The sequence below is a fragment of the Chlamydotis macqueenii genome, chromosome 14 (assembly GCF_036417535.1).
Source record: "Chlamydotis macqueenii isolate bChlMac1 chromosome 14, bChlMac1.mat, whole genome shotgun sequence".
In the NCBI taxonomy this organism is placed as follows: Eukaryota; Metazoa; Chordata; class Aves; order Otidiformes; family Otididae; genus Chlamydotis; species Chlamydotis macqueenii.
In genome coordinates this window covers 2997136-3224504 of record NC_141569.1, presented here as the reverse complement: position 1 = coordinate 3224504, position 227369 = coordinate 2997136, and the positions used below count along the sequence as shown (strand labels likewise).

Here is a 227369-nt window from a genome sequence, read left to right as displayed (position 1 = left end):
TTCTAATACCTCTAGAACAAATCCTGTAATGCTTTGCTGCTGTTTTAATTCCTTAATCTTAGACTGCTGACAGCTTCATTGCCTCGGGTCTTTCCGCTTCAATTCAGATTATAATCCCCGCTGAAGACGCTATTGAAATGATACATAGCCAGTCGGATCCGGCTGTCCTTGGAGGTTTGACCCTTTTAACTTGGCAATCCTTTGGCTTCGGCGAGCGCGCTCTGAGCGCACACACGAGCTGGAAAGGCGACTTTCATTCCAGCCACGTACCTAGCGCTCTTCAGACTGCAGCACGTGGCGCCAGCTGAATGGGAGAGGGGAGAACGCCTGTGCCTCTGTGCCCTCCGGGGTGCGAAAGGGATGCTGCTGCGGTTTCAGACGCATTAAAAGTTCAGGACGTTTCCGAGAAGGTTTAGCCGCAGCCATTTTCTCCCAGCCAGGCCCTCGCTCCTGCCTGCGTTTGGCTTGGGCTGGGGAAGGGGCAGAGGCTGCCCCGCGCCCTCCCTTCTTTCCCAGGTTGTGACCTTGGAGCTGGCTGTGTTTCCCCTGGAGCATCCCGCGCGCACCAGGGACGAGGTGTGACATGGGCAGCCCCCAAAAACCCTTCCCAGGGGAGACGGCCAGGGGTTGTGCAGCCTCCTGCTGCTGGCCTGAACTGGCTTTTCCGAGCGCCTCTGCCTGCTGCTCTCCGTCCTGGGAGACAGGGAGGAAATCCCTCCGGGGTACAGTGGGGCAGGAGAGGACTTTCCTAACGAGATTCCTCTTGGGTGAGAAAGCCTGTGGTCCCCAGACTGCAGCCCGAGGCCATCTGCGTCTTCTGGGCTGAAGCCCCAGCATCTCTGCACTGGGGCTGCTCTCGCCGGGGGAGCGCGGCTCTTTGTCTCGGCGGCTTGCTGGGAGCAGCGGTGTGTGCGGCGGCAGATCTGAGCTTGTGCTGGATTCCCAGCAGCAGGAGCTGCCTCTAGCCAAGGATGCAAAGCTGGTTTCATGGGAGGAAATAATATTTAGAGAGGAGACAGAGAACGTTCCCTGTGCCCACCGCTGCTTGGTGCTGCTGTGGGGTGTTAACCCTTTGCTCGCTGCCCCGAGGCCAGAGCAGCGCTTCTGCCGCTCTTCGCCAGCGCTCTCCATCTCCGCGCTGAAGTGTAGGGCTGCTGGTGCTGGGTGTGCCCGGAGGGGTCAGGGCTTGGTGTTTTAACTGGAGAGCGGCAGGCCCCAGCTCTGCAGCTATCCGTCCTGCGTCCTCCCACCAGCAAACCGGGACGCGTGCTCTGTGCCTGCTGATTCCCGCTTCGCTCTCCCGAGAGCTGGGGGCCCTTTTTGTGCAGCTCCTTCGTGGGTTGAAACTGGGAGCTGGTGGAGTGAGGAGGGACGTTTCTCATGGTTCCACTCCCAGGCTGGGGTGTCCCGCCTGGTCTCACCGTGGAAGTGTTCTGAGGTGCCTGGAGCCCGCCTGACGCTTGTTCTCAGTGCCTGCGCAGAGGGTGCAAGGCTCTGCCCTGGCTCAGAGCAGCTCTTCGTGGCATGCGGCTCGGGGGATCTCCCAGTCCGGCAGACGTACCTGCACCCGCTCCGTCGCAGCCAGGCTGGGGCCCGTGGTCAGCCTGAGCCGGACGGCCGTGCCCCGGCCCTGTTAAATATGGATGGCACTGCTGGAGAGGCGCTGAGGCGTCAGCAGACCCCGGAGAAAACACAAATCCAGCTTGCCCCCGCCACTTCCCTCGTGCCGTCCTAATCCGGGCCCTCGTCCTGGGAGGGAGGAGCGAAGCCCCGCGGAGGGGCTGAGCGCCAGCACCCGCAGCGTGGAGCTGCTTTTCCCCTTCCCTCTCTCCAGAGGGAACTGGGAGGCCGCTGGGCACCCCTCAGCCCTGCCCCCTCCTGCTGGCCCACCTTCCCCTCGCTCTCTTCGGGTCCCGCTCCAGAGCGGAGCAGCAGCCACCGAATCCAGCCCAGCATTCCCACCATCCCAGTAAAATGACTGGGATCACCTGAAGTGATTCTGGAGAAGCAGCCTGGCCCTGTGCGCTACTCTGCCTGGGCCAGCTGAATCATTACCGCCTTTGGTGACCTTATCAGCAAAAAGACCCCGCTCTTTAGCGATTCACACTGGTTTTACATCCCCCCCTCCCGAAGGAGAGGTTTAGGAGCTTGGCAGGAGCTCCAGTCCTCCCACTGCTCAGGCCGTGAGCTGCCGCTGCCCCAGTTAGGCTGCCGTTCCTGCCGCTTGCCGTCCTTGGCCGCACCGGTTGGAGCTGGCATTTCCGCAGAAGGGAGCGGGAGAGGATGGGAGGCTGGGGCAGAGGAAGGTGGAGACTTCTGTGAAGATCCCTGGGCTGGGAGGTGTCTGCTTCCCACCTGGAGCTTGGCTGGGAAGCTTGGACACCCATTTTTCCGAAAAAAAAAAGGGCCACGCAGGGAGCAGAGGGCACCTGCAGCGAAGCGGTGCTCGGCCTGGACGCCTCGGCAAGTCGGACCGCTCTCCACACACCGGATACCCAGGGCTGAGCCAGGTCAAGCCGCAAGTGGGGCCAAACTGGGAGGAAGGGCACAGCCCCAGTGGGTCCCCCACCCGTGTCGGATCCCCTGCCGCGGTCGGGTTGGGCTGGAGGGCTGCTGGAAGGGCGGCTGGTTTCTGCTGGGCACGGTGGTGGGGCTGCCGGGCGGAAGGGAGGTATTTCTTTGTTGTGAAAAACGTAAAAACACCATCATCCGCCAGAGAACAAACAGCTCCGGGCTGGAGAAAGGATTGGGAGCGGGAGAGCCAGAGCGGAGGGGGGGAGCGTGGGGACAGGGCGTTCGCAGGAGGTTTTTCGAGGACTTGTGATCTCAGAGCAAATTTCTGCTGTTGGCTGCGCACCAGTGGCACCATTTCACCAACCCGCGCGCGCCTCCCCTCCGCGGCGCCCGGCGCCTGGGGGGGGTCAGGGCCCCTCTGCGCGGGGCTGCGGGAATACGGTCCCGCTCCTGTGATCTGCCAGGCAGCCGGGGAGCCCCGGGGGCACTGCCGTGCCTTTGTTCCTCCTTCTCTTTCTTTTCCACCTTCAGATTTTTTTTTTTCCCTTCAGAATTTTTTTTTCCCTCTGCTTCCAGCCTACTGCGTATGCAGCGCTCCCTCCCATTTCCACCCACGGTTCCTGTCTTGATTTTCCTTCCCCTCTACAGACGTGTTCCTCAGGCTCCTTCTCCTCCCTGCCCTGCTCCCCCCATCAGCGTTGCCTCCCCAAACTTCTTTTTTCCCCTCCGTTGCCCCCTCTCCCTCTTTTCCCACAGGTCTTTCTCGTCCCTTCCCCTGCCCGCTCCTCTCCCCTTCCCTCCCGCTCCCTCGCTCTCCGTCTCCCTTTCTCTGACAGTTTTGGGGGAAATCTGTCTGTGTCAAGGCACAAATTCCATTATTTATCGGTTGAGCGGAGCGAGGTCCTACACTCGTCTGTAATTGTCTGCAGATCAAAGCGCCCGCTGATGGCAGCTTCGCCTTCTCGCAGCCGAACGCCACCCCCAGCTTCACGCTCCCCGTTCTCCCGGGGGAGTCGGGTGCGCGCGCGTCGACACCCTCGGTGACTGATCTCCCAGACAGAGAGGAAAGAAGTAGGGCTGGTGGGGGAGAAAAGGGAGACCTGGAGGATCTGCAAAAGCTCCCGGGTGCCGATGTTGGGGGCGTCTCAGGGGGCCATGCAGCCCCTGGCAGAGGCGAGGGAGGGGTGGGAAGGTAGAGGTGGTCCCAAACCTGGGAACAGGGGCAGAGAAATGAAGTGAAAGGGGGGACAGGGAAGCAGGAAGCGTGCCCATATCTGTCCAGGATGGGAAGGATTGGAATTCCTTCTCCAGAGACGCATCCCCAGAGATCCAGGATGGCTCCGTAGAAGCAGATGGCTAAAAAAACAGAAATGGGGACAAGGGAGAACATGCCTTTTTTTGCCGTTCCCTTCTGAAACCACCAACCTAGCCCAGGGACGTGAGACTTCCCAGCGACACGCAGGCACTCAATTGTTTGGGCGTTGGGAGGAGATGTGTGTGGGCAGAGGAGAAGGAAACACCTACCCTGACTCCTGCCCAGAGGTGAGGAGAGGATTCAGGGTCAAGATCAGGGAGTCGTGCCGAGGGAAGCTGTTGGGGTTGTGTTTGGGCCGTGTGAGGGTTACAGCCCCTTCCCCAGAGCCCTTTGGGAGCTGGCAAGGTGCTCCCTGTGGCTGCAGGACCGTCTTTTCATAGGGAAGAGCAGGGCAAATTTCTTGTAGGATCACCCACACGGAGCGGAGAGCTGCAGTGGTTTCTCTGCCGGAGGAGGTGAGGTCGATCAGAACCCCTCTCCCAGGGCCAGTCTTCCCCTTTCATCAAGATACACTGGAGAACCCGGGCTTGATGAACCCACATCTGTTCCACGTGGATCTGCAGGCACCAAGGGACACAGACGCCATTGGCAGATCCGACAGCTCGATCCTCTGGCTGTCCAGTGCGTGAAGCTGTCTGGCTCAAGGCATGGGGCTGCGTGCCTTTCACTGTCACGTTGTCCCCAGCTTTTCCTCCTTGTGCCACCTCCTTGGTCCCAGCATCAAACCTCCTCCGGCTGCTTTTTGCACAGCATTCAGGCAGTTTCACTTATGCTTCTTCCCACAAGATATTTTTCCCAAGCCTTAAATGAGTTGTTTAATCTTCTTTCAAAGCTTCAGTCTCAGGCGCTGTGCTCGGTATTCCAAGATCAGTCGCGCGGGTGCCTGGCAGAGGAGCGGTGTTACCTCCTCTCTCCCAAACCCTCCGCTCTTGCTCCACGCCACATCACACCGTTGCCCACCCTGACTGTCCTGCTCACTGAGCCCCCTTCCTTCCCAGTCCTTCCCAGCGGAGAGGAGACATTCCCACATTTCAGGGGGAGCCTCTAAGAAGTTGCCCAGAGCAGCACGAGTCCCACCTCTCAGGATAATGGGGACCCGGCCCTTCTTCTGCTTTGGGTCCAAGGTCTCTTACTTCAAGAGGAACAAGGCACCAGCCATGAAAGCAGCTCCCCTTGCAGGGTTGGGCTCGCCAGAAGAATCCCCCCTCTGAAGCAGGAGCAGAGATGTTGGCTTCCTGAGCTGCTGGTGAAGCCGGTGTCATACAGGGAGCCAAGCCTCAGAAGCTGAGTGGGGCTGGTCCCTCAAGTCCCGAAAATGCTCAGAAGTGGTGGCTGCAGAGGGTCTGCTCGGAGCTGAGCCTGTGTCCCTGCCTCCAGCTCTCCCAGGCAGAGGGGCTGGGGGGTTTGTTCCTGTGTGTTGCTGGCCAAGAGACTCCAGTGTACTCTGCCAGTCGCGGCCCTTGAGCTGGCCACCTCAGCTACACCTTCTTCTCTGCAAACCCCACAGAGGTTCAGGAAAACTTCACTGACGCACCACTTTACTGAGCCCCAGCATCCTCCAGTGCCCCGTACCTCAGCTCTGGGCACGGCGTCTGCAAAAAGAAACGGCTCCTTGGCAAACGCGGGACCTGCGCTCCCTCGAAACCAAGGCTCCCCGGGTGCCCTTGCCTTGGTGAACGCTCCACCTCCGCCCAGGGTGGGTTGCTGCGGATTGGGGCTCTCCGAATCACACGACAGTTTCGAGCAGTCGAGACCTTTGGAGGTCCCTGGTCCATCCTTGCTCAGAGCAGGGCAGGTTGCTCACGAGGATCAAGGACAATTCCTGCCCCAGTCTGGTCCCCGTGCCAGTGTTTTACCACCCTCATGGTGAAGATTTTTTTTTCCCTAATTTGCCTAATAAGAATTTCCCTTCTCCAGCTCATGCCCGTAGCTTCTCATCCCATCCCTGTGCACTTCTGAAAGGAGATGGGACACCTTTCATATTTCACATCCCAGCACCCCATGGCAGGCAGAGCACCCCACCAGCCCTGATAAACACGCTGAAACGGCTGCTGTCCCCCTCGGGGCACTGGTTTTCCCTCCTGAGGGAAGGCAGGGAGCCAGCGCTTCCGAGGGGAAGGAACACTGCTCAGGGCATCCTGCTGCACAGAGCGTTGCGGCGTTGAAGACTGAGCCCCCAGCGCCCGACCCCGCACAAGCAACTGGGGAGTGATTCACCAGCCGCGGGGCCAGGGCTGCTCCCGTCTTCAGTCAGGAGATTCCTCAGTCCCCCCTCCCACTGTGGTTCCGCTCTCGGGCACCGCAAACTATAACTGCTCTCGCTCGGAGCAAGGAGGGAGCAGCGCACCCGCATGCACGGCTGGGCAGACGGGCGCCTTGGGGAGCTGGGGGAAGGGCCGCGCGGTTTGGCAGGGACGGCTTCTCTCGCAGACCTTTCTGCTGCCCCGGAACGTGGCGGGCAGGCTAACAGCGGTGGCTGGGCAAGGTTCGGTGCCTGCCCCCCAGGCCTTCACTCCCCGCACGGCTTTTCCAAGGCGGCTCAACCTGCGGCATCTCCCGCTGCATCCCACCCTGATGGCTCTGGCTGGCCTTGCCAAGGCGCATCAGTGCCGGCCTGCGGCCGCCAGCCACCCGCCTGCCTGTGCCAGGACATCTCAGAGCGAGCCACCTCCCCGCTTCCTGTGGCTTCCAGCACCTTCCAGCTCCTGGCTGTGTCCAGATTCCTCACCCAGGGAGAGTGGGGCTGGCAGCTGAATTCTCCCCTGGGTCTCAAGAGGGGACTTAAAATCTACAGGACGTGACGTGGGGTGTTTGCTGGGGGGCTGGACTGTCCCCATGCCATCTCCCCCATCCTGCTGTCCACCCCCCTCTGTTACACCCCTCCCAAAAAGCCCTGGTTTTGGATCCTTCATCCCTCTGCAGCACCTCCAGCCTGTGCCCTTTCCTTTGGGAAAGGGATCCTGGGAACAAGCCAGTGCCCCCACTTTTGGCCTTGGTTCCCTGGAATCATGTGGTCCGGGGGGCGGTGGGAAGGGACCCCAAGGTTTGGGGAGGTGAGGAAAAGCCCCCCCACTCGGGTGGAGGTTCACGGATCCTACCGGGAGCAGGTTGCACCCGGGGTGGGGGGGAGAAGGAATATTTTAATCTGAATTAAACAAAAGGGCGAGAGCTGCTCCGAGGATTTCCCGGAACGCACTTGGTCGGAGACAGGGAAGGACTGGAGGGGGGGAAACGAGACCCTCGAAAATCCCTGTGCTCAGTGCCGCCCCCCCCGGGGTCCCGGGGCGAGGGACGGGGGACACGACCGTGGGATGAGAAAGAAACAGCTCGGGGGTGACAACGCCGACGCCCGGAGTGGCCCTGGCGTGGGAGGTGACGCGGGGGACCGGCCGCTTCCGATGAAGCCCGGGCTTCACTCACCGCGAGCCATCCCCCCCGATTCCACCCGTGAACGGCCGGAGCCCACGCGTGACCAAGCCGTGCCGCTCCTTCCACCTGCTCGCCCCGCCGTCCCCGTCCTCCCCCGCCCTTGCCCGCCCCTCTCCCTCCCTCCCCGGCGGCCCCACGGGCGCGGCACGTCCCGCGTGGGTCGCGCTGCCCTCCTAGAGACCAAACCCCCTTTCCCCCCGCCCGAGAAACCCCTCCAGCCCCGCCGCCTCCCGCTTCCTCCGGTCTCCCAGTCGCCCCTGGATCCTGCCTCCCACGCGAGTCCCCGTTGGGGAGTGGGGCGGGGGGTGAGGGGGGGAGCTTTTGGGGCCGGTGTTTCCCTTCCCAGCGGGGAGCGGGAGGCAGAGACAAAGGCGGTGAAATATCACGGCACGGCCAAAGCCCCGCCGAGCCCTTAACGGGATCGTTACCGGATTATCCGCGCCCTAAGCAGCCGCCGGGTCGGGAGAGAAAGTGGGGGGCGGTCCCGTCCCGTCCGGTTACCAAGCGCCCCCGGGGACGGCGGCGGTGGGAAGCTGCGGGCGGAGCTGCCCGGGCTCGGCGGAGGCTGGAGACCGGTTTGCGGGGAGAACGGCTCGGCCAGCGGAGGGACCGTGACCGGTACCGGGGAGGGGAGCGGGGAGGGGACCGCAGGGGGCTCCGTCTGTCGCCCTCCGAGGGCCGGTGGGGACCGGAGGCTCGGTCCGCGCCCGCCTCCCCCTCGCCTTCCGCAGGGGGTGGAAAGTTTGTGCCCGCGGGGGAGTCACGGAGGCGGGGGGGGGCTTGGGGGTGAGCAGGTCCACGGGTGTCGGGCGGGATCGTGCCTGGATACCCCGAGGGGGCTGGCACTGGGGTCTCCAGTGCGGGACTGGGATTGGGGGCGCGGGGTGGTGGGGGTGGGAGCGGGGAAGGGAAGGAGGGAGCGAGGTGGGGAGGGGGTGGAGGGGGGTCCTCTCCGCGCGGATGGGCTCAGCTTTATCCAGGGCTGTAATCCCCCCTGCTCCGGTAATTAAAAACTCCGCATTACAAGGCAAACGGTGTGCAGGGAAATGTAATCAAGTCTGGAGGGGCTTAACCATCTGCTGAAGGTTAGGACCGGCGCGGCGGGGGCCGCAGCCGCGGGGATTTGGCAGCCGCCGCGATCCGGGCTCCTCTTAATCTACCGCGGGGACCAGCGCAGCATCCGCGGGGAGATACCGGTGCCTCGGGCAACGGGTGGGATCCCGCGTCCCCCGGGGAAGGTTGCGGGGCCATGGGGGCCGGGGCGAGCTGCAGGAGGGGGCTGCTCTTCCTCCGCTCCCTCCTCTTCCTCCTGCTGAGCGGACCCCCGGCACCGCGGCCGGCGGGCGGGCAGCTGCGCTACGCCGTGCCCGAGGAGCTGGAGCACGGAGCCTTCGTGGCCAATTTGGGCGAGGACCTGGGGCTGGACGTGTCCACCCTGTCAGCACGGCGGTTCCGCATCGTGTCCCGGGCCGGGGCCAGGCAGCACCTGGAGGTGAACCTGGAGAATGGGATCCTCTTCGTGAACGAGCGCATTGACCGGGAAGAGGTGTGTGAGGCCGGGGGGACCTGCCTGCTCCACCTGCAGCTCCTCGTCGAGAGCCCACTGGAGCTGTACCGCGTCGAGGTGGAGGTGCTGGACATCAATGACCACGCACCCACCTTCCCCTGGGAAGAGTATGTGCTGGAGGTGGCTGAGTCCGCCGTGCTCGGTGCCCGCTTCCCTCTCGAAAGTGCCCAGGATCCTGACATGGGCACCAACTCGGTGCACACCTACCGGCTCAGCCCCAACAGTTTCTTTTCGCTCGAGGTGCAGACACGCAGTGACGCCAGCAAGTTTGCAGAGCTGGTGCTGGAGCGCGCCCTCGACCGTGAGCAGCAACGCACCCACCGGGTGCTGCTCACTGCTCTCGACGGTGGCGTCCCCGAGCGCTCAGGCACAGCCCGCATCCTCGTCACGGTGCTGGACGCGAACGACAATGTGCCTATCTTTGACCAGCCCTCATACAGCGTCAGCCTTCCTGAGAATACGCCCCCTGGCACCCTGGTCATCCAGCTCAACGCCACTGACCTGGATGAGGGCCCCAACGGGGAGATCGAGTACTCCTTCAGTGGGCACGCGCCGCCGCGTGTCCGGGAGCTCTTCCATGTGGAGCCCCGCAGTGGGCAGGTGCTGCTGAAGGGCCCTCTGGACTATGAGCGGGCAAGCCTCCACGAGCTCTATGTGCAAGCCAAGGACTGTGGACCCTCGGCTGTGGCCGTGCACTGCCGGGTGCTTGTGCACCTCCTGGATGTGAATGACAATGCGCCAGAGGTGACTCTCACCTCTGTGTCCACGCCCGTGCTGGAGGATGCCCCACCAGGCACTGTCATTGCTGTCATCAGTGTTCTAGACCGGGACTCCGGGGACAACGGGCGTGTGAGCTGCGAGGTCAGCCCCGATGTGCCCTTCGAGCTCCGCTCCTCCTTCCGCAACTATTACACCCTGGTCACCACGCAGGCCCTGGACCGCGAGGCTGTGCCCGAGTACAATGTAAGCATCACAGCACGGGACATGGGCTCCCCTGCTCTGCTGACTCGCAGCACCCTCACTGTCCCGGTGTCCGACGTGAATGACAACGCCCCGCGCTTCCTCCAGCCCTCCTACAGCGTCTACGTGACGGAGAACAATGCGCCAGGTGCCTCCATCTGCTCTGTCAGCGCGTTGGACCCTGACTGCCAACAGAACGCCTACCTGTCCTACTCCATCGCCGACGGGCACATCCATGGCATGCCTGTGGGCACCTACGTGTCTATCAACTCGGACAGCGGGCACATGTACGCCCTGCGCTCCCTCGATTACGAGCAGATCCGCAGCTTCCAGATCCAGGTGCAAGCGCAGGATGCGGGTTTCCCTCCACTCAGCGCCAACGTCACCGTCCACATCTTTGTGCTGGATCAGAATGACAACGCTCCGGTCATCGTTTCCCCTGTGCCGCGCAACGGTTCCGTGGCCACCGAGCTGGTGCCGCGATCAGCTGGGCCTGGCTACCTCGTGGGCACGGTGTCGGCGGTGGATGCGGACGCGGGGCTGAACTCCCGCCTTTCCTACCAGCTCCTCCAGGCCACTGACTTCACCCTCTTCAGTGTGGCACCAGACACGGGTGAGCTGCGCACCCTCCGCTCCTTTCTGGAGCAGGATGCTACCCGGCAGCGGCTGGTGGTGCAGGTGCGGGACAGTGGGCAGCCAGCCCTCTCGGCCACCGTGTCCCTCCTGCTTTCAGTGGTGGAGACCATGCCTCAGACTCTTTCTGACTTCAGTGAGTTCAGCCTCCCTCCAGAGGCCTCCTCATCCTCCCCGCTCACCCTCTACCTCCTTGTCTCCCTGGGCTCCATCTCCTTCACCTTCCTCCTCGCCATCCTCATTCTCACAGCCATTCGGTGCCGCAGAAAGCGGTGCTCCCGCCGAGGTGATGGCTGCTCACCACCCCGCTGCCACTGCTGCCCGGGGTCCAGACCCTCCTCTGACGGCCTGAAGACCTCCAACCTGACGGCGCAGCAGCCCCCCGTGGGGACCACGGCTGCCACTTGCCTCGACGTGCCCGGGGGCGGCCCCCCGGGCTACTGCTACAAGGTCTGCCTCGGTCCTGAGTCTGCCCAGAGCGACTTCATGTTCCTCAAACCCTGCAGCCCCCCCCGGAACAATGAGAAGGACCCCAGGAAGCGGTCCCAGCTGGGCCAGCATCTCCAGCTCTCCAAGCAGGTAAGGCCATGCCTGGCGGTGCTTGCTGGCACTCCATGGATCCCCCCAGCCCCCTCCCTCAGCCCTTGCCATGAGAGAAACCAGGCGCAGCTTTTCCAGGAGAATAACCGGTGCCTTTGATCAGTGCAGGAATTAGGAGCCATCAGGTGGCAGGAAACTCTCCACCGAGCTTCCCAACGGGTCTAATAACCGGGGAACAGCAGGCTCGGCTGAGGCAAGAGGAAATCCCTTCCTGACATGTTTTGCACCTGTTAGAGGACACAGAAACGCTCCGGTGTCCCAGGGGAGATGGGATGGTGGGGGTGGTGTCTCCTTTGCGTGGGTGAGCAGTTCACCCTGGAACAGCCTAAGCATAGCTGCCGCTCCGCTTCCCCTGTGCCAGTGAGGGTCCGCAGCATCCCGCTGCTGCACCCGGGGCTGGTCCCGGCCCTGCTGGCACTGCTGTGTCCTCAGTTTTGGCATCCAGGCCTGGCCGCTGTGCCACACCAGGCTGCTCCAGAGGGGAGGGCGTGGGATGTACGGTGTGGGATTTTGATGTCAACATTAGTTAGGTATTGAAATGAGGAACATCTAATTTTCCCAATGAAAGACTCTTTCCAAAACACGATTACAAGGATGGAGTGTGATGAGGCGTCTAATCCACTTACGGTTGACTTTTAATAAAAGAGCCCTTCCAAGGAGAGCCCAAGACTCGCTGCCAGGAGGCTTTCCCTGCACATCTCCTTGCTCCGCTGGACTCACTTCTTTAATGCGTTAATGGGATTTCCCCCTAGATGTTTGCAGCCCCCCTGGGACATTGGGTACGCAGCCAGTTTCCACACCTCTCACGCTTCGGTGTCTGAGACCTGGGCTAAGTTACCATTGCACCTGCAAAATAGGCTTTTTAAAATGAATAGAAATAGGAAAAAACCCTTTCTCTCCCTGGAAGGACAATTGCTTGGCAATTAAACTCCCAGAGATGGAGAGCAAGCCCCAGACAACCTCAGTGCCCCACGAGGGTGGGGAAGGTCCAGACGGGAACGGGCTAGCTCAACGCTGCCTCAGTTTCCCTAAAATGGGAACGTGTTTCTTGCTTCTCCGCAAAGGAGGAGATGGAGTCCTGCACCCCTGGCTGCTGAAGCCTGGTGCTGGCAGAGCTGGGCTGTTGCACAGAGGGTCCATCCCAATAACCACCCTTGCCCTTCCCTGTGTTTTCCAGATCAAGCAGCCCAACACAGACTGGCTGCCTCCAAGCACACAGCGACCCGCCCTGAAGAGGTACCAAATCCGGCACCGCGGGAACAGAGGGAGCGGGCGGAAGGGGGAAATGGGGACAAGGAGGTTATCTCCAACACAGCTTTGAACCAATCTCTTCTCTTTAGCTCCCAGAGCCTGGAGGACGTGGGGGAAATCCACAGAGCTCTCCAGAAGGAGCATGAGAGGCTGTGCACGCTGGTGACCCCTGTCTCTGGTTAGTATTGGGGCACACGGGTTGGGAAGATCAGACCTTCTTGTTGCTTGGTGGGGGTGTCCCATCCCTGCAGTGGTGGAGTTTGGTGGGGTGGAAGGGGTGTCCAGGCTCCAGAAGAGAGATTGGTGACACGTGGCCATGGGCTTGCACCCTGGGACATGGATGTGACTGTCCCACTGAGCTATGGATGTGACCTCCCCTGAGCCAGTCTCCCACTCGTCTTTCCTCCAGAGTTTCAGAAGGCTTCGGCAGGCACCAACAGCATCTGGACACCCCAGTACAGCCCCTTGTACTCAGGGCACGTCCCAGCCCTGGATTATCAGCACAATGTCTACATCCCCGGCACCCCCACTCTGCTTTCCAGCAAAGACGGACCCCGCTTCCTGGGCCGGGAGAACAAAAACAGCTTTTCCACCTTTGGCAAGAGGAAGAAGATAACAACTTACTGTGACATGCATGACAGTGTGGTTATCAACAACGACCTGAAATAGTGACCAGCGCTGGGCCTGGGTAGCTCTGCCCAAGGCCCTGGGAATCACTCACATGATTTCAGCTGCTGGGTCCATGTATGGACCACTCAGGACTTTGCGGGGCTGCTGAGATAGTGGCTCACCAGGGCACGGGGAAAGGATTTAAGGAGGAAGAGATTGAGAAGTGTTAGGGATGGGGGGAGAAGGGGGCATTTCTCCCATCTCATCCTGCAGAGCTGTGTTGGCAGCAGGTGCTGTTGAGGGTCCGCATGACCGGATTTAAGCAAATCTGCCTTGAGTGTACCCGTTCCCATGTCCCCTTAGGGGTCATCCCTCTCTGTAAACACCGTCACTTCCTTGTCTTGTCTGACTGTGTGAATGTACTGAGCTGCATGCCTGTATTTCTGTCCCAGTAGGCATGGAAAATGTACGCAGACCAAGCCTGGTTCAGTCAAGCCTGACCCTACATACTGGGGCAGTCACCGTTGCACTGTCCCTGAGATCCAGTGGGATGTGTTGCATGTCCAGAGCAGCTGTTGGCGTCTGGCTTCTCCGGGAAGTGAGTGCAAAATTCAGACATTTTGAGTGCTTCCCTTCAAACCTTGACCCAACGCTAGCAGAACTGGAGGCCCAAAGTCCAGGACAGAGCCAGGGTCCAGGATAGAGCCAGTCTTTGCTCCGGGAGCAGCATGGGCTGGAGCACACACAGACTGGATGGCCAGAAGAGCTGTGAGCTTGAGCAGCTGAGAGATGCACAAGGTGAGGCCGTGCTGGGTAACTCTCCAGCACAGGGCAACACCATCTGAAAGACAGTTTCCAGCCATTGAAGGGACCCCAACACGGGTGACAGTCCTCTTCCCGCCTCCCCCTGCACTCATCCGGATCTCTGTTTTCCCCAAGTCCCAAATGCCTGGGGGAACCCCTCCGCCGGAGGCCCCACCTGCATTGGACAGACATCTCCCGCTGTGCCCTGCTTCTCTTTGAGGATTGTTAGCTGGCTGTCAGGAGCCCTCACGGGCAGGACTCCAGTCCCAGAACAGTCTCTCCCCGGTCCACTTGCCCTACACCTGTCCACCCAGTCTGTCTTCCACCATTGCCAATCGCTCCTGTCACGGGACAGCTCATTTCCAATCCCTCTGTGCGGAACATGACAGCTCTTTCTAAAGTGAGTTCATTTCATGATGTCTGATTTGTACCAATAAATTGTATTTTAATAGCTCACCCCGGCTCCTGGCTGTCCCTGAGCTGCGCACGACAGCAGGAATCAATGCTCAGCTCGTGACAGAGACCTCTCCGCTCCGGCAGGCGTGCATGTCCCTGTGGCCTCCTGAATGGCTGGAACACTCCAGAAGAGTCGTTTTATTCACTTCACTGGGATGCTGGGGGCTTATGGTCCCCTTCCCTCCCTCCCTGAGCTCAGGAGCATTTTGGGGTCACGGCCGGGACGAGACACATACTGGAGATGTCACACAGCTCCCTGCTCCAGCTCAGGCAGAGATTCTTTGAGGGCTTGCACCAAGGTGTGGGCATAAAGGGCTTTGAATTGCTGGGGAGAGGGGCTGGGTGCGGTGGTGACGGCTTATTGTTGTTACTGTGCATTGCTTTGTATGGTTTGTGTAAGCTTTCCCCGGATGCTCACCACCCACCAGCTTGCCCCAGGAGTCACAGAGATAACCTGGGTGTTGCCAGGGGTAGGGACCTGGGAACAGGCAAGCCAGTACCTGCTGGGGGGGGCTGACTCTGGATGTGGGAAGCAGTTCACCTTTGGATGAAGCCCTGAGGTGGCCACGGCATGGTTGTCCTTCTCTTACTCCCTCCTTGCTCAGTGACTGGCTCGAGGAGGCTGCAATGCGGCTTTTGGGATTAACCCAGGAAAGTCCTTTTCTGCACGTGGTGGAAGCAGTGGGCAGGGAACACTCAAAGGGGTCCCTTGGGCATCAGAGCCCCAGGAGGACAGTGCTTTGGACATGAATGGGACCCAGCTGCTTCTGGTGACTTCAGTCCCAGCTCACATTTGCCTGGCTGTCAGTAAATGAAATATTCCCTATCGCAATTAGACGGTAGGATGAAGGATTTCGTGCTACCGAGTGCACTCTTCAATGGTCTCTGCAGAGCGTTAAGGGTAAAAAAAGAACCCCAAACAGCCACTGCCTGAGAGCCCTGTTCAGCATTAGCCATTTCACTGCTTCAAAACAACAAGCGAATTATGTAAAGTGATACAATAAAATTAATAACAGCCTCAATAAGTAACGAAAGCATCACATGGACCTGACTCCCTGCGGGGGCAGTGAGAATCTCCCACCAGTGAGAATCTTGCCACCTCCTCACCAGCGTGTCACTCTCCAGTACATTTTGTTGGCATTTTTTAGCCCCTGCTCACACGCACCAGTCTGCGCCTCTTGCTGATCCCTAGGTTTGCACCCTAATACAGGCCAGGCCTCTTCCAAAATGGATTTAAGGGTCAACACAGCGCCCAGCCCAGGCCTCAGCACCTCGCGTTCCCTGGGGATCTCCTTTTGCTTAGCTGAAGGAAGTCCTGCACTAAGAGCTAAATTTCAACATCTCTTCTCAATCAACGCATCAATAAAAAGGACAATAAAAAAAGGATTTGCTTTAGGAGAGAGAGCACTGGCTTAAACCTCACTCAGCCACCCTGCTATCCCTTCTTCAAAGGGCACGCCTGGTCAGAACTGTCCATCTAATAAATGAGATCTCCTTTGAAGATCTCCCGCAGGGACAGGGTGTCATTAAAAATGCAAGGTCTTTGCCCTACAACCAGTTATTTTTACAACTCTTCCCGTGCTTACACTCCCGCACAGTTCATGAGCATTAGCTGGTTTCTCTAGCCTGGTAATGCACCGGGCGTGAGAGCTGCTTTGGAGATGTACTCCTCAGCGCGCTCTCCGTACGCCCCTCTCACATGTCCCAGCTCTCTCAGAGATCCAGAGGCAAATCTGGCTTTCAGGGACTTGTCAGCCAGCTTGAGATTTGCTTCTACAACAGCGGGAAAGCTGCCATGTGGCGCAGTCGGCGGCAAAGCGCTGCAGGCCACGCTGGGCAGGCACACAGCGCTTCTGGGCACCAGCACAAAGAGCGTTTTTTTTGTGCTCTTGCTATTGCTGAACAGACTCTTTGGATGGGAACATTGCTTATATCTCTGTAATGACTTGAAAGTGTATACTGGAGAGACAAAAGGAATCCAGAGGTAGAGAGAAAAGAGGCCAGAAAGGACCTAGCGGGGCTGGTGCTCCGGTCTGCCGCACACGGAGCCAAGCAGCAGCCAGTGGAGTCCCCAGGAGACCTTAGCGGGGCCGCAGCACTGTGCATGCGGTCGGGTGAGGCTGGGTAGAGCCATGGACACAGGCGGTCCCAGATCCCCAGAGGGGTTGGTATCAGCAGGACGGAGCTAAAATCCGCGGGAACCAGCAAGGTCTGCACATTGACCTTGGAGGGTTCTGGATCCAGCCCAAAGTCTGTGGCACTCAGTGGGTAACTGCAGCCTCCAAAGAAGCTAGGGTTTCATTTTCTTATCTTATCTTCTCACTTGAGGATGCTGCTGGAATGAGCACACCTTAATTTAGCCAGGACTGGGTCAAGGTCCATCCTGATGTCTTTTCAAATTGCCTCAGGTGTCTTAAATACCTCCCCGGACTCACCCTACAGAACAGCCTGCTCTTCTTGACTGGATCCTCTCCTCCTGCTTCCTTTTTGATGGCAGTAGATGTTTTGTAGAAATAAATCTCCTTTACGTTTTTTTTATAACAATTTAACCTCCGCCACACTGGAAAACGGTCTGCATGATTGTCACGTGCTAATTTTCTCCGCTCCTTTGCACCTTTTCTTTTTTTTTTTTTTTACTGCTCTGAAAACATCAGTTGCTAACTCCTCCACAGAGATCAGATGAAGGAACAGGCTCAGGCTAAGTGAAGCTTTTGCCTCCCCAGTTTGCCTATAATGTGTTTTCAATCTAAGTGGTGGAAATGTCACTGACTCTGTTTTCAGTGTTCACTGAAGTGGAATTAATGCTTCTTGTTAGTGATAATATGACTTAATCAGCTTAATTATTGTGAGACATAAGTAGACACCTTTGTGTATTGAATAACTTACGACATACCAGACCAAAAAGCACAAATGAAGGCTTTGAAAATAAATTAAATATGACCTCTAGTGCAGTCTGCACTTTGACTAATGATTCATCTCCCATGATATTCAATGATTTACAAATCTTACATTTGAATAAATGATACATTTTTGCATGTTTTAAATAATAGCAGCAATTTTTATTTCAGCATTTGGAATTCAAAGTGTTTCTCCAATGCTAGGAAGCAGGGCAAACAAGTTCATGTTAAACGGGTTGAAAAATAAAACATTTGTGCAGTCAACCATCAGAAATACATCCAGAGGATCTGCAGGCATTTGTGATGAGATATTTATTTTACTTCATTGCTAGGAATATCTGCAACAACAGGTGAAAAAAATGCATCTCAAGAAATGAAGAGAGAGTGAAGATTCCCAGAAGGGTCACTATAGTCTTCAGATCAAATCCATTCATTTAAATAATGTCTACAACAGAGAATATCATTAAATAGCTCAAGAAATATCTTATCATACATTTTGCCTGCACAGAAAAGAAATCATATTTTTAAGAAGGAAAGAGAAGCAGGAAAAGCAACCATCAATCAAGAAAATTATTATGAGCATTAGTAGGATTTCTGATAGGCCGAGATGCAGAGACTCTGATAGCAGGCTGCATGTGAAATAGAAGAATTGGGGTTAAATTGCTATGTGAACCCAGAGAAAATATGAGCTGTCTGAATTTTTTTTCGTTCTATTTCAATGAGTCACTGAATTTCTGTATCCAAATCTTCCCCAAAAAAGCACGAGAGTTCACCATGGTGCAAACAATAATGCACATCTCTACACAGGGATTTTTTCAGCCCAAGCCTATCTGAAATTCAGATGTTTGTTTAAAGTCTAGCATCACAGGGAAGCCTGGCTGGTTTGATGAGTTCTTAAGTTATGTCTGTATTTCTTGGTTGTTTAACTAACAGACAGGTTTTTTTTCATGCTGCCAAGGCTGAGGGCTGAGGGCCCTGGGCTTAATTTTTCTGTCAAAGACCTGCTGCTCTTTTGCACCCAATTTATCACAGCTCTTGCTCTGCAGTTGCTCAGTTTGTATTGACTAAATCTCCAAAGCTCCCTTGAGTGCAGACAGAACATACCCACCCAAGTATCTAAATGGAAGGAGTTTGACCTGTGGCTGAATCCTGTTGTATCCCTCTTGTCTCCTCCTTGATCTTTCTTTAATATCATTTACCAGAAGTGGAGATAAAGCCCTATGTGCCCAGCACCTGTCTGTCAGTGGCGTTTTATCAGAGGAACAGATATATTATTTGCTTTGAGTCTCCCCTAGAAGACCAAACTTCAGCAATCTAATCCTGAAATCAGTTCCAAAAATGAAAACTCATTTTTTTTCTGGTGCCAGGAAATGCAATATTATATTCAGTTAGCTTACCTAAGCCATCATTTCTTCTTCATTTCTCCTTGTAAAATAGCCTAGTAGTTACCCCAGTATGTAAGGACATCTAAAGCTGGGCTTGATTCCTTTTCCCATGTTCCCCAAGAGTCCTCTTGGCTGGCTGTGCCACAAGATATGAGCCATTTGACTCCCTCAGTGCCTGTCAGATGGCGCTCACCGTGATGGCCATGTTCCTTTCATATCTGAACGGACTTCAGCACGCTCCTCCTGTCGCTGCAGAAGCCACCATCATGCCCTCTTTTCTGTCTCTCTTTTGGCTCAAGTTTTACATCTGCTTGTAGTTTCCTAGGGAGGTTGGATCAAATCTGACTCAGCTTTGAGCGGAAGGCTGACCCAGTCACTTCCAGGTGTCCCTTTCAGTCTCAGTCACCATGTGAATCCATGAACATCTCATACTGCAAACTGCCAAATGTCAAGTGAAATTGTGCCCCCTCCACGTTACCCACATGCTGCACAATACCATCAGCACCCAACTGGGACAAAACCATCATATTTGCTGTGCTTGTGTCTACTAAGCCATTTTGTGTCCAGCATTGTGGTGTCTGAAAACCAGGGTGGATGTACATGAGGTATTGTGGCTGACCAGCAAGACACTTCCGATCTTGCAAGGGAGGAGTTAGAAGATAATTTGTGCTCCTCCTGTCTTGGAGAACAGCAGGGGCAAGTTATAGACTTCATTTTAATGTTGTATCTTCTTTAAAAAGACAAAAAATTATATTAAAAACTTGGATCCGAGCTGCAGGGACAAATCACAGCACAGAGCTTGGGTACACAACAGGGACCCTTCTGTCTTCCCCCAAGCCCTTCTGTCTATTAAAGGACTGTCTGCCTGCTGAAGGAATCAGGAAGGAAAACCACTCTGGGATCCACTTGTGAAAAGCTTGATTCTGTTGGCATGCAGAATTTTCTTCGCAAAGGACCTTTATAGGCAAATGGGAAATGGAGATGGAGTGGAAAATGAGCCCAGTAAAAAATAATGGAATTTTTTAGCTGCCTACAAGGAGAATTCAGGTGAAAAAGAGGAGGGAAAAAAGAAGAAAGAAAGATGAAACAGCCTTCTCTCTGCATAGATTGCATTGCTGGAGAAGCTTTTAATCTTGCGAGGCATAACTGTTGTCTGCTCAGAGGTTCCTTCCCCAGGGACTTTGCCTGGGATAGTTTCATCCATTTATCCCTGACTCCTGGCATCTGCATAACATGCTCACAGAGAGAGTTATTAGTTTAATTTTCTTGTGAATTACAATAGGGGCAGAGAGAATTAGAAAAGACTTTTTTTTTTTATTATCATTACTTTTTGTTTTCCAGTTGAGAGATTGTAAATGAGGCTATTCATCCTGCTAACATCAGTAGGGACCCAAACCCAAGCCTTTCTGGGGTAATTGGTTTCTGATGAGCAATCACTTGTAAAACCAATAGCAAAGGCAAGAAGTGAAATATAAATTCTCCCTTTACATGCCGAGCTTTTCATTAGGATAGTGTGTGGTTTCTTTCTGGGACTCAGTGGAAAAGCCAAGAAGTGGTAAACAAGACGGTGGATTAAGCCTGACAAGGAGTTTGTATTAGCAAAAAAATCAGGAGAATAGAGTTGCCCGATGTCCTCGGGAGGAGATAAAGCAGCCGCAGAATCCCTCAAGCTACAGCTTTCTAGTGAGCCTTTTGGCCAAACTAAGGCCTTGGGCAGGAACCAGAGAGACCAGATCTTCTCCTAGGCATGTGTTTTCATGTGCGGCGGGCCTGGGTGTGCCCCTGCCCAAAAAGAGACCAAAAGGTTGAGGAAAGCAAAAAAAAAAAACCAAAATAAAGACCAGTGACAAATGTCCGTGCTGCAAAGCTAACAAGGGTGGCTGATGGAAATTTGCAGTCCTGGTATCCTGCAATGTGCAAAATAAAAATATATAGTGGACCTTGTTATCTGGATTTGTTATGACGGCTGAGACTGTGAGCCAGGCTTCAGTTATTTTTTTTTTTTCCCCCAGTTTCAAGTGAGGGGGCTGCTAATCTGCACCAGCTTTTGTTTCCCTGATGAACGTCACGGTGCTTAAGGCTTGATTTATTTATTTATTTTGCTGGTAAATTAGGTATCAATCTAGATGCAGCTTTCAGTGTTTTCTAGGTTGGGGTTGTGGGGCTGTCATTCATTGGCTTAACTGGATTGCTTGCTGCTTTATGTTTTTTTTTTCTCAGTAAAATCTTTTGGCATGCGTACAGCTGATTGTTGCCTTGAAGATGAGTAGAGAACAGCAGGCTTGACAAAGACAGAGAAGATTTTTAAGCTTGTGTACACAGAAAGACCTCCAAAACAAGAATGATGCAGACATATCTCTAACAAAACAAACCAAGCAAAATTCTTCAAACAAATCCACTTTTTCAGCTTTCAAATGCGGAAAGCTGATCCCAAGGAAACCAACATGCAGAGTAAAATCACTGATTGGATTGAGTCCTGGGCAATCTGCTTTGAGCAGAGGGGAGTGCAATAGACGTTGTCCAGAGATCTCTCCCAAACACAACTATTCTGTGATTCTGTGATCACAGCTGTTTCCTTTCCTTAAGCCGAAAGAGATGGACATCTGCCTGTGGCTACAGCAAGAGAGGAGATAATTTGGATATTTCCGTATTTGCATCACATTTGCTTACAACATATAGTCCAAGGCAATATTCTACCTAGCTGTCAGGCAAACCATTTTCTGTTCCTCTCGTATGGAGCCAGGATTTCCAGGAGCCTCGCAAAGCCTGGATGTACCCTGTACTAATCATGCCTTGCTACCAGTTGCACATCAGCCAGGCTCTGCTGACTGCCCTGACTTTTTGGCCTCCCACCTCAAACATCAGTCAAACTTCAGTACTGCTTGAGCAGAAGCACATGTCTTTCCATGACAATGCCCAGGATCATTCACCAAAGCTTAAACTTGGAAGTTTGGGACTAAAAGGCATTGAGAAGAGAAGAGGTTTTAGCTAGGAATGTGGTGTGACCTAGGAGAGGTGGAAGAGGACAGTTCCTCTGTTCCCAGCAGTTTTCCAAACTGCCCAGGCCTCTGGAATTGCTGATTCAACCCTTTCTGCCTGCAGTGTGGGCAGAGGTTTGTACCAGATTTGTACCTTAGAGAAAACTTGTGCGACGGGAGTGAGGCTTGTGCCTTTCTGTCAAGCTGTTAGGGCCCGACCCTGCACCCTCATCACTACTGGAACCTGTTTAGAAAACTGTACAGGCAGAAGCAGAGTCTGCAGGCAATGAAGCATTTTTTTCCTACTTCAAATACACTCCCCATGAGTCTTGGCTCCCCATCTCCTTCTCTCTTCCCCAACTGATTTCCCACATCCTTGCTCTGGGGAAAGCTGAAGTTCCCTGATGAGTTCTTTTGCATTTATATGCTGGCTGATCGTCAGATCACGCTTCCGTTTTGTCTTTATTGGGATGTCTGTCCTGCAGGTGATGAAGAATATGGCTGATTCTTTCAAGGCGATTGTGATGAAAAAAAAAAAAAGGAAAAATGGAAAAATGCAGGAAGTTAACCCTTCTGACTTCTGTTTGTTTAATTGTTTTGATACAAGGCTTTACTTTGCAAATTTTGTTATTTTGGATATGCCTTATATTTCCCCTTTTTTGAATTCAGCAATGAGGAGGTTGGGACTGAAAAATTAACAAAACATCAACAGATCACGTAATTATATATTCCTTTAAAATATGTATGTTGCTTAGAAGGATTTACTCATTGTGGTGAAAATTTGTCAAACACACAAAGTGATTAAAGAACATTTGTCAACCCAGAAAATATTTCTGTTACTGGTTTTGCTCATTCTCTGCTTTATTCTGTGATCTGGCCTAGGAAACTCATTGAGGACATCTGTATTTGGGAGGTCTGTGAAAGAAAAAAAGTAGATGGCATTCAAGAGCTGCACAGCTGGTGTGCAGCAAAGGAAAGTGAAAGAAAAAAATTACGGTGGGAGATTTGTCTAATTTAACAGCCCTTGAGAATTTCTGCCATGGGATAATGTTTGTAGCTGTTATTACAGAAAGAAGGAAGGAAGGAACATGGGCAGAACCTTGAAAACTGGATAAAATAGCCACTATCTGACCAGGAACCCTGTACCAGCATTGGAATTTCCCTCTGTTCCTTTTCTGGTGGATATTTTAGGGAATCTGTGGTATTAGGGGAACCTATGGATAGGAAAAGAAATTGCTGCGTAAATAAGGTGTAAGACATTATATGGTTTCCAGCTGAAACTGCAAAAAACTCAGTCTCTGATAGCCCACAATCCCCCTTCGTGTCACACTCACTGGCCATCTTAACACAATATCCCCAGCTCTGACATCCTGATTCCCCTTTCTATGGCAAGCCGGGCTGGCATCATTCCATACAGTTCTTCCCTACTGCTGTAGAGCAAGAAGGAAGGAATTATTTTTCCTACAACTGTGTCATTCTCTCACTTTATTTACAGAGGCTGAAATGAAGAAAACTCACCCCTGCACCAAATCTGTTGGGTACGGGGAGCATGGAGAAGGCAAGGAAGTGGAATTTTATTGCAAATGTCAGGAGCTATGAAAAATGTAACAGACTTTAATATTCTTCTGCTGCTATTGCTGAGAGTGTCTCTCACCTGCAGTCAGAGAAAGTGAAGTGCCTTTTACGGAGCCCAGCTGCCACAGAGCAGAAAAGATTGCCGTGCTTCCTGTTTTTATTTTAAAACTGCACTACGGCATGCATCCTGATAATAAATGCACTTTCCCTCCAAACTCTCACTTTAACAATTAACCTTCAGCTTCAGGACTTAATTTAAGCCTTCAGCCTTTAGGGTTAAATCCTACATCATGCTCCACTAAACTTCGAGCCCAAATGTCTTGCTACTTATACCTCATAAGTGACTTCTACGTTCTGAAAGATTGCTGCAGCCCCTACCTTCCGTGATACCTAATGCTAACTGGTGCTGAGCCAGCTACTCGGATGCTGCCCTGAAGATGTAAAACATTAACCACGCATCTCTCCATCGCTCGCTTTCCCGTGGGGTTGTGTTTCAAGGTAAGTGGTTTGCATAAGATCCCTCGGAGACCTGCCTTTAGTTTATTCAGTAGTATAAACAACCTGCTGCTTTTGTGCTTCTCCCTACAGAGCAAAGAAAAGCCCATTTTATACATTAAAATTGAACGCAGCGTTGCTGAAAGGTCTGTGATGGCTTTTTCTGCAGCTCAGGGCACCTTATCTAGCTCCGGGAGGGGTCTTGCAGGACATAAGCAGTTTCTTGCCGTACATCCTCCTCCTCCCTTAAGACCCCATGGCCGAGAGGAAGATACGGTCACTGGCCCTCAGCACCGCCCGTGCTGCCCAAGCCTGGGGGAGTTCGCATCGAGGCTAGTAGCCTTTCTCATTATGTTGTTTTAATTTCACCCCGATACAGAGATTCGCACTGTTCGGAAAGCAGCCCCGGGAGGGGAGGAAGCCTGGCTCCCCGCAACCCGATTAACATAACACTGGGAAATAAGGGGCGGAGGTCCCGACTCCTGCTGTTTTACCAGGAGTCACGACATGCCTCTCCCTGTCAGGCACCGGTGGGGGTGAGGGGGTGAGGGGGGGCTGCTAACGGCGCCTCGGCTCCCAGCCCTGACGCGGAGAGCTGCACAGGAGAGCCCCGACGGCTCCTCCGCGCTGTGCGGGGCGGCCTCGCCAGCGGGCAGCAGCAGTTCCCCCCGGGACACGGAGGCTGGGGGGGGGGGGCAAACCACAGCTGGGATTAGACCCCGTTCATTTCCCAGATGCTTATACGCAGGATCGGGGTATGGGGGGACACACACATACACGAATTTCCCCCTTTCCATCCTCGTCTGGTCTGTGCTGGTAAGGCACAAAGAGGAGCGGTGGAAGATAAATGAACAGCTCCCCCAAGCCGGGATTTGAGCAATCAGGAAATATAATCTGAGCTGGAAAGTGCCCGAGCATCTGTTGGGTTATTAATAAATTGTATGCAATCTGTCCGGGATGAACCTCGGGACGGAGGAGAGCCATCTGCTCCCGAGCGGCGGCTCTACTGGGTCTGGGGAATGAACTTCGCAAACGAAAGGCAGTGGGATCGGCCAGCCGGGCTGGCACAGCTTTTCCAGGGTGGGATAACAGGGTGGGGGGTCCCCTCAGCCCCGGGACAGGATGCACAGAGAGCTGGGATTCAGGCTGAGCGTGGGCATCACCAGTCCTGGCAGGCTCGGCCAGCTCCCGGGCAACTCGCCCTTTCTTTCGAGATCCTTGCCAAAAATCCAAGAGTCCTGGGCCAGCGAGACCCCTGCTCCCAGGGGCCGCCTTGTGTCCCCACTCCCGGACTGGGAAACCTGTCTCGCCTGTCCTTCCTCTCGGTCGGTGCTAATTGCCGCCCCTAAATGTCATTCTCCACGTTTTATCCTCCACCTCTAACGGTGCCCGACGGGTTTTCTCGCGGCAGCTGGCGAGGATTTCCAGCTCAGCCTTTCCCAACGCAGCCGGAGGGGCGGGCAGGGCAGCGACCCCTCAGCCCACCGCCATGTCTCCGTGCCTGCTGTCCCCCACGAAAACGGGGACATGTGGGGTGCTGTGCACTCCCAGATGTCCGTTATATTAACTCGGGATGGCTGGGGACGGGGACATATCACACGAGCTCTCCTCACCTGATGAGTAACCAAAAGGTTTATTGCCCAGGACTGGGCCCCTAAACCACTTCATACGTGAGAAATCTCGGGCTCCTGTTGTCCCAAATCTGGGTTGTTTACCCAGTGTGCAATACACCAATCTCACACACAAAACAGGGGTATGTATGTATTTCAATAATTAATCAATTAATTTCTCGCAGAGATGGATGCTCTAGCAGACCTGATTACAGTCGCTTCGCATATTTATACCACTCAGAATAACAGGTCCGGCTTTCGGTCACACCTACTTCACGACAATTGGTTAGCTCTTTTCTCACGTTAGTTTCAAGATACAATACTTCTTAAATTCATTACCCGTGCTCGGCGAGCAGGGGGGTCTTTATCTGTGGAGGAGGCAATTTTAGCAGTAAAGGTGTGGTTTTCATTTTATAATCGGAGAGTTTGCTTTGAAGACACTAATTAGTGGGATTTCGCTGATAGTTCACAACTTTTATCAACGTTATGCACCTGCAAGGATATACATCCCCTTAGTTTAATAAATGTTTTCATGCTCCAGGTCGCTCCTTATCTGTTTGGGCTTCTAGAGCAGGTCTGCACTCCTTGAGCCTATCTTGGTGTTTCTTTGTTCTGGCAGATTTATGACATCATCCTGCTCTTTGCTTGTCTTGATTCTCCCTTTCCCATGCACATCCTGGCTTATTTCATGCTATTTTGACAACCATCCATCCAGCTTTCGGCACCTTCTGCGGCAAGATATTTCCTTTTTTTTTTTTTTATTAGTCTCTCAGTTTCTTTTCAAGGGTATAGTCGTTAGCAGGGCCTGCATTACTTATACAAAGTAATTTGGCTTGCTCAAGCCAAGTTCTGTTTCACAGGATAATCATTCTCCTAATTCATGTGTATCACTCCCATAAACCCCACTCGGAGGAACTCCAGCCAAAATAAAAGCCAGCTGAGGATAAAACCTACAGCGATAGTGATAACTCAGAATTAAGAGTGAATTAATAGTAAATGGATGTGTGGTATAAACGCGCGTGCTTTGCTGATTTCCCTTGAAGAGTGTCGCGGTTTAGCCCTCGTTACCACAGTTTCTTGCCCACTTTCCCCCTCCCCAGCGGAAAAAAAATTGGGAAGAAAAGAAAACTCGTGGGTTGAGATGAAGACAGTTTACTAGAATAGCAAAGGAAAATTACAATAATAACAGAATATGAGGATATTAATACACACAAAATGAACAACGCACGATTTCTCACCACCCGATGTCCCAATGACCGACACAGCCCGCCCCGAGCAGCGATCACGGAAACGAAACCGAGCAGCAAGCAAAGGAGTGAAAGGGAGCCAGCAAGGGAGAGGGAACGATGCCAGCGAGTGACAGAGGGGGATGCCAGAGAGATGCCCCCCGCCACTGGCAACCCCCGCTTATGCACTGAGCATTACGTTTCTGGCATGGAACACTCTCTTTGGCCAGTTTGGGTCAATTATTCTGTCTGTCTTTCTCCCAGCTTCCTGCATCTACACGTTAGCGAGACTTAGGAATCCAGACAGTGTCCTTGCTCTCATTAACAACTCATACCATCAGCGTGCTTATCAACATTCTTCACATACGAAATCCAAAATGCAGCGGCTACTGAGAGGAAAATTAACTCCATCCCTGCCGAAACCAGGACGAAGAGGAACTTTAAAAACGAGAGAAACATCTTTCCCCCGTAAGGTCACAAGATTCATGGACTGCCAACACGGCGTGAAGTCAGCAGGACGCAACAGTAGCTGGGGTAAAGGTAAAGGCCGGCGGGGGGAGATGGCGACCACAGACTCAATTCAGGACCAAAACTTCTTGCGCCCCCCCGCCCCGTAAGAAGCACGCCTGCTAAGGTATAGAGCGAGCGAGGCTAATTTAAATATAACTAACCAATTAATTGGGCGGATTTTTGCCAACCATTTAACAAAACAAGCAGGTTGTAACTCTCGTGCCCGACGGCAGGTCTGGACTTTGTGGAACGCTACCTAGCTCCCTTCTCTGCGCGGAATGAATAAACACCCCCGCCGGTGTGCGCACCGGCCTTGCATACTGGGTAAAATAAACCCAGCTTCGGGACAACAGCAGCGGAGAGGCGGCAGGGCAACGGCCGCAGCCGCCGCCCCGGCGGGGTCGCTGCCTCAGCTCCCTCGGCGGCGGAGAGCGGGAAAAGGCGCCGCTTCCACCTCGGGGGTCGAGGGGGAACGACACACAGGCAAAACCCCAGCCCCGCTCCAGCCCACAACTACCCGTGATGGTCCCGGCGCGGCCGCCGAGACGGGGGTGGTGGTGGCGGACACTTCCGGCGGAAGTGGGAAAAGCAGGGGGCGGGCTGTGCCTGCGCTGCCGGGCAGCGGAGAGGTCTGAGTTGGTTCCGCGCAGTATTATTATTATTATTATTATTATTATTATTATTATTATTATTATTATTATTATTATTATTATTATTATTATTATTATTATTATTATCCGCTTTCCAACCGGCCCCGCTGTTCCCTTCCCGCGCCTGGCGGCGGTGGGAGCCGGGCAGGGACCTAGGCCGCTCCCCGTGCTCGCAGGCAGGCACTGAATCCATCGAGGGGGAAGCTGGGCTCCTGCGGGAAGGCTTTTGCGTGAGCCGGCGGTGGGTCCTGTCACCATGCGGGTGACCGGCTGAGCCTTTCTGTAGCGGCGGGGCGGCCGCCCGGGAAACGCGGGGGGAGCGGGGCCCCGGCTGTGCCGGCGTCCTGAGAGCAGGGGTTGGGCTGGGGGTCCGGTCCCTTCTCTCTCAGCGTGCCCGCATTACGTTGCGGGGGGATGTGCAGACGCAAAAACGAAACCCCGCGGCGGTGGGAGCTGCGGTGCTCCAGGCCCGGCCCTGCGGAAGGACCGGTGGGACCCCGTGCAAGCGGTCCCTCTCTCAGTGGTTAGGGCACTCTTGGGTGGCGGGAGAGGCTGTTCAGTTTCGGGAAGGCTTTGAAACCAGATCTCGGGGTTTTTTTTGTTTTGTTTTTTTTGGGGTTTTTTTTTGTGGTTTTTTTTTTTTTTTCGTGCCGTGCTCTAACCGCTAAACTGAGCTAAAGAGGTGTGAAGGACCCGCTTCGCTGGAAGGCAAATGCAACGATGTGAGCTTGGGGCTCGCCTGCCCTTCAGGAGGGGACGGGCTCTTCTTTCCGGATCCCTGTCGACGGGGACAGTCTCCCAGAGCCGGCTGATCTGGAGCTGCTGTGAGGCACTTTCCATCGCAGGGATGGTAAAGCTGGAAGTGTCCTGTGTCACGGCAGCGATTCTGCCGCAGCTGCTGCTTTTCTCCCTCTTGCTGAGCCTCCATATCTTGTCTCAAAGTCCAACTGAAGTCAGGCTTTGAGTCCAGCGGGGGTCGAACTAGAGCTTTCAAAATATCCCTGGAAGAGTATGTCTGTCTGTCTCTCCGCTGTCTAAAGAACGACAGGACGTGAACCTTTTGGCTGGCCGGAGCTATTATAACTGTTTACTTTTTCTAAGAATCCAGGGATCACTCCGTAAGCTCTGATGGGTTTTCACTCCTTCCTGTGAAGTGAAGGAGACTCAGAGTAACACAGCACTTGGTGCATTGTCGGGGTGTAAAGGTGAGTAGCTTTTACTGATTTGTCTGTACAGATTCTTTCTTGATGTGGATAACCTCTCAAGACTGACTGAAAGTGGGAGTGGCTAAACTGAACAACACCTCAAGTGCTTTTTGCAGGATCATCTCAGCTTTTCCATATGACTTTCGTGGTTTCTTGTTATAGATACAGTTGGTATAAAGACAACTTAGCTGGACATCTGTGATAGCAGTGCAACGCTACAATGCTTAAGGATTTGCCAGTGTTACCTGCTACCCTACTGCTACTCAAGTTGTAGCTGAATTTCATCAGAATGTGAGAATTTCACATGAATTGGATTTGAGTAAGCAAGAAACAACTCTTCCAACATGTTGGTTAACCTGGATTCTTTAGCTGTTTCTTTACGTACAGAAACAACTTTATCCTGAGCTAAGCTCAGATTTCTGGCGTTGTGGAACCATTTTTTTCCAACTGCTGCTTGGTGGATATAGAAATGATGCAGAGAAGTGTTCAGACCACAGGGAAAGGGACACCATGTCCTCTGTCCTTGACATCCATGCTTGTCATCTCATTAATGGCTGTTTACTGATTTAAAACATCCTACTACATTTTACAGTAAACTTAACTTAGACCCTAGCGTGGCTCTAAGATACTCAAATATGAAATGGTGCTCTTTTTGCTGACATAGACGTTTTATTTTCATCCCTGTGAATATGGCATGACATATTCCTCCAGAGAAGATCTGCTTATTCCAGGTAAGTGAATTAACTTAGCAAGCAGATAAGTAGGGAAGAAAACCTCACAACAACCCTGTCCTGCTTAAACACCTCTTGTCCTGGACTCACACAGAGTGAGCATGATGAAGTTGTTAAAAGAAGATCCATCCTGGCATCTCTTCCTATCCATGAGTCAAGACAGTGATCTCTACCCAAACCTTTATTTCCTTTTGCTATGTGAATTAAAACAAACCGCCAGAAAACTCCAGGAAACTCAGAAGTCAGGAACATGTCTCCAGGTTAACTTGGCAAAAAATCATGCCTTGTAGAATCTTACTCATCAGTCCTCTGTTATCAAAAAGATCTGTTCTGTCACCTACACCTTGAAAAAGTTAAGAAATGCTGTTGTACTTGGTAGAATAGATAGTCTCTCTCTTTACCTGTGGTCTATAGTAATGGCAGTGTGAGACTGCAGAAAATCCGTGTGTAGACCTAAACAATGGAAGAGAATTACAAAACCTGCGTGGGCATTATGAATGCAATAGGGATGGGCTAATGAGCTTAGTAAATCTGAGTCCTCAGCAGCAGCACTGTCTACCAGAAGTTCCTTTTGCCCTTTCCCCTGGGCTGCTCCTCTCAAGAGCAGCACCGGAGGGGGAAAACTACTTTTCATCTCCAAAGGCTGAACTTCCATGAGGATCTGGGATATGAAACGTGGTCTGTCTGAATGCCTTCCTTGGGAAGAAACCCTTGTCACTGGCTGGGATAAGGAAATACAGGTAAGTTACAAAGACACAGTAGGAAAATGAGTTTGTCTTCACATTCTGATAGCATAGACCATACAAAAGTGGCATCAGGGTCAGATCTGAAATCAAGACATCATTGCTGTCTACAGAAAGCCTGACAACCTTCAGCGGCAGATTTCTTTATGAACCAGTGGCACTGTGGAGATCAGTGCAGCAGGAATACAAAAAGGTCAGTAGGCACAATTGTGTTCAGTAATCTTTTGAACTGTGGTCTGTGTACATGAGCTGTAGACATAATGCCGGAAGTGGCTCTCATTCTTGGTCCGACTGCGGGAAGTGCGGGTGTGCAGGGTTGGTGATGGTGAATGTGAACGGGGATGGATGAAAGCTCTATGGGAAGGTGGTGGATTTTGCCTTGAAGCTTCAAATGGTGGTCAGAAATCCTCACAGGGCGACACATCTGGCTTTGGTGGGGACAGGGGGAGTGGGAGATGGTAATACTTATTCCAGTATCCTGCAATACCGACAAGCTTCTGGCACAAGGTAAGCATGAATGGAGAGCACAGATATTGGAAAAACTCAGCCCTGCCTTTATGTAAAGGAAGGATCTTGCTCATGGCCCAGCTCTCTTCTGCTTCCTTCCAAGGAACTGGAGTCATCATGCCTGTTGACTGCATGTCCTCCCTTGTCCTCCCTGGCTCAGAGTACAGGGGAATGTGGAGCAACGCGCATTTCTGAGAGTCTACTCTCCTTCTGCATTCCCTTTCCACTCAGCATTTCATAGCAGTGTGATCACTTGTGCTGTCAGGAGAGCTGATGGGTAACATGGACTGTGAGAAGGGGATCTGTTTCCCAGTTTTCCTCTTTCCTTCTACCCTCAATCCTTATAAGACTTCCTGAGGGCACCAGTGTGTGAACCCCCTCACCCTGATGTCTTGGTTACAAAACATTTCTAGACTTACGTTGTTGCAAGAAATGTGTAGACCTGCATGGCTTCACTAAGGGCAAATCGTGCCTGTCGAATTTGGTGGCCTTTTACGACGGTGTTACAGTGTGGGTGGATAAGGGAAGAGCAGCTGTCATCATCTACCTGGGCTTGTGCAAAGCATTTGACACTGTTCCACATGACATCCTTGTCTCTAAACTGGAGGACATGGATTTGATGGAGAGGTGGGCCCATGCAAACCTCATGAAGTTCGACAAGGTCAAGGGCAAGGTCCTGCTCATGGGTCGTGGCAATCCCAGGCACAAATACAGGCTGGGCGGAGAATGGATCGAGACCAGCCCTGAGGAGAAGGACTTGGGAGTGCTGGTGGATGAGAAGCTCAACAGGAGCAGGCAATGTGCCCTTGCAGCTCAGAAGACCTACCGCATCCTGGGCTGCATCAAGAGGAACGTGGCCAACAGGTCAAGGGAGGTGATTCTCCCCTTCTGCTCTGCTCTGGTGAAACCCCACCTGGAGTACTGCATCCAGTTCTGGAGCCCCCAGCATAAGAAGAACATGGACCAGTTGGAGCAAGTTCAGAGGAGACCACGAAGATGATCAGAAGGCTGGAGCACCTCTCCTATGAGGCCAGGCTGAGAGAGTTGGGGCTGTTCAGCCTGGAGAAGAGGAGGCTCCAGGGAGACCTTATAGTGGCCTTCCTATACCTAAAGGGTTCTGGAAGATGGGGACAAACTGTTTAGCACGGCCTGTTGGCATGGGACAAGGGGTAATGGTTTTAAACTAGGAGGAGGTAGATTTAGATTACACATAAGGAACACATTTTTTCCTCTGAGGATGGTGAAACACTGGAACAGGTTGCCCAGAGAGGTGGTAGATGTTCCATCCTTGCAATCATTCCAGACCAGGCTGGACAGGGCTCTGAGCAACCTCTGATTGAAGATGTCCCTCCTTCTTGCAGGTGGTTGGACTAGATGACCTTTAAAGGCCCATTCTAACCCAAACTATTCTATGATTCTCTGTGGAACATACATTTTTGGAAAAACTTCACTTAACCCTCAGGGTTTCTCGTAGAGGAACCCTGACCACAGTCATCCTGGACTTGTCCCATTAATTGACAAATATATTCAATGCAATTCATGGCAAGACCATTTCACTAAGAACACAACTGTGAAAGATTAGTTTTGGACTGCTTGAGCTAATGGCAGGAGCTACAAGTCAAGATAAGTATAAGTTATAATAAACATCACTCCAACAGAGAATAAAGCATCTCCTTAAATGTTCAATGGGACTTTTCTGCCTGTTTTAACTGAAGAACAAAATTCAGGCCTCGAAGTAATTAGTGAAAACCACTATGTATTAGACAAAATGGCAGAAGAGTGCTTCCTGAAGAAGCTGGGGAGAATCATATGAACTTCTCCTAAACCAATACAATGAATATACTGGTGATAACTATTCAGCAACAAAGTGAGAAAGAACTGAAGTGCATGGAATGGAATATGATAAAGCTAAGGCTAACTAGTGTGATTTGCAGAGAATCATAAGAGACAATTTGTGCAGAGTGCCACGTGATGCCACTCTGACCTAATAAACATATGATAAAAGTGGGAGAAGGGTGGGGAAGGACCTTTCATTACACCTAAAAAAAAAAAAAAAATCACAGATGAGAAGAACAACAGAGAAGAGGATGTGCAGCCCCTGAGAAAGGATTACTGTATGGTACACAGCTAAAACCATTTTTGATACAAAGGTCTGTAACAACAGAGTGAGGAGAAAACAGAATTTATGACAGCGATGGGCATTTGTGGACCACTGTGGCAGTGTTGGGCACCCATGCTGGGTCCTCTCTTGGATCACAACAACCTCATGCAATGCTACAGACTTGGGGAAGAGTGGCTGCAAAGCTGCCTTGGGGAAAAGGACCTGGGAGTGTTGATCGACTGCCAGCTGAATATGAGCCAGCAGTGTGCCCAGGTGGCAAAGGTGGCCAATAGTATCCTGGCTTTTATCAGAAACAGTGTGGCCAGCAGGACTAGGGAAGTGATCGTCCCTTTATACTTGACACTGGTGAGGCTGCACCTTGAATACTGTGTTCAGTTTTGCACCCCTCACTACAAGAAAGGTGTTAAAGTGCTGGAGTGCATCCAAAGAAGAGCAACAAAGCTGGTGAAGGGTCTAGAGAACAAGACTTATGAGGAGCAGCTAAGGGAACTTGGGTTGTTTAGTCTAAAGAAAAGGAGGCTGGGGGGAGACCTCTACAACTACCTGAAAGGAGGTTGTAGCAAGGTGAGTGGTGTTCTCTTTTCCCAAGTAACAAATGATAGGACAAGAGGAAATGGCCTCAGGTTGCACCAGGGGAGATTTAGTTTGGATATTAAAAATAATTTCTTCACCAAAAGGGTTGTCAAGCATTGGAACAGGCTGCCTAGGAAGTAGTGGAGTCACCATGTCTGGAGGTATTTAAAAGTTGTGTGGATGTGGTGCTTAGGGACATGGTTTAGTGATGGACTTAGCAGTGTTAGGTTAATGGTTGGGCTTGATGGTCTCAATGGTCTTTTCCAACATAAATGATTCTATGATCATCTTTGGAAATAGTATTGCTCTCAGGTGTGTAAGATTTCCATCTGAGATTGCTGAAGCATTGTAAAACATGAAGGGTAAGCTATGGAGAGTCTGCTGGACACTATACATGTGATAGCATCTGTATGTTTTTCCATGATGCTCTCATTGATGGAAGGGTCTGTGAAAGCTGGACTGAAAGGAAACTGTAGCATGTTAATGGAGGTGAATGCAGCAGTAGCACTGAGTAGGGCCTGGGCATCTCCTCATGTGAAGGGTGATCTTGAGCAGTGGGAAGACTTGTCATAAGAGAAACAGAAATCCTTGGGAAGACCACAGGCCATGTCATAAGATAAGAATGGGAGATGATGTGCTTGTCTTGAGAACACATGTTGCAGAGTGGGGAATGGAGAATGCCTTGAGGAAAGCATGAAGCAAGATGGGCATGGAGTGTTACTGCCCAGCATCCTTTCCCAGGCTCTAAGGGTCTGGAATTGGAGGCATTATGGATCTTGAGATAGTTATTGAAGTGCTCACAATGTCCCTTGAAGTTTTGAAGATCTGCCACCAGAGGCAGACATTTGTGCTGCTGCCTGGTTGATGTATGCAATGTGTTGGTAAGAGGAGATGAGATGCAGACTGCTGAATGTTGTCTGAACCATTCCTCGCTTGTTTTGAATCATAGAAGAGACCTCCAAGATCATTAAGTCCAACTGTCAACCTGACACCACCATGTCCACTAAACCATGTCCTGGAGTGCTACATGTACATGTTCTTTGAACAGTTTCAGAGATGATGACCCCACCAATTCCTTGGGCAGCCTGTTCCGGTGGCTGATCACTCTTTCAGTAAAGAAACATTTCATAATATCCAACCTAAACCTCCCCTGCCACAACTTGAGGCCATTTCCTTTTGTCCTATCACAAGTTATTTGGGAGAAGAGACCAACACCTTCCTCCCTACAACCTCCTTTCAGGTAGTTGTAGAGACCAATGAGGTCTCCTTGAGGAAGGTGATGTGAGAGGGTAGTACTTCAGGCTGCTATCCTTATGTGGTGATGGGCTTCCCTAATACCTTCATCTGCTGTTGAAGTTGCCACAATGGTTCCTTGCTCCTCCTCAGGTGGGATTTGTAAGTGGATGTGATGAAGAGGTGATGTAAACTGTGTGCGCTTGATTTCCCCTACTTGTGCACTTGCACAGTCAGCCTCAGTAGAGATGGTGTGTCCCCTTGTCATGCTTGACTCTGATATGTGCGCATACATGCCAGATTCTGCACAGCAGCTCTGCTCTGGTTTTCTATAGTACAAATTCTTCCATCCCGTGGATATCATGAGACCACTTGTGCTTCAGCATTTAGTGTGTTTCTCAAAGAATAAAATCCACGTGAACCGATGTCTGAGCTGTCACAGCTTTAATCACAGGATCTTTAAGAACTCTAACGTGCAGCTCTGTGGTTCTCTTCCATCTGAGACTGCTGAAAAGGCACAAAACATTCATGATTAAGTTCAGGCAGCTGGGAAGAGCTTCCCAGATGCTGTATGGCTTTGCACTCCTCTATACTTTGTGCTAATTATGAAGGAAGATGAGGATGTATGAAGACCTGGGTCATGCTCAGATTGGGTTTTATTGCTGGGACATGTTATTGTGGTGGAGCAATGTCTGGATATTCCAGTAGCAATCCTCCAAGTGGCACGAAGCAGGGCCTCTGTAATGTGGAGGGTGACTTTGAGTGGAGAAGAGTCTTCCCTGAGGAAACAAGAATGCTATGTAGAACATGGACTCTGTCATTGGTGAAGAAATGGAGAATGTCTGCTTAGCTGGAGATCTGATTTCCCAGGGCTTGGTATAGAGGATTCCAATAGAAAACCATGGGAAGACTCCCGGTGCATAAGGTTGCTTGCCCAGGTTCCTCTCAGGACCTCTAAAAGTTCTGCGTATCCTTGCACCTTGGTGTTCTCCACACTATTCCTGTCAGATGTGAAGACATCTGCTGTATACACCATTGATCACTTGGTTTTAATGGAGAATGGTACTGGTCAAACGGAACCTTTTCCAAATTTTGATCAAATTCGGACAACCTTCTCTGAATGTTTCCTTGGTTACATCTCTGCTCTTAGTCTTGCTAGGGAGGTGAAGAAGTGCTCTCCATATACAAGAAGTTGGAAACCTTGCATTTTAGTACAGCAGAATGGGATCCTTTGGCAAAACAAACAAACAAACTTTTTTTTTCCTTTCTCCACCCCCCCCGCCTTCTCTCACACTGCCAATGTGTTGGTAACACCACTCTCCTACTTCCTCTGTGATAAGGAGGAGACATGTAGGAAATATTCTGGTAAAGGTGAAAAAGAAAAGAAGAGACGAGGATGGAAGGAGAAGAGAAGAGGAGGCAAGGATAGGGCAGAGCAGGGTAAAAAAAATAAGTAGGAAGAGAAGAAGGAGGAAGAAAGCAAAAAAAAACCCAATTAAGAGTGGAATAGATGAAGAATGAAAAAGAAGAAAAGAAAGAACATAAAATAAAGGTATAAAAGAGAAAGGAAGAAGGACAGGAAGGAGTCTATGCAAGATAAAAACAAGCCAGGTAGAAATGAAGACGAGAAAAGAAGGAAGGAGGGATGATAGGGGAATTTACAGGATGCACTGCTGTTATCGCTGCATGCTGAATGGAGTTGAGTATCTTGGCATCCCCAGTACTCAGTGCAAGGTACACTGTGCAAGGCTTGATGAAAAATGAAGAGCAGGAAAGATCTGGTGCCTGAGGGTCTGTCCGCTCCATGACGAGAGTAGTGAATTCATATAGCAAAAAAAGTTTGTAAAGGAGACAAAGCAGAGGCAAAGAGGGAAGAAGAAAGAGAACCAGACAGAAGAAGAAAGCAGAGAAAGAAGAGAAGGAAGGAACAATGCAGAGAAAGGAAAGCAAACAGGAGGCAAGGGAATAATAGAGAGAAAGAAGGTAAATAAAGAAAGAAAAGGCAAATGAGTTTACTGCATGCATAAGCGCTGTCACTGTACCCAGAAAGGTGGTGAGGGAGAGGAATGAAGAAAGACAGAAGGAGAGAAAAAGAAAAAAAGACGGAGAGAAGGAAAAAAAAAAGAAAGAAACAAGGAAGGAACTATGGAAGAAAGATGACAAATAAGAGAAAGAATGAAAAAAAAAACGAACATAAAGGACATTACCAGGGTGCACCAAATTTACCTCTAGACACTGAACGGAATTGGTCCCTAACAGCCTCCCCGTTGGTTAGAGTACCGCGCTCCGGCGCTGATGGCCTGTACTTAGCGCTGATGGCTCCGTCTTTGATGGTCTCTGGCGCGGCGCCGGAGGCGACTGTGGAGCTGCCAGCGAGGGTAAAGAAGAGAAAAGAACGGAAAGAGAAGAGAAGGGGGAGTAAAGAAAAGGGTAGAGGAGGGCAAGAACGAAAATGAGAAGGAAGAGAAGAAAGAAGACAGCGAAGGAGGATAGAGAAGAGCAGAGAGAAAATAAGGAAGATAAGAAAGTAGAAAAACAGAAAAGAAGGAAAGAGAAGGGAAGACAGGAATGACCCTTGAGGTGGGAAAGGAAACTGTATCCATTAATAGAGGTGAATGTGCCCCTGGAACTGAGTAGTATCTGGCCATTACCTGATGTGCAAGGTGACCTAGAGGAGTAGGAAGACTTGTCTGAGGGAACTGGAAATTATTTGGAAGAGTGTGGGCCATGTCATAGGACAAGAATTGGAGATGATGTGTTTGCCTTGAGAATGCCTGTTCCAGAGTGGGGAGTGGAGGAAAGCATGAGGCAGGAGTGTTCCTGCCTAGGATTGTTTCCAGGCTCCCAGGGTCTGGAGTCAGAGGCCTTCTGGATGTTGAGATGATGTGTGGTATTGAAATGCCCACAATGTCTTTTGAGTTTATGACTATCTCCAGCCAGAGACAGTCCCTTGTGTTGCTACTGTCTGACTGACCTAGGAAATGTGTTGGGTAGGAGTGGGTGAGATGCAGAGTGCTGAATACTGTCTGATGAACGTTTTGAGTCCTGTTTTGGGAAAGAGGCTATGGGAGGGTAGTGCTTCAACCTGCTGTCCTTGTGTAGTGGTGGGTATTTATAACAGTTTTGGCAGCAATTGCAAATTCCATCCAGGTCCATCTAGGATGGGTGACAGCAAGCATAGGTACAGAAAGGACCCTGATGGTTTTCTTGGAGTGGATGTGTTGGACATCCAAGGAGTCATAGAATAGTTTGGGTTGGAAGGGACAAGAGGCAGGCACACCTTTGACTAGATCAGGTTGCTCAGTATGCCCTCAATGCTGATAGCTCTCCTTTTTCCATCAGCAGTAACTAAATGTTTCACTGCCACAGCTGCTTTTTAGCTAAGCTGCTGCTTGCTGCTTGTACTTCAATTTCTCTTCATTTTAGATTTCAGTGGCCCCTTTTCCCATTATACTGAGTAATACATGAGTCTGAATGATGTGTGTAATGGGAAACTGATGTTATGTGTGTACTTTATTGACACAACTGACAAGAAAAGCCTTAGCCTACATCTCTAAGTAGTGTAATTTATTGTTCACTATCCCCTACTCACCCACATATAAAAGTAAATGAGAGAAAAAGAAAGAAGAATTGTAATATTAGTCTTTCCTCAAACACTTAGAAACAAACAAACAAACAAACAAAAAATCATTAAAACTGAAATAAGTGTTTCCTGCCTCTTACACTACATGACTAGAGAGTGATGTCTAAAATTCTGTCCCCACACAGGGTAGTAGGTAAAGACTGTCCAACCTGACATTCAATGTTTGGAGGGATGGGGCATCTACCACTTCTCTGGGCAACCTGTGGCAGTGTTTCACCACCCTCAGCATAAAACATTTCTTCGTTATATCTAGTCCAAATCAACCCTCTTTTAGTTTAAAACGATTACCCCTTGTCCTATCACTGCAAGACCTATTAAATTGTCTGTCTGGATGTTCTCAGTGAAAGTGCTGTGTTGTTACTCTCATGGCTTTTGTATGTCTGTGTGACGGGTGGCTCATGCTGATGAGTGAGAGGTATTCCGAGGGGACTGATGCCCTGTGCTGTTTGGGCAGTGCATGCCTGCCTCAAAGGGAGAGCAAGAGTTTTCCATTTGTCGTGCAGGCGGAAGATGAGGCCAGGAAAACAGCTCTTCATTGATATAGGTGACAAGTACTTGGGAGCTGTGGTTGACACCTTATTTTTCAGCCTTCCTGGAGGATTGTCGTGTGAGTCTGTGGTGGTTTTGATTTCCCTAAGAAACAGCCCCTTGTGCGTTTGGACTGTTTTAAGCCTGCTTGCAGAGATGTCAAAATACGTGGGTTGTAGGCTTGTATTTCTGAGGGTGGTGGATTCTGTTCTGATGTAGCAGAGCTGTTCTTTGCCATATGGTGCCCTTACACTGTTATTTTCTGGGTCATTAAGAGGACTGGAGGCTGAAGAGTGTGGTCTTCTTCCAGAAGGAGAAGGATGGGAGGTGCGGGGGCAGTTTGTCTGTGTTGCATAGAGTGAAGGAAAGCCAGAAGTTTGTTCCCCCTCTGTAGACATGGAAGATGGAAGAGAAGGGGAACGAGAGCTCTTGCCAAAGGGCATGTCTATGCTTCATGTCGAGCGTGGTGTGCACATGTAGAAAATCTTTCAGTAGTGGGGGAAAAGAAGAGATGATGATGGAAGCAGAAGAGAAGAGGTGGAAAGGACAGGGCAGGGGGAGGCCAAAAAGAGAAGGAAGCAAAGGAAAAGAAGTATGGAAGAGAAAAAAAGATAAGGGGAAGTTAAAGGAACAGAAGGAAGGAAGGAAGGAAGGAAGGAAAAGAAGAAGGAATGAAAGAGAAAGGAAGATGGCAAAAAAAAAAAAAAGGACTGTATGCAAGGAAAAAGCAAAAAAGGGAAAAAGAAAAAAGAGGAGGACAGGGAAGAGAGGAGAAGGAGAAAGAGGAGTAAGCAGAGAAGGAAAAACAGAAGCAACAGCAGAGAGAAATAGAAGCAAAGAACGAAGCAAGAAAAAAGAGGAAAAGAAGATAAAGAAAATAAAAAACATTAGATGAGTTTGCTAGCATTGACAGACACTACCACTCCACACAGAAAGGAGGGGAAGGAGAGAAATAAAGAAGGATAGAAAGGAGGAGGAAAAAAAAAGGAAAAAAAAGTAAGAAGACAGAAATACCAGGGTGCAGTGACTTTATCTCAACACGTTGAACGGAGTTGGTCTCTAACAGCTCCTCTTCGGTTAGAGTACTGCGCTCTGGCGCTGACGGCCCATAATTGGCGCGGACTAATCCGTTTTTGATAGTCGCCGTCGCGGCGGCGGAAGCGCCTGTGGAGCTGCCAGCGCAGGTAAAGAAGGGAAGGGAAATGGGACTAAGGAATAGAATAGAGCAGCACAAGATGGAAAGAAGAAGGAAGAGAAGAAGGAGACAGAACAGAGGAAAGTGAAGGATGGAAGAAAAAGGTAGTAGAAATAGAAAGGAAGAGAAAGAGCGGGAAAAAAAAAAAGAAAAAAGAGAACTGATGGAAGAAAGTACCATTAAAGAGGAAAGTGAGACGAAGACAGAGGAAGAAGGCAAGAAAGGGATGTATGGAAGCGAAGAGCAAGCACAAAGGCAGAGAAAGCGAGCGGAAGGGGCGAGCGGGAGGAGGCGGCGTGAGCGGAGCTGAGCAGCGCGGGTCCGGGGCGCGGGCGATGTCGGGGAGCGTGTGAGGCGGCGGAGCAGCGCACGGTGTCGCTGCAGGCTGAGAAAGGGCGGCGGAGCGGCGAGGCGGCTCCGCCCCGGTGCGGCGGAGAAGCCTCCTGTGAGCGCGGGGGGGCGGCGCGGGGCGGTGAGGAGAGGCGGTGCGTCCGGGCGGCGGCGGGGAGCCGTGCGGGGCCCGGGCGGGAGTCGGCGTCGGCAGCGGGTATGGGGGTGTGTTGGGGTCCCGCGGTGCGGGTGCTGGTGCTGCAGGCGGCCTGGGCGCTGAGCGGCGGGCAGGTGCGGTACTCGGTGCCGGAGGAAGCCAAGGGCGGGACGGTGGTGGGGCGCCTGGCGCAGGACCTGGGCCTGGAGGCGGGCGAGGCGGAGGCGCGGCGGCTGCGGCTGGTGGCGCAGGGGCGGCGGGCGAGCGTGGAGGTGAGCGGGGCGAGCGGGGCGCTGGTGGTGAGCTCGCGGCTGGACCGGGAGGAGCTGTGCGGGAAGAGCGCGCCGTGCGCCCTGCGGCTGGAGGTGCTGGTGGAGCGGCCGCTGCGCGTCTTCCACGTGGAGCTGGAGGTGACCGACATCAACGACAACGCCCCGCTCTTCCCCGCCGCCCGGAAAAACCTCAGCATCGCGGAACTGTCGCTGCCGGGGTCTCGGTTCCCGCTGGAGGGCGCGTCGGATGCAGACATCGGAGCCAACGCGCAGCTCTCCTACACCCTCAGCCCCAGCGAGCATTTCGCTTTGGAAGTGAAATCCAAACAGGAAAACAAAATGTCACTGGTCCTCGTGTTAAAGAAACCGCTGGACCGTGAGACTGAGTCTGTGCACCGTTTGGTGTTGACGGCGAGTGACGGGGGCCGTCCGTCTCTGTCGGGCACGATGGAGCTGGTGATCTCGGTGCTGGACGCCAACGACAACGCGCCCCAGTTCAACCAGTCGGTGTACAAAGTGCAGCTGCCGGAGAACGCTGCAGCGGGAACTGTGCTTATCCAGCTGACAGCGACAGACAAAGACGAGGGAATTAATCAGGAGATATATTTTTTGTTTGGCGACACGGTTTCTGCCAAAGCTCGGGAGTTGTTCATAATTGACAGTAAATCCGGGGAATTACGAACTGCCGGTGAGCTGGATTTCGAGGACGTCCCGTCGTATGACCTGGAGATTGAAGCGAGAGACAAAGGGTCCCCGCCGCTGTCGGGTCACTGCAGCGTGGAGCTGGAGGTGGTGGACGTGAACGACAACGCGCCGGAGGTGTGGGTGACGTCGCTGTCGGTGCCGGTGCCGGAGGACGCGGCGGTGGGGACGGTGGTGGCGCTGCTGAGCGTGTCGGACCGGGACTCGGGGGCGAACGGGCGTGTGCGGTGCGCGGTGTGGCCGGCGGCGCCGTTCGGTCTGGTGTCGACGTTGCCGGGGTCGTACTCGCTGGTGCTGCGGGAGGCGCTGGACCGGGAGCGGGTGTCGGAGTACGAGGTGGAGGTGCGGGCGGAGGACGGCGGGTCGCCGTCGCTGGGCGCCAGGCGCGGGCTGCGGGTGCCGGTGTCGGACGTGAACGACAACGCGCCGGCGTTCGCGCAGGCCGTGTACACGGTGCTGGCGCGGGAGAACAACGCGGCGGGCGCGGAGCTGGCGCGGCTGTGGGCGCGGGACCCGGACGAGGCGGGCAACGGGCGCGTGAGCTACTCGGTGGCGGAGGGCGTCGTCGGGGCGGCGTGGGCGGGCGGGGGCTGGCGGGCGGCGTCGAGCTACGTGTCGGTGGACGCGGAGAGCGGGCGTCTGTGGGCGCTGCAGCCGTTGGACTACGAGGAGGTGCAGGTGCTGCAGTTCGAGGTGCGGGCGGTGGACGCGGGGTCTCCGCCGCTGTGCGGCAACGCGACGGTGCAGGTGTTCGTGGTGGACGAGAACGACAACGCGCCGGCGCTGCTGCCGGCTGGCGGGGGCGGGCCGGGTCCCGGGGCGGTGGGGTCGTCGGCGCCGGAGCCGGGCTCGGGGGCGTTGTGGGCGTGGGCGGCGTGGGGGGCGCCGGCGGGGCAGGTGGTGGCGAAGATCCGCGCGGTGGACGCGGACTCGGGCTACAACGCGTGGCTGCGCTACGAGCTGTGGGAGCCGCGGGGGAAGGGCCCGTTCCGCGTGGGGCTGTACAGCGGCGAGGTGAGCACGGCGCGGGCGCTGGAGGAGGCGGACGGCCCGCGGCAGCGGCTGGTGATCGTGGTGCGGGACCACGGGGAGCCGGCGCGCTCGGCCACGGCCACGCTGAGCGTGTCGCTGGTGGAGGGCGGCGAGGCGGCGCTGGCGGCCGCGGGCTCGTCGTCGTCGTCGTCGGGGGCGGGGCTGCGTCCGTCGGCGGGCGCGGAGGGCGGCTCGGCATCGGCGTCGTCGTCGTCGACGAACGTGTGGCTGGTGGTGGCCATCTGCGCGGTGTCGAGCCTGTTCCTGCTGTCGGTGGTGCTGTACGGGGCGGCGCGGTGGGCGCCGCGTGCGGCCGTGCTGTCGGGTCCCGGGCCGGCGACGCTGGTGTGCGCCAGCGAAGTGGGCAGCTGGTCGTACTCGCAGCGGCAGAGCCGGAGCCTGTGCGTGGCGGAGGGTGCGGGCAAGAGCGACCTGATGGTTTTCAGCCCCAACTTCCCTCCGCCGCCGCCCGGCCCCGCCCCGAAGGAGCCACAGCCGGAGCCTCCTGCTCTGCTGGACACGGTGAGTGGCCCTCCTTTGCTTGCCTCTTGCCCCTTCTCCTCTCGCCCCATGGCCCTTCTCCTCACCCTTCTATTCACCCGATCCCCGGGCAGGCGCTGCTGGGACCCTGGCTCATCCTGCAGGGCCTGCTGGCAGTGGGTGTTTGGCGGGTGCCTGAGGATGTCAATGGGATCTTTGTTTCTGTCCTCACATCCTTGCCTGAGCCCCTCGTCTCTGGCTTGCATAGGAAATGTGACTCTGTGTGTGTATGAAATCAATGTGTCTGTGAGTTGTTCTCCTGTAGCATAAAATCACTGCCAATTGTGATGAAAGGTACCACGAGATCAACTTTTGAGAGGCTCTTTGATGGCTGGTGTGTGGCATTTCCAACTGAGCTTAATGATTGAATTCAAGAAAGGCAGGCTGTGGTTGGTGACGCTCCCCCAAGCCCTATTCACTGCCTTATTAGTGTTGCTGCCTGTTGACCATGCTAGTATCTTGTGGTTTCTTGTGGAAAAGTCTGTCCTCCTTTCCTTTGCGAGACCATTGGACTTCATGTTTTTCTCTCCCCATGGTGTAATTTCTTATTTTTTTTTCTTGGCCCACCAGAGTCATTAAGAAAGTAGAAGGCCATAGAGACTTTTCCTATATTATTTTTTCACGTTTGTTTTTCCTCTCCAGAGTAGTAGAAAGTGTTCAGGGAGAGGAGTGTGATGCAAGGTGTGCATCAGAAACATGAATTTTTTTTCCTGTTAACAACCCCCCAAGTCATGCTTTAGACTTACGTTCCTGGCTGGAAAAGTGACATAGTATGATGGACGCTGTCCGGGTTTGATGGTATTTCTATATTTGCACAGAACTGCAAATGCCTTATGGAAAACTTGGAAACCTTCTTCAAATGTCCCCAAAGCTGTCTTCTGCTTCATGACAGTTCTGTGTTTGTCAGCATTAGAGTTTTCCTGTGACAGAAGGAAATCAATGCTCGTTGCCGTTAGAGCTGTCCCGACACCATCTCTGCAAATAGATGTGTAACACTTCAGATGTGTAACAGAGCTCCCAGGCGTGTAACATTTCTATCTGAGATAGCTGAAACTTTGCAAAACATGAAGGATCAACGACAGAGTCTACTGCACAAAGTGTATGTGATATCTATGTGGGGTTTTTGATGCTGTCATTGATGGGAAGGGTAAGCAGAAGTCAGATTAAGCCTTGATGTGGGAAAGGAAATTGTGTCCTGTTCGAGAGGTGAGTGTGTCACTGGATAGAGCCTGGCCATTACCTGATGTGAAATGTGGCCTAGAGGAGAGGGAAGACTTGTCTGAGGAAACTCGAAATTAATGGGAAGACCATGGGCCATGTCATAGGACAAGAATGAGAGATGATGTGTTTGTCTTGAAAGCATCTGTCCCAGAGAGGCGAATGGAGGATGCTAAGAGGAAAGCAAGGGGCAGGATGGGCACAGAGTGTTCCTGCCCAGGATTGTTTCCAGGCTTCAAGGATCTGGAGTTGGAAGCATTCTGGATGTTGAGATTGTGTGTGGTATTGAAATTCTCACAATGTCTTTTGAGTTTATGACTGTCTCCCACCAGAGAGAGTCCCTTGTGCTGCTGCTGCATGACTAACCTAGGAAATGTGTTGGGTAAGAGTGGGTGAGATGCAGAGTGCTGAATACTGTCTGATGAACATTTTGAGTTCTATTTCGGAAAGGGGCTGTGGGAGGGTGGTGCTTCAACCTGCTGTCCTTGTGTAATGGTAGGCATCTATGGGAGTTTCTATAGAAACATCATCTAGAGACATTGATGTTGCCATAATAATAGAAAGATAGAGTAGCTTGTGTTGGAAGGGTCCTTTAAAAGTCATCTAGTCCAACCCCATGATGGCTTGTTTGCATTGAGGGCATGGGTGTAACCTTTGTGCACTCGACTTCCCCAGTGATGGCTCCAAGTGGCAGAGATATTGGCCTGGGCATACATCACAGGGACTGTGGCCTTGAGTAGGAAAGAGTCTTGCCTGAAGGAAGTGGAGAAGCTGGTTAGAATGGCATCTCTGTCATTGGGGAAGAACTGGAGAATATCTGCCTAGCCGATCTCATTTCCCATGTCAGAAAATAGAGAATGCCAGCAGAAAACCTCAAGAAGGTTTAGACTTTCCAGAATTTCCACATGTCCTCGCAATCTTGTCTCTGTGGTGTTGCTACCAGATATGGTGACATTTGCCATAATCACTTTTTTTTTTTTTTTTTTCCCCCCTGGAATAATTATTGGTCAAACAGAAGGTTTTCCAACTTTGGATCATGCTGCCAGCCTTCTCTAAAGCTCTCCTCGGTCATCTCCCTCCTCATTTCCCTTGCTAGGGATTTGAAGAAGTGCTCTCCATATTTCAGATGTTGGCAAACCTTGGGTTTCAGTTGAGTTGAATTAGATCCTTTGGCTTTCTTCTCTCCTCTTACCGAAAACTCCCACTCTTGTGTTGGTAACAGAGGCTGTTACGATGTGTTACAATGCGTTGTCAATGTTACAGTGTGTTGGTAACAGTGGATGAGATGCAGAGGGCAGAATTTTGGCAGCTCTGAGGTTGCAGAGGATTGGGTGGCTGGCCATCAGTGTGGGGGATGTTTTTCCACTATACCAAGCTGAGGCTGACATTACTAGAATATCATTAACTCTCAGGTGTCACATCTGCTTCCCCTGTGATAGAAGGGGCATGGTGCACTGAACAGTAGTTGCAAAGTTTTTGGAGAAGCTGTGTAATTTTTTTGTGTCCAGCTTCGCCAGAAAGCACTAATAACATCAAGGGAAAATGTCGTTTAGAAGCAACTCACCTGTCCTCAAAATGCTTCTTTTCTGAAGAAACAGCCAGTAATGCTACAAGTAACCCTGTGTTTGGGAGACCTGAAGAGGCTGTGCTTGAGAGGCAGATGTACTTTAGTTCCTGTTTAGTCAAGGTATCTTTATGTTGGATCAACTAAATGTTGACTGTATTGGATGATGAAAGCCCCACTGCCTCCTCTCATTCCTTTCCTGCTGCTTCCAGGCCCATTTAGGACAGGTGATAGCAAGTGTGGGTGTAGAAAGGACCGTAATGGTTTTCTTGGAGTGGGTGTGTTGGGTGTCCAGAGAATCATAGAATAGCTTGGGTTGGAGAGGACCTTTTAAGGTCATCTCCTGCAATCCACCTGCAATGAGCAGGGACTTCTTAAACCAGATCAGGTTGCAGAGAGCCCCGTCCAACCTGGCCTTGAATGTGTCCAGGGATGGGGCATCTACCACCTCTCTGGGCAACCTAATGCCAGTGTTTCAACACCCTCAGCATAAAACATTTCTTCCTTATGTTTAGTCCAAATCAACCCTCTTTCGGTTTAAAACTTTTTCACTGAGGCATAGCATGCCAAGGAGGAATACACCTGCAGAGAGGATTTTCCTAGAGCAAACAGGTGTTCAGATGGTGGAAGAATGTACACTGAGATTAGCTCCTGATGAAGACCATAAAAGTGGAGAACAGAAAATACCTTTTAGTAACAGAATTTGTGGAGTTTTTCTAAATATCTAGAGGTAGGCTTAAAGTTCCCTCGAAGTTGCTCTTTACTAACTTGGAATAACTTAATTAACATCAATAATTATTTTATTAATTATTACTTAATAATTAATTAATAAGAAATATTAATTATTTGTTAATAGTATAATTAATTACTTAATTAACTACAAGGAAATACGCTCTTGTCTTTTTTCTACAGGCCCCACTAAACAGTCTGTTCCCATCTTTCTTTTAAGCTGTCTCTAAGTATCAAAAGTTGACAGGAAGGCCTCTGTAGAACCTTCTCTTCTCCAGGCTGAACAGCCCCAACTCTCTCAGTCTTTCCTCATAGGAGAGGTGCTCCAGCCCTCTGATCATTTCTGTGGCCCTCCTCTGGACTTGCTCCAACAGGTCCACATCCTTCTTATGTTGGGGCTCCAGAGCTGGACACAGTGCTGTGGGTGGGGTCTCACGTGAGCGGAGCAGAGGGGCAGAATCACCTCCCTTGATCTGCTGGCCATGCTTCTTCTGGTGCAGCCTGAGATGCAGTTTGCTTTCTGAGCTGCAAGCACACATTGTCAGCTCATGTTGAGCTTCTCATCAACCAACACCCGTAAGTCCTTCTGAGGTCTGCAGTCAATCCCTTAATCGCCAAGCCTGTATTGATACCTAGGTCCTGACTCAAGTGCAGGACGTTGTACTTGGCCTTGTTGAACTTTGTTCATTAATGTTAACCCGCTTCTCAAGGTTGTCCAGGTCCCTCTGAATGGCATGTTGTCCCTCAGGCATGTCAAGGGAGATGTTGCGTTGAATGTTACTTGATCCTCCTTGGGCAGGATTTGTGAGGGGAGGTAAGGAGCAAGGTGTGAGCTTTGAGTGCTCGATGTTTGAGCGCTTTCCCTTCTTATGCACTTGAACAGGTGGCAGTGGTAGAGATGTGTCCCCTTGTCAATAATAAGTCATTCTGACATGTGTGCATGTGTCCCAAACCCTGCAGAGCTGTGCAGCTGTTTTGTTCAATATTGTTCTATGTGGAAGCCCACAGCTGTTGATGTTGCCATGATAGTTGCTTGCTCCTCAGGCAGGATTTGTAATGGCGCATGTGGAGGTGGGTGTAATCTTAGTGGTTTTGACTTCCCCTACTTGTGGACTTGCACAGTTGGTGTGGGTAGAGGTGGTGTGTCTTCTTACACATGGCTCATTCTGATATGTGCCCATACACACCAAACCTTATGCAGCCGCTCTGCTCTGGTTTTCTATGGTATGAATTTTTCCACCCAATTGACATTGTATTTAAGCTTGTGCTTCAACCTTTTGTGTGGTTCTCTTGAAGGATAAGATCTGTGCAGAGTGGGATCAGAGCTGTCACAGCTCTAATCACAGAATCTTTAAGAACTCTAATGTGCAGCTCTTGTGGTGTTTCTTTCTCTGATTGCTGAAATGCACAAAGTATTTAGAATGAATTTGAGGTGTCTGGGAAGAGTGTACCAGACAGTGAGTGTCTTTGATCCATCCATATGTTCTTTGTGTCAATGATGAGCAAAGGTGAGGATGTGCAAAGGTCTGTGTCATGATCAGAGTGGGGTTTGAATCTGGGGCATGTTCTTGTGGTGGAGCAGTATTTGGCTATTGTGGCAGTGATGGTCCTAGCGTCTCTGAGTACGGCTTGGACATCGTCATGGGGACAGTGACTTAGTGAGGAAGAATCTTGTGTGATGGAAATGGAGATGATGGGTAAAACACAGACTGTGACACTGGGGAAGAACTGGAGAATGTCTGCTTAGCTGTGGAGATGCCATTTGCCATGGCATGGGATAGACGATGGCAGCAGAAAACCTTGAGAAGAGGCCTGGGACACAGGGCTGCTTGCCTGGGTCCCTCTCAGGACCTCCAGAAGTTCTGCATGTCCTCATGCACTGTTGATCTGTGGTAGTACTGCTTGGGAAGTTAATTGCCATAGACGCCTTTAATCCCTTGCTTTTGATGTGGCATGTAGTAGGTCCAAGAGAAGGTTTTCCATATTTGGATCATGCTGTCATCCTTCTCTGAATATCTCCTCAGTCTTGCAACAGAGTGGAAAAAGATGCTATTTTCAAGATGTTGGCCAACCTGATGTTTCAATATAGTGGAATGTCTTTGATTGGTTTTCTTATTTGTCTTAGTGAAACCTCCCACCCTTTTGTTTTTTTTTTCTTCTTTGACTTTCACGGTGTGTTGGTAACAGTGGCTGAGATGCAGACGGCAGGAGTTTGTTGGCTGTCTGGTTGCAGAGCTTTGAGCTGGTGCCATCAGTGTGTGGGAAGGTTTTTCCACTCTCCTGAGCTGAGGTTGACATTGAGAGAATGTCCTTAGCTTTCAGATCTCCCTTCTGCTTCCCCTGTGACAGAAGTACCTAAAGGGCCCTACATGCTGTCCAGTGATTTCAAGGTTTTGCAGAACATGAGTAAATTTTTTTTTTATTCAGGTTCTCCAGAAGGGAAAATGTTCCTTAAAACCAAACCTTTGTTCCTGAAAATATTTATTACTCTGACGAAGCATCCAGTGATGCTACAGGTAAGGTGCTCAATAAAGAAGCCAAGTTTGAGAGACAGATGTACTGCTGTTTCTGTTCAGTGGTGGTTTCTTTATGTTGGATTGACCAAATGTTCATAGACCAATATCGAACAGCTCTCCATCGAGGTACATAATGACTGCTCGGGAGCTGTGGTTGTCACTTACTTTTTCAGCCTTTGTGGTGGATTGGCAGTCTCGGCTGTGACAGGCTGCTGAAGGACTCACTTGTGTTGTTCCAAGTCATCGAATCGTGTTTGCAGAGACATCCAAGAATACGGGGCAGAGTGATGTAGCAGAGCTGTTCTTTGCTGTATAATGGTCTTGTTCTGTTATTTGGTGGGTCCTCGAGAGGACTGGAGGCTGAAGAGTGTGGTGAAGGGAAGGGGAGGTGCAGGAGCAGTCTGTCTGTGTTGCACAGAATGGAGGAAAGAAGGAAGTTTGTTCCCTGTCTGAAGGCATGGAAGGTGGAAGGGAAGGAAAACAAGAGCTGTTGCCAAAGAACTTTTCCATGCTTCATGGCAAATGTGGCATAGTCATGTGGAAATTATTTTGAGAAAGGGAAAAAGAAGAGACATGGATGGAAGTAGTGGAGAACACGAGTCAAGGATGGGACAGCACAGACAAATAATGAAACAGGAAAAGAAAGAAAAGAATAAAGAAAGAGTAAAGAGGAATGGAAGAGAGGACAGAAGAGGAAGTGAAGAGAGAAGAGAGAGGAAGAGAGAACAAAAAAAAAAGAAGAGGAAGAGAAGAGCAAAGGGAAATAAAGAATGAAAGAAATAGGAAGGGAGCAGGAACTGAGGTACTTTAGGTAAGGGAAAAGGAAGCAAGGGTGAAAGGGAAGGAGGAAGAGTAAGAAAGGAATGACTAAATGAAGGAATGGTAGAGGAGATTACTAGCATGCAGTGACGTTGTCTGTGCAGGCATGATTGGAGTTGAGGACCTCGGCATCCTTGATACTTCGGGACCCTGTGCAAGACTCGGTGAAAAGTGGTGAGGAAGAGGAAGAGGAAGGAACTGTTTCCCTCGGGCATGTCCGTCCTCCGTGGCGGGTGTGATGTAGTGATCTAGAAAACATAGTGGTAAAGGGCAGAAGAAGAGAAGAGGAGGTCAGGAGAGGGAGAGAGAACAGAACAGAGAGAAAGAAAAGCAAGGAAGAATGAAGCAAACAAAAGAGCAATAGAGAGAAAGAAGAGAGAAAGGATAAAAATGATCAAATAGTTTACCAAAACAGACGGGAAGGAAGTGAGGAAGGGCGGGAGGGAGCGAGGAACGGAGGGAGGAAGGGAGGGACAGAGGGAGGGAGGAAGACAAAAGCGAGCTAGGAAGGAATCATCAAGGTAGAAGGAAGATGACAAAGAAAAGAAAGGAAGGAAGAAGCCATAAAGGAGATTTAGCAGGCTGCCCCGACATTGTGTCTCTTATTGTCTGTTGAATAATGGAATTGGACTCTTTCCAACTTCCTTCTCGCTTAGGGTACCGCGCTTCGGCGTTGATAACTCCGTAATTAGCGCTGATGACTCGTAATTAGCGCTGATGACTCCGTAAATAGCGCTGATGTCTCTGTCCTTGATGTTCTCCGCCGGGGGGCGGAGGGGACTTTGGAACTACCAGCGGGGGAAAGAAAAAAGAAGGATGGGAAGAGAAGGGCAAGGGGAGTAAAGAATAGGGCAGGGCAGAGCAAGAACGAAATTAAAAAGGAAGAGAAGAATGAAGAAAGCAAAGGAGGAAAGAGAAGGAAGCAGAGAGAAGAAGGAAGAGAAGAAAGTAGACAAATGAGCTAAACTGGAGAAAAGTGAAGGGAAGACAGAATAAGGAAGGAGGAAAAGGAGAAGGAGAGAAAGGAATGCATGCAGGCAGAGAGCAAGCAAGGAAAGAAAAGGAAATAAAGAAGGGAAAGAGGAAAAGCAGAAGCGATCGAAAGGGGCGAGCGGGAGGAGGCGGCGTGAGCGGAGCTGAGCAGCGCGGGTCCGGGGCGCGGGCGATGTCGGGGAGCGTGTGAGGCGGCGGAGCAGCGCACGGTGTCGCTGCAGGCTGAGAAAGGGCGGCGGAGCGGCGAGGCGGCTCCGCCCCGGTGCGGCGGAGAGGCCGCCTGTGAGCGCGGGGGGGCGGCGCGGGGCGGTGAGGAGAGGCGGTGCGTCCGGGCGGCGGCGGGGAGCCGTGCGGGGCCCGGGCGGGAGTCGGCGTCGGCAGCGGGTATGGGGATGTGTTGGGGTCCCGCGGTGCGGGTGCTGGTGCTGCAGGCGGCCTGGGCGCTGAGCGGCGGGCAGGTGCGGTACTCGGTGCCGGAGGAAGCCAAGGGCGGGACGGTGGTGGGGCGCCTGGCGCAGGACCTGGGCCTGGAGGCGGGCGAGGCGGAGGCGCGGCGGCTGCGGCTGGTGGCGCAGGGGCGGCGGGCGAGCGTGGAGGTGAGCGGGGCGAGCGGGGCGCTGGTGGTGAGCTCGCGGCTGGACCGGGAGGAGCTGTGCGGGAAGAGCGCGCCGTGCGCCCTGCGGCTGGAGGTGCTGGTGGAGCGGCCGCTGCGCGTCTTCCACGTGGAGCTGGAGGTGACCGACATCAACGACAACGCCCCGCTCTTCCCCGCCGCCCGGAAAAACCTCAGCATCGCGGAACTGTCGCTGCCGGGGTCTCGGTTCCCGCTGGAGGGCGCGTCGGATGCAGACATTGGAGCCAACGCGCAGCTCTCCTACACCCTCAGCCCCAGCGAGCATTTCGCTTTGGATTTACAGCGCAGTGAAGAATTCCGAGAATCCCTTTTCCTGGTACTGACGAAACCGCTGGACCGTGAGACTGAGTCTGTGCACCGTTTGGTGTTGACGGCGAGTGACGGGGGCCGTCCGTCTCTGTCGGGCACGATGGAGCTGGTGATCTCGGTGCTGGACGCCAACGACAACGCGCCCCAGTTCAACCAGTCGGTGTACAAAGTGCAGCTGCTGGAGAGTGCTGCAGAGGGGACGCTGGTGACGCGGGTGAACGCCACCGATGCGGATGAGGGTCTCAGTAAGGAGTTTTCTTACAGCATCGTGAGTTCAGTCCCTGTTGGCAGCAGAGATCTTTTCACCCTTGATCCAAAGACGGGGGAGATTCGACTGACGAGCGCCGTGGACTTTGAAGACGTCCGTTTGCACGAATTGCAAATTGAAGCGGGAGACATGGGTTGGCCCCCGCTGTCGGGTCACTGCAAGGTGGTGGTGGAGGTGGTGGACGTGAACGACAACGCGCCGGAGGTGTGGGTGACGTCGCTGTCGGTGCCGGTGCCGGAGGACGCGGCGGTGGGGACGGTGGTGGCGCTGCTGAGCGTGTCGGACCGGGACTCGGGGGCGAACGGGCGTGTGCGGTGCGCGGTGTGGCCGGCGGCGCCGTTCGGTCTGGTGTCGACGTTGCCGGGGTCGTACTCGCTGGTGCTGCGGGAGGCGCTGGACCGGGAGCGGGTGTCGGAGTACGAGGTGGAGGTGCGGGCGGAGGACGGCGGGTCGCCGTCGCTGGGCGCCAGGCGCGGGCTGCGGGTGCCGGTGTCGGACGTGAACGACAACGCGCCGGCGTTCGCGCAGGCCGTGTACACGGTGCTGGCGCGGGAGAACAACGCGGCGGGCGCGGAGCTGGCGCGGCTGTGGGCGCGGGACCCGGACGAGGCGGGCAACGGGCGCGTGAGCTACTCGGTGGCGGAGGGCGTCGTCGGGGCGGCGTGGGCGGGCGGGGGCTGGCGGGCGGCGTCGAGCTACGTGTCGGTGGACGCGGAGAGCGGGCGTCTGTGGGCGCTGCAGCCGTTGGACTACGAGGAGGTGCAGGTGCTGCAGTTCGAGGTGCGGGCGGTGGACGCGGGGTCTCCGCCGCTGTGCGGCAACGCGACGGTGCAGGTGTTCGTGGTGGACGAGAACGACAACGCGCCGTCGCTGCTGCCGGCTGGCGGGGGCGGGCCGGGTCCCGGGGCGGCGGGGTCGTCGGCGGCGGAGCCGGGCTCGGGGGCGTTGTGGGCGTGGGCGGCGTGGGGGGCGCCGGCGGGGCAGGTGGTGGCGAAGATCCGCGCGGTGGACGCGGACTCGGGCTACAACGCGTGGCTGCGCTACGAGCTGTGGGAGCCGCGGGGGAAGGGCCCGTTCCGCGTGGGGCTGTACAGCGGCGAGGTGAGCACGGCGCGGGCGCTGGAGGAGGCGGACGGCCCGCGGCAGCGGCTGGTGATCGTGGTGCGGGACCACGGGGAGCCGGCGCGCTCGGCCACGGCCACGCTGAGCGTGTCGCTGGTGGAGGGCGGCGAGGCGGCGCTGGCGGCCGCGGGCTCGTCGTCGTCGTCGTCGGGGGCGGGGCTGCGTCCGTCGGCGGGCGCGGAGGGCGGCTCGGCATCGGCGTCGTCGTCGTCGACGAACGTGTGGCTGGTGGTGGCCATCTGCGCGGTGTCGAGCCTGTTCCTGCTGTCGGTGGTGCTGTACGGGGCGGCGCGGTGGGCGCCGCGTGCGGCCGTGCTGTCGGGTCCCGGGCCGGCGACGCTGGTGTGCGCCAGCGAAGTGGGCAGCTGGTCGTACTCGCAGCGGCAGAGCCGGAGCCTGTGCGTGGCGGAGGGTGCGGGCAAGAGCGACCTGATGGTTTTCAGCCCCAACTTCCCTCCGCCGCCGCCCGGCCCCGCCCCGAAGGAGCAGCAGCCGGAGCCTCCCGCTCTGCTGGACACGGTCAGTGCACCCCCCTTGCTGGCCTTTCGCCCCTTTCCCCGACGCCCCATGGCCCTTCTGCTCTCCCTTGTCCTTGTCCCACCCCCGAGCAGGCGCTACTTGGAGCCGGGCTCAGCCCGTGTTGCCTGCTGGCGGTGGGTGCTTGTCAGGTGCCCGAGGATATCATTGGGTCCTTTACATCTGTCCTCGGGTCCTTTCCTGAGACCCCCAGCTCTGGCTTTTGGGTGGAAAGAAATCTGACTCTGTGTGTGTATGAAATAAATGTGCCCGTGAGATTTTGTCCCCTGGAATGAAATCACTGCCCATTGCAACGAGAGGTTCCATGACATTGATTTTTGAGGGGCTCTTGCTTCCTTATGTGTGGCATTTTGAGTCGAGCTTGCTGACAGAGTGCAAGACACGCCGGCTCTGGCTGGTGACAGACCCTGACTCACTCCTCGCTGCTTTATTAGTGTTGGTTTTTTTTTGACCATGCTGGTATCTTGTGGTTTTTGCTGGAAAACTCTGTCTTCCTTTCTTTGGAGAGACTGTGATTCACTGTGACCGTTGGAGTTCAGGTTTTTCTCTCTCCGTAGTCCAATTTCTTCCTTTTTTTGTTGTCCCACCAGAGTGATTAAGAAAGCAGAGGAGATCATACAGACTATATTATTTTTCCATGTATGTTGTTACTCGACAAAGTAGTAGAACGTGTTCAGGGAGAGGAGTGTGACCCAAGGTAGGCAACAGAAACGGGAATTTCTTGTTACCAAACCTCTCAAGTCATGCTTTAGACCTACATTGCTGGCTGGAAAAGTAACATAGTGTGATGGACGCCGTCCCGGTTTGATGGTATTTCTATATTTGCATAGAACTGCGACTGCCTTGCAGAAAACTTGGAAGCCTTCTCCAAATATCCCCAAAACTGTCATCTGCTTTAGATATCATTCATGACAGTTCTCTGCTTGTCAGCATTAGGGTTGTCCTCTGACAGAGGGAAATCAATGCTCATTGCCATTAGAGCTGTCCCGACACCATCTCTGCAAATAGATGTGTAACATTTCAGATGTGTAACAGAGCTCCCAGGCGTGTAACATTTCCATCCGAGATAGCTGAAGCATTGCAAAACATGAAGGATCAACGACAGAGTCTGCTGCACACAGTGTCTGTGATATCATCTGTGTGTTTTTTTCTGGTGCTCTCATTGATGGGAAGGGTAAGCAGAAGTTGGATTAAGCCTTGATGTGGGAAAGGAAACTGTCCAGTTCAAGAGGTGAGTGTGTCACTGGATAGCGCCTGGCCATTACCTGATGTGCAAGGTGACATGGAGGAGTGGGAAGACTTGTCTCAGGGAACTGGAAATTAATGGGAAGATCATGGGCCATGTCATAAGACAAGAATGGGAGATGACATGTTTTTCTTGAGAATGCCAGAGTGGTGAATGGAAGATGCCTAGAGGAAAGCAAGAGGCAGGATGGGCACAGAGTGTTCCTGCCCAGGATTGTTTCCAGGCTCCAAGAATCTGGAGTTGGAAGCATTCTGGATGTTGAGATGATGTGTGGCGTTGAAATGCCCACAATGTCTTTTGAGGTTATGACTGTCTCCCACCAGAGAGAGTCCCTTGTGCTGCTGCTGCGTGCCTGACCTAGGAAATGTGTTGGGTAGGAGTGGGTGAGATGCAGAGTGCTGAAGACTGTCTGATGAATGTTTTGAGTTTCATTTTGGAAAAGGGGCTGTGGGAGGGCAGCACTTCAACGTGCTGTCCTTGTGTAGTGATGGGCATCGATAGTAGTTTCCACAGTCGTTGATATTGCCATGGTCGTAGAATGACAGAATAGTTTGTGTTGGAAGGATCCTTTAAAGGTCATCTAGTCCAACTCATGATAGTTTGTTCGCATTGAGGAGGTGGGTGTAATCTTCGTGCACTTGACTGCCCCAGTGATGGCTCCAAGTGGCAGAGACTTTGGCCTGGGCATGCATCTTGGGGAGTGTGACTGACATGCAGATGAAACTCTACGATTCGGAGAGAGTTATAAAGCAGGCATGTTTATTCGGTGCCGGGTGCGTGGGGGATCGCTCCTCCAAAAGCACACACACCAACAGCACATTTTACAGACATACATATGCATAAGTGAGGTGGGGTTATTAAAAAAACCACTTGTGCTAGCATTTCAGATCTGTGTCTGGTGGTTGTTTACTTCTTCAGGGGTCTTACCTTCCTCTAGATGAACTTTAGTCATTCACCCATGCTCTCCTTTCGGTTGGTGATTTCAGGAGTTTCTTAAAGACTTCTGACCGGATTTGTGGTGGAACACTAACATTGCAGCTCCTGTTATCATGTCCTTTGCTTGACATATTAGTCCTTGACGAATACCAGTTTCTTGACAAATACCACTCCCTGATAAGCTTAAGTGAGTTTCAAGGCAAACAGGATTGTTAGGCATTGTCTAGCAGACAGTTAGTCTCCTAAATCAAGCAATATTTAGCAGACAGTTAGTTCCCTGTATCATGACCTTGAGCAGGAAAGAATCTTGCCTGATTGAAATGGAGATGCTGGGTAGAATGGAGTGTCTATCATTGGGAAAAACTGGAGAATATCTGCCTAGCTGATTTCATTTCCCATGGCACAAAATACAGGATGCCAGCAGAAAACCTCAAGAAGTGTCCTCGTGCACATGAATCCTGGGATTCTCTCAGGATCTCCCGAATTTCCATATGTCCTCGCACCCTTGTCTCTGTGGTGTTCCTAGCAGATCTGGTGACATTTGCCATGATAACTTTTTTTTTTTTTTTTTTTTTTAAATCTGGAGTAATTATTGGTCAAACAGACAGTTGTCCAAATTTGGATCATGCTGCCAGCCTTCTCTAAAGCTCTCCTCTATCATCTCCCTCCTCATTTCCCTTGCTAGGGAAAAAGTGCTCTCTATATTTGAGATGTTGGCAAACCTTGGGTTTCAATATAGAGGAATGGAATGCTTTGGCTTTCTTCTCTCCTCTTACTGAAAACTCCCACTCTTCTGTTGGTAACAGTGGATGTTCCAATGTGCTCGTAATGTTACAGTGTGTTGGTAACAGTGGGTAAGATGCAGATGGCAGAATTTTGGCAGCTCTGTGGTTGCAGAGGATTAGGTAGTTGGGCATCAGTGTGGGAGATGGTTTTTTTCCACCGTACCAAGCTGAGATTGACATTATAAGAATATCATTAACTATCAGGTGTAGCACTTGCTTCCCCTGTGATAGAAGGAGCATGGTGCACTGAAGACTAGTTGTAATGTTTTTGGAGAGGTGAGTAAATTTTTTTTTCTGTCCATCTTTCCCAGAAAGCACTGACAACATTAAGGGAAAATGTCCCTTAGAAGCAGCTCTCCTGTCCTCAAAATGTTTCTTTCCTCAAGAAACAGACAGTAATGCCACAGATGGGTTGATTATAGCTGAAGAGGCTGTGTTTGAGAGAAAGTTGTAATTTAGTTCCTATTTAGTTGAGGTATCTTTATGTTGGATGGACCGAATGTCAACTGTACTGGACCAGCAAAGCCCCACTGCCTGCTCTTGTTCCTTTCCTGATGCTTCCAGGCCAAATAGGACAGGTGGCAGCAAGCATGGGTGGAGAAATTACCCTAATGGTTTTCTTGGAGTGGGTATGTTTGGCATCCAGGGAGTCATAGAATAGCTTTGGTTGGAAGGGAACTTTTAAGGTAATCTTCTGCAATGCACCTACAATGAGCAGGGACGTCTTAAAGCAGATCACCTTTCTTCCTTATGACTAGTCTGAATCGACCCTCTTTTGGTTTAAAACTTTTTCACTGAGGCATAGCATGCCAAGGTGGAATACACCTGCAGAGAGGATTTTCCTAGAGCAAACAGGTGTTTAGATGGTGGAAGAATGTACACTGAGATTAGCTCCTGCTGAAGACCATGAAGGGCAGAGAACAGAAAACACCTTTTAGTAGCAGGATTTGTGGATTTTTCCTAAATATTTAGAGGTAGGCTTAAAGTTCCCTCGAAGTTGCTCTTTACTAACCTGGAATAAATTAATTAACATGAACAATTAATTATGATTATTACTTATTTAAAAATAACAAATAAGAAATAATAATTATAGAATGTTTTGGGTTGGAAGGGACCTTCAAAGGTCATCTAGTCCAACCCCCCTGCAAGGAGCAGGGACCTCCCTGACTAGATCAGGTTGCTCATAGCCTCATCCAGCCTGGCCTTGAACATTTCCAGGGATGGGGCTTCCACCACCTCTCTGGGCAGCCTGTTCCAGTGTTCTACAACTCTCATTGTAAATTTTTTTTTTCCCTAATATCTAATCTAAATCTACCTCACTCTATTTTAAAACTATAACCCCTCGTACTATCACAACAAGCCCTACTGAACAGCCTCTCCCCATCTTTCTTGTAGGCCCCCTTGAGGTACTGGAAGGCTGCTCTAATGTCTCTCCAAAGCCTCCTCTTCTCCAGGCTGAACAGCCCCAACTCTCTCAGCCTTTCCTCTAGGGGAGAAGTGCTCCAGCCGTCTGATCATTTCTGTGGCCCTGCTCTGGACTTGCTCCAACAGGTCTGTGTCTTTCCTGTGCTCAGGACACCAGAGCTGGATGCGGTGCTCCAAGAGGGGTCTCATGCAAGCAGAGCAGAGAGGCAGAATCACCTCCCTTGACCGGCTGGCCATGCTGCTTCTGATGTAGCCCGGGATGTGGTTGGTTTTCTAGGCTGCAAGCGGACATTGTCGGCTCATGTTGAGCTTCTCATCAACCAGCACCCTGAAGTCTTTCTCCTGAGGGCTGCTCTCAATCCCTTCATCCCCCAGCCTGTATTGATACCTAGGTCCTGACTCAAGTGCGGGACCTTGCACTTGGCCTTGTTGAACTTTATTCATTTAATGTTAACCCACTTCTCAGGCTTGTCCAGGTCCCGCTGGATGGCATCTCATCCCTCAGGCATGTCAAGGGAGATGTTGCCTTGAATGTTACTTGATCCTCCTTGGGCAGGATTTGTAAGGGGAGGTAAGGAGGAAGGTGTGAGCTTTGAGCGCTTTCCCTACTTACGCACTTGCACAGGCGGCAGTGTTAAAGATGGTGTGTCCCCTTGTCAATAGTATCTCATTCTGACATGTGTGCATTTGTGTCAAACCTTGCACAGCAGCGCAGCTGTGTTGGTCTATGTAGAAATGCTATGGAAATCCTTGGAAAAGACCCTGGCACGATAGGACTGGGAGATGATGTGCCTGTCTTGAGAATGCATGTCCCAGAGTGGGGAATGGAGAATGCCTAGAAGGAGACATGAGGCAGGATGGACATGTGTAACTGGTTCATGGGATTTCTATGCACAAAGTTCACCCAACATATGATATTTAAAAGCCCAACAGTATTTATTGCTCTATTATAGGGTTGCAGAAGCAGTTACCAACATAAGCAGTTACAGTTCCTGGCATAAGCAGTTAGCAGCATATTGTTTTCCCTTTATGAGAATCTTATCAACCTGACTAAGCTGGAGACACCGCTGAGCAGGAGGATGATGATCAGCGGGGTCAGAGGAGAGAAGGGAGGGAGGCGCAGCACCTTCAGGGTGTTCCCTGTTGTTTGTAGAGTGTGCTCTGTGTCCTTTCTCTCTGCTCTGAGCCACCTCTGTTTATACCCTCAGCAGATTCAGTGGAAGAGTACTGGCCAGGTGTTGATGCATGCGTAGCCAGCGCATGCAACAAGGCCTGCCACGTATGTGGTCTGCTGGCTAACAGCGATTCCCAGATTGCAACAACATACTGCTCAATAACAGCCCTCCTAGTTCCCTTCTCTGAGATAACAACTCTCCTAGCTCACCTCTCCAAGGCTGCATTCTCACAGCTGTGCGCAGCTTGTAATTTCCCACAGTGGCCCTACACGGACCATAACTGAAATCCCTCACAGAACATGGAGTTTCTTTTACAGGATCCTTTCCCAGGCTGCAAGGGCCTGGAGTTGGAAGCCTTCCCAATGTTCTGACAGAATGTGGTATTGAAATTCCCACAACAACTATAAATACCTCCCAGGAGATGGAGTCCCTTGTGCTGCTGTCTGCCTGATGTAGGCAATGTGTTGGTAGCAGGGGCTGACATGCTGACTGCTGAATACTGTCTGATGGACCTTTTCCCTCTTGTTTTGGGAAAGGTATTGTGGAAGGATAGTTCTTCTCTCTGTTCTCCTTGTGTAGTGATGGGCATCTACAGTAGCTTCCACAGCTGTTGATGTTGCCATGATGGTTCCTTGCTCCTCCTCAGTCAGGATTTGTAAGGGCGCATGTGGAGGTGGGTGTAATCTTTGTGGTTTTGATTCCCCCTGCTTGTGGACTTGCACAGTTGGTGTGGGTAGAGTTGGTGTGTCTTCTTCCACATGGCTCATTCTGATATGTGCCCATACACACCAAACCTTACGCAGCCATTCAGCTCTGGTTTTCTATGGTATGAATTTCCCCACCCAATTGACGTTGTATGTATGCTTGTGTTTCAACCTTTTGTGTGGTTCTCTTGAAAAATAAAATCTGTGCAGAGTGGGATCAGAGCTGTCACAGCTCTAATCATAGAATCTTTAAGAACTCTGAGGTGCAGCTCTTGTGGTGTTTCCATCTGTGATTGCTGAAAAGCACAAAGTATTTAGGGTGTATTTCAGGTGTCTGGGAAGGGTCTGCCAGGCAGTGAGTGTATTTGATGCATCCATATGTTGTTTGTGCTGATGACGAGGGAAAGTGAGGATTTGCGAAGGCCTGTGTCATGGTCAGAGTCGGGTTTAGAGCTGCGGCATGTTCTTGTGACAGAGCAATGTCTGTGTATTTTGGCAGTGATTCTCCTAGTGTCACCGAGTAGGGCTTGGGTATTGTCACGGAGACAGAGACTTTGAGTGGGGAAGAATTGTGTGTGATGGAAATGGAGATGATGGGTAGAACACAGTCTGTGTCACTGGGGAAGAACTGGAGAATGTCTGCTTAGCTGTGGAGATGTCATTTCTCATGGCATGGAAAAGAAGATGCCAGTAGAAAACATGGAGAAGAGGCTTGGCACTCAGGGCTGCTTGCCTGGGTTCCTCTCAGGACCTCTAGAAGTTCTGCAGAGCCTCGTGCACTGTTGTTGTCTGTGGCAGTACTGCTTGGGAAGTTAATTGCCGTAGACGCCTTTATTCATTTGCTTTTGATGTGCAATGTAGTAGGTCCTAGAGAAGGTTTTCCATATTTGTATCATGCTGTTATCCTTCTCTGAATATCTCCTCAGTCACCTGTCTGGTGTTAGTCTTGCAACAGAGTGGAAAAAAAATGCTCTGCTTTTTCAAGATGTTGGCAAGCCTGAAGTTTCAATACAGTGGAATGGCTTCGATTGGTTTTCTTATTTGTCTTAGCGAAACCTCCCACCCTTTTGTTTTTGGTTTTTTTCTTCATTGACTTTCACAATGTGTTCTTAACAGTGGCTGAGATGCAGACGGCAGGATTTTGTCAGGTGTCTGGTTGCAGAGCTTTGAGCTGGTGCCATCAGTGTGTGGGAATTCTTTTCCACTCTCCGGAGCTGAGGTTTACATTGAGAGAATGTCCTTAGCTTTCAGGTCTCCCTTCTGCTTCCCCTGTGACAGAAGTGCCTAAGGGAGCCCTGCACGCTGTCCAGTGATTTCAAGGTTTTGCAGAACATGAGTACTTTTTTTTTTTTGCTATTCATGTTCCCCAGAAGTGAAAACGTTCCTTAAAACCAACACTCTTTTCCTGAAAAGAAGAGACGTGGATGGAAATAAAGGAAAACAGGAGTCAAGGACAGGGAAGGATAGACAAGTAATGAAAAAGGAAAAGAAAGAAAAGAAGAATGAAAGAGTAAAGAGGAATGGAAGAAAGGACAGAAAAGAGTAAGTGAAGAGAGAAGAGAGAGGAAGAGAGACCGGAAAAAAAAAAAGAGGAAGAGAGGACCAAAGAGAAATAAAGAAGGAAAGAGAAAGGAAGCAGGAAAGGAGGTAATCTATGTAAGGAAAAAGAAAGCAAGGATGAAAGGGAAGGAGGAAGAGTAAGAAAGAAATGAACAAATGAAGAAATGGTAGAGGAGATTACCAGCATGCAGTGACGTTGTCTGTGCAGGCATGATTTGAGCTGAGGACGTCGGCATCCTTGATACTTCGGGACCCTGTGCAAGGCTTGCTGAAAAGTGGTGAGGAAGAGGAAGATGAAATAGCTGTTTCCCTCGTGCATGTTCGTCCTCCGTGGCTGGTGTGATGTGGTCATCTAGAAAACATAGTGAAAAAAAAAGGGCAGAAGAATAGAAGAGGAGGTCAGGAGAGGGGGAGAGAATAGAATAGAGAGAAAGAAAAGCAAGGAAGAACGAAGCAAGTAATAGAGCAATAGAGAGAAAGAAGAGAGAAATTAGGAAATTATAAAGTGGTTTAATATCATGTGCCTGAAACAGAAAGGTGGTGAGGGAGAGGAAGGAAGAAAGGAAGGAAGGAAGGAAGAAAGGAAGGAAGGAAGAAAGGAAGAAGCAAGCTAGGAAGGAATGGTCAAGAATGTAATTGAGGAAGGAAGATGACAAAGAAAAGAAAGAAAGGAAGAAGCCATAAAGGAGATTAGCAGGCTGCCCTGTCTCTTATTGACTGTTATTCAATAGACACCTTGAATGGAGTTGATCACTTTCCAGCCCCCTTCTCACTTACGGTACCGGCGCTATGACGCTAATGCCTCGGTAATTACCGGTGATGGCCCGTCATTAGCGCTGATGGCTCCGCTTTGAAGGTCTCCGCCGCGGGGGCGGAGGGGACTTTGGAGCTGCCAGAGGGGGAAAAGAAAAGAGAAGGATGGGAAGAGAAGAGCAAGTGGAGTAAAGAATAGGTTTGTGCAGAGAATGAAGAAAAAGAAGCTAAACAGGAGAAAAGTGACGGGAAGACAGAATAAGGAAGGAGGAAAGGGAGAAGGAGAGAAAGGAACGTATACAAGCAGAGAGCAAGCAAGAAAGGAAAAAGAAATTAAAAAAAAAAAAGAGGAAAAGAAGAAGCGATCGAAAGGGGCGAGCGGGAGGAGGCGGCGTGAGCGGAGCTGAGCAGCGGGGGTCCGGGGCGCGGGCGATGTCGGGGAGCGTGTGAGGCGGCGGAGCAGCGCACGGTGTCGCTGCAGGCTGAGAAAGGGCGGCGGAGCGGCGAGGCGGCTCCGCCCCGGTGCGGCGGAGAGGCCGCCTGTGAGCGCGGGGGGGCGGCGCGGGGCGGTGAGGAGAGGCGGTGCGTCCGGGCGGCGGCGGGGAGCCGTGCGGGGCCCGGGCGGGAGTCGGCGTCGGCAGCGGGTATGGGGGTGTGTTGGGGTCCCGCGGTGCGGGTGCTGGTGCTGCAGGCGGCCTGGGCGCTGAGCGGCGGGCAGGTGCGGTACTCGGTGCCGGAGGAAGCCAAGGGCGGGACGGTGGTGGGGCGCCTGGCGCAGGACCTGGGCCTGGAGGCGGGCGAGGCGGAGGCGCGGCGGCTGCGGCTGGTGGCGCAGGGGCGGCGGGCGAGCGTGGAGGTGAGCGGGGCGAGCGGGGCGCTGGTGGTGAGCTCGCGGCTGGACCGGGAGGAGCTGTGCGGGAAGAGCGCGCCGTGCGCCCTGCGGCTGGAGGTGCTGGTGGAGCGGCCGCTGCGCGTCTTCCACGTGGAGCTGGAGGTGACCGACATCAACGACAACGCCCCGCTCTTCCCCGCCGCCCGGAAAAACCTCAGCATCGCGGAACTGTCGCTGCCGGGGTCTCGGTTCCCGCTGGAGGGCGCGTCGGATGCAGACATTGGAGCCAACGCGCAGCTCTCCTACACCCTCAGCCACAGCGAGCATTTCGCTTTGGATTTACAAAAAAACGAGGAAGACGGCGAGTTCTTATTCCTGGTGCTCAGGAAACAGCTGGACCGCGAGACGGAGTCTGTGCACCGTTTGGTGTTGACGGCGAGTGACGGGGGCCGTCCGTCTCTGTCGGGCACGATGGAGCTGGTGATCTCGGTGCTGGACGCCAACGACAACGCGCCCCAGTTCAACCAGTCGGTGTACAAAGTGCAGCTGCCAGAAAATACGGATCATGGCACTTTACTGATCAGAGTGAACGCCACGGATTTGGATGAGGGGACGAACAGGAATGTATTGTATTCTCTCCAGAAACTGTTCCCTGCGGATGGAAGAGACGTTTTCGGGATCGACAGGAACAGCGGAGAGATTCGTCTTAGGGGTGACTTAGACTTTGAGGATGTTGGTCTGTATCGGCTGCAAGTGGATGCGGCAGATCAGGGAAACCCCCCGCTGTCGGGCCACTGCAAGGTGGTGGTGGAGGTGGTGGACGTGAACGACAACGCGCCGGAGGTGTGGGTGACGTCGCTGTCGGTGCCGGTGCCGGAGGACGCGGCGGTGGGGACGGTGGTGGCGCTGCTGAGCGTGTCGGACCGGGACTCGGGGGCGAACGGGCGTGTGCGGTGCGCGGTGTGGCCGGCGGCGCCGTTCGGTCTGGTGTCGACGTTGCCGGGGTCGTACTCGCTGGTGCTGCGGGAGGCGCTGGACCGGGAGCGGGTGTCGGAGTACGAGGTGGAGGTGCGGGCGGAGGACGGCGGGTCGCCGTCGCTGGGCGCCAGGCGCGGGCTGCGGGTGCCGGTGTCGGACGTGAACGACAACGCGCCGGCGTTCGCGCAGGCCGTGTACACGGTGCTGGCGCGGGAGAACAACGCGGCGGGCGCGGAGCTGGCGCGGCTGTGGGCGCGGGACCCGGACGAGGCGGGCAACGGGCGCGTGAGCTACTCGGTGGCGGAGGGCGTCGTCGGGGCGGCGTGGGCGGGCGGGGGCTGGCGGGCGGCGTCGAGCTACGTGTCGGTGGACGCGGAGAGCGGGCGTCTGTGGGCGCTGCAGCCGTTGGACTACGAGGAGGTGCAGGTGCTGCAGTTCGAGGTGCGGGCGGTGGACGCGGGGTCTCCGCCGCTGTGCGGCAACGCGACGGTGCAGGTGTTCGTGGTGGACGAGAACGACAACGCGCCGGCGCTGCTGCCGGCTGGCGGGGGCGGGCCGGGTCCCGGGGCGGCGGGGTCGTCGGCGCCGGAGCCGGGCTCGGGGGCGTTGTGGGCGTGGGCGGCGTGGGGGGCGCCGGCGGGGCAGGTGGTGGCGAAGGTCCGCGCGGTGGACGCGGACTCGGGCTACAACGCGTGGCTGCGCTACGAGCTGTGGGAGCCGCGGGGGAAGGGCCCGTTCCGCGTGGGGCTGTACAGCGGCGAGGTGAGCACGGCGCGGGCGCTGGAGGAGGCGGACGGCCCGCGGCAGCGGCTGGTGATCGTGGTGCGGGACCACGGGGAGCCGGCGCGCTCAGCCACGGCCACGCTGAGCGTGTCGCTGGTGGAGGGCGGCGAGGCGGCGCTGGCGGCCGCGGGCTCGTCGTCGTTAGGGGCGGGGCTGCGTCCGTCGGCGGGCGCGGAGGGCGGCTCGGCATCGGCGTCGTCGTCGTCGACGAACGTGTGGCTGGTGGTGGCCATCTGCGCGGTGTCGAGCCTGTTCCTGCTGTCGGTGGTGCTGTACGGGGCGGCGCGGTGGGCGCCGCGTGCGGCCGTGCTGTCGGGTCCCGGGCCGGCGACGCTGGTGTGCGCCAGCGAAGTGGGCAGCTGGTCGTACTCGCAGCGGCAGAGCCGGAGCCTGTGCGTGGCGGAGGGTGCGGGCAAGAGCGACCTGATGGTTTTCAGCCCCAACTTCCCTCCGCCGCCGCCCGGCCCCGCCCCGAAGGAGCAGCAGCCGGAGCCTCCCGCTCTGCTGGACACGGTCAGTGTGCCCCCCTTGTTGGCCTTTCGCCCCTTTCCCCGACGCCCCATGGCCCTTCTGCTCTCCCTTCTCCTTGCCCCACCCCCGAGCAGGCGCTGCTTGGAGCCGGGCTCAGCCCGTGTTGCCTGCTGGCGGTGGGTGCTTGTCAGGTGCCCGAGGATATCATTGGGACCTTTACATCTGTCCTCGGGTCCTTTCCTGAGACCCCCAGCTCTGGCTTTTGGGTGGAAAGAAATCTGACTCTGTGTGTGTATGTAATAAATGTGCCCGTGAGGTTTTGTCTCCTGGAATGAAATCACTGCCCATTGCAACGAGAGGTTCCATGACATTGATTTTTGAGGGGCTCTTGCTTCCTTATGTGTGGCATTTTGAGTCGAGCTTGCTGACAGAGTGCAAGACACGCCGGCTCTGGCTGGTGACAGACCCTGACTCACTCCTCGCTGCTTTATTAGTGTTGGTTTTTTTTTGACCATGCTGGTATCTTGTGGTTTTTGCTGGAAAACTCTGTCTTCCTTTCTTTGGAGAGACTGTGATTCACTGTGACCGTTGGAGTTCAGGTTTTTCTCTCTCCGTAGTGCAATTTCTTCCTTTTTTTTTGTTGTCCCACCAGAGTGATTAAGAAAGTAGAGAAGATCATACAGACTATATTATTTTTCCATGTATGTTGTTACTCGACAAAGTAGTAGAACGTGTTCAGGGAGAGGAGTGTGACCCAAGGTAGGCATCAGAAATGGGAGGTTTTTTCCTTGTTACCAAACCTCTCAAGTCATGCTTTAGACCTACATTGCTGGCTGGAAAAATAACATAGTGTGATGGACGCCGTCCCGGTTTGATGGTATTTCTATATTTGCATAGAACTGCGACTGCCTTGCAGAAAACTTGGAAGCCTTCTCCAAATATCCCCAAAGCTGTCATCTGCTTTAGATATCATTCATGACAGTTCTCTGCTTGTCAGCATTAGGGTTGTCCTCTGACAGAGGGAAATCAATGCTCATTGCCATTAGAGCTGTCCCGACACCATCTCTGCAAATAGATGTGTAACATTTCAGATGTGTAACAGAGCTCCCAGGTGTGTAACATTTCCATCCGAGATAGCTGAAGCATTGCAAAACATGAAGTGTCAACGACAGAGTCTGCTGCACACAGTGTCTGTGATATCATCTGTGTGGTTTTTTGTGGTGCTCTCATTGATGGGAAGGGTAAGCAGAAGTTGGATTAAGCCTTGATGTGGGAAAGGAAACTGTCCAGTTCGAGAGGTGAGTGTGTCACTGGATAGCGCCTGGCCATTACCTGATGTGCAAGGTGACATGGAGGAGTGGGAAGACTTGTCTCAGGGAACTGGAAATTAATGGGAAGATCATGGGCCATGTCATAAGACAAGAATGAGAGATGACGTGTTTTTCTTGAGAATGCCAGAGTGGTGAATAGAAGATGCCTAGAGGAAAGCAAGAGGCAGGATGGGCACAGAGTGTTCCTGCCCAGGATTGTTACCAGGCACCAAGAATCTGGAGTTGGAAGCATTCTGGATGTTGAGATGATGTGTGGCATTGAAATGCCCACAATGTCTTTTGAGGTTATGACTGTCTCCCACCAGAGAGAGTCCCTTGTGCTGCTGCTGCGTGCCTGACCTAGGAAATGTGTTGGGTAAGAGTGGGTGAGATGCAGAGTGCTGAAGACTGTCTGATGAATGTTTTGAGTTTCATTTTGGAAAAGGGGCTGTGGGAGGGCAGCACTTCAACGTGCTGTCCTTGTGTAGTGATGGGCATCGATAGTAGTTTCCACAGTCGTTGATATTGCCATGGTCATAGAATGACAGAATAGTTTGTGTTGGAAGGATCCTTTAAAGGTCATCTAGTCCAACTCATGATAGTTTGTTCGCATTGAGGAGGTGGGTGTAATCTTCGTGCACTTGACTGCCCCAGTGATGGTTCCAAGTGGCAGAGATTTTGGCCTGGGCATGCATCTTGGGGAGTGTGACTGACATGCAGATGAAACTCTACGATTCGGAGAGAGTTATAAAGCAGGCATGTTTATTCGGTGCCGGGTGCGTGGGGGATCGCTCCTCCAAAAGCACACACACCAACAGCACATTTTACAGACATACATATGCATAAGTGAGGTGGGGTTATTAAAAAAACCACTTGTGTTAGCATTTCAGATCTGTGCCTGATGGTCGTTTACTTCTTCAGGGGTCTTACCTTCCTCTAGATGAACTTTAGTCATTCACCCATGCTCTCCTTTCGGTTGGTGATTTCAGGAGTTTCTTAAAGACTTCTGACCGGATTTGTGGTGGAACACTAACATTGCAGCTCCTGTTATCATGTCCTTTGCTTGACATATTAGTCCTTGACGAATACCAGTTTCTTGACAAATACCACTCCCTGATAAGCTTAAGTGAGTTTCAAGGCAAACAGGATTGTTAGGCATTGTCTAGCAGACAGTTAGTCTCCTAAATCAAGCAATATTTAGCAGACAGTTAGTTCCCTGTATCATGACCTTGAGCAGGAAAGAATCTTGCCTGATTGAAATGGAGATGCTGGGTAGAATGGAGTGTCTGTCATTGGGAAAAACTGGAGAATATCTGCCTAGCTGATTTCATTTCCCATGGCACAAAATACAGGATGCCAGCAGAAAACCTCAAGAAGTGTCCTTGTGCACATGAATCCTGGGATTCTCTCAGGATCTCCCGAATTTCCATATGTCCTCGCACCCTTGTCTCTGTGGTGTTCCTAGCAGATCTGGTGACATTTGCCATGATAACTTTTTTTTTTTTTTTTTTTTAAATCTGGAGTAATTATTGGTCAAACAGACAAACAATTGTCCAAATTTGGATCATGCTGCCAGCCTTCTCTAAAGCTCTCCTCTATCATCTCCCTCCGCATTTCCCTTGCTAGGGAAAAAGTGCTCTCTATATTTGAGATGTTGGCAAACCTTGGGTTTCAATATAGAGGAATGGAATGCTTTGGCTTTCTTCTCTCCTCTTACTGAAAACTCCCACTCTGCTGTTGGTAACAGTGGATGTTCCAATGTGCTCGTAATGTTACAGTGTGTTGGTAACAGTGAGTAAGATGCGGATGGCAGAATTTTGGCAGCTCTGTGGTTGCAGAGGATTAGGTAGTTGGGCATCAGTGTGGGAGATGGATTTTTTCCACCGTACCAAGCTGAGATTGACATTATAAGAATATCATTAACTATCAGGTGTGGCACCTGCTTCCCCTGTGATAGAAGGAGCATGGTGCACTGAAGAGTAGTTGCAATGTTTTTGGAGAAGGTGAGTAAATTTTTTTTTCTGTCCATCTTCCCCAGAAAGCACTGATAACATTAAGGGAAAATGTCCCTTAGAAGCAACTCTCCTGTCCTCAAAATGTTTCTTTCCTCAAGAAACAGACAATAATGCCACAGATGGGTTGATTATAGCTGAAGAGGCTGTGTTTGAGAGACAGATGTACTTTAGTTCCTGTTTAGTTGAGCTATCTTTACGTTGGATGGACCGAATGTCAGCTGTACTGGACCAGCAAAGCCCCACTGCCTGCTCTTGTTCCTTTCCAGGTCTGTGTCTTTCCTGTGCTCAGGACACCAGAGCTGGATGCGGTGCTCCAAGAGGGGTCTCATGCAAGCAGAGCAGAGAGGCAGAATCACCTCCCTTGACCGGCTGGCCATGCTGCTTCTGATGTAGCCCGGGATGTGGTTGGTTTTCTAGGCTGCAAACGGACATTGTCGGCTCATGTTGAGCTTCTCATCAACCAGCACCCTGAAGTCTTTCTCCTGAGGGCTGCTCTCAATCCCTTCATCCCCTAGCCTGTATTGATACCTAGGTCCTGACTCAAGTGCGGGACCTTGCACTTGGCCTTGTTGAACTTTATTCATTTAATGTTAACCCACTTCTCAGGCTTGTCCAGGTCCCGCTGGATGGCATCTCATCCCTCAGGCATGTCAAGGGAGATGTTGCCTTGAATGTTACTTGATCCTCCTTGGGCAGGATTTGTAAGGGGAGGTAAGGAGGAAGGTGTGAGCTTTGAGCGCTTTCCCTACTTATGTGCTTGCACAGGTGGCAGTGGTAGGAATGATGTGTCCCCTTGTCAATAGTATCTCATTCTGACATGTGTGCATTTGTGTCAAAATTTGCACAGGAGTGCAGCTGTTGTTCTATGTAGAAATGCTATGGAAATCCTTGGAAAAGAGCCTGGCACGATAGGACTGGGAGATGATGTGCCTGTCTTGAGAATGCATGTCCCAGAGTGGGGAATGGAGAATGCCTAGAGGGAGACATGAGGCAGGATGGACATGTGTAACTGGTTCATGGGATTTCTATGCACAAAGTTCACCCAACATATGATATTTAAAAGCACAACAGTATTTATTGCTCTATTATAGCCTTGCAGAAGCAGTTACCAACATAAGCAGTTACAGTTCCTAGCATAAGCAGTTAGCAGCATATTGTTTTCCCTTTATGAGAATCTTATCAACCTGACTAAGCTGGAGACACCGCTGAGCAGGAGGATGATGATCAGCGGGTCAGAGGAGAGAAGGGAGGGAGGCGCAGCACCTTCAGGGTGTTCCCTGTTGTTTGTAGAGTGTGCTCTGTGTCCTTTCTCTCTGCTCTGAGCCACCTCTGTTTATACCCTCAGCAGATTCAGTGGAAGAGTACTGGCCAGGTGTTGATGCATGCATAGCCAGCGCATGCAACAAGGCCTGCCACGTATGTGGTCTGCTGGCTAACAGCGATTCCCAGATTGCAACAACATACTGCTCAATAACAGCCCTCCTAGTTCCCTTCTCTGAGATAACAACTCTCCTAGCTCACCTCTCCAAGGTTGCATTCTCACAGCTGTGCACAGCTTGTAATTTCCCACAGTGGCCCTACACGGACCATAACTGAAATCCCTCACAGAACATGGAGTTTCTTTTACAGGATCCTTTCCCAGGCTGCAAGGGCCTGGAGTTGGAAGCCTTCCCAATGTTCTGACAGAGTGTGGTATTGAAATTCCCACAACAACTATAAATACCTCCCAGGAGACGGAGTCCCTTGTGCTGCTGTCTGCCTGATGTAGGCAATGTGTTGGTAGCAGGGGTTGACATGCTGACTGCTGAATACTGTCTGATGGACCTTTTCCCTCTTGTTTTGGGAAAGGTATTGTGGGAGGATAGTTCTTCTCTCTGTTCTCCTTGTGTAGTGATGGGCATCTGCGGTAGCTTCCACAGCTGTTGATGTTGCCATGATGGTTTCTTGCTCCTCCTCAGTCAGGATTTGTAAGGGCGCATGTGGAGGTGGGTGTAATCTTTGTGGTTTTGATTCCCCCTGCTTGTGGACTTGCACAGTTGGTGCAGAGTAGAGTAGAGTAGAGTGGGTAGAGTTGGTGTGTCTTCTTACACATGGCTCATTCTGATATGTGCCCATACACACCAAACCTTACGCAGCCATTCAGGTCTGGTTTTCTATGGTGTGCATTTTCCCCACCCAATTGACGTTGTATGTATGCTTCTGCTTCAACATTTCATGTGGTTCTCTTGAAGAATGAAATCTGTGCAGAGTGGGATCAGAGCTGTCACAGCTCTAATCATAGAATCTTTAAGAACTCTGAGGTACAGCTCTTGTGGTGTTTCCATCTGTGATTGCTGAAAAGCACAGGAATTTAGCAATTTAGTAAATTTAGCAATTTACACAAGTATTTAGGGTGTATTTCAGGTGTCTGGGAAGGGTCTGCCAGGCAGTGAGTGTATTTGATGCATCCATATGTTGCTTGTGCTGATGATGAGGGAAAGTGAGGATTTGCGAAGGCCTGTGTCATGGTCAGAGTCGGGTTTAGAGCTGCGGCATGTTCTTGTGACAGAGCAATGTCTGTGTATTTTGGCAGTGATTCTCCTAGTGTCACCGAGTAGGGCTTGGGTATTGTCATGGAGACAGAGACTTTGAGTGGGGAAGAATTGTGTGTGATGGAAATGGAGATGATGGGTAGAACACAGTCTGTGTCACTGGGGAAGAACTGGAGAATGTCTGCTTAGCTGTGGAGATGTCATTTCTCATGGCATGGAAAAGAAGATGCCAGTAGAAAACATGGAGAAGAGGCTTGGCACTCAGGGCTGCTTGCCCGGGTTCCTCTCAGGACCTCTAGAAGTTCTGCAGAGCCTCGTGCACTGTTGTTGTCTGTGGCAGTACTGCTTGGGAAGTTAATTGCTGTAGACGCCTTTATTCATTTGCTTTTCATGTGCAATGTAGTAGGTCCAAGAGAAGGTTTTCCATATTTAGATCATGCTGTTATCCTTCTCTGAATATCTCCTCAGTCACCTGTCTGGTGTTAGTCTTGCAACAGAGTGGCTTTTTCAAGATGTTGGCAAGCCTGAAGTTTCAATACAGTGGAATGGCTTCGATTGGTTTTCCTATTTGTCTTAGCGAAACCTCCCACCCTTTTGTTTTTGTTTTTTTTTCTTCATTGGCTTTCACAATGTGTTCTTAACAGTGGCTGAGATGCAGACGGCAGGATTTTGTCAGGTGTCTGGTTGCAGAGCTTTGAGCTGGTGCCATCAGTGTGTGGGAATTCTTTTCCACTCTCCGGAGCTGAGGTTTACATTGAGAGAATGTCCTTAGCTTTCAGGTCTCCCTTCTGCTTCCCCTGTGACAGAAGTGCCTAAGGGAGCCCTGCACGCTGTCCAGTGATTTCAAGGTTTTGCAGAACATGAGTACTTTTTTTTTTTTGCTATTCATGTTCCCCAGAAGTGAAAACGTTCCTTAAAACCAACACTCTTTTCCTGAAAAGAAGAGACGTGGATGGAAATAAAGGAAAACAGGAGTCAAGGACAGGGAAGGATAGACAAGTAATGAAAAAGGAAAAGAAAGAAAAGAAGAATGAAAGAGTAAAGAGGAATGGAAGAAAGGACAGAAGAGAGGAAGTGAAGAGAGAAGAGAGAGGAAGAGAGACCGGAAAAAAAAAAAGAGGAAGAGAGGACCAAAGAGAAATAAAGAAGGAAAGAGAAAGGAAGCAGGAAAGGAGGTAATCTATGTAAGGAAAAAGAAAGCAAGGATGAAAGGGAAGGAGGAAGAGTAAGAAAGAAATGAACAAATGAAGGAATGGTAGAGGAGATTACCAGCATGCAGTGACGTTGTCTGTGCAGGCATGATTTGAGCTGAGGACGTCGGCATCCTTGATACTTCGGGACCCTGTGCAAGGCTTGCTGAAAAGTGGTGAGGAAGAGGAAGATGAAATAGCTGTTTCCCTCGTGCATGTTCGTCCTCCGTGGCTGGTGTGATGTGGTGATCTAGAAAACATAGTGGTAAAGGGCAGAAGAAGAGAAGAGGAGGTCAGGAGAGGGAGAGAGAACAGAACAGAGAGAAAGAAAAGCAAGGAAGAACGAAGCAAGTAATAGAGCAATAGAGAGAAAGAAGAGAGAAATTAGGAAATTATAAAGTGGTTTAATATAATGTGCCTGAAACAGAAAGGTGGTGAGGGAGAGGAAGGAAGAAAGGAAGGAAGGAAGAAGGGAAGAAGCAAGCTAGGAAGGAATGGTCAAGAATGTAATTGAGGAAGGAAGATGACAAAGAAAAGAAAGAAAGGAAGAAGCCATAAAGGAGATTAGCAGGCTGCCCTGTCTCTTATTGACTGTTATTCAATAGACACCTTGAATGGAGTTGATCACTTTCCAGCCCCCTTCTCACTTACGGTACCGGCGCTATGACGCTAATGCCTCGGTAATTACCGGTGATGGCCCGTCATTAGCGCTGATGGCTCCGCTTTGAAGGTCTCCGCCGCGGGGGCGGAGGGGACTTTGGAGCTGCCAGAGGGGGAAAAGAAAAGAGAAGGATGGGAAGAGAAGAGCAAGTGGAGTAAAGAATAGGTTTGTGCAGAGAATGAAGAAAAAGAAGCAAAACAGGAGAAAAGTGACGGGAAGACAGAATAAGGAAGGAGGAAAGGGAGAAGGAGAGAAAGGAACGTATGCAAGCAGAGAGCAAGCAAGAAAGGAAAAGAAAACAAAAAAAAAAAAAGAAAGAGGAAAAGAAGAAGCGATCGAAAGGGGCGAGCGGGAGGAGGCGGCGTGAGCGGAGCTGAGCAGCGCGGGTCCGGGGCGCGGGCGATGTCGGGGAGCGTGTGAGGCGGCGGAGCAGCGCACGGTGTCGCTGCAGGCTGAGAAAGGGCGGCGGAGCGGCGAGGCGGCTCCGCCCCGGTGCGGCGGAGAGGCCGCCTGTGAGCGCGGGGGGGCGGCGCGGGGCGGTGAGGAGAGGCGGTGCGTCCGGGCGGCGGCGGGGAGCCGTGCGGGGCCCGGGCGGGAGTCGGCGTCGGCAGCGGGTATGGGGGTGTGTTGGGGTCCCGCGGTGCGGGTGCTGGTGCTGCAGGCGGCCTGGGCGCTGAGCGGCGGGCAGGTGCGGTACTCGGTGCCGGAGGAAGCCAAGGGCGGGACGGTGGTGGGGCGCCTGGCGCAGGACCTGGGCCTGGAGGCGGGCGAGGCGGAGGCGCGGCGGCTGCGGCTGGTGGCGCAGGGGCGGCGGGCGAGCGTGGAGGTGAGCGGGGCGAGCGGGGCGCTGGTGGTGAGCTCGCGGCTGGACCGGGAGGAGCTGTGCGGGAAGAGCGCGCCGTGCGCCCTGCGGCTGGAGGTGCTGGTGGAGCGGCCGCTGCGCGTCTTCCACGTGGAGCTGGAGGTGACCGACATCAACGACAACGCCCCGCTCTTCCCCGCCGCCCGGAAAAACCTCAGCATCGCGGAACTGTCGCTGCCGGGGTCTCGGTTCCCGCTGGAGGGCGCGTCGGATGCAGACATCGGAGCCAACGCGCAGCTCTCCTACACCCTCAGCCCCAGCGAGCATTTCGCTTTGGATTTACAGCGCAGTGAAGAATTCCGCGAATCCCTTTTCCTGGTGCTCAGGAAACCGCTGGACCGTGAGACGGAGCCTGTGCACCGTTTGGTGTTGACGGCGAGTGACGGGGGCCGTCCGTCTCTGTCGGGCACGATGGAGCTGGTGATCTCGGTGCTGGACGCCAACGACAACGCACCCCAGTTCAACCAGTCGGTGTATAAAGTGCAGCTGCCAGAGAGTGCTGCAGAGGGGACGCTGGTGACACGGGTGAACGCCACAGATGCGGACTTGGGAAGCAATAGCGAAATGACGTTTGCTGCGAGTACTACTTTTCCACAAGAGGGATTAAAGCTTTTCATTCTAAATCCGAAGACAGGGGAGATCCATCTGACAGGCGCTCTGGACTTTGAAGACGTCCATTCCTACGAGATAGAAATCGAAGCGAGAGACAAAGGGTCCCCGCCGCTGTCGGGTCACTGCAGGGTGGTGCTGGAGGTGGTGGACGTGAACGACAACGCGCCGGAGGTGTGGGTGACGTCGCTGTCGGTGCCGGTGCCGGAGGACGCGGCGGTGGGGACGGTGGTGGCGCTGCTGAGCGTGTCGGACCGGGACTCGGGGGCGAACGGGCGTGTGCGGTGCGCGGTGTGGCCGGCGGCGCCGTTCGGTCTGGTGTCGACGTTGCCGGGGTCGTACTCGCTGGTGCTGCGGGAGGCGCTGGACCGGGAGCGGGTGTCGGAGTACGAGGTGGAGGTGCGGGCGGAGGACGGCGGGTCGCCGTCGCTGGGCGCCAGGCGCGGGCTGCGGGTGCCGGTGTCGGACGTGAACGACAACGCGCCGGCGTTCGCGCAGGCCGTGTACACGGTGCTGGCGCGGGAGAACAACGCGGCGGGCGCGGAGCTGGCGCGGCTGTGGGCGCGGGACCCGGACGAGGCGGGCAACGGGCGCGTGAGCTACTCGGTGGCGGAGGGCGTCGTCGGGGCGGCGTGGGCGGGCGGGGGCTGGCGGGCGGCGTCGAGCTACGTGTCGGTGGACGCGGAGAGCGGGCGTCTGTGGGCGCTGCAGCCGTTGGACTACGAGGAGGTGCAGGTGCTGCAGTTCGAGGTGCGGGCGGTGGACGCGGGGTCTCCGCCGCTGTGCGGCAACGCGACGGTGCAGGTGTTCGTGGTGGACGAGAACGACAACGCGCCGTCGCTGCTGCCGGCTGGCGGGGGCGGGCCGGGTCCCGGGGCGGCGGGGTCGTCGGCGCCGGAGCCGGGCTCGGGGGCGTTGTGGGCGTGGGCGGCGTGGGGGGCGCCGGCGGGGCAGGTGGTGGCGAAGATCCGCGCGGTGGACGCGGACTCGGGCTACAACGCGTGGCTGCGCTACGAGCTGTGGGAGCCGCGGGGGAAGGGCGCGTTCCGCGTGGGGCTGTACAGCGGCGAGGTGAGCACGGCGCGGGCGCTGGAGGAGGCGGACGGCCCGCGGCAGCGGCTGGTGATCGTGGTGCGGGACCACGGGGAGCCGGCGCGCTCGGCCACGGCCACGCTGAGCGTGTCGCTGGTGGAGGGCGGCGAGGCGGCGCTGGCGGCCTCGGGCTCGTCGTCGTCGTCGTTAGGGGCGGGGCTGCGTCCGTCGGCGGGCGCGGAGGGCGGCTCGGCATCGGCGTCGGCGTCGTCGACGAACGTGTGGCTGGTGGTGGCCATCTGCGCGGTGTCGAGCCTGTTCCTGCTGTCGGTGGTGCTGTACGGGGCAGCGCGGTGGGCGCCGCGTGCGGCCGTGCTGTCGGGTCCTGGGCCGGCGACGCTGGTGTGCGCCAGCGAAGTGGGCAGCTGGTCGTACTCGCAGCGGCAGAGCCGGAGCCTGTGCGTGGCGGAGGGTGCGGGCAAGAGCGACCTGATGGTTTTCAGCCCCAACTTCCCGCCACCGCCCGGTCCCACGCTGAAGGAGCCTCAGCCAGAGCATCCCGCTCTGCTGGACACGGTCAGTGGACTTCTCCTGCTAACCACTCTCTGCTTCCTCCAACGTTTCCATTCTTATCCAGGGGCTGGGTGAGGGTCTCAGTCTGCACGGCCTGTGGGTGGTGGGGCTTGGCATGTTCCTGAGGATGTCAGGTGGACCTTTGTGTCTACCCTCACGTCCTTGCTGGAGCCCCTAGCTTTGTCTTGTCCCCTGGAATTAAGTCAGTATGGATTGGTGTGAGATGTGCTGTGACATCAGATTTTGAGAGGCTCATGCTTGCTCGTGTGTGGCATTTCCACCCAAGCTTGGTGATGAAGTGCGAGACACACAGGCTGTGTTTGGTGATGGTCCCCCAGGCCCTTTTTGCTGCCTTATTACCTGTGCTGACTGCTGACCATGTTGTTGTCACGTGTACTTTCTTCCCTATGCTCTTCTTTCATTCTTCTCTGCAAGAGACCCTTGGGACCAGTGCAACTTCTCACAGATTTTCTCTCCCATGCTGTAATTTCACCATTTTGTTTTGCCCATCATAGTAGTTATGAAAGTAGTTATGAAAGTGGACTTTTCATTTTTCCGGGAGAGAAGAGTGACTGAATGCAATTGTTAGAAACAAGAATTTCCTTTCTCTTCCTGCACTCCCCTGCCTGGGTTGGGAACTTGCGTTTGTGGCTGGATGTACACTGACCTGTTTGGATATTCTTTTAATAATTACATTAGCAGTGACAACCTTACAAGTTCCCTTGATATCCTCTTTTCCAGAAAAAAAAAAACCAACAAATCCCATCTCAACCAAATTCTGCTACACGGTAGATATCATCGGCTCTATTGATGTGTTCATCACCATGTGTGTTAGTCTCTCGGAGTATGAAATCAATGCCCATTGCCATTAAAGTTGTCCTGACATAACTTCTACAGACAGTATTGCTCTCAGGTCTCTAACACTGTTCCGTGAAATTGCTGAAGCATTGCCAGACATGAAGGGTAAGCTACAGAGAGTTGTTACACACCGTATATATGATACCATCAGTGTGGTTTTTATGGTGTTCTCATTGATGGGAAGGGTAAGAAAAATTCAGAATGAGCGTTGACGTGGGAAGGGAAACTGTGTCCAGTTTCAGAAGTGATGGTGGCACTGGAACCTGGTAGTGCCTGGCCATTACCTGGTTTGCAAGGTTACCTAGAGGAGTGGGAAGAATTTTCTGAGGGCACTGGAAATTATTGGGAAGGCCATGGGCCACGTCATAAGATGGAAATGGGAGATGTTTTTGTCTTGAGAGTGCATGTTCCAGAGTGAGAAATGGAAGATGGCTAGAGGAAAACAAGAGGCACGATGGGCACACAGTGTTCCTGCCCCGGAAGTTTTTCAGGATCCAACGGTCTGGAGTTGGAGGCATTCTGGATGTTGAGGCCATATGTCATATTGAAATGCCTACAATGTGTTTTGACTTTATGAATATCTCCCACCAGAGAGAGTCCCTTGTGCTGCCGTTGCCTGACTGACCTAGGAAATGTGTTGGGTAAAAGTGGGTAAGATGCAGAGTGCTGAATACTGTCTGATGAGCATTTTGAGTCCTGTTTAGGGAAAGAGCCTGTGGGAGGGCAGCGCTTCAACCTGCTGTCCTCGTGTAGTGGTGGGCATCAGTAACAGTTTCCACAGCCGTTGATGTTGCCATGATCATAGAATCATAGAATAGTTTGTGTTGGAAGGATCCTTTAAAGGTCATCCAGTCCAACTCCCATGATAGTCTGTTGCATGAGGAGGTGGGTGTAATCTTTGTGCACTTGACTTCCCCTACTTGCGCGTTTGCAGAGTCAGCCTTGGTAGAAATGGTGTGTCCTGTTATCACAAGTGGCTCATTGTGATGTCTGGATGTACGCGCCAAACCTCCAGAGCAGCCTAGCTCTGTTTTTCTATGGTACAGATTCTCCCACTCTGTAGACATTGTGAGTCCTTTTGCACCTCAGCAATTGGTGTGGTCTTGAAGAATAAGATCTGTGTGGACTGGGATCAGAGCTGTCACAACTGTAATCACAGAACCTTTCAGAACTCAATTTCTATTTGAAATCGCTGAAAAAGTGCAAAACATCTAGGTACCTGGCAAGGATCTTAAGAATCACAGAGTGGTTTTGCAGCACTCCATGTATTCTTTGTGACAATTGTGGGGGGTGGTGGGGATGTGCAGAGGCCTGTGTCTTGTTCAGGGAGGGGTTTACAGCTGAGGCATGTTCTTATGCTGGAGCAATATCTGAGTATTTTGTGAGTGATGACTCCAAGTGGCAGAGATTTCGACCTGGGCATGTATCATGTGGAGTGTGACCTCGAGCGGGAAAGAGTCTTACCTAATGGAAATGGAGACACTGGGTAGAACGTGGTCTGTGTCATTGGGGAAGGACTGGAGAACATCTGCTTATGACCTTTACTGACTGCTGAGCATGTTGGTATGAGCTGTGGTGTATTCTAGAAAGATCTATCCTCGTCCTGTTCGATTGTCCTCTGGAAGAGATGTGATTCAAGTGAGAATTGGGACTTGAGGCTTTTCTGTCCCTGTGGTATAATTTCACCATTTTTCTTAGCCTAAGAAAGACATTGATTAGTGAAGGCATGGTGGACATTTCCTATGTTGTTTTTCCAAGTATGTTGTAACTGTAGTTAGTAGTAGAAAGTGTTCGGAGAGAGGAGTGTGACACAATGTAAATATTAGAAATGGGAATATTATTTTTCTGCTCCTTTTTTTCCCCTGAATTTGTGGATTTGCAATCCTCATCAGTGAAGTGTCGTAACGTATGATGGCCTCTTTTCAGGTTGTTCAATGTTTGTATCAACAGCTGTTTTGTTTCAAAAGCCCTGGAAATCTTCTTTTCTGAAAAGAAAGTAACACACACACAAAAAAACCAAAACAAACCCAAAACAAAGAACTACCCTTCTCCAACAAAGCCCAAATTAAATTATCCTACACAATCAATGTAATCTATTATGGTGATGTGCCCATCAACTTCTGGGGTTTGCTCTCATAATATGAAATCAATGCCAGTGGCATTTAGAGCTGTCTCGACATCACCTTTAGAAATAGTATTGCTCCCAGCTCTGACACGTTTCCAACCGATATAGCTGAAGCATTGCCAGACATGAAGGGTGAACAGCAGAGAGTCTGCCAATGCTGTGCGTATGACAGTATCTGCATGGTTTTTATGGTGCACTCATTGATGGGAAGGGTGAGCAAAAGCCAGAGTGAGCCTTGAGTTAGGAAAGGAAACTGTGTGATGTTCATGGAGGTGAATGTGGCAGTGGCCATTTCCTGATGTGAAGGGTCATCTTGAGCACTGGGAGGACTTGTCTGAGGGAAGTGTAAAACCTTGAGAAGACCATGGGCCATGTCATAAGACGACATAAGAATGTGCTTGTCCTGAGAATGCATGTTCTAGAGTGGGGAATGGAAGATGTCTAGAAGGCAGCATGAAGCAGGATGGGCATGGAGTGTTCTTTTGAAGATTGTTTCCCAGGCTCCAGGGATCTGGAGTTGGAAGCCTTCCTCATGTTCACATAGAACTTGGTATTGAAATTCCCACAGTGATTATGAGGTTATAAAATCCTCCCACGAGACAGAGCCCTTTGTGCTGCTTCCTGCATGATGCAGGCAATATGTTGATAGAAGTGGGTGGCATGCTGACCACTGAATACTGTCTGATGGACCTTTTCCCTCTTGTTTTGGGAAAGGTATTGTGGGAGGACAGTGCTTCAATCTGCTGTCCTTGTGTAGTGATGGTCATCTACAGTAGCTTCCACAGCTGTTGATGTTGCCATGATAGTTCCTTGCTCCTCCTCAGGCAGGATTTGTAAGGGCACATGAGGAGATGGGTGTAATCTTAGTGGTTTTGTCTTCCCCTACTTGTGAACTTGCACAGTTGGTGTCAGTAGAGATGGTGTGTCTTCTTACGCATGTCTCATTCTGACGTGTGCATACATACACCAGACCTTACACGGCAGCCCAGCTCTGGTTTTCTATGGCACAAATCTTCCCACCCAATTGACATTGTGTATGCACTTGTGCTTTGACATGTGGTGTGGTTCTCTTGAAGAATAAAATCTGTGCAGAGTGGGATCAGAGCTGTCACAGCTCTAATCACAGAATCTTTAAGAACTCTGAGGTACAGCTCTTGTGGTGTTTCCATCTGTGATTGCTGAAAGGCACAAAGTATTTAGGGTGTATTTCAGGTGTCTGGGAAGAGTCTGCCAGACAGTGAGTGTCTTTGATCCGTCCATATGTTCTTTGTGTTGATGATGAGGAAAGGTGAGGATGTGCAAAGGCCTGTGTTATGCCCAGAATGGGATTTAGAACTGGGGTATTTTCTTGTGATGGATCAATGTCTGTGTATTGTGGCAGTAATGCTTCTAATGGCACTGACTAAGGCCTGAGCATCTGTCATGGGGAGAGTGACTTTGAGCAGGGAAGAATCTTGCCTGATGGAAATGGAGATGGTTGGTAGGACACAGACTTTGATATTGGGGAAGAATGGAGAACGTCTGCTTAGCTGGACATATGATTTCTCATGCTGTGTTATAGAGGATACCAGTAAAAAAACATGGAGAAGAGGTTTGGCATTCAGGGCTGCTTGCCTGGGTTCCTCTCAGGACCTCCAGAAGTTCTGCATATCCTCACGCCCTGGTTTTTCTTTTTTTTTGTATTACTGCCTGTGAAGATAACTGCCATGTGTGCCTTTAATCACATGGTTTGATGTGGAATGTTGTTGGTGAAAGAGAAGCTTTTCCAAATTTGCATCATACTGCCAGCCTTCTCTGAATCTGTGCTTAGTAACTCTCTGCCCAGTCTTGCTAGCGAGGGGAAGTAGTGGTCTCTGTAGTCAAGATGTTGGCAAGCCATGCATTTCAGTACACTGGAATGGGTTCCTTTGGGTTTCTTCTCTCAGCAAAAATTACCACCCTTTTCGTTTTTCTTCTTTGACGTTCACAATATATTTATAACTGTGGCTGAGATGCAGATGGCTGAATTTTGTCAGCTGTCTGGTTGCAGAGCTTTGGGCTGTTTGTCGTGAGTGTAGGGGATGGCTTTTCCACTCTCCTGAGCTGAGGTTGACATTGAGAGAATGTCCTTAGCTTTCAGATCTCCCTTCTGGTTCCCCGTTGATGGAAGTGCCTAAGGGAGCCCTACACATTCCAAGGTTTTGCAGAACGTGAGTAAATGTTTTTCTGTTCAGCTTTCCTAGAAATCTCTGATAAAGTTAAGGGAAAATGTCCCTTGAAACCAATATTCTGGTGCTGAAAATATTTCTTACTCTGAAAAGAAACCAGTGATGCTACAGGTAAGTCACTCACATCTGAAGTGGATGTATTTGAGTGATAAATGTACTTTTGTTTCTCTTCAGTTGTGATATTTTTATGTTGGATCAAGCAGATGTCGCCTGGATTGTAACGCCTGTATGTTTGGAGCAGCAAAGGACCGCTGCCTTCTCTCGTTCTTTTCCTCCATCTTGCGCAGTGTGAGCAGGTGGAAACATGGACAGATGGACAAACATTTCATGGAGTGGATGTGTCAGGAGTCAAGGGAGTGTTTTGAGTGAGAATGTCGTGGTGTTTCCTTTGAGGCTTTTTTTTGTGTGTGCGACAGGTGGCTTATGTTGATGGAGAGGTATTCCATGGGGACTACTGATCCTGGGTAGTGAGGTGCTGGCAGTGCATGCCAGCCTGAAAGGAAAAAGGAAAAAAATGAGCTTGACATTCATTGTGCAAGTGGAAAAAAAAAGGCCAGAAGAACAGCTCTTAATTGAAGTAGGTGGCAAGTACTCAGGAGCTGTGGCTGTCCCGTGCTTTTTCAGCCTTTGTGGTCGATTGGCAGTCTTGGCTGTGATAGGTTGATGAAAGAATCCCATGTGTTGTTTGGAGTCATTGGAGCCTGTTTGCTGAGATGTCCAAGTACGTGGGGCTTGGGCTTGTGTTTCCGAGCGTGGTGGATCCTGTTCTAATGTAGCAGAACTGTTCTTTGCCTTGCTCTGTTATTTTCTGGGTCCCCGAGAGGACTGGAGGATGAAGAGTATGGTGGTCTTCCAGAAGAGAAGGGAAGGGAAGGAGACATGCAGGGGCAGTCTGCCTGTGTTGCATAGAGTGGAGGAAAGACGGAAATTTGTTCCCCATCCGGAGGCATAGAAAGGGGAAGGGAAGGGGAAAGAAACCTCTTGCCAAAGGACTTTTCCATGCTTAATGGCTACTATGGTGCAGTCATGTGAAAATTACTTTGGTGAAGGGGAAAAAGAAGAGACATGGATGGAAGCAGAGGGGAGCAGGAGGAAAGATTAGAGTAGGACAGACTAGGAAAGGAAAAGGAAGAGAAAGCAAACAAGGAGGAGAGAGAAAAGAGAAAAGGACGAGAAAGGAAGAGAAGACAAAAGAGAAGGGAAGAGAGGAAGGGAGGGAGGAAAGAAGGAAGGACATTATCAGCATGCACCAACCTTATCCCTGCATACGTAGGTGGAGTTGAGGATCTCAGCATCATTGATAACTCAGGTATGCTGTGTAAGGATTGATGAAAAGTGGTGAGGAAGAGCAAGGAGCTGTTGCCTGAGGGCCTGTCCGTGCTTCATGGCAGGTGTGAGGTAGTGATCTAGAAAACTCAGTGATAAAGGGAAGAAGAAGACAAGAGGAGGGCAGGACAGGGACAGGAAGAGAAGGAGTAAGGGGATTCAGAAGTGGAGGAGGGAATGATAGAAAGAATGACAAGCAAACGAGAACGATGCAAGCAATAGAGAAAAAGAAGATAAAGAAAGGAAGAAACAATAAACAAGTATACTAGCAAGCATGGCGCTATCACTGTACACAGAAAGGCAGGGAGGGAGAGAAACAGAGGATAGGAGGAGGAAAAGGAAAGAAAAAGGCAAGGAATGAGGAAAAGAAGCAAGAAAGTCATAATGGAAGAAATATGACAAAGAAGAGAGAGAGAGCAAAGAGCCATAACGGAAATAACGAGGGTGCCCCGCTATGTCTAGACCTTGAATGGAGTTGGTCCCTAACAGCCTCTTCCTTGGTTAGAGTACCGCGCTCCGGAGCATATGGCTTCGCAATTAGCGCTGATGACCCATCATTAACGCTGATGGCTTCTCGTTTGATGGTCTGCGGCGCGGCGGCGGAGGCGACTGTGGAGCTGCCAGCATGGGTAAAGAAGAGAGAAGGATGGAAAGAGAAGGGAAAGAGAGTAAAAATTAGAACACAGCAGCGCAAGAATCAAAAGAAGAAGGAAGAGAAGAAGGAGACGGAATATAAGAAAGAGAAGGAGGAAAGAGAAGGTAGTAGAAACAGGAAGAGAAAGAACGAGGAAAAAAAAGATAAAAAAAAAGAGAACTGATGGAATAAAGTATCATAAAACAGGCAAGTGAAACGAAGACAAAGGAAGAAGGCAAGAAAAAGATGTATGGAAGCGAAAAGCAGGCACAAGAGCAAAAGAAAGCGAGCGAAAGGGGCGAGCGGGAGGAGGCGGCGAGAGCGGAGCTGAGCAGCGCGGGTCCGGGGCGCGGGCGATGTCGGGGAGCGTGTGAGGCGGCGGAGCAGCGCACGGTGTCGCTGCAGGCTGAGAAAGGGCGGCGGAGCGGCGAGGCGGCTCCGCCCCGGTGCGGCGGAGAGGCCGCCTGTGAGCGCGGGGGGGCGGCGCGGGGCGGTGAGGAGAGGCGGTGCGTCCGGGCGGCGGCGGGGAGCCGTGCGGGGCCCGGGCGGGAGTCGGCGTCGGCAGCGGGTATGGGGATGTGTTGGGGTCCCGCGGTGCGGGTGCTGGTGCTGCAGGCGGCCTGGGCGCTGAGCGGCGGGCAGGTGCGGTACTCGGTGCCGGAGGAAGCCAAGGGCGGGACGGTGGTGGGGCGCCTGGCGCAGGACCTGGGCCTGGAGGCGGGCGAGGCGGAGGCGCGGCGGCTGCGGCTGGTGGCGCAGGGGCGGCGGGCGAGCGTGGAGGTGAGCGGGGCGAGCGGGGCGCTGGTGGTGAGCTCGCGGCTGGACCGGGAGGAGCTGTGCGGGAAGAGCGCGCCGTGCGCCCTGCGGCTGGAGGTGCTGGTGGAGCGGCCGCTGCGCGTCTTCCACGTGGAGCTGGAGGTGACCGACATCAACGACAACGCCCCGCTCTTCCCCGCCGCCCGGAAAAACCTCAGCATCGCGGAACTGTCGCTGCCGGGGTCTCGGTTCCCGCTGGAGGGCGCGTCGGATGCAGACATCGGAGCCAACGCGCAGCTCTCCTACACCCTCAGCCACAGCGAACATTTTAGGATAGAAGAGGAAAACAGTAGCTCGCGGAGTAAATCTCTGTTCCTGGTACTGACGAAACCGCTGGACCGCGAGACGGAGTCTGTGCACCGTTTGGTGTTGACGGCGAGTGACGGGGGCCGTCCGTCTCTGTCGGGCACGATGGAGCTGGTGATCTCGGTGCTGGACGCCAACGACAACGCGCCCCAGTTCAACCAGTCGGTGTACAACGTTCTTTTGCCTGAAGATGCTTTAGAGGGGACGCTGGTGACACGCGTGAACGCCCCGGATCAGGACTTGGGAAGCAATCAAGAAGTGATTTATGAAATTGATACTTTTTTTCCTCCTTCGGCGTCAGATGTGTTCAACATCGATCCGAAGAGCGGGGAGATCCGTCTGACGGGAGCCCTGGACTTTGAGACAGTTAGCTTTTACGACATCCACGTTAGAGCTAAAGATAAGGGCACGCCCCCGCTGTCGGGTCACTGCAAGGTGGTGGTGGAGCTGGTGGACGTGAACGACAACGCGCCGGAGGTGTGGGTGACGTCGCTGTCGGTGCCGGTGCCGGAGGACGCGGCGGTGGGGACGGTGGTGGCGCTGCTGAGCGTGTCGGACCGGGACTCGGGGGCGAACGGGCGTGTGCGGTGCGCGGTGTGGCCGGCGGCGCCGTTCGGTCTGGTGTCGACGTTGCCGGGGTCGTACTCGCTGGTGCTGCGGGAGGCGCTGGACCGGGAGCGGGTGTCGGAGTACGAGGTGGAGGTGCGGGCGGAGGACGGCGGGTCGCCGTCGCTGGGCGCCAGGCGCGGGCTGCGGGTGCCGGTGTCGGACGTGAACGACAACGCGCCGGCGTTCGCGCAGGCCGTGTACACGGTGCTGGCGCGGGAGAACAACGCGGCGGGCGCGGAGCTGGCGCGGCTGTGGGCGCGGGACCCGGACGAGGCGGGCAACGGGCGCGTGAGCTACTCGGTGGCGGAGGGCGTCGTCGGGGCGGCGTGGGCGGGCGGGGGCTGGCGGGCGGCGTCGAGCTACGTGTCGGTGGACGCGGAGAGCGGGCGTCTGTGGGCGCTGCAGCCGTTGGACTACGAGGAGGTGCAGGTGCTGCAGTTCGAGGTGCGGGCGGTGGACGCGGGGTCTCCGCCGCTGTGCGGCAACGCGACGGTGCAGGTGTTCGTGGTGGACGAGAACGACAACGCGCCGTCGCTGCTGCCGGCTGGCGGGGGCGGGCCGGGTCCCGGGGCGGCGGGGTCGTCGGCGCCGGAGCCGGGCTCGGGGGCGTTGTGGGCGTGGGCGGCGTGGGGGGCGCCGGCGGGGCAGGTGGTGGCGAAGATCCGCGCGGTGGACGCGGACTCGGGCTACAACGCGTGGCTGCGCTACGAGCTGTGGGAGCCGCGGGGGAAGGGCGCGTTCCGCGTGGGGCTGTACAGCGGCGAGGTGAGCACGGCGCGGGCGCTGGAGGAGGCGGACGGCCCGCGGCAGCGGCTGGTGATCGTGGTGCGGGACCACGGGGAGCCGGCGCGCTCGGCCACGGCCACGCTGAGCGTGTCGCTGGTGGAGGGCGGCGAGGCGGCGCTGGCGGCCGCGGGCTCGTCGTCGTCGTCGTTAGGGGCGGGGCTGCGTCCGTCGGCGGGCGCGGAGGGCGGCTCGGCATCGGCGTCGTCGTCGTCGACGAACGTGTGGCTGGTGGTGGCCATCTGCGCGGTGTCGAGCCTGTTCCTGCTGTCGGTGGTGCTGTACGGGGCGGCGCGGTGGGCGCCGCGTGCGGCCGTGCTGTCGGGTCCCGGGCCGGCGACGCTGGTGTGCGCCAGCGAAGTGGGCAGCTGGTCGTACTCGCAGCGGCAGAGCCGGAGCCTGTGCGTGGCGGAGGGTGCGGGCAAGAGCGACCTGATGGTTTTCAGCCCCAACTTCCCGCCACCACCCGGCCCCACGACAAAGGAGATGCAGCTGGAGCCTCCTGCTCTCCTGGACACGGTCAGTGGCCCTCTCTTGCTCGCTTTTTTGCACTTTCCCTCGACGCCCCATGGCCCTTCTCCTCTCTCTTCCCCTCACGCTGCCCCCAGGCAGGCACTGCTGGGAGCTAAGCTCAGCTCGCAGGGCCTGCTGTCGGTGGGTGCTTAGTGGGTGCTTGAGGATGTCAACTGGACCTTTGTGTACGTGGTAAATAAACATGGTCACGTGTTTTTGTTCCCTTGAATTTAATGACTGCCGATTGTGATGAAAGGTGCCACAACATCGGCTTTTGAGAGGCTTTTGCTGTCGGGTGTGTAGTCTTTCCACTCAGACTTCCTGACAGAGAACAAGACATGCAGGCTGTGGATGGTTACAGTCCCCCAGGCTCTATTCACTGCCTTATCACCTGTGCCAGCTGCTGACCGTGTTTGTCTCTATTTGGATTTGCCCCCTGAAGTAATTATAAAAGTAGAGAAGGTGGTGTGGTTTTCTCCTGTGTTCCTTTTTCGAGTATCTTGTAACCATAGTTAGTAGTATAAAATATTCAGGGAGAGGAAAATGACCCTAATTGTTAGAAATGGGAATTTCTTCTCCTATTCCTCTGTCCGGGTGAGAACTTGCATTTGTGTGGCTGGACAGGTGGCTTCATGTACACCAATCTGTTTGGATATTCTTTCATTATTTGCATTAGTAGCGACATCCTTACAAATTCCCTGGAGATCCTCTTTTCCAGAATGAAAACAGACCCCATCTCAACCAAATTCTGCTACACAGTAGATATCATTCACTCTATTGGTGTGCTTGTCAGCATGTGGATTGGTCTCTCAGAGCATGAAATTATTGCCCATTGCCATTAGAGTTGTCCTGACATGACTTCTACAAAAAGGATTGCTTTCAGGTCTGTAACATTTCCCTCTAAAATTGCTGAAGTGTTGCCAGACGTGAAAGTTGAGGTGCAGAGAGATACTAGAAGCCGTGCATGTTATACCATTGTTGTAGTTTTTGTGGTGCTCTCACTGACAGGAAGGGTAAGCAAAAGTCAGAATGAGCTTTGAGATGGGCAAGCTAAACTGTGACCTGTTCAAGAGGTGAATGTGCAACTGGAACAGAGTAGCACCTGGCCATTACCTGATGTGAAATGTGACCTAGAGGAGTGGGAAGACTTTTCTGAGGGAACTGGAAATTATTGGGAAGACCATAGGCTGTGTCACAAGACAAGAATGTGAAATTAACTGCTTGTCAGAGTGGAAAATGGAAGATGGCTAGAGGAAAGCATGAGGCAGGATGGGTACACTGTGTCCCTTCCCAGGATCGTTTCAGCCTTCAAGAGTCTGGAGTTGGAGGCATTGTGGATGTTGAGACCGTGTTTGGTACTGAAATGCCTACAATGTGTTTTGACTTTATGAATATCTCCTACCAGAGACAGTCCCTTGTGCTGCTGTTGCCTGACTGACCTAGGAAATGTGTTCAGTGAGATTTGGTGAGATGTAGAATGCTGAATACTGTCTGATGAATATTTTGAGTCCTATTTTGGGAAAGAGCCTGTGGGAGGGCAGCGCTTCAACCTGCTGTCCTCGTGTAGTGGTAGGCGTCTACAGTAGTTTCCACAGTTGTTGATGTTGCCATGATCATAGAATCATAGAATAGTTTGTGTTGGAAGGGTCCTTTAAAGGTCATCTAGTCCAACTCTTATGATGGTTCATTGCATTGAGGAGGTGGGTGTAATCTTTGTGCACTTGACTTCCCCTACTTGTGTATTTGCAGAGTCAGCCTTGGTAGAAATGGTGTGTCCTGTTATCACAAGTGGCTCATTGTGATGTCTGGATGTACGCGCCAAACCTCCAGAGCAGCCTAGCTCTGTTTTCCTATGGTACAGATTCTCCCACTCTGTAGACATTGTGAGTCCTTTTGCACCCCAGCAATTGGTGTGGTCTTGAAGAATAAGATCTGTGTGGACTGGGATCAGAGCTGTCACAACTGTAATCACAGAACCTTTAAGAACTCAGTTTCTATTTGAAATCGCTGAAAAAGTGCAAAGCATCCAGGCTTCCAGCTGGGAAGAGTCTAGGAGTCACAGAGTGTCTTTGCAGCACTCCATGTATTGTTTGTGATGATTATGCTGGAGGGTGAGGCTATGCAAAGGCCTGGATCACACTCATGGAGGGGTTTACAGCTGGGGCATGTTCTTATGGTAGAGCAGTGTCTGCTAATGTCTACCAATGACTGCCAATGTCATCATTTGGCAGTGATGGCTCCAGGTGGCAGAGATTTCAACCTAGGCATGCATCATGTGGAATGTGATCTTGAGGAGAAAAGAGTCTTACCTAATGGAAATGGAGATGCTGGGTGGAATGAGGTCTGTGTCATTAGGGAAGGACTGGAGAATATCTGCTTATGACCTTTACTGACTGCTGAGCATATTAGTATGAGCTGTGGTGTATTCATGAAACATCTATTCTGCTCTTCGATTGTCCTCTGGAAGAGATGTGATTCAACGTGAGAACTGGAACTTGAGAGTTTTCTCTCCCCAAGGTGTAATTTTTCTTAGCCTAAGAGAGACATTAATTAGCTAAGGTGTGGTGGACATTTCCTATGTTCTTTTTCCAAGTATGTTGTAACTGTAGTTAGTAGTAGAAAGTGTTCAGAGAGAGGAGTGTGACACAAGGTAAGTGTTAGAAATGGGAATATTCTTTTTCTGCTCCTTTTTTTTTTTTTTTTCCCTGATGTTGTGGATTTGCAGTTCTCATCAGTGAAGTGTCATAACTTATGATGGCCTCTTTTCAGGTTGTTTAACGTTCGTATCAACAGCTGTTTTGTTTCAAAAGCCCTGGAAATTTTCTTTTCTGAAAAGAAAGTAACATACAAAAAAAAAAAAAAAAAAACCCAAAACAAAGAACTACCCTTCTCCAACAAAACCCAAATTAAATTCTCCTACAAAACAATATCATCCATTTTGGGGATGTGCCCATCAACACTTGGGGTTTGCTTTCATAATATGAAAGCCATGAGATGGCTAAATGGCCAGTGCCATTTAGAGCTGTTTCAACATCACCTTTAGAAAGAGTATTGCTCCCACGTCTGACATGTTTCCAACCGATATAGCTGAAGCATTGCCGGACATGAAGGGTGAATAGCAGAGAGTATGACAATGCTGTTTGTATGACAGTTGGCGTGAGCAGAGATGGTGTGTCTTCATACACATGGCTCATTCTGGTATGTGCCCATACACACCAAACCTTACACAGCAGCCCAGCTGGTTTTCTCAGGTACAAATTCTCCCACCCAATTGACGTTGTGTGTGTGCTTCTGCTTGAACATTTAGTGCAGTTCTCTTGAAGAATAAAATCCATGCAGAGTGGAATCAGAGCTGTCACAGCTCTAATTACAGAATCTTTAAGAACTCTAATGTGCAGTTCTGTGCTGTTTCCGTCCCGGGTTGTTGAAAAGGAACAAAGCATTTAGGGTGAATTTCAGGTGTCTGAGAAGAGTCTGCCAGACAGTGAGTGTCTTTGAGGGAAGGTGAGGATGTGCAAAGGCCTGTGTCATGCTCAGAATGAGGTTTAGAACTGGGGTATTTTCTTGTGATGGAGCAATATCTGTGTATTGTGGCAGTGATGCTCCTAATGGCACTGAGTAAGGCCTGAGCATCCATCACGGGGAGAGTGAGCCGGGAAGAATCTTGCCTGATGGAAATGGAGATGGTTGGTAGGACATGGACTGTGACATTGGGGAAGAACTGGAGAATGTCTGCTCGGTTGGAGATACAATTTCTTGTGGTGTGTCATAGAGGATGCGAGTAGAAAACAGAGAAGAGACCTGGTGCACAGGGCTGCTTGCCCAGGATACCCTCAGAACCTCCAGAAGTTCTGTGTATCCTCACGCCCTGTTGTTCTCTGTTGTATTACTGCCTGTGAAGATAACTGCCATACGTGCCTTTAATCACCTGGTTGTGATGTGGAATGTTGTTGGTGAAAGAGAAGCTTTTCCAAATTTGCATCATGCTTCCAGCCTTCTCTGAACCTTTCCTTGGTTACCTCTCTGCTCTTAGTCTTGCTAGCGAGGTGAAGAGGTGCTCTCCATAGCCAAGCTGATTGGAAATCTTGCCATTCAATAGAGTGCAACAGGTTCATTTGGTTTTCTTTTCTGTTATCAAAACCACCCACTGTTTTGGTTTTTCTTCTTTGACTTTCACAATGTGTTGGTAACAGTGGCTGAAATGCAGATGGCTGAATTTTGTCGGCTGTCTCGTTGCAGATCTGTGGGCTGTTTGCCATGAGTGTGGGGGGATGGCTTTTTCACTCTCCTGAGCTGAGGTTGACATTGAGAGAATGTCTTTACTTTTCAGGTCTCCCTTCTGCTTCCCCAGTGATAGAATTGAGTAAAGGAGTGTATTGTCCAGTGATTTCAAGGTTTTGCAGAACATGAGTAAACTTTTCTGTTCAGGTTCCCCAGAAATCTTTAATAACTTTAAAGGAAAATGTCCCTTAAAACCAATACTCTGGTCCTGAAAATATTTCTTATTCTGAAGAAGTAACCAGTGATGCTACATGTAAGTCACTCACATCTGAGTTGATATATTTAAGAGACACATATACTGATGTTTCGGTTCAGTGGAGGGATCTTTATGTTGTTTTGACAAAATGTTGATTGACCAATGTGAAACAGCTCCTCATCGAAGAACATGACAAGTGCTCGGGAGCTGTGCTTTTTCAGCATTTGTGGAGGATTGGCAGTCTTGGCTGTGAAGGGCTGAGGAAGGACTCGCTTGCATTTTTCTGAGTCCTTGGACCCTGTTTGCAGAGATGTCCAAGTGCGTGGGGCTTGAGCTTGTGTTTCTGATGGAGGCGGATTCTTTTCCGATGTAGCAGAGCTGTTCTTTGCTGTATGGTGGCCTTGCTCTGTTATTCGCTCGGTCCTCGAGAGGACTGGAGGCTGAAGAGTGTGGTGATCTTCCAGAAGGGAAGGGAAGGCAAGGGGAGGTGCAGGGGCAGTCTGTTTGTGTTACACAGACTGCAGGAAACCTGGAAGTTTGTTTCCATTCTGGAGGCATGGAAGGCAGAAGAGAAGGAGCACGAGAACTCTTGTGAAAGGCCATTTCCATGCTTCATAGGAAGTGTGGTGTAGTCATGTGGTAAATACTTTGGTAAAAAGGGAAAAAGAGAAGAAGAGAGTAGGACAGACCAGGAAAGGAAAAGGAAGAGAAAGCAAAGAAGGAGGAGAGAGAAAAGAGAAAAGGAAGAGAAAGGAAGAGAAGACAAAGGAGAAAGGAAGCGAGGAGGAAAGATAAAGGGAGAGAGAGAAGGGGGGGGAAAGAATGAGAAAGGAAGAAGGAAAGGAAGTAATCTATGTAAGGAAAAAGGAAGAGAGGAAGGGAGGGAGGAAAGAAGGAAGGACATTATCAGCATGCACCAACGTTATCTCTGCATGCATGAGTACAGTTGAGGATCTCAGCATCCTTGACAACTCAGGTATGCTGTGTAAGGATTGATGAAAAGTGGTGAGGAAGAGCAAGGAGCTGTTGCCTGAGGGCCTGTCCGTGCTCCATGGCAGGTGTGAGGTAGTCATCTAGAAAACATAGTGGTAAAGGGAAGAAAACAAGAGGAGGGCAGGACAGGGACAGGAAGAGAAGGAGTAAGGGGATTCAGAAGTGGAGGAGGGAACGATAGAAAGAATGACAAGCAAACGAGAACGATGCAAGCAATAGAGAAAAAGAAGATAAAGAAAGGAAGAAACAATAAACAAGTATACTAGCAAGCATGGCGCTATCACTGTACACAGAAAGGCAGGGAGGGAGAGAAACAAAGGATAGAGAGGAGGAGGAAAAGGAAAAAAAAAGCAAGGAATGAGGAAAAGAAGCAAGAAAGTCATAATGGAAGAAATATGACAAAGAGAGAGAGAGCAAAGAGCCATAACGGAAATAACGAGGGTGCCCTGCTATGTCTAGACCTTGAATGGAGTTGGTCCCTAACAGCCTCTTCCTTGGTTAGAGTACCGCGCTCCGGAGCATATGGCTTCGTAATTAGCACTGATGGCCCATCATTAACGCTGATGGCTTCTCGTTTGATGGTCTGCGGCGCGGCGGCGGAGGCGACTGTGGAGCTGCCAGCATGGGTAAAGAAGAGAGAAGGATGGAAAGAGAAGTGAAAGAGGAGTAAATAATAGGGTAGGGTAGAGGAGGAGGAAGAGAAGGAGACGGAACAGAAGAAAGTAGCAGAAAAAATATAAAGACAACAAAAAAGAGGAAAGAAGAAAGAGAAGGAGGGAAGATAAAAGAGTACAAAGAGAAGGAAAAACGTAGAAAAGAGAAAGGAATAAAGAGATTATGAGAGAACAGAGAGAATAAAGAAATAAAAAAGAAGAAAGCGAAGGTAAGGAACAAGTTAAGAAGAAGGCAAGAAAGGGGTGTATACAACCGAACACCAACCACTAAGGCAAAGAAAGCGAGCGGAAGGAGGCGGCGTGAGCGGAACTGAGCTGCGCGGGTCCGGGGCGCGGGCGATGTCGGGGAGCGTGTGAGGCGGCGGAGCAGCGCACGGTGTCGCTGCAGGCTGAGAAAGGGCGGCGGAGCGGCGAGGCGGCTCCGCCCCGGTGCGGCGGAGAGGCCGCCTGTGAGCGCGGGGGGGCGGCGCGGGGCGGTGAGGAGAGGCGGTGCGTCCGGGCGGCGGCGGGGAGCCGTGCGGGGCCCGGGCGGGAGTCGGCGGCGGCAGCGGGTATGGGGGTGTGTTGGGGTCCCGCGGTGCGGGTGCTGGTGCTGCAGGCGGCCTGGGCGCTGAGCGGCGGGCAGGTGCGGTACTCGGTGCCGGAGGAAGCCAAGGGCGGGACGGTGGTGGGGCGCCTGGCGCAGGACCTGGGCCTGGAGGCGGGCGAGGCGGAGGCGCGGCGGCTGCGGCTGGTGGCGCAGGGGCGGCGGGCGAGCGTGGAGGTGAGCGGGGCGAGCGGGGCGCTGGTGGTGAGCTCGCGGCTGGACCGGGAGGAGCTGTGCGGGAAGAGCGCGCCGTGCGCCCTGCGGCTGGAGGTGCTGGTGGAGCGGCCGCTGCGCGTCTTCCACGTGGAGCTGGAGGTGACCGACATCAACGACAACGCCCCGCTCTTCCCCGTGAAGGAAGAAGCATTCAGCATCGCGGAATCGTCGCTGCCGGGGTCTCGGTTCCCGCTGGAGGGCGCGTCGGATGCAGACATCGGAGCCAACGCGCAGCTCTCCTACACCCTCAGCCCCAGCGAGCATTTCAGACTCGATTATCAGGGGAATAATGACCAGAGCGCGTCTTTGGCTCTTGTTTTAACAAAATCTCTGGACCGCGAGACGGAGTCTGTGCACCGTTTGGTGTTGACGGCGAGTGACGGGGGCCGTCCGTCTCTGTCGGGCACGATGGAGCTGGTGATCTCGGTGCTGGACGCCAACGACAACGCGCCCCAGTTCAACCAGTCGGTGTATAAAGTGAAAATATTAGAGGGTTCAGAGCTCAGGACGCTCTTAATCACGGTCAGTGCAACCGATTTAGACGAAGGGATTAATAGTGATATTACATATTTATTTAGCAGGCGTGTCACAGCTCAAGTAAAAGAAATGTTCATTATCGAAGAAAACAAAGGAGAAATCACACTTCAAGGGAAATTAGACTACGAAGAAACGGACAGTTACGAGATTACGGTAGAAGCGAGAGACAAAGGGTCCCCGCCGCTGTCGGGTCACTGCAAGGTGGTGGTGGAGGTGGTGGACGTGAACGACAACGCGCCGGAGGTGTGGGTGACGTCGCTGTCGGTGCCGGTGCCGGAGGACGCGGCGGTGGGGACGGTGGTGGCGCTGCTGAGCGTGTCGGACCGGGACTCGGGGGCGAACGGGCGTGTGCGGTGCGCGGTGTGGCCGGCGGCGCCGTTCGGTCTGGTGTCGACGTTGCCGGGGTCGTACTCGCTGGTGCTGCGGGAGGCGCTGGACCGGGAGCGGGTGTCGGAGTACGAGGTGGAGGTGCGGGCGGAGGACGGCGGGTCGCCGTCGCTGGGCGCCAGGCGCGGGCTGCGGGTGCCGGTGTCGGACGTGAACGACAACGCGCCGGCGTTCGCGCAGGCCGTGTACACGGTGCTGGCGCGGGAGAACAACGCGGCGGGCGCGGAGCTGGCGCGGCTGTGGGCGCGGGACCCGGACGAGGCGGGCAACGGGCGCGTGAGCTACTCGGTGGCGGAGGGCGTCGTCGGGGCGGCGTGGGCGGGCGGGGGCTGGCGGGCGGCGTCGAGCTACGTGTCGGTGGACGCGGAGAGCGGGCGTCTGTGGGCGCTGCAGCCGTTGGACTACGAGGAGGTGCAGGTGCTGCAGTTCGAGGTGCGGGCGGTGGACGCGGGGTCTCCGCCGCTGTGCGGCAACGCGACGGTGCAGGTGTTCGTGGTGGACGAGAACGACAACGCGCCGTCGCTGCTGCCGGCTGGCGGGGGCGGGCCGGGTGCCGGGGCGGCGGGGTCGTCGGCGGCGGAGCCGGGCTCGGGGGCGTTGTGGGCGTGGGCGGCGTGGGGGGCGCCGGCGGGGCAGGTGGTGGCGAAGATCCGCGCGGTGGACGCGGACTCGGGCTACAACGCGTGGCTGCGCTACGAGCTGTGGGAGCCGCGGGGGAAGGGCGCGTTCCGCGTGGGGCTGTACAGCGGCGAGGTGAGCACGGCGCGGGCGCTGGAGGAGGCGGACGGCCCGCGGCAGCGGCTGGTGATCGTGGTGCGGGACCACGGGGAGCCGGCGCGCTCGGCCACGGCCACGCTGAGCGTGTCGCTGGTGGAGGGCGGCGAGGCGGCGCTGGCAGCCGCGGGCTCGTCGTCGTCGTCGTTAGGGGCGGGGCTGCGTCCGTCGGCGGGCGCGGAGGGCGGCTCGGCATCGGCGTCGTCGTCGTCGACGAACGTGTGGCTGGTGGTGGCCATCTGCGCGGTGTCGAGCCTGTTCCTGCTGTCGGTGGTGCTGTACGGGGCGGCGCGGTGGGCGCCGCGTGCGGCCGTGCTGTCGGGTCCCGGGCCGGCGACGCTGGTGTGCGCCAGCGAAGTGGGCAGCTGGTCGTACTCGCAGCGGCAGAGCCGGAGCCTGTGCGTGGCGGAGGGTGCGGGCAAGAGCGACCTGATGGTTTTCAGCCCCAACTTCCCTCCGCCGCCCGGCTCCGCGGCAGAAAACGGTTCTGCTGGGAATGGGCCGTCTCTCTCCCCATTTGCTTCAGGCGTGGTAAGTGTATTTGGCATGATTTTTTTTTTTCTGTTGAGTAGTTCTGTTTACCTGTCACATTTAGTGCGTTATCTATTTATTAGAAAAACCGTGTTTCTTATAATAGTTTTACAATGCATGTTTTACCCGCGTATTGCGGTTGGATGTAGCCATAGTCATCCTCGTTAAACATGCGTGTTCGCCTTTTGATACTGCATTGTCTGACTGCCACAATGCCTCTCCAAATTTCCATGTCTCCTTTTCTTTTTTTCCCTGCATAGGACATTATGGCTAAACGTACACTTATTGTTTTAAGATTCCCCTCTGCACTACTTAGTATCTAACGGCAGGTGTAGGAGTTAGCCGATCTTTTATTTCCGTTTTTTTTTGTGTCTTTCAACGTTGAAAACGCCCAGGAGGTTGGTGGGTTCCTCCAGATGACTGTAATTGGGGGATTAGTTATATTTGAAACCAAGTGTGTTGTCCTTGGTTTGATGAATATTGTGTTCAAGGGCGCCAAGGATCTCCCGGGTTCTCATCGGTTCACAAGCTCGCTAGTTGGTGGGTTTCGCCTGTCTTAAGCAGATGAAGTAATCGAAATGACTATTAGGAGGTGGAATGAGAGGAAGAAACGTTGGTGGAGGTCGTGAGTATTGTTTTTTCTCTGGAAATCCGGTGACAATGTAGGGGAAAGAGAAGTGAGATACAGCATGCTTCATGGAAAAGTGGAGAACTCTTTGAGGCTGGGTGCTTCCCGGCGGAGTGCTTCCCAACCTCCTTGCGCCTCTCCCCACGACCCGATCTCGCTTTCTTCGTAGTGCCGTGGCTTCTGTTCTACTTCATCCAACCTAAAAATGTGCTGTGGAAAGTCGACAGAGGGAGGAAGAGCGGTTAAGGGGAAAGTAGAAAGGAGAGCTTCTATATGCGATATTGAATAATTTAGAGATGGTAAGTTGATAATTTAGTTGTCCCAGTAGTAGAACAGAAGAAGCAGGGAAACAGACATTCAGAGACAGAAGCAGGGAAACAGAGATAGAAATAAGTTTTCGATACTGGTTTCCACATTTATTTCCCTGTGTGGAGAGCGATTCCTCACTTGTTTTAACGCCGTTGTCGAAGCAGCTGATCCTGACCATGCACCGATGTCACTGAATCAGCTCAGTTCTCATCGAAACCAGCTCCAAAGCACTCTTTGAGATGAGATATTTGGGGCATGTTTACTGTCCCGTGTTCGACGTCAGAAACTGGATTCAGCTTCTAAAAGGAAAAGCGAAGATGTCTTCTATCTGATTTTTATAGCGTCTATAGGGCTGCCGGGGTAATAGAGAACAAGCGGTACTTCTATATCATTCTTTTTCGTGTTACATGTTCAATTTTCCGAAGACACGCGTTTGGATGTTTACCATAGTTATGTGGCAAAGTGATAAAGCGGTATGTTTCTTTTCAGAACGTACTGGTTTTTTTTTGTTGTTGTTGGTTTTTGTAGTAATAGAAGTGTTTTACACGAAAGATGTGGACTAAAAAAAAAAAGTAATAATAATCGCAGATTTTTTTTCCTCCAAATTGACAAGAATTGTGCTTATAGGGATACGGAAATCCAGTACAGAAAGTTGAAAACTTCATGTTGATCTCGAAAAAAAATCGTGGGAGTAGGTTATCTCCCTCTGATCCATAGAAAAATGTGAGCCTGTCCCACGACTTTCTCCTTCCTTCATCTATCTTAGATCACTTACCAAGAGTTTTACATTTCAATTCTTTGTGTATTTGCTGGGGATTGTGTTTCCAGAGTCCTTTGATCATGTCCGATAGCTGATGTGCTTAAGGAGTGCGTCATCACCTCTTAAGTATGCGTGAACTACCTTCACTTGTGCTTATCGCAGCGCTGTAGAGCTGTCGCTTTCTTTCCTTAATTCACATGGACGTGACAAAAGACAGGAACAGCAAACCACGATCTCCTACAGGAGAATCGTCTGGTTAAGTTTATAAGAAGGCTCAACTAATTCTGTAGAAGAGATGGCAAACCGGAGCACTTGGGCACAGGGGTGGGAAGTAGCTCGTTTCCTTGGGCTATGCTTAAGCGCGATGTGGAGTCTCTTGATGCCGATCGTTTGTGGCAGGGGAGGCTTTGGCTTCCGTATGGTTTCTCTGCAGTAACGAATTGAAGACCTGAACGGGATTTGTACACTGGCAGGAAATATTTCAGTATTTCTTCTAGAAAGATAAAACAGTCTCAACGTCAGTCACAAAGCTCGTGGATGCTCTTACCTCACAGCATAGTCTGCGCAGGAGTCGTTAACAGAAGGCGCTAAAAGATCTAGTCAGTGTCATGAATAAAATAACAATTTCGCGCAGGGCTGTCACTCGCTGCAAGCCCAGGCTCTCCTTCCCGCCTCGTATTGTTTTGAAGAATGATGCGGATTAACAGCGACGTTAGCCGCCCAGGCAGAGCGCTGAGTCAGCGGCGCTTCCTTCCGCGGGCGGCGGAAGGGGTGGGAACCGGAAAGGGGAGAACCGCAGCTGCAGCGCCAGCAGCGCTGTGGCGGCCGGAGGCTGTTTTGCAGCCTCAAAACGGGATTTTATAAGCAGGGAAATGCCTGGCACGGCTGACGGAGGAGTTACGAGAGGTGCTGGGTACTCGGCTCAGAGCTGCTCTGCCACACGAGTGGGACCGGTCCCCGCTGTTGCTGGTGTCCCCCCTGTGGCTGGTGTCCCCCCTGGCATATTTCGCCAAGCCTGGTGGCCTCAGACTGGGGGTAAATAGACCAATCTATGCGCTCGAGTTCGAGAGGCGAGTTCTTCCCGGCGCTATGCTGAACAGCACGTTGTGACTGCGTATTTCTGCGGCTCGGTGTGGGTAATGAGGATTTTTCTTGGGGTTCGCCGAAATCTAGAAATCCTCCGCTTACGAGGCTGTTCTCCTGGGCTCCTTATTGTCTCCGCTCCCGCTGTCCCCACGTAGCAACCGCCAGCTCCCGTGGCTTTCTTCTAGGGCATCTGGATATCCCTCCCCGCTCTGCCAGCAGGCACAGCCTGTCTGAGCGGGGGATGCGGGAGGGGGGAAGGGGCGGGGAGGGGAGGGTCGGAGCTGCGGAAACAGCCCGGCGCTGTGGCCAACAGCACAGCCGGGGGAGGCGCGGGGCTGAGAGTGAGCCCACGTAGGGGGTATCACGGGGGACAGCTCCCACGCGGGATAGCGCGGATCCCGAGCGTGAGGAGCCCGCTGTCTCGGGTCGCTGAGGGTCTCGCCGTCCGTGTTCTCGTCTCTGCGCGGAGGAGCCCGCATGAGAAAAGGCGATCGCGGAGGTCTCTGCGGCTCCGCGCAGGCTATCTGGGCTCGGTCTGAGGAGGATCCCCTGCTTCTGGCTCCGGTCTTCCTCATGTTCGCGGACAAATGCTAGTGACTGTCGGGCTCCCGACAGCGTACAAGCTTCTCACGGGCTCCTTCCAGGCGGGGATGAGGGCTGGGGCTATTGGTCGGAGCGGGGCGGCTGCCGGCGCGGAGAGCTCGTCGTTTCTCCTTAGAGGAGAAACCGCAGGGAGGTCGCTCCGTCTGCTTCTCCCGAAGGGATTCAGCCTCTTCTGCTGTCTCCCGCGGAAGCGCCGTCTGCTAATTTAGCACCGTCGAAGCTCCTCGGTGTTTTCCCAAGCCTGAGGACGGAGCGGGATATGTTTGTTCCGCGCAAACCTCCGCCGAATGCACCGCTCCACGTCCGCGCGGCCTCCGATGCGCTGCTCGCGGAAACGGCGCCTTAAAATCAGTCCTGACGTAGGTGGTGACGTTTAAATATGGGTGGCCCTTCTTGCGCGGCAGACATATGCTCCACAGCCCCGACGTAATCAGGTTTTTCTTCACTTTTTTTTTTCAATCTTTGCTCGCTTAATAATTTTCTCTTACCGCTACCATTGTTCTGAGCGCAACGTGCGCGGCTGGATTAATGACGTTTTATTGCCGGAAAAGGGGGATGATTGGTTGAAAATAAAAGAGAGAAAGCCCCGAGGATCCTCTCTGTGTTCTGAAGCGGTGTAAATGCAGCACTGCGACCGGGAGGACGGACGTGGAGGAAGCACTCTGTGAGCACATCGGGGAAAGGGAGATGGTGAGAGGGGTTGTGTACCGGTAGGTGAGACCACAGAGCCATCGGACCATGCCCTCAGGATCGCAAAATGTTGAATTCTTCAGCATTCGAGTCAAACTGGCTTTAGGAATGGGCCAAGCCGAGGGAAGGGAATAGGGAACGGTTCAGAGATGGAAATTGGAAAGCAAATGTGAAATGGAAGACGCAGGCTTTTAAACAGTGGTTACATTATCCGCTGTGATACCAAGGGAAGCGTCTACATTAACGGCGTTGATGTGCAAATTAGGTTGATGTGCAGTTAGGGTAAGCGACTTGAGATGGAGGGGAGACCTTTGAGAGTGGAGACCCTGAAAAGAGGAGTTAGGTGGAATAGTGACTAAACAAGAGTGAGAGTCGAGAAACTGAGTGCAAAGGCACCCTTGAGAGCCCCAGGGTAGCTGGATGTTGGAGGCTGAAATGGCCTGGGATTCAGCTGAGCAGAGCAGTGGCTTCACACACAGGGCAAGGCTGGATTCTGCCCCCAAGGCATGACGGTGTTACTCCCTTCATGGCAGGAGTGGCTGTGGTGTAACTAGCCGTGCATTTTTTAATATTGATAAGCATTGGATTTTTGGCCGTGACCCAGAGCTGTCTGCCTCAGTGGTGTGTGGATCAGGCGCTCATCCAGGCTGGACCCGGGACGGTGGTGTGGTAGGAGCTGGGGGTTGAGATGGGGCCAGCAACAGGCGTGAATGAAGATGCCTGGCTTGCTGGAGAGGTCACTGTCCACAGCAGAGAGTGGAAAAGGACAATAGGGCAAGGGACACCAAAATACTAAAGCAGGACTATAAAGTTTAAAAAACTTTAAAAAGAAAGAGAATTCACGGCAAGTTCCCTTAGAGCCCTGTACAAAGGGAAGCATTAGACAATGTTAGAAAATTAGAGATGTAGCAGAAAGCTGAAGAAGTTATTTTGGATGATAAATGTGTAGTATACGAGTGAGTTGAAGATAAACTCAGCATAGGCTGCCAGATTATTTTCAAAAGGTAAGTACATCTTGGAAAGAGGCAAATGTACAATTACTTTGACTGATTTCGTCCATTGTTCATTTATCAGTTTCTTCCAGCACTATTCATATTTTAGGCACCAGTATGCATAATCATAGCTTGTTGTTTCAATATTAAGATTTAAAGAAAATCTGCCTTTGAGTCTGCTCAGTGGGAGGAGGCCCTAAATTCTTGGGTTTCTTTGCAAATCCAGTCACAGACAGGTGAGTACAGTGTGTGTGTTTTACCTGTGTGTGCACCTGGGACACCAACACCTCTCTACTGTAGCCTTCCCAGATGGATTTATCTTTGCCAGAGGCCAATGTTAATGGAAGTTTATCAGTCTTTCCTGTGACTTTAATGGGTCTTATTGCATTGGTTTAGGGTGTTTATAATGACTGTACGTCACTACAGAGCAGTAGACCCATAACCTTTATAATATATTATAGATAACATCATATCTTGGCAGAAGAGGGATCTAGGGCAAATTTGGAGCAGAGAGAGTCTGGATGATAACTTTATGGTGACTAGGTGGAAATTCTACAGTTAGCAATAAAGGAAAAAAAAAAGCCTAGGTAAACAGTGTACTGTAAATGTTCACATTGTATATTGTGTGCAGTGGTCCATGGAACAAACTTACATAGTGTGTGAATTAAAGTGGATGCACCCCAGCTCTGCAGCTCCTGCACTCAGGCCCTCCCCAGCTCCGCAGCTCTAATAGATGCTGTAGTGTTAACACAGTAGAAGTGAAATGCAACATTCAGGTACTGATAGAGTTGCCTGGAATTGAAATATTGTAATATCTGCAGATACTTGTGCTGGGACTGACCAAGGCTTCCTCTGGTATGGGCAGGATAGGAACCTCATTGAGAGGTTTTGCTGAGTTGTGAGGATACAAACAGATATATAGATTTTCTTTTATTTAATGTACAACTTTTGGCTGTGCTTCCTATTTTCTCCTACTTTGAAAGGCTTTGATACTACGTATACTTGAAATGTTCTTTTTCACTTGCCCAGAAATTCTCAGCTGCATAAGGAAGCACAGTGAACACAAGAAGGGTTAAGATCTGTCCTTGTCACATATTTATAGCCTCTTGCTTTTGATCAGTCAGGATCTCATGATAGTAAGCTCTCACAGAAAGAAACTGGAAACAGAGGAGGCTGGAGGGATTGTCAGGGCTTGAGGCCCATCTGTGTAAATTGCTGCTGAAGGTCATTCCAGGAAGATTTTCCAGGACCATATTTTGAAATGCTTTCTGCCCTCTCCCACTTGCTTAGGGGGTGGTTGCTAACTATGGCCTCATTGCAGAAAGTTGAGGGAGCGGACCTTTGATTTTTTTTTTTCCTTTCTTTTTTTTCCCCCCTTCTTTCCGCTTGTGATCTCTATGTGGTAGCAACTCGTCTCTCCCCACAGTTCCTGGGCATGTCCTAAATGCAAGGACGCTGAGTCCTTGGCGCCAAGTTTTACTTCTCTACAAGTGAGACTGCTGCAGCCTCCCGCTTTCCCCTGCACACCTGAGCCATCCCCATCCTGCTTTGGCAGGCTGGATGGGGGCTCGTCTGTGTCTGCGGGGGATCCGACTGGGACTGTCAGAGGAGAGATCCTTCTTCTCTCCAAGAGTCCTTGTTAATTTACCTTGTCTAGCAGGCGAAGCAGGAAAGAGGCTTTTTCTTTTTTTTCTCCTTCCTCCCGCTTCCTTTTTTTCCCTTGTCTTTTTTATTTTTTTTCCCTTCGTTTCTTTTTTCTTCTTCTTCTTTTCTTTTCTTTCTTCTTCTTTTTCTTTTTTCTTTCTTTCTTTTTTTTTTTTCCCTTTAAATTTAACAGGGGTAGAGTCGACTGCCTCCTTTAATTGTGCTCTTAAAACCCCTCTGGGAAATGTTGTGCTCAGCCGGAGCCTGCCTGGACTGTGCTGACCCATGTTTAGCCGATGCCTGTCACTTCTCATACGCGTTTCTCTTCCACCGCGGTACTCTGACAGCGTGCGGCGGCGCATCCTCTCCTGCAAGGAGATGAGAGAGAAGGAGGGGGCTGTGCTCTGCACCTTTCCTTCAGCAGAACACATCTACGCCGCGGACTCGGGGACCTGGAGCACCCCCCTCGCCCGGATCTCTGTCGGGGCGTTAAGAAAAAAAAAAAGGGGTGGGAGAGAAGCAGCCCGTGGGGCGGCAGCGGCGGGGGGAGCGCAGCCCCCTCCCCCAGTGGCGCAAGTGTCGCCGCGGCCTCTGGGTGGCGTCGCCGCCGCCGCGCGTCTAAGAGACGCGCGGGATCCCGCCGAACCGGTCGCAGCGGCGGCAGGAGCAGCGCAGCGGAGCGGAGCCACCACCTCTCCCCGCACGGCAGCCGGCGGCGCGGGGAGGGGGGAGCCGCCGCGGAGCCAGGGCCCCTCCCGCCCCCGCAGTGAACTTCTCGCCTTGCCGCCGCTGCGCCCCGTTCTCTTCGCGCTAGGAACTTCAGGGAGATTTGCTGAAATTCTGGATTATGTTCCTGCTGAGCCGGTCTACGGGGAGCTGAGCCAGGGGAGGAAGAATGCGGGTCTATTTAATGGTCTTCTGCCTTATTTGCTGCACCGCGAACGGGCAAGTAGTGTATTCCATCGCTGAGGAAACAGAGCGTGGAGCGTCTGTTGGGAACATAGCGAAGGATTTAGGAATAGATGCAGCTACACTTTCAGCTCGGAAATTTCGCATGATCGCCGGTTCAAGTAAGCAATATTTTAATATAAATGCAAGCACGGGGGCTTTGTCTGTTATTGAGCCCATAGACAGAGAGCAGCTTTGTGAATTGAAGTCTGCCTGTCTTCTGAATTATGAACTTGTATTAGAAAACCCTCTAGAGCTTTACAGGATAGAATTTAAAGTCTTGGACATAAATGACAATTCCCCCAGCTTTCCCTTAAGTGAATATCATATAAACGTGCCTGAGTTTCTGTCACCTGGGGCACGGTTTACCCTCCCCAACGCCCAAGATCTTGATGAAGGTACCAACAGTGTCCAAAATTATACTCTGAGCCCTGATGAACGTTTCCATTTGGAAATGCAGACGCGAGGGGATGGGAGTAAATATCCTGAATTGGTGCTGAAGAAAGCCTTAGACAGGGAACAACAAGCCACTCACAGACTTATCCTTACAGCCAAAGATGGTGGGGATCCTCCAAAGTCTGGTGATGTCCCAGTCATTGTGACTGTGCTGGATACCAATGACAATGCACCAGAATTTGAGCACTCGGTCTACAGGGCAAGTATTTTGGAAAACTCCCCCAGTGGCACTTTGGTAGTGCAAGTGCATGCTACGGACTTGGATGAAGGTCCAAATGGAGAGGTCAGGTATTCATTTAGCAATACTACTTCTGCTGATCTACAGCAAATGTTCTTAATTCACCCCCACAGTGGGGAGGTGACAGTCAATGGTGTTTTAGCAGTTCAGAGACCTCTCCTTGAGATGCTTATTGAGGCAAAGGATAACGGGGCATTTGGCATGTCCAGCACAGCTAAGCTGCTGGTGGAGATCACTGATGTGAACAATCATGGCCCAGAGATAACAATTACATCCCTTTCCAGTCCCATTCCTGAGGATGCTGTTCCTGGCACAGTGATAGCTTTGCTGAGTATTATGGATAAGGACCCTGGGGAGAACGGGAAAGTAACCTGCCAGATTCCTGACAACCTTCCCTTCCAGTTAAAGCCTTCCCTTGAAAACTACTACAGCCTGATCACCAGTGGGCTTCTCGACCGAGAGCTGATCAGTGGGTACAACGTCACCATTACTGCCACAGACTTGGGCTCTCCACCAATCACCACTCAGAAGACCCTTTGGGTGCTGATTTCTGACGTGAATGATAATCCCCCTGTCTTCAGTGCTGACACATTTGATGTGTTTGTGGAGGAGAACAATCCACTTGGTGCTTTTCTCTACCAGGTTTCAGCATCTGACCCCGATATGGGGGAGAATGGACGGGTCTCTTACATGCTCAGGAATTCCACAGTTGCAGGCAGTGCCCTGGCCAGCCTTTTGTCAGTGAGCTTGGCCAATGGGAGCATCTATGCAAAATGTGCCTTTGACTTCGAGCAGCTTAAGAGCTTCTTTTTCCAAGTGGAAGCCAAGGACAATGGGTCACCACCTTTGAGTGCTGCCATAACTGTGAATGTTTACATCTCAGACCAGAATGACAATGCCCCAGCCATCCTGTACCCCACCAGCCAGAATGGGTCAGTAGCTGTGGAAGTTGTGCCCCGCCTGGCTGATGAAGACTACCTGGTGACCAAAGTAGTGGCAGATGATGAGGACAGTGCACAGAATGCCTGGCTGTCCTATCACCTTGCCCATTCCTCGGACTCCACCCTGTTCCGCTTGTCATCACACTCTGGTGAACTGCGCACCACACGTTCCATGCGTTCCACTGACTTCCTCAAGCACAAGGTGGTTGTGGTGGTGCGGGACCATGGGGATCCACCGCTCTCCTCTACTGTGACAGTGGGCATCCTGCTGGCTGACACCCTCCCTCAGGCACTGCCAGACTTTGATGACAGTGGTGACCCACCACCACTGCTCAACACTACAAACATCTACTTGATCGTTTCCCTTGCCTGTGTCTCCTGCATCTTTGCGGCATTCCTCCTCTTTCTTGCCATTGTACGGCTGTGCCACTGCCGGACTTGCTGCTGCGGTGGCTGCTGCTGCCCGGCTGATGAGTATGAAAAGTACTGCTATAGTGTGCACATGCTTCCCAGTTCCCATCTCCCACCGGACATGCTGGAGGTCACTGGTGTGGGTAAACTGACTCATACCTACTTGTACAGGGCATCTGTAGGTCTTGAGCCTAATAACAGCAGCATCCCAAATGGTGATGCTGGGAGCGTTCCCAGTGGCTCGAGGTTACAAGTGTCAGGACCCTGCATCCAAGTGCAGCAGGTCCAAAGTGATCGGTTAAGTGCTGTCCTTGTGGTAAGTACTTCTGCCTTTCACTTTTTTCCTCCTAGGTGTGTGGCCTTGTGTCTACACTGGGTTGCTGTAGTGCAGAAGGATGTACTGAGAATGTTTGCAGGAGAGCAGGGACAATTTCATGGCACCTGGAGGAAACTTCAGTTCCTTTTATATTTTTCCTAAAGCCAAGATCTCTTTGGGTGAAACATAATCATAGGATGACAAAAGAGTTTTGTTTTGTTTTGTTTTGTTTTTCCCACAAACATTTAAGCCCTTCAGATATAATTGAAGGTAAAGAAGATGTAAGTGAAAACTAAATAACTTGCAAGCTGAGCCATTGTCTTCAGATAGCTAAGTAGGGGCATGAGAAGAGTCCATGTAAGTTTCTAATCTACACTGTATGGATCCTGTGGTTTTTTTTTTTTTAATTGTTTTTTATCCTCTCCCCACAATTCCTGATTTTTTTTCGTTGCGAGGTGAGCTGAGCCAAAATGCTAGTTTACAATGCCCAAGGTAAGCCTATGGTGGAGTAGCAGGAATTCAACGTCCAGCACCTCTTTAGGAAATGTAATTTGTAGTGCATGTCTCTCTTTCCAAGCAATCCATAGGTTTTGTGAATCTAAAATAATTATTTTCTGAGCCTCTCACCAAGCTAGTTTCTTCTCAGTAGCGTGATGGGTGACTTTGCAGGAGAAGGTATCTTCCTGTGATCGTGGTGTAGGGTTACAAGGTGGAATACATCTGCAAATCTGATCTGCTGGGTGTTGCTGCATAACTTGTCCAAGATTCAGTTTTCTGATATGCGAAGTAACACTGGTTGTATTTTTAATAGATGTTGTGAGTTGTCCTTATGTTTTTGCAAAGGTTTGAGATATTTTTCCTGCAGATAGTCAACTTTCCTCAGTATGCATAATGGTAATTAACCAGTGTTGGCTCTGTCCGGGTCAGTACTCTGGGGTAAGAGCTGTTTCAGATATTTCTAAGGCAAAAGCAAGAACCCTTGTTAGACAGACATGATATAATCTGGTTCCTGCAGTAGTTTTTGTTCTAATCTATGACTATTAGAGGTTGTCCTAAGTCTTGTAACCATGATAGTTATTTTCATTTCTGAAATCTGTATCTTTAAACACGTGTAAATGACAAGCCCCATTTTGAACCTTCATGTATAGGTAGCTCTAGCAACTTCTTTGGATCATCAGATACAAATTCTGAAATTCAGTACAATACAGTATCTGAAAAAGCACTTCCTTTTATAAATATTGAATTTCCAAGTAGTGATTTCTAGTAAGTTTGCCCTTGTTCTAGAAAAGATTCCCAATTTGCTCTTAACTATGCAATTAGTTTATAATGCCTTCTCATATTTAGCTGTTGGCAAGGTGAAATAGGTTTGTGAGTTGATTCGATATATTGGTGGGTTTTTTTTTTCTCTCTTCATCATTTCCGCATAAATCCTACTGTCAAGGAAAGCTCTTTTCTCAAATATTTGTTATTTGATTTACTCATGATGGTCTACCTCGTGTTTAATAGAAATTGTAAGTTCTGTTCTCTGTAGTGGCTAAGGATTGCACTTGTCATGGGTCACTCACGATGCAAAGGAGGGGTAGAATAAATCTTGCAAAAGCATAAGTGTCAGTGTCTTTCAATAATAAATTGTAGAGTCCAGAAAAACAGCAGTGTCAGTAGGTAAAGAAGAATTTGTACCTAATGCATTAGTGTACTTTGGGAATATCATTGATTATTTTGAGGGTCTGAAAAAAAAAAGACTGAGTTAGAACCTTTGTAATGGGGAGTTAAAAACCTTTTTGGCAATCTCTTAATTCAGAGGGTGTCTGCAAGAACACTAATAGTGTCTTGGGGGTATATCCTTGGCTGTAGAGTAGTTCGTAATTGCAAAACTTCTGTAACAAAGGTGATATACAAAACCCCTCGTGCAACTAATTTCCATGATCCTATTGAGCAAGATCTTGAAACTCAGGTTATCAACACATTAATGGACTGAATAATAGTAAAAATGCAAAAATGTCCTTCACCTCCCTAATGAGAACAACCAAAATGTGTCTCATTATGTCTCACTGTTTTCAGTCATTCAGATGAATTTTAAAATATGAAATATGAGACACCTATTTAGGAGCTTTAGATAGCAGGCAAAATGAATCCGAGATGTCACCTTTGGCCATTTTATTTTGTTAGCTCATAATACACAGAAATGGGTAACTACAGATGTGACCTATGTGGGCAGTCCAAAGGCTATGCATTAATTGGGCTAAGTAGGGGAGCAAAGGCAGAGACAGTGAAAACTTATCTACCCTTAGAAACAAAAGGATGTCAGTTGTTATTAATTTGGTGCTGATGATGCCAGTGGCTAGTATACTGGAGAATTAGCTACATACATATACAGGCATATACGTGTGTATATACAATTCACATATTTTGTGCAAAATTTGCAAGTTCTTAAAATGGCGTTCATATTCAAATAATTGAGAGTGGGCAGAAGCTGCAGTTTCTCTACTTTCATTTCTGTACATGCTTTAGATTCACCAAAATTTAAAATAAAGTACAATTATGTTGAAGAGATGCTTGGAAAATAGTTTCCGGTCATCTGAGGTGGGAAAGAGAACAGTCAGTCATCCTTGAAAACTGCTCCTTAGTCCAAATCCCTGTGGACTTAAATACAATCCCTATGCAGAAGTATCACAGCCACTTTATTAGTAAGGAATATTTTTACTCATTTTATATTAAAAGGAGAGGATTATATTTTTTTTTCAGTGTTTACCAATAGAAATTTTAGTAAAAAATAGAAGTTAAGTTTGGCTGTTGACTATTTTTTGTCTTTAAGTGCTTTCAGACTGATTCATTTGGAGTTAAGAATATGAACATACGTGACCCTTTGAACTTCTGAGGAGACATCATTGTATTGCTCCTGAAGAATATGAAAGTAACAAAGAGGAGGTATCACATATTTAAAAGACACTATGAGCAACTCCATACTTATAATTAAACATACTGGAAATTACTCCAAAATTGTAATTTTAGCAGAACTTAAATATCCTTGATTATTTTACTTTTTTAATTGAGGAGGAGATTACAACTTTTAGTATGTGTAGGATAGCAAAATTGTCTACATATACAAAAAGTTAATTGAAATTCCAGCAGTTAAACATATTTTCAAAATTTAGGTTAGCTTCTTTATTCTTGGACTTGATGTGCTTGATAGGCTTGAATGATTTTTACATACGCAGACACACGAGACCCTTTTAGGCTTTTGCATCTTCTATTTAGGTTAGAGCTAAAAATAGAGCCATAATAGCAGTATAGTAAACTGTAATTGTATCTCTCAGTATTTTGCTGTGTCTTTCCACAATGTAGCATAAGTGACAGTGAAGTGAAAAGCATGTTACACTGCTACGCCACTGTGGGATTACTAAAGTCAGCAGTAGTTCACTGAGTATTTCTGGGACCATAATGTGACCATGGATTGTTACAGTTCTTTTGTTTGCTTGTGTTGTCCATTGTGCTACATAAAAGGCCTGTAAGATATTTCTATATTCCAAGTATAGTGACCTCTCTGTGATTTGACATTCAATATTTAGGTTACATCCAAAAATAGACACTAACCTAGCAATGGAGACTATTTCTTGCTATACTGTAATAGAAGTGGAATAATTTTGTGCAATGTGGCGTGCATTTCCAGTGAAAAAAATGGATGCACTTACACTGGGACAGTGTCACGCAATCTAGGCTGAACTGCTGCAGGCTAAGCATCAGTGGCTTACTCACACAAGTAAAGACCAACTATGTGAGTAAGCCCTCCCTGCATCTCGTTCTGATAGGTGCACGCCTGATGACAAAGCCAAATGTAACTGTGAAGCACTTTCCCATTTTTTTTTTTCTGTCTGTGCTGGTAACAACCTGCCCAGAAACAGCAGTCTTTTGCCCACATTGTAAGAATTCAGTTATGTAGGCAGATTTCTTGGTTACAGAAGTTAACTATTGGGTTTAGGCCAAGAAAATCCTAGAAAGAGTGATTATCAAAGAAAATTCATCAAGGGAAACTGCTGTACATTTCCCTCTTTCTGATCACTCCAGTTACCTTTTGCGAAGAAGGATGCAGCTCCAGTGTTCAAGAAAAGAACACTGTGTCCAGGAAAGGTTACAAATGTCTGGGCTGAAACTTTGCTTGTCTGATGTCTAGCTTGGAGTCTTATTTTCAGAGAGAGTGGAAAAGAGAGTGACAGGAGGAGTAGCTTGAGACAAAGGGCTTGAGGGGATGTGGACTGTATTCAGAGATGCTTAAGGCAAAGGCAATGATGGGCAGGAAAAGATGAGATTGGATGGTGACCTGGGCTGAGAGTAGTAATTGTTGTATGAAAGCATAGAACAAGAAAGCACAATTTGGATCAAGTCCAGCCCTTTCCTGTGTCAGCTACCATCTAATCCTAAATCTTCAAACTCAAATTTTTAAATTTTAGTAGTAAAAATACTCATTTTAGTCGCAAAATTCAGTAGATTGTGCCCATTATTCCTATAGGAAAGTTATTCCTTTAAGGCTTTGAAACCTCTTCTAACATCCTGTCAACAGTTATTTGCTATGAATTTGTAGACATTTGTTCTTGTGCCAGCAATGTCCTTATGGATGACAGTTACTTTCTCCATAGTTGTAATATGTTGATTGATCTGTCATGTAATATTATTGCACAGCTTCTTTGAGGTACAGCTGGATAGGGGAAGGTTGCTTCCCAAGATGATGGTTCTTCTGCCTAACTTCATCCATCTAAATGCTTGATGTCTGAATCTTAGGTGTTAGAAACTCATAGCTGCCTGCTGAGAGCAACTCATCCTGTTCATCTTAGCCATAAGGGTATAGACATAGTCTACAATGCTGAGACTAGGTGCACAACTCTTAAATGAATGAAACCAGTTGATGTAAGTAGTACCTTATGGGAGTCTGTGCTTTGGGTTATTATATGTCATCCATTTCTCTGGCAGGTGTTGAGTTGTTCCTGCAGTGAATGATGTCGTATGATTGTCTTCTGCGATTGTTAGCATAGTCCAACTTTTTGTGCTGTTGTTAGACTTTTCAGTGTAGTGCTATATTGAATGTTTTATTGAAATCAGAATAGATTATATGAATTTCAGTTTGTGTTTACATTGAAGAGAATTGGAGACCAGTCTGGTAAACACATATCTTTGAAAAACCTCTGAGAATTTTCCTTCCTTCTCAATGTTTCTTCATTTCCCTTTTATTCCTTCCTCCAAATTTTTATCCAAACAGGCAAACTAGTGAGCTTATGGTCACATAGGCTGGATTTTACCACTCTAAATTACTGGCACTGCAGTTGCTTTTCTCCAATCTGATTATTCTACTCCAGAGTTGACAGGTTTATCTTTAAAATAAAAAAAAAAAACCCTACAAAACCTCCCCCCAAAAAACCTCAAACCAAAACAAACCATCCTCAATCATACCCTTTTATTTGTCAGTTCTTTTAGAAATCTGTGATGGAAATCAAGCAGTGGCAATTTGAGGATGCTTTTTAATTCTGCCTTAGTGATAGCAATTTCCATTCTCTCAGGGTAATTTGTCACATAGTCAACATCACACTCAAGATATTGAAAACAGAGGAAAATGTAGATTTATTGTTATAAGATGGGATGGTGTCTTAGGAGGATGATTGGTCCACATATGCTGTGGTTTTATATATTGGCCTGCGCATCCTCCATATCATGTTGGAAAGAGCCTGTTGTGCTTTTAGTGCAGCCCAATGTGACAGTACTCACGCTATGTATTTTTGGGATTATTGTTAGCTTGTTTCAATGTAACAAAAGACATTCTGCTGAGTGTGACTTGTTGAGGACTGTTTGAAGTCACAATTAATCAAAAGAATAGCAAAAACATCCAACACCAGAACTGAAAAGGGAGTCAAGCAGACACAAAGGAATTAAAATATTCATTTGAAACTTGTAAGGCAAAGAAAAGGGCAGGGCAACAGATCAAAGATTTGATGCTATCAGAGGCATTTGGAGAATAACAGCAAATTTGACAAATGGAAATTAAATATCAGGGAAAAAAGGTACATTAAGAAATAAAGAAAAGGTTTGTACTCTCTAGTCTTTGAGTGGTCTCTCTAAGGAAAACAAACACATATTTATTCCTTTGATTCATCTGTCTCCAAATGAATTATTTTTTTTTTTATTTTGATCTGTTATTTCTTCCATCTCCCTCTGGGCTTGTCCCAGCCTGATAGGTCTTTCCTCCTTAATACCTCATTTAGTGCCATTTAATTTCTTTCTTGTTCTGCAAAAGCTGCCTTCTCAAAGTCAAACATCTTTGTATGATCAGTCTGCAAAATCAAAAGTTATGATGTTCTTTCATGAAACATGAGGCTGTTGGTTCAAAAAAATTCTGTGCTGTTCCTCATCCAATTCTTTTGTAGGGTGCAGAAGCCGAGCATTTACAGCTGAATGGGCTCTTCATCTTTTGAACTACGTAGATGTTTCCTCTGTCTCTTGGAAATATATTTTAAATAGCTATTATGCTCTGCTTTCTAGACAATAGTTATATGGAGATTGGTGCAATATCCCTTACAGTTAAAGCAGTTTTCATTGCATGGTATTAAATTTGCAGGGTTGTGGTCAGACCAAAGTATTAAGACTTAAAGACATTTCAATATAAGCCTGATTTCAGTCTTCTGACTTTGTGAGGCTCCACAACTCCCAGTACAAGAGTGATATGGAGCTACTGGAGTAGCTGGAGGAGTCCAGTGAAGGGCCTCTAAGATAACTGAGGGACTGGAGCATCTCTCGTATGAGGAAAGGCTGAGAGAGCTGTGAACAGAGAAGAGAAGGCTTGAGGTGGGGGAATCTCATTGATACATGTAAATATGTAAAGGGAAGGTGTAAAGAAGACAGAGCCAGGGTCTTTTCAGTGGTGCCCAGTGAGAGGAAAAGAGGCAATGGTCACAAACTGAAACAGAACCAGCCTGTGATTTTGTGTTGTCCTTAATGGAGGAGTGTGCTGGGTATGCCCAACCTTACAGAGCTGTGTGATGATGATGGAGAAAAGATGTGACTTCCAGGATGTGGAGTATATCCTCTGGGAGGTTTCCTGGTGGATAAAATACTCTTGGGCAGTTCCTGGGGGAGAGGGTGGTACTGGGCTACAGACATGAGATAGATGTTGCTAAAGTGTGGGTAAATGATTGACAGTTGCAGAGAGAGATTGCAGAGATTTATTTATTTATTTATAGACTTAACAAGTTTAAATCTTTGGTTTGTCATAATTCAGATAATAAGAGCTAAATTAGACAGGCTATTTTAAAGTTATGGGATTTAGCAAAACTGTTGAGTTTCATGTTTGTGCATATAATATGGACCGAGTGTGCTGGTCTATAAAGGGCCATGTTCCTCGAAATTTATTTCTCAGTCAAAATTAGTGCAGTGGAGACTGGGGGAAGGGAGGAGAATAGGTTATGTAACAAAAGTTTTTACCAACAGGATACTTTCTAAGAGGATGATCTATCCATAGGATCAATGATGCCAAGGAATTTCTATCTGAACATCACATTCCATAGACTTTGAGAGTCAATTTTTGTTTGTATGTAGTTTAGGGAATCTTTTTTGGACAGAAAAGGGGAAAAAAAAAACCAGAACCACCCAAACCCTCAGTTACATGTTTGCTCAGGGAGACCTTTTCTGTGTTTTTCAATTTTGCTTGTCTTAAGATACCAAAGTTACCAAGAACTCAAAATGTCTGGCATTTGGTTAGGCCTAAAAGAACCACAGAATTTCAATCTTGTTTAGTAGAAAGTGGGAAATTTATCAATGCTGATAAATGCCAGTAAAAGTGCTACTCGGAGTAATCGATGAGTTGAATGTTCAGTGACCAAATCTTGTGAAAGGCCATGGATCTTTCAAAGAGCACAAGAATGCTAAAGGTGCCAAAATAGGACTGGCTTAATATTTTATATTGTAAACCAAATGACTCCTGCAACAATGCAAGCTGAGGTGGGTTGTTTCTTTTTTTTCTTTCTTTTTTTTTTTTTTTCTCTTTAAAGGTTCAGCTTTGTAACCAGAATCCCATTTGCTTGCATTACCAATTCTTCCCGTACCATTCACGCCCCCAGCCCCCAAAAAAGGAAAGTCTAGGCAAATTTATTCAAATAGTCTTAATTCTGCTCTATATGTCAGTCTGCTATTTCGAATAGGTTTACATAATGAGAAAATTTGTAATATTTCAGGAATTATTAAAATATGATGTTGTAAACATGATTCCTTCTGTTGACTGAGTTTTCTTCTCCGTAGAACCCCAGTCTCATGGAGCATGGCCTGTATGAATTCTATTGTCTATATATATTTCTTCAAGTTAATTCTTCACTTGTTTGGCTTTTTTTTTTGGTGTTGCGGTTGTTCTGGCTTTTTGTTTTGGCAATCATGAATACCCTAAAGGTAATCAAACTCTAAAACTATTTGTTTTCATTACAATATTGGTAGGAAGGAAATCTGGTGGAAAAAAAAAGTTATTTCTTCCTTCCAGTCAGAGGAAATATAACTGCTACCTTGTCTCACTTTTTTTTTGGGCTGGTGAAGTAAAATCAGCCTAGTAAATGACTTGTCTAATCTGAATTGCCAGCTGGAATACCTTCAAAGGGTTTTAGGTTGTTGGTTTAGGACTGCCATTTGCACTTTCATCTTTGTTTTAATTTTACTATATATTTGTCTAGGGATTAGAATTAGCAAGTTCCTGTCTTCTCTTTTACAACATCACGCTTCTCTACAAGGCATTAAATCTCTTTAGTGTATCTCACCTTATTTGAAAAACTACAAGAAAAATTAACCTGAGCTAATGCAGAGCATGGAAAGATGCCAGTTTGATCACGGGCAGAACATAGCTGTAGGATATGAATCCGCACTGAAGAATATTATCCTTTTGGAGCTCTTAATCTGGTGAGGCCGTTTACTATTGCAATGTTATGTCCCATGAAAATGTTTTTCTTCACTCAAGCTGCTCAAAGAGGTCCGAGATATTTTTGGATAAAATCTGAATTGAACTACTGAGCTCTGGAGCTGTAAGTCCCCGTTGTATGAATTAATAGTTCGTAATCAAGTGGTTCTCTTTTGTATTGTTTGTTTTATAATTTAGGATATGGGGCCAGTGTTCTTTAATGGAGGTAATTTCACTTTTTGGAAAACTGTCAGTATTGGAGGTAAACCCAATTAAAAAACAAGACAAAACGAAAAACCCAAAACACCTCCCCAACACACACACACACACACAAACCACAACAAAAAAACCCCACCAAAAACACAAGATGGGAATTAACAGTAGTTTTGCACTACCTATCAGGCATTGCAGTGATGGAAAGAGAGGAAATGGTTACAGATTGCAGGAAGGGATATTCTTGATGGTCACGAGGAAAAAATTCTTCCTTGTGAGAGTGTTGTGACCCAGAGAGGCATTGGAGTCTCCATCCTTGGAAATACTCAAAGCTTGACCAGACAAAGATCCATAGCAAACAAATCTACCTGTTAGGTTAGCCCTCTTCTCTTTGATCAGGATGTTGAAATAGAGACCTCCTGAGGTCCTTCCCCACCTATTTTTTTCTGTGATTCTTTGAAATGTAGCAAAATGTAAACATTGGAAAGTTCTTATAGCCTTTCCAGAAATTATGCTTTATTCCATTTTCAAAAGCTGTGCTGAGCTGTTTACTGGGGTTCTGAAACTACTGTGTATTTCCCAATAGATGCTCAAATCCCACTGTGAAAGATAGGAAAATCATGACAAAACATCTGAATTCCTTCTGTGCCAGATGCACAGCTGGTGGCATTCCCTGTCATGGATCCTAATGCTGGGTTGTAGCTGTCTCCAGCTGCAACTACAGTGATGATTGTATTCAAGTAACACTCAAGGAAGCTCCACTTTGCCACACAAGCAAGAGATCAAAACCGCACAGACCAAGCTTTGGGGAAAGTTTTGGTATCAAAAGCAGCCAAAATTACTTTTGACTGCAATCTTGAGTTATCTTCTGAAATAATATTTTTCTGTAATACTATAGCTATTTTCCTTTTCTAGAAAGCATTTATGCTAATAATTCAGCTCCCACAGGAAGCCTAGATCTTACCTTTATCCTTAGCTGTGTGTAACTGTGTATAATTGAGAAGATTTTCATTTTCTTCTCCCTCTACCCTTATAAAATAAGAGTTCCTTAGATGAAATGGCACTATATAAATGATAAGCATGATGACAGACTTGAAACAGCTGTTGGTCGTCTGCACACAAGGGTCTAGGATAACTGTAAACAGGGACAAGGAGAGATGCTCCATGGTGTAGTGTCCTGATTCAATGGTAAGCTGTGGAAATGGCTTTCCTGCAGCTATTAGTTTGTGGTGGCCTATATAAGAATCTGTAGCTCATCTGTTTCCTTTTGCAAGGAAATCCTACTCTACCTTTCAGATACTCTCTCGGTTCTGTTACTCTGTCTAGAACCTGTTGACAACTCTAGCACCCAGGCAGAGTTGATGGAGAGGAATCACATGCAATCATTGTACTCCATTGTTTGACAAAAGCAATGATGAACGTCATCAGGAAGCTGATTAAAAGTGATGTCAGTTTACATACATGATACATTCTGAATAATTTAATCTTCTACATATGGCCTGATTTGAAAGGATATGTTGTGTTAGTGTTAGTGTTTTTTGCTTCTCCTGGATGATGTTTTCTGCACTGCTGAGAGCAGTGCTGAAGAGGCAGACAAATTAATGGAGTAGAGCTACCTGCCAGATTAGAAATATCAGTAATATAAAAGAATGGAAGCGTTGTGATTTTTTGGTTTTGGTTTTGTTTTTTTTTTTCTCTAGGGCACTTAGATTAAATATCATTCTGATTTGATGTAAAATTCAGTTTACTGGACATCTTTGTTAATACTTCAAAATGAACCTATACCTACCTAGATCTATTCCTGCACTATGTCATTGATACCAGCTGAGAGCTAACTATCTGTACTGGTGGCAACTAGACTGGCCGATCCAAACTGAAGTCCTCTAAGGAGTTTTTAATTCCTTTTCCCTTTTGCTGGATAACAGGTAAGTTTTTGGAATAATTAATACATCTCTTCCTTAAAAGATGAAATTATAATGCTGTCCATAAATTTCCTTTGTAATGCCCTTTTGAATGCTTACTTATCTACTTGCAATCAAGACTCTAACTAATTTTATCAGAAGTTATTCATTCATTGTGTTTTTAACCATCTTGTGATCAATAGTAGGAAGTATACGTAGAGGAAAGAAAGAAACATTTGACCACCTGCATGCATATTTCATTTCACAGCCTTATTATCCCCCCTTCAGAGGGGACTCTTATCTGAGATGACAGTACTGTAAGAGTCATGGAGAAATTTAACTTTAACACTGGATCTAGTATTCAAGATTAGACAGCTTGCAGATTTTCAGGACTAGCACTGATACTATTTTCCCATTAGAGAAGGGAGATGGTAATTTGTTTAAAGAGACAGCACTTGTTCCTGGGCTTGGAGGACTTTGGGGAGTCTTGGATTCCGTCTCATGAAAGTCCAAAACACTGAAAAAGCCAAAGATAGCTTTAAATGTCCCTGTTTCCTCCTAAGTGATTCTTTAGAACAGAAGTCATGGTAGAACAGAAGTAGCAGAAGAATAGAGGTAAAATAGCTGTGAATTTGTTGTGTTTTTCTTTCCCTGAAAACATTGCTGTATTTTTTTTTGCATTTGTAAAAAAAGAAAGTTCTAAATAAATCATAGTCTTAGCATTAGCATTTTTCATGTGCACTCTGGAAAATCTCCATAACTTGTAGCCATTTAAAACACATTAAAAATCCCAAACAAGTGTATATTACATTATCTTATAATATATTTCATCTCTCTATACCAAGGGCTTCCAGCCACCTCCACAGATGTGGCAGAATGATCCTTTTTATCTGCCATGATGCTGTCCTGTTAGACTGTTCCAAGTATATGTTGGGCTGCTGCTAATGCTCAAGCCTGATTTGCTTCCAAGAAAGGTGGGAATATTTTATATATAAAAGTGTTCTGCCTGAAAGACACTTCTTAGTTACTATTATAAGTAGTATTGAGTCACTTGATATGGTGCATTTTTAATGCAATATTAATTCTTCCAAAAGGAATGTTTTTCAATATACTTTCACAGAGAGAAACTGGACAGCAGTAATTAGTGTGTATAGTAGTATCTGGTGTTCAAAGTGAATTTGCTTCTAGTAGCAAAATTATATTTTTTATATGGGGGGATATTTTGCTTAAACCAAAGGATTGGTTAAAGTTCAGCAGTGTGAGCAACTTTCTTTTTTTTTTTTTTTTTTTTTTTTTAAATTTAATGAAAGCAATTGCAGTTAATTATCTTGGAGCTATGGACTTTTGTATTTCCAGCTCTGTCCATTATTGAATGAAGGAAAACCTTTCAGTATTTCAAGCTGTGTTCATATCACTGCTTACTATAAAACTGATCTGATGCTATTCATTATCAAAACCCTCTTGTCTCTCAGGCTGGTGGTATGTGTGAACCAGGGATTGCCGATTAGACAAGTTTGAAAGGTTGGTCATTGCTCGGGCTGAGGGTAGTGAAAAAGATTATTTTTGCCTATAACAAAAATGTGTCTGATCTTTCCTTTAAACGTCTTGCTGAAGTATATTTTGGAAAAAGGACTTGATATTTGTTATGAAGTGGTCTTTGTGTCATGTTTGATAGCCATTAAGGTCTGCTAAGGTTGGCTGAGTTACAAGCTTTTGAGAAATTCCTGTTCGGTGTACTTGATAGATACTTGCAAGAGCTGGAAAGCTCAGCTCCCTCTGAGTTCTGCCAGCATAGAGTTCTGCTTCAGCCACGAGCTGACAGGACCTTCCAATGGTTGTGGCCCAGACCAAATTGTATGACTGTGGCCCAGACCAAAGTTGGGGCTGGGACTGGGTCCTGCTTGTGGCTCCCCATGAAGGCGGAGTGAGTGACTGTACAGTATTTTAGCCGCTGACTAGGGCTAAACCATGATAGGCTGGAGTTGAGGACAGGAAGACTGGGTGCAAAAAAACCCCCAAGGTCCAGTCCAGAACCAGTCTGTATGGAAGGGGAGGGTCTATAATTTCGGTGCAGAAGGTGTAGAAATGCATTGCACAGGAGGAGACCAAATGATCCCACGAGCAGAGCACTGACCTGGATTGTTGGGAGACAGGATCTGTTCTTGGTTCTCCTGCATGGTCTTGATGTGTCCTTCTACCATTGTGAGTAGTTTTCTTATTGTAAATTTACGTCTGTCGTGCTGACTGCTCCTTTTTGAAGTACTTTGAGATGTTCCAAAGTGAAGTACCAAATATAGGCTAGATGTTGGTGAATATTATGCCTTTCAGGGAAGTTGGATGAGAACTGGCAGGAGGAAGAGAGAAAGCTGTGAGGTGGCTTGGAGATGCTAACAAAGAAACTGTTGAAGGGAGGACATAAATATGCAGAACAGGTGTCAAAAAAAACAAACAAACCAACAAACCACAACCCGCCCCCCCCAACACCCCATGAGAATGCAAATCTAATAGGAAAATATGTTGAGTTTCATCAAATCAAGAGTAGTATGTGTGTTTGGAGAGCTGTTATATATATCATCTTCTTACTGAGTGGAAGGAAGGAGGCTTTATGAAGATTTCATTGTCTGACTTCAGCAGTGCTAATAGTATGTAGAACTTTAGAAGAGGAGCCATTTATTTGGACATCAGTGAAGAATATTATCAAGTGCCATCTGGGAAACTATTAGAGAAACTAGAGGTGATGATGACGAACAGAGAAATAAAAAACTTACTTTAAATTCCAGAGACTTGTCCTAGATGGGATCCCAGAGGGATTCTTATGAAAGGTCACAACAGAAAAAGTAAAAGTATGGTTTGTTCAATACAGAAATACAAAAGGTGCTGTTGCTATAGAGGAAGGCTGACATGTCATACAGGAAGGAGTACACAGTCTGGAGAATTCAAGTGAAATGTGGAAGGGTAAGCGGAAGGAGCATGTCTGATCCTTTAAAGGTATTGACTATCTGGTTGAAGGAACCATAAACAAGAACATACAAAAACAAACCTCATGGACAAATTACAAGGGTGATAGTGATAAGAACAAATCTGGTCAGCCTCTCTAATTGGTAAGGATATGTGGAGTGTGAGAACGTTTGGTTTTTCCAGTAAGATTATGTGCCAAAGGACCTTGCCAGATTGAGATGATAAGGGAAGGGGGGGAGGCAAACACATGGAGCTGTAAAACCTGACCAATAAGGATAACAAAGACAATAACAGAAATTAATTTAGGCAGTCCTATTAACTGATGGGCTATCAAGAAACTGCAGGCAAACTGGGACTTAGCAGCTGATAAGGATGTAAATCTGAGGTCCTAGCATTGGTGGTTCGAGGGATCATAGATCTTTGGATCTTGGTGAGTCCTACAGACTTTATACCTGGAGTGCTGGCTACTGGGAGGACCAGCATGAGTGGGCTGGGTGCCAGATACTAGAGTCAGAGTGGGGTTGTAGGTGCCCCTGGCCTGTGGTGTCAGCAACTGGAGTGAGTGGGGGTCTCAGTGCAAGCGAGTGGGCTGGGAACAGTGTGTGTCCCAGAAACCAGCTTACTGGGGGACTGGCATCAGGAGAGGTCCTGATATCTCTTAACAAAATGCAGTAAAATTTTTGGTTAGAATTAAAATGGTTTATTTTAATACAGGTGAGGTTTCATGAATGTGCAGTGCCTGAGGAGTCAAACATATGGATTACAGCATGACTCATAAGCTACCCAAAAAGATATCTTCACCAGTAAGAAAAGGTATTGGAGGATGCATTAATTAAGGTACTTGAAGTAGTTCTGGGAGAGTATTCACAACATGGTACAAGGAATGGCAAGTTCTGATTTTTGCCACTTATGTTCAAAAAGGACAGACAGAAATTGTAAGAGGTGTTGCAAAGAATTGTGTGTGACTGAGGAAAGAAGATTCTGTCAAATGAGAATGCATTAGTAGGGCTGGGATGTTTAGCAAGTACTGTTTTATTCTCTAGGAGAAACTCGTTTAGCTACTTATTGCTGAAAGGCAGTGCTCCTCAACTACAAATGAGCATAAAATAACCATGATACATGTAGGCTGGTAAATGAAGAAAGATCATAATGATTAGAAAGAGCCTTCCACTGGAGTTCTGCCCCTACCAGCTTTTAAGACTGAGTTCAGTAGGAAAAGTGTCGTGCAAAGTGATACCTGGTATCTCAGGAGATAGTGTTGAAAGGCCCAATGTCTCCTTCCAGTCTTATGTTCCTATTGCATGTAGAAGAGAGTTGAGCTCAACAGTCCTTGATCCTAGGATTGTTCTGTTCTCCACTTTTGCGGAGCTTGACATTGTGACTTTCAAAGATTTGTTTGCTGTATGTTTTTCTAATGGGTTACTGTTATAAGGTGTAGAAGTGTATTAGAAATCCATATTTGAGTCCTGTGGTGCTTGAATTTTAGATCAACTGCTAACCCAAAATCCAATCCTTAGGAATATAAAAATGGAGGACAGTGATGTAATGAATACTTAATTAGATTAACTGAGTATTTACTACACCATTGTCCTCTATGTGTCTTCCAATTATTTTGTATATGTATTTTGTCTGGACAAGGCCAAGTTTGTTTTTTTTAAAATCTATCTTAGAAGGAAATTTGGCTCAAAACTTTAGAGGCTTGTGAGTCTGAAGGGTCACTTGCCATGTAGTGGAGATTCATCAGTAGAAAATGTGACATTACTTCTCGAACAAATAGACTGCATGAAGCTGCATGTGGGAAACTAGTTTCACAGTATCACTAAAAACACATTAAAGGAGTGTAAGAAACTAAGAATAGAGAAGTGAATGAATCAGAATTATCAAAGATGAGAATAAACAAAGAGCTTAACTAAGTCATTGCATGATGCAAGAGTATAGTAATTAAACAGAAGTAGCACAATGGAAAATAATAGATAAAGTGTTTGATAGCTCAGAAATGTAATAGGTTCTTTCTTTTAATACTTTTACCTGGAGTGAAGATGCTTTGTTTGAGAGAGATTCTAGCAAGACTGAAAAGTGTAAAGGCTTTTGTATTGCAGCAGTATAAAACCCAGAAAATAAGTCAGCAATATTAACGTTTGGCAGAGTTCCCATTGTGAGTAGTTTTATGTGCCAGAATTCTTGAACGAAGGACTAAAAAAAGAACTGAAAGTCTTTGGTGAAAATACAATGTCAAGACTGCTCGCAGTGTATGTACAGCAGGAAGATAACTACAGTGTTCACAGTTGCAGGACTGAGTACCCAAAGGTACTGATTGGGTTGTGCCTCCTTGTCTTTCCAAACCTCTTTTTGCCTCGTTCTGCTTTCATTTTGTCCTTCCCAGCACTTGTCCCTCTTTCTTCACCTTCTCTTGGCATGTAGTTCCTACTCTCAGAAATGTTTTCAGATTGTACTCTGATTTAAAATGTATAAACCCCTGAGAGATGGACCAGACCCAGTCCTTGTTCCTATTGTGTCCTTTCCAGGACATAGAAGCAGACTGGCGTTTTTGGTTGCATGAACCTTGACTTTGTTGGCTGAAGACTGGCTCTGTTTCCACAGAAATGCCTCCCCTGACCATTATGGTTATGGTTTGGGGGGATATGGCTGCCTTCTCAGTGAACTGGACTTGAAAGCCTCTAAAATTTGTGCCTTCAACCACTGTTCAGTGTGATAAAGAAACCCAGGAGGAACACTGGTACTACTGCTGGATATTATTTTATTTTTTTTTCTCAACCATGTGCCCAGTAATATTTTGTATTTCAAATGCTCAGTTCTGAAATCTGTCTTCAAACCAGGACATTTTAAAGAGAATATTAAATTTGGAGAATCCCGCTGAGATGTTGCAGGTCTATCTGGTTGTGGAGGATAATGTTTTGATTAGTATAAGGATGGGGGATGGATTTCAGTGCGTGCATTTGATATCATCATCACTATTTATCACTCAGTCTCACAGGTCCTGCTGTGGTTTATTTGTTCAAAGATGGAAGAAGTACACTGAGCTCAGCTGAGCTGTTAAAAGCTGAAAGTCCAGTGTCATTTCAAGTATGCCAGGGCTTACAGATGTAGCCCTGTAAGGTTGGAAGATATGACCTGTGGGAGATCTGTGCCCTTCTGGAATAGCAGCTGAGAACCAGCCAGGATATTCTGCTCTCTGCATCACAGAACCGTTGCCTCCTGTTGCAGGAACAGGTACATACGATGTAACTTTCCCTCAGTACCAACTGAGTTTGCCACCTGTATGATCCATGCAAAATGCAAATCTGCATTAACACTGTAGTACTAACTAGTGCTAGACACTGAATATAGTCTAGCTGTTAAAAGAACATTGTATTATGTTGGTCACTCTGACCTGCTCAGTAGGAACTGTTGTGGTCAAGGAAAGAAATATTGAATGCTTAGTGAATTCAAAACATAGATACTTTGTGTCACTAAGGTTTTAAGAATTCTGAAGAGAAGTTTGAAAAAGGATTTTCTTAATGTACACTTGAAAAAAGCCAAACAGTTATCTCCCTTCAGCATCCATTACAAATAATAAATTATACATATGTATATGTACCTTCTTCCTGGGAGGATATCCAAGTATCCTTTACAGTAGTGCTTTAAACTTTGTAGTGGCCTTTTAAGCCCAGATATTGCTCCCATCTTAGGAACCAATTAAGATACTTGCCAAAAATCATGAAGTTCTTGATGTAACAGTGAACAGAACCCAGTTTGCCTCACTTCCTGCTTTTATGGTATGAACAACTGCTTCCGTCACCATCTCACTTTTGTCTTGTCCTGTTTTCAAAACCCCCAACTTAACTCCAGGGAACTTTTTTCCCCTTCTTGTTATTGCATGGGAGCCATTGCTTCTCAGTCCTTCCACTGGGCTTCTGCCCCACCACATCCATTGCATCTCCCCTTTGCTTCCCCTTCCAAGTACTCTCAAATGCTCTTATGTGCTGTAAATCAGAGGTGAACTTGTTGCACTGCTGAATCTGAACAGAGCTATCTCCCCAGTGCTGAGGCTGGACATACAGGCCCTGAAATGGGCAACTGTGGTCAGTAGCTTTCTGTCGTTGTCTTAATAACTTGACCACTGTTTCACCCAGAGGTGTGCCTGTCAGCCTGTGCCACACAGGATTTTTTTCATGCCATGTTGCTAAATTCTTATTTAACACTGTGTGATGTTACAGTTCTTGTATTTTCTAAGGTCTGTTTGCCACTGCTTCATTCTCTGCTGCTGTTTCCATCCAGGTAGTGAGTTGAGAGATGCTGCTTACTGCTCCCATCTCATCTCCTCCCTGCTCTGCTCCTTGCAACCCCTCCAGCTACCTGGAGCTAGTCCTCTTCTCCAGCACCAATAGCAGCAGTGAGTGCTAGAGGCTGTGGGAAACTGAAGAAGGATGCTGGAGCTGGTGCTGATATCTGTGTGTAGGTGGGGAAGTGGACCTGGAGCGAAGAGTTAATACAGCTGTGCTTTCGCCTCTTTCTTAAAGTCTCTCTGGGTTGCAAAAATTATTGTTGCTTGTTCTTCTCTGGGCCCTTCCACATAGTGTTGTCTGGTTTTTTTTTTCTTTGTTCCTCACAGCATCTTCGGACTATTGCTCTGTCTTATCCTTTGTTACTGAACCCTTACCCTCTCAGGATCTGACCTTGTGTACAAATACTGTCTTGCACAGAAGAATCTGGAATTGTTATGTAGGAAATCAGTATAACAGAACTGAATGCAGGATCTTGTGGAAGGGAAAAGTTATTTTCTTCTGCAAAGTCTCTAAAGTTTCTCAGTCTCACTCATTCTCCTATAGATTTTGCACACTCACACCCACATACAAGCATCAGCTCATGTTCCTGGTGGTCATGGGTGGCCTGGATCACCTGCGTGCAGAGCAGAAGACAAGGGACGCTGGCTGTCATGGCTCATAGGTTCTCATTCATTAGTGAGAATAGACTGATCTGGGACTTGCCATTGATTCCCTTTAGGAATGGGTGCTGGTTGGGACCTTTTGCATAATTATTTTGTCTTACTCCTTTAAGTCTTGAGTAAAATTCTTTTCATTTCTCAGTTCTCTTGCATTCCTCAGCTGTACATTTTAAGGCTCCAGCTCCCTTCTCCATCTTCTTGACACCTTATTTTAGGTCATTTTTTCCCTCTTCATTCATTGGGATTAAATCTCCATAGAGAGTGCTCTGTAGAAACTAATGTATACTTTTTCTATTAGTCCTTATTCTGTATTTTCTTTGTGTCCTTTCACATGTGCACACACTTATATTCATAATTCCTTCATGCTAATCTTGTATATGTATTTACGAATCTGTACCTATAAAAGGAAAGATAATAGATGGGTGAGGTAAAACAGCATGGATTACAGAAAGGAAAAACTGAGGTAATCAACTCAAACTATTGATAAAGTATTCACAAGAAGTGAGAAAGCAAAGCTGTTCCTGTTTGGTTTGTTTTTTTTTTTTTTTTTTCATAGAATTATTGGAAGATAATCTTTTGGCACATTATCAGGTACTACTTGTAAGTGCCCAGTTAGAATCCAATTCTTTGTGCAGTTCTGATAACCTTGTTAAAGGGGAAATAGGACTGAGATTGTAGAAGTGCAGTAAAGGGCATAAAATGGCTGGAACATAGATTAGCAGTAAAGAGAGAAAAAGGAGCAAGCTTTTGCATATCTATTTAGGAGAGAGTTGAGGGGGCAAGGAGGATGTGGCATCCCACTGTGTGCCAGGACCCTGAAGAGAAAAGCAGATATGAAACAATCATTGGCAGAGAGTGTAAGTCAGGGTCAAATGCTGTTCCTGGTTCTGCTGAGTAAGAAAATCAATGGGACTTGTCCTGAGGTCAGATAATATCAGCAGAATCTGCAGTATCAACATTTTGCCCATCATATATGTGGTTATAGGTTAAAAATAGTCTAAGCCCAGCACAGTTTGGGCAGATGGATTTTTTTTTTTAATAGGATTTGATGTAAAAATCTTCTAAGCTCAGAAATGCCTGCTGAGAATTAGCAGACAAAACAAAATATTTGCCTGCCCTACTTTCCCTGCTCAGCCATTCCTGTGCAGATACATGAAATACAGAAAGCTGTGGAGCAGCATACTGATCTCATAAACAATCCTCACAAACTCAGTGTGTTTTATGGGGCCTGTGCTCTAATCCACTCCTGCCTCTTTTATGGCTCTCGGCTGTTCTTTAAAATAGTTGAAAGGTTTTCATTTGCTGTCTGTGTACTTGAGATTGTGGTACGTGTATCAGAACTGTAGGCAAAGACTTGCAGCTGAAAGCGCAGCCGCAAGGGTGGTGAGAGTAGAGGGCTGTTAGGTATTTGGCCATGTTGCTGAGCAGAGTCTTTCCCATTGGTGTTAAAAACTGGATAGATTCTATGACGGAGATTTTCCGCAATCATTTTGTTCTTGGGGTGAAGTTTCTTCTTTCCCACCATACAGAGAATTGCAAGTCTAAACAATGCCTAATCCTGAGAATGCCGTGAAAGGCTTGAACCAAACGTACAGAGGTTCACTCTGCACTGTATCTGGATCTTCTGTCATGGCACGTATGCTGAATACAACCTGTACCCATCCTGTGTTTGCTGCAGTGAACCGTGGAAACCCAGAGCAACACCTTTGTTATTCTTTTGGTTGCTCATCCATTCTGCAGCAAGGAACTTCCATGATGTCCAGACAGTTCTGCCTCCTCTGTCTCAGAGACAGTACCGTAGCAGTGGCTGAGCCTCTGGCTGCAGAAAGTGTGGGAATTGAGTCCAAATACAACAGCCAGAGGTAGAGGCGATGATTTGCCTCACTGCTATGTTTTAAAAAGCATAGCTCTAATGATTTAATTTCCTGGCAAATTTGACATTGACTTTTTCCAGCATCAAGAAAACAGCAATTAAGCAGTTAATCTTAAAATATACCCTTGAAAAGGAAAGTAATCTCTATACTTTTAGCTCTGATTAAGTATAATTTATTGTATTAATTTGAGAAGTTGATGAAATTTAGGGAGCTCTGTACAAGTCAGTACAATAGCATTTTGTCTCTGATTTTAAGTTAAGAAAATCTATCCTGCATTGTTTTTGTGCTGCTAGCTTCAGGAGCAAGTTGTAGTTTGCTGCTGTGTAAGAATAGCATGGTGGTTTGGAGCAGGTGTGTGTAGCTCAGTGCTAACCTTCTGTATAGCTTTGGGGTGGAGATGTGTGGGGAAGAAAGGACCAAACTGTGACTCTTAGCTGCTGGAAGAAATTTAGAGCAACCTGAAGACTGCTTAGGTGTAACCATTGGATGATCCATCCCTCTCCACATTGTGCATCTTACACTTCTACTTGTGTCTTAGGGTGCCTGGAGTGGCTGTGGGCAGTATGTTGGAAGTATATTGGAATGCAGTCCTGTACAGGGAATAAACACAAGATGCTTAAATCACATTTAAGATGTCACATGGGACTGAAGTTGTGTGTCAGTCTGCTTTGCTGAGAAAATGCAGTGTGACAGGTTAATGCATACTTCACCTGATGGTGTGTATTTTTTGAAAATACCAGAAAACAAAGTGGCAATAGGTGTGCCTCTTAATTTTTTTTTTTTTTAATTTAGTCAGCAGAAAGTCTGTAACATTTTAGGTAACTTGAAGATGTTTCAGGATGAATTAGGCAGGCTTGTGAAGAAAGTTGCAGAGAAAGAATCTTTCAATAACAAAAGCGTGGGTTAACTATTCAGTACAAGTGGCAATCCTGTTAGTACATTAGCAGGGCAACTCTGTTGAGGAAAGATGTTCACAATGCCTTTTTGTGCAATTTTGTGGCTCTGAATTGAATATGATTGCCCAGATATAGGGCTCAATAAATTAAGTGTTGAAAATAAAGCTTAATACTTGCTGTTATGCCTTGAATTTATCACTTTCTAACTTGATGAACTTTCACAGATTAAGAGAATTCATGGAGATGCTATTGGGAAAAGCAGCAGCCCTGGAAAAGTCACTGGGTGAGCAGTCGAGCAAGAAAGAAAAGTGCAAATGAAGGAGAAGAAAGCACTAACCTTCCAAAAAGCAAAATCTGATCTAGCGCAAGATGTACAGATTATAGTTAGGACACTGACAGTCAATACAGTGTGTTAGAACACACTCAAAGGTGAACTTAGGTCATCACTAGAACAGTGTGATAACAAACCTACGTGACTGCCAGCTCCTTTTCAGATCCAAACTAGGCATTTCAGGTTTAGGTGGCTGACTTCTAAGAGACACTTAGGAGTAAGCAGGGAGCAGAAATGAAGTTAACAGATGTAACTTAGTATTATGTTTTCAAAAGAGTGACTACATGGTACTTGGGTACTTGTGTAGTCCTTTATAATGCAAACCTGACCTCTTTTGCATATTAAAGAGAGGCACTGACAGGCTCTAAAGAAAATGCTGTCGGTCTTTCTCAGCAGTGAAGGTGACTGTTCCTCATATTACTCCTTGCCTGTACTTTTGATTCTCTCTATCTATTTTTATACCTAGGTCTCTGCTTCCATTGGTTCTGTGCCACTGTTTGGTGCTTAGCTTCCTACTTTGTCTGAGTTGTGTAGACAAAAATGAAGAGAAAAGGAGACATCAGCATCCCTTATCAGCATCAGTTTGGAACACAGTAAATTTCTTGTGTATCCAGAAGGACAAATGCAAATGTACTAGGATACTGAGGGGAAAGAAATATGGAAAATTAACATAAACAGAGAAAGTGAGTGGATTACTCAGGCAAAAAGTGAAAGAGGTAGCAGGACTGACTGAAGATGCAGTAGTAAATAACTGAATGGACTCGAGGTAGACGATGGAAAGGAAAGAGGAGAATATTGAGTGGAAAGAGACAAGATGGAGAAAACTATAGAAACCAAAATGAAAGAGGGAGAATAGTATAAATAAATTATTGAATGTTGAAGTTAAGCTTTGGTTAGTAGTAGGAAAAAAAAAACAAAACACATATGGAACAAATATTTAAGAAGGAGAATAAACAGGGAAAAAAGAAAAGGATGGCTTTAAGAATCAGACTCTGAAGAAGAAGACAACACTGGGAGGTTTAGAGCTGCCAGTCCAACTTGTATGTCTATTTAGGAGAGCTCAGGAGCCATTATAGAAACTTGAACTGATAAGACCATCCAAGTTGAGTAGAAGATCTTGTTTAATAGGATAAAGAAAGCAATCTTTGAAGTAACTTTCTGCCAGAATGTACCTATTTCTCATAAATACGACTTACTGGCAGATATGTGCATGACATTGGACAAGTTAGAAAATCTTCTAGGAGAGCTGGTTTCAAGAGAAAGAGATGGAAATTAGACCCTTCAGATTTAAGACCTTATCACAGAAATGTAAAGTTTACAAAATACTGATATACTTAACATGAGAATAATATGTATGAAATGCTTCATGTACAGGTATGAGTGGGGCTCTCCAAAAAACAGGCCAAGGACTATCTGACTAATAATTAAATGTGTGGTTAGCATAGGAAAAAGGTGACTTAAGAAAAATTAAATTACAATCATAGAGCTCAACATTTATGTGTTAGAAGAAGATTAAAAACATAGCAAAGAATAAAAGGTGCTATTGCAGATATAATGATACTGGTTATATGTTGTCTATGACAGTGTCAGGATCTGGTACTATGAGCATGAAGTGGGAGGACTCATGCTGTGAAAACAGTTTATTGTTACTAACAAACACAGATATGTGTGTATAAGAAGTGACATGAAAATTGTAGAACACTTGAACTAGTTCTAGCATGGATTATATCCCAAGGTGGTTTAGTGTAAAATTAACAAAACTTCTTGGAGCAAAACCAAGTTTTTACCATTTTCTCCTCCTTTCCAAGAGAGTACCTTGGGTACTAGGATGCAGGATGATACTTCTTATGTTGTCATTTTCTTTGGCCTAGTATGGCATAAGTTTTTGCCTTGTTTCAATAATGAGGTAGAGGACATCCTCTGGCTTTTGATGAAGGCACTTTCTAGATAGATGAGGAAAGAAGTCTGAACTCCTTAAAGCAGAAAACGAAGTTGAGTCTTCACTTTCTGGGTGACTGCTCTGACACATTTGTGCACAGTTTCAAGAGGGGAACAACTACCTGGTAACTTTGTTCCAGTTCTCAAACTCTAAAGAGGGGTGTGCAACACATGTGAAGAGAAGCCTGAAGTGAGGCAGTAGCCAGAGCTAGCGAATCAAATGCAGTTATCATCTGGAAGAGATTTGGTTGACTAGAGTGTGTCTCAGCCAGTTCACTGAGCTGAAATTTAGTGGTGATGGTTTGAGCTGAAGAGTCACAGCCTGCATAGAGAAGTGACGAAGACTGTGGCCCTGAAGAGAGACGATGGTGACAGAGGAAAACACACCAACCGAAACCTTCAAGAAAACATTTGGCAGTAGAAGTAGCACTTACAGGCTTTGTGGTGACTTTAGAAAGGTAAAAGTTATTTTGTCAATGTCCAAGTTGTTAATGTCCTTCCATTTAGAGTGGCGCAGTATGTGACGTTATGGTCAATAAATTACTGAAAGGATTTTGAAGTCATCAGAAAAATATAGCACAAGACAAACAGAATGAGTCAGAGATAGCCAATGTTAAATTTTTAGACTAAACGTGAGAAATAGTTGAATGTACACTGGTAACTAGGAGAAGAAATGTTCTTTTCTGTGTATCTTTGTTGTGTCTGATTTGTCTGAATTCAGATTTACAACACAGATCCCTGTCCGTACTCCAACCCACCACCTCTTTTTCTTTACATGCTGTTTTCTAGAATAACAGCAAGTGCAAAGAAATTGTGACCTAAATACAAACAGGATTTTTATGGCTGTTTAGCAGCCTTGATTGCCGTAACAGCAATGTTTTAAAATAGTCTGGCCTCAGATGTTTTTGATACAAAAAAAAAATAAATTCTCACCAGTTAGATTCATACCAATGTGGAAAAAAATGGATTTAGAGAAGAATACGAAGAACAGAGCAAATTCAACCAAGCAATTTGGCACCAGGCCTATCTATTTCAAACATGGCAGAGGCAAGTTGCATGTGAAAAGATGACTTGCAAAAAAGAACAAACAATTCAAGTGTGGAGGATTACTTGAGCATAGGAGCAAAGAAGCTGGGTGTAGAAACAAGAAGTTTACATTACCTCAGGGAGGCATTTTGCAGTATTTTTAAGAAGAGGGAGAATCCCATATCCTCATAAAATCCCATATAAAGGATGCAGACAGTGTACTGAAAGAGATCTAGTTCAATTTCGGGGCTCTGTTTAAGGGGTTGCTCAGTGGCTCTGTTCTGCTTGCAGAACCTACTCTCTCATAATTTGGGACCCCTCAGCTCAGATTGCTAAATTATGACTGATGGAGGCTTGTCAGGCAAGGAGCCATTGTAGAGTATGAATCCCTTTCACTCCGCCCTTTACATTGCCTTATCCTTAGGTAGTATCTTCCTGATCAGCTGGTACTTGAGACATGGGAAGTCGCTAGAAACAACCCTATACATATTCTTCTTCAGAGAAGAGTGGAGAGGGGGGCATGACTGAAGGAAGTAGGGTGCAGAAGAATGCAGGAATCCTGAGAGAGTGAAGTGAAAGATGGGGTTGAATGGAAGAGGTACTGTGAGCATCCCCTGAAATTATCAAGATTATTTTTTTCATAGATCTCACGAGTACCCTTGGGCTGGAAGATGGTGCTACAGTACACCATTTCACTGGAAAAAACCCTGAATATAAGAAATGCCACAAAACTGAGTAATTCCCCTACAGTTCATGGGTTTTGTTTTCCCCTGTGGTTGATGTAATCTGGCTTGTGAATGATGGATGTTCCTTTCCTCTGGACTTGATTTAATCCTAAGTAATGCAGACAAATTGTAGGTACCACATGCAAGCAGGGACATAGAGAAAATACAGGTTTTTCTAGAGAATGACACTGCTTATCTGCTTGTTAATGGCTAAAATATATGGATTCTTTAGACTGGTCTCCATATTTTTTTTGCACTATCAGTAGGCAGAAATTGTGTTTACATTTATATGGTATGCAAGCAATCTCATTGCTAATAAACCTATATTCTGACAAGACTACATGCAAAAATCTTCAGCCTGATCCTTGGAGCTAGTGACTTCCCACCAGTTCAGAAAGGAGCTGCATCACAACACTGAGTTGTTGGATATCATGTTTAAGGGCTGTGAGTTACTGAAGGTGAAATTACTTAGTAAGAAGTAAAATAGCTTTCCAGATGTCAAAATACCTTGGAGTTCTTCAGTTAATATGTTGTGTTTTTACATCTTTCTGTCTTCTAATATATTTTTCTCCTTTTGCTGTGTGAGACTCAGAAACAGCCAGGGATGGACTCTGCATAGTGTTCTGCAATGAAGCAAATTGAACACAAATTTATTCTTGCTCAAGCCAATTTAGGTGATTCTAGTTACAATGTTGTATAAAAACATGCCTTGTAGAGGTGTGGTGTGAAATGGATGAACTTTTCAAGGCTGTAAATACCTACAGAACTGTATCTGTATCACTCTTAAGGGACATATCTGCACAGAAATGTTTCTGTGGCACTGCATTACACTACTACTAGTTCAGGCATATCTATGTGTAGAACTGTTTCGAGGAAGGCTTGCATAGGAATGTGAGGATTTTTAGTGTTAAAATAGTTATCTCACTACAACCTCTTGCATAGGTATAGGTCAATGTGTTACTATCCTCATATATACTTAATTTTCTTCTGCAGGACTTGATAAAAATCAATGTATTCTTTGCTACACTCATATGTTTGTACTCACATTAAAGGACTCGTACCATTTAATTTAACCAAGCTAATTAAAGTGGTGCAATTTTTCTATGTCAGCAAAGCCTAACAGGCTTATGTATATAGATACTGCATACAGGCAGTATCCAATCACTTCAGGGGTCATCAGGTTTATCAGCAAGTGGATATTTGAGCCTGGTACATTTTATCAGCTGGTTTTGCTGCAAGGATGGATTCTGATGCTCTTGTGCATGTGGATCGATCTGAACCCACTGGGTACATTTTTATTTAGTGACCTTTGAAGGTGTTTCAAGATTTGATGCTTAGATTAAATTTCAAGAAATTACTGGAAAGCAAAAATCTGGGAAAAAGAAAACTAAAAGGCCTCTGAGCCTCAATTCAATTGAAACTGAAATTATGTTTTTCTGTGTTTCAATTTTTGCCTTTCAGTAGAAAAATCAATGTTACTACAGATCAGATCCTGAAGTATTTTCTCAATGGAAGTTTTTCCTGAATTAAAAACTGAGACCTGCAGGACTGACTCAGCATTACTACTGAAGCTGATGGAAATAACTAAAATTGTTGCCATTGGTGAATTTTATATAGATTTAAAGGGACTTGTGGAACATTTAATCAGAAAAGAACAAGTTTCAGTATGTCACTTATGAACTGTGTAGTTTGCATAAACTGTGTAAAGCTAACATTTTGAGAAAGACTGTTACATTTGTACAGCGCTACTTGATATAAGCAAAGCTACAGTATTGATTTGTGAAATGAAAATCAGACTACCTATTTTATTGGTGCTATAAAACTTACAAAAAGGCAAGAAGCCAGACAATCCTAGGACTTACTATTCTGAAATTAGGAGAAAAAAAAATTCTAAAAACCTGAGGTTTGGGAACATGTTTAATGGGAATGGAAATATTATGGAATATGTTCTAGAATGGCTCCATTAAGTGTGTGTTATCTCTGTTCAGTTTTACTTTCTGTGGTGTTTTGCAAAACTTTGGATGTGCACAGTCTTAGCTATCCGCAGAGACAAGACGTGAGGAAAGATGAACCTAGGTAGCACGTAAGTAGTGAGGTGGGGCAGGATTTGAGTGTTTGTCAGCCCTTCCTTGCTGGGGCACCCAGCTGGAATACACTGGAGCAGAGCCTGAATGTCTATCAGAAGTAACTCATTGAGGTCTAGGAGCAGTGTGAAAGATTCGTTGTTGGTATTAAAAACCTCTGAAGGTGTGATTTGTGTGTTTTGTTCACACACCATAAGGAAAATAAATTTGTGCCTAGACAGATATTGCCTCCAGAGATTAATTTTATTTTCCTGCCTCCTCTTAGCATGGGCATTGTCTGTTTCCAGGAGTCTCTACCAGCATGTTCCTGAAGGCAGGGCCTGAGATGTTGCCAGTGTTGCTGTGGCTTTTGGCCTTTTATTGGTGAGCTGTATGTTTGTTAGAAGACTTTGTGGCTGTACACATGGGAGGTGTGGGGCAGAGGTAATCCATGGACTGTCTGGATGAAACCGCTGTTGGATTGTCTGGAAAACTGTGAGGGTGTGTCCCTTCAGGCTTCTGTTTTACATGGTGACTGAATGTTGTTTTGACACACAGATGCATAGTCCATGTATATTAGTGCTGCTTTTTAAATAGCTTTTAGCAAGGTCTTGGTTTTGGGGGGTTAGGTTGGTTTGGTTGTGGGGTTTGTTTTTTTTTTTTTTTTGTGAGGCTATTTGGGCATTTTGTCCTGAATCTGTGAGTATTGTGATCTTGAAGGTGGGTGTCTTGCCAAAAATTTTAAGCAGATTTTTTTTTTTAAAGTGTTTGGCTCCTGTTTATACAACAGGATGAAATGGGCAATTTTCCAGATATTCGAGGCACTTGGCATATCTATCTGCCCTTCTTGGTCTGCGCAGACCTACATTCATCCTACTTTAAAAGATAAACAGGGTTCGGTGGTTCCACAGCAGACACAGGGGTACTGGGCACACTAAAATAAATATGAGGGCAAATATTTGGGCCATAAAAAAGAACTGAGAAGTAAATGAACCCATCAGCCAAAACATAAATGGCGTAATCCTGCTCCTAATATTGTCTCTTCTGATAATGGTGGCCACTAATAAAAGCTGATAGGCTGGCAATTGTTCTTAGCAGTGCTAAGTCAGAATTAGGGCAGTTGTTCTCTGGGGTTTGTGTAGGTTTTGTTTTTTTTTTTTTTGCATCAGATATATTATAATAAAAACTTTTTGGGATTTGTAGTGTAAAAGTCAAAAGTCATGGTGAAGGGTACTCAAAAGTCATGGTGAAGGGTACTTAGGCCCACAAAGGGCAATGAAAGAGTTTTCAGCTGAATATTGGGGTCACTCCCTCCCCTTGGTAGACCAGCCAAGCCAGAGAGGATTCATTGGTTGTTCCAAAATTTTTTTGTGGGGTAAGCAAGGAAAAGAACAACAGAAAGAGAAATCCTAACACAGAAGCACTTTCTGCACTGGGTAGTAGGTACAACATTGTTGCACCCTGGAGCACTATGTCCTGTGGTTTGTCTCATTAAACACGTCAGCTTAGTGACTTAAATGTTGTATGAATGAATGCTTAAGTTTAGTGTCTTTTCTGAGATTTGTGGCATTGGGGTAAAACTTATCGCAGCTGCAGCACCCTCACCCCCGCTGCTGAGTTTTTTCAGTTTCAACGGCCCTGGTTTTTTTTTTTTGTCAGTCCTGCATCACAGGGGTAGAGGAGGGAAAAATAACTGGAAAACAGATTGTGTTGCACTTACCTATCTTCTTTCCAGCTGCACTTGGTCACCATCATCCTGTCTGTTGCATTGGTTGAGAAACTGAAGCCCACCTTAAGTGATCGTAACTTGTGTGACTTGCAAAATTCTACCAGCTGAGCTGCTATTGGGGCACGGTGGCCACAGCAAGGGTGAGAGGGAGCTGAGCAGGAGGAAGGTGGAAGTGGGGCAGGGGGTCCCGCAGAGGTTGGATGTTGCACCAAGGATGGATCTCTGAGGGAGCAGAGGGGCAGGTCTCCAAGAAAGAGGTCGTCAAAAACATACTGCAGCGACACACAGACGGCACCAGACCTGGCCGGAGGCCCAGTTTTGTGGGTTTTTTTCCGAAGCCCTGCGCTGATTTAACCCTCCCAAGCGGATGTACTTTAGCACTGCAGCAGCAGGTCCAGAAGTGCAGGCGGTTTGCGGCCCCTCCCCGCGCCTCCTCCCCGCGCCCTCGGAGCTTTGGCAGCGAAGCCGGGGCGGAGACGAGGGGAGGCGGCGGCGCGGGAGCCGCACCCCTCACCGGCTCGGCGCTGGGAACCCGCGGCCACCGGGAGCGAGGGGCCCGGCTCCCCCGGGGGCCGCCACACACGTGCGTGGGTGAGGACGGGGCGGGCGGCGCGGGGTCCCGCGGGGGCGCGGCCCCTGTCGCTGTCCGCTGCGCGGGTGCTGAACCACGGCCAGCCGCGGCTTAGCGGCCTCCCCCGCCTCCTCCCGCGCAGCAGCTGGAGCAGGAGCAAGCGGATCCGGCGAGTCCCGGTCCCTCCTCCTTCCTCTTCCTCCTCCTCGGTGCCACCGTCTCGGGCAGCCGGTGAGCATGGACCGGACCGCGGCGGGGCCGGAGGCCAGCAGCTCCCCGCCGCTTGCATGAGGCGACCGGGCGGCGGGGAGTGAGGCCGGGCGAGGCGGCTCCGGCAGCTGCCCCCCCCTCCCCACCCCACCCCTCCGGTCATGGCGGCGGCCGCTCGGCGGAGCGGCGGCGGAGCGGTGGTGCCGGGCCTGCTGCTGCTGCTGGGACTGTGCGGCGGGCGGGCGGCGGGCGGGCCGCTCCGCTACTCGGTGCGGGAGGAGCTCCCGCACGGCGCCTTCGTGGGCGGCGTGGCGAACGACCTGGGCGTGGACCCGCGGCGGCTGGCGGCGAGGGGAGCGCGGCTGACCTCGGGGAGCGGCCGGCAGTACCTGGAGCTGGAGCTGGGCCGCGGGGCACTGCTGGTGCGGGAGCGCATGGACCGCGAGGCGCTCTGCGAGCTGAGCCCCGCCTGCTTCCTCAGCCTGGAGTTGGTCATCGAGCAGCCCATCGAGGTGCACAACGTGGAGGTGGAGGTGCTGGATATCAACGACAACGCGCCGCGCTTCCCACGCCAGGATTACCACTTGGAGATCAGTGAGTCTGCCGTACCTGGGGCCCGCTTCCACATTGAAAGTGCCCAGGACCCTGATGTGGGCACCAACTCTGTGCAGAGCTACCAGCTCAGCCCCAACCGCCACTTTGCCCTGGACCTTAAAGGCTTCCAGAGCGGCAGCAAGCTCCTGGAGCTGGTGCTGCAGCAGCCACTGGACCGGGAGCAGAGTGCCCTGCAGCAGCTGGTGCTCACTGCTGTGGATGGTGGGGACCCACCTAAGTCTGGTACAGCCCAGATCTCGGTGCGAGTTGTGGATACCAATGACAACCCACCTGCCTTTGACCGCTCCACCTACACCGTGAGCCTCCTGGAGAACGCCCCGCCTGGAACGCTAGTGGTCAAACTCAATGCTTCGGACCCCGATGAGGGCTCCAATGGGGATGTGATCTACTCCTTTGGCAGCTACACTCCACAGAAGGTGAGACAGCTCTTTAGTGTGGACCCACACTCAGGGGAGGTGCGGGTTAATGGTACCTTGGACTATGAAGAGGCATCCTCGTATGAGATCTATGTGCAAGCCACTGATCAGGGCCCTGTCTCTATGGCTGGGCACTGCAAGGTGCTGGTCAACATCGTGGATGCCAATGATAATGTTCCTGAGGTGGTCCTGACCTCCCTGTACAGCCCAGTGCCAGAGGATGCAAAGGCAGGAACTGTGGTGGCCCTGATGAGTGTCACTGACCAGGACTCAGGGCTGAACAAGCAGGTGAGTCTGCGTATTCCTCCCGACCTCCCCTTCACGCTCAACTCTTTCAAGAACTCCTACACCTTGATCACCCAGGGCAAACTGGACCGTGAGAAAGCAGCAGCCTACAACATTACCATTACAGCTACGGACTCTGGGACCCCCCCTCTCTCTTCCCAGAAGGTGATCCATGTGGAGATCTCTGACATCAATGACAATCCCCCACGCTTTGAGGAACCTGAGTACTCAGTTTATGTCCCTGAGAACAACCCCCATGGAGTTTTGCTGTGTACTATCAAAGCTACTGACCCAGATGCTGCTGAAAATGCCTATGTGTCCTATTCTCTACTAGATGGGGAGATTGAAGGGCTACCTGTCGCCTCCTATGTCTCCATTAAATCTGATAGTGGCAACATGTATGCTGTCAGGTCCTTTGACTATGAGACGTTAAGGGAGTTCCAGGTGGTTGTCCAGGCTCAGGATGCCGGGATCCCACCACTGAGCAGCACTGTCACCGTACATATCTACGTGGTGGATGAGAATGACCATGCTCCACAGATTCTGTATCCTACCTCAACCAACACTTCAGCAGCCCTGGAGATGATCCCACGTTCAGCATATGCTGGATATTTAGTAACCAAAATTATAGCCATTGATGGGGACTCGGGACAAAATGCCTGGTTGTTCTTCCACCTGGTGCAAAGCTCAGATCCAAGTTTGTTCAGGGTAGAGCTCCATACTGGGGAGATTAGGACTACTCGCAAACTTGGGGAGGACAGCACACCTACTTTCAACCTGACGGTGGAGGTGAGAGACAATGGAGAGCCACCGATGTCCTCATCAGTAGCCATCACTGTTGCTGTGGTGGACAGAGTTTCCAAAATCATCCCTGATACAAGAAGGCACTTTAGAAGTCCAAGCAATTACTCAGAAATTACTCTTTATCTCATTATCGCTCTGAGCGCTATCTCCTTCGTTTTCCTTTTCACAATCATTGGGTTTACTATTATCAAGTGCTACAGATACAGTCTGTATGGGGATTCCTGCTGTGCAGGCTTCTGTGGGGTCAGAGAACGGTGCCCTGCTGAATTGTACAAGCAGGCCAACAACAACATCGATGCCAGGTTGCCCCATGGTTTAAAAGTACAGCCCCATTTCATTGAAGTGCGGGGGAATGGGTCTCTCACTAAGACCTACTGCTATAAGGCATGCCTAACTGCAGGATCAGGAAGTGACACTTTTATGTTTTACAATACCTCTGGCCCAACAGGAACTGGTCCCTCTGCAGTGGTGACTGAGAGGCATCTGACAGGACAGAGTGGGCAGAGTGCACAAAACCTGATCATACTTAAAAATGACTCCATGACTCCTAATGAGGTGAGGCTACGTTGATAAATGGTCAGCACAGTGCTCCGAGAAAATCTATACTTAAGAAGAGATTCAAACTGGAAAACTCAGATTAAGCGTGTTGCCTTTTGGGCTCACTGACACTCAGCTATGAAACATGGTTCTAATGAATCTAATCTGTGCAATGCATTTTGTTTCTAGGTAAATACTGGGACTTTCAGGGTCCATTTGGTAAGTTCAGTATATGCATCTGTTGTTTGAGATTTTTCATTTTTGCAGCGTATGCTGTATAGAGTCTTGCCTCTTTCCTTTTTCTGTTACAGATCTATTGCCTGCTGCTCCCTAGCACTCGCTAGGGAGTGACACGTGTGGTCTTAAAGTTTTAATGATAAACTAATATTACAAGAAAAAAATTAGAGTGATTAGCCTGGAGATCAATAGGTTACTTCATGGCAGTTACAGACATTTGCTGCTTCATTGATTTCATACCTATGAAACTGTTGAATTTATATCACTGCAGTCATGTGCTTTGCTTACTAATATGGGCATATTTTAGTTGTCTGAAAACTGGAATCCGTCTTTCGATAATGTTTGTTCTACCTGATGCTGCATTTTGTGCTTTCTGGACAGTGACAAACCAGTGACATCTTTGTAGAGAATTACGAGTTACTGTTGTTATGTTACAGTGTGACAACTTCTACCCTGCTGGGTTGGTATTGAAAATTGTTTAATAGCTGTTGTTTGACCAGCAGTATATTAACCTTTTCAATATTTTCCCACAGTGAAGAATTAACGGTTGCTTTATGCTCACATACAGGCAGTCTGCAATAAGTGTGTGGTTTGCATGCTCTGCACAGTTTCCTTCCTATGCATAGTGGAGCAAAGCTGAGAAGCGTTCACAGGAGAGGCTAATTCTGGTTGACAAAAGGAAAATTTTGCAATTAGTGTGTGTTTGTACCCTACAATTGTGGCAACCATAAGGACAGTTCATGCATTAATGTGTGCTATGCCTCCAGACATTGGAAAATGAGGGGAGTAGCTGTGGTGGGATAGAAAGGAGCCTGACTTGGGTATTTCTTTACTTATTTATACTTACTCAGGTATGGAGATGTTAGCATCTTTTGCAACTGTTGTTTAGATACACAAATCTTAAGGGCTAGCAAGTCTTCCATAAAAATGCTTTTAGAGAGTAATGATCATACATTCAAAACTAATCCATTTAAAATTAATGCACTGATTTTCTATAAATCACAATGGCAGGGTATGGGGGAAGTATTTTTTTTACATTTTTCTACATGGTTTTTGTACCTTCAAATCTTTCTGAGTACAAGAAAATGCTTGAAATCTGCTTCATATAGGAGGGAACATGAGACATACTCTGTAAGTATGTATGCTGCAGAATCAGAATGTGAAATATACACCTTACGTCTGACTGGAGGGTTGGGGGGGATGGAGCAATAATTGAAAAATGGCTTCACTTTGGATTCAAGACCAGTGGGAAATTAGTTTCACAGACAGGTTCCTGTCACATTTTAGGGGATCACTCCCTTGCATGCAATGAATTAGCAAGTTTTGAACACCAGCGCAGATCAGGCAGTGGCAGCAAAGCCAGCTCAAACTTGGAGTACAAAAGTAGAGAGATGTATAGGACAAACTGATGAATGCCTGCCTGTGTGGAGTTATGATCCAGAAGAGGAATCAGTTATTCAAATAGTTCTGTATGATTTAAACAGAGGTAAAATTTTGACAAGTTCTAATTGTCATGAGTTTTTTAGGTCTCTGCTTCTTAAACTGCCCTGTGGTAGTACATAGTATGAAGATGTGTCAGTGCCAGGTGTACATGAGAAAACGGGTGAATGTAATGGCATTCACTAATTACTAGTTCCTAGCTAATTACATACTCTAAAATCCTATCTTTCCCTTGTTTCAAGCTCAGCCTGTGCACTGAAAATGCCATCCATTGCTTAGCAACACTGAATTGTACTTTATAAGATAATGATCTTTGCATTACTGCATCTTCAGAGAACTGTGTTTCTCTTTTTAGTTGAAGGGAACTTTTAATCAGTTGTTAAAAGTCCATATTTTCACCTGCAATGCATAGCAACAGGCATCATTGTTCTGGCATAATTTACAAAGTTAACCTCTGACATGTATGTTACTTTTGGATAATGTGAACAGGTCCCTTTTTTTTTTTCAGTTTTTGGAAATTGATCTTTTTATTGTTCAGTGACGAGGGTGGGACCATGTGGATGGGCTTTCTGTGCATGCATACTGTACACAGGATTTCACAGAGGCTATACAATGAGAGGAAAATTATTTCAAAGTTATTTGGGATTAATCTCAGTAACAGTCAATGCAATAAGATCTTGGTCTTTTTTCATATTTACTGGTAAGGTCAGAGATGTTAATAGCTCCTTTACACTGAGTCGTGACTGAGTCCAGTAGAAGGATGCAGTGGAAGGGAAAACCCAGTGTATTAACGTTAGGCAGGGAGTTCTCTGTTGAAGCGCTGATCCCTGTGTGACTGCTCTGGCTTGCACTACGAATGTTGTGATGTTGGAATCGGAGCTTGTTTCTGCCAGACAGCCTGTGCTGCTGCATTCACCCTTCTTGCCTGCGTGGTCCTTTCTGGGTTTATAAGAATGTCTCAAACCAAGGTGTTTTGTAAAAGAAGAAATGCACTAACACAGCTGTACTGGAAACATTAGAAAGAGTTATTGCTGGCAGGAGTCTGACAAGGCTCAGAACGCGAGGTGAATGGGTATTGCTCTCTCATCAGCTAAATGGCTACTGCAGGGTGACCAGGCAAGCAGTGTGGGCAAAACACAGAGGTAGCAAAATACTGTGGCTTCATTGCTGGCTCCGTGCAAGGTTGTGGGCAGCCTGGATTCCGGCCTTTCAAAAGTGGGGTGCACATAGCTATGAAGGGGGCGCATACAGATATGATTTTGTTACTGGGCACTGCTGCAGTGATGATCTATCATTTTCAGGACAGGTTGCAGCGCTTTAGTCTGGAGTCCCTTTCCTCATGTGCCTGTGAAGATACAAAGTGACATCTGAGTAGTGTCTGATCCCTGGTTTGTCTTTTCATCTCTCTCGTTTTGGTCTTACGTTCTGTGTGGTTAAGCTCGTTCGTTATGCCTTGCGTCTTATGACAACCTTTTCTGTTCAATGCAGGGAATAACAATCAAACCAACGTATGTTTTAACTGGAGTTTTCTGCCCTAGGAGGCAGCCTGGCCCATTCCTAATGACGAGTGGGCAGTCTGGATGCTTGATAGAATGAGATACCAGCTCTTCTGATTATACATTTCCTTGTACCTTTTTGTGTGGTGACACATGTGACTGACAAAATATGATGTTTCATGTGATGTTGGTAAATAAATTTGCGTGATGCTCTGTGCACACTTTTCGGAAGGAACAAAAGCTACAAATTAGTCATGGTAAGACCCAGGGGTTCATTGGAGTTTTACAGCTGTTTGCTGTGATTCTGGCTCTTCTTCTCTATTTTTGCACTTCAAAATCAGCTTGCTAAACACATGGGGGAAAAACCAAGCAACACTTGAACACATCTTGATACTGCTTTAAAACGCAAGCGTGTTTTGAAGTGTCTAAATCTAGTAAACCCCCAGCATTGTCTGGAGCAGCCTTTCAAAGAGATTTCTCACAGAGGCTTTAAAGGTATTAATGGTGGAATATCTTACAATCTCAGTTCAAGAACTTAAGCCTTTAAGCAATTCTCCAGCCCACTGACATTGTAAAGGTTAACTATAAATGTTTGTTCGTTTGATTGGTGGCAGCATCTGAACCTATTCTGCTAGGCAGGGGCAGTGCTCTGTGCTTCAGGGCAGTCAGACTCTTGGTTTCATGCTTACTGCTGTGCTAGCAGAAGTTTGCATTGAATATTAGGCAGAGGAGTTTTCATTCTCTTGGAATTCATTAAATATACTTTACAGAAACACTTGCCTTTTCCCTTCACCTTCATTGTCTCAGTTAGGAATGCAAATTAACACTGCCAGGAAGAAAATCTTTGAGTTTCTGAATTACACCCTTTTCCAGTTTTGATTCTGATTTCTTGTATGATAAATGCATGTTCAGTCTATATATAGTTTGTTTTTCACATCGAATTAATTATAAACATTTACAGAAGGAAATCAGGGATAGAAGCCTCTGTTTCCTCACATCTGTCAGCGTTGTCTCACTGGAAAATAAGCAGAGCTGTATGCGGTCAGGGGTTCTAAAAGGCCTTTTATTATTGCTTCAAAGCGGATATATTTGATAAATATACCTTATGTCATTCTATCACGCATTTGTGTGGAAGTAGGAATGTAGCGGGATATTTTTAGCTGTCTCATCATCTGGTAACTGTTTGTAAATGTTTGATTCACACTTCTCTACCTCAGGCAGGCCCTGTTGTAACACCCACTGAAGTGAATGGGAGGCTTTGCATTAGTTTTCATGAATATGGGATCAGGAAAACATTTAAAAATTTTAGAAATTCCCTCTATCCCAGGGTCAAATCCTTACTGTGTTAAAGTATTTGCTAATAAAGAGAACTGAGCAAAATGTAACGATGTATTTTCAACTAAATTTATTCTCCATGAATCAATGAAAGGAGCCTTAAATTAACCCATGCTGTGCAATTTGCAAGCAATTGTGTTAAATTTTCCCTGAGCTTTTGTGCTACTAAGATGGCTCCGTTCTATATTATACATTCACTTCATTTGTCAGACTTTCAAATAGGGTTTGTTGTTTACGACTAGTCACGTTAATACTTGCGGTTTTGTGGTTGGCAGAATGTAATCCTGGTGCCTGGAGGAACTGGCGGGAGCAAACTGTTGGCACAAGGTGTTCATCTAGTGCAGTAACAGCCACTTCTGTAGGCACCTGGACAGATATTGATTCATCTCAGAACTATGATGATGCAGGTTGAGGGAGGTGATTCTCCCCCTCTATTCTGCTCTAGTGAGACCCCACCTGGGGTGTTGTGTCCAGCTCTGGAGCCATGAACATAAGGTCATGGACCTGTTGGAGTGAGCCCAGAGGAGGCCACGAAGATGATCAGAGGACTGGAGCACGTCTGCTGTGATGACAGGCTGAGAGAGTTGGGGCTGTTCAGCCTGGAGAAGAGTAGGCTCCAGGGAGATCTTATAACAGCCTTCCAGTACCTCAAGGGGGCCTACAGGAAAGACAGGGACAAACTTTTTAGCAGGGCTGCTGTGATAGGAGAAGGGGTAATGGTTTTAAAATAGAGAGAGGTGGATTCAGATTAGGTATCAGGAAGACATTTTTTACACTGAGGGTGGTGGAACACTGGTGCACGTTGCTCAGAGAGGTGGTGAATGCCCCATCCCTGGAAACTTTCCAGGCCAGGTTGGACAGGGCTCTGAGCAACCTGATGTGGTTGGAGATATTCCTGCTCACTGCAGGGGGATTGGACTAGATGGCCTTTAAAGTTCCCTTCCAACCCAAACTATTGTATGATTCTATAAATCAGAAAAATCAGGTGATGGGAGAAACAGGGAATGGTTGATTACTCCTGTGCTGGATTCTGTGATTTCCCTCCCCTCCACGGATGAGTGGTAAGGACAGGACCGCTGGACTTGATACATGGCCTCCAAAAATCTGAGGCAGAAGGCAGGCTAAGATTACCTTAAAGTTAATAGAATGGGCTGGCATGTGACAAACAGGATCTTGTAATGAGTTGGGAGCTAAGGAGGTAAAAGGAACAGTAATATCTTTGTCAGCATTGTGTGACATAGGGAGAGTACAGTGATATACAACTGGGAAGCATCTGCACCACTTCAGAGTCTATATTCCTCTTTGTGCTTCCTCTCTGTACTCATGCTTCCTGGCCAGCTGTACCTTGTCCTGGTGATGCTAATTTGTGACAGAGCTACACTTCTCACAGCAAAGCCTGGGGCGAGGATTTGCAGGGGAGCCCATTGATAGCTGCTGTGCAGACTCCTGTCCCCTGGGACTGTGCTTAAGACACTGCTCTACTCTGAGACAGGCCATATCGTGTCGTGACACAGCAACTGCATGCTGTGTGACAGCACGTGTCAATATGGCAGGTTTCAGTGGGTGGTCTGGTAAAGGTGGGCTGTTCATAGGCGGAGATATAAGCCAACCCAGGCATGCAGACTATGAATGCCTGATGGATCCATAAGAAGCAGCACTGCTGCATCTGATCTGGAGGAAGATATTGCTGAACAGGTTTGCTGCTTCTACTATGCTGTCACTTTTATTACCAATCATGCTTTTTTGCTTTTGTTGCTCCTAATTGCCCAATCTCACTTGAAGGTGTAGTGAAACAACTTTTCTCTTATAAACAGAGAATCTTAAAGAATTTTTCTGTAGCAGAACAAAAGGAGAAGCCAGTTACACTGACAAAATTGGAATATTACCAGTTTTGCCAGTTGCAGGACATTGGCCTGTGATAACAGAAGCATGGGAGAAACTTGCATTCTTGCTGAGGTCTGAAAGTTCCCAGTCAAGCAGTGCACACATGGTAAAACAGGATGAGAATGCTGCCTGCTCCACCTGTTCTTCATGTGAAGACTTCAAAAAGTAGAGAACTCTGACATTGATTTTTGCACAGTTAAAAACCAAATATCCGGCCCTTGAAAGTGTCTGAAAGTCAACTGTGGCAATAGATCTTTCCATCTCCAGGGTATGTTTTTATGGTCTTGTTCCCCTCCTTCCTCCTTCTTCTCCTCTGGGAGCAGCAACACAGCTCTGCCTAAAGAGAAATAGCAAATAGAGAACTGTTTGGGATTAGCCACAAGATGCCACAGCCTCCAGCTAGTAACCTTTGAGAATACCACAATCTCCTAATTGCCACTGTTTCTGTTATTTTGAAGTGGTGAATGTTGGTCCATGGATGTGGAGTGAATGAATGATGAATTTCTAACTGATTACTTTCTCCTGCCCTCATCGTCCATTTATGATTTGCTGTCTGAAAGTTCCCACTGCAACAAAACATAGGTTTTTGTCTTCTAGCCAAGAGCTGGAAAGCTCTCAGCTGAAAACCAAAAATCTATATACTGTGAGTGGCCATTTTCCTCTTTTCTTATTCCTACCCAACTCATGTCAGACTTTTCCAGCTCTTTGATGTAATCTCACTTCATCTGTGTTTTGCCTGGGTCTGTGGCAAGATTCCTCCTCCTCACACTGCCTATAAACCTGTACAAATTTTGCACCTTTCCTACTGCAAAAAAAAAAAAAAAAAAAAAAAAAAAAAGAGCAAAGGGATTTTCCTCCCCAACCCCTGTCCAGCAGTTCCCCAGCTGTAAGAAAATCACCAGCAGAGGAAAAGGCAAATCTTCCAGTGTCAGCACCCTTCATATATCAAGAAAGGCAAACTCAAAAGAGGATCTGATCTGGGTGTGTTACTTTCTATCCTTTCATACATGGTTGACTTTAGAATTGCTTCGACATCCTTGGGACTGTAGCCAAAATGGAATGAATCAGAAAATACTGGAACCATGCATAATGGGCTCCCTGTCAAGCCCCTTTCTGCTAAACTCAGCAGAACCTGAGCATGCCAGAGAACAAGGGGCTAAATGGGAAGGAAATTGCTAGCACAGATGTTTAATGTGTCGTTGCCAATAGCAGCCTCCTCCCTTTTGTGTAACTCAGACCATAAAGAATACTGGGATGTGCATAATCCAAGAGCATCTTACTCTTGAGTGGTGCTGCACCCGGGAAGGAAGGTGATAGAGTGATAGTGTAAGTTGTAATTGCTCCATTTTTATTTGAATAAAACCTATTGATCCAGGGAAAAGCATACCCCAAACCTCAAGAGGAAAGACAGAGTTGGCCTTAAATAATTCAGAGCATTCAACACTTTCTTTTTCTCTTTCAAGTAATGGGACAAAACTCATTTCTGATCTGCCTCCAATAGCTTCAAGAGAATTAAACCATTACTGTCATATATTATTTGTGTGTTTGGCACTGTAGAGACACACCAGGAGTGAGTGTAGTCCATTATGTTTCTGGACATAGGCTCTCTCTTGAATTCAAGTGCCTAAAGTTAAGCACTGGCTATGATACCACCTACAGAATAATGTCTTGAGATTCCTGAGAAATAACCTTGTTATATGCTTAGGGCTTAACTTTAAAGGATCTGAGCTTGCATTCATTGGCTGTGGTTGAAAATTATTGTGATGGTCCCCTGACAATGCAAAAGACATTTTCTGGAGCAATTTTTGGTCAACAGAGGATTTCTTAATGATGTCCTCATTTAGCAAGCCATTCTGCTGCAGATCTGCATATGCTGAAGCTATTGCTGCCTATTTTCACCTTCCATCTCTTATCCCCTCTCATGAATATGGAGAATGTAGTAGTTCTTTACGTTATGAAAGAACACGTCTGCCTTTTATCAAAGAGTTGCTGCAGTCTGCAAATCTGATACAATCTAGTGCAGTCCTCTGCAGTACACTAAACACCAGCAGAAGCCTCGCAGCAAACAGACTACCTCGCGTGTCCCCCTCACAGGGGACTGTATTTTACATGTCATCAGGCAGATGCTATTCAGTGTAGGAACTCGAGTTTCCTCCACCTACCAGGTAAACAATGTGTATGATGGATTTATGACATGTTTTTTATTCCTATGCCCATAATGTTGATGAATGTATGGAATACCTGTCCACCAGTTTCCAGCATTAAGTGCTGTTCCATAGAGATTATGCCTAGCCAAAGGCCTTGGCATGCAAACGAGTTTCTCTATTACAGAGACACTCTCTGTGTGTCCATTTCAAAGTTTCTTTAAATTTGTAGAAGGATTTGGCCATTCTGAATGTTCACCTAAATTGAGTAGCTCCATACAGACTCTTCTGACAAAATTAGCCAGATGCATATGCTTTTCAGCAGGTTTAACATATATTAACCATGTTATCCTGGGCTTTTGTTTCTACAGCCAAAACACCCCAATCCTGACTGGCGCTACTCTGCATCCCTAAGGGCAGGAATGCAAAGGTAGGTTATGGTGTTTCCTCAACTGAAGTGGAATTCTGTCTTTGTCGTCTGTGAAAAGAAAAAAAAAGCTATCTGGCTCCTCTGCCCTAGACTGGGGATATCTGTATGCTGAGATGGAAAGCACCTGAGTTCTGCTGCTGTCACTTCCAATCTCCAAGTGTTACAGATTCAGTCTGACTGCACCTTACACTATACTACCATAGATCTGTGCTTTTTTTTGTGTGCTTATCTCCTGCCTTTTTATACATTGACTGTCAAGGCTTAATTGCTCCAATAATTGAATTATTTTACTGTGATTATACACTTTGTGTTTACTTTAAAGCTCCCTGTAATCATCTGTGCTGATGTGTTTCAATAGACAGTCTGCAGCATTGATGTGTTTTCCATCTTCTTGTCTCTTGTTACCATAAAAGTACGCTGCTCCTGCAGTCAGTTTATTAACATGGTGCAATCAAGATGATTAACACAGTTTAAAGGACATTTTGAAGATATGAGATGGATTTTTCAAAGAAGGAAACCAGAGGCTTTTCCCGAAATTGTTGGTGCAGTGGGGCTGTAGTCATCACCTTTAATCCATTATCCACAAGGCTGAAGAGTCTTTATAAGGTTGAAGTCCAAAATTCAGATTCAGACTGCCCATCCTGGAAACTGTGAAGGCGTAGTGTGCCTCTCCAGCTGACTTTGGGCTGCACATGCTGTGTGAAAAGGACCATAAACCTCAAGGACCAGAAGGAAAGGAGGGAAGAGCAAGCTTGATTCTGTGGCCTGTTGGGAAAACTGCTTTATTTCTTTTATGTCTTTTATTTATTTTCCTTCCATGTAAGGTGCTGACTAATACTCAAATTGGTGCTTTCAAGGCCAAGCACTCACGATGTGGCACCATAAAATTTGCTGTGTTAGTTTCTGCGTTTGAGAAAGCATATTTCTCTTTCTGAATTGCTCACAAGAAGCATGCAGTAACCCAGGAAGGTGGGATCTGCTGAAGTAGCATAATGACAGAAGCTCAGAACTAACTCCACCTTTATCATTTGCTTTAATGTTAGTACATCCTAACAGCAAAGGTGTGTAACTTGTTAGTGACTTCCAGTCAATGAAAGCAAAGTATCCTGCAGGTACGTTTGTTTTATAAAATATGCCACAAATGTGTGTTAGTGATCAAAGTGTGTTAGATAATCGAAGTGTGTTAGATAATCAAACTGTGTTAGATAATCAAAGATAAATTTTGCAAGTGAAAATAGTTAGTTCTTCAATGCTCCAGCAGAATTTCTTAGCATCATGCAATATTATAGCAGTAGTTACACAGCGACAAAGTTAAGACTTTGAAGAATAGTAAGACAGGGAATGTTATAAAGCCCAGGGCAGAGGGGAATGGTATAATCTAACTGTGATATAATGTTTATTCAGTGCTGTGCATATGGAAGAGGCAGGAGTCCTTCGTGCAGGACCAGGAGGTCCTGATCAGCAGTGGCCAACCGTCTCCAGTGCTACTCCAGGTAAGGATGTGAAAATCCAGTGTGTATGAGGAACTAATGTAACTGAAGTAGACTTACATCTACTTACGTCTTAGTTTTTCTTAGTTACGTGCTTACGTCTTAGTTTTTCTTCTGTTTTGTGTCTCTGAGTGAAGTCCTTGTAAATTAATCTGTGGAATCTAAATAGAGTGGAATAATAAAGCATAAAATACATTTTTTTTCTTTACTCAGTTTCAGGTGAGCGCTGGAGGTAAGAGTACTTGATCCCAGCTTTCCCCCTGCCTCCAGAGGTTATTAGTTTGTGTAATGAAAGGCCTTCAGTTCTGATGTGTGTATTGCAATTGGACCTAGACTCAGGCCATGCTTGGGTCTAGAGCTGGCTTGCCCTCCATTTCAGAAGAACAGTAAAACGAGTAGGAGCTTATCAGTTCTCCCTTTGTTATTTTTACAAACTCACTAAGTCTCTTTGTCTCTCTCATTTTCTGTGGTGAAATCAGACTTTCTTTTTTTTTTGCTAGCTATTTTCATTCACTGGTACATGATGATGATGACTAAATTGTTATTTGCTTGTAAAAATAAATGGCCAAAGCTGCATTTTAGAATGTAGCTTCATTTACTCGGTCACTGTCTTCACAGCAGTCAATGAGAATTGGCGAAAGGTCCTCATTGAGTTAAGAAAAAAAAAATCACCTGGATCTTTTGCAGTGCAGGTAATTAAATATTTTCACTTTTTATGCTGGAGCAGGAATAATATAGAGATGTAGTGGAGCAGCCAGTCACTGATGTGATCAGCATTTTCAGTCATGTCCAAACTAAGCTGTCAACTTAGTGGATGCCCTGTGTAGGGTTGTGAGCCCTGTATGACAGCTCTGCGGGTATTGTGAAGTCCTCCAGAAATTCAAATGAGGAGTGAAGCTCATATCACAGAGGCAGGTCAAAGGCTAAGAAGTAGGGTCTCCCGCAGAAAATATGAGAGCGCTGCTTTATTTGATACATTTTGGTGCAAAACTTTCCCTTGGCTTGAATGGGGATTTTACCTGGATAAAGGGCTGAGAAGCAACTTCAGGATTTGCAATCACAGTTACAACATATCCGTGAATTCATGGTGCCAAGTAAAATCCACTCTGGTGTTGCAGAAGGGTTGTCTGCAGAAACAGATTTGGAAATTAATATAATATACAATGGGCCCCTAGGCTATAATTACCTGGGTTTTGTGTGCTCTTCCTTCTGTTGCAGGGTTTGCAGGAAGACACAGCTCATGCATGTTCTGAAGTAACTGTTGAGCTTGCATTTGAAAATGTCACCACAAGTACACTCTAACCTTTACAAGGGAGACTCCCTCGGGCTTTTCAGCTGCACTGATCATCCTTGACTGAGCACTTAGTGCATTACCTTGTATCAAGTTCAGTATGGATGAAAATATTCACCCAGATGTTTGCCTGCTGGTAGTGCAGATTTTTAAGTACCTGAATTTAAATGCAAAGGTAGGATGGTTCTATCTCCCGAGGAGGTCCATTGGCATTTGGTTGAGAGCCCTGTTCCACTATTTGGGATTCTCCCTGCTATTCTTTTTTTTGGGGGTCTTATAATTTGAGACTCACTTTGGGAATGTGAATAAGTCTTTGAGGAGCAGTAGTAACCCTTGACTCTTATTACTCTTTCGCTCCATGACCATGCCACGCATTCCACTATGTATGTTGGTGGCTATGTAGGGTGGAGAAAACTGTAAGACATAGAAAGAGGAGAAGCTGGCAGGAGGCTCTATGGAGCTCGGCAGCTGGAGAGGTGACAGTCCAAGTGCCAAGGCTGTTTACTCTGGCCCTCAGACTGAGCATTGTACATCATTGTTTCTCTGTGGTTTTTATTTCTAGGTGATGTATTCAAACAGGTTTCAAGGAATACCTTCAGCAATGGGAAGTTCTTCTGCCATACAGGAAAATGTGACTAATTAAAATGATGTTATGGAATATTCATGCTAGTTACAGCTGCTTTTAAATTCAATTTTTGTGAATCAGATTTCTTGTAAATGAGTATTTTTTACCCCACACAATGAAGATACATTTGTTTTGTCTTTGTCCACTCCCAAGGGATTAGTGACCCTGACATAACATTAATTAGCCCTTTTTTAGTGGGTTTCAGGTATTATACTTCTTGTTGTAAGCAAAAGCTACAGATACTCCTAGTCCTTAATAGCAAACAGATTACTCATAGGAAAATTTTAGGATTAATGATTGTGTTAATTCTCATAGCTTGAGTACATCATCATGCATCACACTTTCAGCAATTTATTTCCACTGTTCTAGACTCCTATCTGCAGCTTCCCACAAATATCTCTTTCAATGCTTCTTTCTTTTTCTGGCTTAGGTTCAAGACCTGTGATATTCTTCATCAGGTTAACATACACAACTGATGCTTTTCAGAAGAGATTCAACTCATTGTGGTCAATTGCAGCCGATTGAGTTTCCCTTCCCTTCCCAAATTGCCTTTGCTCTTGACATATCATTTGCATATGAATGGAGTGCACCTGGGGCCAGATAAACTCCTAGATAAGCTGTTTGTTATCTCTGTTATCATCAGCATACTGTGGCAGCCGCAGGTCTCCATTTCTGATTACTATAAACCACTTCCAGGCCTGTTCTGTGCACACATTCTCCATGCCGTTTTAGCCAATTGATTAATCCCAATCAGTTTGTCACTAAACCATTCATTTAATTTAACAATCCACAAAAGCCACGGATAAGAGACAGATTCAGAGAGTTAATCAATGAGAGCATTCAAAGATGATGTCATAGGAACACTTTAAGAAGGATGAACAAGTCAAGTGTTAAATCAGTAAATCCTTAATTCCTGATGCATAGCTGTACTCGAACATCACATGATGTTTCAGCAGATATGTGTTGCCCAAGCAAAACCTGGTCCTCGTTTGGCTGATAAAACTCCTATTGACTTTTTATTTCATATTTATTACATATTTCACCCATGCAGGGGACCGTGAATCTCGATCTGGCATTTTTTAGTTGTCTTTGCATTTTCTTATGCACCAGTCCACTAGTTTGTAGGTTTGTAGTTAGGATGCTTCCAAGTGAGGTGGGACAAGACTGCTCAAACTCCCTCTGGGTAGCATTGGGTTTAGCTCTCTGGGGCATCTCATTTATCCTCCACATGCTGTATAGTGAGTGAGTCCAGGAAATGCAGGCAGATTTCTGGTTTCTGCTCTATATCCTTTTGACAGTTTGGGGAATTATGTCAGACTTTCTATACATGACCACTAATCTGAGTGAATTTTATTTTTTGGATGCCTAATGTGGAATAAATGGAGCTTGATTTGCAGAAATGATGGGAGCTCCTAATATAAACTAAGATGAACAGGAACTTTGCTCTAAACATACAACACAAGATTCTGAATAAAGCAGATCCATGCATAATTCAGAGCTTAGAATTAGTGGGCGTTAGACAAATCTGTGTGTACTTCTCTGTGCTCCAGGTTCCAGTCTACAAAACAGAACTGGTAATGCAAGTGCTTCACAAAACAATCTAAAGATGCATTCATAGCACGTATAAGACTTAGGAGAATGATAAAGTTTTGTGATGAAAAACAGCCAAGAGGAATTTAAAATCCACTATTCAATGTAGGTTTTATATGTGTGCACTAGGCCACACACCGCATATATAGGGAGGAAAAAAATACTTCTGTTCAGAGAACACTGTAAACAACAGAGGAAAGGACCTCATGAAAAAAAAAACAAAACAAAACAGCATCTGAAATTTGGAAGCATGTAGGTGAAGACCATAGGTGAAATACTGGCATCTCTGAAGTCCATGGCAAATAGCCCACTGGCTTCAAGGAAGCTAGAATTTTAGTGTCTAGCCTTATGAATATGCACAAGGGACTGAATTAAGGTTGCATAGGCAAATGCAATCCTAAAATATGCTAATTTTATGCTTCTGATTTTGCAGTGGTAACATTCTTCTAAGTAGATCTGTGGTTTTTGTTTCCTTTTCCCAGGTAACTGGGGAAGAGAAGTGGTAGCCTTGTTTTTTAAAGCATTCTTATGAAAAAAAAAAAGTAGTTCTGTTGCGTGAGAATCTACTGATCTCAACATGGGCAATCCTCCATGCTTGACATTCATGGTGCATATGTTTAGCCCTTGAACCGGCCAAGTAAACAGCAGTAGTAATATTGGCTGCTGTTCCTTAAAGGAAATAAACAGCAGAGACGGGTTAGCTGTGGGTTTCATAGCTACTTGGAAAGGCAGGGGAATATTATAACCAAGAAACCCAGAGATCAGCTCTAGGACTGTGTATGCTAGATATGTATGTATATGTATTTATATATAGCTCCTTGTGTCCCATCACCCCAAGCCTGACTTTTTCAATGTTTGTCCTCTGAAGTTTGTGTCTATCACAGCTTTTCTCTCTTGATTCAGTTTTTTCCTACTGTTCCTTACCTCTTGCCTAATGGTGATGTTTTTACACATGTCATGCTAGCTAGGGGTATTCCATGCCCATATACTTTCAGACCATCCTGAAAGACTATAGAGATTCTTAAGTTTTATACTGGGAGCTATAATTGCTCCGGAGTAGATTTGTGTTGCTCTTGGAAGATTGTTCCTGCTCCAGTCAGCTGGAATGCAGAAGAGGTCCAGGTCCATCAATGGCTGTAGAATAAGTGATGAACAGTGAAAATTAAAAGCAACTATAAATATCACAAATAAACAAAATTACCAGAAAAGTCAAGTCAGTCTTCCTAGGAAGTTTTGTAGTGCTGGTTTGGGGTAGAGTGTTGTGAATGGAATGACTGTGGGACAGCTGTGAAGAAAGGAAAAGGGGATGCTTGCATGGATTTTAATAAAAATATCAAGGAATGCCTTGGTAGAAGAAGAAATTATTATAAATATTTACTGTAAGTTGTAGTATACACAATTTTATGTTTCACAGACTAATTTGTATGTCAGGCAAGTAAAACCTACTTGAATAAGAACATTCTGTCAAAAAGAGAGACTTTCTTCCAATGGAACAGTATGAGAACGGTCCAGATGAAAGACTGGGCATTAGGGTAAGCAGGAGAGATTTGAGCAGAGAAATCTAAGGACATGAGAGGGGACACCAGTAAATCTCTTGGAATAGGAAAATGAGCATAGAGGATCTGGTAGAGGGAAACAATTGGAAAAGGATGCTAGAAGGCCTACAGGATGCAGATAGCACTGAGAACAGCCCAGTGTAGACTCTTAAGTGACTACTGAGCATAGGTCGCTGGAAAGCAGATTGGCACGCTGAGATTAGGTAACAGATTGTCATGAGGGGAACAGAAAGCCACACTGAAGTTAGTTCTTTTCAAGGAATAATAATTTGATCTCTCTGCATCTTTGAGTCCATTTAACATGAGCACAGAAGGAATGAATGATTTTTTTTTTTTTCCACAGGTTAACTCTTTCACTGTTGTAACAGGCACTGTTCTTGAAATTCAAAAGGCTTAACACTCCAGTCAAAGCTCACAGGAGGCTACAGTGCTGTCACAAGGCTCTTGGCCTCTGAAGTATTTTTCTAAAAAATCAGATTAAAGAGAAAGAGCGTAAGAAAATAACTCTGAGATTTGAGACCTGGGATGTAATGTATTTCATATGATATAGCTTTATACCGTGGTTGTAAATGAAGAACAATTTCTTCCTAAATGTCAGTGAATTTCTATTCACCTTCTTCGAATGACCTTCCTTACCTACAGAAAAAAGGTCTGATGAAGACTCATCAGTCACTGCAAAGAATGTGCAGGGGCTGAAAGTACTGCTGCTTTGAGACTGTTAAAGGTTAATTTACAAATAACAGCAGAGAACACTGATCTAGTTTAGCTCTAGCAGGCAATTGATTAAAGCTATAAAAGATAATAACTAATTAGCAATCCAGAATACAAAACTAGGATTTTGGTTTGTTGCAGAATGCTGCAGCTGCTTAAAATGGAAGGAGCTAGAAAGTGCAGCTGTGCACATCTATATCCTCTATATTTATTTTAATTAATAACCAATTTTCTATGGAATTTGATAATTCCAGCTTTCAAAACCAGAAATACCTACGTATCAAAATACAAGCCCTAAAGAACCACACTGTAAGTGGTCTAAGAAACATTGTGATAATATGTGCAATATTTTTAAAGGAGAAAATAGGGAAAATACAGAACAGTTAAGTTGTTCATGTTTCTCATGAAAATTAGTCTTCAAATCAGTGATTTAATAAATCCCCCAAATGAAGGTCATAAGCAGTTTAATTAGTTCCTAGGCCTACATAGTGAAGTATCATAGAGATTTGGTTCACAGCCTCTTGTAATCACGGAAAAAATCATCCCCATAAAGCACACTAAAATCATTATTTAAAGCTGCAGTATCTCTGCCAGCTCAGTTGAGTCTGGAGAAGGCAGTAATTCCAGCTTTCTCATGTAGATGCAGAGCAATGACATTATACAGAAATAGAAATAATCTGCAAGTACCATATAAGGCTAAATCCCTTTCTTTTATCTCATGTTTTGACCTTCATCATTGAATTTGCAAGTTAATTCCGCCTAGTTGCTGAGATCTTCGGTGTGATGCACAGTCCTCAATTTTGCCCCTACTCCCAGTACACTTTATTCCCAGGATACTCCCTATGTAATTCCTGGTCTTCAGCTTTACACTTCTGTTTTCTCCATTTTCACCTCTTTCCTGTTACCTATCTGGTTTGCCAAGTAGGCATCTTGCCTATTTCTCTTCAAAACTTGTTTATCTTCTCATCTAATGACTCTAGCCTCTTCCTGTTCGTCTGTCCACCGTGTCTCCCCTCTGTCTTGTTATTCCAGGAATGCTGACATGTAGATCACTGGCTTGGCCGCGCATCACCTTTTCAATATTTCATACTGAACTAAGAATTTTCTGTGATAAATGTTTCTCATTTCTGACAGCCTGATGGAAGCTGGACAGAACTGAGAATTTCAGGTGCTGCTTGGGCTGAAAAAAAAAAAAGTATTTTGAAATCAGAAAGATTTTTTTAAAGAACATGTCAGAAAAAATAATGTTTTTGACAGATGCAGCTTGACATACTGATGATTATTTTTTTAAAACCTGATGGCTATTCTGACCAGGAACTTGTCTGCTACCACAGGCAAACTATAGCTCAACCAGCGGTTTCAGCTTTCAGTATTTGCAGCCAGGACTAGGTAAATCAATAGATTAGTTTAGATTTCTATTCAGCTGAGTGGGCAAAGAAAGGAGGGAAAGATAAATTATATTATACAGAAAGTGCGGTCATTATTTGGCTACTGTTATATTTGCTTTGTGTTATTTTGTTATTTGCCTCTTAGCTGCAAAAAAACTCATGACTGACCTGAAATGGCATTTGTGATTTTTATCATGGGGTCCATTATTTTTCAGTGGAGTGTACCAAGTAAATTAGATTGCATGGATGAGAGATTTAATAGTGTGCGATACCTTAGTCCTTGAAGACTCAGTCTAAGGAAAAAAAAAATAGGACTCAGCCAAATTTGAAAAAGGCTAATGCTGGAAAGTTGTGTGGTGTTATCTTTATATATTTGACTAAGACTTTGTTTTCATTTTGACTGTGAAAGAGAACAGTTTTCAAACAGTTTGTCTTTATATTCTGTGGAGAATTCTTGATTCCACCAGCTGCAAAGATTTGTGAGAGGAATTAACCTCATTAGCCCCAGGTGATGGAGAATGGATTTGTGCATCTTGTCATTTAGTCAGGTCCCTGTGCATGTGCAGTCCTTCCATTTAGATTAGGGCCACATTTGTCCCTGACTGGAGCTGGTTGTTGAATTTACCAAAGTGGAGATGACCATGTCCAACTTACGATCCCCACATGGGGTGATTGTTCCAATGCGTATTTCTTGAAGGTTCATGTAAGACCGATAGCTCCAGCTAAGATACTAATAACACAGGCAACCTGTAAAATTTCTAAAACCTGGAATAAAATAAGAGTAACGCGAGCAGAAGGCTAGTGGTTTTTTGTGATTGAGTAATATGAAGCAGGTCTTCCCAAACCATGGACAAAGGCTGCTGCAGCTAAGACTGTAATTTTTAAGGAGTGATAAAATAAGACTTTACACAAGCAGTTTAGATGGCTATAATTTCTATATTTAGGTGCTAGGAGAAAGTTTAATGTCAATAACTCCTTGTTTACTTAATTCATACTTTCCTATAATAATCTCTTTGCTTCCTCAAAATAGAAGTTACGGTTGCGCCTAAAAATGTTTCTCATTTGACAGCTGTTACTAACTCTACTCTTTGTTTTAAGAACAAAGTAACATCTCTTGAAAAGCACCAGATTTTGTTTAGGGTTAATTTTGTTATGCTTGTAACAGCCAATAGTTTAACTTTTTTGAATCAAACACCAAAACCTCTAGCTAGTTTATCAGGTTTCCCACACTGGTTAACCTACCATCTAGAAGTTAGACATACCCTAAATGGTGCTGTAACTGAGCAAAAAGGAGGGGACACAACACTTCTTACCAAAAAAAAAAAAAATATATATATATATTTGCCAGATGGTGTGGTTGGTTCCTAGACATCCTGTAGGAATTTTTTTTTTGTAATCAGATTAAGTCCGATTTTCAAATCTAAGCAACTTTTTCACTTGTCCGTTGCTCTAGGCATGTGCTTCTTTGTGATCTTGATAACAATACCAGGGAGCTTGTTTTGCGTGCCTACTCGTAATATTCTGTAACTACGCAGAGGATAGGAATTTTGATTCCTATCTCTGTTCTTTTTCTCAGAGGTTTCAATAAAAAAAAATAGAAAAATCACTCACTTGCAGCTGTACTACCTTGGGTTGTGATCTTGTCAGAACTTATAAGCTAAACAAGCGTTTATCTGGTCAGTACTTCAGGGAATTGATGGTAATCAAATTGTTTCCACATGAGCTTACAGCTGCTTTATTTTCTCCCTGTTGTGCCTCCCTTTTGTGTGTCTGGGGTTTTTTTTGTGTGGTTTTTTTTTTTTTCTTTACTGCTGTGTGCTTAATTTTATCCTTTTTAGATTTTCTTAAAAGAAAATGTATTCAAGTAAATGTTAAAACAATCTATCATGTTCATGATCCCAGTGGAATTTCAACACTGTTAGTTCTTACAATATACAATTCACTATCTGATACAAAATAGATGGATAAAATAAGGAAGGTTCTAAGCAAGTCTAAGAAATTTTGCTCTGGAGTGTATTTATATTGCAAGTGATGGAGGGAGAAAAGAGGTTGAGGGAGTACAGACCACTCTAACATTACATCTTCCCCTAATGGATGTCTGCCCGTGTGCAGCACTTTGCTGCACACAAGGGTCATGAATGTATTTTTCATGTGTTTATTTTTGTAACCGGGCATTGCTTCAGCGTCTGTTATTAATGTCAAAGTGTGGCAGTGCCTCTCAGGTCAGATGGCACTACACAAAGCCCATACAAGTTGCAAAAGGCAAGCCTTGCCTTAAGGAACTTACCACTTACATGAGCAGGGCAGACAAGTCTGGGGACACAAGGGAGAGGGAATGATCGTTATCCTGTTTCAAAAAGGAAAAAAAAACCAAAGTGCAGAAAAATTAAAATTATTCTTATCACAGAGTTCTCTGTGATGATGCTGAGGGCTGGATCAACACCCACCTGGCCCTGAGTGCTCTCACTGCAGCAGAGGTGGGCAGAGAATAACAGAACTGTGAGCCTGTTTTGGGGGGTCCTGCCCTGCTCCTCTACCACCTGCTAAGCTGTAGAAAGCCCATTAGGTCAGGGCTTCCTGAACACTGTGATTGTTATTTCAGCCTTCATATTTCACTGCAGTGCTTACGGGGCCTTTGCTTGCGATGTCAGACCTTTAGCAGCTCCCAAGCCCTGCTTTTAAAGAGGCAGGCAGAGGTTGCTTCACATTCTTCTTGGCCATCATGTTTCTCTTTTGTGCCTCCCTGATTTCTTTGCTGTATCCTTGCTTTGATGGGACTGCCAGAGTAGAATTGGGCTGCACAAAGCACTGCTGCTTTGGTGAAGCCCTGGCCCAGGTTGCCCAGAGAGGTGGTGGATGCTCCATCCCTGGAAACGTTCCAGGCCAGGTTGGCCGGGGCTCTGAGCATCCTGATCTAGTTGGAGATGTCCCTGCTCCTTGCAGGGGGGTTGGACTGGGTGGGCTTTAAAGGTCCCTTCCAACCCAAACAGTTCTATGAACGCACAGAAAGAAATACTGCAATAGTGTGCATATTTTTCCAGCGCACATTCTGACTACTTATGTAACATTGACCTAGAGATGCTGAATTTACTTTGAGAGTTAAACTCTGAACTCATTCGGTCATTACTTGTGTGCACTCAGAGAATGTAATGAGAGATGTGAAACAGCACTAGCAGCATGCAAAGGCATCCCCTTCATTACGGGGATTTAATTTGCAGAAAATCAAGGCTCTGGCTGTGGAGGGAATGAATCTGAGTGCAGCTTCTCTGCTCTTGTCTTGTGTAATTACAGTCACCCATCCCTAAAAGCATCCCCTCTTAGCACGCACGCACAGCTAGCAAAATAAATGCATTGATTAAGAAGGGAAAAAAAAAACCCAAACCTTTTGTGGTCTTGTGGAAATTGTTTCTATGTGTTTATGCTGCAAAGAATAGTGAGCTGCTTCTACTTGCACAGGTAGATAGGACAGGTTCAGAGAAGGCAGGGGAGACCTTGTGCGGTGCCAGCGCGCACCAGCTCAGCACGCGGCACCAGGATCAGATACCAAGAGGTGACCAGAGTAAAATTGTTAACAGCAGCAGCTCATCCCACAACAAATGCTATAAAGGAGGCTGGAGCTAGAACAGAATTTGTTTGTAGTGTTTTGAAAATGAGGGAATTAAATTGCTTATGTTTTGATTGAGTTTGTTGTTAGGAACAGAGCAAGTGCTTCGTTTGCTGCTGTTAGTGGCCCAGTTCTGTCTTGTGCCTGCCTCCCAGGATTTGTTTTTTGATTGTTAAGAAAAGGAGCTGTTGAAAAAGCAAGGCAGATTTGTTGACTGACAAGCAAGTCCTGTGCTGATAGCTCTGCAGGCTCTCTCGGGGGTGTGCGCTATCCTGTTGGTGAAGAGTGGGGTGGGATTTGAGGGGCTGCAAAGGGAGTTCAATCTCCATGGAAAGGTCAGATCTCAGGCATATAATACTGAAGCACAAGACAGGCTGCTGCCTGGGCTGGGAGTGGCATTGATTAAATACCTAATTGTGCAGCTAATCTCCTTAGGCTCACTTAGACAATTAATGTCAAGAGAGGTCCTCTGCCCTTCCCTCTTTGCATTTGTCCCTGTGGTTGCTAGAGCTGGCCCAGGGGTTTTGCCTCAGGTTATATCTTCTTATCCTGTAATCACATCTCCTTGGCCTAGTGCCTGGTTGCATGGATTACTTATTCTAGCTAGGTTATTCAGACCTTGGAGAAGAAATACTTAGTTATTTCCAAGAGGCAAGCTCTGGTCTTCAAGTAATTGCAGCAAGTTTTTTTCACATTCAGATTTTTAATATATTGGGAGGCACTTGGAAATCAGGAAACCATGGACTGAGCTAAAAAACAATCAGGAAAGTCTTGAACCTTTTTTAGTTTCCTTGATTCAATTTTCTGATATTTTTGTTGCACATAATCACTTGAAATATGGTAGCTGAGCTTAAAGGAAGAACAGAATGTTTTAAGAGAATAAAACCAGTGGGGTTCTAATGAAGGCAATGAGTGAAAAATGGAAAACCTGTATTAAAAATGTTATCATAATACTAAAAAAATGCAGAATGAATGATTCCTCCCCCAGGCTTCCTTCAAACACTGCCTGCAGACTTTAAAACATTGCTTTTGAGACACAAAATCCAAGCTGTGTTTTTCCTTACCAAGGAATATTACACATTAAACACATCTGAGGATCTGCAGTTGCAAATTATATTCTCCTCCCTCCTTCTCTCAGTTTTTCACTGTTTTGTGCTGTATTACTTATCCATGATCCTGTATGCTCCCAGAAGCAAGAAGCTGTGATTTTAGTGGCAAATCAACTTGCGTGCCTATGGTGGTGTTTAAGTCATAATTAATAAGCACAGTAACCGAATACCTTGTCTTCAGTGTTCACTTTACTGTTTCAAACTGCTCCCGTTGTCGTCGCAGACAGTATAAGCAGAAAGACTGTAACGGTAAGCAGTGTCCTTTCCAAATGCCTGGAGTCAAATGGATTCAGTGACACGTAGAGGATAAGCTGGCCCAAAGAAGTAACCTGGGACTGTGCCGTGCGTAGACTGTCAGCGGGAGGAGTGTACTAGCATCACACTGCTCATTAGGCTTCCAAGGGATATGTTCGCTCTAGTTGTCGTGCATAATGTTGTCTCTTCATGGCAAAAATTACCTCTTCTTGGTAGATTATTATCTAGCTGCAAATTTATACTAAGGAGGTAGAAGCTCCACATGTGTAGCTGGAAACAGAAGGACTAAAATAAAGGAAATCAATGTCAGGTTATCTGCCTCAGTTAGTCCCAGACTTCACTGCAGTTGGGAGAAATAATGTACCGTGATCAACATCCCCTTTTGCTTTTAATTGAGCTTATTTCCTGTGGGGCAAGAAAGATTATGGAGTTTCAGGAGGACCACACACACTGTAGTCCATTCTGGATCCCTCCCCTCTGCAGAGTGCAGGTGCAGTTACGTAGTAAAACTATTTTCAGCAGTGAAGTCTGGAGACAGAACAAAGCATGTTTCTGTTGTTCCACACTGTAAATCAGCGTATCCATCTCAGTGTACAGATTTTCAAACTGCAGCTAAACCTATCTAGAAGACCTGTTCATGGGAAAGAGAACTACTTACTTCTGGGCCAACAGGTAGAATAATTTGGTGATCCTAATCCAGCTCCCCACTGGCAATTTGCCACATTGGAGAAAACACTGTCACAATTGAAACTAATTGGCAGCCCTAGCAGGAAGGCCAGTGGGTCATGCAGACTAAATCCCTGCAGGTCAGCTTCGGATCTTTTCTGAGGCGTGTTGGCTAGACAGCAAGACGGGAAGCTTGGAGCCTTTCTGCCAGCTTTGTAGCTGTTCTCAGTGGAAAATCTATTCCCAGCTGTGAATAGTGATGTTGATTGTTTATTTCTTGATACGTTTTTATGAATCTTCAAATTATATGTCAAATATAATTTTAAAAGCTTAATCCTCATCAAGGTTTACAATTAAACTCCTTATTCTTGCTGGTATTTCTCTTTTTACTATTCTCAGATGGCAAGTGTTTGTTACAGAGACTGTAGAAACTGCGTCTGAGTCCTTCATAGCTATAATGTGAGGTCAGCCTTGGCTGGAGATCTTTGATGATAACTTCACTCTAATTTGCAGTTCCTTTTTTCCTTTTTTTTCATTTCCCCTGATTAATTTGAATTAAATAGTAGTTCAAGAACTCTTCACACTTCCCTCATGCAGAGTAAAAAATTGTCAGAGGATGGAATATAGGTAAAATGTAGGTGTTTCTTCTTGCTTCATACTAATCTTTCAGGCTGCCTTAGAGCGCACTACACTTGTGCATTACAGGAAAGAAAGAGGCAGTTAAAGAGTCTACAGTATCTCTTTGAGAAGAGCTGCAGCAACCCTGTATTAGCTAGTGCTCAGTACAAAATCGCTGCCCAGTTGGCCAGCGGAGTTGCTAGGAAACCAAAATAAAAATCCCTATTTTGTAAAGCACAGCCATATCATCAGCATGACAGATTTTTGCTGCTATTTGCTGCTATTGCTATTTTGCTGCACAAAGCAGAGGTTGGAGGAAGCATTAGGAAGCTGATATCTGTTCCAGTTATCTGTAGTCCTGTCTGTGTTGCAGGCTTACTGCAAGTAACTTCAGTTTAAAAAAACAGTTAGTTTTCAACGTTAGGACAGTGGGATACTTCCCTGGTCTTACCCAGCTTATATTCTGAGAAATATGGAGGCAGCTGACAGGGAAGCTAGTGAGGTATGTAATAGGGAAGAGCTTGCCTGCATTTCAGGGAGGGTGTGTGGGCTAAACGGATGGACTTCGTGTAGTTCCTTGTCAGCTTGTACCAGTCTAAGTCTGGGGTTTTTTGGTTCTGTGGGGTTTTTTTTTTGTTTTTGTTTGTTTGTTTGTTTGTTTGTTTGTTTGTTTTTAGTTTTTGACATATGTTCCAGGCCTCTCTCAAATCAACGTTGTTTCTCCTCTGACTATAGAGTTAGCTGGTTCAGGGAGCTAATCTGCCTGGAAAGGCTTGTGTAGCTTTAATTTTCAACTCAATTAGTTGCTGCTGAGAATGAATACTGGCACCAAAAGGAGTAGGGCTACCACAGACTAAAAGTGTGGAACAAAGAGTTTTGTGCTTGTAGAGAATCAACCTTGTGAAAACATGGTAGCAGAAAGAGTGAACAAGAACTGATCTTGTTGCAGAGTTGATTGTAACAGATAAAGAAGAGAAAAGGAAGATAAGGACTTTCGTTATCTGAGTAAGAAGAACACAAACAATGAAGGAGATAGTATGTCTAAGAATAATGAAGCATTTGATAAAGGGATGAGAAGTATAGTAAACCCTTGACAGAATTAATTCTTCTAAAATATGTTATTCTTGAAGTATATTTATTTAGTAGAATATTGAATAGATATCTGCATGAAAAGCATAGAATTCCAGCACTGGAAACACTGATTTCTAGAATTAGAGATGAGACAACTTAGGTTCCACTCAGCATGCATGGCTTCTCCATATTGTGGTGAACTTGCAAAAATACTGAACATTTCTCCTATTTGTGCTCCCTGGTTTGCTTATGCAGAGCCTCAGGTGTGGATAAGCATTGCAACAGTCAGTGAATCTGGCTTTGGGACCACTAAAAAAAACAAAAAAAACAAACAAACAAACAAAAAAAAAAACCAAAAACCTAGGTATGACATCAGAGAAATGTTCAGATCTTTAGGAGATGGATCAACATTTGACTGCCATGAACACAAGACAAGTGTACCAAGTCAACATGTTGGAAATGAAGAATCAAGAAAAAAACATAGGGTGGGTTTTTGGTTTAACTTTAGTCACCTGTGGTGTAAATGATAGCATCCCAGTTGGTTACACAGACTTATGAGCTCAATCAAATTCTGGTGAAGGTAAGTTACGTGTTACATCTAGTTTGTCCCTTCCTGGGACAGGTAGCTAAAATAGATCAGCTGAATTATATTCACGGAGTTCCTTTTTCACTGTTATTCAAGTAGCCTATCATGACCACCGTAAATACTGACATCTATGTTGTGGACAGAGGCCAAAATACAGAGACCCATGACTCCTGTGTTCTTAGTTAAGACTATAACACTGTGCTGGGAAAGACAGTAAGTGACAGTGGGTGTGGAAACAGATTTACTCTAAGTCTCTGTTGTAGCCATCCAGCCTAAGAAAACATAGGTACAAGAATCCACCTGGAAATGTAGATTCTTATTCCTATCACCTGTTGTGATATGATGAGGGGTCATATCACAGGTTTTACAATAGGAGGAAGTAGATTCAGACCAGACATAAGGAAAAATTTTTTTACAATGAGAGTGATGGAACACTGGCACAGGTTGCCCAGAGAGGCGGTGGATGTCCCATCCCTGGAAAAATTCAAGGCCAAGGTGGATGGAGCTCTGAACAACGTGATGTCATTGGAGATGTCCCTGCTCCTTGCAGGGAGGTTGGACTAGATGATCTTTAAAGGTCCCTTCCAACCCAAACCATTTTATGATTCCCTGTAGAAATGTACAATGAAGATGAGACCTATGGCATGATTTTAACGGACACAGACATTCTTAGTAGAAACGCTAGTCAGAAAGAGCTGCCAGGCATTCAGCTGCCGTATGTGCAGCCGGTCTATTTGATTAATGACCAATTCCATTTCAGATAGATTGTGTTGCCAGCTGCAATATAATCAGCAATACTGATAAGCAGCAATATTGAATTGGAGCACGTGACCAAATGCTTGTGTTGTATTAACAGAACTATTTAATGGCTAGTGGGCAATTTCAGGCTGTTGAGAAGAAACCTGCTAGAGACACTGTTGCTTGGAATTCGTCATAGCAGGCAGAATAAGCCTTGCACGTGTACGGTTGCAGTGTTGCATGAGCATATTCACAAGAAGAGAGGAAGAACAACTCGTCATGGATTCTTCCTGCCCTTCTCATGCTCTGTAAGGATATGTTTCTAAGAGGAAGCTAAAGTCAAAACAGAATTCACTGTGAAGTCCACAAAACTACTGAAACATAGATGGCCATCAGATGTAGTAATACCACTGTAGAAAGAACAGAGTCCATGAAGAAAGGAAATGGTTATTTCCACTAAAATTAGAAAAATGGATCCACAGCCAAGTAATTATTTAAAAACTTCCAGGTAAGCTAAGAATCAGCATTGACCACTCATTGAAGAAAATAGCAGCTGTTTCCACTGTCTGAGGACAAAGTGATGTGCTCAAGGCAGTCTTTCCTAACTGGTCTAAGGGCTACATTCTGTCAGACAGAATAAGAGGAATCATCAGCCTAGCCATCTTTATCTTGGCTTTTGTCCGGGAGTAAATGCTTTAGGGCATTAGGACTTGAAAGAATTTTTACTCTTGATATATGCAGACAATAGAGGAACTCCAGGACATCTGAATGGCATCCATTTAGAGAGATGGGTCTAAATTACCATTTTAGTGAAAAAGAAAGAAAGCCTGGAGAAAAATCCCTAAATCATACCCTAGAAATGCCTCTTTCTACTGAGTGTAGGAAGGATGTAGCCAACTCTTTCCCTTTCATTGAAGATTCAGCTTTACAGTGTATCTAAGTGAGATGAAATCTGCCCTAAGACAGGAAAAATTGGCCAGGCAGACAAGCTGAAGATTAATAAGGCAGAAGAAATCTGAATAATGTGAACTTCTGAAAACTCCGGTTGTCTTCAGGAGACTGAGAGCCTGAATGGACAATCCCAGGTCAAAGAACAGGAAGGGAATAAGCAGTTTGTAGTGTCACCAATTGTCTTTCCAAATTCTATACTTTCCTGTCAGCATCCAGGAAGCCCTTCAGATTCTTGACTTGCAATTATGCAACAAGACCAGATTCTTGAAAGAATAAAAAACCTCATCATTCAGAGTTCCTGCCTATATCCACTCTCCTTCCTATACTATTAACCCTTTCAGCTGCAGGTTTTCTGATTATTTCCCAGTATAAAGGAGATCATTGTCTATTTATCCTTCACTTCTGGTGAGTTCTCCATCTACATGGCCATGTTTTGTTTGTTTTATTTTTTCCTGTAATTCATATATGTGTAATACTTTGCTCTTATTTTATCTCTCTTTCCTCCATCCTGTTGAAGTGACAGTGATATTTTTGTGCACTTGTATCTCACTTTTAGGTAATCAGTGTTATTCTCATGCATTGAGCTGTTGCTTTTAGCATCCTTAGCATTTACTTGAAAGAGGGGCAGAAGATCTGAGTGGGGAGCAGGAAATATTATATTCATATTTTGTTCTCTTTGAACCACAGCTTGTGCTCCTTGTCTTCTCCAAGCCATAGTTGCCTTCTTGCCCCTGGGGATTCCTTTCCAAAGACAAGGACTTTCCTTCCCTGTGGGGAGATGACTAGCTATGCTCATGGCTACAAGTCTCAGCCTTGCATTGCCATGCCTTTCCTCATGGCATCTTTGAACCGTCATGGTTCATGCAATGCATAGACTATCACTGCATCTCATGCTCTAGGAGCAATCCTAAACCAAGACCAGTGAGACCAGAACTTCTGTGAAATCTCATTGTTTTCTGTTTTTACTAAAATGAACAGGCTATCCAGTTGCTGTTGTGGGAGAGCCCCAGGTTTTCTTCTGAATCCTATAAATGAGTGAAAATCGTACATGCATGTCTAGCCCATGCTTTCTATGGAAAGTGAGGCTCTGTGCTGCTCAAGCAAGCGTCTGTTCTGTTCTTACGTGGGCTGACCAGTCATCGTCTTAGCGGTACCTGCACCTGTTGAAAAACTAAAATGCCAAGCTTGTGGTGAGGGTTGTCTGGAGACTCCCAAATATCTGTAACTTTTTAAATTTTATTTTTAGCTCATTTATGAAAAGTAAATTGCCCAATCTAGTTGATGTCTTCCCTTAATGATAGACAGTGCCTGGAAGGCCAAACTATTTTTATTCCGAACTTTTCCGCAGTCTTTGATACTATTGCCTGGAATTTGGGTAATAGATTCTAGAAAAAGAGCAAGTTGCATTGGACTGGTTGTAGATCTACTTTTGAGGTACAGACTGGAAACTGGATTAAATAGTAATTAAATATTTGTTCTACCATTTGGGCTTCACAACAATAGCTTCTCCTTTGAGCTGTGCAGAACATTATACTTGAGAAGTTCCTTGAAAGCTAATTATTGCTAGTATCTTGTACAGAGCTTAGTAGTCAAACATCCAAAGAGGATCTGTTTTTAAAAAATTAAACTCCTTGTTTGGGTTTGTTTGTTGTTTTTTTTTTACCTCATCAGAGCTATGATTCCTTTTTCTTTCTTCTTTTTCCCTCTCATGCTTTTTCTAAAGCCATAGGGATTATAGATTTGTGTTTGTTAAATTCTGAGATTATATAGTGCTGGGCCAGCATCTGAGCCTTCAGAAAGTCTAGCAGCCATCATGTAGCATGCATAACATGAGAGAATAGCCATGGTGCACTTCAGAGTAATTACTGGTAGAAAGTGGAGCTGTATTAATTCCATGGAATTAATTTTTGTGAACATAGAAATACAGTTTTCTACAACAGTTTTGGCAGGCTAGTCAAGCCAATGTTCAGCAGATAGTGCTGATGCTGAACTTTGGATTTTTAGGTATCCTTGGTTCTGACTTTTTCGTGCACAACAGCTCACTTCATGAGCAGTTAATAGTTAAGGTCAGCTCGGATGCTAAGAGTATTACTCTTGAAACTGGTGAACAGATATTCCTGTAGAACAGTTTGCTTTCTGCTCTGCCAGATACAAAGCTTGTGGCCTTCTGGGCTGTGTAGAAATTTCTTCTACTTTCACAGAGGAACAGAGGAGACGAGAGGATTGTTTGTGTTTTGAATGACCTTTATTCACCCTGAAAAGAGGCAACTGTTGCAGGTTGTTTTTTTTTTCATACAGAACACGTAGTCTGAGACCATGCAATTCCAGTGGTAAATATGAAAAATACATAGCATGGATTAAGGTAAGAGGAATATTTGGTTGCTGAGATAAATTTAGTGTTTGTGTAAGGGGGCACACGGCAGCGAGGTTGCCTGTTTACTGCAGAAGAGAGGTACTGAGTGGAAATTTCTACCTCCTTTGCAGACCTGTTTGTGTTTCATCTTTGACCTGGAAGAATCAAGGCTAGTAGCCACTGGCTATTTTTCATTTATATGGTGATCATCCTTTTATTTCTCTACTGAGGTTAGCAGTTAGGGAAAAAGATGTAACTGTTACTTGTGGTGTGCAGGTTTATCCCTCCCATCACTTGGCAGAGACCCATCACCTCATAACACATGTGCTGGGAGGTTTAAGTTGCAGCAGATTCTGAAATTTGGAAGTGAAAGCTTCCAAATCATACTAACTGCTACAGTTTTTGAGAGAGAGAGCATATCCTAGCAAACAGTCAGCTGGATTTTTGGAATAACTCGGGTACACCTTTATGCTGAGACAACAGTTTGAACGTACAAACAGAGATCCAGATGAGAATGTCACTGCCTAATCGGGAGAAACATATTCAGGTCAAGTGCCAGATACAGTTATGCGGGATAACGGTGTTGGTCCACACAGCCTTTAAGGGAAGCAGCATGATACTGGAATGCCAAAAAAGAATCCAGAAAATGGTGCAGAACTTTGAAGGAAGCCATGGGAAGGTATTTTTCTGTCTTGTGGACCATGGTTATTGATTACTCAGTTCTGTGATTCTCAGACGCGAGCTCTTCATTGACTGGAATTAAATTTATGAAGGCAGTTGTTGTCTCTGCAGCAGTAGCACATTCATGGCCTGTTCTGTTTGTCACAGGTGCCTGGGTAAGGGAGAGCACCTGTTATTAAATGCATGATGGTGTAGAGAACAGGATGGGTAAACAGACCATGAAATTGCATCAGGTCAGTCCCATGCCACCAATCCCGAACTCTCAGAACTTAAGCCTTATGTAGAGTTGTTTTAAAAATTATGTTTGGTTTTTTGTTTGTTTTGTTGTTTTGTTTTTTTAAATAATGAGTTTCATTTATCTGCTTTCTGGTGCATTAGCAGCCAGAAGTAATATTTTATTTTCCCCTGTGAAACCTGAGATTCTCCTAGAATCACAAAATTACTGATACTTAAGTAAAGTGACAAATATTCTGAAAACTGGCGGGCAGAATGTGCATGACATGATCCCACAGTACAAAGACCAGAGACACAAAAATCCCACATAGGTAGAAAAAACTACATGAGAAAATTCAGGCTGCCATTTATGCTCTTTCATTATTTAATTTGTGATGAAGATACAACAGCCAGAAGGGAACAGACTTGATTCCATTCTGTGCGTGTTAGACTATGGCAGTGCCACCTGCTCAGCGTTTTTCTTTCTTAATGCAGCTTTTGTACTGAGCCCAAAGCAGAATTACCTGGAGGCTTGCGATAGAAGGCTGGAAATGGGTGATTCACTTTGGTTTCTGCAATGACTTTATCTCAATTTCTTCATTAGGGGGAAAGTCATCCCACCTGGCACTATTTTGTATACTTTGGTGAATGACTGAGGCACTGAAGAAAGCAGCTGAGCAATTAACACATTATTTTCAGTATTTATAAACAATTGTTTTGTGGTATTTTGTTGGCTTCCCCTCTCACTTCTTTTTTTTTTTTTTAAAGTTGTGTCTATATCTCTAAAAAAATATTTGTGCGGCAAAGGGAAAGCTCTGACCCTGCAAAAAAAAAGTGTAAAGCCATCATAATTAATTTCTGCTTTTTGTTTCTCCCAGATATTATGGGCAAGGCTATACAGCTCATGTCCATATTTGCTGTTGAGCCTAAATATTTGTCCTCTCCAGGTATTGTCCCTTCCTGAAGACTCTCAGCTCTAAGCAACTGACAGATTTGCTCGTCCACAGAGATACAAATCTGAATGCCTGTTCATTGAGTTGTTTCCCTAGAGATGCAAATTGGATAATTGCTGATGCAAAAATTGTCGATGCAAAAATTGTCAATAGCTGCTTGTTGGAGATCTGCATGCATGATTATACTGTTTTTAGAGGAAGAGATATTAAATATTAGTGCTAGTTTCAGTAAATACGCACAAATGTTTTTGAATGTAAAATTCAGCATTGTGCACCTCTCTGAGTATGATGATCTAGATCAAGCACAGCATTTTGAAGCATTCTTCTGTTGTCTTCTCTCCTCGGTGCACAGTTTATGTGCCTTGACTGTGCTTTCTTCACCCTCTAAGGCACTGCAGAAATTCCAGCCACTGAGCAGCTGCGTGTATGCTTGAATGAAGCGTGCGCTATTCCATGTGTCAGCAGGAAGAGATATAAATAGAGCTTTTTTTTCTCCTTGTTGTCATAAACTATGTTCCTGTTGGCTGCCCTAAGCCATTTCTTCTTCAAGTGTGGTGCAAGGGGAATATGTTTAAGTTAGGTTCAGTGGTGCAGTTGTGGATATTTTACTCTTCCCAGTGAGGGAATATATTGTAATAGCTGATGGGGAAGATGAAGCTCTTTTGGCTTTGTGGTGCCTTGCTGACACAGGCTGGTCTCACACCTTTGCGATGAAGAATTGCTACTTTTGCCACCTCCTACACCAAATGCAATCAGCTGAGAGATCTGGAGAGCTGGTGGGCAAGTTGGTTTGCCTGGCACCTGGCATCCCCAAGTGGGAGAATAGTGTTCCCTGGTATAGCAGACATATGCATTTATTGTATGATCTGAGCTGCACCATGCATCAGGACTCTGGGAACTTGAGTGGTATGCATGGATTAAAATGGACTAGGACATAATAGCCATTAAGTTACTATTCCAGATACAGAGTTGATAATGTAACAAGCCCTTTCCTCCATGACCTGACCTGGTGGTGTTGCGACTGAGGAAAGGTGCTGGGAAAGTAGAATCTGAAATGAGGTGTTCTTTGAGGTGGGAGAAGCCTTGGCCCATCCTGGGAAGCACAAAGACTGGTTCGGGAGGCCCTGGTTGCATATGGATTTGATGAAGTTGCAGATAATGTGATCCCACCTCAAGTTTCCAACTCAAATCAATCTTTAAAGTGTTGTTAAGGTGTAAGCACCTGATTTGGCCTACAGGTTCTGAAAGAAACATTGTCTTTACATTATGTGCGCCCACCTCTGTGCAAGGACTACCATGGGTATTAGCTGGCCACAATTTATGCAAAAAGTATATCAATGCACTCACCTCCATCAGCGGTTTCCTTTCCGCTGAAGAAGTGCCCTGCACACCCCCATCTGCTGCAGTTCAGAGGGGTGTCCGTGTTATGAACTGGTGTACATGAGGCGGACACTTCACGGTGGTCCCTGTTGCTGCCAGACGTTGCTCTCTGCATCGTTCGGAGCATTTATTAAGAAGCTAGTCACCACCTCCTCAACAATCACAGAAATTCTAAACAAATGAACCAACTGGATGTTAACATGTATGTATATACACGCAATTGCAATGGGAAAACAAAAGCTTGAAGTGAAGGATTGAAGAAGCAATAACCTTTTAGCCTTTATAACCACTAAGATCTTTTAAACGTGTCTGTTCTTTGACACCTTGTCCTAGTTACCTGGGCATAGGACGCATTTCCTGGAAGGAAAATAACTATGCTATCAATCGAGATACAATCTGTCCTTGATTTTCTTCCTGCCTTTTCATTTAAAGGAATCACAGCTATAAGAAATGTGAATTTTTTAGAAATTTAATCAGGGCAGGATTCTTTCTCTAAGGCAGCCTCCATTAAGCAATAATGTAGAAATGAAGTTAATTTTCCTTACTCTGCTCTCAGACATCCCTTTTACATCCATTACACTTTATGTATAATAATTCATTTGCCAGATTTGATCTTCCTGTTCATTTCAAGCCAGTTCTTCCATTTTTAATATCTCCTTCAGAGAAGTGGAATGGCACGCATGTTATATAAATAACTTTCTGATATGTCACTACAACTGTTTGAGCAATGCCTTTCTTGGAAGAGAGTTTGTTAGCAAATGAGTAGTCCCTGAATATAATGTAAAGCATCATTTTGTGTGCAAGGACAAGCCTGAGCCATTTCTCAAATTGTTCCACTGAGGGACCAGTTCTTGGCTTAAAGCATGACTGAGGCTATAAAATTAAAATCAAAATAATTGAAATATAAAATAGGCAATATACTAACTCTTAAACTGGCATTGTGAGGGCTTTGTTCTGAAAAGGTTACAGTGATCAAAAATGAACAGAGATGGCTCCAAGGCTCCTCCAAGGTTTAATACTTACCATCTGATGAATATTTCAGAAAGCATAGTCCTAGAGAGAGAGACACAAAAGGTATCTGCAACTTTGTTAAAATGGCTGTTGCGATGTGATGCCATCCATTTCAAGCAAATGCCAACTTTGATCTCATCTTTACTTAGGTAGCTGTACCTTAATATTCCATAATTTTGTATTATCCCCCCTCAAATAATCTCTTTGTTAAAATTATTTTCTTTCAGGTTGTATGTGCACATCACCTAGCAGCTTGTGATTTCAAGTTGTATGACAGAGTTAAAGCATTGAACAAGTTAGGAGGTTCATAAATACATTTAAATTGCTTTTCAACAGCAGAACTGGATGCAGATCTGTTAAAGTCAGCAGAACTACACAGATACACATCCGTTGAAAACCTAATGCAAACTTTTCATCATATGGTTTGAGCAGGTACAGTCCTCTCAATTAAGAGAGGACACCTTTAGCTGCAGGGACGGATGAACAGGTAGAAGGCTTAGAGCGATGATACAGTAGCTCCGGGCTTCCAGGACAGTCAGTCTGGTTCATCTCATCAGTACCAAAATAATCTATTTTAAAGGGTTAAAGACCCAGATGACTCTAAATGGTGATAATATCTGGATTTACCTGTGACCTAAGAAAAAGTCCTCAAAGTATGGACCTCACAACCACTTGAAAGAGCAAAGCTGTTTCTGCAGTAGGAGAATGGATGTGCGGAGTCCTCGCAAGGTCATCTCCATTTTCTTCTCTGAGAATGTTTGAAGGATTCTGCAAAATAGAGAAGTTATGTAGTGTGCTTATCCAGGGGGCTTATCATATTGTATTAGCAGCTACTCATCACATTTAATTAAGATTCCTTTTTAGCTGCTGTGAAATATTATTAGGTCCATTTATCCCGTATCAGTAAAAAGGAATAATAATGGGATGTGATCCTAACAGGCCATGATAGAGAGCTGCTAATGTGACGTACGTATCGTGGAAGGGAAGAGGGATGTGACTGCCAGAGTCTGTTTTGAGGCTGGCGACGTCTTCAATTTTGCAGCCCCTTCGTGTGGAAGGTACTAAAGAAATGCACCTCTTTTAAGGCAGGTTGCTGCCTAACAGCTGTATCGATGAGAGTCAAAATAGACATTGTTAGTATTTATTTAATTTGCTCTCAGAGGAGGAGAAGTTTGCAGAGGTTCAGTGATAAACTAGTCAGAGTAGGTCAGCAAAAGGATTCTGTAGGTCTAAATTGATTTTATATACCATTGTGGAATAGTTTACTTTTAAAATGAAGAAATCCCTCAAGGATAACAAAACCAAACCAAACTAAACAGTAATAGTACCCTTTCTTCCCCTTTGTGGTCTGGATAGAGAAAAGGCCAGTTGTAGCTTTCATCCATAAAATACCAGTAAAATTATCCCTTTATTTGTGATCAGAGCCAGAGGGAGTCGGGGAACAGGTTCCAGCTCTGAGGTTCAGAGCACAGAGCCACCTTCAACCTCTGAGAGACGAGGCACTGCATTTTCTACTCGCTGAAGCTTTGTGTGTTTTTTGAAAGGAAGATGCAAGCAGAAAGTGTCGCACTGTAGTCATCTGGCCTGGAGATTATGATGGTTTGGGCTGCTAGGGTGAGGGCCATGTATAAGAGGAGTGGTTGAAGCCTAAGCTAAACATAGATGATGAAGAAAGAAGAAAAAAGTTATCTTTTAAGATTCTTTCTTAGGTGTCCTTGATCCATTACTCTATCTCTTCTAAGGGGTGAAGCTCACACATTCATTCATGTTTAAAATAGACGCTTCTAAAAGTACTGAAATAAATGTGTCACTTTTTCTTTCACTGCCACTTCAAGCATCCAATTAGCTGGTTAAAATTAGGTTCTGCTTCAAAAGACTAAAACTGAGGCTTCAAGTTCCCATAGTTACTGTCTTTCTATTAGTTGTGCTCAGTTAAAAAGTGAGGATTCTCTTTTGCCTACCAGCGTTGGGCTTTGGCAGCCATACTGGGCTCTTTCCTCTTCCGGCACCAGCAGTAATATGGGCCGTGCTAAGATAAGTTTGCCAGCGGAAGGTTTTCACAGCTGTGGAGGCTGGTACTTGGCAAACAGTTTTGTTGAGTGTAAGCAGAAGGGGCTGAATTTGACTCAATTCTCTTAGGAGTGTTCACTCTCCAAGGTGGACATGAACAAAAATAAGTTAGTCTTGTCCAGGAGATCCAACACTAGGAGAACATGTAATCCTGCCTTATGTCTTCCCATCAGGTAACCTGAAATCCCTACTTGAAATTTTCCTTCTTTAGGGAGTCAACCCCAGCTAGTCATTGAGACAGGGGCTGAGGCAGAAGGTGGCTGTGGTGACTGTAGACAGAGGAGCCCAAGCTGCTGATCCTGTGATCACCCCAAAGAAGCAGAGTGGCCTCCAGTGGCAGGAGGGAACCGGATACACAGGACAGATAATCTGTGCTCTTGGCCTCAGTTCAATAGCTCAGCGAGCAGAGAGCAAGGGGAGAGGAGGGGGGGTTGGCTGTCTGCAGAATGCTGTTCCAGGCTGCAGCAGTGAGGAAATGCTTCCTCCTTTTCACCTTCACAGCAGGATTTATGATGTTCTGGTTACTGTGGGCCTGCAGACGTGGTGAAATTCCCAGATAAAAATCCATCTACCTTATATTGCAGGAGTAGTTTCTCCCTAACAACCTCTGCGTGTGACACAAATATTCATACGCTGCACCCCTCAAAGCCCAGCATCCCATTAAAGTTGGAAGGATGACATGGAGCATCCTGGATGTGTGCACATGCGGTCTCCATGATGCAGCAGATTAGTCCTCGGTTTGGTGAGGAAAAGGTTAAAGCTTGTGCTGAGCAAGCACTGACAGGTGCTTTCCAAGACAAATTTTACCGGTGGGAGCAGGACTGGGCACAAGTACAACAGTAGAAGGATGTCACCTGAGAAGGTTGATGGTTTTGTGGGAGGAGAAGCCTCTTTTAGTGAAAAGAGAGTGAGAGGAGCTTGGGGCTGCAGACACTGGGCTCCGTTTGCTTCTCCAGCAGCTGCCAGAAGCCATTTCGCCTGCATTGTGCTCTGGCCAGAGCAGGCTGTGGTAGAAAGCAAACCAATTTTTGCTTTCACATATCTCAGAATATGCTGGCAGAGCTGTTTGGTAGCTGAGACAATTGGTTTGATACGTAGCCATGTACGATTGTTTTCTTATAGTGAGATAGATAATCTCTGTTTAAATTAAATTTAAATGTCAGGATGGACAGTAACCTGAGACTGAGCTGGAAGTGACCTCCCTGCGCACCCCCTGCTTTGTGTCTGGATGCTGGAGCAGTGGGGGGTTATGGATCTCCCACAACATATGTGCCGTAATTACCCTGTTTAATGTTACTGGCTTTAAATCCAAGCAGTGGATTAAAGCTATAGGCTCCGTGGTGGGGAGAAGTTTTCATTTTGTTCATTCTTTCTGTCTGTGAGTCATTGGTGCAGAACAGGTCAAACAGATAGAAGGGCAGAGAGTGAGAATTATTTGTTTTTTTTTTTTTCTTTAAGACTCCAAATTGACATAGTCCTTAGAGATGGTTGGGATTTTTTGGCAAGCTGAGAGTTAAAATGATTCAACTTTTTTCTGACTGAATAATTTCTGTCTTTCAGTTCAGTAGCTGTCATTTTATCATGCTGATGATGGATTTTTATTTGCTTTCTTTGTTGTGCTGTTGGCTGTGGGTTCGGTTTTTGTTTTTATGTTGTGGGTTTTTTGTTGGTTTTTTTTTTTAAAAAGAAAAGATTAAACGGGCATTTTAATCCCAAAAAGGCTTAGGGATGATCAGTGAAACCAGAATGTCTGCAGAGATCCTCCAAATGACACAGAGAGGGTTTTTCAAGTGCACGCTGTTTGCATTTGATGTGATGTTTCAGAATTAGCGCAGAATATCAGACTCTTTAGAACAGTGAATATTCATTAAGCCTGCCAGAGGCAGAAGCTGCAGTCAGTACAGCAACAGCGGAGGAGGCAGGGAAGAGAAAAATCAGGTTAATGACTAGCTTTCTCTGCGATTTGCTTCCTGCTTATTGCCTGATCTCAGTTTTAAATAAATTCATTTAATTAATGTGTTTTGCTACTCTGACCTGCGGACAGAAGGGTCTGTGATTAGTGCTGGGGTGTTCCTAGGCTCACGTGGCTTTAGTTGGCACATTCTGGTGTCTATAAAAAAAAAATTGAGAAAGATTTCCTTTAAACTTAATAATAATAGATGGTTTGGTTGAAAGCTTTTATCTAAATTATCTCCTGAGTCCGTGAGCCACCAGATTTTTAAAGACAGGGACAAAGTGGTGAGTGGGGAGGGGTGGAATAGAGTGAAAGCAAGCTACTGTCTTGGGTGAGCATGTCAGGCAGTCAAAAATGTCTCTGCGGGGAGACAGAGCTTCACAGAAATGCATTCCCCTTCTCCCCCTTGAGCAGAAGCACATCTGTTCTAACACGAGTTAGGCTTCTTCTGACAAAGGTTCTCTAAGAAAGCAGCAGAGGCACAGGAGGTAGAGACGATGTACATGACACTCAGAATATATGGGAAGTGAGCACCACCTGTTCCTAGTAAACACCAGATTGGAGCTGTGGGGGTATACAGGGACAGGAAAAAAAACACGTGCCCCCGTCAAAAAGAGAGAAAAGTATCAGTGAGATAGAAATTATAGTCTTTGCCCAGACCTGATGGGATATCGATTTGTGGGCTGAGTGATTACATGTTCTGTGACAGGCATTTTGCCCCAAATTTAGAAGATGGCTCAATTTCAGACTCTTTGTACCCATCACTCACCATTTTGACTTTGCTCCACTTACGTATCAGCTCAGATGGTTTTACAAGCTGATGAAAGCCGACCCTTCAACGGAGTGAATTCACAAATGCCGCATCTGAAAAGACAGCACTGAAAATCTCAGTGACAGACCTGTACTTCGGAGTTTTGCAGCAGAGTATCACTCCAGACCTAAACTGTACTGGTGTTACTGCTGTCCTAACTAAAATGTGCCCTTTCAAGGGGTGGAAACAGTGCAACATTAACAATATGGCTGAGCTTTCTCAGGTATTTCTGAACAGAAGATGCCAATGCATGCCTAAATGAAAATCCCATTAAGAAAGTGACTGAGAAAGTGGCCTTACCTTGCAAATGATTGCACAGGGGTTTTGTGGCTGTCACTGTTAAAGAGGTTTGTTTTTTTTTTACATACTCTGGCATGGTCATTAGTACCACATCCCCCAAGCCATGATGCTGCTTAGCTTGCTCCTGAGGATGGAATTCAGCTCCTTGTCTGTCTGGGCTTTGTCTGTGGTTAAAGAAGCAAAGGTAATACAGCTCCAGCAGGGAGAGGAGAACAACAAAGAAAATTCAGTGCATCAAAAATGGATGTTTAAGCTAAGTGGGTTAAACTGCCTTCTGAGGGTGTCTGTCTCTCTTTATAAACTGTAGCAAGAATTAAGGTAGACAATTGAGATTGGATGCCTACTTTTTTTGGTGGCTGAATTTCGAAGAGATACCTTGCTCTGTGAGTGACATCTGAAAAAAAAAAAAAAAAAAAAAGAACTTTTAAGGACCCTGTTCCTTGTAGTAGGTTCCTGGGATGCCTGCCCAGAGCACGAGGAGAGTTAGGTACCTCTGAGAGACCTGTGTGCTGAGATCAGGGCTGCCCGGGGCGTGTGAACCAGCAGCTCTGTACTCAGCAAGGTGACACAATCACCTGCAACCTGCTCCCTTTCTGGGATCTTGGAGCCTGTGACATCCGCGTGACGCTTTCAGTCTGACAATGTGTAGGAAATTAGGTGCTCTCAAAGCAATTAGGATTTGTTGAACAAGTGCCTATTAACTGAGATTTGTATGTTTTTCAAGTCTTGTGAGAGATAGAGGGCTACAGCATATAACCAGTAAATGCCTCTGGAAGAGAAAAAGTAGCTAGACACCGTACCCTACTGCTTCAAGCTTTCAGATAGGTGATTTTAGGATGTAGGGGGTTTTTGTGTGTAAATTTGCCTGTCTGTTTCAGACAGCAGTCACTTGATAGAAAAAGAAGCATTTTGAAATACAGCCTGTAAGTCTTTTCCTCCCAATGAAATATGTGAATATCTACTTGACTGCGGAATCTCTGTTACTCTGGGTTCCATTTAAAGTCTACTGAGACACTTGTATTTCAGCAAGAGTAGGAGGAAATGGAAAGGGTGAAAAGTTCAGCTTCCATTTTAGCATGCAAACACACAGATGAAGAAGCATCGGGAGCTGCAGGTGTAGCCTAGATTTTGGGTTCTGGTGCATGCATGCATCTTAAAAATAAATCATTTGGTCATTGAACATGAAGGCTGCCGTATTCCTTGAGAATAAAGTGAAGGGGCAGTTTCCAAAGCAATCCTTTGAGTTACACCGGGAAATGGCCAGACTCTGCACTTCCATGTGGGAACTCTGGCAAACCCCCCCTGTGTGGCTGTAGGAAGAAAAATATAATGTTTTAAATTAATTGATATAAGTATAGCTGGCATATTTGCTTTATTTTGATTTTCCAATAAATTTAATAAACAGCTTTAAAGCATTCAATAAGACCCAGAAATTATGCAGAAGTAGAACTAATCCTCTTAAATGTGAAATAGCATCTAAGCGGAAAGTTTTTGTTGTTAAAGTCCCGCTGATAAGAAACAGAAGAGATGTTTAAGGAAGCTTTGAAAACTAGGTGGTAAGTGACATTTATCCTTGATCTGAAATGTCTAAACATATGACATTGTTAGTACAGCTGAACTGTGACCTTCCAGCCTGCCAATACAGATAAACACGCATGTTATCAGGTAAATCACGCAGAAGGAAAATTTCCTGAGGAGAGAGTTGAAGCCCAGCTCCTAGGAAATGACGGCTATTAACTCATTAAGTTCTGTCTGTCTCTGTCTTTTTTGCTTGTGAGCTTTCCACACAGCTGTAAGGATAATTAGTTTCCTTTGGCTTAGTGAGTATTAAGGAGTATTAAAATGCTTAGTTTGTATAGACAACAAACACATTCAGGGGCTGGGAAAAAACCCACAGAGAAATGCAAGCAAACCCCCTTAGTCTTTAGCTTGACAGAATCGTGATTCCAGGGTAGATATGATGGGTTTGTTGTGTTTGGATACATTATGTCAGATGGCTTTGTGATAAATGTTACTGACTTCATCTGGTGAGTGGATTTGTCTAGGCAGAACCAGATTAAAGGGTCAGTATCCTGTTCTGAATTAGATTTTAATAACACATACGTGAATGTGCACCCTGCTAGCCTGGCAAGATTTCTCATGCAAGGAAAAAGAGTAACTGTACCGTAAGGATACCCTCTATTCTTGCACGTTACTGTATTTGTGTGGAAAAATGGATAATATAAAGTCACTGTCATTGTCTCATCTCCTGTCTTCAGCCTAATGTGCTCACGTCAAAATGGTGCAACCACACACTCTGTTATTTCAGCTGTGCTGTGGTGGCACTGTGATCTGTAGAGCACTGTAACCCTGTACACTTCAAAGCAGTTTTTGGACTATTCACTCCCACAGGGCTCTCCCCAATCAAAGCTACGACAATTCAAAAATGGTTTGAGGTCACCTTCAGCTGTTTTTTTTTCCTGCCAGAAACAGGAAAAGAGCATTGAGTCTGGGCAAATGTCGTCTGGAATGAATGTTGCATGGGCTAGTTGGGAAGGAGAAAGGATTTATTTGTCAAATAGGGCTTAATTTATTGTGTACAATATGAAAGCTCACATTTTTGTATTGCTGGAGAAGGACAGTTGATTAATGATTTGGAAAAAACCAAGACCCACAACATTTACCTTTGTAATTTATCATCTCAAAGAAACAAAAGTGATTGGAAAGGTACCTGATCAAAATACTTTATTGAGCAGAAATGAAAGCTGACTCATATTAATGCATTTAATATGAAAGGGCTTGCTAGGACATTGCTATTACCAAAACAAAAAATATAAAAATTCTGAAGTTCATGGTTTAGATGGTAGGAAATTTACTGAAAAACTATAACTGATGAAATAGAGGAACTTCCACATTAATAATAACTTCAGAAAAGATATTTGAGACTGGGGAGGTTAAGGTCTCTAAAATAACTTCAGCAGTTCCTGGAAAGAACATAAATGCAAAGTCAAATCTGGTTCATCATTAAATACAGTCATAGGGAAAAAGGAAGTGTACAGGCTCTTCTAGTTCTCGATTAAACATCACATTGTAAAAGCAATCATATCACCTCCTTTGCAAAGATTCCATGTGCCAAACCTCTGTAACACAGATAGTCTCAGACTATCTACCTGATGTGTCATGTATACACATTTCTTTGGCTCTGTAACATGAACGTATGGCCTAAGTATGGAAAAGCTTAAAAGGCATCATGCTTTCCAGTGGTGTTTATTTTGCTGCCAGACAGGAGTGAAATTGTCAAGCAGCAAAACATGTTCTTTAGCTTTTGAACCAGGAGAGCCTCAAGTCTGCATGCATGACATACATTTTATTTCATAAAATAGAAAACAAGAAAACAGAAGATGAAGAGTCGTAAAAGTACAGGAGATGCTGTTCATTTCATGAAATGGCTACTGAAGCAAATGCAATATTCTTCATTGCTACTACAGGGGCACAGAGTAGTCAGTAGCTGAGGCTTACTGAGTAGCATCTTGTGGTCTGGCAAAACGCTGGAGATTTCCCTCCGTGTTGTCTACATTGTTTCCTCTTCCTGCCCTCTTTCACCAGTAGGAGACCTAGGACTTCTGTTTCTTCTTCTCCTTTCGGTGCCCTTGCCTCCTCGTCTGAGGGATATGGAGTCTCTCTTGGCTGGTCTCCAACCCTTCTTTGTAGCAATGCAGATCCCACCTCCTTCTTTCCCCAAAACATCTTTACCTATTCAACTGGATAGCTCTGATGCAGAGTACAATGATGCTGAGACTTAAGCAGATCAGTGGTATTGGCATTGTTTATGTGGTATTGCAAGAATTTGTGTGTGGCTTTGAGAGTTATGAGTGTGACAGGCTCTATGTTTGTGATACTGCACTGTTAGAGTGTAGATAAGAGTGTTTTCATCAGATTTGAGGGCTTTAGCATCAATGCATAAGCATTCAGCTTTCCCTTGATTGCAATCCCTTAAACACTTAAAACAATAGACTAAAATGGGTGTGCTATTCCTATTCAAAATCGGGAGTTACAAAGATTTACAAAGTTTGAGAAAAAAGGAAAATAGCCAGATACTAAGACTTTCTCTCATAGAAGAACTTGATTTTTGTTGCATCTCATTGTGCTGGAAAATTGTCCTTGTCAGGACAACATACTTAAACATTTCAACCTGATTAGCTCAATCTAGTCAAAATCACAGAAATAAAATTAAAAAATGCTTCATACTGCAAGCCTGAAGCTAGGGACAGAGCTTCACTTTATGTTTGCCTGTATAAAATATTATGATGTACTATTCTACCATATCAATTAAGAGAACCAAGAGTTAGTCACTAGACTGGTGTTTTTTAGCCTTTATGTTGTGATATTACTATAAGAAAAAAAAAAAACCAAAATATAATAGTGAGGACTTTCCCAGTTTGAGAACTTACTGCGGTATTATTTACTACTGGACAATTCTTGACAGCTTACTGCAAATTTGTCACCGGCCTTTTCCAATCTCCCATTTTGCTTATAAGTTCATTGTTTAGAAAAACTTTACAACTTTCTTACAAAAGTCACCCCATTTCGTGGCAAAAGAGAACAGATTGTTAGAGTCTTGCCTTGAAGACTACTATAAATATTTCTGAGACCAGATTACACACCCTGATTGAAGGAGTCTGCAGTATCTCTATCGAGGTAATTCAGTTTGCTCCCGTTTTTGCTCTAGGGTTGTGTCTGCTGGTCAGCCACATTGCATACGCACATACATACATGATCATTGGCTTTCAGGTTCCTCTCTGGGATGCACCAACTCATTCTTTCCAAGGCTGACTCCCCGTACCCTGAACATTCCTCTAACCATTTGCCGAAAGACTTGACACCCTCAAACGTACCCTTGTGCCATGCAATGCACATGCTTGTGTTTCATGCTATAGAACGCTACAGTGGGCTGCATCACAGCAACCTTTTACCCCATGCACTTCAAATTTGAAAGAAACAGAGAACAACTGTATTTCAAGGCACAACGTGGGATCTAGAGCATGTTTGGCCCAGTAGTGTGTGGAGTGAGTCAGTGCATACCAGCAGTGAGCAGCTTGGACCAGAAGCAGTCGATAACACCCAGATGAGCAGCCAGGCAAGCAGGAGTCAATGTGGAGTCAGGCTAAAGCCATAGCTTTCAAGTAGGAAGCTGATACTCACCGAGTGCTTGTATTTCATGATGCTTTAAGTTTTTCTTGCTGTTTTGACTTTTTCAGAACCTGAGGCGGGAGAGGTGTCCCCCCCAGTGGGAGCTGGTGTGAACAGCAACAGCTGGACCTTTAAATTTGGACCGGGCAATCCCAAACAAGGTGGTCCTGGTGAGTTGCCAGACAAATTCATTATCCCAGGATCTCCTGCAATCATCTCCATCCGGCAGGAGCCACCAAACAGCCAAATTGACAAAAGTGACTTCATAACCTTTGGCAAGAAGGAAGAGACCAAGAAAAAGAAGAAAAAGAAGAAGGGAAACAAGACTCAGGAGAAAAAAGAAAAGGGCAACAGCACCACTGAGAACAGTGACCAGTGAAGGGTTTATACTGAAAGAACCCACTTAGCCAGTTTTTGTAATAATGGCAGATTTCTCCTATGTAGCAACTCCCAACTTCTTCCTACTGTTAACAAATTTCCTGTATGTACAGACTTGAGAAAATCAGCAGGAAATTCACAGTGTCTGTCTAAAATGCTTAACAGGTTTTGTCTTAAAAGCTTTATTAAGTCTGGTGTTAACTCTTTTTCTCCGCTCTGGCTTGTTTTCAGAATCTAAAAAGCAGACACAAGTTTCCTTTCTCCTACGGCGAAAAGGAGAATCTTCACAGTACAGCCAGTGAGAGGTTGGACTCTGCACTGTGGTTCCTGTGCTCCTGTCTTGATGACACTTACAGGACAGGTTTAAAAGTTTTAATGTTGTGTGCACCCTCTATCTGATTGGAAATATTTGTGTGCAGATGTCAGCTAGGTGATATGAGATCAGATCATAAAATGCAAGAAGAGCTGGTAAATATGCAACAGAGGAAACACCTGATGAACACAAATGTTCAAAGATGTTCAGGCTGGGAGGAAATGTCTGAAAGGAGATGACCAGACTTTTCAAATCCTGAGAAGTCATGTGGGAACTGTGTGGGAATACTGAGTCCTATACATGACGTATTGTACACACTCCTGCAAAAAAACCCTCACATTTACAGCTCTTTAAGATACCATAAATTTTATCTTTTACCAAGCAAGCCATTGGGAAAATTGTCCCTTAAAGCCCTGCATTACCCTGGCAAGGCTAGCCCTCAGAGTGTAAGAAGGGCTGGGCTGACATCCCAGGAATGTAACTGACTGTGATGCTCTGTGTCCCTGTTTCCACTCTAACATTGTTTTGCACATTAAGTCTCTGAAAAGGTCAGAGTTTTTCCACGACACTTATGCAAAATAGAGAAAAAAGAAACGTTAACTATGCTATTTGTTATTTGAGATATTTATTTATAAAGAAATATAGCTGTAAATGTTAAAGAAATATGATGCCCTTTAACCCAAACAGAAGTCAATCTAGAGCCATTATAAATTAAAATTGCTGCTATTAAAGTGCTTTAGAAAAATTGCCTGAAACATCTGTATTATATCGGCCACTTGCCAATAACAGCTTTATTCTGTCGGGTGACTTGGGGGCTGCCTCTTGCATGTATTAATAAATACAATAATATCTTTTTTTTTTCATTAATCTGCACTTTGAATACACCTTTGCAAACAAACTGTCCTTGTATGAAGAAGCAGAAGCAAACTCGTCACACAAATGGATTTACTAACCCGCTAGCTCTGTGCAGTACCTTGGTGTTACCTCCCACACAAACCTTTTCTGATTTTAGTTCTACTTTTCTATGAGATTATGGATTTCTGACCCTACTAACACTTATTATGTAAAATTCAAGTACTGTATGTATGCTGTATGCTCTTATAAGAATCCTGAAATATTTATTCTGTGCTTGTGTATGTGAATGTCAATGCAGCTGTTATTAGAGTGGACTTTAAGCTTTACCGCTGAATGTAAATTCATTATTTCTTTTTTGTACACTTGTGAAAAAGTGGAGTAGTGTTAATTTTTTAAGCCACTGTTGGTTATCGGTTTTTTTTTGTGTATGAAACACAAGTAAAATATCTTTCTTAAATCAAGCCATGCATGCATTTTGGGATTTATTGGTAAGAATCTGTGAAACTAAAGCTCTGTGAATTACTAAACCTGAGGGTATAAAAGGAGTATTGAATGTGGTTGAGGATGTTCATATAAAACCAATACATGTATTTTTAAATAGAATATAGCTGATGAGGGAATTCCAAGGAGTTTTCTACATTATTGTACATTCACAGAATAAAGCTCAAGTGTTGAACTAATTGGAACTGTGTAAGAAACTACATAGCTCTAAAATTTCTAATAGGCCCTTTAATCTAGGATCAAAGAGAACAACTGGATTTCTTGAGACATGTCCTGGATGTCCTAAGTTTCCAAACTGCTGACAGTTGGGAATCGGGCAATTCCTATTAATTTTTTAAGAACCTAGAGCAAGTCTTAAAACATCACTGAAGGTAAAGCTCTAATAAAATAATTTGTATCTCAAAGCATGAACCACCAATGGCCTCATGTGATCTATTCAGAGTTTTGTTCTGCTAGCAGTCTTGCTTTCCTGGCAATTAAAAAGATGGTACTTGAGAAAGAGACTCCTTGATTCAGTTTTAAATGCTAGCCAAGAGGAAAAAACTTAAGATTTGGGGAGGGACCTGTTCTTTTATGCAAGTGTGCTATGCAAGTACATTTAGACTTATTTTTTTATTCAGCAACTAATCCAACAGTTCCCAAAATCAAATAATAGTTTGGGTTGGAAGGGATAATTAAAGGTCGGCTAGTCCAAAATGTTCATAAACTGAGGTTACAGTGGTAATTTAAATACGCAGAAAGATGTTGTTGTTTTGTACTCATCATAAAGTAGCTCTCCTCAATGCCTCTGACAAAAATTCAGCACAAAGATTTAATTCTTACAGAAATGTTTAACATTTGGTTATTTTTAGATTTTTAATTGATTTTTTTTTTTCCTTTTGAGTGCTTGCATTTTCCTCTGTACAGGCCACTCTGGTTAATACATTTTTCGTCAGTGGTCTTACACAGCTGGTTTTCCAAGGCTTTCTTCTGTCAGAATGAGCCAAGAGCTGCACTGTGTCTCTGGTTTGCTTGTTTTAAGGCAAAATTACATTTGCCAGTCCTAGCTTTGTTGCAGGTGCTTACTGTAGGAGGACTGTATGCTCTCATGATTTGGTAGATAAAATAGAAAAATCTGAAGATAAGCATTCCAGTATGGAGGTCTGCTAGAACAAAGACTCTCAGAGGACAGGAGAGGAGATGCTTCTGCTGGAGTTGTTTAAAAAGAAGCTGGATTGCAGCAGTAGGATATATATTACACAGATTCACTGTATTTTCAGAAGACTGAATCAGGCACCTCACCAGATTTTTAAAAGACTTTTCCATATTTGAACCCTCTAGTATAACTGGAATGTTGAGGTATCTTAAGTGAAATTTGGCTGTTTCAAAACTGGTATACAGATGACAGCATTGACGTCCTTGATTTTGGATGTCCAAGAGGAGGAGAAACCCTTGGCATTAATTTTTTTGGGGGTGGGACCAGGGAGACGGGACATAGAATTTGCACGTTCTGCCACAGTTTTGGGGGTTACAAATTAAATCCCACACAACAATGGGAATTGAGGATCAGAGGTGGTGGCCAAGACTGACAAGAATCAAGGAACAAAAGTTTCTTTCATCCTCTTGCTGACAATGAAGTGAGCAAGACAAAATATACTGCAGAATTTGTCAACAAGAAAATTACGATTTGGGGGCTTTTTACTACTTCAACAATTTATTCCTCTCAGAATCCTTGTATTTTCTGTGAGCATATTACCTTTGGAAGTCTGGGGTTTAGGCATACAAGATCAGAGGCCAAAACCTTTGAGCTTTTATAACAATTAACTCTGAATTATGTTGTCTATTAATTACATCCTGTCATTAAAAAGATATGTCATTTTACATTAGGCTTCTAAGACTTAGTCTTGTGCAGTATCTTTCTCCTCAGTATTTGGGTCATTGCATATCACAGCAAGAGATTCAATTAAAGTTTTCCAATGATCTTACATAAGGGGAAGAACATAGCAACCAAAATGCATTTCCCAAATTTCATATATGAAAGTCCATTATGGAATTATCTCTTCACTCATTTGATGTGTTTTAAGAACTGCATCCATTTTTGGAAAAAGCCATTACATGGTTAATTTACTTTCTCCCCAAGAGAAATGTGAGTAAGCTACCTTTATAGGACAGTACTTATTAGGACAATTTCTGTAGCATACATCATTCTTGTTGGCTGGTCGAAAACTTAGACCTGCCCATTCTGGGGCTTAACTGTCTTAAGGTTCCAATAAATAGCATTTCCTCTAGGAAACCTTGTTTTATTAGCTCACTAATCTGTATTCAACATATTTAGGTATAAAATGAGTCCATGAGTCTTCCTGCTTCATTCCACCAAGCGCTGCAGTTGGAGCTTTCCATGTTTCTAAAGTCACCTCTTCTCAAACTGTAATTACATTTTTAAAGTGTAAATTACTGCCTGCCTTCTACACAGGTGGCCTCATTTATTTTAATCCTGGTTGTAGCCAAGCTTTTGTCAACAACTGGTTAAAATAAACCGTGTGCAATCTTCCTTCCTTACCCTGTTCTCCCCTAGCAGCAGTTTTGTGGATCCCAAGTAAGACAAGCATTCAGGAAGGAGCTGAGCCATTATTTTAATCTGAGTCCAAAAAAATGAGTAGGTTCCTCAGTTTTGCTGTTATTTAATTGTTTGGAAACTACTGACCGTTCCCTGACACAGACACTTTCTGAACATGGTGCCAAGAGTCCCATGTTCTGTTAAAGCTCCTGTAAGTAAGCAGAAGTATCACTTTCATCAGAAGTTTGGCTTTGGTGAGTAAGTGCACATTGAAGACCTCAAGTTTCTTCCTTCACATGTGTCTGATGGAGAAATGAGTGAAGAGCTGAACAACTTTTTGATATCATCACACATAGTTTAATCTCCATGAAGCAAATATAAGCCCTGGAAAGTACAGGACAGGCTGAGGGCTCCAAGCAGTGCAATAATAAATTGTGTATATGAAGGGCTTGATATGGTGGCTGGTTTATCTTAGGCCCTGTGTGAAGCACACACCTGCCTGAGTGGCTGGCTTTGCACAGTACTCACACAATTGGACATATCAAGAGTGAATAGAAAGCTGTAACAAAATGAATGCTTTATCACGTTTTAATGACCTTGTGCAGCTTAAACCTGCATACTAGAAAATCAATATTGCTAGCATATAAATTAATTTTCCGTTAGCTCTTGGTATGGGGATGCTGTGCTGTCTGGTCTCCTGAGTTCTTTCTCCTCTCTATGGCCTCCATCTCTCATTAGAGGATCCAGTGACACTGCTCTGCATTTGCAGATAGGTGTGTGTGTAAATATATACACAAACATTTATATATTTATATATAAATCTGAGACCTGGTTATGTTGTTTTACAGAATACTGCAACACGTACTGTCAGTGGTAATACCACTTAGGTAAGGCCTATTATGAAAATTATCTGATTTTTCGAAGTGATGCTATTATGGTGACTTTATGCACCTACTTCTAGAATATGGGTGGTTCAAGTGCCTTTGGCTGGCTTAGAGAACTGCTGAAAGGAATCCTTCAGCATGAAGTACCACAGAATTGCTTCTGCCACATGGTGAGGAGAGCGTGTCTTACACTGCACTGTGGATTCCCTTTCATATCCCAGGACTGCCTCCATGCGATCACCCTGACACAAGTTTTAACATCAAAAGATGACAAAGATGTAATGAAGTAAACAGCTCTCAGATGACACGCAGCTTGGCAAATATTAAAAATGTTTGCTTGCCAGTGGCACCCAGAGCTGTGTAACTGTGGTCTGAAAAAAAAAAATAATAATTCACCAACATTTAAGAACTGATGTCTGGAGCATATTACAAAACAGATATGCTAGGCTTGAAAACTACATTTTAAAACTAGGAATCTGACAAAGAGTTGAAGGTATTAAGCTGGCCTTCATTCCAAGTAGAGCAGCCGTAACTCTGTTGTCACTCCCACCACTCAACTCTCTAGTTTCTCAACATAATGATCTCCATTATAGAGAGGAGGGAGCAGAGCATGTCATGAAGAGATAACCTCATGTGTGCTGTCAGGTGGGAAATGTTCTCCTACAGGCATACCATTGCAATAAGGCACAGAAATGGGGTGTTGGGCGCACCTCTGGGGCTTTGTGTTAGGTGAAGGGTGAAAGCCCATGTTACCAGTGAGCCATTCCAGCAGGAACAATACTGGAATCTCCTACCAAATGTGAGACACTGAAAGGTTGCCCTGTGGGCTCAGTGTTGCATCAGTGCTGGAGTGTTACGCCTGATTTCAGGCTTCAGCAATGCAATGGGATAACATTAGAACTGGCCCTACTAGACCTGTTCCAGCTCATTTGGTGATATTTCATGGATTCTTCAAGTGTCTTGGCATCCCTTGAGCAGCACCAAGGAGAATTAGAAAGTCCTTGCCCATTAATTATAGGAATGGTGCCACACAAGAAGCCTGACAAGACATAGTAATTGTTAAACGTATCAATCACAGCCACTCTTGACTTTTAATCCTGCAATAATTTTCCTGTTAGATAAATCCTTCAGCTTTTCTGGCACTCAAATTCCACTCAGTGCAGCCTCAGTGGGTGATTCTGGGTGAAGCTAAACTGAAAATGTGTGTAAAAATAATCCTATGTCCTAAATAAGCCCCCAGTGTATCAAAGCCCTCCTTTAGAAAGACTGGAATAATTCCCTACCTTGGAGAACTTCCTTCCATCAGTGTTTAAAGAATCCTACCTGAAGTTTCTCTACCTATGAAATGGTGTGCTAAGCAGTTATGAATGGAATCAGTCTGCATACCAGGTTTTTCAGATATCACCACTCCCACGCCCGATTATGTACACTGTCAAAGCCATTACTGTAAGACTAGTTTCGACCTTCCTCTTCATCACCTATAGTGCAAACAGCCTTCGGTTTAGCGAGGACGCAAGACTTCTTTTCCGTGGGCTGGCACAGGAGGCTCAGGCCCTGCCTCAAGCAGCTGTGCCAACCTAGCCCTTCCCAGATGCTCTAAACCTTGGTTGTGGGCAGCTTCAGCTGACACCAGGGTGACATGATGACAAGATGAAGGGGCTTAACTTTGCTGAACTTGCTCTCAACTCCCTACCTTGCAGTTTGGAAATTACCTGGGGGGCATGTTAGATAAGGGACAAGCCTAAAACCATGGAATTTTGCTTGTCTTCTTAGATGCCCAGAAGTGGATTACTCAACATTTAGGTACTGACTGTTGAGAAAGTGATTCACAAGCTCCTTATGGGTGCTTACCTGACAAAGGGGAGCTACCTAACCCCAAAGATGTGTAAATTGTGTTAGACCAGCTACCTGTAGACTTTTAAAGTTCCTGGAAGGACTGAATTTAAGCTGCCACCAAGCATCACAAAAGCTACCTTGATCTTGCCAAAGCCCCATGTAACAACCTCTCATTAATCTACTTCAGTGCAGTTGCAATATCAATGCAATTTTGAAGATAAGCTGCATCTTACCCTGGAGGGTGACAGCACTGAGAACTGACAGGCACAAGTACCTTCCTCTGTTCTTCGTAAGTAAATGGCACAAAAAGGTGAAACCATTTCCATTTTCTCCTCAGGCTCCCTTCACACACACAGGGGGAGGTTTCGGCTGGCCACATAGGGTCAGATTCTGGCCAGCAGCACAAGGAAGGAGACATTTATTAGCCAGTGTTGTGGCTTAACCTGCAGTTTCTCATTCACTCTTCCCTTCCCCAGTGGGATGGGGGAGAGAACTGGGAAGAAAGGTAAACTCATGGCTTGAGAGGAAGACAGTTTACTAGAATCCAAAGGAAAATTACAATAATAACAGTATATAAGTATAGTAAAATATACAAAATGAACAACGCACAATTTCTCACCACCCAATGTCCCATTGACCAATAGAGCCCATCCTGAGTAGCGATCACAGAAATGAAACCAAGCCGCAAGCAAAGGACAAAGAGAGAGCCAGCAGGGTAGAGAGAGCAATGTCCCTCTTCAGGTAACCCCTGCTTATATACTGAGCATGACGTTTATGTCATTGAATACTCTCTTTGGGTCAATTATTCTGGCTATATCCCTCCCAGCTTCCTGCACCTGCAAAATAGTGAGACCTGGAAAGGCAGACAGTGTCCTTGCTCTCATTAGCAAAAACTCCTATCATCAGTGTATTTATCAACATTCTTCACATACAAAATCCGAAACACACTGGCTACTGAGAGGGAAATTAACTCCATCCCTGCCAAAACCTGGACAGCCAGAAAAGTGGTGGGAGTGTTCTGTGGGTGAATACTTCCACAACATTAGAAGATACCAGAGATTCAAAGCGTGACAGGTCAACCCAGGGCACTAAATGCGCTTACTTTCAGTCAGAGGGAGGGGCTATTCCACCTATAGATCTTGTTAATGGCCCCTTGGGTCAAGCGAGCTTTCACAAATGGACAGCCTGTATCATCTGCAAAGCTGTCAAATACACTGTTTGGCTGATGGCAGGAGCTGCTGACCTGTGAGTTATCTTGCTCCAGTTGTTGTACCTAAGAAAAAAATTAAAATTCCTGAGAAGTATTTTTGCTTAGGCCACTACTGTGCACTGCTGGGCTTTGCCTGTGAACCTGCCAAGCCAAACCATGTAGGCGCAGGCAGTTATTAGTATGCACACGGGCTGATGCAAAGCAGCTTGGAAGGAACAGGATATTGCAGTCCTGTGATGCCAAAGCCTTCACAACCAGATCAATGCTGCTGGTGCAGTTAGTTCTGCATTGATTAGCTGACAAAGTAAAGCCCCTACAGCAAGTGAGTTTTGTGGTGAAGCACTCCTTGCTGCAGTGTCTGCCAGAATCGTGTGGGTGTGTAAAATAATAAATAGGTCACAGGCAAGCTGCAGGTTTAAACGTGTGCAGCCTAAATGGTATGCAGTGCAATGAACACCTGCAGAATGGCTGCACACCCCACAGGGTAGACTCTGGAAAAAAATTATGTTACGCTAAGTCTTGTATCTCCCCATCACAAAGGTATATACTAAAAATTCTTAACCTCAAAGCCTCTTGTCTGTGCTCCCTGACTTCACTCTGCAAGGTCGTGTGTGTGTTCCACCGTGCATTACTGTATCGTTGACTGTAGGTGCCAGGGGACTTCGGGCTGCTAGTGCCTGCTCTGTCAAAAGGCATAGGGCTGGCTACAGAATCCATACAAGCTGCCAATCAGTGGTGGGATTATGGAGGCAAATGGGACAGAAGCCCTGATGCTCACACCCCCACATGGCAAAGAGTGATTTGCTTGAGGTAGTCCTGACAGCTCCCAAGGTCCCTTCACGTCTATGCAGCCGGGTGAGGTCAGGCCTGACAATCCTCTCCTCTGATAAGTTAGCTCAGCCACAGGTCCTATGGCCTCTTTTAAAAGTGCGGGTGAGATTACATCTTTCTGTATTTTCTGTACACTGCCAAAACAAATAAAAGAATTAGATGGTGAAAATCATGCACTACCTCCTCCTGCCCTAGTCCAGCTCCTGTAGCCTCCTCCGAAAGCTTGTTTTAAAATTCAGAATTGGGAAAATTCAGCAAAACTGTATTTATACCCGTGTCCAGACACACCTTCAAAATGAAGAGACTGTCCAAATGCTTCCTTGTCTAAGCCTATCACGTCTGCTTCTCTTCTGCTCTCCTACCCATCCACCCCAAGCTCTGTTAAACAAGACTGTTTAAAATGTTTTGAAAAGCCAGGTACCTTCCTTCCCGGCAACTGATGGCTCACAGGTTTTTAGCCATTTGTAAAGTTGAGTGGCCAAGGGCTGGCACAGATCAAGACAGCAAACATCCCCAACCTCCATCAACCAGCATCCCAATCCTTCCCTGGCTTGCATGGGCAACATTTATACATCCAGGCACAATTCTAGCTGACACACTGAGCAAATGGAACTGGCTTGCTGACTAGTCCAAAGCCTTTTTCAATACTTGGCTGTTCTGGATACGATTCCTCTAGTCAGACACATGACCTACATTCTTAATCATGTAAGATAATGCCTTTGGATGTGCTAAGTATATGTGTCTCAGTTGCTCTCCACCTTCCAAACCAGTTCAGATTAGTCTGTGTAATTGACCTACGTGTCTCATTTTCTATTCTAACAGTATGTACCACCTTAATGTTTTTCCTGAAATAATTTTGTATTTTCTTCTACATTATTCATTTAGCAGCATTGGGTGAAGAAGACATCCCCTGGAAATCCACAGAGTAACCCAGAGAGATATTTACGCTTACTTGCCGCATTCTATCTGTTGCAAGACATTTAGTAGCCAGTTTACAGCTTTATTATATATGATCATTGTTGTGGAAAACTAAGGAACAAAAATTGATCTGGGTTTTGTTAGCCCAGTTTTCTCCATAAATCAGGCATTGAACAATTACATTGCATTTATTTGACAAGACCCATTTTTCATAAAACCATAGTTTTATTCTTTACTGTTTGCATACCATGCCAGTCTTTCTTTAATTTTTCCTGGCACAGATTTCAGGCCCTTTGCCCTCTAATTTTCTAGCTCTTGCCATTTGGCCTCTTTCACTGGTCTCTCTCCAGATTCCAAGAGGTGTTAAAATAATCAATCACTGAAGTCACCTGAGCTAATTCTTCTATTGTTCTTGAATTAAGATATATATCTCACCCGTCATCAGCTCCAGGTTTACTTACACATGCAAAAATATAAACACATGTAAACAAAAGCTGATTTGTTTTGCATGATTTTATCTGTTTTGACTGTCATCACGACAGAGGTTTATATCATGTTTAGTATAGCAGAAGAACAATTTCAGGTGAAGCTTCTGGGACAATGCTTTAATATAATAGCAGTATAGAATCATAGAATGGTTAGAGTTGGAAGGGACCTTCAAAGGTCATCTAGTCCAACCCCGCTGCAAGAAGCAGGGACATCCCCAACCAGATCAGGTTGCTCAGAGCCCCGTCCAACCTGGCCTGGAATGTTTCCAGGGATGGGGCATCCACCACCTTTCTGGGCAATGTGTTCCTGTGTTCTACCACCCTCATTGTAAAAAAAATTTTCCTAATATCCAATCTAAATCTACCTGCCTCTATTTTGAAACCATTACCACTTGTCCTGTCACAACAGGCCCTACTGAGGAGAGTCTCTCTCCATCTTTACTGTAGGCCCCCTTTAGGCACTGGAAGGCTGCTCTAAGGTCTCCCTGGAGCCTCCCCTTCTCCAGGCTGAACAGCCCCAACTCTCTCAGCCTGTCTTCATAGGAGAGGTGCTCCAGCCCTCTGATCATCTTTGTGGCCCTCCTCTGGACTCTCTCCAACTGGTCCATGTCCTTCTCAGGGGGCTCCAGAACTGGACACAGTACTCCAGGTGGGGTCTCACCAGGGCAGAGTAGAGGGGCAGAATCACCTCCCTCCACCTGCTGGCCACGCTCCTCTTGATGCAGCCCAGAAAGTGGCTGGCATTCTGGGCTGCAAGGGTGCATTGCTGGCTCAGTAGCTAGTGAAAAATCCATGCATATTAGAAACTTGTCTAGAAATGTTCTCATTTCTCATAGTCATTTTTGGCAGATACTTATCTACCCCCTTATCTATTTCTCATCCCCTTCAAGGCTCTGTCAAATGAAACACAGCTTCTCAGGGTTTGTTTCTTATCTCATTGATAGTCACCCTTATATTGACAGTGTGGTGTCAGTGTAGCTAGGATTCTAATGAAATGTTTCACTTGGGTCACAGGAAAGTGTGATATTCAGTATAATGCCTCTGCCAAAAGCAGTTTAGTGGAGGTAGGGAAATGTTACAAATTTCATTGTCAAGGCCATGTACGTGCTGCTTCAAACTAAGCCCTAAATCCTGCTTTCAAGTATCTTATTCCTCAGTCCCTGGTGCAAAAGACTAGAAATTTTGCAGTGGTTTCATTTTCAGCTGCTCACATAATCAGTACAGTTCTTCTGAACTGTTTGCTTTAATATGAAATTACATATGTAACACACTTTTCCTTTTTTCACAAGAGCCCTGATTGTCCTATTCTCAGAAAATAGTCTCACAGAAAGTGTCAGAAATTATTAGAGAGGAACTGGAGCTTTTGACACATTAAAAGAGGTGGGAGGGAGCTGCACATAAGTGAGCTTTTCTGTAAATGTGAAGAGAAATGAAAGAGTTAACTACATTGATTTTTGAACTATGAATGTTTCATTTCACCATTTTTAGCTCTTTGAGATGTGGCAGTTCACATTTCTCCAGCTGACTGGTAACTTAGGACAACCCCTTCAAATCATAGACATGCTGTCAAGATTGCCTTCTGTATGATGAGGACAAGCATGAAATAACAGAAATAAAACAGGAATTTTATCATGCGGTGGGTAAATGGCACAAGGTCTTTCATCAGCTTCTAACTTTTAACAGTAATGAAATATAACAGGCCACGGTAAAAGCTAGGGGCAAGCTTGTCTCCGTTGACATGTTTTGAAAACAGCGCATTATTGCATACACTGCTTTACTCAGTCAGTACAAGACTTTTTCTGCTACAGTCATGTAGGTGGTCTTCTTCCTCAAATATGTCCAGCAAGGTCACCCTGATTGTATCACTGCTTTTTTTTTTTCCTACTAATATAAGATCATTGTGACTCACTATGAATATGGTTAAGAAAAGGCACGCGTAGACTCAAGGCATTAAGAAGCACTATTTCTTTCTCTTCTTCCAGGCAACAAGCAGGACCCGAGGAAATGGCCACAAGTTGTACCAGAGGAGGTTTAGATTGGACTTGAGGAAAAACTTTTTCTCTCAAGGAGTGGTAAGGCACTGGAACGGCCTGCCCAGGGAGGTGGTGGAGTCTCCGTCCCTGGCAGTGTTCAAGAGGCAGCTTGATGAGAAGCTACAGGATATGGTTTAGTAGCTGTGGCAGCGATGGTAGTGGGAAGACGGTTGGACTAGATGATCTTATAGGTCCCATCCAACCATGTGATTCTATGATTCTTTTCCACCCAAGCAACATTAACAACAAAGCATCTGTTCTTTGCACATTTCTGCTCCAGGCAATGACCACACTAGATCCTGTAAAGCCTGCATGAGCAGCTGCACAGGCATACTGCTGTTAGAGAAATGGTCCAGAACTGGCAATTATAGGTAGTGCCTGCTTAAGACCAACACTGTTGGGAAATACCTGGTAGTCCCACTGAGCGTACACTGTCAGGGTGTATTATGTGTGGGAGATCCCCTCCTGAACAATGAAATGCAATTTCATACACACTTAATTATTATTTTGTACCAAAATAGTTGATCTAGAAATGCAATATCTTTGGGAGCAAAAGAATTGCTCATCTGGGCTTATGGTTTTGATTCAGGTTAGAAATCTTACGTATTTTACCAACCTAGTTTCTTAATTTTGTGACTTTAAAATTCAATGCTTTAGTGCTTTATCTAATGCACTTCTCACTCATGTAATTTTTAAAAATATAATACATTGTTTTACAAAAGATTTTGACATTTAATGGGCAGCTGAGCTTCTTTTACTGCACAGCTTAATATATTTCAGGGTAGGAAAGAAGGTTATTGCGTGTTAAAACCCTGAGAACAGAGGAAGTGGAAAAAATTGTTTTAACAAAAAATGTATAAGAATTATTTGGTCATACAAAAGAGGGGAGAGATCACTTACTGAATAGTGTTTGGAGATTCCACATCTTAAGAACCCAATAGCTCAAATTTTACTATTTCTGTGTAGGAAATCAATATTCTTGTTTATTAATTCGAAGTTCCTTTGTTGTATTTTTGAATCCTGGGAGAATGATTTTTCAAGCTTGTGGAGATGTACTTCTAGCACTTAAAAACAGAAAGATGAGTGAACAGGTAAGATACCCTCTAATGAGAAAGACTCTCTTGGGCCACAGAAAAACTATTTGTAGTTCTGCTCGGGGGAGACTGAACTTCAGACATCAATATCCTCCAAAACAGGCAAGAATAGCAAAGATTTGCTTATAGTGCTTTCACCTCTGTGATGTGAACTTCCTGATATTTGCAATTCTGAAGCTTTTCCTTTATATCCTTGCAGTCTCGACCAAGGCCTGGGACAGTGCTTTCACCTCTACACCCAAAGTTCTCTAACTCTCACGGCCCTACACTGTAAATAGCTGTTAGGTCTAGTATTTTGGATTTGTAGTGGGGTACTAATGGGTTAATTGGCTTTCCTTTTCCATCTCGGCTTTGTAGCTTTGATCTAAAACTGCTAAGGACTGCATTGTTTAGTAGATAACAACAGCAGGCAGTGGTCATTTAAACAACTAATAGACATTGCTCGGTGATGGGCAGCACAAAGCCTAATGGGCAATTAGCTCTACAACATTTGCACCTCATCAAAACCCGCTCCAATCAACACTATTAACCTGCACACTGACAACTGGGAAATTGAGTGGGACCTGATGAAACCATATTGTTACAGTTGGAAAGGTATTTGGGATTTCCTTGTTGCATTGGAGGAGACACTCTTTGAGTTGTTAGGAGAGCTTTCCTTCCCTGTTCTTTCTGCCTTTTTTAAAAACTCACTTTTGCACAGTGATGACTTTTTCTCTCAGAGCTGATATGTGCTGTCAACTGCAGATCCTTTGAATAAATCTCTGTGCACACAAGCCTGCCTCCTTATTTTCTGTGCTACAAGTCTACATTCCTAATTTATTGTTAAGTGTTGTGATGAGGGAGTTGTTGTAGTATTAAATATTAGGAAGATGCTTAAGTATCTTCCTTCCTCTTCCCCCCCTTTTCCAGTGAATAAATGAATCACGTTACTTTGTTTGCTCCTCTGGTAAGACACAAGTGCTTTTAATAATTTAGGTTCTGAAATCCCGTTTGGAAGAGTGAGAAGAAAGAAAATAAAGTTTATCCTCTGATATTCAACTCCCTGGTTATCATTCCAGAACTGGCAGTGTCAGAGAAGGGTTCAAGAGTTCAGGAAGGGTTTGAACTGAATCGGCCTGTGGAACATCAGCCACTCTCAGGCTTTGCCTTGCGATCTCAGCTCTAAACAGGTTGTGTTTTTCATGCTGGGAGAAAACGAGTGAGCTGGAAGCGTATCTCCACCTTTGCTCGTCCTTTTTGGCAAGTGGCAGCTCTTGACTGCAGCAAGGAAGAAGGTTTTTTTTTTTTGTTTGGTTGGGTTTGGGTTGTTTTTGTGTTTTTCTGTCAGTTCCAAGACAGTGATAAGTTCTGAATTTAAGAAAATACATTTTAAAATACCCCATCACAGTAGTGCTGAGGAACTATGTGAAGTCACATGATTCAGTGTTGCATTAGAATTGGGAAATGGTTACCAATAGAACACCAGCTCTGCACTGCAGAAAGAAGTTTCAAGTAGATTTTGGTGTTGCTTATGGTCTTCATTTTGTAGAAGTTACTTCATTTAAGATCAGTTTTCTCTCACTGTGACAAATTTTTGAATAAAAAATCTTGACTATTTCTGAACACTCATTCTAAAAGAAAATCCCTTGTTTTCAGATATGTGGAACATCATGTTTGCTTGCTTAGTCCCGAGTGTTGCAAATTATTATAAATAATTTTACTCTAAATTATAGCTATGAAACTATGCTGTTGGAGACTGCTATATTCACAGTTAGTTGTCCTCAGACTTTCCAGATTAGTCTCTTTCTTTTTTTCTGTAATGTTTTTTTTTTAATCGCTCCTTAGGTTTTATGCCTGTTTAAAAAAAAAAAAAAAGCAAACAGAGAAGTTTTACTGAAGATAATGAGTACTTGTATTTTTGGAAAAGGCACTTGAGACAGCTCTTTCTAGAGAAGATAAAGCTTTCAAAATTTCAGGGCCTGAAGGTGGCTGTAGCAAATCAGAGGCCTGTTGCAGCCGTGGAAGTCGGAGCTCAATAAGCAGGATATAATTAGTATTGGCTTGTTTTGAATTCAAACATGAGCACACTCATATTGCATAAGTATCAAACAGCATATAAGCATTTTTGTACTTGGTGTTGTAGTAAAAGTAATACTGTCGTTGCTAGGAACAGGCCTTAGGCTTTATGCTAACTGTGCCAGACTCCAATCCCTGCCTGTTAGGTTTGTTAGCAGCTTATTATTGTTAACAGTTTGTTAGAACTTGGTGTAAACTTGAGCTTGAACTACTATCTTTAGCTCTGTACACAATTTAAATGTAGGATAGTAGTGAAGGCCTTGGAAATATGGGCATATGTTGAAACGGAGGCCCCAGAACTGAGTCAGTGATGAGTTGATAATTGGTGATCAGCCACTGTCCATTAAAAACGCACATCCTGGAAAGCTGGGAGAAGAATATTTTTACTTTTAGGTGCTGGACAGGTGGGCAGGCAACAGCAGCAGCAGCCTGTCAAGAGACTAAAAGAGGAAAAAAAGCACACACAAAAGAAATCCCAGTACAAAAGAAAAAGCAAGCAACAGGCCAAGACACATGTAGCAGCCTGAGAAAGTAATGCCTCCCAGCACGCTGCAGTGCATAAGTAAATGGCTAAGAACTGTCTAGAAACTGAGACATCTTCTAAAAGGAGAAAACATTGAATTTAGGGGTTATAAAGAAAGACTGTTCCCCTTTGATTCTAATTTTGCCTTTCCCAAAACTGTTCACCTTCAACTTGTGGCCTGTGATCATCAAGGACAGGAGCCCTTGGCCCTGCCATATGGCCCCCTCTCCATGGTATTCTACACTTACAGATAATTTAGAGTAAGATGTTAAAGTAACTTATCTGAATAAGTGGAGATGGTTATTAATAATAAGTACCAACAAATATTAGCTATGTTTATTGCTAATATCAGGTAAGTAAAGCAGGGTTGATTTTAGAACTTAAAGGTCTTGTTTATTTGACTTCTAAATGCTCCTATCACAGTATTCTCCACTTTTCTGATTAGAACAGTTGTACTCAGTTGCAACATAAGGGGTCTACTAAGGAGTTCTAGTCTCTTTAGTGAAGGAATAAAATGTCTAATATTGAATATTATAGCTGGTGTTCACATCTTTAGTGTTACATAGGAGAAATGGCAAATGTGTGAGCAGGATTTAGAAAACCTAGTGGGACTCATCTCACCTAATCTGAGAAGTCTGCAGTGTAGATTAATGCATCTGATCTAATCTTTGAGTCTCCTTTCATATGCAGTGGAGGGAGATAAACTCTTCTGAAATTCTAGTCGTTTGTCCTATCTTCGAGTGAGATGAGATGACCCTTGAAAGGCCTATTTCAGTCTCTTTGTAAAGAAAGCCCAGACAATGAGCTCCAAGGTGACATTCTGCCCACGAACATCTCCATTTTGACAGGGAAATCTCACCCTTTGGCTATTAGAGATGTCTGATCCTCGAAGATCATCTAGCCAGAAGTTCATTTTCTGCTCTTAGCAGGGGAAGCTACTAAACTCTTGTTCTAGACAGGGTAAGCAATCCCAAGATGACTTTTGTTTGCTTTTCCTAATCTTCTCCCATCAACTCGGTTTTTGGAGTCATGTAGATATTGTTTAGTTGTGAATAAGCCCACAGTAAATGTATTATGCAATTTTTTTTTTTCCTGCTTAGTTTGTTTTTTCTGGTCTCCCTCCTCCTCAAGCCTTTCCCTACCTCCCACTCCCCTACCACCAGTATGGAACCCATCAGAATATTGTCTGAGTGTAGGAGGAATGCAGGTTTCTGTGTTGATGAAATGGTTAACAGGTTGTTATTCTGGGGAGCAAGGTGTGATGGCAATGCAATTTATGCTGGTTAAAGGGAGAGGATGACTAATGGAATTAAATTCAGGCTCTCCCAGGGGTCACTAGCACGTAGTAGAAGACAAATAGACACAGGTAGAGACAGTGCTGAAGAAGTGGTTGTAGGGGTAATTCTCTGCACTGTAAGTGGAGGCAGGAAACTACAATGCGTTTACGGAGCAATGAGAAAGCCAGAAATGAGGTAGTGTGACTCCTGAGTCTGAGATTTCCTTTCCTCATGATTGAAAAGTGACTGCTGACTGACCAGGCTGAAGCTGAAGAGATGCAGTAATGAAAGGCTGCAGTGGAGGAGACCTCTAATAGGTTCTTGTGCTACTCCTTCCCCAGGATCTTTAGGCTACTGTGAGCCCAGTACCACCTTAAATTCTACTAAGCTGCCGTGGCCAGTACACTGTGCCACAGGGGATGAATTGGGAAGCAGTGGGTAAAAGGAACACTGCAAGAGGCCATGGATTAACAAAAAAAAAAAAAAATACATTAAAAGGAAAAATATTTGCCACCAGTTTCTAGGCTGTTGAAAGAAGTTAATACACATATGTAGGATTGTACCTGTCATGCCAGCTGCTCTTAGGAGCCTTGCTCAGAGCACTTGTGCTTGCATTTGCACTAAAATAGCTTCCAGACAAGGGAAGAAATAAATTTGAAGTGACATCTGCTAGAATTCAAGGACTAGGAAAGACTCGAGGGATGTATTCTTCTACAGACTATAGACAGATTAAAGGCATGGAGTAAACACAGGTGGTCTACACCTGCTGTGCACCGCTGACTCAATGAACAAAAAAGTTACACTCTCTTTTGCATGTATTCCAGCTCCATCACCATCTCCCTGACTTGCCATACAACTTGGGAACAGGATGCAATACGCCTTCTTTGGCTTAAAGTCTAAATTATGGTAAACATTGCATGAAGGTACAGCTAATGAAAGACTACAAGTACCGTCAGAACATTTTCTGCCCCCCTCTTTTTCCCTCTATGTCACCAGACTAGTAGTGTGTCTTTGGATTCTCTGAAGATTTCTAGCTCTGGAAGGCTAGCACACCAGCCTGCCCTTCCCAAGACTCACGTGATAGATCCCTTGTGGTCTCTGCAGTCTTTAGTGTATACTTCTGGTTCTATCATACAAATGCAGTGGAAGTCAGTCTTATTATTATGGAAATGAGTGAAGATCGAACATCCCAACCTGTCCCATTTTTATTCCTGAGCTGCTGCTGTTTTTTACTCTGAATGAAGAACTTCAAATACTAGGTGAAAGCTGAAAACTTCTGGATTGGAACAAAGTTGTTGTTCCTTGATGTAATAAAGGGACTGACAGTCGGTTAACTGGTTAGCCTAGCGTTTAAAAGGAATCCTTTCATATCTAGACCCAGAGCAAAGCACAGACATCCCCAAAACTGTTTATAAACAGCTCGTAATTGCTGGTGGTCTTTGTGCTATCAGTTTTTTATTGTTGTTGTTGTTATTACTTTGGTAGGGAAAAAAAGCACTTTGATTTACTTTGCTCCTACTAGATGTCTGAGGTCTTTGAGAGCACCTAATGAGAGACTTCAGCCTGTTTATTTTTTCTTAAAATAATGGAGTTCAACATATAAACTTCTGAGGTCCTCAGTCATTAATTGCTGCAGCAATTGAGCTGCAGTTTGGGCCAGCTTGTTGTTCTGGAGAGTCTTTTGCATCTTCTGTTCTGACTGTTTTGCTTTGTAATTCCTGGGATTTTGTGGGGGTGGGGTTTGACAGATCTGTCTTATAATAAGTAGCTACCTAATTAAGTCTGTATGGACAATCTTTTCTTGCATCTCTCTTCTGTTGTAATAATATTTGGCAGACATTATTTCTTGGCCATTATTTCCCAACTTTTGTCTTCTGATTGCAAGGTCATGTGTTATTTGGAAGTATAGTTGCATCACTAGTTGCTTGTTAAAATGAGGGATCTGTAATGCATGGAAGTGAGAACTGGTGTTTTTAAAGTTGTTGTTGAAGCAGTTATTAATCTTTGGAAAAGAAAGCATGTAACTTTTTTTTTTTTAATTCTAACTCTGCTTGCTACTGGTATCATGCAATAAGTCCCACAAATGGGAAAGTGAAAGATTATGAAAATTAAAGATGAAAAGTCATTACCACAGCTTAGTATAAGCAGATTATTTGTGTGTTTGTTTGTTTGAATTAATTACTCAAAGCATTTGCCTTGGACCGCTGGACACTTTAATAAACCTTTTTGAAACATAAAAATCCAAAAAACTTACTATCCTTAAAAAAATCTACAAAATTTTTTATCCCTTTGCAAAGTTGAAAGCTCTGAAGCTCAATGTAATAAAACCCACCTACCACCTTACATGTTGAGAGACTAGCATTGCATCTTGTCATACCTAGGAAGGAGGTGAAATCAATGTGCAGGTCACCAAAAGAAAATACCAGGCTAACAGTTTCCTCCCATTTGGGAAGGTTGTTATGCGTCAAAGCAGCTCAGTAACTAAGAATTCACTTAGTGTCACATGGGGAGAAAGAGGATTTCTGACGTAAACAAGACACAAAAACTGAGCTTCATAGATAAAAATCAATAGGCTGAAATTCACAAACGTAAAAGCGTTGCACTTCAAAATATAGATACGACATACTCTCTATGGGTATTTCATGTATTAGAATTTTGGAAATAAGAGAAGTCCAATGTCAAAAATGCTGTAGCAACTTCTTGACAAAGTCATGTACCACTCTAACAGGATCTGCCATTTAATAATTTACTTTAAAATTCTTTTGTTTCATAATGAAACACTGTCATCAAAAAGTGCTGCTAAAGGTCCTTGCCAGCATATGTGTAAATAGCCAATTATACCGAAGATGAGTGGAATATACTCAATGATATAATTTACCAAACACTTTACCAAACTTGTGACAAGAATTCTTGCTAACTCTGCAAACAAGATATTCATCATTGTAAGGTGAGATACACAGCTTGGTCCAGTATCATTACATACAGAATGTGTATAGATGCAGTGGTAAAATTACTTGAAAGATGCAAGGGATGACTGAATGATCTTGTACCTCACTTGAAACGTTAAATACATGCAGCTGCTATCCCTGACACATCAGCCAAAACTGTTCTTAAAGCTCCTTATTGAAGGGATTGTACTACCTCTCCAGATAGCCTATTCCAGAGCTTAACTACCCATACAGTAACAAGTTTTTTTTTCTAGTGTGTAACCCAAATCCTCTTTGCTACAAATTAAGTAGATTACTTCTTGCCGTCCTCTAGAGGATGCAGTAAACAATAGATCACTGTCTTTGTTGTAATAACCATTGGTAAAGCTGAAGACTCTTCTTCCCTTCCCTCCACCTCCATATTTATCATCTAAGCGATTCATCTTTAAAGACTATGATTTTGGAAAAAAAAAATAATCTTGCTTTCTGTTGGATGTTTGCTATGTTCTTTTTTCTTTAAATGCTGTGCCCAAAGCAGGAACTAAGAACTCACTAGTAAGAAGTAGAGCAGAATAATTACCTCCCTTGTCTTACATAGAACACTTCTGATAACATACCCCAGAATGAGATTTTCTATTTTTTGAAAGCAGCATCTCATAATCTGTGAACTGCTACAGCCCCAGATATTTTCTGCAGTACTGCTCACTCACTTATTTTGCCTTTTTGCTCTATTTGCTCTGACCTTCCTGACTCTACCTTTTCGAATCTGTCATTACGAAATTTTATCGTATTTCAGACTCTGTCTCCCAAATTTTCCAGGTTCTTTTGAATTGCAAAAAGCTTTTTCCCTGTCCCAATTTGGCATCAGCTAAGATTTTTGTGTGCATTATAGTAGCATACAAGGTGCTAGTAAAACAATTCTGTAGAGGTGGACGCGTGACGAAATGTCATCACAGATTCACAGTAAACCATAGGTTAAACAATGAATTTCTTCAGGATCTGTTCCTTATGGTGATTTAATCTAAACCATTTATAGAGTGTAATCAGGTTGCTTTTTGAAGTTTATGTGCTTGAGTTTGCAGGTAAGTGTTGTGTCAAGTTGAAAATTGAGGAGGGGGGAGATGGAAGAGGTCAGATTTGGAGTAATGTGTCATTAAAAGGTGACTGTTGATCTACAGAGCATCAGGGGGCAAAAAAGCATACTGGAGAAAAAATGAGGCTAGACATGAAAATTCATAAACATTTTATGGAGGAAGAGGAACAGAGGAGTATTAACAGGAGTTAGCAGAGACATAGAGTAGGTTGGGAAGTAAATGGGAAGAGATGCAGTTTTCCTTAGTCAGAAATGGACTAGACTTAAATAATAAAATTAATTTGGAAAGCAGAAAGATCATGTTACCAAAAGACTTCTCATAGAGTTTCTAAACATCATGAGCAAATGTAGCAGAAGTGTGTTTGGGAAAGACACCCTAACTCTTGCTGATGGAAACAACTTCCCTTTTGGATGAAAAGGCAAAAGATCTAAGTGGATCAGAGAAAATAGGCTAGAAACCTCAATGCTATGACAGAGGGATTTGTAATAGGAGATTTAAAGTGTGTATGACAGATGAACAACTAGATGAAGGGAAAGAGCAGTAAGAGATAATAGATCCTTGTTTATCTTCTCCAAAAAAGATGTCATTCACCATAGCAAACATGGGAATTGAAATGGATTACGCACAGTGCAAGCTTAAACTCACATGGACATTTCCAAGGCTGGCTTGCTAAACCAGAGGCATTTTAAGGAAAGAAACTGTATTAGATTTCCCATTTTGTCTACTAACTGTCAGTGTCAAGAGCCCAATCAGGATCATCACCAGCAGAAGATGTATTAGGAGTTGTACTTCTATTCAAAGGACAGAAAACTTATTGGGCAACCACTTTCCGTGGTGCGAGTCTCTCCTTTATGTGCCAGCTTTCTGTGTGAGAGCAGTCTGGGATTTCCCTGTACATTTACTGTCACTTAAGTTCCCTGTGATCAAGGGTGACAGCACAGTGGGGTAAGCCAAGCCCACTGATGCCCAAGTAATTGGATGCTCCTGTGCACAACAAGCACCTTTTACTGCACAGTTCACAATGTCTGTCATGTGGGAATAATTTGGTTCTGCTCATGCTTCCTTCACTCTGCATCGTTTTGTGGCTGAAGGGCATTTTGTTCTTATTTAAAGAAGCCTACATGTTCCTCCTTTTTTAACCTTCACTGTAGTTTACTTATGTCTAAGACCTGAAGGAGTTGGATCTTAATTTCAACTCTCTGAAGCCTACCTTTAGATTGTCCTTGTCTGCTTTCTGGGGCATCAGTCAGCACAAACTCAATCTTCATGTATGATTAAGTGACTAGCTGTAAGAAAGGTCAATGTTTTTCAGTCACATACATAAAGGAAAGTAAGGAGGTGGCGTAATAAATGTTCTAGGTGTCCAGTCAAGACATCAAGACATTCTGGATAAGTGGAAATTTTAACCTGCTATTATTCTTTGCACAGGCTGCGGCAGAGATCAGTATGAGGGCTATCAGGTAGACGGGATTTGAGGAAAAAGTGAGGCTATTCAAGGAGAGATGATGTGGTCAGAGGTGAAGATGTGGGGTTTTTTCACATCTGCATTTTGACTCCATGGCATATGGCACTATGCAGATGTCATTAAGAGTAATATGGGAAGGACCCAGAAATGGTGAGGTTCTGAGGAGCTATATGCTTCTGAGAACAAATGGTACAACTTTGGGATGAGGCAGTGCTGTCACATTTGACATTCCCAAAGATAAGCCTGAGGAAGGTCCCAGGGGAGCCCTGACCTGACTTGGCAAAACTATGCTAGTGCTAACTGGAGTCTGCACTCCAGGAAGTTCTGAGAATAACACACACTACAGTGAGATACTGAGTGTGGCAGATTTACACAGTCTTTACAGTGCTCAGAGATGCTGATATACCAGCAGAACTGAGAGGTACTGCAAAATCCAGATACAAGATAGATTTCTTTAGCTATTAAGCCTGGAAAAAAAAATCTAGTGGCTTTATACTCGTAGGCTATATCCAATGTATCCCCTCCCCAGTCCTCAGTTCCTTTCAGAGCTCAGGACTCAGATTTGGTGAGCTAGTGCCACTAGAAAGCTGTGACTACTGTAGTTCCCCAGATGGGCTGGGTACTGCAGTCCATGGTAGCCATAAAGGAAAATGTGTCCAGTTTGGTATCTTCACTGGTTACTTGCGGGACTTGCTTTTTGACCTTTACCTGCTACTCCATAGTCTCTTCTTCAAGTCTGTTGAGCAGTAGCTATGCTTCCATACCTATAAGTAGTCAAGGACTAATCATCAGCTGGAGGCATTTGTGGTATAGGAGTGCACCCCACAGCACTGTGGCATGGAAGCTTTCCTCCTCTGGCTTCCTCCTCCCACTCATAAATCACTCCAAAAAGGGGATTTGTGCATCTTCTTCCCCAAGGAAATTCTTGGCACCGGGTTATATGATGAAGCTATGTAATGCAATGCAGCTTTCACATATGTACCCTACAAAGCATATAATTAAATGCCACACTAGGATGTGGGGTTTAAAATATATTATGATGTGTATGAAACTACAGAACTAAACTTTCCAAGCATTACTTAAGTACATTTTTATTACATTTTCTTAGTAAGGAACTCACTATCTTCCTTTTTCCCTATGAAATTACCACAATATCAGCCTGACAGAGATGAATGTGTTGCTTTGTTGCTGCCAAACTGAGAACTCTGAGAGTCTGCAAACTGAACTCAGAATGTTATTACAGAGAATAAATGTGTGGCCCCAGCTCTGATCTTCAGAACAGATAATTGTCAAAGCCTGCATTTAATTTCCTTCCAAATATTAGCCTATTTTAAAATTATCTCTGTAACAGATTTTGTTGCTGTAAACATTACTGTTGGTAAAATAAATGAGTAATTCTTTAACTTTAATGTTCTTTGTTATTTGGCTGATACTATCTAGAGTGACTGCCTTCAACCATAACAAACTTTTATCTAGAAACATTTTGGACTTACACATATAACTTCAGTCTTAACAAAAGCACAGTTTTAGAGCCAAAGTCACCAAACATTTTTTTTCTCTTAAGCCAAGTAGGGAGATAAGTTTTTGAGCTGAGGACCATTCCCTAAAGATGTTTTTCGACAAGCAAGGACCTGGAGTTCCTCTAGGACTGCTTTCTGGGTAGTACAACAACCACACCTGATATAATCTACCAGAGGGTTGTATGAGAAAACTACCCATCTTTTAAGTTATAACTTAAGTCCTTGCATGCAGCTGAACATAGGATGTGCTCCCTCCTGTTAAACCCTGGCATATTAACAATGATGAAAAATAAATGGAAGCTGCTGACTAATTTTCTGTCTTTGCTACACAGCAGCACTGCAAAGATAAAGCAGTAGAAAGACTTTTTGTTGTCTGGGCATTTATCAAAGAAATAGTGTCTATTTGATTATGTACTAGTATATTCTCAGTGTGTAGTTATGCATCATTGTATGTCCTTTTCCCCACAGTGGGCACAGTTTCCACGCTTGACTACAGCATAGGGAATAATAGCCAGAAAAAGCTCACCAGTTCTTCAGAGTCTTTTTCCGCTCCAGTATTTGCTGAAAGGGCAACAGAGTAGAACACAAGCAAGCCAGGAGGCTTCTGGAGTGTGTTAACAATAACTCCCTGATACAGGTGACAGAGGAATCAAGAAGTGGAAGTTCTTTGCTGGACCTGATACAAACAAGGTAGAGCCAGTCTGGGGTGTGAAAGTTAGGCGAGCCTTAGTTTTAGGGATCAGACAATGGCGGAGTTCGGGATTCTGGGAGAAGGGAGCAGATAGCAGATAGCAACCTCTCAACTCCAGGTTTCAGTATAGTAGGCTTTGGCCTGTTCAGGGACCTGCTTGTAAAAAATTCCATAAGAATATGGTCCTCAAGAGAAGAGGAGTTCAGAAGATTTCAAAGTTCTACCTTCTCCAAGCTCCAGGATGGTCCACACCAACGTGTAGAAAATCAAACAAAGGTGATAGAAAGCTTGCACTGGATGATCAAGGAGCTCCTGGCACAACTCAAACGCCAAAAAAAAAAAAAAAGGTAGCATACAAAAGGTGAAAGAATGGACAAGTGACCCTACAGGAACACAGAGACACTGTCCAAGACACATGCAAGGATAGAATAGGAAAGCCAACTGGAGTTGAATGTGATGAGGGATGGGAAAGGCAGCAGGCTTTTACAGGTATATTAGCAGCAAAAGGGAGACTAGTAAAATGTGGGGCTGCTGCTGAATGACAGAAGGGACATGATGACAAAGAAGGAGGAGGCATTTAATGCCTCCTTCATCTTGGTCTTCACAAGTGAGATCTGTGTTCAGGAATCCCAGGTCTCTGACAGCAGCTGGAAAGTCTGGAGCTATAAAGACTTACCCTTAGTGGGGGAGGATCAGGCTAGAGAACACTTAAGCAAACTGGATATACGTAACTCCATGGCACCTGATGAGATGCATCCATGAGTGCTGATGGAGCTGGCTGATGTCACTGCAAGACCACTCAGCCTTTGAAAAGTCATGGTGTTTGAGGGAGGTTCCTGACAACTGGAGGTTCAGACTGACAGGCCAATAGGCAACAGGAAGGAATGGAACATGAAATTCTGTTCTAAAACATAAAGAAAAGCTTTAATACTGTAATGGTAATTGACCACTGGAACAGGTCACCCAGGTTGCAGAGTCACCATTCCTGTAGGTGTTCAAAACCCAGCTGGCCAAAAGCCTGAGCAACCTGCTTTAGCTTACTCAGCTCTGAGGGAGGTGTTGAATTAGATGATCTCTAGAAGGTGTCTTCTAACCTCAACTGTTCTGTAGCTCTGTGAATTATGGGAAAAATGGTTCCTGAAAAAGCAGCTTAACAATGAGCTCCCAGGAAGAAAAAAACAAGACCAGTATCAAGGAAAGAATTGGTTGCATTTAGATAATGTACAATTTATGCACTTTTAGGTAAAAGATGACACAGTAAAACATAGGAATTCATGTTTTACTGAAAGTGGTGTGTTATTCCTCTGCAGTTAGTTGATCAAAAGATATTAGGAGTGGGCAGAAACATTTAATTTGATGAAGCTGAGTAAATTTGAAATGTGGTCTACACTTTACTTTTTTATTTCATATATCTCCTTTCAAAGACAGTTTTTTCCTTTGACAAGTTTTTCATGCTGCATATACTCTAATCATTACCTTTTAAATTTAACAATATGCAGTACAGTGTCAAATCATTTTTATGTCCACAGTTTCCTTCTGTGATATTTGTTACCACTGTGAAAAATTCTGTTGGATTTGATAGGAATAATCTCCCATGTGTGAATCCCACTGAGTCAAACTCTCCTTAATTAAATCATAACAGTCCAGCTGGCCTGCTCCATCTCAGCTTAACAATGTCCTCTCTTACCCTTCCTGCATTTTTTTATTCTTGTATTTTCCTTAGTATAAAAAACAGGTGTTACACTCGAATCTTTCTAAACATTTCCTTGCTTCCAGGAGCGTGATGAATACATATGCTAATATTGGCCCAGTTCTTTTGGTACTTGCCTCGGGATTCTGTGGTGGAGGCTTTCTCATTTTGCACAGTTGCTTAATCTTCAAACGCTCTAATTTTTTCTTTAATTCTCCTTTTTTCTTTTTTCTCTATTTTTTTTTTTTAAAGTACCAGATCGGGCGGAACTTCAATTTCCTTCAATAGGTTTTCTTTTCTAAAATAATAACATCTGTTCCTGGGAAAAGTGGTTTACTTTGATTATACTTTTTTTCAGTAGTTCCCATGGGTGTTCTTTTTATCATGTGTCTGAAATGCTGTTGTTCATTATGCTAATATCATGGTTACCGCAGAACAGTTAGGCCATGGGCTGTTTGTCAAAAATATATGCAGTCTGGTCAAAACCAAACTTGTTCAAAAGTATTACATGTTTACTGATGATAAAAATAAGGTGAAAACACAAAATTCCTTTGCATTATGATGACTATTTAACAAGCGATACATATAATAAAAGGTGTAACTATAAGGCAGAAGTAAAACTTTTTACTCATACCTATCCTTATCCTTGTATAGCTGGATAAATTTAAAGCCGAGGTTAAACCTGGAGTTTTGATATTATGAATGCTAATTTGTTTCAGTAACTGCAGCACTTCCTCTTCAATTTTAGACACTTCCCTGTAAACTTAATATTTTTCTAATAAAATTTGCAGTTGGAGAAAAGATATCAGAAGGCAAAAGGTCAAGTAGGTCAAGAATACTAATCATTCTTTTTTATGGTCTCTGTTTGTCGGTTTTACTCCAGAATATTCACCAAAAAATTCTGCTACAATCAATTTTAGAATGTGCTTTTATATGGAGATTACGTTTGGACTTGCAGGTATCTATATGTAAATAAACCCCAACAGTTCCTTAGCATTCAGTTTACATCTTCCCCTAAGTAATTTTGTGCACATGCTTAGTTTTGTACCTCATGCCTCTGCTATTTCTTGCTTCATTGGTGACACACTTTTGATTTTTGTAGGCTTATATCTCACGTCATCATCTATTTCTCCTGAAGCTATAAGTTTTTAATGCACTTTCTTCACATTTAATTTCCTTCAAGCCTTTTATCAGTTGATAATACTTCTTTGGACTGGCTAAGTTTATGAACATGTTGCATTTGAGCTGTCTTGCATGATGTGGCCATCCGTTTATTATAAAACGGATATTGTGGAAACAGAGAATATAAACAAGTCTGAATTACACATGGACCTAGAAACTGCAGTTAATTAAAAATATTACAAAAGCTTTATGTCTGCTGTTTAGAAATAGGAAAGTTAGTGGAAGGTCATCGTACTAAAAGTACAGAGAAGCAGGATTGTATTTGAACTTTTTGTCTTTTTAGTTTACAGTGGATTGTATAAAGAAATATATTAACAAAGCAGTGAGCGATAATGTAGAAAATTGCCAAAATACACAGTTGACTTGTAGGGTTCATTGCCTTTTACCTTAGATTACACCAGCTAAAAGTAAGGTAACAGCTCAGATGATACACTGCTTTTCATTTCAGGATATTTCAGAAGTGCTTCACACAATCAACATTTACAGACCTGACAAGATAACTAAGAGTGTTGTCTAAACTAAAAATAGAAATTGTATTAATTTTGTATTACAATGATAAATAGCTTATGAATTTGCATTTCTTTTGGACTGGACAAACCAGTAATTATTAGCAGAGGTAGCTATGTTATGGTAGAAGAATTTACCCAGAAAGCCTATTCTGAGGCTAAGGCCACATAGACTTAAGTGGGTACAAACAAAATATGACCATTTGGCCAAGCAGTTGAAATTACAAGTAGTAACTAATAGTATGTGAGGTTTGTCTGTCTTTAGTGATATGTTTTCCCTCATTTGTGTGTTATCACATCTCAAAGTGCCTTTTAGCACAATAAATATGACTGCAAAAACTTTAGGCAAGGAAGCATCTCCTGAGGGATGCTGGTTTTGTCTCACATCCTTCTTGTGAACCACTCTATAGATTTCTCAAATGGTTTCTGCCTCTTTTCCAGGTACATGTCCAAAGGCCTTCTACATTTGTTGTTTGCTCTTTCACTACTTCTGGAACTTTTCATCTCCAAAGACAATGAATTTCCTTATTAGATTCTCTCAGGCCATACTGGAATAATGGTACCGTCACTGTATCGATCTCTAGAATTTTTAGGAACAGAGGAACTTACAGAGTCTAGGATTTGGAATATGGCTGCTATGGAGAGGTATTCTTGTAGACTACCAAGTGTCACTAGCAACACCTGGGACTGGTGTAAGAAAACTGTACATGATATCTTGGAGCATGAAAGGTTGCTGAATATTAGACTGAAGCTCATTAGGAAATCAGGTTTGGGTAAAAGAGCTGTCATCTTACAGATCTTGTCTACTCCCCTTATTGATTACTGGGGATTTTCCTATGTCCAGAAACACTCCTTGAGGACCTTCCATATTCTTGCATGAGGAGAGAGAGAATGTAGAAGCAGATTAAGCATACAGTGAGCATATGAAGTTCATAGCTTTCTCTACTCCCCACTACAATCCAGTGCAGTACCTGTCAGCTACATCCTGTCTAGGCTTGGAGGAGAACATAATGAGTAAGAGACCCTGAAGAGCCTCTAGAATGCAGAGAGGTGATTGGTTTTGATATGAGTGGCTAGTATCTGGAGACAGTAGATTCCTCCTGAGGGAACAGATCAAGTATTGTTAGAAGGGGAAAAAATGACATTATAATAGAGGCAGACATCCTCTGTGGAGATCCCTTTTGATAGAGTAATCAAAACTAACAAATATTCATGGATTGTTGTTGTTCAGTTTCTCCTTAAGTGAAAAATGGAGCTTTGCCTCTCCTGTCCAGGTGTCCAAACAGTTCAATATTATCTTGTCATCAGTGGTATTAGTGACAGATGATACATGTAAAAAAAAAAAACAACAAACAAACAAAAAGCTACAACCCTAAGAACGTTCTTTCTTTGTTAGTGGTCAGAAAATCATATGACTAGTTAAAGATTCTTCTAGGAGATTACCTATAAAGAAATCTGGCCTGGAGTTTGAAGGAGAAACTGGGGAAGTGCCTGCTTTACTGATCTGTGGTAAGCAAAGACGAACCACTACCATGGAGAAATCTCCACAAAGTGCAAAGGTGATTTAAGCTTCCAGTTACCACTAGTAGGGAATACTAAAAGTAGGACACTGCTGCAGTCTGCCAATCCAAAACTTATGCTTAGGTCCCTTGAAAACTTCTACCAGCTGTCAGAAAACAGAAAATCTTTGAAACGTTTCTGATTTGTCCTAGAAAGTGAACTTGGTCTTCTCAGTGCTGAGAAAGGACATGAGCTGCTATATCCCAGTGCTTTATCACTACATTGCAACTACAGCAGAGAATATGTATAGCCTGGACCTCAGGCTTGTCCCTCAGAATTTGCTTGGTGGCATGACCTCCCTGCTAGCCTCTCTTCCTTTAATGCAGCATGACATTTGCTAGAGTCTGCGGGTTAAAATTCACTTATTTTTTAACATAGAATGTGTGAAAAGGCACATAATCAAATTACAAGGAAAAATTTTGTGTGTCAGAACAACTTGTAGGATGCTACAAACAAATTGGAGGATTTGAAGCATCTTCACTTTGATTAATCTGATATATGGGCAGGTTTCCTTCTGCTTCTGTCATAGCTGATTCTAATGGAGACATAACAGTATCATTAACCAGCAAGAGCTCCTTTTCCATTTGCTCCTGGGAGTCTCCCTACATTGTTGGGCAAGGGGTTTTCTGCTCTGATAGTGTTGCAGAGGTTTTCTGCTCTCCTTCATCTGCTCCTTCAGGCCTTCCTGTAAAATAAATACATATATTGTCCAGGTTAATCACTGAGCCACATTGAAATAAATGCCAAAGCTAATAGCTGGGGTACCTCGTATTTTGATAAATAAGAGACTGAGTAAGGGAGAGAAAGAGAAGGCCAAAAGCTGATGTGCCACAGTTGTTCTGAAAAATTAAGGAGACAAGGTACTGAGGTGATAAGTAACTAAGAGATATGAAATATCAAAATAGGTTTTTTTATTAGTAACTTATTAAAGCCAATATAAACAGTTTTGTCTTGAAGAGTTTTGTCTGAAGAAGATTTTTTTTTTCTTTTAAACAGAGATTACTTATCCTTTTCCATCAGTTTCATTGGCATCCTAGTATTTTGCTATGAAATATTTTCTAGCACTTTCCTCAAACTTGGCTATCATTAAGAAAACAGACACAACAGGTAAAAGTCAAATATCAGGACATGGGAAATGACAGTGTCAGAAACAAACAAACAAAAAAGCTATGATATTTTGGGGAAACAATGCAGTCATTAGCAAAGGACACAATGAGTAATATCTGGTGACTGAAGATGTCCTATTTTCTTCTAAAAAGACCTCTGTGCTTTAGCTTATAGAATAGGAATAAAACAGGGATACATACTGTGACATTATAAGTAGAACAATCCTTTCTGTCTGGTTTGTAGGAGTCAGAGTTGTAAACACTGTCCTTGAGGAAACCGAGGTAATTTGGATATTTCAGCTTGCATGGATAACATTAAATCCTCCCTCCTGTTTCCTTTTGGTAGTATTTCTGTATTTGTGAATGCATAACCCTTCAAAGGAGCAAATGTCAATCTGTTTCATTATCACTCTACATCCCAGCCTGTTTTACCTACATTCTGATTACATTCCCTGGAAACTTCTGCCTGACTTACTACTGCAGTTAAGGGCAAAGAACCCAGGATAGACCATTGATTTTCAAGTACAGCCTCCTCAAAACACAAGAAGCTTCCATTCCAATGCATGGGAAGTCAAGCAGGTACGGTGGAAACCTGCATGAATAAGTATTAAATTCCTGACTGAGCTCAAATGCAAAAAGGAGTTACACAGTGTAAGTGGGGGCAGACTCCTCAAAAGGAATGTAGAGACTTGACCATGCTGAGGTCAAGGTAGTGGGGCTGAAGCTGGGAACCAGTGAGGGATATCACAGCAACAAGAAGGCTCCTATGAACACATGACAATGAAAAGAAGGCTAAGGAAAATGGGGGCCCACTGCTCAATGGGGCAGGTAGTGACAAAGGACATACCAAAGGCTTTCCTATTCCAGTTAAGGCAGTTTGAACTCGTGTTTCACTTTAAAAAGCAATGACGGAAATGCAGGATTTAAGAATCCCATATTGACTGTCTGAACACAGATCAAATGTGTTCCTAATATAAGCAAAAATTATGTTTTCTGTTGCCAGGAAATGCTGTATCTGATTGAAGTCAGACTGTTTGCACTATCTTATGGATAGGTGCAGTAGGAAAGATAATACATAACACATCACATTGATATTTATCTTCTGAAAGATCATCATTTCAGAATATACAATGGCAGTCAAGGAAGTAGCTGGGTCAGCTGTTACTAAGGCCAGCATCTGGCCCTGCAGATGCATCTTCATTAACACTTCTGTTGATATTTGTGATACAGACCAGACAGAACAGAGCTAGCTCCACAGATCTCAAAGGGGAAAAAATAGCAGAACCAAATATAGATAAGGGATCAGCAGGTTGTCTGCTCTTCAGAAGACAATTGGAATTGAAAAGCAGTATTTCCAAAATGACAAAATATTTTTTAAATAAACCACACCAACTTATTCTACTTAATACATGTGTATGCAGTCCCTGAGGGACACCACAGAGATGAGTCTGTCATTTGATAGAATCCTGTGGGAAATGGACTCACAGGAAGAAACATCTGATGCTACCATACATCTTGATGAGAAGGAAAGAGACCAGTGTTTGTCTCCAGAGGTATGGAGTTTGAACTTTGTTTCATCTTTGTTATTTCAGCAACTTCTGTGAAAATCTCTGGTTCTCTTTACTAAAAACTGCAGAGTAAAAGCTGAATTTTTTTCATTATATTGTTTAAAAATTTAATTCCTAGGGAATCTAAGTGTTCATTAAAAGATTAGATTATTTAGAAATCTAGTAATATGTGTTATATACTCCTCACATGTCCTCTCCACTTCTTGTAGCTGGGCTTGGCCGAGTCGGGCCCAGTCGGCCGCCCGGTGGGAGGCCAGAGGGTGAGACCTGCAAGGCCCACAAGGCTCGTGCCTGTCCCTCTCTCTGCCCCGGCTCAGCTTCTTCACTGCTTCCCCCCCTCCTTCTTAAATACCTTATCGCAGAGGCATTATTAGGGAACATTCTGCTACCAATTGGCTCGGCCCTGGACAGCAGCAGGTCCACCCTAGGCCTGACTGAGTCCACTGGACAAAGGGGAGCGACTTCTAGCAGCTCCTTACAGAAGCTGCCACCGTAGCCCCCCCCCCCCCCGCCAAATAAAACCAGAACAGCTGTTCAGAGACAGGTCTCTGCATATAATTCTTTGTTCCTGCAGGAATGACATTGTGTTTTGTTGTATTAAAAAGTGCCTTGGTGTGTCATATCAAGTATTCCACAACTCTGTGAACTGCTCATTGGCTTTCTTATTTATCATAATCCCAATATTTACATAATCTCAAAACTTTCCAAGAACAAATGTATGTTGACACTATTGTTATATCTCGATATCACTGCAACAGAAGATTGTAATTATGTAAGACCACAAGACTCACTCGAACAAAATCTGTGAATTTCTTACTTATTTTCTAGCAAAGAATAGGTAAGGTAGTGAGTGGCATGGAAACGCACAGTGGTTTCCCTTAATTTTCTTTCAGAGGTTTTCCTGTGCTCTGTCATAACTTCTCAATTCATTCAGATGACAAAAGTAACAAGAAACAAAAGATAAATGAAGCTAATGGGTCCTAAGAATTTAGGAAATTATTACCTTATTTTAAAAAATGCTATTTACAGTTTTCCTGTAAAAATACGTAAAAGAAGTCTTATGAATACATTTTCTGCTCTGGTTATAGCAGATGTAGATCAATACATTTAGGGAAGTTTACATTATTAATTCAGAAAGCTCCACAATAGTCTTAGGATTTTGTTCCCATGGGCCAAGAAACTGGTACCGGCAGTCCTCTGAAATGTCCTCAGTGTCTTTCTTTCACTGTTTCATTAACTGACAGAAGAATCACTTTCCAAATTTGATCTTATTCTTAACTGTATATAATCTCACACGTTTTTATTTCAGAAGCAAGTGCAAAAGTCTGCAAACAGGAAGGGTTTCTTCCCCCCTCTATCCTCCCCCATTTGATGTGAAACTTCAAATGATGCATGAAGAGCTTTTGTTAGAACAGTATTTTGTTTTTTTATATAAATTCATTTGACCTTTCATATCAAGTCTTTTTAATTTGAATATTGGTAGTTACACCAGTGTTCTGGTTTTGTTAGTGAGGGGGGGCCTAAGGTGGTAGCTTCTGTAGGAAACTGCTAGAAGTCGCTCCCCTTTGTTCAGTGGACTCGGCCGGGCCTAGGGCGGATCCGCTGCTGGCCAAGGCCAAGCCAATTGGTAGCAGAATGTCCCGTGATAACGCCTCTGCGATAACGTATTTAAGTAGGGGAAAACAGGAAAAAAAGGAGGAGAAGATGTGAAGCAGCTGAGTGGGGGGCAGAGAGGGGGAGGCGCGAGCCTCATGGGCCTTGCAGGCCTCACCCTCTGGCCTCCTGCCGGGCAGCCGACTGGGCCCAACTCGGCCCGGCCTGGCTGCAAGAAGTGGAGAGGAGTGAATAAGATGTAAAAAGGATCCTGAGAGACGTCTGCCAGCCTGTTGTGAGGAACGGCTGCAGACGCCAAGGTCAGTGAAGAAGGAGGGGGAGGAGTAACATGGCTCCTGGCCAAGATTCCTCTGCAACTCGTGGTGAAGACCACGGTGGAGAGGGTTGTCCCCCTGCAGCCCATGGAGGTCCACGGAGGGGCAGAGATCCACCTGCAGCCTGTGGAGGACCCCACGCCAGAGCAGGTGGAGGCCTGAAGGAGGCTGTGGCCCGTGGAGGCCCCGCTGGGACAGCTGTTCTGAAGGGACTGCACCCGTGGAAGAGATGACCCACGCCGGAGCAGTTTCACGAAGGACTGTGGCCCGTGGGAGGGACCCCACACTGGAGCAGAGGAGGAATGCGAGGAGTTCTTCCCCTGACGATGATACAGTGGCGTAAAACAACGCGTGATGAACTGACCGCGACCCCCATTCCCTTTTCCCCCCCTGTGCCGCTCGGGAGGGGAAGGTAGTAGAGATAATGTTAAGCCCGGGAAGAGGGAGGGGTGGGGGGAGGTTATCTTGTTCCCTGTCTCATTCTCCTGCTAATTTTAGAAATAAATGAATAGTTTTCCCCAAGTCGAGTCTGTTTTGCCCGTGACGGTAACTCTAAGGATTTCTCCCCGTCCTTATCTCAAACCTTGAGCTGTTTTTCTTATATCATCTCCTCCTATTCTCTCGGAGGGTGGGGGGAGCAAGAGACAGACTGCGTAGTCTGGTCCTGATCGGGGCTGAAGTACGACAACCAGCTTAGGGCTGATTCTTTTTTTTTTGTTTAGTTTTTTGAGAGTTTGGGAGAAAAAAGTTTTCCAATTTCATCATTTGCTGTCAGCTTAACAGTTTATTCACAAAGGAAGCATTCAGAGATTCTTTAAATAGACTGTACTTACTGGTATTGGCCTTTGTGAAGGGGTTGTGATAGCTCATGTACCTTCGACTAAAATTTGTGTCCAGTATCACGCTCCCATATACTATATGCAGTATATGCACTGTGGTAATGTTGCAGCTAGATTTCAAACTATTGACAAACTTGACAACAAATGGATGGCTTCTGTGTAATAGCAGAAAGGAGTAACATGTTTCAGAATCTGGTATCTTTTTCCTAAAATAATTTTCTGTTCTTAAAGACAGTGTGTAAGTCAGAAGATGCCTTACAGAGTCTGCCAGTATTAATTAGATTTGTGTGATTATTTTATGTTCCTCAGAATTCCTTACTTTTCCCCTCAACTACAAACAAGTCTATTTTTTGCTGTTTTGAAAAATAATAAATTAATTTTCCAGTCCTATCACATACCTGCCACTCTAATTCACCTTTTATTGTTGGTACTAGGCCTCACTGGTTTTCTGCTTTGAAACATCCTGGAACACATTGGATATTTCCTTGTGGAAGCTGTATTTTCAGTCAGCTGTCTCAGTGTTCCAAAGTGGAGAGCATTTAAGCCATCAATGAGGTGAGAAGGAGAAGCAAGAAAGTTAAAAATCTCCAGTTCTCTGAAGGCAACAACAATCAGCTTATCTGAATGCTATGTAATGTAAAAGTCTGTTATCATATTTGCCTTTTTTGTTGTTGTTGTTGCTGTACTTCACCTTTAGCCAACACTGCCTTGAAAGATAATTTTGCCACATTCTAGTGAGGCTGGAACTCAATTTCCCCACAGTTCAATATCTGTCTTGATTTTTACGATGTTTTGCTCATGAGATGTGCATAAATAAGCTAAGGTTTTGTACCAAGCAACAACCACTGCACATGTTTATTCTATTCAGCTTAAAGGCTTTGCCAAATAGCTTTTCTGTTGTCTTTTTGTTATGTGCATTTAGTGGGAAGTGTCGATAAACAGTGACTGGATAGCTAGGAGTCTTTTAGTTTAGCATTTTTGTATAAAAGTACCTCATACTCCATCTACTGAACAACAATGGAATGAATATTTGTCTGTTCCTGTCACTGTATCCAATACCTCAGATTTACCCTCAGAATGGCAGATGATTGTGAATTGGGCACAAAGCTGGGGTTTTTTTTCTGTATGTTCAAAAGGATACACGTTTAAACTTGGGTTTGGGATTTAAAAGTTTAAATTAAGGGACATGCTGCTTATTCTCACAGGCAGCCTGTATTGGTTCTTAACCTCTCTGAGTAACCTGTGACTTTCTACCAGATTTGAGTGTGGGGTTTTTTGAGCATTTATTTCTTGACTGATATATCAAGAAGTAGAATGAGGTAGATTAAAGAAATAAAATGAGGATGGAAAGAGACACTGATTTATTAACTACCACCTGCTAATGAATACAATGTATGTTTTCAGAGGAAGGCTAAGAATCACTCCAGCCTGATGCCAAAGTTCTTGTTATCTGATATCCAGGGGTGAGTTTGAACCCTTTTAAGCAGAGTTTAACTTCGGAATCTTAAACATGGCATGGTATTAGAGTCTTCTCCATTTTAGAGTTTTAAAAGAAACCACTGTACTTTGCATAGCAGCACTGCATTTTGCTTAGGCTCTGCACGAAGTCTGCTCTTTAAATGCCAAGTGAACCTAACCCCTTCTGGAAGACAGATACGGGATCACAAACTTCTGAACCCCACCTGGGCACTTACAGGAAAAAGCAAGTCACTTGGTAACATCAGAACATGTCTGCACATGCAGAAGCAGAATTTAGTGGGCTCACAGAACGCTGCAGTTAAAGAGTTAGTGCTATTCAGCAGTGTATCTCCAAGTTCAGGAGACACTGAGCTGGGCTTTCAGGATTACATTTTAAGATATTTGTCCTTAATTTCCACTTAACACGTACTTTAAGTAGTCTCTCATACTCTGGCCTTCAGGGCTAGTCCTAACCACACACAATGGTTAGTGAAGTTGAATAAGGCACACATTTTGTATACGTGAAATTTTCTTCAACAGTAGAAATATTTATGTACTTGCCTAATTGGAAGTATACAAATTCATTTCCTCTAACACAATACAGAACACACTACCCATTTATGATTAAAATATCTTTACCTAAATAGACTTGCTTTTGCAAGTCTAGAGGACTAAACTATACAGCCCAATTAAGATTAAAAAAAACCCTGATCTTCAGCAGCATTTAAATAGCATTGTGGAGTACAGGCTTTCTCTATTTATTTGTTTTGCATAAAAGGTTTTTAAAAGAAGAAAAAAAGGAGACAAAACCTATTTTGCTTGTACTTTAAGGAAGTAAATGGGAGATTTACAGTAGTGCATGGTATGCTTGCTTCTCGAAAATCAGATTTGCTTACTGTGCCTTGGCTGATACTTCTTGATTTCAAATGCCTGCACATCACTAATCTTATTTGAAAATCTTGGCTTAAACTTTTTAAGATGTGTTTTCTTTAAGATATTTTAAATGAATAAATCAGTCATGTACAAATCTGTGAATTTCACTTTAGATTGAGGTTTGTGGTTAGGAACAATATAAATACGAACTCCTGACAGATGTCTTTCTCTACAGAGGTGTCTGTATCCCCTTTCTTTATCTTCTGTAAAGATTAAAACAGAAAATAACCATGTAGTAATGAATGTGGACACAATTCTTTAAGCTTATTTAAAATTGTATAAATATTTTCTGCATTAGGCTCTCAGACCTGACAGAGAAGGAAGTTAAGAGATTATTCAGCTCTGATGTCTCTTACAACAATCCCTGATTCTCAGGGTTTAAGCTGGCTGCTGTCCTCACTTGCCCTGTAGTCCCAGTGCTGGGGGGAACTGGCACACTGCTCAATACCACTGCAATTTCATTTTTGATCTGCTGCAAGGACAGAAAGCCAGCGTTAGGGACCCCAAGGGACAAAACGATCCCCGTGGCTGCTCCATGACCTATATCCCCTCCTAAACCCAGCTCAGTCCTGAGTGTCGGGTCCCCCCTCACAATCTCATCACCCCACCAGTGACCTCGTATTTCCCCTTTCTCTCCAGCCTCCCACTTTGAGCCAAGAACAATCCCGATCTGAGCTTGTTTCCCTGGATCTGGGTGTGCGCTCTTTTCCCCAGTGCACCATGCAGCACAACAGGAGCCAGCTCCTGTGGACAAGGGTGCTAATGGATGGACAAGTAGATAATGGACGGATGGATAGATAATAGATGAATGGATGCGTGGGTAGGTAGGTGACTAGATAAATAAATAGATGGATAGATGAATAGACATAGATGGATAGACAGATGAATGGATGAATAGATAGAGAGATAATAAAGAGACCTGCCTCTCTCCGGGGGACTCTGTGCCTTGCCCTAGCCGAACACGGGTCACTGCCGAGACCGATTGTTTCCGTGCCGGTTTCTGCCGCTCCTTTTCGTGACTTGCAAATTCGTCCCTGATGTGTGTTTAGTTGTGGTTTGTTTTTTTTTTTCCCCTGGCCGCGGCTGCCCTCCGCCGGCGCAAAGCTGGCATTGCAGCAGCCGGGTCGGACCCTGTTGCCTTTGCTCCTCTCCGGGCAGAGATGCCCCCCAGGCGGGGGCAGACTTGCTGGTGGACAGAAAACCTGCATTTAAGTAATCCCAAGGTGTGCCCAAATCTCATCAACTTTTTGGTTCAGCTTGAGCAGATATTTTTATACGTGACAATGCTCAAAAACTACACATTGTTTTCTATTAGCCCTTCCCATCATTGATGGACTCCAGTATCTTTAATATAACAAAAAAATAACCTTTTTTTTTTTGTCTTTCAGATTTATGAACCCAGCAATACAAGACTCTTGACATTGGAGGTGACCCCTGTACAGGTCTAAACTCTTTGGAAAGTAATTTAGCTGTCATGTACCTTCAGGAGTACCTGCTAAAAATGTTGCTTTCATATCTACTTACTTTATAATTATTCACTAGGAACTGTGTGTGTATATTTATCTTTAAGCTGCTATTCAGTTTTTCATTGCCAGTGTGTCCACTCAGTTAGTAAATGTGAAACTGATGTAAGTATATGTCTGTTGCTTAAACAGTGAATAAACCTTTTCTGGATTTCTCCCCACAGGATAGATATTTTCTGCTCTGGAAGTCTCCCTTCTTTCAGAGTATCTACATGTCATTGGTCAGCAGCACCAAGCATGTCAAAACATTGTCTGACAGAAAGATCGCCTTTCAGAGCTCACCTTTCCCAAGATACAACAGATAAAAAAAAAAAATTGTCAAGATACAAGGTATTTTAGGATACTGAGAGCCTAAATCTCACTACTGTGTGCAAAAGACATCCCAGGAAGTTCACTGGTCACCCTGTATTTCTGGGATTGTTTAGTTGTGTCAGAGATACAAGGGTGGTCCTGTGATTTTGGAGGGTGCCTGCTCTGCAGTTGCTACTGGAACCATAATGTGGCAGGAAGGGAGCTGCAGGTGAGGGCAGAGGATGTTAAACAGAGGACATAAAAAGCCTTTGTCTTCCCAAGTACCCCCCAAACCAGAAAGCTTCTGTTGCTCCTGTAAAGCATAGGCCAGATTTCTCTTATGCTAGGGTTATACAACCTTTACCATTCAGCTAGGTTTGGTTTACAACCAGTGCTGGCTACTTAGTTAACCACTGGACTGGTCACTGTATCTTCAGAAGCACTGGACATGAAGTGGGGAGTGATCCCCTCATGTTGACCCATCTCCCTGTTGACTTGTGACATGAGTAAATACAACAACTCCCTTGATCTCTCTGTCTCCTTTGAAAACCTCTGTTCAGAAACTCTGTTTTCTTTCCAGAAAGTGACCATGCTATTTGTAAACTTGTGCTCGAGTGACTTCTGCACTGACCTCCCTTTTAGGTGGTACTGTGCCAGGTGTTTCCACCTTCTCAGTACGTTAATGCTATCCAAGGGTTACAGGATTGGGAACTTATCTTGAAGATGGGCCAAGCCTGGCATCAGGAGACAGAAAGCTGGGCACTGATGCTTGCTTTCTCTGTGAACTTCATCTTGTTAAACTGTATGAGATACTAGGGCTCCCTTTAGTTTGCTGTTATCTCTGACAATTTTATTGTTTCCTAAGTGGGAAGAGTGAGGCTCTGAGCGAGAAAGATGGAAAAGAGGATATCTAGGTCCTAAGTGAGACACTGAGAATGGAGGAAGGGCAGGGTAAAACCTAAGGGACTGTATCTCCACCTTTCTTCCTCCTACCTTCCTCTCCTGCCTAACTGTGTTGCTTCTTCCTTCTTTATGTCCATTTTGGCTTCTTTCTAATCCATGCACCTACTTTGGCTTCAAACTGCATCTACCACCCTTCCTGCTTTTCTCCAGAACTCCCCATACCCTTTTTACTGCAGCTGGTTAGACCCCACTTTCCTGTTACTAAGGCCCATTCTGATTCTTTTCTTGCATGTGCTACACCGATAAGCTCTTCCTAAGCTTTCAGGATGGATCCTACATGTATTTCTCTGTCCTTCCGCTCCTTGATCAGCCTTGTCAACAGAATAGGTTCATCCTTGTCATCTCTTGGCTCCCTCTCGCATAGCAGCTCCCTCCTCTAACTATCACTTCCCTTTTGCTGCTCTCTCTTTCTCTCCTTCACTTCCAAATCTGCTTCTCAGTTCAAGCCCTGTTTCCCTCCTCAGGTGACCAGCTAGAATCTCAATATTAGTTCATCCAAGGACAACATCTCCCCAGATCTTTACCTTCCTGGCCTGTGCATTAAAGAGAAAATATATTATTTCTATGTCCAGAGCAGCACACAGTCCAGCTATTTCTCACTTTCTTACTGTATCACTCAACTGTGTTCTTTCAGTCACATCTAGTCCTGATCTTCAGGTAACCAATCACAAAAAAACACTTCTTCACAAGCTGTAAGTTTCTTGCCCTCATTCACTTAGTGCCTGTGTGGGACTTCTGTCCCTGAAGTCTCTTTTTCAACGCTATCTGAATGTCACAGAGAAAATAATGTTATTCTTCTCTGTTGCTTCATGAAAAGCATACAGAAAGCCAAGATTGTTAGAATCATAGAATCATAGAATGGTTAAGGTTGGAAGGGACCTTCAAAGGTCATCTAGTCCAACCCCCCTGCAAGGAGCAGTGACATCCCTGACTAGGTCAGGTTGCTCAGAGCCTCATCCAGCCTGGCCTTGAACGCTTCCAGAGATGGGGCCTCCACCACCTTTCTGGGCAACCTGTTCCAGTGTTCTATAACCCGCATCGTAAAAAATTTTTTCCTAATTTCCAATCTAAATCTACCCCCCTCTATTTTAAAACCATTACCCCTCATCCTATCGCAACAGGCCCTACTAAACAGCCTATCCCCATCTTTCTTGTAGGCCCCCTTGAGGTACTTCCCACGTGTATCTACCTCCTAGTCAACCAAAATAGCCACTGCAGGAAACTGTAGAAGGACTCATGCAGAAACCGGACACAAGAACATGAGAAAAAACTTAACAGATGAGATTTTCCACCACAAAATACATCAACTTAGAGCTAGAAATTGAAATGCTATTTGTGGACCATTTGAGACCTCAGGACACAACAAAAAAAAAAAAACCTTGCTTTTGGTGATTTATGATGAAAATTGTCTGCTGCATATTTGACCTAGGAGCGAGGTTGAGGATGGAAAACTGGATCCCACTGAACACAAAGTTTACAAAGATGAGAAAGATTACTAAGTTGGTGTCAAAAGCATTCATAGTAGCAAAGTGTTGAAGCTGCGAAGGATTTATTTTCGAATAAGAAGTACTGAGAGTGTCATGGCTAGAGAGGAGAGAGCAAGAATTCCTTGTCTTCAAAGATGTAGAATGGAAAAACTCTGGGTAGATGTCTGGCAGATGTCTTCTCTCCAGCATTATCTCCGGAGACTAGAGAGTGCAGAATGTCTCTGAGAAAGTTGGTGAGCAGGGAGTTCTGAAGCAGGGAATTTCCCCTTGTTCTTTGAAGTTTAAAGGTATGCAGGGGAGATTTTAGAGGAGATAACCTTGCAAACTAATGTTAGTAGAAAGCAAGTACTCCTACAGAAGAGGAAATGTGGTCCACATTGTGTCCAATGAGAACAAGCAACATTTCCATCTCATCCAAAACACTGGAATTCTGACGGTGAAGGATTCGCTGGACTGAGAGGAGATCCGTCCACAGAACAACATCTGCACACTCTTCTTTTAAGATACTCTTTGAAAATCCGTTGCAGCTGATCCAAGGGGCTGTGGACGTTTGTGCTGCTGTTGATATTGAATTGGTTCTTAACTTCAGATTGCTCTAGGAGAGGACATACAACAGCTGGAGATCTCCCATGCTTGAAAATGCCTCAGTTGTCTCTGGAAGGTACAGTGCCCAAGACATAAGTAATGCTTGCTACATTTGCCCGTAGCTCCCATCTTTGTTAAGCACATTGAACAGGCAGTTTGTATAGGATGCCTTCTGGATGTTCCACACTGGCTAGGATTATTAGTGCCAAACCAAATGTCTCAATAATCAAAATGGCAGAGAACAAGTTGCAAGCAGCCCTGAGGAGAAGGACTTGCTTGTATTGCTGGATAAGAAGCTCAACATGAGCAGGAAATGTGTACTTGCAGCCCAGAAAGCCAACTGCATCCTAGGCTGCATCAAAAGAAGCAGATTGAGGGAGGTGACTCTCCCCCTGTGTTCTGCTCTCGTGAGACCCCACCTGGAGTACTGCATCTAGGTGTGGAGCCCTCACCACAAGAAGGATGTGGACCAGGTGGAGCAAGTCCAGAGGATGCCACAAAGATGATCAGAGGGCTGGAGCACCTCTCCTATGAGGACAGGCAGAGAGATCTGGAACTGTTCAGCCTGCAGAAAAGGAGGCTCCAGGGAGATCTTATAATGGCCTTCCAGTACCTAAAGGGGGCCGCTAAGATGGGGAAGAAATTTTTTAGCAGGGCCTGTTGTGATAGGACAAGGGGGAATGATTTTAAACTAGGAGGAGGTAGATTTATAATAGATACAAGGAAGACATTCTTTATGCTGAGCATGCTGAAACACTGGCCCAGGTTTCCCAGAGAGGTGGTGGATGCCCCATCCCTGGAAACATTCAAGGCCAAATCGGACAGGGCTCTCAGCAACCTGATCTGGTTGGAGATGTCCCTGCTCCTTGAAGGGGGGTCGGACTACATGGCCTTTAAAGGTCCCTTCCAACCCAAACCATTCTATGATTCTATAAGTGCTAAGAAAGTGCTTTTATTTCCCAAAGACTTCAGGACACATGATCTATAATTTGCCCTAGCAATAGCCGGAACCTAACGAAGGCGGTGCATGCTGAGGCTGTAGAGCAGCCGCCCCTCTGCAGTTCCCGCATTGCCCGCCCAGTGCCGCTGTTGGCCAGCGCTGCGCATTCAGGGCTGCTGCTGGGCGGGGAGTTCCCGAGCAGAGAGAGACCAGTCAGCACCAGTCGGATGCTGCATGGCTGACATTAGGTGAGAGCCCAGCCGAAATGTCCTCTTTCATAAGCCTTTCCGAGGGCTGCGCTGGGAATTGCCGCGAGAACCGTCTGGAAACGCCAGGAGCACAAGGGAGGACCCCGGGATGCAAACGAGGGAAACGATCTGTAAGATTCATCCCTGGGGGCTTTGGGAGGATTTTGCCGCATTTCTGGGGTGACTCAGGCAGAGCCCGTTGGTTGGTAAGCACCAACTTAATGCCGCGAGGAAAAAAAAAAAGTTTATGTTTAACAGAGTGATGTTAACTGGACTGAATGCAGAGAGAGGGAGGAGGCCAGTTTATCTCTCGGAAAATGAACCACAAGCCAGACATGTACCAGATGTCCCTGTTATTTCCCAGAAGGCTGGGAACGATTCTCTCGGCTTTCCTCACGTTTGCATCCAGCGGAGAGCTCAGGGCAGCAGTTCCGCGGGAGAGCTGGGAATTCAGGCGCTGAGGGCTAGAGGAGAGAGAAGAAATCCCTCCTGGGAGCTGGCTGGGAATGCGAGGACGGGAACGCTGCTCCCTCTTTGTACTCGGGCTTGCAAACCACAGCGACGCGGGGGAAGCATCG

The 227369-nt window shown here is 46.1% G+C and overlaps 3 protein-coding genes and 2 long non-coding RNA genes across 8 annotated transcripts; 4 read left to right on the top strand and 1 right to left on the bottom strand.

The window, feature by feature from the left end:
* The first annotated feature begins 8265 nt into the window (after nucleotides 1-8265).
* Nucleotides 8266-22959, top strand: LOC104487302 (protocadherin-10). 4 transcript variants are annotated; one of them, XM_086758926.1, is made up of 5 exons: nucleotides 8266-10997; nucleotides 12196-12254; nucleotides 12359-12447; nucleotides 13334-13476; nucleotides 22894-22959. In XM_086758926.1, exons 1-5 carry the CDS (start codon nucleotides 8508-8510, stop codon nucleotides 22903-22905), a joined length of 2793 nt encoding a protein of 930 aa, XP_086615052.1. In that variant the 5' UTR covers nucleotides 8266-8507; the 3' UTR covers nucleotides 22906-22959. The 4 variants fall into 4 exon arrangements, with proteins under 4 accessions (XP_086615052.1, XP_086615053.1, XP_086615051.1 ...); XM_086758927.1 differs by lacking the exons at nucleotides 13334-13476; nucleotides 22894-22959 and adding an exon at nucleotides 12679-13006 and having other exon boundaries at nucleotides 8266-10554; nucleotides 10669-10997; XM_086758925.1 differs by lacking the exon at nucleotides 22894-22959 and having other exon boundaries at nucleotides 13334-14138.
* A 5174-nt stretch (nucleotides 22960-28133) lies between these two features.
* LOC147598955 (uncharacterized) lies at nucleotides 28134-33274 on the top strand. The gene is made up of 2 exons (XR_015260141.1): nucleotides 28134-28669; nucleotides 28832-33274. It is a non-coding gene; the product is annotated as an uncharacterized LOC147598955 (long non-coding RNA).
* Nucleotides 33275-38731: 5457 nt separating this feature from the next.
* On the top strand, nucleotides 38732-185013 carry LOC104483350 (protocadherin alpha-2). Its single transcript, XM_086759225.1, has 6 exons — nucleotides 38732-38828; nucleotides 39890-39933; nucleotides 40329-42959; nucleotides 147353-147411; nucleotides 148816-148904; nucleotides 182624-185013. The coding sequence occupies exons 1-6, from the start codon at nucleotides 38732-38734 to the stop codon at nucleotides 182932-182934; spliced, it is 3231 nt and encodes a 1076-aa protein (XP_086615351.1). The 3' UTR covers nucleotides 182935-185013.
* Nucleotides 73658-76192, top strand: LOC147598954 (protocadherin alpha-2-like). The gene has a single exon (XM_086759218.1). The coding sequence runs from the start codon at nucleotides 73658-73660 to the stop codon at nucleotides 76190-76192; it is 2535 nt and encodes an 844-aa protein (XP_086615344.1).
* A 28252-nt stretch (nucleotides 185014-213265) lies between the features above and the next one.
* Nucleotides 213266-221757, bottom strand: LOC147598953 (uncharacterized). The gene is made up of 2 exons (XR_015260089.1): nucleotides 221674-221757; nucleotides 213266-213603 (listed from the first exon to the last, which is right to left on the bottom strand). It is a non-coding gene; the product is annotated as an uncharacterized LOC147598953 (long non-coding RNA).
* Nucleotides 221758-227369: the final 5612 nt, after the last annotated feature.

What these genes read in the sequence shown, in the direction of transcription:
- LOC104487302 (XM_086758924.1), top strand. Translation starts at nt 8,508, where the DNA reads ATGGGGGCCGGGGCGAGCTGCAGGAGGGGGCTGCTCTTCCTCCGCTCC. An exon ending in ATCTCCAGCTCTCCAAGCAG is followed by an intron (nt 10,998 to 12,195) that starts GTAAGGCCATGC and finishes TGTGTTTTCCAG; the next exon opens with ATCAAGCAGCCCAACACAGA. An exon ending in CAGCGACCCGCCCTGAAGAG is followed by an intron (nt 12,255 to 12,358) that starts GTACCAAATCCG and finishes TCTTCTCTTTAG; the next exon opens with CTCCCAGAGCCTGGAGGACG.
- LOC104483350 (XM_086759225.1), top strand. Translation starts at nt 38,732, where the DNA reads ATGAGGCCAGGAAAACAGCTCTTCATTGATATAGGTGACAAGTACTTG. An exon ending in CTAAGGGCAGGAATGCAAAG is followed by an intron (nt 147,412 to 148,815) that starts GTAGGTTATGGT and finishes ATGTTTATTCAG; the next exon opens with TGCTGTGCATATGGAAGAGG. An exon ending in CGTCTCCAGTGCTACTCCAG is followed by an intron (nt 148,905 to 182,623) that starts GTAAGGATGTGA and finishes TGACTTTTTCAG; the next exon opens with AACCTGAGGCGGGAGAGGTG.
- LOC147598954 (XM_086759218.1), top strand. Translation starts at nt 73,658, where the DNA reads ATGGGGGTGTGTTGGGGTCCCGCGGTGCGGGTGCTGGTGCTGCAGGCG.